Source organism: Onychomys torridus, chromosome 6, assembly GCF_903995425.1.
Source record: "Onychomys torridus chromosome 6, mOncTor1.1, whole genome shotgun sequence".
In the NCBI taxonomy this organism is placed as follows: Eukaryota; Metazoa; Chordata; class Mammalia; order Rodentia; family Cricetidae; genus Onychomys; species Onychomys torridus.
This window is the reverse complement of record NC_050448.1, coordinates 99,743,485-100,031,842: the sequence shown is the minus strand read 5'-3', so window position 1 is coordinate 100,031,842 and position 288,358 is coordinate 99,743,485. Positions and strand designations below refer to the sequence as shown.

The 288,358-nt window shown below is 36.7% G+C and overlaps 1 non-coding gene and 1 pseudogene across 1 annotated transcript; both read left to right on the top strand.

Moving 5' to 3' along the window:
* The first annotated feature begins 31,883 nt into the window (after window positions 1-31,883).
* Window positions 31,884-31,956, top strand: Trnak-cuu. Its single transcript has one exon. It is a non-coding gene; the product is annotated as a tRNA-Lys (tRNA).
* Window positions 31,957-60,829: 28,873 nt separating this feature from the next.
* LOC118586250 lies at window positions 60,830-241,690 on the top strand (annotated as a pseudogene).
* Window positions 241,691-288,358: the final 46,668 nt, after the last annotated feature.

Below are 288,358 nucleotides of genomic sequence, written 5' to 3'. Positions count from 1 at the left end.
ATGTGTGTATATGTGCCATTACATTTGTATATCATATGTACATTTATCTGTCCATATATATTATTATTAAATTCTTAAGAAAACACACTTAGTAATACTATCTGCAAGTGTTTAAATTTTCCTTACTGAAAGACTTTTAAAGTCATCTAAACAAATATCAGTTAATCATTATATTCAGATAAACCATCGTAAATACTAATTATTATCAAAATTACTGATAGAGCTATATTTTAATGAGTACTATTTTTAGATATAATAAAAATTATATATCTTGTATTAAAATAAATGAGATTTTTTGCCAAATTCAATGTAAATTGTAGGTTTATAGTAAAAACCCCTTTTATTAATGATTTGCTTATAAAACAGAGATAATTATACAGGTACAATTATTCACGTATTTAAATAAACTTAATAAATGTGAGTGCTATTAGCATATACTCATAATTTTATTATGATGTCTATATTTTAAATTATACACTCATAACTATAAATAAATTTTTCACTTTTCCTGTAGAATTCAATCCAGGTATTCTGTTAGTCATATATAAACATATTCAAATAATGGAAACTATCTCAATTGAACATGAGAACACTTATTTTTGTAATAATTCACCTAAGCTATAGAGTTTAACAAGCATTTATACAGGATTTTCATTGTATTGGATATCAGTAGCAATCTAGGAGTATATGAAAGTGATGTGTGTGGGTTACCTGACAAGACTATAATACATATATATTTGTATATATTGTATATATTTTATATCTACATGAGATGTGAAACCATCCTTTAAAAATACAGAGGCTATAACATCTTTTAACCAAGAGCAATGAAAACCCAGTCATTTGAAACTCATTTGATAAAAAATATTTCCATGTAAAATAATGACAGCAGACAATAAGTATAGGAAAACCACGAAAGGAATACTAAAGATGAGAGAAGTAAAAAAATTTAGTAGAAATATAACAATTTTATAATAAAAATATATTTATACTATGCACAAAGGAAACCTGAAGTTCATATTGACCATTCACAGTCCTGGGGGAAGAGTTGTGAAAGAATGTCTTATCTACACTTCAAGTATGAACCTCGTGAATATAACAACTTATTATAATTTATGATGTTCTCTTTCCAGGTCACAAAGTGAAAATCATGTCATTTTATTTCTTAAAAAAATCTTCAAGTTATTTTATTTATTCTATTAATGAATTCTATATTTCTAACGAAAATCATGCTATTCTCTAGGGACTATGAAATTATTAATTTATAATAGAAATTGTGGTGATATTTTGTTCCCCAATATATCATGCACCCTAATAAATTTATCTGGGGTCAGAGAACAGAACAGCCACTAGACAGACATAGAGACTAGAAAATGGTGGCATACACACTTTTAATCCTAGTCTACTGGAGGCAGAGATCCATCTGGATTTCTGTAAGTTCAAAGCCACACTGGAAACAGCCATGCATGGTGGTGACTCACAGCTTTAATCCCAGGAAGTAATGGCAGGAAGCAGAAAGGTATATAAGGCATGAGAACCAGGAACTAGAGCCTGGTTAAGCTTTTAGGCTTTTGAGCAGCAGTTCAACTGAGATTCATTCTGGATGAAGACTGAGAGGCTTCCAGTCTGAGGAAACAGGATCAGCTAAGGAACTGGCAATATGAGGTGGCTGTGGCTTGTTCTGTTTCTCTGAGTTTCCAGCGTTCATCCCAATACCTGGCTCTGGTTTTGTTTTTATTAATAAGACCGTCTATCAATTCATGCTACAAGAAATGATATGCCTAAATTGTGGAACTCTGCTTTATCTACCAATCAGTAACTCAAGACACAGCATAAAATAGGCATCAAGTTCTGGACAACAGTGACAATGAAGAAACAAGATGGTGTATTTCTATTGTTTTATTTACAAAGCTATCAATATAAATTTGTCATAATGGCTTCTTCAATAAGTTGAACATTTCACTACAATAGTAAAGCATTCATGTGAACAAACATGTTATTACTATGAATGCAGTATCTATGATATATTTTTGTAATAGATTCTAAAGGACTCATTTCAAATTTTATTTGATTTATTCTTATTTAATAAAACATACATTTCTTATGAATTAGAAATTATGGTGTACATGTATTTTTAGTATTATTGAAAGCAAGAACATATAACTTTCCTAAGACAGTTTATTTTGCAAATCTGTGTATCCTCAGAGCAATATAGTTAGATATAGAAAATACCATACTATAATGATTTCTTAGGTTTTGTTGTCTTTCAAATCCCAGATAAATAGGATAGATAAGTATAGTCATTTCATAAGTATCAAAAATACAAATCTTCAGAGTCAGCCTATCTTCCCATGCAAGAGAAAGGCAAAGGGGAGAGAGGTGAAGTCCGGAAGGATAGTATGGTCAAGAGAGGGAGCAAAGGGGCGAGAAGCCTTCATAGCCATTTATCTTTCCGTGAATTGCAGGCACACTGGCCAGCAAAGCAAGGACTCCACACTTCTGTTCCTTCCCTAGCTTGTCACTATACTTTCAATAGAAACACAGGAATGTGGGCCTGGACACTCACTTCCAAATAAGAGATACAAAATAGTCCCACTTTATTTCTGTCAAGGGAATGGAGTTATAGACAAAGAACTCCCTTAGGACAGAATCGGTTAAAATTCAATATCCTGCAAACCCAATGATTTTCTCTTTTAAAATAGGGAATCCTGTAGATGGCATTTTCCTGTGCTTTGATGTATATGAAAATCAGTCTTGGAGAACAGCTGAGCCCTAGGCCCTGTTTTCTTAGAAAAGTATCAGATAGACCCTCTGAAAGGTAATTTAACATAGGTCTTAGTCTTTGTTTACCGGATTTATACAAAAGTCAAGATTGCTACAGTCTTGGTGGGAAGAAAATTTGAATTTCTAGTTCCTCTGGTTAGTCAAAGTTACAAATAAACTCATTTTACCATATCAGGTTTCATCCTAAAAAGATACCAGGGTCTATGATATATGGGTTTGGTCCTTTGTGAGTCAATTAGCTGACAGCTGTAGATGATATCAGACTATACTCTATCTGTAATTCTGCATCAGAAAGTTGGGTTTTGACTTTTTCAGCTTAGGTGGTCACATTTTTGTTTTCTTTTCCTTAGCAACATGGGAATCACAGAGCAAAGATACCAAGGGACAAAGTAAAAAATAGATGAATATTTATGACTACCTTCAAAGGTCATGTAATGTTGTTTCTATTGCATCTAGTAATTGAAACAGACAGAAGCCTACCGAGATTCAAGGGGGAAATTCCCATATTTTAGTAGAAAGTTGATTAAGAAACATACAGCTATACATCAAAGCTTTAACAGAAAGGTGACTGAAGAAAGAAAGTGACTGAAAGGTGAATGAAAAGTATTTATTGGGTCATGCTGAGTGGTAGACTTGCCCTGGGGAGAAACAGCACACACATACATGTCTATTACCCCAGAAAAGTAGTCCACAAAAGATCAAAGTAACACTTGTACCAATATCAATTTGGTAACCAATAAGATTTTTAACAGGGGTTACTAATAGTAGTATTGGTGAGGGTTTATGTACAAGTGTTATGGGTAACATAAAAGCAGTTGCATCATTAGAAAGCCCACCCCCACACAGGTATTGATGAAATAGTTCATATCAATAAGCTAAGAGATATGGATTGAAGGAGAAAGAGAAAGCAGGTGATATTCCTTTAAATAGCGATTCCCAAACACTGCAAATCTTTCCTACTCTGCTTTTATTCACTAGAGCCAAAGCACAAATTGGAGTTCAGTTAAGAGTTAACAAAGCGCTCATCTCTACAATAATGTGTAATCTCACTTCTTATATAAACTACAACCTATGTGGAAGGTAGAAGGTATACCACTCTGTTTCATCTTGTTTTAAATCTATGTCTCTGTGTGTGTTCATATAATGCAGATAGATATATTTGTGTACACAAGTGTACACATACATATTGAGGCCAAAGAACAACCTTACCTTTGTCTTCTTCTTTCATATGTCCTATTTAAAGCATTATCCCTGCTCTTCTTCCTCCAACTCCCCTCATGTACAAAACCCTCCTCTTGGTCCCTTTCAATTGGCCTCTTTTTGACTTAGTATATACATACAAACACACACACACATGCAATATATATGTAATGTGAATATATATGTGTATATACATATATGTATGTATATATGTATAAATACACATATATATTTCCAGGGGTAAAGCCTTGTGAGATTTCCTCTACTCACATTGGTATGTCAATTGGTGTTATTGTTAAGGTCTTATTTAGGTATCCATATTGTTGAAAATTCATGGGTATAACTTTCCTATCATATCTAGAAGATAAAAGTCACTCAACAAACATCCTGGTACTCTGGCTCTATTAAAATTATTATACTCTCTCTTCATGAGGTTACCTATACCTTAGATAGAAGATTTTGTTGTGGATATATCAATTTAAACTGGGCACCCCAAGTTCAGTTGTTCTTTGCAGTTTACCCAGCTTGGTTTTCTAGAATAATCTCTTTTGCTTGCCAAATGACGCTTTTGTTGACGATTGGGTAAGAGCTACATGTATCTGTGGGTACTCTAGTTAGCATTATGTCAACTTGAGAGAAGCAAGAGTTATCTGAAAGGAGGAAACTTCGTTGAGAAAATGACTCCATAATATCTGGCTGTGGGGCAATTTCTTAATTAGCAATTGATGGGTGAAGGCCCAGCCCATTGTGGGCAGTGCTTTCCTTGGGCTGGTGGTTCTGGGTTCAATGAGAAAACAGATGAGCAAGCCAAAAAGAGCAAGTCAATGAGTGTTGTTGTCTGGGATGGGAGGAGGGGGAGGGAACAGCTTCTAGCAGTACAAGGATCAAAAGGAATCCATAGCATTGGAGTGTACTATACTTTCTATCTGAGCGGATTTAAGGGAAAAAGACACTCACTCTCTTGATGGTTTCCTTTAGACTTTTTCTTCATTCTTCTTTGCATTCTCTATTATTTATTTTCCTAGTGATTTTCTTCTCTCATTATTTATGTTTTCCTTCCGACTTTATCTTTATTCTTAATGTTTCCCTTCTCATTCCTTCTAACTCTCACATTCCTAGTTTTTCCCTTCTAACTCATTTTAGCTCTCTCATTCTTGATATTTTCCTGCCAGCCCATCATTTTCATCCATTCTAACTCGATGTCTATTCTTTCCCTTAAAGCTTAAATATCCCAGAAAAAAATTCAGGCAATACAAAATTACAATGTGGTTACATTGTTTTTCAAATGAATAATTACAATGAATGCAGGCAAAAACATGTTTTTCATCTCCCTTACATGATTACACATTTTATGTATTACAGGTGAAAAACAAATTATCCCAAGAACCCAAGCAGTTTGTTAGAGATTAAACATGTGGGCAAGCAAGGTATTCTTCTCAGTCAGGTCTTTTACTGGCAGGCTTAATTTAAAGTTTCCAAAGAAAAAAAATTAAATTATTTACCTTGGAAGATAATCTTACAAGGAATCTTAAAGGAATCATAAACCTAAACTTTTAGGTGTTAAAAAGAATCAGTCATCTCTACTTTAAATATTTAGGGTACATATCTACCCATCAATAGTTTCTTATATCACAAGATTGAGGGCAAAAATGGGCACAAGGAATTAATTGTCACCTTTGGTTATCAACCAATCCTAGCAAGAAATGTGCATCAGCTATTAATAAATGAACTGCTTTGTTCTTGTCCCTGATCTTAAGGAGTTCCAAATTAAACTATGTGCCTTTCTAAAACTTCAGATTATCTTCTTGGGTTTTTCATCTTAAAACTATTTGTCAAGAACACTTTAGTATAACTTTAAGTTATTTTCAAAGCTTTTTTTCAGCTATTATATACTCTGAAATCAGTGGACACATCTCCCAACAGTAAGGTTAAAAGAATTTAAGCTAGCTAAGCCACTGGGACTCGATTTTTTTTTTAATCATTAACCTAAGCTGCAATCTACATGGCTCCTCAATAGAAACCAAGTTCTTGAATTATTATTGTAAACAGTGAGTGTGAGGAAACCATAACACCCTAACTTTTAGTTAGTCGTAACTAAACTACTTGGAGATATTTAAATAAGTCAAATGCTGATCTGAAAACAGCCTACCTAAAGATATGTCTTCCTTTCTTTATGTATAAATTGTACCGTCTATACTGTCATGTAGAACCAGAAACATCTTCAGTTCAAGATATTACCCATATCATGAGTTAATTCTTTCCTAAATGTTCATAAATTTCATTTGCCTGCAGCATGTATTTTAATAAGAATTCTGCCATTGTAGTTACTCATTTATTTGGCCATTTAAATGAGCAAATATGTTTTATAATACGTAGCACTGAATGGAATTTCAGAAAAGGTGTGTATTGAAAAAATACTCAAAAGTAATAAAGTTTTAGTGAGTTATAAGAACAAAAATAATGTTTCTTCATAATGATGGCTTGTAAAACTTTCTTGAAAAAGTTCTTGTACATATATATGACCAAATAATTCAGAATATGTGTAAATAAATGTGGTAAAAATGCAAGTTGTGGCCACATTTTTATATGACTAGGAAGTACTGGTATCAGTTCTTAGAGGAGCAAATATATTCAGGATTTAAGATCAGCATGTGGGGGAGCAATAAAGAAGAGAACTAAAACTCTTCTTCTATAGTATCATGGCTTTTCATTCTCTAAATGATTAAATTATTTATTTTAATAACTAATTAGTTTCTCAAAGTCATTGTAATGCCTACATCTACATTTTCTTTTTAAATTCTGAATATACTTTGCAACTTATTTTGGCTTGTTAGACATCTACTTCTTTTATATTAAAGTTTTATAAATAGATCACTAATAAAGTGATAGTCTTTGATGTGTTTGTGCTAATTTCATTTTGCTTGAAAAGTGTTTTTTTAGAATAGTTAGATGTATGTATACTAAAAATAGTTTGCTAGTATTTTTAACCTATTTTCTATGTAAATTATGTCATTGTATATGATTTAAATTGAGTACTATGTCCTCTTAAATTCTGAACCATCTTCCTATTGTTATTGACAATATTTTCTTAGTACCATACTCAGGTATTCTAGGTTCTTTACTTTTTACTTCTCTATATGCTGTCTAGCACTTGTAGGACACCCTAATACCAGATCTCTGCACAGAATTCTCCAAATATATGACTCAAGTGGAGGTGCTGGCTGATAGCAGTCCCTCAAACAACAACAAAGGATGTATCCAGTAAGCAACTTTTACACCCATACTAAAGTAGGTGATAATAAAAGATAAAAGAAGATTAAAACATTAAGTAATAAAAATTGATTAAATATGGATGTGCAGATGGACTTTAAAAATATCGTATTTTAATATCAACTATAAATTAGGGATATTTTATGATTTAAAAAGGAATAATAAGCATGTTTCAAGCTTCATTTTAAAAACTAGGCAGTAATATTCTTACCACCTACAAAATACCACACATCTCGAGATAATTAAATTCAATGATAAAGTGTAGCTTATCTATTCTTTATTGTTGTGAATTCAGGTGATTCTAATGACTTTCAGAATGAAGGGATCTTTAACAAAACCTCTGAAAGGCTACATAATTAAAGAGGCAAAAAAGTTGTTTCACTGAAGAACATGCTGTCAAGCTGAGGTGTAGGTTAACATTAGAATAAGACTCTCTTCTAAATGAATAAACGTTGGTGTTTTGACAGAGGCAATCAGGTCATTGTAATAATTCTATTACAATACTTACAAAATTGAATAGTATTTTAAAAATCACATTGGCCAGTAGATGTGAAAGGAGAATAACAGAAATTATATGGCTCAAAATGTTGGTTTACTTAGGATGTTCACAAGTGAGTAAAAGTAAAACATGTTAAAATATGCATATTTATATCTCTGTATAAGCACATATATATTTAAAATTCTACTTATACTTTAACAAACTCATATTAATATTGACAAACCATTAGAGAGATTTTAGGATAAATACACAACAAAATTAATTACTTTGTGAACTTGTCGATATACAGCCAGCTTGAATTTAAAATAAAAGATTTTCATGAGAATTGTAAAACTATGTATTTTAATAATAAATTGAACTGAATAAAGGCTTTACTGCTGTTTATAAATATAGAATAAAAGAGATAACAATTTTTGTAAAGGAAAGTATTTCTTCATAAAACCAGAGCATACTATTATAGAAGCTTATTAAAATATATTGTGAATAATGTATTAGAGTCAAAATTTATCCCACTCAATAGCTCTGTCTAGGAACTAATGTTGATCAAATTGCTTTCCAGTATATGCAGTGCCATTACTTTCAGATAGGAAAACAAGTTTGACATTCAGTAAAATAACTGTAGTATTAACTGTAGCATGAATCTTAAAAGTTCGTATTACAGTCCCTCCTCTTTCTCAACAATTGGACTCCTGGAGCTCCACTTAGAGCCTGGCCCAGGATCTCTGCATCAACTTCCATCAGTTATTGGATGAGAGTTCCAGCACGACAGTTAGGGTGTATGGCCATCTGATCACCAGACTAGGTCAGATCAGGCTTTCTCTGGATCATTGCCAGTAGTCTACAGAGGATATATCATTGTGGATTTCTGGGGACCTCTCTAACACTTTGCTTCTTCCTGTTCTCATGTGGTCTTCATTTATCATGGTCTGTTATTCCTTGTTCTCCCTTTCTGTTCTTGATCCAGCTGGGATCTCCTGCTCCCCTAAGCTTTCTTATCTTCAATCCTTACCCTTCATTACTCCCACTGTTGTCCAGGTTGTTCATGTAGATCTCATCCATTTCTCTGTCATTGGGTGATCCCTGTGTCTTTCTTAGGGTCCCGTTTTCTAGGTAGCCTCCCTGGAGTTGTGTAGCAGTCTAGTCATAATTGTTTTACATTTAGTATCCTCCTATGAGTGAGTACATACAATGTTTGTCTTTCTGAGTCTGGGTTACCTCATTCAGGATGATTTTTTTCTAGATCCATCCATTTGCCTGCAAACCTCATGATGTCATTGTTTTTCTCTACTGAGTAGTATTCCATTGTGTATATGTACCATATTTTCTTTATTCATTCTTCAGTTGAAGGGCATCTAGGTTGTTTCCAGGTTCTGGCTATTACAAACAATGCTGATATGAACATAGCTGAGCAAATGCCCTTGTGGTATGATTGAGCATTCCTTGGGTATATGCCCACGAGTGCTACAGCTGGGTCTTGGGGGAGATGGATTCCCAATTTTCTAAGGAAGTGCCATATTGATTTCCAAAGTGGCTGTACAAGCTTGCATTCCCACCAGCAGTGGAGGAGAGTTCCCCTTGCTCCACATCCTCTCCAACATAAACTGTCTTCTGTGTTTTTGATCTTAGCCATTCTGACAGGTGTAAGGTGGTATCTCAGAGTCGTTTTGATTTGCATTTCCTGGATAATTAGGGATGTTGAGCAATTCCTTAAATGTCTTTCAGCCATTTCAATTTCCTCTGTTGAGAATTCTCTGTTTAGTTGTATAGTCCATTTCTTAACTGGACTGTTGGGCATTTTGATGTCTAATTTCTTGAGTTCTTTATATATTCTGGATATCAGCCCTCTGTCAGATGTTGGGTTGGTGAAGACCTTTTCCCATTCTGTAGGCTGTCACTTTGTCTTGTTGACTGTGTCCTTTGCTCTACCAAAGCTTCTCAGTTTCAACAGGTCCCATTGATTGATTGTTTCTCTCAGTATCTTTGCTACTGGTATTACCACCATCCCAGATTTTATTGACTGATAATTGTTATAAAGGGTGCTTTTGTTAACACATTATTTGTTTCTTTATAAGCATATTTAGTGTGTGTGTGAGACCTCTACCTTCTTGATGGCCTCTAAAGTTCACTTTTGATAGTGATGGGTTAGTTGTTATTGATGTTTTTGTTTGTATTCTAAGGAAATTCTTAAATATTTTGTTTTGTGAATCAGATTCACCTGATGAAACCTGTTTCCCTTTATTGAAGAGGTATTTTAGAGCCCCTCACTGCCCCCACCAATGGATTGTCTTGATTTTCATTTTAGTATAGAAAGAAAAATAGAAAAATAAAATCTCTTTCTATTCTGCGTGAAATTTGGAATTATTACATTTGTTTCTTTGGGCATTATTCAACTTTGAATACTTTCCTCAAAGTAATAAACTGAACAATCCTCACCTGAAACAAAACTGGAGTCATTTTGATTTTTTCCTAAAATTGTTATTCTTTTTTATGCTATTATGGATAAAAAATTTCTTTAAAAAAAGAGATCACAGTTTTATCCTTTTCCCTTTTTATCTTGCTTTCCCTCTCTCCTCTTCTGTCAATAGGTTGGCATTTCCTTTATTCAGGCATTTCAGTGCTGTATTCTATGGTACAGACTGGAGAGTCTGTCCATCTAGAGCCTAGGCAACTGGGGTTTTAACTCAATGTTTTCTATCTCCCATAAGGATTTCTCCCATGAATCACTGAAGTATTGCAGGAAGGATAAGTATTTTCTTATCTTTTATTTCAGGTTAGATTAAATAAATCTCTAATACAAACTATTCCATCTTGGCCAAAAAGTAAAATTTAGCTCACTCGTTTTGTGATAGTTTGGGATTGAGTATTACACAGCTTGAGGAAGAACTAGCTACTCTTCTTCATAGTAAAGACTCAGTGGTGAGATATCTTTTCCAGCTGAGCCAAAATTATGTTTCAGTAGCAACAAGCCTTTTAACTCCACACTAATATTACACAATTCACTTCATTAACTGTAAAGTCACCTAAATCCACATCATGTATGTAACACATACAAATATATTATCAAATATCCCTTGGATAATTGAAGAATATGTTAGTAAGTTAATTCAGCCAGAAACATTATGATCAATATTAAGATTGTTGGAAAACTGAGAGATGAAATAGGGTGTGTAAGCCAGACATGAACCCTCTCCTTGGCTCATGTCCTGTGTCCACATTATGCTTTGCATTTTAGTGTTGTACTGTTGTATATATGTCAATGTAAACAAAGTACTCTTCAAACCTCTTATGCCCCAAATTTGAGAATTATCAATTGTTAGCACAGGTTGCTTATACAAATCAGATCAAATCATTTTTTCTTTGTTGATAGCATTATTTTGCACACACATTCATATGGTTGGTTTCACATGTGTTTGAACCTAGAATTTTTGAAGAAATAAAAAAAGTGTCAGCACATAAGAATAATGTTTGAATTTAACTTATAAAGAATACATGTAATTAATAAAATAATTTATAACACCATATTAACTACTTTGATCTTCAAAGCACAGGCCCCTATATTATTTCCTTAATATATTCTGTATCCTATAATTACTACTTCCATTGATAGAAACCATTAAAATATTCTTAATATCTTTAGTAATACATAATACTGCTTTGTTTAACTATAATCATGCTATATATTAAGATATTAACTTCAGGTTAAGATTTGAATAACATAATTTCCATTTACATATAATATTTGACATAATTTCCTAATTATAATCTATCATACACTACAGTAGTTCAACCACATTTCATCTATTGCAATTAATTCGTTTTAGCTGTCTCATTAAAATGCTAAGTTCTAATAATGATCTTTTAATTAAAGGTTAAATTACATTTTACTCAATACACTATCAGTTTAATGAGTTCCAAGACAAACACAGGTACTTTGTCAAGAGAATAAAATGAACTTGTGTAATGAATTAAATCATTCTCTATTTTATAAGCATTCTGCATTAAAACGTGTTTATCTTTTATTTCCTATTGAACACAGTTTTCACATATTGCGTATGTGAATAACATTATGATATGTTTTTAATAACTATAAAATATTTTGTAATATTTTAAAAAGTGTTTGCTAACAGCCAGTCAAACATTTAATTAATATAAAGGCACTTTAACATCAATGATGACCTCTTTTATACAAGAGCTGGAGAATAAGCAAAGCTTCTGTCTGGAACTAACATAAATACTATGTCAGAGGTATCAAAATTGAATCCTCAGTTCTTTTCTGGTTTGTGTTTTGAGACATCATTCATGTATCCCAGGCTTGCCTCAAACTTACAATGTACCCAGTGTTGATCTTGAACATGTGATCCTCCTTCCTTCACCTGCTAAGTGTTAGGATTACAGGATTGTCCCAGTACAACCGTTTTTATGCAGTAATAGGGATTGAACCCAGGGCTTCATGCATCCAAGGTAAACACCTTACCAGCTAAGTCTTATCCTCTGTCCCTCTTGATATTTTTTTAACCTCATTCTAAGTGTAGAAATTCAGCATTCCTTAGAATTTGTTTTTTTCTTCAAAAAATCATAAAGCATAAAGATTCTAGATCATAATTTTATTTCTAATTGTGAGTTCTTGCTGTCCTCACTAGGACACTATGATGGACCTTAACAACTTTCACTAGTGACTTGGTTTCTTTGCTTTCATTTTACTGAATGTTCTATTTGACTAATTTCCATTATGGGTCTTATTTACTTTATTGCAATAATTTTCAATGTTGCTGTATCCACTTCATTTATTTTTCCAGAGAGAAAAATAATATGATATAAGCTGAATCTCTTGTAATGTAAAGCTCTAAAAATATATACAAAAAACTGAGATCTGAATGGCTAACACAGTTGGAAATTTGCAATGTCCATAATTAGCAGGGCACTCATTCTCTGACTACCCTCTGCCTTTTAATGTAGATTGTCCTCTGTCTTTCCAAATTTACTCAAACAACCTCAACTCCATTCATCTTCCTATTCAATAGAATTATCCAGCAGTCTTTGCTGTTTTGTTTGGGGAATATGAAGAAGTAGATGAACAATAACATAGTTTCTCATAAATATGAGAAATAACCAAAATATTGATATCTAGTATCACTGTATTCTTCAACCTTCCTATGGTCTTAGAATTAAATGCCCACTTTGGCAATATAAATGTGTAAGTATGATAGTAGCTTTGAACAGCTAAGGATGATATAGTAGTTAGTTTATGACATCCCCTGTGCTATATGTTGGAGAGAAAATGGGAAAAGCTGTGTGTGGAGTCTTACAGGAATTTAAAATACATGGTCGGAACTCAAAAGAGACTTAGTGTTTACTGTACTTGATCTAAGAAAACTTGGTCACTTTGGTGAGTTAGTGAAGTGACACAGGGAAAAGAGACACTGGAGAAACAATATGTTGGTGAGAATTCAGGACAATGAACCCAAGTGCATCAAAAAAGAAGAGAATAGTGTAGTAATCTTTCAGTAAAACTCCCCTACAACAAGTGTTTGTGAAACTCAAGGGGAAGGAAGTCCTGTGTCATCTATGGATAAGTTTACTATTTTAAAAGAGCAATGATGCAAATGTTCGATTTTGCCACATGTTTAGACTTATTTATGCCTGCTACATTGGCACACACCAGCACCATTAGTCTGCCTTTACCTTTAATCCTTATAAGAGTTATCCCCCAGCTCTGGTCAGCTTCTCTCTGGCAATAACCTCAGAACCATCATGCTTCATCAGCACTCTAGAGTTGTTCTGGCATCAAAGGCTATCTTAGATAACTACCCAGAATTAGCCAATAACTGAGATACTTTGTGATAATAGATGCTTTATAATACAGAAATCTTAAACATGAAGCCACTATCTTGTCTTAAGTAGCTAAAAGTCTGTCTGTTGAGTGAGATTTCAATTTTCATTTAATGTGTCAACTTTCTGGGTATTTTGTTTGTTGGTTTGTTTGTTTGCTTTTTGTCTTGTTCGCTGTGACCTCTGGGCTCATTGTTATATGGGACTCATCATATCAGTACAACAAGAAAATGAGTTTAAGTATATGCAGGGATTTTTGAATTTTCTACTAACTATACCTTCTTACTTTCAACATACAACAATGTAGTTGTCTATTTCTGTTTGGCATATGTGGAGGTAATTATAACACCATATTTTTTCTGCAAGACGTATTGTAAACCATTGTCAAATAACATTAGTAACTTCTGTGTTATAAGCATAAATGTTTCTTTACTCTTATCAATGGTACATCTATGTGTATTTACAAGATTTTGCCATTATTAGCAATATCTGTATAACACAGAACAGATAATAGGCAAAAACATAGTGAGTCATAATCCATGTGGGGAATGCAGGGGAACCACCCACTGGTGTATATGCATAGAGCTTACATGGACAAATATGCGCATAGAGATTATTTAATATTTTATGTTTGCATAGGAAGGATGTTCAACCTACATTTAGAGTTCTCAAGACCTAAGGGATATAAGTGATCCTTGGTTTGTCATCTGGTAACAATTACGGGAATATATTATATAAGCCTTGTATCACAAACCAGGAATGGAACTGCCTTCATTTAAAAACCTCCACTATAATAGAAACAGCTCTAGACTTCTATAGCATTTGTTATAGATTGAATAATTTATGGCCTTGTATAACTTTATTGATTATAAGTTTATTTAAATATGAATTTTATCTACAAAAGAACATTTATGTGATAAAATTCCAACAAAACTGTATATTTTATAATCATGGTTTTTATTCAGACAATTTTTGACTATCCCTAGGTCATAATGTGTTGTCTTCATGCTTCTTCTCATAGTTTTGAAGATTTGGGTTTTACTTTGATGCTTTTAAGTCCATTTTAGTTGGCTATTATGATGACTAAGAGTTAAAGACCTAGGTCTAGCCTTCTGCATGTGGATATCCAATATCGACCATTGATTGCTCAAAAAGCATTACTGGTTTTCAGAAAATGTTTTTAATTTTCTCCCATCACTTATATTGTTAGATGGATAAAGGTCTGTCATTTTTAATTTTAATTATGTTGATGTATGATCTTTCTATTCCAGTTTCTTCAAAACTTTTGTTGTGAATAGATGCTGAATTTTGTTAAACACCCTTTCTGTTTTTATTAAGAGGGTAATGTTTGTGCTATTTTGTATTTATAGACTTGTACATATTGTACCAAATCAGCATCTCTGGAATGAAACTAGCTTAATCATGCTGTGCATCTTTACTTTTTTTTAATTGAGAACAGATTTTTCACACAATGTATACTGATTTCTCCTACCCCAGCTCCTCCCAGATCTTGCTTACCTCCCTACCCAACCAAATCCATATCATTCACATCCTTTCTTCCTCTCTCATTAGAAAGTAAACAGGAATCTAAAATAATATAATAAAAGTAATAATACTGAAATAAACAAACCTGAATAGGAAAAAAAAAATGGACAGGAAAAAGTAACCAAAGAAAAAGGACCAGGAATACATATAGACCTAGAGATGCACATGGAATCTTGTTAAGATACAAAACCAGAAACCACAATATGTAACACCTGTAGAGGGAGGAAAACAAAAGCCCAGACAAAGCATTATGAGGCAAAACCCTCCAAAATAATTCATTTTGTGTTGGTCATCATTTGCTGGACATGTGGCCTGCCCTTAATTGCACCTTATGTATGCAATGAGACTCCACTGGATAAAACTATTTTCCTTTGTGAGTGGTTATCAATTGAAGACAGCTTCTGGGTTAGGATGAGAGCTTGTGTCCACTTCCCCTATTGGCACTGGGGCCCAGACCTATGCAGGCCTGCACATGCTAACAAAGACCCTTCGAGTTTATATGTGAGTTGCCCCTTTTGTGATTAGTAGGCTTTGTTTCATTGGCTTTCTACTTCCCCTATGGCTCTTACAGTCTGCCTCCTCTTCCTCATAGTTCCCTTATCCCTGAGAGGAGAGACTTCATTGAGACATCCAGTTTAAGATGGAGTATTCCAAGGTCTCTCACTCTCTGTACATTTTCTAGTTGAGAGTCTCTGTATTTGTTCTCATCAACTACAGGAGGTAGCTTCTCTGATGATGGCTGAGCAAGGCACTCTTCTATGAGTAGAATAGGATGTTGTTAAGAGTCATTTTATTGCTATGTTACTTTACCGCAATGTCAGCATTTTGTTTTCCTCTAGGTCCCTGGACTATCTAGCCTCAGGTTCTTGCCCATCTGAGAAGTCCTATGTATTGGTTCCATCAATGGAGAGGGCTTTATATCTAGTCAGATATTAGTAAGTTTGTGTCATATGCTTTGTGTCACTGTTACACTCACACATCTTATAAAGAAGTCACCATTTTTGATCACAGGGTTTATAGCTATGTTGTTATTTACCTTTCTCCTCTGGTAGCATGGAAAGTACATTCTAGTACCATGAACACTAGGCATACTGTGTAATGTTCTTAAACATTCTTAAATTTGGTATTGAATTATTGAGAATTTTTCTTTTTTATGATCATCAAGAAAACAGGAATGTGTCTTTGTTGACTTTTCTGTTCTTATCTAACTTAGATGTTGGAGTCAGTGGCTTCATAAAATGAACTTGGTGACGTACCTTCCCTTTTGTTTTTTTAAAAGCACTTGTGAATCATTGGTGTTAGATCTTTAATTTTTCTTCAAGAATTTAATAATAAAGGGATGTTGAACTTTTTTAAAGGGTTTTTTCTATAACAATTGAAGTAATTGTATGGATTTTATCCTTGTTTCTTTTTATTTGATGTATTCCTTATTGCTGTTTGTAATCTCTGGCTTCCCCCAGAAGCTCAGTTAGAGACTTTACTGATATGACTATATCAAAGTTTGCATTAAAAGTTTTCTATATATTAAAGGAACAACCAACATAGTGAAGAGGTAGACTACAGAAAGAGGAAATAACGATGAATGTTAGCCTTCTGTGTGTATATAGCATACAGCCTTCTGTATGGCAGAGTGAATGTATTCTTCTATAGGTACAGAATGAACAATCAGTAACATAGTGAAGAGGGAGCCTATAGAGTTGGAGAAAACTTTTGCCAAATACATATCAAACAGAAAACTAACATGCAGATTATATAAAGAACAGAAAATTTTCAACAACGACAACAAAAAAAATCAAATAACCTTAACCAGAAATTAGCCATGAAAAAGAACGGAGCCTTTAATGAAAGAAATATGAACAGCTACTAAATACTTTAAAATAATTTCAGTATCTTTATCCTTTAGGGAAAGATGAATCAAAACACCAATGACCTTTCTCCTCACTCCTATAAGAATAATTAGAAATAAAAATAAAGACTTGAAATGAAAACTTAAAATATGGCTGTACTATGGAATTGGAAAAGGGAGAACTCAATAATAACAAGGTGAGTTTGATCTTGAAGTTTGTATAGGAGATAGTCAAAATAAAATCCTTACTGTGTATAATAAAAATATTAATAAAATCTTTGAACCACTTAAAGAACTATAACAATTGAAAATGGAGATTGTGCATGGAATACTCTATCTGTACTGCTTTGCCATATGGTGGACCTTTAGGATGTTCCATGAATATGCCATTCATAATAAATGTCACTTGAGATACAAACATATTTAACATGTATCTCACAAATTAAAACTCCAGAATGATGAACAAAGTAAAATACATGCTTTAAATTTTAATCTGGTGGTTATATACGATGTCATAAATATATAATTCAGAAGCCACATATCTTTCCTTTTGTGAAATTTATTTTATGCTTAACTAGAAATATATACTTATGCTGAAGTTTTATTATTAATCCTGGAATATGGAAGTTAACTAGTAGTTTCCTCTGTGACAAAACCCTATATCTTGGAAGGAAACTAGTTAAGACATAGAATTAAGGGAGGTAAAGCATTCCATCCTAAAGGGAATCTTAGGCTCTGGAAGTAAAAATACTCAATATTTCAGAAGTTCTTGAAACTGACTAGATTCATTAGACGTTTCCTTCTATGAACATATAAGCCATATACCTATTGCTGGACAGCCTGTGAGTGTTAGTCATCTTGGTTTTCCTGAGATGAGTTTCCAGATTCCAGTATACTGCAAATTGTTATGATTTTGAGTCATCCTAATATACAATAGATTTCAAGAATATATGTCTCCTGTTTCACAGAAACTTTTACTCCCGGATACTGAAAAGCTAAGTTTCTAGGAATCACTATTTTACTGTCTCTGTGAATTTTAATTTCTACATATGTACTTGAGATCATGTGACACAAAGAGCTCGATCTTTAATATTTTAATTACCAATCCTCCTTTAATTGGACACAATCTATAACAAGTACACATTTTCCCCTTTCAAACAATAAATGTATTTTCAAGAATTAAGTTGTATTCACGTAGTTTACATTATACTTTTCTTTCTACATTGGTTGATTCTGATTTCATAACTTTGTTGTTACAAATAATGCTGGAAGTAACATGAAAATGTGTGTTTTTCTACAACATACTGAGTTAATTTCCTTTGAATATATATTTTGAATTGCTCTGGTAAGTCAAACAACAGAGATACTTTAACCTTCAAGCAATTATAACAATGTTTTTAGAGATGGTTGTAATCACATATAATCCTCACAGTCTTGTACAGTGTTTATTTATTTCTCATATTCTGGACAACGTCAATTCGCGTTTTAGTTTTGATAAAATCTTTTAAAATGTATGAGGAAATAGCTCATTGTAGTTTTTACATGCATTCTCTGATCATTTATAGTTGTTGAATGTTTTGTTCATCTATCTACTGATCTTTTTTATGTTTGATTAGTAAGTATTCTGGAGCTTTGGCCATTTTTTAATTAAGCTGTTTAATTTGTTACTAGTAAGTTGTATAGACTCTTCCAATATTTTCAGTTTTAATCCTTATATTTGATTATGTAAATGCAATTATGCAATTATGTAAATAAATTAGCTGAGTTAAGAATTCCATACTATATATTCAATCCAAAAAACCTTATACAACATTTATAGACTCCTTATCAATGTAAAATATATTTATTAAATTTTTAAAATATAATTATGAAAAATTATTTAGGTGATTTTTAGTTAGTAAAGTTTTCAACCTCCTTGGTATACCATTCAGCACACTAATGTAAGTAGTTCATTGTCAATTATATATGACACAAATATGACTAATCTTAGACTTACTACTGCTAATATTACTTGAAAGATTAAGAACCTTAAGTAGGGCATGGCACTACATGTTGATAATCCCAGTATTTGGAAGACAAGAGGCAGAAGGATCTTAAGGTCAAGTCATCCTTAGGTGCCTAAGAAATTCAAGAACAGCCCAGGACATATTATAAGAATTTGTTTGGATAAAAAGACAAAAAAGAAAACTTAGTAATATAATGGAAATATACATATTTTTAATATAGTTTAATTCAAAATTGCCATAAGAAATGAGGTTAGAGAAATAAATAAATATGTTGAGTTCTATATAAAATTATTTTACTTGATTTCCTTTAGCATCTTTAATATGATTTCTTTCTTAGAATATATATTCAGTAACATTGAAGTGAATTTTTTCACAATATAATTTTTCAAAAAGAACATGTAATGTTGCACATACAACTAAGAATATAATTTCATTTTTAAGTAGTGGATCAAAGAAATATTGTCATTGAATTTAAAAAATACCAATATTGTTAAGGTAAGCAACATCAAAAAAGAAATTTATTAGTATATAATTTACATATTCAATTTGACAATCTGTTACTAACAATATGTGGGCTGGAATAGATAATTTCCTAATGCCACAGATTGAGGTATCATTCAGGGATAAAGTGATCCCTTTTTACATTATATTAAATTTTTTGCTGGTGTGTATCTTTTCTGAATGGTATAGTTCTCAGGTATTGCTAAACTATTTATATATACTTATATATAAACATCTCTCCTTAATAGGAACAAGAAAAATGTTGTATGATATTTTGTTTATGTTCTGACAAATAAAGCTTGCCTGAAGATCAGAGGGTGGAGACAGCAGCTAGTTAACCATAGAGGCGAGGCAGTGGTGGCACACACCTTTAATCCCAGCACTTGAGAGAAGGAAGCAGGAAGATCAGGGGTTCAAGGCTACCCTGGGTTACATGAAACCAGTCTAAAAAAGAAACAGAGCTGGGCGGTGGTGGTGCATGCCTTTAATCCCAGCACTCAGGAGGTAGAGACAGTAATATAAAATGGATGGAGACAGAATCTGGTGCCCATTCACCCTGAGGATTCATAGAAACAGGATCTCCCAGATTAGGTCTGAGATTTCGTAGGAGTAAGAGGTCTCTAGTGACTGGCTGTTCTGCTTCTTTGATCTCCAGGCAAGCTTTATTTGTCAGAAAACAAACAAAATATCATACAATAGAAAATAAGAAAATACACAGGTAGAAAAGATGGCAAAGATGGCACAGTGGACAAGAGTTCGAGTTGTGAACATGAGGACCTGAGATCATATTCTAAAACTCACAAAAAATGCAGGACATGCTAAGGTGAGTATATTCCCATAACTTCTAAGGATAGATGTGATGAACAAAGAGGAAAATATTGGAAACCTCAGACCAGATAGCATGCTGTACACAGCACAAAACAACAAAAAGACTTACCTTAAAGCCAAAGTGAAGTCCTGGTAAAAAAGGTTGTCATTTAATATAAACACACACACACACACACACACACACACACACACACACACACACGTGCACGCAAATACACACATGCATTTGCACAATACGCTCATAAGAATGAGCACACACATGCATGCATGTTCACACGTGTACACTATATATATTCATACAGAAAGATAAAAAATGAATACCATTAAAACTATAGTTTTGGGTGATACAATAAAGAATACATGTATTAATTAAAATGTGACATACACTTCACAGAAATGTTTGCAAATGCAGCAAAAACCTTCAAACTGCTACAAAGGTTGTGATTTCATCAGCCTATTTTGGGGTAACTGAACAAACAAGGGAATTTAAATTTTTTAACTCTATATTTATCCAATATATTTATCCTCTTTAAAATAATATGTTTATTAATGTTTGGAAAATATACTATAATACATTATTTCTCCCCTGCTGTGTTTGTGTGTATGTGTGTGTGTGTGTGTGTGCATGTGAGTGTGTGTGAGTGTGCAAGCACACGCATGCATGCACTGCCACAGGGGCCATATAGAGATCAGACATAAACTCTTGTGGAGGTTGTTCTCTCCTATCTTTCAATACACACTAATTTTTGCTAATACACACTAAGTCACCTCACCAGCTCCACTTGATGTTTCTAAAGGAAAAGCATGGAAGTACTGTTGGCTCATGTTAGCAATTTTTGCATTTTACTGTTCTATAGCTCTCTAATGGCACTTTTTTTTCCATTTTTTTTTTTTTTTTTTGCAGCTACATGTAAGATAGTATTACACTCGCCAAGGTGGTGGCACATGCCTTTAATCCCAGCACTCGGGAGGCAGAGCCTGGTGGATCTCTGTGAGTTCTAGACCAGCCTGTTGTATAGTGTGAGATCCAGGACATGCGTCAAACTACACAGAGAAACCCTGTCTCAAAAAACCAAAAAACAAAAAACAAACAAACAAAAAAAGACATTATTACACTCAAAATGATCAGCCTCTGGTTCATGAGTGATGCTTAACTTTTTAATTTCCTTTCTGTAGATCCATGATACTTGGTTTGATTTATATTCCTTACTCTAGAATCATGTATTATTTCACAAATTTAGCTTTTTTGTAATAAAATCTAAAGCAGAGCTTTAAAAAACGCATAAGATAAACTAAATGAGAATTAGTTAAAAGATAAAAAGTGCTTATTTAGGCTGAGAAGAGATATAACACTAAGGGCATAAATTTTACATAGGCTGAAATGGCATTTGAATCTTGCAGATTTCAAGTTAAATTTAAAAGGTAAAAACACATGGAATAAATGTAGCAGTTGTTCATGCAGAGCTTAAGGTAATGCAGTTGTGACAGAAGATTATCTTCTAAGAAAAAGCCTGGCTGATTTAAAGATGAGAGAAGTTTTTGAAAGGGAAGACAGAAGAGTAGAATTGAGATAGTTTGGGAAAAGAAGAGGGATCAGCAAGGAAGGTGAACACAGCGTCTATCTCTAATATTGGACTATGATATTTTAAGGAAAATAAAAATTCTAGGCAAGTAATCCATAGGTTCTAACAGGTTACACTTGTTCAAGCTTATTTGGAATCCTGACCTCTCGTGTACTCTAGGTTTAGTATTTGCAGGTGGCCCAATGTGCCTGTGTCCACGGACTCTTCAAAGTAAGGAGAAACAATAACTGTAACCATGAGAAGTTGTGAAAGTGAATTGTCAGGTATTTGAAGGCACAAATAAGTTCCTAGAGGAAAGGAGGAAGTCTAAGTAGGGAAAGTGTGATGATTTAATTGGATATTAACCCTGGGAATTTAAATTTCACTAGTTCATGGTGTTCTCACTTTTAATTCACACAGGTGCTGTGTTTTTCATTGCAAAACGCAATAGCAGGTTTTATAATTAATATATAATCCAGAATACCCATTGCAGCATGACACATTACAGCCACCTGTTTCATGTCATGTCATCTTCCTTCATTTATGACTTTTAAGGTAGCTAATGGTTCTAGCATTTTTGAAGGCCACAATTAGCACACTGAGAAACAGATCATGGTAACATTCACTTTTACAATAGCCTCAAAGAAAAATACATATCTAAAAGTAAACCAAATAAAAGGGGTGAAAGAGCTCTATAATTTGGACTAAATGCTTTGGCAATTCTCATAGAATTAATTTGACTTTTTAAATACTTCTTGGATCTCTTTTTCCAAGTAAATTGGGATTTAAATAAGCATGTACAGCTTATAGATATTCACTATTATGAAGAAAGAAAAAGCTACTAAGCCAATGTGAATAAAAATGTGCTTATCAAAGTCTACAAGTATAAACATGACAAACACCTTTGGGTTTTAAGTTATTAGCAAATACTGGCACAATGGAAATGTCAGTACCTGACAAGCTACAGAAGACGTCATTGTGAAATAATATCCCAACTCAATGGAATAGTTATTATTTGGCACTACAGAAAACAAAGTTTACCTTTTTAAAATTAACGGGCAAACTTTTTAAAGGTTTCCCAAAGTATGTGAACATTTATCTTTGAGAGAGAATGTATTTTAAAATTATTCAATTTGTCTTTAAGAAACATTATAAAGCAATTTGGTAGGTATATTTTTATGTGTAGCTTTATTTGGCCTAGGGATAACTCATTGGCAAAATTCATGCATTTATCAATGAGCAATTTTAATTGACTAATATCTGACTTACTCCTGGACAATTTAATGAATGTCATAATATATTCACAGCTTATTTAATCTACTTCGATAATTTTACTCTCTTTTTGACTCATTACTGGAAGATGAAAATTAGAGTCTGCCTGCTACCAGAGAGAAAAGTTATTATCAACATGACCCATCTATAAACCTGCTAGAGCAGTGACCTGCCCTCAATAGTGGTATGACTGTTATACAAGGAGCCAACTACTATTTTATTGGACTTAAAACTCATTCCATGAAATGGAAACTATATCTGACACTGTTAAGTTGGCCAAGGACATGAGATTAAATTGATCCCTTATGGACCTAGAGGAAAACCAAACACTATTATTCTGCTAAAGAAACATGATATGTTAATACCTGTTAAAGGGCTTATTATTTTATTTCTATTGGTCAAATGTGTAGACAGGAGTCAGAGTTTCTGTTCAGTATAGGACAGAGATTCATCAAGGAAATGGCTGAGTTGAATTCTAATGTGACATTCAGAAACTGCGCCAAACTCTGGGAAGTTGGAAGGACTTTTACCTATGGTTCTGATGTTGAGAACCTAATTCTTGTGGAGAATATTTGTTTTCTCATCTACAGACACATGCAAGCTGGTAGGAAGTTTTCAAAGGTGGTGGTTTTCATTGGTTTTGGTTTCTATTATGTAAATTTTATGCAGTCACAACCATTTAAGTGTACAAGGGCTCAATCTAGTAACGTATTTTAAATAAATAGACTGAAAATGAAGCTGTGTCTTTTCCATGATCAATAAAAATGTTGTAGGTATGGATCAGGGTCTGGAGGTCACTCACTGACATTTCCAGGTTCTTTGCCACAGAACAAAGAATTGAACAAGAAACACATAGGTAGTGGTAGAAATAGATATGACTTATTAAGATTAGAAATTGTACATAGAGCTGGAAATGTTAGAAGGACAAAGGTCCTGGGCCAGGAAAGTCCCTACCTTTTTCTGCAATATTTACATAGGACCCATCTCTTCCTGAATTTGTAGTCTGTAGGCTTAGGCTTTTCTATATGATATTCTCTGCCTTCACCTGTAGTGGGGATGGAAATGTTTTCAGTTTCTTTCAGATATTAATTGTGATGTTCCATGGCTCCCCGTCCTCCATTCATTCTCCTGCTACAATTGCAAATTGAAAAGTCAACCATTTATTTAATCAAACCATCATTGTTTGTGGTGAAGGAAGCCCTAGTGTTGATAGAGAGATGCTGTTGAAGGAGATCCAGATGTCAAGGTGCTTGAGGGAAGCCCATAGCTAAAGATTGGAGAAGAGCTAACTCCCTCAGCTATGTTACTCCATACCAAATTCTAAAGTACAGAAGTATGAAAGAAGAAATATGGATAAAACAATTCAGAAAACTAGCTCACATTTTTCAAACTTCTAAATTAGTACACCTATTTTTTCTCTGTTCAAGAATAAACAGAGTAAAATGATTTAATAATATAATGGTTTTTTTGTCAAAATATTGGGAAGGAAATTATCTTTAATATCACATACACCATTAGGAAGTTAAGGGAAAAGTTTCTTCACAGAAGAGAAGTAAAATAGACCTACAGTGCCATCTACCTATCTTTAATTTAAATGTTGCTTTTCTTTTATATTATAACTTTTAAAAATTTGAAATAATAGTCTATTATGGAAATTTGTTTATTTACTCTAATAGTCATATGGAATTTTAAAATGAATACAACATAATTTTTAATGAACTCTTGCTTTCAATATGATTATTTTTCTCTTTGTTCTTTTGCAAAGCCATAATGAACATGTGTAACATACTATCTAGTACCTGTTAAGGCAATTCTGATGGGTGTATCATGAAGATCTTATGTAAACATGTTGGTGAAAATTCCTGTACCCCTAATGGGTTTTTCCATCTCTCAGAAGAACTACACTATCTCATGATGGATAAATCAGAAAGAGGAAACTATATTGGGTAAGTATGTTAAAGTTGGGCTAGAGCGCCTTGCTTGTACAACCTCAGGCTCCTCAGCATTGTTTATAGAATGGGCATGAAATTAAATAGTGATCTAGTGATTCTGTGGTGAAACATGGTGCAGTTTGACCTGCTTCCTTGTGCCTCTGCCATGGTGAAAGGTTCAGCTTGTTTGTATAACAGTACTGAGACCCTGTCGAACAATTTCAGGAGATGCGGATTATTGAAAGGAGTAAATTCAAAGTTCCCAAATGTCTCATTGCCCATAAGAAAGCGGGTTAAAATATTTAAATAGTATACATTTTTTCGATACTTTCTTTCCTATTCCTATGTAGCTGTATATTCTGTTCAGTCCTTGTATTCATATGTTTTCTACTTCCATGCATTATTCTATGACGTTATGTTGTGGAAAATATAGCCCAAGTTTCTATTTTTCTTTCTCCAATTAAACTTTTACAGAACAAAGTCTCCATCTCATATCATGAAGACATAAAATGCATAACAACATTTAAATGATTAAAAATTTTGGATATTATAAATTCTTTACAGATTTCCTTGTTGGAAAATTTGTCATCCAGGTGTAAAATGTTAACTCCTACATTTTCTCATTTTGCTCTTGTAATGACTTATAGTGTCATAAGGTGTAACAATTTTCAAGCAAATGCATTCCTTTTTGTATACTCTTGATTCTCTTATAATTTTGTTGTTTTGTCACTGCAGGCTTTAGATTTGTTTTTGCATATTCTAAATTTCTTGATGTAGATATTAAGTGTTTATTCTATTAAAGTAAACATTCACTGGGCCATCACAAATTAGAGAAGTAAGAATATTATCTACGGTAAATTTTCAGTATTATGTGCTCTGTCTATTTACTTGACTCCTGATTTATTATCCATTTATCAAAATCTAGCTGACTAAATATCCTACCTCTTAAAATTATTGTGTGTGTTTGTGTGTATGTGTTTGCATATGTATGTCTGTGTATGAGTGTACATGTGTGTGTTCATGTGTATGTACAAGTTTGTGTGTGTGTGTGTGTGTGTGTGTGTGTGTGTGCATATGTGGGGAGGCCAGAGGTAAAAGTCAGGTGTCTTTCTAAATGTCCTCTCACCTTTTTTTCATACGGGGTCTCTCACTGAAACCGAAGCTCACTGATTTGGCTTTAATGACTTGCCAACAAGTCTCTGGCGTCTTCCTGCCGTGGTGTCCCCAATCCTGACATTACAGATATGGTTCAACATGGAAGACTTTTGTATTTGGTGCTTCAGGAATCAAACTCGGGTTCTCAGGGTTGCACAGAAAGCTCCTTACCAATGGATCTGCTTCCCTGGCTTGACTGTGGTTATTTTTGCACACTGACTTTCCAGTCTTTTTCCTCTTGTTGCTGTAAGATTTTCCTAACTGCAGTTTTCCTTTGAAAACTTGTTTCACAGTTTAGTTATTTGTTTCTCGTTATAAGTGCTGGCAAAGTTGATCCTTCTTGCTTGCGTGTTTATAAAATGAAGATGGATGGTTTGTGTTTATGTATTAACCACAAGTTACACATTTTTATGCATGTTTAGTGAGTATAAAATAATTTTAATACAATGCAAATTGTATTGAATTTAAATTTCAATGTCTATAAACAATTACTAGAATTGCTTTTAATTAGAAACCAGTCAACTACATTTACTTACATATTTGTCAGTGCTGGATTTTGACCTGCTATTTCTGTTACAGTGCTTGAATTGCTGTTTCTGAGGTCATATTTGGTCTCTTTGTGTTTCTTGCTGCTACTGGACGTAGGAAAACTATCAAGGTGTAGCTGCAACTATAGTATAACCTTCCAAATGTGTTTCATTATGTTATAAAACAATGTGTGTGTTTATTACTAATAAATTCTCTTATGTCAAAATAGAGGCAATGTGGACTTTAATTTTATGTATTCTTTGAGCCAACTGAATATGCAATTATTTGTTAACCAGTTATATAATAAAGCATTTAATAATTATATAACCATACAAAATGGATTTGTTAGTAAATTTTATTACAACATTTGGAACTTGCAGCTTTTTAAAAGAATATAAAGTTGAAAACAAATCACAGTACAATTCTTTACATTTTTTTCAGTGAGCTGAGGATATGACAAAAGTCAATTTTCAATTGGCAATTTTGTTAGCCAAATCATGAAGGCAATTTACCAAATTCAACAATGTTTGCAGAATTGGAAAAAAATGTATGCCTAGAAAATGAACTTTTAAAGCTATTAGCTTTAAAACAGTGGTTTAAACACTGGAAACAACAGGATTAACTTCTATAGCAAACTAAAAAAACAACAAATCTTCCAAATGTTTTTCCTTGGCTTCTGATAATTAGTTGACAGATGTTACCAACACTACTCATTTGAGTCTGTTTGAGAAGTCAGTGCTGAATTGGTAATGATTGAATAATTAGCTTCTGTGAAAAGTCTACAGGAATAGCTACAAATAACAATATTTTCAAGGGATATAAGAAAACACAAATTTTTGTACAATCTAAGGTGGAATTTGCTAAGTCCTCTCATGGGAGAACACTGCATGTGGAACACACAAAAGCTTAACTTGGTGTCTGTCTTGATAAGAATACTCTAGTCATCTCTCTAGAGCAAGACACAATCCCACTAGAGCAGGCTCCTATCCCTCGAGACTAGGCTCCTGGACTCAAGTGAGCTCAGGTACTCAAAACCTACATACATTTTTGTCTAGGGGCATGACAAGTCTCCTCAGCTGATATCCTCTTTGAAGCTTTATAACTCAATTAATTCTTGAGTTCAGCATCCAATTATCTTGCTCAAGCACTGTTTGTTATCAATCAAAATGTTCCTCTGTCCTTCATACTTAATTTTCATTGTTTCTTAATTGCCTTCAGTTTTTCATTATCCCACTGAGGGCACTGATGCAGCTTAATAATAACCAGACAGTTCAATTGTCCTTGTATGTACTGTGCAAGTTTTGAAAGCTTTCCTTACTGAAAAGTACAGAATGGCCCCTCCTCTGAAAAATTCTTCCAAATCAATGAGTGAATGTTCTAACAATAGAGACATATTTTTCTGAGACTCTTGATGTCTCACCTCCTGTCTGATACAGATCTAAATCAATCCCTAAACCCAGTTGCCACCTGATTAAACAAGTCATGCTCCATTGTTCATGACTTAATTGAATGTAGATGCAAATATACAGTTTGAAAGCTAGAGTTTTGCTGAAGTGATAATGGTGTGAAAGAAAAGCATGTAGAAGCAAGATAAAGCAGGCAAAACCATAACTGGGAGGCAAGTGTGAAAGGAGCAGAGGGGAAAGCAACAGAGACAACTCATGTTGAAACTCAAGTTATTTTTAATTCACTATATTTTAATACACTAATTTATTTTCCCTGCCTCCAGCACATCCCTACTACACTCCTTGACCCCCTCCCATGTTCACTCAGTCTCAAGTTTTATACATACATACATACATATGTGTGTGTGTGTGTGTGTGTGTGTGTGTGTGGTGTGTTTGTGTGTGTATGTGATGTGTGTGTGTGTATGTGGTGTGTTTGTGTGTGTATGTGATGTGTGTGTGTGTGTGTGTGTATGTGGTGTGTTTGTGTGTGTATGTGATGTGTGTGTGTGTGTGTATGTGGTGTGTTTGTGTGTGTATGTGATGTGTGTGTGTGTGTGTATGTGGTGTGTTTGTGTGTGTATGTGATGTGTGTGTGTGTGTGTGTGTATGTGGTGTGTTTGTGTGTGTATGTGATGTGTGTGTGTGTGTGTGTGTGTGTGTGTGTGTGTGTGTATCCTGCTGAGTCTGTTCTTATTGTTTCTGCATAAATTGTTTCAGGGCTGACCACTCTTCATTGGACAAACAGTAAGGGGCTCTTCCCTAGGAGACATTAATTCTCCTTCTCTCAGCCAGTCATTAGTTCTTTGTCGTTCTTTGTCTCTAGGTGGACCCCAGGGAATCTCCCCCTTTCATGTTAACATGTCCATTTATCTTGCTAAGCTGGTCTTGGTTATGCAGCCATTCCTAATAGAGACTATTTCCCAGCAGACGTCCTCACAGTCTCAGTCTTATCACCATTTTGCTCTCTTCTTCAGCAGTATTTCTTAAGCCATAGATGCAGGAGCTGTCCATGTGGAGTTGAAGCCCACTAAAATGGTGGGCAGTTATGCTTGCTTGAAAATCTAGACAGTTTCCTGAAGCTAGTGAGGTCATAGACATTAGGAAAATATCTACACTGCCTCTTTGCTAGACCAGCACAATTCTTTACTATATTATACATTTCACCATTATACCCACAGGTAGGTGCAATGTCCATTCCTCATCAAGGAAGCCTCTTTATAGGTAAATAGAGACCATAGGAGAAAACTAAGGCTGACCACAGTGAAGGGAACTCACGGGGTGTAGTTTGAGTTTTTCTGCCTGGCCCAGTCAGGACAAATCTCTCTTACCCGCCAGTCCCATAGTCACTCAGACCCAACCAAGAAAGCATATAGAAACTTACATTGTTTAGAAACTGTATGGCCATGGCAGGCTGCTTGTTATCTACCTTTTTTATCTTAAATTAACCCATTTTTGTTAGTCTATACTTTGCCACATGGCTTGTGGCTTACCAGTGTCTTTACATGTTGCTTCTCATGGCGGCGGCTGGCGGTGTCTCTCCCCAGCCTTCTACATCCCAGAATTTTCTTCTCTCTTGTCCCGCCTATACTTCCTGCCTGACCACTGGCCAATCAGAACTTTATTTACACAGAGCGATATCCACAGCACTTCCCCTTTTCTTTTTTTTTTTTAAGGAAGGTTTTAACTTTTACATAGTACAATTACATATAACAAAACAATTATCAAGCAAGAATTACAGTTACAATATTAAAGAAGATATCCTATCTATCTTATATTTATGAGTCTAAGGTTTTATATCTAATTTATCTTTTATCATAACTGAGGAAATTATAACTATCTAGTCTTCAACCATATCAAAGACCTCAGAAGGATATAATATTACCTGAGAACCGGGAGAAGGATGTAAGCATTTTTCAGGAGTCTTGCAAGAGTAGACAGAGACAGCTGGCAGCCTGGACAGTCACCTAATGTTCCTTTGTAAAGTTGGGGCATTTGTCTTCAGCTCACAGGGCTAGAGTCTCTCGGTCACTTCTCTCAGTGTCTTGTAGAATGTCTGGCAGTTTCCTCTGTGAAGCAGGAACCTGAAGGACCATTTTGTCAAGCAAAGTTCAGTGGTCACCTTTCTATGGGTCCTGCATGTCCAGTTAATCAAGCAGTCCAGGCAAGAACAGTTTCTTGTCCAAATGGCTATTTTTGTCAAGGTGAAGATAAGATATGAAGTGTCTTCAATGCCCATCATTGTCTCTGAAGTAAATCGGTGTTGCCAGGAGCAGACATGTCTCACTGTCCAGAAAGTCTAAATTTTAAAAATATTTTAAATGCCATATTCTGAAGGTCTTTGAAGTATTTGAAGATTACCTATCTATCTGAAATATCTCTATGTATACCTAGAAGACTTAACTAACATGGCTATGAGTATGATTATCACAGATGATTAATTATTAATCTATTTTTAATTATCCATTACAATTTTAAATGAGCTATACAAACATAATACCTTAAACACAAGTAGAAATATATACATAGTATAACAAAATTAACTTTAAGTTTGTATCAATAGACTAAAATCTATACCAATGTAAAACATTTTAAATAAGTTGTTGCTCTTTAGAAGTAAGTTCCTTCCTTAATCTACCCTTTCATCCTATTATATCTATATCATATCCCCTTTTCTTCTTTAGAAAGAGATCGTGTTTATAATCAATCTACTTTAAAGAAAAATATTGGTTTTTCTCTGTCCCACATCAGAGGGCTCTTCTGATTTGGGACACAAGAATCTCTTAACCTTTTCTTTTAACAATATGTCTGGGTTTAGAGAAGGAGTGAGCCAATTTTATCTCCAAAGCCAGCTTGATAATTTTGGGAATGTGGGCATAGTTTTTCTTACTACTTCCTGTTGGAGGGGGGCGCTGTATCTTATGGGGACACAAAGAAAATTTTAGGATTATGGAGTAGTCCATTAGAGTGAACCTCTGAGCCAGTTGCCTTGAAACCATTCTAGATGTTAGATCATCTGGGCCATGGTGTCATCAGAGACCTTTCAGGTGGTCTTGGCTGATCAAACCTGATGTATCTTAATCTGGAACAAATCCACAGCCTCTGGTTTTCTGTGGAAACAAAAGCAGAGACTCCTTTCCAAAGTAACATATCCTTATATCCAAATTTTGAAGTTAAGGTATCTTTAAAATTTACATACTTGTTTAACTCAACAGCTTTTACGATCAAATCTTTTTGTGTAGTTAAAAATCCCAAAGACAAGACAAACCAGATTCTCTGTGTAATATCCATCTTTGTAAGACTAAAACGCCGCTGTGGCTGTTGGCTCCGCCCACCTCTGATTCCCAACATGGCGGCGGTACAGTTTACTGCCAGCTCTGGGTCTGAAGCCATGTGTACAATCAAGTATCAGAAGCAGTTCTATCAAAGCAGCACATAGCCTAGAAATCTTTTGTTTTAACTGGCAAAGGCTAAATCCACCATGCAGCAGAGCAAAGTGCTGCTTGTAGACTCCTCATTTCCGCCACACTGCAGGTCAGACGCACACGCCAGGAACCTGCCATAGTAGCTGAAACCGGCAGGCTGCCGCTAACTTGAGAGAGACAATTAGGAAGCTGTTTTTAGCTCCGTCTTAGAATCTTTTTTTAGGTTTTAGGTGGAAACTCTTGCCAACACATTGGACGCCCGGCTAGCTCAGTCGGTAGAGCATGAGACTCTTAATCTCAGGGTCGTGGGTTCGTGCCCCACGTTGGGCGCCATTTGTAGTTTGAGTTTTTCTGCCTGGCCCAGTCAGGACAAATCTCTCTTACCCGCCAGTCCCATAGTCACTCAGACCCAACCAAGAAAGCATATAGAAACTTACATTGTTTAGAAACTGTATGGCCATGGCAGGCTGCTTGTTATCTACCTTTTTTATCTTAAATTAACCCATTTTTGTTAGTCTATACTTTGCCACATGGCTTGTGGCTTACCAGTGTCTTTACATGTTGCTTCTCATGGCGGCGGCTGGCGGTGTCTCTCCCCAGCCTTCTACATCCCAGAATTTTCTTCTCTCTTGTCCCGCCTATACTTCCTGCCTGACCACTGGCCAATCAGAACTTTATTTACACAGAGCGATATCCACAGCACTGGGGAGCCAAACTCCAACAAACACACACTGCAGTTTCTTTCCACCTATCTCCCCACCCCATGTTTTTTAATGTTTTTTTTTTTCATGTTTTGTAAATATGATTTTATGTTACCCATGCTGGCTTTGACCACTCTGTGTAGCAAGGATGGTATGAATAGCTGATCCTCCTGCTTTAATTCCCTAATAATGAGTCACCACTTCCAGCTATAATGCATTGCTGGCAATACTTCAACCATCCCAATGAAGATCTTTGGAGTCAAATAGTAAGACTTTATTTACCTTACAAATGACTGAACAGAGTATGACCTCAACTACATATGATAACCAGATCCAGACGGGGTCATTGTTGAATGTGATCTGCTAAATCCACCTGTTGAAGGTTAGAGAAAATTCTATTTTGGAAGAAAATCACCCTTGCTCCTCATGTGTTTATGAGTATATTGTGGCCTCAGCATAAAATAGTATCCATAGACATGATATCAATATGTTAAGATATATCTCATAAAGAGATGAAAATGATAGACAGTAAGTTCTCTGAACACTGAAAATATTTCTATATATACTGACAGTATATATAGCAATATATAGACAGAAAGCCCTAAATGAAAAGCTTAAGTAATTATTGGCATTAGTGCAATAGAAAGATTTAATGATGGTATTACTTAAGTAGAAACATTGGAAACAAAATATTTTTAGCTAAAAATATTTATTTACATATGTAATCCTTTGTGGCTATTCATTTATATAAAAACAAATTAATCAAATGATATAAAATATTTTCAAACATTAAACTAGATTTTCTTTTGCAAAATTAAAATTAATTAAAGATTAAAATAGAATATAATCCTATCTGTATCTCTCTGTAGACAATAAAATTCATCTTAGACTGTATTAGAAAACATGTATTTCCTAAGCCACACAACCAGCCCTATTAGTTACAATTAATTGAAGAATCTGGATATATTTGTTAAGGAGAACAGGAATTGGGTTTTGTATCATTTTTTTTTACAATTCTGATTATTTTGAAGAAGGCCTTCTCAGAGTATTTTCTGTCTTCCCAAATACTAACATTTACACCTTTTGAAGATACTACTGTTTTGTAGTAATTTCTCAGGGAGCTAGTTAAACCTTAAAGTTCTATTGTGCAACTGAGTGTCCATTCAGGTGGCCTCCTGCATAGCTGTTTTCTCTAAGGTGAAGCATTCCCTCCTGCAGAGAAGAGGGGAGGCTTTTCTGTCAGAAAGTTTAAGAACCTTCCTAGTCTCTGAAAGATGCAAGAGTCACAGGCTAAGAGGTTAGAAAAGGGGCAACATTGCTGGAAAGAGAAAGCTAGGTGGCCTAGCTGCCTCCAAAGGAGTTCCAAGGATGCCATTTTCATGAGTCATCACAAAAGCAAACATAGACCATTCTGTTAAGGGCTTTGTGAGTCACAGTACACCTGTGTTAGTGCAAGTAATGCCAGTATAGTCCCTGGCTCACCAAATGAGCTTGTTTCTCTGCTCTAGCATCAGTGGCCTAGACTCGTTGAACAAATATATTGGTTTATGTCTCCAATGAACATATTCCATAGAATGACCACTAATATATTTTGCTAGCATCAAATACAATCACTGGGATCATCTTTCATCCACAGAAAACATATAAAATAGTTACAAACAATATTAAATTGAAATCTGTATTTATACAAAACATAGAGTCAATTAACATTCATGTTATCTGTTCACTAGTTTGTGGTGTGTGTGTGTGTGTGTGTGTGTGTGTGTGTGTGTGTGTGTGTATGTGAATGATAGAGAAAGGAGAAAGAGACCATATATACACATAATATGTAATGCTTTCTCAGGTTTAATCTGTATAACTGGTAATATACATTAAACATTGACTCATGTTATCTAGATTAACAAAAATAAATTTATTAGCTCAGTGCAAATGAAAGTGGAATGGCTGTTAATATTATTTTTAAATTAAAAATACCTTCTAGACCAGTTCCTGAATTATTGAGAAATAGAGCCTATACTGTTGAAAGTATCCCCATACTCTTCCTGCCTCTTATAGAATTATCCCCAAAGTTAATGTATTGAGCTACTGTTTTGATGCATTTACTCCTAACGAACCCACATTGACAAATTATGAAGACAACCCCACCATTAAATATAGGTTAAGTCTTAGTGTCTTTCAGGCTTGCATTGGGGCAGAACAGGGTGCCTTATACACCACTGCTGTATCCCAAGGTGGTTTCACCTTCATTTCTCCCACTGAACTCTTAGAGACCATATCTGCACAGATCTGATTGCTGTCCCCGGAGGTTTGCTCACCTTCTTGCTAAATGAAAATCTCCTGGAAAGTGACAGCTTTAATCATCAATAGGTATTGGATTTGTCACTTTTATTTTGTACAAGCAGGCATGATGACTTTTGCCTGAAATCTCATCACTTGGGAAGTCAAGGGAGGAGGTTCAGCAGTTCTGGGTCACCTTAGTGACATAACTATTCTTCTCAAGAGAAGTCTGGGATAAATAAGACCCTGTCTCTGAAAAGCAGAAAATATTTTCTTTCTGAAGATATTGACATTTTCTTCTTAAATAGTATTTCAAATATATTTAGGGTACATAGTGATCACTACTTTGTTTTCATTTCTTATATTTTAAATTTTACCAATTTTGCATGCACTTCACCAGTAAAGGTCTTTTTCCCTCAGGCAAATTAACTCAGCATCTGGCCAAGTCATTTCTTCCCTGATCTTCATGAAGTCACTTGAGAACAGACTCACAAAAGATATTCTCCGTTTCTATTTGAGCCATCTTGACTTCCTGTTTTTGAGTTTTGATTCATTCCCAAAATTTCCCCCTAAATATTCATTTTATACTCCCTGCATTATATTTTCTCTCCATTTCAATTAGAGCCCTAGTCCAATAAACTGAGATCACTGGCCCAAGCATTTTAACTTCTTTGAGTGGAAGGAAATTCAGATGTCCCACAAACCAAAACCCTTTTTCTGTTTTCCACTGTCTCCCTCTTTCCATTACCACAGCTAATAAAACTTAAGACTTCTTTAAAGTCCACCAGAGAAATCAGAGCCTCTCTTTCCCAAAGCCTGCCATGAAACGTGAACACATCACACTAACTTATCTTTCCTAGTTCTCTGTGTAGCGGAAGGTAATAGGGAAATTGGCTAAGCTGTCTTGTCAGCTAGTTTAACAAAGGTCTCTTTCCAGAAGCAGGCCATACTCAAGAGGAAATGCTGCAGAGGTATACCAGGAACCATCAGAGCAGGCATGCCCTTCCTTGTCCAGTCTTGATTCCACACATTGTTCAGCTGCTTCAAACCTTAGCATGAAAGTGGGCAGCAGTTCTCCCCAGTGTCTTTGGCCTGTGATCTATACTCTTACCTCTGTTGCACAAATTTTGATTAAATAAATCTCTTTTACTTTTCTATTATCAACCTACCTCTGGTTACAGAAGTATCAATGGTGACGCTTGTCATGAAAAAAAGAGATTGCATATTTTTTCTTCTATAATATGTTAGGGGGGTTGTTGTTCGTTTGTTTTAGTGGTGGTGTTGTATCTTAAATTTTGGAGTATCTATGCCATGTCTGAGCTTGAACTGATGCATGCTTTGTTTCTTCAGGCTTCAGTCTTTTATTTTTGTTTTATATTATGCATGGAAATTATTTATTGTTGGAAGTTAAACATGATGTATCTGTAATAGGGCTGAAGTATCAGAGACTTACAATGAAGTTTTAGGCTACCTTGTCTAAGATGTGTATGGTTAATGTTTTCTACAGCTTAGCTGTTAAATGGTACAGTTTTATGTTGCTTCCTTTTTGTTTTATTTTTCGGGTTTCCCAAGAAGTTCTCAAATGATTCCTGTTTGCTGCAGATCTCCGTTGTAGCCATTGATCAGAATCCTCTTAAAGTTCAGGGGAGGAAAATCTTTGTACATGCCCAAGATTAAATCTTGGTTTGGTAATCTGGCATATGTTCCCTATGGTACATAGGTATTTCTTAGCTCATTTCTCCACTAAGCTTTGCTAAGAAGAGGACAGAGCTGACAAACAACACATTTCTTTGTCAGATAAACCTCCTGGAAATAGCTTCCTTTGACAACAAGCCCTTGTCACTGAGAATACCTTGTGACATTCCCAAATTGCTTCTTTCCTGATTCTTCTGCTAGAGCACATGTGATTTTGTCTCCCGTCTTATCTGTAAGAATCTTGTGGAGTTCTAGTAAAACCAATGCAGTTTAAAGAAGTTATAGAAGAGTGGCCCCAAGATGTTGCGATGACAGGCACTTGGCCTCCAGCAACTGTCCATTCCTGCTTTAATGTAAATGTTCCGCTTGCTATGGCCCCTGTACTTCTGCTGCCTCTGGCCTGATCTCAACTGTGATGCGCATCTGCTCATCTTTCAATTGCCAGGAAGGAGGATTTCTCCTGTGACCTCAACTATCTGGTGATTGTAGGAAAGGGAGATGGATGTTAGCTGAACACTTGTTTGTTTTAAGTGGAAGTCAGTAGCAATGGATTCCAATCTTTAAGATGTTTAAGTACAAATCAGATATCCAAATGTATTTCACAGGATACAGTTTTCCTTGGTACAGCACTTTAACAATAGGATGAAATCTTGGATGTTCACCTCTCTTTTGAAATTTCATTTTATTAATGTTTTACCGACAAACCCTTTATTAATTTATGCACATGAGATCTTACATTTATGCATTTTTCATCAAGTTTAATTTATATACATTTATAATGCTTAATAAATTACACATTAAATAAATCATTGTATTATTTTTATGACTTTCTGTTTTCATTATCACCTACTATAATTTTGGTTAATTCTGGAAATATGTCAGTAGAAGTCCTCAATATATACTTTGGTTTTTATTTGTAATTATAATTTATTAAGCAAATAGTTTTATGCACCTTGGTAGAATTAAAAAGAATTTATAAAATTCAGTGGTTTTTTTTAATATGGCAACTTTATCTTGTTTTTTTAAGTACTATCAGTCATAAAGCAAAAGATAATATTTGTTATTTTCAGTACACTAAATATACTTTGTTATATCCTTTACCTTCATATATCCTACTAACAACACATAATACATTATGCTTTAGTGATATTGCTTTCATGACTAGCTTCCTAATTTTTTTAGATTTTAAGGGATATTGATCAATTTCCCACAATGTGCTAAGGTACTCTGACCTAATATAGAGGAGATTTGACAAAGATATATTAAACTAAAATAAGTCAAACATGTCAGTGTATTTATGAGTAAATCTGCAATTCTGGAATATGCTAGACTATTATTCTAAAGAGCTGACATCATTGCTTTAAGATTAAATTCTACAGAATTCCAGGGACAACAGATTGATCCTTGAGTATTCTCAGAAGTGTTCCTATATTTAGCATGATTACTAAAAAGTTCACTGAGGAGCATCCATTCTTATACCACTGCCAAAGCCTTTCTTCACCACAGCTAAGCTACACTGTTTCTCTCTCTCTCTCTCTCTCTCTCTCTCTCTCTCTCTCTCTCTCTCTCTCTGTTGTTGTTTTTTGAGACAGGGTTTCTCTGTGTAGTTTTGCGCCTTTCCTGGATCTTGCTCTGTGGCCCAGACTGGCCTCGAACTCACAGAGATCTATTTGTCTCTCTCTCCCAAGTACTGGGATTAAAGTCGTGTGCCACACTGCCAGGCTCCTCTTTTCTCTTAGTCTGTCACTTCTCCCTTCCAAATGCTTCTCAAAAGATGCCAGTCTAGTCACAGCTCACTTAGGACTGCATCATGTCTCATACTACATTATACAGAACTTAAAAGTGTGTAAGTGACATGTAGCAATTACAGTATAGTTTAGGTTTTTCTTAATTTTCAAATTTCATTATCCCTGGTTACTAATTTGCATGGAATATTTTTCATAGTGTTTAGGACATCTAATTCTAGGCTGAGACCTGTCATGTTTTCTGTTTACACCATTGTTGTAGTATTATATATTAGATTTCTTAGCTATGTAAAAAATTTAAAAGTAATGGCTCATGGTTTTAGAGGGTTTACACCATGGTTACTTGGCCCAGTGCCCTTGGGTAGAACATAAGGTTGGCAGAAGTATATGAGAGAAGAGAGCTCTTCGTTTCATGGTACACAGGGAAGCCAACAGAGGGAAGGGCGGAGGACTATTACCTGAATGATGCAAGCCCAGGAACCTAGGTCTTTCAGTTAGGTCCCATTTCCTAAAATAGGTTCAATAACCTCCCAAACTAGAGCCACTAGTATGGAACAAGGCACTCAAAGCACGAAATTTAAGGAGAAGATGGTTTTCAGTCAATAACACAATGACTGCTTTTGCACAGTGTTTTAGTGACTTGTTTCCCATTCAATAATTAGCCTAAAAGTTAATGATGCATGCGAAAAGACTGCCACCTACTGTTTCTCACAAAGCTGTAGACTCACTGAGAGGTCCTTTTAGTCTGTGACATCTTCAGAGAATCTCAGTTTTCTGTAGCAGGAATCTTAAATGTTCTTATTAATAAAAGCAAACCTGGGGCCAGTTATTGGGGTGAAAGCTGGATGATCAGAGAGACAGAACAAGCCACAACTACCTCACCTCGCCAGTTCCTCGGTTTGTCTTATTTCCTCAGACTGGAAGCTTCTGAGTCCTTATCCACATGAATCTCAGCTGACCTGCTGCTCAAAAGCCAGAAAGCTTAACCAGCCAAATGCTTCTAGTTTCTGCTCTCCACGCCTTATATACCTTTCTGTTTTCTACCATCACTCCCTGGGATTAAAGGTGTGTGTCTCTATGGCTGGCTATTTCCAATATGACCTTGAACTCACAGAGATCCAGAGGGATTTCTGTCTCTGGAATGCTAGGATTAAAGGCATGAGTGCCACCATTTTCTAGCCTCTCCATCTAGTGGCTGTCTGTTCTCTGACCCCAGATAAATTTATTAGGATACACAATATTTTGGGGAAACACAATACCACAGTTTTCTCCCATAGATTCATGAACTTCCCTGTTCTCTGCCAGCACAATTGACATATCTGTAACTGTTTTCCTCTAACCTGAAGGTCCTTTATCCCTCCTGGGATTATTAAGTATTTCCATATAGTGGATATCATCCATCCCAAATGCTCCCACACAGTTTTCTATTCTTCGTGTGTGATTATTCATGCTATTCTCAAGTAAAATGTTATTTTTCCCCTGGGCATATGCAAACAAAATAGGAACCTAACACATGTAAAAAATGGAAATTAATCACATGCTTCCATAAAAGGTCTTATACAGAGAAATTGTTTCAATTTTTTGAAAATTGTCTGCCACATAAAATCTTAATCTCATTTTATTTCCTTGTTCTTGAGAAATGATTTCATAAAATTATTCACTTCATCTACAAGCTTTGTATGGTTTTGAATCTTCAAAGACTATGTCATGTTCTCCAATATCATTGATTATATGCTAATTTTGCTTATTTAATATTTTTTATCTGTTTAAGGATTACATTTATAATTATTTTAGATTAGAATCAATTTGTTTGGATATTCATACCAGTATAATCAATAGTTACTGCTGTACATACTGAACTGAATAAGCTTATTTATGTAAATGAATGATTAAAGGGTATCTGAGTGAGGCACATACAGCTTTTGCGGGATTAAAAGTCTCTGAAAAGTTAAATAACAAATTTCAATAATTAGTTATAAAATGAGTACTGACAAAATTTTACTTCCTTATATGCTTATAATAACATATTTTTAAACTTTTGTAAGGTAAATTGAATGTATTAAATTTGAGAGAATATATGTAAAAAGTGGATTGAGTGAAATTACTTCCTTTAATAAATAAGGACTGTGAATGATTGTGTTTGCTCTCTCTGTGCCTTAAAACAGTCCAAATAAAGGAATCATCAAATGTTCTGGCTGTGAACCCTGAACATACAACCATGACTGTCCTGGCAGAATATGCTCACTGTTGCAATTGTGGCACAGATGTTACTGGATTAAACAACAGTTTCTAGCCTCAATTTAAGTCCTACTCCATAAAGTGAAATTCAGAGCTGGCACTGTTATCAGATAGGGTAAACCATTGTATAAGCTACTCTTATATACAGAAGGAATTCAAGATTAGTCCTTGATATGTGCCATTAGTAACATTGCATTGTGGTTTTCAGAACAGGCTTCCCTCATCACTACCTGAAACAGTAACTCTTTCCTGGTTTACATTAGAATGTATATTCAAAAACTCACATTAGGGAATCTACTGTCAATCATACTATAAGCTGTAGCATCTACTTGCCTTATACCATGGTCATACCATATTTTACTCTTCATTTTGGGGGTTCTCTTCTGAAACACACACTTTATTGAGTATTTTTTGTAAAAACACAGAATAAGTTCATCCAAAGAGAATAGTACTAAACCATATTGTAAGAATGTGAAGGAAATATGGTAGAAAGAAGAGAAGGTTACAGAGAGACACAGAAAAGCATGTGAAATGAACAGGGGTCTAGACTGAGACACAGCATCTGCAATCAAGATTTAAAATAGTAGAGCAATACCTGATTTTAAAAAGCCAAGGTTAAAAAATCCTGAGTAGTTAATTTGCAAATAAAAAAAGGTCACAATGTGTAGTTATATGTGTGCCAATGTGCCTGAGAATAGATATTATAAATGTCTATAAGTCAACTCAAGAAATTAATAGCTATATATTGTACAATTTGTTCTAGATAATTTCAATTATCAAAATAGAAATCTTAACATCAAAGTTTGTTTAAAGTATCAAATCTATATAAAGAGGTGCAAATAGATAAGATATGATCAGTGTTGTTAATATGTCTTTATTTTGTATATAGGAAATATTCTTCATGAATACAATGAAAATTTGCAAATAACAAAATGTTTAATCTAATTATGTAATAGTTTTTATTATGCATAATCACACAATGATTAACTTTCATTTTAATGTTATTATTTATTACTACTATTATTTACTATTATTATTTATTATTATTTCTTAGCCCGAAGCTTAGATAAAACGGAAAATAATTGTCACAGCACTTGTGATTACTAACGTGAACTGCCTTGTGATGTTATGCATCTTCCAGCAGATGGCGGCCTAACAACAGGTATCTTCTCTTTTTTATACATACCACATAGAAAATGAATATGTAAAATCCTTTGATTGGAGCCAAAGAGGCATCACCTTTTTATCTACTTTCCTTTGCTCAGTCAGTCTCCAACAAGGAATCTGCACATATCTACCATGATTTGCTTCATCTTACTAGAATTCTGGAGAATTCCAGTCCATAGCAGAAAAAAAAAATGTATAAAAGCAACCTTTCACTGAGTTTTTATTTTGGGTTAGATTCTTAGCTGTCTCTGACAGTCTGTTTTTTTCTCAGCCAAGTGAGGCAGAATGTATATGGCTTTCTTATGTTGGCTCATCTTTCATTTCATTGTGTGATTTTAAGTCTGTGCCTTGTTTGTAAATATTGTTTTAAAATGTTCATAATGCTCATGAAATACAGTTTACCAGTTGCACTCAGGGAAGCATCATAAACTATATAGGCTGTTTGTTTTTTAAACAATTTTCTATTTCTTTGTAAAAAGATGGTGACTTTACTTTTGATAACTATATTTATGTTTTTTTTTCCTAAATGGTGGTAGTTATGATTAAAATTATCACCTAGTTTCACTTTTGCTCCTTACTGTGGCAAATTCCAAAATAAACCATTTTATTCATTCATGTCTGCTCCTAACCTCTCTTTTGCTTTAATCAATATATCTACCAATCAATTCATGGTTTGATTCAATATTTGTTCCATGGATTAATATTAACTTGAAAATACTTTATAATACAGTGGAATTTATAAATTGGACACACTTATTATTTTCTTGATTTTGTTGGTTTAAGCTATAATTATGTTCATTCTCATCTATTGACCATTTTGGAAGATTGTTGCTGACTCTCTGGGAGAGGAGGTGAGAAGCCTCAGCATCAATGGCAGAGACACCCAGAGTCAATTGAAAGCAAACAACAAATTCTTTTTTTTAATCATGGGAAGGCCTTATATACATAACCTCCCTCCTTCCAGTACCCAGTCTGTGTCACAATCTTGTAGCATTGCATGGTCATCCCTCATTGGCTAGGAATGATCAGGAACTCTGATAGCACCTGTTGCTAGGCCCTCAGGCCCACTCCAGGTTGGCTTGTAAGGAGTATGTTAAGTGCATGCCTTGGCAACTGGTCTGAGCCAATTTCCTCAACCCTATGGGCCTGTCTTACTATAGAAGGTAGTAGATAGCAAATAATGTCCTACAAGAACTGTGAGGATCTCCAGGAATATTGAGATAACGGGAGTCCAGTCAACCTAACAAGTAAATGGTGGAGGAAAACACCAATCTCAAAAGTTAAGAAAGGGAAGATTGAGAGACTGAATAAGAAAGAGAATCCAGAGTCCATTTGGGAGGCTTCAGCCATAACTGAGTTATGTTTTTCTCCCATTGTGGGTAAATGCAAACATATGTGGTCAGAAGTACAAATTAAGACAAAGAGAAGGACTAGGAAGATTTATATTATACTTCCAGTGAGATCAATTTTTAAAATATTTATGTTACTTTAAATTTGTGTGCATCTATGTGGGAGTAGTTATGGGCACATATGAGTATATGTGTCTGCATAGTCCAGAAGAGGGAGTCTGTAGTGGGTAGACATTCCAGCTTTGACCTGGAAGTTCCAACGCTCATTGAGGCTCCAGTAATGGTCATGCCTACAAGGCAGGGCTGAGAGAGGATGCTGAAGACCAGAGTTCCAGATGCTGGGCTCTCTTGGTTCCTGGACCCAGGACACTGGAGGTAGAATGAGCAGAGTTCTCCAGAGAACACTGCTGGACTGTGCCATACCTTTGCCAGACCCTAGGACCTACCTATCCCTTCATTTATAAGTTACCCCACAAAATAAACCTCCCTTTCAACTATGTGAAGTGACCTTAATAATTGCACCAATATCTATCACCCAATGTGGGGCATGAACCCATTACCCAGAGATTAAGAGTCTCATGCTCTACCAACTGAGCTAGCTGGGCTATTGTCACAATTTTGAAGTCATCATCCTTTACCTTACATTTGCTTATGGACTGTTTACCTTGTTTACATGAAGCCTTAGTCCTTAGGTTATTTAGGTAGATAAGACATAGATTTATATTCACTTTTGCTTGTCATCTCTATAGTTATATTAGTTAGGTTATCCAGATTTATAAATACATAGGTCAGATGGACAGGTAATCTTCAAACACTTCATGGACCTAGAGAATATGACATTTAAATAACTTAGAATTCTGTTGAATGAGACAAAATTGCTCCTGGCAGTACCAATTTGAACCCGAGAGAACTTTGGGCTTCTAAGACATTTCCATTTGGAAGTTTGTCTTCTTGGCACAAAATGGCCTATTGGACAAAGAACTGCCCTTGCCTCAACTGCTGACAATACGAGTGCTGTCCTTCTGGACAAGCGGGACACAAAGAAAAGTGACTTCTGAACTCTGCCAAGACAGGGTAAGATGGTCTTTCAGAATTCCTGCTTCTGAAAATGGTCTGTCAGATAGATAATCTAGGCCTGTAGCCAATTTGGATACACCAACAATGCTGAGAAACATTAGGTGACTGTCCAGGCTGCCAGCTGTCTCTGTCTACTCTTGCAAGATTCCTGAAAGTTGCTTGCATCCATCTTCCATTTCTCAGGTACCATTATATTCCTTCTCAGGTCTTTGATGAGATTGAAGACTGGCAATTATAGTTACAACTTTATATATATATATATATATATATATATATATATATATATATATATATATAAAATATCTTAGATAGAATATATTAAGTATTAGACTCAGGTTCTTTAGGATAGGACACCTTTTGGAATGATCTTTGTAACATGCCACCTACCCATGCTCCAGACTTCCCTAGATTTTAGCATGTGTTTCTTGCTTGATATTGTTTGCATTGATTGTAGCTCCATCTTATCTAGGATATTATTCCTCATTACTCCTGGACAATATTTGATAACCATTTCTTTGTATACAGTCTTGTATTTGGTTAGAACCCTCTTATTTAGACAAAAGGGGGAGATGTAGTGGGTAGCCATTCCAGCTTTGATCTGGAAGTTGCAACCCCCACTGAGGCTTTGGTAATGGTCACACCTACAAGGTGGGGCTGAGAGAGGATGCTGAAGACCCAGGATCCAGATGTGCAGACTCTCTTGGTGCCTGGACCAAGAAGGTAGACTGAGCAGAGTTCTCCAAAAAACACCGCCAGACTGCGCCATACCTTTGCCAGACCCTACAACCTACCTATCCCTTCATTTGTAAGTTATCCCACAAAATAAACCTTCCTTTTAACTACATGAAGTGACCTTAATATTTTCCCCAAAAGAAGTCAGATCTCTTTCATTGATTTCAGCCCTGAGTTTGTTTCTTTCCATTAACTTTTCTTGGGTATTATTTCTTCTTGTTGTAGAGCTTCCAGGAGTTTCATAAATTTTCTAATATTAGATGTCTATAGTTTTTTGAGGTAGGGATTTAGTGCTATAAGCTTTCCATTTATAATCGCCTTCCTTGTGTTCTATACATTTGGGTATGCTGTGTTTTTAAATGTATTAAATTATGAAAAGTTGTTTCGTTACTTTTGATTTCTGTCTTCACCCAATTTTCATTCAATAGTTAAGCTGTTCAGCTTCTGTGAGTTTCTGATGTTTCTATTATTTATATCCAGTTTTAATTCATGGTGGTCAGGTAGGATTCAGGGTGTTACTTTAACTTTCCCATACACATTGAGACTTGCCTGTTGTCCTAAGATGTGAGCATTTTTGAAAAAATTCCATGATCTGCTAAGAAGAACGTATGTTCTTGACTGTTTGTGTGGAGTGTTCTTTATGTGTCTCTTTGGTCCATTTAATTTATGAAGTTGATTCAACTTCAGCACTTTTCTGTTTCAGTTTTGTCTAGAGGATCTTTTTATTGGAAATACCGGGGTATTAAAGTCACCAACAATCACTGTGTGATGGTGAACTTGTGATTCAAGCTATAGAGACATTTATGAACTTGTGTGCCCTTGTTTTAGGTGCAAAAATATTTAAAATTGCAATCTCTTCTTGATGGATTTTTTTTCTTTAATGAATATTTAGTGTCCTTCCCCATTTCTTCTGACTAGTTTTCTTTGTTTGTTTTGAGGTATATTTTAAATATTAAACTAGCTACACCTGCTAGCTTCTTTGGCTTGTTTGTTTGAAATACCTTTTTCCATCCTTCAGCCTAAGGTGATGTCTACTGTTGATGTTGAGGTGTGTTTCCTTGGTTCAGGAGAAAGATAGATCATGTTGTTTTTAATTCAGTCTTTTAGTCTGTCTTCTTTTTTTTGTTTGTTTGTTTTAGGAATTGAAACCATCAATATTGAGTTATTAATAAGCAGTGTTGTGGTGATGTGTTTTCACTTTTGATTTACTGTTCTGGTATTATTAATTACAGGTGTATTCTTGGATATGGCTATCTTCCTCAGATGGAAATTTTTCTTCTAGTGCCTTCAGAAGAGCTGGACTGGTAGCTAGAAATGACTTATATTTGTATTTTTGTAGAATGTGATTCTTTCTCTGTTGCCTGAGATTGCTAGCTTTTCTGAGTATGATTGTCTGGCATGGCATCTGTGGTCTCACAGGATTTTAAAACATCACTCTAGAACCTTCTGGCTTCAAAGACTCCATTGAGAAGCTAAGTATTATTCTAATAGTCCTGCATTTATATGTTGCTTTATCTTTTTCTCTTTACACTTTCAATATTCTTTCTTTGTATTATACATTTGATGTTTGTTATTATGTGTGAGGGAATTCCTTTTCCAGTCCTGTTTATGTGGTATTTTGCATGCTTTTTGTGTTGTATAGACATCTCTCTATTTACATTGGGGAGCTTTTCTTATATGATTTGGACTTAAACAAAATATGTGCCTTTGACCTGGGTTTCTCTTCTTTCCATAATTCCTATTATTTATATGGTTGGTCTTTTTTATAGTATTCTTGATTCACTGGCTGTTTTAGGCCTTGTTGGTAAAATCCACAAGAGTCTGTTAAAGGGGTATCAGTTATAAAAAGGCTGAGCATGCCATATGTTACTGGATATACTAGATAAATGAAGAATGTATAAATATATGATGGCTACTAAATGCTGGATAAATGAAGAATGTATAAATATGTAATGGCTACTAAAAGGTGGTCAACACTAAAGGATAACTGCTATGACTATATAAGAATAATGAGATCTTTCTGGTATTGGGAAAATCCTAACCTTATTTGTATCAGTACTAACATCCTGTGCTTATTATCAGATGTGATTTGGTCCAATGGGCTCATGAGCCCGTTAGTCCCCATTGTGCCATATTGAAGGATGGTTGGCTCAATGTTGCAGGCTGGTGGCACTTTGGGACCACAGCCCTCTGAATGGGTTAAGGTTGTTTTTCTCAGTTTCATGTCAAGCTTTGCATGAAGGTTACTTTTTCAGAGATCAAGACTAGTCCTTCCTCACCCTGCCTGTCTTCCTGTCTTAACATGTACTCTCTCACAAACTTTCCCTCTACAATTACATTTTATGGTGATGTGACATTATCAAAACTGCCCTTTTTAGATATCAAATTATTTAGACCAACATTCCTTGTCCTTCCAGCATTACAGCAGGAATCAACAAAAGATATTCTCGTATATTTGATTATGAGAGTGAATGAGAGTTTGAAGATGAGGTTTGTTCTTCATTTTAATCACTATAAATATTGGGAGAGTATCTGTTAGTCCTTACAACTACTGAGAGTCTCAATTTTTCTCAAATATAATTTTTTTCAAACTAAGAATCTGAAAAAAAAAAGTGGAATCAATGTGACACTTTGTCAGTTACAACATGAGACTTAGAACCATGATGTCACTTTGGTCAGTCACCCCAACTGCTGCAGAATCTCACGCTTGATATGTCAACTGCGGTAGCCATCTTTAGTGTTTAGTTCCAAGGAAGAAAAAGAGAGTTTCAAGTCCACTGAAAGGCTATCCATTCCAGGAGTATGTGTGAAGGTATTCTTTTACTACTTATTTTTCAACCTCAAGAGAAACTGGTGGTTTCAGAACGTGTTTTATTTGTCTCCTCCATATCAGTTCAGTGATGTTTTGGTCATGTCTAACAAGATGTGTGTACTTATGCAATCATTTTCTCATTTAGGAAGACTGCCTGTACAGCAGTCTTTACTCTCCAAAAATGTAAAGGTTTCTCACTCTTTTGTTTTGATAAGTAATTTGTCCTCACTTATTAAAAAAGAATTAGGGAAAGGGCTGTCCTGCTGCTGACTCCTGAAGAGAACACTATCGACAAAGAAGAAAGAGACCTAGGTCTGCTGGAACATGCCAGTGATTCTACCCCTTTTCTGGCTGATTGAGGAAGACTACAAGTTTCAAGAACTCATTACCTACATAAAAAACTTATTTCTCAAAATTAAAAACTTTTAAATATGACTGCCAGGGGTCCTCTTTACGGATACATCTGAATATAAATGTGCCCTGCAAGGACATAAATGTAGCATGCTGCTTTACTGGTAATAGAGTCATGAATGTGTCCTCTTGCTCTCAAAATAAAGAACAAACCCAATATAGAAGATGACAGCTCTGGGAAGGAAAGAACGACAAATTGAGAAAGATGAGAGAATTACTCCACAGACTTCTTGCCAGTAGATACTATGTGAGAGGTATGAGAGCTGTAGGACCCAGCCATTCTGAGCTGTGGTTTGCTGTTGGTCTGCCTGGGTAATGATACAGATTCCATGACTCATTAGCCATTCTTGCTACATTTTTTTTTTTTTTTTTTGGAGCTGAGGATTGAACCCAGGGCCTTGTGCTTGCTAGGCAAGTGCTCTACCACTGAGCTAAATCCCCAACCCCTCATTAGCTATTCTTAGAGTTTCTCAGCTATAAAGTAGGTCTAGGACATATTAGTTAATGCAATTATTAGAGGAATGCTGAAAACAATGGCCTTGGAATATTTACATATTAGTTATGCAATTATAGAGGAATGCTGAAAACAAGGGCCTTAGAATATTTCAGATGTTTCTTACTATATGGCTGCTGCTCAGAAGTTTTATGAGATGGAACATCTGCTCTTTGCTTTTATGTGACTTTCCTGGTATGGTTTTAAGGAACGAGGAACTCTTAGACCTTTGCCAAATAGTGGGAGAAATTTTTGAAATGGATTTTCTACACTCATACACTTTGAGTCTAAAAAATTTTCATTTTAAAAATACATAGTACAGTAGTATTAAGCTCTTTAAAGTCATAAAAGACCAGACAATCTTTGACTTTTGTGGGTTGTAGATATATATAGTTTGGACCTGATCCAGGCTTCCCTCAGCACAAGCTTTGAGACACATCTGTCGGGGGATGAGCTGTGCCTGGATGATAGAGATGGATGTACCCTCCTTGCTTTGTGGAAAGAAGGATTGGGTTTCACCATGAGCAATTCCAACCATGTTGAAAAGCAAACTATCAGAGTTGTTCGATTTCCTTCCTAGGCATAAGAAGTTTAAGATAAAATATGTCATCCCACTAAGTTACCTGTGGATTGATGATTATTTGAACTTAGTGGGGAGAGACAACAGTGCTGTCTGCAAGTCCATTCTCCTGTTCTGACCCATAAAAAATTTTGTGGCCACCTTTGGGTAAGACCTCCAGGGTGGACCTGTACTGACAAGATACAGACTGTGTAACTCCAGGGCCAACTTCATACTACTTAGCACACAAGGAAAATACAGTTTTCTTAGATTTTTTTAAAAGTGAATCCATTTTAATGTGACTGTATATGGGCTGTTGACTTCTTTTCCTATCATATGTTGACACTTTCTCCTGTACTTTCGACCACACAAGTTTCTGTATCTTAATGTGTGTCAATGGGTCAATAGTGGGACAGACAGAAAGAGGTGTAAGTATACAGGGAAGTATAAGACAATGAGGAGAGTACCACATACTATCTTGATTTTCTTACTTGTTCTTAATAAATTTTTGAGTATTCTTCATAGGTCACTGATGCTATTAATTTTTTTTCCTATCCACGGATGGTAATGATTTTTAAAATCATATTTTTTGTTTGTTATTTGATAATCCAATACACTTATACAATAAATTTTGATCATATTCACCCCAAAACTCCCTATCCCATTTCCCCTAAATACTCCCAAATGAACCTGCTTACTACCTTCCTGTTTTCCTCTGTCTTATCCTCTCTCTTTCTGTACTCATGTCTGTGCCAAGGTGTCTATGTGCATACAAGAGAACAATAGACACAGTTTTAGGAAATAGTAAAGAGCATTTACTTGGAATGTGGTGTGTTTCTAGAAACAATCCTTACCCCTACACATAGTTACATATACGTGTACACATACACAGAGATACAGATAGATCAGAGAGACAGGGAGAGAAATGAGAGAGAGAGATCAGCCTACAGAACCTAGACTTCCCTCTTTTCTCTTTAAAAAAACACTTGTCTGCTCCAGGGTAAATAAAGTATCATTTGTGCAGAAAATTTGGTGTCTCAACGTGTTCTGTGACAATTCTGGGACCCCTTCATCTGGTGCTATGTCTCAGATCCTGATGGGGATTGATCTACATGACCCCTCACCCAATTTTTACACTCTATGGGCTGTCTAGTGCCTGCTTCCTTCATCAAACAGAAGCTAATTGGTGAGTTTTCCCTTACTAGCTATCCTAAACATTCCCGACAACATTGGATGATTATAGCTTCCCCACAATGCCTTCTGGGAATGGGGAGAATACACTTCACCACAGGCTTCAGCAGGCATAGCAGACTCAGTTTGGCTTGGTTGGAGGTTTTCCTTATGCTTTTGGATGATGTTCAGTTGTAATCCAGTGTTGGTCCCTAAGTGTTCAAAAACTCTATCAACAAGTCCCTGGCTTTCTTCTGGGACTATTATGTCCCCACTTGGTGATGGGGCTTGGATAATGACCCCTACTCCCAGAGATATCCCTATTGATCACTGAAGACCTTGACTCTCAGCCACCATCAGCAAGAGGATCCTTCCCCTCCATCTCAACTGGAAGGCCTCTGAGAGGTCTCCTAAAGTCTCCATCTCACACCTAACATTACTGGTGTGCTTCAGAACTTAAGAATAGCCCTTATCCCCCCTAGATAATTAAACAGTGGCAACCTTTATAATTTGTGAGTATAGAAAATGGGAGGAGATACTCCTTTCCTTCCTGCCTCCCCTCTCCAGAGATTCTTATGTCTCTGCCTTCTTGTACCTCAGCTCCAAGCCTTCTCCTTATACTTGGTTTCCAGTCTCATGTCTATCACCACTGCTGCATATATGCAGTCCCACCATGGCGGTTCCAGCTCTACAGCCACAGGAGCTTGCTGCTGGAGCTTGCAAAGCTCATTGCTACTGCAGCTGCATCCACTCCTTCCCAACCTAAAGCTAAACTTTACTTTCCACTTTTGGTCCCATAGATGAACACTCCCCCACCATGGCCACCATCTCCTCTTCATCAGCCAACTTTCCTCCAGTCCATTCTCTCTCCCCACCCCCCACCTCCCATGGCCCAGTATTCTTCCATATGTCTCTGCCTCTAACCATGTTCTCCCCCTCCTCTCCCTCTGCTTTTATATCCAGTCACCCAGAGCCTGCCACTCTGCATGGCCCAGCCTGGCAGGGAGAGTTCAATGTCCAGGTTTGGCTCACAGCAGCCATCAACAACTGTCACTACACAAATTAATGATACGAAAATCTCTTATGATTTGTTCTGTACTTCCAACAGCCTCTTATCTCCACTTTCAACTCTTAAAAATCTTCTAAATACTAATTTATAAACATTTATAAAATTGTTATGCAATCCATTTAGTGACAAACTTTATATAGCCTTCTGTATGTGTTTTCAAGGTTAAACCTAAAATCAGATATACTTACTAGATAGATTGTCCTCAAACATTTCAGATATCTAGGGATATGGCATTTAAAGTGTTTAAGATTCCCATTAGAGAGACAAATTCCCATTCCTGGCAAGAACCTTATGTTCTCCAAGGAAGATAGATGGGGCATAACAACTCCACCTCAATTGTGGTAATGCTAACCATTGGACAAAACTGCCTCATGTCTCTCCTGCTGCCAGGGCACTGATAAAACCATGTACACTTTTGAGTTAATTGCCCCACTCTATCTGTTCAAGGAAAGTCAGTTTCCTAGTTCCTCTACATAAAAAAACAAAAACAAAAAACAAAAAACAAAAACAAAGAAACAGCCAAAGGACAAAGCTTCTCTGTGGCAACTACAGATTAAATGTTGTCCTATATAACTACTGAATACCTACAACTGAAGACCTACATCAAGACTTTGGGACCCTGGGGCAACCATCTAGGTAATGGGAATGTTTCTGCCATTTGAATTGATACATAGGCCGTTCAGATAATACCTCTTACTGTAATTTATTCTTCTCAGGTCTCTGATAATATTGACTAAATATACTAAGCCCACACCAAAATTGGTATTAATTTTACCTTTCATTCCAATAACAGCTCCAAGGACACCTCTGTATCTCTCTTCCTCTTTCTTCAGCCTCCATTTGTACACTCTCTCACTCTCCAAATTCCCTAACCCCCAGTGCCCTCTTCTTTAGCCAATCACACTGTATGGGATACTACCTCTCCTCCCCTTGCTGCACATCAGAAACCTCTTTCTATTACCTTTAAAGATCCTTCTGCCTACATCTCCAAATCCCAATACCCCATACCTTTATCCAGCTTTGGAGGCCTTAAAATCATCATTCAATCTCTTTCATCCAAGTGACTTCTTTGCCTCACTTCTTCATACTACAACAGCCCCTTCCACACAGGATATCATTCACTACAATCCATATTTCACTCTAATGCCAAATCCCTTGTATTCTTTATACAAATCTACTTGACTCTCACCCAAGCAGAAAAGACCTTTCTACTTAGCCTAATCCAAACCTATGATGTATGTTAGTGGACTAACTCCACTTCCACTATAAGACCCTAGGCCTTGCCCTCTCACCAAGCTATAAAGTTATAAAATTGTGAGAGTCTAAGAAAATATATGTATGTAAATGCAATTTGTAAAAGTCTGGAGATATGAGAGCTTAAATAATTGTGAGAGTTTGTAATTACAAGTTCTAAAGGCTTAAGGATATAAACACTTAAGTAGTGAGGATCTAAAAAGGTGTTTTAAAGCAATGTAGGTGCAAGTTACAGAGGTCTAAAAGAGTTTTAAGGTATATAGATATGAAAGCTTAAGTTGAGAGGGTCTGAGAAAGTGATTTAAGGTATATAATTACAAGTTATAGAAGTCTAAAAGAATGAATCAGGATATATAAAAAAATGTTTCATATTTCTTTCCCTCTCTATACAGTATTAAAACTATAAGAGTTCAGTTTTAATGTTAACCAGTAGAGTTCTGAGAAGCTATTAACCTAGCCCTTAAATAAACCTCTCAGATATCAAATGGACAGCAGGTAAGTACACATTTTAATTAACAACTTATATTTCCCCATCTCCCTATTCCTGAGGGTGGGATCTCTCTCCCTTTCCCTGGTCTTGGGATTCCCCTCCCCCAACTACTAAGACAATGGGCCAGAAAGTTTCAAATGTACATCCAACATAAAAATTTTCCTCTAAAATTCTTAACTGTACCACTTTTCCTAGTCTATCTTTCCCAGCAGATTTCAAATCAACTATAGACTGCGCCAGCAACTCAGTAGCCCTGGGTATTCCCTCAGAATCTGCATTCCAGATAGCTCCAAGGTGTCTAGCCCCAGGTGGTATAGCCTCACAAAGTGCTCTAACACTGCCTTTATTCCCCTAGACCCAGATGGCCCCACAGAGCCCAGACAGTAAATGGCACAACCTGCATCTCCAGGGCTTGGCCAGTATTTCAGCTTCTGTGGGTCATTAATAATGATGTTCTATTGTCAGCAAACAACAGCCAGACAGAATGCCGCACCCTCCCACTCCTCCAGTTCCTCAGCTCAGTGCTTGTTGAATTTTGTACTTTACTCTTGAACCTCTTCCTCTTCTTACCTCCCCCCTCGCTGTCCCTACCTTCAATCCCCTTAGACTAATGAGTCCCTTTCCTTCATCTTTGCCTTTGGTCAATAAGAAGCAGCCAGAAAATGGATGCCCACTTTCCTAACACCCAGTGAGTCAAAATAAAATAAAAAGGTGGAAATAAAGTCCTTTTTAACAGGCTCAAGCATTAAAAATGTGGCATCAGAAGGTCTTGCCCCCCCCCCAACTTCCCTCTCAGTTGCTAAGCAATGGGTTACATTCCTAAAGCTAACAGCTAAGTCCATTCCTTTATTTGACCACTTCCTTAAGCCCAACTCAATTCGGAGACCGATCACCAAGGTCCAGCAATCGAAATTCATTATTTAACTACACTGAATAACATGTTCAGTCAGGACTTAAAAACTCATCCCATCACAGATGTCCTCTTTTTCTTCTTAAAATCTACTCCTACAGGGATACATGCTGCTGTCTTTGACCAATCCACAGGCATTCCCTCCTGACTTGTTCCCTCCAGGGTAAATAAAATCTCATTTGTGCTGAGAACTTGGTGTCTGGATGTGTTCTGTGTCCCTTCAGAAAGAGGAAATTAAATTTTAAGGTGATGTGTCATGTAAGCAGTGAAATGAAATGCTTTATGGAGTCCTTTCCTCTAGATTTGTTTCAATAATAACAAGGATAGGAAGAGGGCCTCCTGCTGGTCTTTATTTTTCCTATAACTAATGTCTCCTCTAGACTACATCCCTTTTTACAGCTATATCTGATTCAGAAATAAGGTGCATAGTAAATATTCTTGCATATACATCTGTGTTTCTATGACAGTAGTAATTCAATGATGTCAACTCAGAATTTTATCAATGCCTTTCAGGCTGTTTTCTACATTTTTTTTTTAAGTTCTGTAAAGCAGTACCTAAACATAAGCCTATAGCTACAGTGTTCATTCTTGGCTGAGTCGGAGACAGAATTTTAATTCCTAAAATTGATTCCAGATTCCACAAGATACAATCTCAATGGCTTTACACCGTGAAATTTTAATATTCGTAAAAACCTGATACATAGAAAATCCTCTTTCCATAATGGTTTTTACAATTAAAGTCTTTGGAGTCAGTCTTAAGTTTCTTGATTTTTTTCCCTAGAGATGCACGTGCAGTGTGCAACTAAGTAAATTCACACTGTGATGAAAGCACGTCAGAGGAGAAGAAAAAGTCCCAGAACTCTCTCTTCTTAACTTAGCTCTCTGTTGTTAAAGCTAACTCAGAGCTGAGCTTTAGCTCACATGACTTCTCAGTCTCCCACTTTCTTATGTAAGCGGTTACCTGTGACATTTTAAATGCAACAAACATTTTAACTTTTAGATAAATGTCATGATGACAGTCTTACCAGGGTCATGCTATATAAAGGTCAAAGCCCATATGATCAAAATGTTGACATGATGGTTTGTCACTACAGGCAGTGGGACCTGGGTGACTGACTGGAGTCAATAAATGAGGTGGATTTGAGTCTCACACAACAGCCAACATTATTTGTTATTTAGAAACTCAGATAATTATACTCTGAGCATGAAGAAAGATCACATAAGTAAAGTTCTCATGAGTTCAATCTGTGTGCAATCATATGAACAAGACATACAGGGCAAAACCACATTTTTCTATAGAGGCATAAAAATTTAATTGAATAAAAGCAGCAAGCAAAGCTGAATAATCTAACTAAATTATTAAATGAACTAAACTCACTCCTATCCTCTATACTTGAGAGAAGTGGATAAACACATTCTAAGAACAATTCCCTGTTTGGAAGAAACTGGGGTCCCAAGACTATTGTTTCCCTGGATTGTTATCACAAGCACTCAGAACTCTTTTCACGTGACTCCATCCCTGGACCATGTTCCCACTAGTGTCCTCACTACCTGCAAAGAAACTTTGCTGGTATAGAATGAGTGATGATTATATAATAGCGAATTGTGGGATCATGTACTTTATTTTATAGCCATTTCTCTGTACTTTTTTATTGCCTTTATATGTAACAGCCACAAACTTGGGGACAGTGACTAATATCAAAAAGTTACTACCAATGCTAGGAATGTGTCTAAATTACTTCTAAGTTACTTTGAGTTAAAAATTTAATTTAGTTTTTAAGATCCACATGTGTTCAAATGTGTATATAATAGGAATAGAAGCTACTTGATCATGAGAAATTTAAAACATATTTTGCCACATTGTCTTTTCAGAATGGAAGACATTTAAGACATATTGTTAGTATATATGGGGCAGTTTTCTTGAATTCTTGCTTAAATTTTATCTGAACAAAAATTCATGAGTATTATTATACTGTACTTTCAATGTTCTACTATACAGTAAAATTCTCTGTTGTAATAAATAATAAATAATGAAGATGACCTGATAACATTCATACATTGAGTTTACAAGGCCTTTCAGTGTTACTCTGCTCACCCATCAGCCATGGTGGGTGTGTGGCTCTGGGTCCTAGGCTGTGGGAAAAGGGTCTTACCAAGGCAAAGCTCAACAAAACACACCGAGTCTGGAAAAGCCCATGTCAGAGATCACAAAGTAACACTTCTCTTGGATTGAGATGAAGTGTGAATGTGATTTCTTATCCCATGCTCACTCAGATCATAATTCGGATCAACAGATTTAGACTCCTAAAAGAAACAAGCTCTGATCATTGCAAAGCTTTCTCAACCACTGGATCAAACATCATCTCTACTGCTCCTATTATCTTCACGGTAGAAAGATTAAAATGGTGAGGATGTGGTTCTAAAAGAGTCTACTGTGAAAGATAATTTCTGATGCTTGGTTCTTTCTGCCTCCCAGAGATGAGCAGGTTTACCAACCATGACTCTGCCCTAGTCAGAAAGACACACCAATCCCACTCAAGGAAAGATTATGGAAATCTTAGGAAAAATTGACTGAGTCCAAGGTTTCAACCAATGAAGTCTTGATGTTTTCATTATCTAGTTGTAAATTTAAATAACCATAAAACAAATAAATCATGGAATAATTCTTTCATATATTTAATTCACAATTACCAATTACTTAATGTAGCCCAGTTACACGGTTAACATTTCCTTATGCAATAATATTTGGTCTGAATGGAGAAGTAATAAATAGGTTTTCCTGTGGGTTTTTTTTTCCACTTGAAAACAGAATTTTCTGAAGGAAAAAGAAAAAACAAAGAAAGCCATTTTTTTTTTGAAGTAAGATAAACCAGGTGCATGTGTTTTCTACTAGTTTATTGAATGAAAGACTGTATTTCCTCACATGTAGGTAGACCCTGATTTTGGCAGGATAGTCTACAAACCAGCCATGCCTCTGAATCTATGGAAAAGAACCATTTCACATCTTTCTATGAGCAGTGATATAACCCAACCTGAACACAAGATAATCGCTTTCAGGATCATAAAGCCTTTTTCACTGACATTCCTTATGTTACATATTTCTGAATTTTTCTTGAGTTTGTTAAATACAGAAATAGTAAGAAAAACACTAGACAGAAGAATTCAGGTATGGATTAACAATCTGAGGTCACCAGTGTGACCAGTGCACTCAGTGAAGCTGACCTTTGAAAGGCTGTGGAAGACTGTGGGCAGTATCTGGAGGTAACTGCAGGTACTAACGGGAGGAAGCATGCAGGGGCTGGACAACATTCATATGCTCTCCAAATGTTTCTCACATACACTGACAGCAATCTGCAGAATATTTCTGCTTAATTCTAAATTGAAGAAAACTGAAACGAAGATATTTTTACATCTTATATATACACATATATAAAATTCATTTTTCACAATTGTAATCCTCTGGACATAGTTTATGGCAAAAATCTGTCCACTCATTGTACGAGATTGTTCTTTTTTTTTTTTTCATTTTAGACACAGGGCTTTCCTATTGAGCATTGGCTGATAAGGAATTCTCGTTCCTCCCTGTGATAATTTCTTGAGGGCTAGGATAATAGGTATGTTACAAAAACACATAGCCATCTTTCTTTCGATAAGACTGACATCAGTGTAAACCTTCATGAAAATGTGTTGACTTGATATCATGTTATGCTCATTTTAAAGCTTGGGATATCGTCATACCTCATGGTCACAGTAGAAATTCTGTGAACTTGACATACATGGTAGCTCTTCAGCAGAATTTTGCATATACATGGCAGCAAACTACTAAATCACAAGTATGGATCCTGATGCCTTGAATTTACCATATTGATCACATAGAATCCTCTTAAACCTTAAGCTGCATGCTAACATGAATATTTTTCTCACTGTGGCACTGATTCTGTGTCTGGGCCCCTTGAAAAGCAAAGGAAGCATTCATTAAAAACCAGTGACTTATCAGAAATGAAGGAAATCAAGGCTTCACACTCTCTGAAAGCCATACCCCTGTCACAGCACAGGATCTTTAAGAATGCTTTTGAGAAGAAATAACTTAAAACATTAAAGAAAAATAAACATTTAGCTATTAATTGCAGTTTTGAAGTTGTGGTTTTCTAGCACTCACTCACTGGTGTGCAAGCAGGAGCCTTGGAATTCCCAGCAGTCTCCGGGATCACCCTGACCATTGTCTGAGAGAACAGGTAATGGAAGGAAGCATAGGACATCCACTATACGGCTCCTGAGAACTCAGTGAGGAAATGAAAGCTCTGGAAATATAGCAGGCATCATGAGTGAGAAGTACTGACCAGAACAGGGCTTGGCAGGGCTAGAAGATTTACTTAAAGAATACTGCCATCCAAAGCACATTGATATATTTCCTTTTTTTACTGTAAATCCTTAATTTATGCTTGGGCAAATGCAAATTGCTTAATTCAAAGTTGGAAAGGCCAACTTTGCTCATGATTTAATTATTTTTGATGTGGCTGGAGAGACTGCTCAGTTGTTAAGAGCACTGGACGCTCTGCCATGGGACCATGATTTGATAGTAGCAGCTAATAATAGTTGGTGTGCCCAGTCCTAAGAAATCCAATATCCTCATTTGGCCATGAAGGTACCAGGCAAGCACATGGTTCATAGAAAATTACATGCATACATAACACCCATACATATAAAGCATTAATTAAAATACCACCACATAAAACTGGTTGATATGAAGGTAGAACTCAGTAATCTTCAAAACTGTAAAGGGGAAGCACAGGAAAATTCCCACAACACAACGAGCCTTTTCACTTCAAGCAAAGCAACAAGCTGATGTTTATCCTGATTTTAGAGTCCTGGGCTTACACACACTTGCCTCACCAGAGTCTCCCCAGTGAGGCTCCTGATGTTCTTAGGCTGTATATAGCCTTCTTTGTTCAAAAGCATGAGAAGAAATGCAATGCAGCAGGTGGGTGCTCAAGATTTGTTCATACTCATCACCATGAGCTTTAGTTCATATTTACATTTTCTCCTCATAAGGCAAGAGCATCCATATTACATCAATATCAACAACCTTAGAAATGCTGCATTCAGGCCTTGGGGGTGAAGGTATTACACCTCTTTTCCCTCCCTACCATAGCTATATGTGGAACAATACAAGGGAGAATCATCCTGAAGCCCAGGGACCCAGCCAGAGGCCAGCAGCAGAGCAGTGAGTACTTGAACTTCCTTTGGCTTGTCTCAGCTCCTGCCTCCATTCCTGACTAAAATATCAAAGCCCAGGGATCTAGCTTGGGAAATGGGGAAATATATATATGCCTAGGTCAGAACTGAATAAACGCTGAGGTCTGATTAAAAGACTCAGCTTGTCTCTAGGAATAGTTTTTAGTCAACTATATAGACAGGTCCTATCTGTATGCCAATGCATTTTTTCATATAATTATAGTTCCTATGTCCAAGTTCACATGATATTGTAGATCTGCATGTGTTCCTCATCACAGGCCTTCACAGTACATGTAATCAAGAAATTTCCCAATTGTTGCACTTAGAGAGACCTGTAATTAAAGGTATGGGAATGTTGTGCATGGCATTTCATAGACTTTATTCTAGACTTGACTTGAGCAGAAATGGTTTTAGGCTTCTATTTCGAACTCTTCCCTCCTTCTTATCCCCACGAGAAGCTTGTGAGATTTCTCTTTCAAACCTGAGTCCAGACTGCAGATGTACTCAATATTTATATTCAGTAAACACTTATTTTTTTTTAATTCTATAACATAAATCCCTGTTAACTTTTAATGAATTTGCTATAAGTACTTCTTTTTTTCCCTTTTCTTTTCTTATTTCCCCCCGGAACTGAGGACTGAACCCAGGGCCTTGTGCTTACTAGGCAAGCACTCTACTACTGAGCTAAATCCCCAACCCTAAGTACTTCTTAAAGAATGTGTTCAGGTATAGTATCAGAAAAACAATTTAGATGAGCAGAAGAAATTTGAGCTCAACCTCAGACTTACTCTATATGGTAAAGGGACTAGATGCCGGCTGATAAATAGAGGTACTGCAAGCCACCTTTGGAAGGGTAGACGCTGTAAATAAGATTTGACAATGGTTGTTTAAGGAGACATAGAAGAAAATCAAGAATGAGAGACACACTATGACAATTGATAGTTATAGAACTCTGATGTGAACAACAGTGAATAAAGCTGTAAAAATAGTTATGACCACTGAGTCTACTTACTGCACATAAACTCAGGAAACTTGTTCAGCTCGATATCAAGGACCTCATGGTGCAATACAGGGGCCTGGTTAGACAGCACTGTTTTGTGACAGTTCCTGCTGAGACAACACTTAGATCATGCCACTAGGGTTAACTATATTGTATTGTTTGGGGAAGAAGAATATATTCATTTTATAGGATGACCAACCAATTTCAGACAGGAAAACTTTTTGGAAATGATCTTTCTGCTGTTTGTGAAGATTATGATCGGCCCACAGCAGTTCTGATATGCCTCACATAGTGACCAACAAATTTCAGACAGGAAAACTTTTTGGAAATGATCTTTCTGCTGTTTGTGAGGATTATGATCTGCCCACAGCAGTTCGGATATGCCTCACATGACTTTCCTCTGGCTGTCCTAAGGACAAAATCTCTGGTGTTTGTATATTTTCCTTTATTTCTATCAGTAAGCATGTAAGACTTTATATCTCAAATCATTGGCTTCAGAAAAGAGATTTCACAGAGTGCTATTCACCAGAAAACTTGTAGCAGAAAAGTTGTTTTAAAAGTCATTAATGTAAAGGAGAGGAAAATCTGGTAAATTTTTCCTGATGTTCTCAGCTAAAAGTTACAGTGAGATGGATAGAACAAATGAAATTCAGAGGAACTAAAACCATTTCAAAATCTCCTTCATGCCACCCAGCTCCCACACTGCACCCTTGCACACTATGGTTCTGGTACTCATGAATATGTGTGCAAGCTTTAACCAATCATAAACTCTGTGCTGTGGACATTGAGTGACAAGTTTCCCTTTCTTCCACTTAAGACATGCTCTTCTTTATCAATGAAAAGGGTACAATCACTGACAGAATCTTCAGAATGCTATCCAATGTAACATCATGATGATCCATAATAGAAATGCTGGATTCTGGGGAAGAGGTGTACTTGAACAGCAAATGTATTCTCATTGTGGAATCTGTCTTAAAGCAAGGACTCTCTGGGCACCATCCACACTCAGGATTCTTCATGCTTAATCTTGATTGATAATAGACATAAAGGATAGAATCTGACAAGCTGAAAGTTCATGAGTTTATATCTTAAGCAATCTGCTTTTGAGGTGAAGAGACTCACATGTTAAGTATGTCTTCCTTTTCAATACAAGCCATCCTTTTAAGGCCATTATTGGGCATTGCAGGTGAAATAATAGCTACACTAGTAACAGTGGATAATAAAATATAATTTGAAGTATAAACCTGCCATATGGATCAGTTATAGAAAGAAGCATCCTTCATTTCACTTCCTCTCTATCATCTTCATGGTGGCAAATGTTCCAAAATAATATTAGTATAAGGAGGTATGTTTGACACATACACATGTGTTATCAGATGTACATGTCTGGTGAGAATAATTTTGCTGTCAGTGTGATTTTCTTACCACTTTATTTTTGCGAGGCAAGTTTGATCCCTCAGTAATGAGCATATTCCCACCCTCTACACACATAAACCATGTTAATGCACATAGCCAGCAACTATCTTGTTCTATCTGTCTTCACTCTACATAGTGCTCTGAAGCAATCTCATATTCTCAATGTCCTGAAGGAAGCACTCTTAATCACTGAAATATCCCTTAGTACCACATTAGCAGGTCTACTGGTGATGTCCTTGTTGAAATCTTATTTAGGCAGCCACATTGAATTCCATGACTGTATCTTTCTGTAATTTCTAGAAGACACAATTCAGCAGATCTCCTGGTCTTCTGGAACCAACAATCTTTATGTCATGTCTTTAAAATTCCCTGAGGCAAAGGACTTTAGGACAGGAATTCATGCAGGACAGGAACTTGGAGACAGGAGCTGATGCAGAAGCCTCTGAGGAGTTCTGTTTACTGGCTAGTCCCTTATGGCCTGCTCATCCTGCTTTCTATAGTGCATCACCGGTGCAGGGATGGAACCACTCACAATGGACTGGGCCCAACCTGGGCCCTTCCCTATCAATCACTATTTAAGGAAACGCCCTACAGTCTTGTCTCCGGGTGAGTTTTATGGAGATATGAAGTTCTCTTCTCTCAGATGACTTCAGCTTGTGTCAAGTTGACATGAAATTATGCAGTACACTTTCTTCTTTCCAAACTCTCCCATACCTGTCTCATTGCCTCTCAAATGGAGGACTCTCTTTTTATTTATATTTTTTATCATTTTATTTATATGCCTATAAGTACAACATGCTGAGACCATTAAGTGTTGCTTATATTTGCATATATGAATGATTTTCTGGACAATGTGTGCAAGATTTAACCAATCATAAACACAGGATACCTATTTGGAAAATCTCACATGGTTGTGCGTGAGGATGGCAATCTGCCTGCTCCAATTATAATGAGCCTCTTTATGATTCTCTCAAGATGAACTGACCTGCAGAGACACTGGACTCCCTGCGTTGTCACTCAATTAATATGCTTTCTAAATTAGCTAATATCTTCTCTGTTTTTGTCTTCCTCAGTTTCCAGTCCAGGCATGAGGATGGTAGGAGTTAGATCATAACCCTGTATTCGTATCAAACACAAAAATCATGCCGGGTATTGGTGGCACACGCCTTTAATCTCAGCACTCAGGAGGCAGAGGCAGGCCAATCTCTGTGAGTTTGAGGCCAGCCTGGTTTACAGAGCTAGTTCCAGGAAAGGTGCAAAGCTACACAGAGAAACCCTGTCTCAAAAAACCAAAAAAGAAAAAAAAAATCAGGAGAGGGTAGAGGATCAGAAGGTAGAAAGGCCCAGGTATCCAATGAAACCTTAATTTCAATGGGTCCATAGTCCAGAAAGTGTCCATTTGATAGCATCCATGGCTTCTATTTTCTTGACCTGGATGTGGTAGATCCACGGTATAATGTCATCTAGTCCTGAAAATACAAACACATTTAGCATTATACAGTTTAAGCAGGTTTTATTTATATACTTGCAAATATATAAGTATACATTTATATATATGCATATATACATGTAACAACAATTAAAAAGGAGACATGGATTTAAAAGAAAGCAAAAAGGGTATATGAGAAGATTTGGATGGAGGAAAAGAAAGAAAAAATGGTAGAAATATAATCTCAAAAGATGATACAATTATAATCTCAAAACATAAATAACTTAGAAACATATTGTTAAATATATTTTTATAAAATTATTAAAAATATTCCCACTTGTCATATGCTTAATGATTTGCAGACAATATCTTAGGCAACAATTCATGCTATATTTGTTTTTTTAATTTAAAAATCTACCTATTTTGCTATGTTATGTTTATAAGCATTTGGCTTGCTTTTTGTATTTACAGCACATGTGAGCTTGGTACCTACAGAGGTTAGAAGAGACCATCGGATGCCAGAGCACTCAAGTTATAGTTGTTTCAAAGGGACCATGTCAGTGCTGGGAGACATTACCAGATGTAAGCAAGAAAAATACCTTTTCAATAAAAAGAATTCAAAAATATGGCTTAAATAAATTCTAGAGTTGGGTCATGGATTAAGAGGAAATATTTGGGGCTGGAGAGATGGCTTGGTGGTTAAGTTTACCAATGTATAGATTTTTAACAATCAACCCGGGTATTATGAGTTTTAAATTAGCTCTTTTGTTACACGTTTTGCAAGGTTTTAATCATAACCAATGTGTTTACAAATATTGAGATACAGGAAGTTTACAAAATAGTTTTACAAATCTTGAGATAAAGTTTAATTCTTAGAGAAAGTTTTAGAAAGTTAACCCAAAAACAAAAGAGTATGAGATGAGTAGTAGTAGTCCTTATTAGAAATAGTCAGAACCTTTATTTTGTTTTGCTCTCCTTTCTCTGTCACACAAGAGATGGCTTGCCTGATACACAACAGAGATTTTGGAAGAAACCTTTAAACAAGTATGCTTGGGTCTAAGTATGGAGGGGGAGCCATACCCTAACTGTAGAGCCAAATATTATTAATTCAAGTGAAACAGCATGAAACAATAAGTTTAATGCCCCTTCTACCTAAAAGACACCTGATTCCCTGTAAAACTGAATCTAGTAACCTGAGAACAAAGAAGGCTTAGAGATAGGAAAAATTTGAGTCCTGGCTATAGATAAGAAGATGCTGCAGGAGGGAGCTGAGAGAAGCACCGGCCACTGAAGAGTTGTATAGGGTATGTGCATGTTGCTGTTGGCCTACTCCTTTGCTTCCTCCCCCTCCTGCTAGGTCTCCATCCTAGATCTGACTTTTCAACAAACTTCCAGATCCATCTATGTAACTTAAAAGACAAAACAGTTACATAGTGTGAGTGGGAGGGGTGCTAGAAAAAATAAACGGAACTCAGAGCCAAGACATAGAGAATGGGGAATCTCTTTCCTTTTCCACATCGCTCATAGTATTTGTAAAGGTCTCAAATAATATTAGAATCTAAAGTACCCTTAGGTGGCCCTTTGGATTGAATATCTAAGGAGTATTGCAACCAAATTTGGGTGAATAAATTTAGGGCCCTTCAGGTCAGGTGTCAGGTGGAGAGGCTGGAGGAAGGGGCACATTGCCTGGTTTGACCAAGAAAATGGCAGGATTGCAGCTCCAAGTACATGGGATGCAGACAGGTGAAGAGGGCCAGTTGTATCCTTAAAGACAATTGCTGGAGGTACCTCCACCTCCAAGACTACCAGAAGGATGCTGGACACTCAATAGTCACTTCCTCAGACTTAGGGAAATGAAAAGTTTACACTGACCAAAGGGGAAACTTACATAATTGCTGTTGCTGGATGGGATGCTGAGTGACTGGAGAACCAGGTGAGTCTGTTGCAGGTGGGCTGGAGATGAAGGATAGGATCCCAGTGCAGCTTAGACCAGGAGGGCAAACCCAGGCACTAGGAGAGCCCATCTGAGTCATGACACAAAATGTAAGCATTGCAGCTTGGATGGAAAGGTGTCCTGGCTCAGAGCCAGGGAACACCCTAAAGTCATCCTGCACAACAAACCTCACACAAGCGATTTATTCAAGGGGAAAAAAACAGGAGCATGGCTCTCTCTGCTCCCGAGGAAACCATCAGTGAACTGAACAGGATACAAGACTTAGATACAGTTTCTTGGGAAGGAGGTGGAACTTTTCAGGGTGAGGCTTTCCAGGGTGGAGATTGGTGGGAGTTCAAGTCCAGAGTTGGGGCTTTTGACCCTGTAGGATAGGGACAGACAGCATCCAGCAGTTAGGGCAGTTAGAGTATTCTGTGGGTGGAACCTGTCAGTTATAGGTCCTCCGGGGAGGGGCCTGGCCACTTACTGTGACTCAAGGTGCTTACACATACCATACATAAGTACATAACATATTTATTATTACTCTGTTTAGGAAATTAGTCCTTTTTATCAACATAGGGAATGTCTGATTTATTCATTGTCTGGTTAGAAAGGTTCCTCAAGGGTAAAACTAAGATATTAAATTCCTACAGAAAATCTATAGTAAAGAGAAGAGAGATTCTATGACTAAGTGCATCAGGATCACAATGGGGAAACATGTAGGGACAACCAAACCAAACTAGAGGGAACTCATGAAAGTTGGATCAATGGCTGTGGAGCCTACATGGGACTGGACTAGGCCCTTTGCATGGTGAGACAGTTGTGTAACTTGATCTGCTTGGGAGGCCTTGGCTGTAAGATCAGAATCTACCTCTGGTGCATGAGCAGGCTTTGTGGAGCCTACTACCTATGATGGGACACATCATGCAGCCTTGAGATAGGAAGAGGGGCTTGGATTTGCCTCTACTGAATGTGCCTCCCCATGGGAGGCCTTGTCTTCTTGTGGGTGGGAGGGGGAGGTAGCTTGGGAGGGGAGGCTGGCAGGGTGAGAGGAGGGAAAAGGGGATGATCTTTGATTGGTGTGTAAAATGAATGAAAAAAATTAATTAAAAAAATAATTTCTTATTATCAGTGTGTTTGTGGAATGTATTACAATTTTTGTGAAAAAAAAATACCTCACAAAAGTAACATAGGAAGGAAGGGTTTATTTTGGCTCATAGTTCAAGGTTAATGTCCATTGTGATAGGAAATTCACGGCAGCATTGGCTTGAGGAAGGCTGAGAAACCTCCTCCATCTTACAAGCTGGGTGTAAGTTTCAGTTTCTTAAACAAAAGGCAATTAATTAACAACACCCCTGACAGTGGGGGCCAGAGAGAGAAGGCATGGACAAAGTCTGAGTCAGCCCCCACAGCCTTACAAGGCAGTGACCCCCTGAAAAGGCCAGGACTTGTTGAAGTATGCCCAAATATGGAAAAACAAAAATTAAAAATATGTTAGTATAACTGCTGCTGGGTGTTTGACCAATCATGTTAGAAATGTCATAGCTGTCCCTGGATTTCCCCTAGCTACGCTTAAAAGGACCGGCACACCTCTGTCCCAGGTTGCCATTTTGTACTCATGGTCAATCCCTCATGCTGGAAGTTTCTACAGAATAAACTCTCTTTGTCTTTTGCATACTATTTGAGATCCCAGACTCAGTTCCAGGTGTGGAGGGAAATAAGAAAATTGAATCTAAGTCCAATAGACTTTCCAAGATCCTGGGTTATATCTTCAATCAAGAGAGCATGTCCCTACATAATGTTTGGCTCTTGTATTAACTAACTTCATATCAAGTAAAGGAATAGAAGTGAGAGTATTCTCATGGCATTTGCTATTGACAAGGTCTTAGAATTTTATTTTGTTCCTTATCTCCTTCAATACTGTTTGTTGAAATCTAGAGGTACCATGCCGAATGAAGTGCCATGAGAATGTTTAAAATACCTTGGTAATCACCCACATATTGCTTACATTACTATGATTTTAGAATTAAACACTATATGGTACCCATGGTAAATGATTTATTTTCCCCAATAGCATTTGTGAAACCAGGCAGATGCTAATCCTAAAGTGGGATTTCTCCTAACTTAAATACATCATGATGTTCTTGTAGAATAAAAAACTTTCTGAAGCTGAATCTGTCATGCCAGATAAAGCAAGAACTGACACAGTTGTTAGTCTTTTTCTAGAGGTGGAGCACTGTTCCAGTTTTCAATAACATTGGAATTTAAATAGTAATCAAAATTTTATACATGATCAAGGTTTGCCTCCGAATTCAATTTACTAGAACATAGAAAGCCCTGGGTTTTATTCTCAGTAACATGCATATAGTGAAAATACATACAAAAACTCATAAAGCAACATCAGAACATAAAATGTTTATAACTAAACAGAAGTTCTATGAGATGGTCTCCTTATTCTTAGGACACACTTGAGTGTCTAAGGATAAAGATCCTTGATTAAGACAACAGATCATCTTCAGAAGGTATGTACATACACATAGAAAGATATTACGTCACAGAAAATGGCAAATAAAAATGGTGAAATGTTAGCAAATAGGTAAATACTGTAGAAAGAACAAGTATTTATTTGTATTGTTTTATTCTTTTAAGTATATTATTTTCTTATAGAGATAGAATATTCAAAGTTTCAAAATTTATTTATAAAAACACACAAATATCTAGTCAATTGATTATGGTGATAATTTATTTGTGCTGAAATGTGATTTTATTTGTATGTTAAAAAATAAAAGTGCCTGGGGGTCAGAGCTAATAGCAAGCCATAGCAGAAGTCTGGCAGTGATAGCACACGCCCTTAATCCTGATCACATGACAGGCAGATCTCTGTGTGTTCAGGGATACAGCCTGCACAGAGACACATGCCTTCAATCTCAATACCAACCATAGAGACCTGGAGTTCTGTATAGACAGGCAGTGATGAGGAGGTCATATGACTGGGTTTACAACCAATGAGAAGGCAGAACAGAAAGTCAATTAAAAACACAGACACACAGGAAGTAGGTCTCCTTCTCAGGGGAAGGACAGCAGCAGCAGCAGGTAGTAAGAAGGCAGTCTTGGTCTCAGCTCTTAGCTACTGCTCTCTGACCTCTGGGGCTTTTAACTCTGCATTTGGCTCTGTGTTTTTTATTTAATAAAACCCTTCAGAATTACATCTACAATTGATATGAAAACAATGGCATTATTAAAAAAAAATGTTTAATTGCAGTAAGAAAGAACTGCTTCAGAAAATAACTTTATAAAGTCCCTCTAAGTTGATGGACATTTGATGTGTGATTCTTTTTCTCTTAGGTACTGTGTCCAGCATTGTTGATTCTAGCTTGACATATCAGTCTTTGCTTAACTGGTCATATTCCCATGCTTTGTAATCAAACCTTGATAATCTATCTATACTTTATCTATTGTGCAAAAAAAGATATCCCCTAACAATTCTAGGTGGATTATTGTATTTATCAACTTCAGCTTCATTTTATTATTTCTATACTATTTCTATATTATTTCTATTAGTGCCAGCATACAAAACCTGAATTATCTTCATCAGTTTGTATTTACATGATGGTAAATCAAACTCGTATTGTTATTTTCTTTGAGTACATTGATATTTCTATTCATGTTTCTTTACATTCTTTGATCTCATTGATGAAGTTTATAATTAGTCTGACATTCCATGCCCTGGGAATCTAGGGAATTCTCACTAACTTACTTTTCTCTAGGATTGTGGAGTTGGGAAGACAGCAAAATATCTTTGCTGTTCATAGTACTCTCATTTTTGCATAAAATCTGGTCCTGTAAGCATCTTTCTTTAATATGTACTTGAAGTGTGTGAGTAGCTTGCCTCATGCTGGACCATGAAGCAGATAGTCTTTTGAATAAGGACAACAGGAGTTGGGTGGAATATCATGACCTGGTTATAGGGATGCTTTCTGAGAAAAGTAGATACATGGACTTTGCATCAAATCTAGGCCTAAGGGTAAGGTAAAAATTTTCCTTAAGTGTATATTTCTTATTTTGGTCTTAAATGAGTCTACTCTATTATCTCATGGAGAATCCATCATGATTTGTGTATTCATTTATTAAAAAATTTCAGATATGTCTGTAAATTTTAGTACATGTGAGTACAATTTATGCTGATTGATCTAAAAGTTTGTAGAAAAAAAAAGACCTATTTCAAACTGATAGAAACAATGACTGATAGTGTCTATACAAAGCAATTACTGTTAAAATGTCCAAGACCAGGATTTAACTATTCGTTTAGAGACATCATTTTGTTATTATAGTAGAATAAGAATGACTGTCAAACACGAGAGATCCTGCTCTGACGCACCTGCAGCTCAGGGATGCGTTGTTTCTGCACTAACTCATGAGACTCTTGCCTTTACAGACTGACTGACAGTGTCTGACTGAAATTGACTTCTGCTTCTGTGAAACCATACTTTTTCACAGTAATAGCACAGAATGAAATATGACAGCTGAGGTCACAGCGAGCTACAGTTAGAGAGAAGGGCCAGCGTGCAGAAAGTCACAAGAGAAGATGGTTGACATAATCACTCAACAGCATTTGCTCACTCAGTGTAAACTCACATGGGTGTTATTTTACTGTTAGATTATAATGATTTTTAGATTTTTTTTCATAATTTTATACTTTAGAAAACTGACAATTGCAGGTATATATGGACACATAGTCCATGTACTTATCATGAAGTAATATTTTGTATGTCTGTTTATCCATTTGTCTATTAAAGGGCTTCTGTGTTCCCTCCCAGTCAGAGCTATTTTAAATTTGTTGCTATAAACATTTTGTACATGATATCTTAAAGATATTATGTTCAAATATTTAAAAACAGTACCATACTGTTCACAGAGACTGCTAAACATAGGATAATATATTTTTCTCTTGGACATTTGCATATTAATACGTTTATACATTAAAATGCTTATAAAACATGGAATGTAGTACTTATATGCAAATGGGTATTAATAACTGTGCTTTTCTTACCTACTTATTTTAAATTCATACACTAGTCAGCGGCAGTATGCTAATTTGGTGGGGAAAATAAAAGTCTCTTTGAAGCAGTTAGCATAAACTTATACTTCCTCATCCTTTCATCTTGGATTTTACAATTTTGGACATTCATTCCTGACCAAAGTACAACCATACAAGATGATCAGAAATGCTTATTTATCCAATATAGACTCCAACAAAAAATAAAATAGTAATTACTCTTTTCAAAGTCCTGTAAAAGAGAGTATTGATAAATATATGGATTTGTTTCTTTTGATGCCTTTTAATCAGCAACAGCCACTTTTAGAGAGGAAGGTACCTATTACAAATGATTCTACTGAAAACAAGTCTGCAGTATAAATAAGAAATGTTCTTTAATGGTTCTAGACCAAGTTAATAAAAACTCCGTGTGACTCAGCAGCTCCAATCCTAGCTGTAGACCCATTTAAAATGACAACACAGAAGTACACAAAAGTCTGAACATAACTCTGTCTACTAACACGGTTCATAACTGCTAAAGTATAAAGAATTAAATGTTCAGACATTTCATGGATTAAAAAAAATTACTCTCAGCCCAGTGTTCAATTTTAAATTTCTCTAGTATTATTTAATTCAAATCTTAGTCTGTGTCTGAAAGTCTCCTCAACTGGCAAGAGCACTGTGAGGCTGAACCATGCCTCTAGCTGTTGTGAAAAGGAAGCTTAGAACACTTGCCTCACCTGGCAGAGATCAGATAGTTGGAACACACAGCTGCCGTCAACAAGGTTCCACGCTACAGTCTGAATACTGTCACATGAATGTCTCCTTCCAAAGAACGGTTCTATCAGAAACTAAGGTAAGAGTGAGAAACTACTCACACTTATACTTAATTGCTAACCACAGACCATAAACTTGCTCTACTTTGGTCAAGAAGGTACGCTTCAGATCTACACAAATGATAAATAATTTAATTTTTATCACTTCTTATATTTCAGTTCGTCCAAAAAGGAGCGTGGTGTTCTTTTCTTCAAAGGTATTTTGTGATTGCACCTGTTTTGATCCTTTAATTTGTAATGAAGGAATGAGGATTGCTGACCACAACACCAAAGTCTATTCCCCTGTTCTCAATAGAGCTTGTTAGACTGTCACCAATAATGTTCTTGCTTAGATGTTCTCTGTCTGCTAATTTCTCATATCTCCATTTTTTTTAATCAAAGTTGTGGCTGCCATTCTTACACTTTCCTCCATGATGTAACAAACAGTATTTGAGGTGACAATATTAAATTGCTATCAACACAGGCTACTGTTATATGTATACTCAAAGAAATTACTACTCTTTCTCTTGAATCCTGTAAGGTGTCAGTTCCTCGAATTCAAACAGGAATGTTTTGATAATGGTATTTGCTTCCTAAATGTCACAACTCAGGATACCTCACTGTTTCTGGAACATACCCTATTTTTCCAAAAGATTTTTTCTTTCAATTTGTCCTGAAACAATATCATTGCTTTACCTTTTCATTTGCCTTTAAAATTCTAAAGCTTCACAAATTCAATTAATATGAAACAAGCAATTAAAATTTAATTTCACATCTTTGTGTTCTTATAGATTTTGACCAGCTCCATTAATCAATCAAAGAGAAGTACCATGAGATAAGTACTGTACTGGAGATACTCACAGAAGACATCCTAAGTTGGAACACGGTATGTGGACATTAAACCAAAAATAACATTGTGCTACACTGACTGATGTGGCAAAGGGAAGAGGAAGAGAGGTAGGAAAAAGTGTGGGAAGAAATGGAGTGATAGAAGAGAGGATGAGAGAAGTAAAGTAAAGGGACTGAAAATTTAGATACTGCTACTGGAAGAGAAGTGTGTATACAATTATGGCTTTGCCTGTATATAAAAGAAAAGAAGTACTAATTAAGATGAAGCAAGAGTAAGCCATGGTGTTTCCAATACACAGGCATTGAAATTATTTCATGGCTATTATTCATAAACTCAGGGGTGGAAGAGTGGTTAGAAAATCATTTTCCTAAACATGCATTTCTCATTGGAATTACATACTTTCCCCAAGTCATTGCACACTGATTACTTGTTCCCATTTTCCTTCCAAACATTTTTATTTCAATTTTAAACTTTGTGTACCATCTGTACTTTTATGTAGATATGAGAATAAATATTTAGAGTACAGTTAGAAAGTAGGCTGTTGGATAAGAGGGACTTATTAGGTGCCTCTAGGGAGGGAGCATTGCTCATCTCAAGAGCCACATGAAATTGGCTAGTTTTATGGTACCTAGCATGATCCCCATTATATGGGCTTTGAGTCTAATCAGACAGCTAGTTTTATCAAGACCTAAGTGCTGCTATTGCATCTGTAGGGAGATCTTACCCTGCAGTTCAATGTGTGTCCCATAGATCTCCTCTATTTTTCTCACTTTGCAGTTTGCATACCATAATTGTCTGGTAGTAGGAAATTGAGTCCTCAGGAAGGATTTCGAGTCAGTCCTATCTCAATTCCACTGAAACCCAAGCCCTAAGTGTGGGTTGGCTCCATTAATTTGGACTTGCCTGTGACTTCAGAGAGCCATTCTAGAGCAATGGCAATAGCCTTCATATTTGTAGTTAGAGTTTTCCTGCCTGGCCCAGTCAGGACAAATCTCTCTCACCCGCCAGTCCCACAGTCGCTCAGACTCAACCAAGAGAGCACACTGAAACTTACATTGTTTAGAAACTGTATGGCCGTGGCAGGCTTCTTGTTATCTGCTTTTTCTATCTTAAATTAACCCATTTCTGTTAGTCTATACTTTGCCACATGGCTTGTGGCTTACCAGTGTCTTTACATGTTGCTTCTCATGGCGGCGGCTGGCGGTGTCTCTCCCCAACCTTCTACATCCCAGAATTCTCTTCTCTCTTGTCCTGCCTATACTTCCTGCCTGGCCACTGGCCAATCAGAATTTTATTTACACAGAGCGATATCCACAGCACTTCCCCTTTTCTTTTTTTTTTTTTTAAGGAAGGTTTTAACTTTTACATAGTACAATTACATATAATAAAACAATTATCTAGCAAGAATTACTTTTGTCTTGTACTCGGTTTTGTGTTAGATAACCTGTGGCTCTTGTGGGGAGATGTGTGTGTGTGTGTGTGTGTGTGTGTGTGTGTGTGTGTGTGTGTGTGTTTTCAATGAATTTGTCAGTTTGTGTAGGTCAGAGGACCACCAGAGCTGGTTCTCTCTACAATGTGTTCCTCAGGATTCTGCCTCAGCCCATATTTAATACAGATCACCAAGCTCGGAACAAACATTTTTACCTGCTGAAACATTTCCCTGCTTCCATAGTTCCCTTCTTCACAGCCCAACGTGTCATATTCTGGGTGCTCAAAATATTTGTAAGAGATATGCATTCTGCTGAAAAACTTATTACCAGTCTTGAGTTTTAAAAAGGAAAGGAAGCCAAGCATTATGCTGTAGGTATTGCATTACAAAAGTAAACTCTTCAGTAATCTTTGGTTAGATTATATGGGTAATAAATGGATAAGTAACTATTCATGGGCTTTTATATTATTAATTAGTAACATTTTTCTCTGTATTTTCTTTAGTATTCAATGTAACAGCAACACATTTGGAGACAGTGAAGGATATTATCAAGAAGTTATAACCACTGCTATGATTATTTGTAATTGGCTTTAAAGCTAAAGCTCTTTTTACATTGAAAAACCCAACATTTTGTAATGCCTGTATATTCACTACAACATACCTGATTACTCGGTACATCAAAGTCCCATTTTCCATTTCTAATTTAAGAAGTAGAGGTAGGTAGCATGCTACATCAATCTTCATATGGGCCCTGCTCCTGTTTTCTCCAGTGAAATTTCATGTGAATGATCAGCCATAAAACAATGAAAAGCATCTGTACTGCCAGAGTGCAAAGAACAACATGTATTTTGATGTATATATAATACATGGACATATTATATACATGCAATATTTGAAAGTATGAAAATGTGTAACATTGTTAATATTAATCTCCAGAATAATTCAAACTATTCTTTCTGTAATTTTTCCTATTTCTTCCTTTTTAATAAGGATCTAATACTTGAGGTCTTAGTGTCATATTAATAATTACTGAATGACAAGTTTGATATGCTGTTTGAATTACAGCATGAAATTAGAGCCATCTGTCTGACATTCTGGTTCTGACAATTTGATACATGATATCTGAATTGACTGCTGAAGAGGATGACAATTTTTTTAAAGAGATCATGGATTTGGGTGATTTAAATATTAATTCACCATTCTTGATTGAACAGAATGGGGGAAATGCTGTGGGATAATGTCCTTGTACACTGGTTTAATAAAATGCTGATTGGCCAGTAGCCAGGCAGGAAGTATAGGCAGACAAGGAGAATTCTGGGAAGAGGAAGATCTGAGTCAGGAGTCACCAGCCAGAGGAAGCAAGATGACAAGGCAGAACTGAGAAAAGGTACCAAGCCACGTGGCTAAACATAGATAAGAATTATGAGTTAATTTAAGTGTAAGAGCTAGTCAGTAATAAGCCTAAGCTAATGGCCAAGCAGTTATAATTACTATAATCCTCTGTGTGTTTACTTGGGGGATGTGAGTGGGAGAGATTTGTCCTGACTGCCAGGCGGCTGGGACACAGGAAAACTTCTAACTATACCATAACTTAAGTTTTTTTTAGTATGTGTGTGCATGTGTATGTGCACATGTATGTGTGTGCACATGTGTGTGTGTGAGACTTTAGTTTCTTAGTGTGTGTATGTGAGGGGGGGAGATCTGTATGTGAACATGCAAGCAGAGAAAAAATAATCTCTGGGTTTGTGTCTCCCAGTTCTCTGGTTTGGGAACAAGCACCTTCACTTGCTAAGCCTTTGTTCTCTGCCCTCATGTTGTTTGTCTGCTCATGTCATTCCTACTGATTTTCTCTGCAGGGTATCATCCTTCAGGCTGGGAGGGAGCTGCTCTGCATGGTTGACACTTTTGGTAGCAAGCATAGGCATGTTTGAAGAATCCAAGAGCAAAAGTGAATGTCTCCAGTACTGAATCAGTTTATGAAAAAAAAAAAAAGGTATTCACCAAAATAACACTTGTGTACCATAGTTCTAATATCAAGTTTTCTCTCCTTGTGAAAATTCATTATAAATGTGACATAATATCTGCAATTTGTATTTAAATTCTGTCAGAGTCATGTCATCTAATCACTCAGAAACTTCAGAACTATCAGTATCTGGGATAAGTAATCACTTCTTTTTGTTTGTTTGTTTGTTTGTTTTTCGAGACAGGGTTTCTCTGCATAGCTTTGTGCCTTTCTTGGAACTCGCTTTGGAGACCAGGCTGGCCTCAAACTCACAGAGATCTGCCTGGCTCTACCTCCTGAGTGCTGGGATTAAAGGCGTGTGCCACTACTGCCCAGCTAGTAATCACTTCTATAAGGCTGTAAATAAGATGTTATTAAGCATGTCTTTTATAGACCCAGTAAAGGAGACAACCTTACCCTGATATTCATCATGTAAAATATATGTGTCTTTTTAAGAGCTGACTCATGGAAATTTTTTACTATCATTGGGAATATTGACTAAAAATGAAATTAACTTCATTTTATTCACATTTTGAAATTTTCCCTTGTCAAATTTCACCAGGCAAGAAATGTAATATTTTAATGTAAAGAGTTATGATTATTTGGTTATATTAGAAATCCTTATCTGAGGTGTCCCAAGCATGTTTTCATTAGTATTTTACAGAAAAAGACTATTTTAGACCTTGCTTCCATTGTGATGCAGTTTTGAGCACACTAAGTCTCTGTTTCTGTCTGTCTGTCTCTCTGTCTGTCTGTCTGTCTCTCTCTCTCTCTCTCTCTCTCTCTCTCTCTCTCTGTGTGTGTGTGTGTGTGTGTGTGTGTGTGTGTGTGTGTGTATGTGTTGACCACAGACATTAGAGTGCACTAGCGAGTTCTGAGCCCTCACTCTATAAAGCAAGAACTTGATTTTAATCAGGAAACAAAAGCAACCAATGTGTTAATCAAAAAATAAAAACAAAAAATTCTAAACAGTCTTATTTAAATAAAAAAAAAAAACATGGAGTCAAATATAGCCTTAGAGATCAGGGAAATAGGAATAGCCACCAGCTAACCTTACCTCACCACGCCACAGCTTCCAAGTTGATCTACTTCCTGTCTATCTTTATTGCCATGCTATTCTGTCCTCTCATTGGCTCTTTGCCCAGCTACCTCACTTCCTTGTAGGACTGATAATTGTTTTGCTCATCCATGGGGGTGTGTAGCACCTTCCACTACTGTGAAAGCTAGCTAAGCAGGGTCAAGTTTCCATGTCTGTAACAGCTTTGTTTCTCCATTTTCTATGACTGAGGTGTGGAGATATTTTATTTGTATGTTAATAAACAAAGTTTGCCTGGAGATCAGAGGACATAGCCAGCCATACACAAAAGTCAGGCAGTGGTAGCACACGCCCTTAATCTGATCACGTGGCAATCAGAGTCTCTGTGTGGTCAAGGACAACACACTAGCAAACAGCCAAGTGTGGTGACACAGGCCTTTATCTCAGTACCAACCATAGAGACCTGGAGGTCTGTACAGACAGGCAGTGACAAGGAAGTGAGGTAGCTGGGCCAAGAGCCAGTAAGAAGGCAGAACAGCAAGCCAATAAAGGAGCAGGTTAGATAGGAAGAAGCTCTCTCTTGGGAAGCTACAGTGGCATGATGAGTTAAGGCTACCTGATATCTCTCACTATTTCTCTGATCTCTAAGGCTTTCACCCCTATATTTTGCTGTGTTTCTTATTTAATAAGACCATTTAGAAGTTTGTCTATACTGAAGTATGTGGTGTGTTTAGCAATAGGATTTTACTGTCAAGTTCTAATAAATAGACAGGATGATGGGAAATAACCTGTCATAATTGGGGTTCTTTAGGATCTCACTGTCCAACAATTCCAAAAGTAACCAACTCCTGGGACTGGGATTATTTGTTAGTGTCTGACATTTTATAGGGACACTTGCTGATTAAGGTGGTGACTTACAGTTACATAGCAAGAATGGGGGCTGGTGTCTGTAAAGTGGCTGTAGTTAAAAATAATGTCTATTTTAAACAGGTAGACCAGAGGATATTGAACGTTCCAGACTAAGAAAATGCCAAAAGGTCTAGGTAATTATTAAGACATCTGTCCTCATTTAATCAGTGCACATAGCATATATCTGTGAAAACTTCATATAAATCTGCACCAATCCATACAGTCATGTCAGGTACAAACACAACTAAAAAATAAGAAAGTTATTTGAGAAACTGGCAAAGCATGAGTGGGTGACTATTAGAATTCATAAGTAGGGGCTTGTGAGATGGCTCAGCAGGCTAACACACTTGCCACATGTTCTAGTTAGCTTTCATTATCAAAATGATCTAATCTAAAGTCACCTGGGAAGAGCATCTCAATGGAGGATTATCTGTATTTGTTTGGCCATCAGGCACATCCATGGGGGATTTCTTTTGATTTTTTAAATTTTTTAATTAATTAATTTTTTTTAGCAGTTTGATCACATTTTCCCCTCCATCCCTCCTTCCTCTTTTCCAAGTCCCTAGTCCCAACCTCCACCACCCATTCATTCCTCCTCCTTTATCTTTAGGAAAGGGCAGACCTCCCATGTATATCAGCCAACCATGGCATATCAAGATGCAATGAGAGTAGGCACCTCCTCTCCACTTAAGACTGAATAACCCAGTAAGAGGAAAGGGTCTGAAAAACAGGTAACAGAGTCAGAGAGAGTCCCTGGGTTTCTTAACTAAATTAATTGCTGTGAGAAGGCACAGCCCACTATAGATAAGACCAGGACTTAGGCAGGGAGGTCTAAGCTTTATGATAGTAATGAACCATGTTTAAGCACAAGCAAGCAAGCATGCATCTGTTCCTCTTTCTGTCTTTCTATATCTCCCTCTCTCTCCCTCTCTCTGTCTCTCTGTCTCCCTCTCTCCCTCTCTCTCCCCCCCCCCTCTCTCCATTGTGGATATTATGTAACTGGCTCTCTCCCTCTCTCTGTCTCTCTGTCTCTGTCTCTCTTTCTCTGTCTCTCTGTCTCTCTCTCCGTCTCTCCATCTCTCCATCTCTCTCTCTCTCTCTCTCTCTCTCTCTCTCTCTCTCTCTCTCTCTCTCTCTCTCTCTCCATTGTGGATATTATGTAACTGGCTCTCTCTGAATCTACTGCTGCAATGATGGGCTGAAACACAACAATGACCTAACACAAAACCTTTCTCCTCTGCATTGCTTTTCATCATGTATTTTACCACAGCAAGACACTGAAGCTATAATATCATTAATGTCTAATGCCCTGAGTTCTGTTCCTGGAACTTGTTATAAAAGGATTCATATGATATCTGAATCTGTCATCTGACTTCTACATACAGACATCATGTTCAGACACACAGACACATATACATAACAAGTGAAATACTTTAAAGCTTTTATTCTTTTTATTTCTTTTTAATTTTTGATATTATAATTCCATTTGTCCTTTCTCTTTTCTCCTTCCAAACCTTCCCATGTGCTTGCTCTCTTTCAAATCCTTGGCCTCCCTTTTTGTTAACTATTATTGCACACATACACATATATGTTCCCCAATATAACCTGTTCAGTCTGTATAATGTTGCTTGCATGTATGTTTTCAGGACTGACAATTTGGTAATAGATGACCAATTGTTCTGCTCTTCCCTGGGGAAGACTGTATTTCCTGCTTTCCTAGTAATGTCAGAAGCTACTCTCATAAAACTAGTTTTTAAAAGAATTTAAAATTAAAGTTTGCAACAAGCCACTCTATCAATTCCAACTTACATTTTAGAACTAAGAGCTGAAAGAAATATTAGTTAGTATGTTGTTATGCACAGCATGCCAAAATGTCTGATGATGTAATTTGATTATCCATGAATGAAAAACAACACTGCTCTCTCTTCCTTTAGACATGTATTTCTTCACCCTCCATCATGCTTCTGATAGGTTTTTATCCAGTCTTTTGTGCAATTAAATTAATTTCATTATGATACAATATAATGGATAGAACTTTTACAAGGAGGGACATCCTGTGTTGGTTGTCTGAACAAACTTCCTAGTAGCCTTGGTTTCAGTGAAACCAAAAACCTTACATGAGCAGGGTCACACTTCTTAATCATTTGAAATATTATGCTTGAGTAAACTTTGATGGCTTTTTAATTTGAAAATCATTGGATAGCTTTCTTCAGACATGAACAAGTATAAATTCACCTACTACCATGATTTCCACAGGAATGGATTTATGTGGGGAATTAAATGATAACCTAAAGACCCATTGTTGAAAGGCTCTTGACTGTTTTCTGATAAGAGTTAATTAAAACTTCACTGACCTAGCTTGTGTCAGTATCTTTGATGCCCCAGCAATTATACAATTTGGATATGAATAGCTTATTTGCAATGGCAAAGTCAGGCAAGCTAGGAGGTTAAAAAAAAAAAAAAACTGTGCAAACTTTTAAAATAAGAACTTGCATCTTTTTTGAGCTATCAATTATTTATTAATATTAGCATCACCATAATTATATGGAATCTTAGAAAGAGATTAAATGGCTCTTGACATTTACTGCTGAATCCCAGTAGGCATGAGTCTATTTAATGTGTTTGTAAGTTGCCATCCTCTACTAATGAGGCTCTCTTAGCCACCATCTTATATTATGTACTAGTTATTTGATAATGTTTGAAAATATTTGAAAGAGGAAAAGCAATTGATATCCAGAGTGGTGATTTCTGGATTGAAATGTGAGATGGTATCACCATTCAAGCTGCATTCTTCTGTTACTTGCTAAATGTCTAACTGATGACTACAAGCAAGAAATAAGCAATGTCGGTTTTTGTTTTGTTCTGTGTTTTTGAGACATAGTTTCTCTGTGTAGTTTTGGTGCCTGTCTTAGATCTCGCTTTGTAGACCAGGCAGGCCTTGAACTCACAGAGATCTGCCTGGCTCTGCCTTCCGAGTGCTGGGATAAAGGCGTGTACCACCACTGCCTGGTGCAATGTCATTTTTTATGCATAAATTCCTAACAGCACTAAATAACCAATCTAAAGCACTCTTCTGAGTGATTTGGCATATTTTTATTTGGCAAGAAAATGGATATGACTATAAACATGGGGAATAATCTCTGCTCTACTTCTGACTTCAAGCAAAATTATTATCTTTAAAAACAGCATAATTAATACACAACTAAAGAAACAAATCAATCTAGATTTAAAAGACCAGAAAAAATTATGTACTTCAATATTTTGTTATATAAACATGTCATTTTGATAATTACTAGTTATCAAAATAAGGAATATAACATCAGAAGAAAAACAAAATAAATTGAGTAAACAGATAAAATATTCAACTATGATGAATGTTCATTACATAAAAAGAATATTTTAATATATTATTTATTTGAATATTAATTTATTTAAATGTAAAGTTGTTATTAATTGATGTTTACCAATATATATTTATTAAGTACATAAATGAGCAGTAAGCACAGATATCTTTTTATACATATATAATATGCAATGTTATTAAATACTTAGATATGTCTATTCACCAAACATATTCAGATAACTATGGGGATGTTTTGATTTCTACCATTTGGAGGCTGCTTCAAAGAGAAATTATTATTTCAAGGCAAGCATATGTCAGCAAAACAAAATAAGTACCACAAACATTGTTTTAAAAATAAACATGACTAGAGAGTAACCCTTAATATAATGACAAATATCCTACTGTTTTCTTCTGTGATTTGCCTTTGGGAAGACGTAAGATGGAACATGCTCTCCCAGCAAAAATATATATATATATATATATATTCACGTGTTGCTTTAGGTGGATGCTAGCACAGATGGATGGGAAGATTTATGGTGCGCTCTGGCCAAGTTGCTGAGACATTACTGTCTTACAGATGAGTAAGCATCCATAACAAACAAGTTGCCAGCCTTGTATTTCAGTGTAGCAGATAATGAAAAACCATCTGTCCACTGCAGGGATTTGCCAGACCTACAACTCAGCAAACCACTCCATTTTACAATGTTTAACAAGAAAATGACAGCGTTTCTTACAAGATTTCATTATTTGTCTGCTCAGTTTGAAATAAATAGTGACACAAATACCTTAACAAGACCAGTTAAATGAATGATAGATGTTGTGGTTAATACTGGAAAATAAAATAATGCCTTCTTTTGGTTCATGTGTAAATAGGGTGTTAAGACCTTTACATAGTTAAACTTTATTTCCAGTGCAGTTTTTAAGAAGTTATTAATTTATTTATTGCATATTTGTGTGTGCACACTGTCTCTGTACATGTCAACCAAAAGAGAGTGGCTTTCACCCCAATATCTGGCTCTGGGTTTTCTATTGATAAGACCATTTAGCAATTCATGTTACACTTACTAATTTCTGTCTGCTATGTGTATTCCAGGTAAGATATAATGTCTGGAGAATCAAAGCTACTAAAGGCAAATGAAACAAAACAAAACAAAATTGTGGTGCTTTTCTGAATGTAGGTTGTATATATGTGTTCATAGGGATATATATTATATATGTATATATCCCTAAATATAGCCTGGTCAATTTGTATAATGCTACTTCTATGCATATTTTCATGTTTGACCATTTGATATTGGATAACCAATTGGTGTGTTCTTCTCTGGGGAAGATTATTTCTTGCACCCTCTGTATTTCTTGGCTTCCTGTAGTTCTTTGTTATGGATTGATGCCCCATGGTTTTTCAACCATCCACTTTGTCACAATAGTTGACTCACTTAGAATGACTGTTACCAGATTCATCTATTTGAATTTTATAATAACATTTTTCTTATTGGTTGAATAATATCCTACTGTGTAAGCATATTATGTATTTAATATGCCCTCATTACTTAGTGGCCATCTAGACCTTTTCAGTTTCATTGTTGTTGTGAATAGAGCAACAATTTTTAAGAGTGATGAAACTAGAATGCATGATAGATTTATTTCTAACTGTTTGAGGAACCTCCATTATGATTTTCATTGTGGTAATAGCAATTTGAACACCCACTTGCAGTGAATAACTGTTTGCCTTGCTCCACATCTACACCAACATTTGTTATAGTTTGTTGTTAAGATTTTAGTCCACATGACTTGGATAAGATGAAATTTCAAGTAACTTTTATGTTTTCCTGATGGTTGATGATGAAAAATAATTTAAATGTTTCTCACCAGTGTATACTTTATATTTTGAGATCTCTTCTTTTAGTTACATGTCCCATTTCTTAATTAGGTTATTTGTTTTCTTTACTTTTCTTTTAGTACATGTGTATGGGTATCTTGCCTACATCAATATACACCATATCCATGCTTGTGCTCAAAGAATTCAGAGGATTGTGTTAGATCCCCTAGAACTAGAGTTACAGTACTGTGAGGATGCTAAGAATTATATCAAGGCCCTATTGAAAAACAATGAGTACTTTTCAACTGCTGAGCAAACTCTCCATTTCCTTGTCTTGACATGTATTATTTTTAGTTATTTATATATTCTAGGAACTAAATTTCTTTCATCTATATAGGTGATAAGAACATTTCCAATTATTTAGGCTTTCTCTTCACTGAAATGGTAGTGTCCATTACTTTACAGAGATTTCTGATTACCGAATTCCCAAATTACTATCTGCTTTTAGTAATGTCTGTGCTGCCAGGGTCCTGTTCAGATATTCCTTTCTTGTGTCAAAAGTTAAATTGTATTTCCTACTCTTGTCTGTAAGATTCAGACCATTATGTTACGGTCTTTGATTCAATTGGAATTGAGTTTTACATAGAATATGAGATAGTAATCAAGCTTAATTCTTTCTGGTGCATGTTTCTATTTCTATTTTTGAGTCAACTAGGGACTTTTCATAGCAATTTTTAATAATGTTTCCTTCTTTTATGATAGGTTATAGACAGGTTCATCTGTAGTCATGTCTAAATGCCTCTAGGATTCTGAAATGATTCTGTACTGGATTTCTACTATATTCTTAAATGTTGAAACTTTCTTCTATAATTTTCTTAAATGTTTATCTATGCTTTTATTTAGCCCTGTCTCATCTTCTATGCTGTGTAGCCTTACTCTTGGTGACTTACAACTGTTCTAAATTTAGTAGAAATTTGTCATTCTTATGTCTATTTTTCCTGCATGTCTGTCTGAATGTATTCTCAGCATGCTGTTCATTGAATTCAGCCGATATTGTGGTCAGTTGCAGGTGTTTGCCACTGTTTCATTTTAATTTTGTTGCTGTTTTTATTGTTGATTTTGACAGTCTCCCCAGACTGACCTTGGCCTCACTTTGCTATCTATGATGACCTCAAAGTCAAAGTAATCATTGTAACTCAGCCATAATGCTTGGATTATAGCTTTAAGCCATTTTACCTGAATTTTTACTGTTTTTTTTTGGGGGGGGGGTGTTTTGTTTTGTTTTGTTTTTTTACTTGACTAAACTGACTTTTACACTGGAAGAATTTTGCTTTGTTCCTTTTCAGTTTCAATTTTCTTAATGAATTTTTCTTCCATTTTCTTGATTTTGTCCTTCAAGTGGACTGCCATACCACGCATTTTGCTAACTTTCTCACTTAGACCTAAATGGATTCCTACACTCCAACCATCTCTGATGACGTGTGTGGTTGCTTATATTTCCTAGCAGTATAACACTGAAATCCTTCTCCTTCATTTCAGCTTCCTCATTGTCTTTGCTTTCAGGAGAATTATGAAGACCCAGAGCTGCCCCAGTAGTCTATTTTCTCATTTTTGTGTGTTTCATTGTTGTATTTTGTGGGATACAAGAGCCATATGTTATTTGTAATACTACTTTCTTCTATTCTTTGCAATAATTTGCTTTATTTTATGTGAGTGAACCAGGAGAGTTATTACTTATATTGATGTTCCCTACTTCTACATAGGTAGAAGTTTACTTGTGCATCAGATACAATCATTGGCAGGCCAGCTGCTGTCCTTTGCTTGCTGTCACCTGATGGTATCTTCCTGCCTGTATATTTGTTAAACGCTACAGGCCAAATTTGGGAATATAGTTTTGGGCTGTTGTTTGAGCACATAACCCTTTTTTATATTTTTTAATTATTGAATGTACAAATAAATTTTCCTAATGCATTAGAAAACTAATTAGCAGAATTATCTTGTTGTTCAACAAATCTACCTCATCTGCTCCTATACACTACTTATATTGCATTCCTAAATATCTGATCTTTGCTCATAACCACTGTTATCCCTTGATTTTGATGGTGAAAACTTAATGTGTAATGCACAAAGCCATAATTCTTAAACTTTTACTCTTTCTCTTAAATTCATATACCAGATGGGTGTCAATGTAAATAGATACTAGAAGCTGAATGTTGAGAAAGTTAAAGCTTCCATCAACCTTCATTTCTGAAGGGCCTTATGAAATATTACATCTCTGTGAAGAAATAAATATCCATTAAGATAATTATAGCAACAAATGATACCATATAAAATTATGAAAGGGTCTTCTGTTTCATTTTTAAATGACTGTTGTAAGAATGAAATTCCCAAATCATAAGAAATAACTACTTTAAAACAAATTTCCCACAGAATCAGCAATATGCCCATACACTAGGGTATTATGTAGGCTAATAGGAAAAAAAGAAGATCAAAGGTTAGAACCAGCTGTGAATATTGAAGATCTATCATTCCTCTATGAGAAAAAGGCATTTAGGAAGTAGATAAAGCAGCTGGGGACACCAACTCCAAACTGTCAGCTAGCACCTGAACATAGACAGAACTATGAAGGTATAATTTACTTTGCCTATGGATTCTGAACTCAAGACATGTGGTTAGGACATGAATTTCTTTACAAAGTTATACATTCAAAAATTTAATAATCCCAAGATTAGAATAAATGAAATGGGAGACAATGTTGGCCGAAAGTGTTAGCCAAAATGAAGAGAAAAGTCCATAAGGGAACCTACTTTCTTATAATCCAGTTAAAAAGCAATAGTGCAGGTTTGATGAGACATACTCTATATAGCTACATAATTTTAGCCCTAGATGCAATGGGACACTAAATAATAAGCCTCAGTGATACGTTTAAATCACATTAATAGGAAGTGTTGGTTAGGATGCTACCGAATGACACAGGCTATTGCCATTCTTCCTGGTTGCCTACCAAAATTAGATATGTTAGATTTGTGTTAGTATGACAAAACACTGAAAAAAAAAATAGCTTGGAGGAAAAAAAGCTTTTTACTGTTTACTCCAGATTACACTTTTCACTTTTTACTTCAGCTTATACTCATCATTCAGAGAAGACAGGGTAGGCTACTTCTTACATACCACCAAGTGGTAGCATGAGACCCAGCATGTACTTCTGTATCGACCACTGTATATGTAAACGTCTGGTTAAATAAGAAACACAGAACAATTGCAGAGTTAAAAGCCATGAGGTCAGAGCAAGAGCAGGAAACCTTACCCTTCACTGCTTCTGCTCTTCTTCCTCTCTGCAAGAGACCTACTTCTGTGTGTCCTGTCTATTTATAGACTTTCTGTTCTGTTTTCTCATTGGTTGTAAACCCAGCCACATGACCTCCTCATCACTGCCTGTCTGTACAGACCTCCAGGTCTTCTATGGTTGGTATTGAGATTAAAGTTGTGTGTCTGCCATGCTGGTTGTGTCCTTGAACACACAGAGATCTACCCAGCTGTGCCTCCCAACTACTTGGATTAAATGCATGCACCACTACCGCCTAGCTTCTGCTCTGGCTTGCTCTGACCTCAAGGCAACTTTATTAACATACAAATAAAATCATATTTCAATACAAATAAAATATTACTATATTTCCCCTTTTCTATTTTAATGAAAAGAAAAAAAGGAAAAAAGTTATAACTAATATAAGAAAAACTATATACAAAAGTACAATAACTATATATACCATATATACAAACAATAAATACCTAGACAATGTCTAGTCCAATTGCATTTGACAAATTCAGAGAAAATAATTCCATTATCTATCCTATTTTGGTAAGTCTAAAATGTACCTGACTCACTTTCTATCCTAACTTATATTACTAACAGAACTGTCTTATAACATCTTTCAAATTTATACACTTATAGCTCTTAGTGAGTTTTTCTGAAATCCTTAACAAAGATAATTATAACTAAAACTAACTGATCTTCAACTCCCTCAGATACCCAAGAAGGAAATAATACTACCTAATAACAGGAAGTGCATGCAAGCAGCTTCCCAAAAAAAAAATGTGAGTTGACAGAAACAGCCAGCTGCCTGGACAGGTTTCTCCACAGTGTTGGGGCATCATCTTCAGCCTATAGGCTTAGCTTATCTGACAGACTCATTTGTGAACTAGGATGTATACAAGGTCAACAGCTTGACCTTACATTTGGTGAAAGCAATCCATGTACCAGAAATACCTGAATTCCATTAGTGTCATGTCATGATTCAGGATTTTAAATTCTGGAAATTATTGATTTTTTTTTCAATTCACCTGTCCATGTTTCTTGGCTGTGTATATGTGGCTTCATCTCGGCATCCCATTCTTCTCCACATCCCTCTATTAAATGCCATTCTACTATTGAGAGGGGTGAGCTTAGTTATTCTTCAAGAATAACTGTTTCCTCTGCTGTTCCATTGCACATCAGAAGCCATTGGGCCACTCCCTGTTCAGCTGCCTTTGAAGAAAAGGGCACAGTACATTTTACAGATTGCAAAGGTCACTCACTTCAGGGATGGTGCCATATTGTCCTGGCTTCAGAAGATGCCTTTTCTTAAAGCCACAACCACACTTGTTTTGGCAAGAATCAGTAGTCCTTTGTTTCATGTCCTGTCTGTCTTGTTTGTCAGCAGTTGATTAGAGGATACTTTGTTGTCCAGTGGCTAACTTTTGCCACAGTGAAAGTTAACTCCATATGCAGTTTCTTCAATGCCCATATTTTCTCTGAAGTAGATTGGTACTGCCAGGAGCCGATATGTCTCATAGTCATAGCAAAAAAGAAAAATTCCTAAGTTATTAAAACATTTTAAATGCCATATTCTGTAGATCTCTAAAGGGTTTGAAGATGACCTGTCTATCTAAAATATATCTGTTTGATCTTGAAAACACACCTAATATGACTATAAGTTCAATTAAAATATCTAACCACTAACTTTCATTTCTATATATCTTAATAGTTGGCAATACTAACATTCAAGGATTAGCAAATTGCATTACATTGTTAAATGAATGGTGTAAATACAATATCTCGAGCAAGATTAGAAATATGTGTATGGCATATTCTAACAATCTCAATCTCAATAATAATAATAATAATTTGTATACAATATAAAATAATTGAATCCAATGTAAAGTATTTAAAACTAGTAATTGTCTTTTTCTTTTTTCTTTTCTTTTCTTTTTTTAAAACAAGCACCTTTTGCCTAGCCCTTTTCCTAACCCTTAAAAACAACTTTTAACCAACCCTCCTAAACAATGAAAACTATCCCAGACCCAAAACCCATAAAAAGGCCAAAAAACCACCCACCCCAAACCACCCCTTTGGGAATGTGGGTGTTGTATTCTTAAAACTGCTTCCTGCTGGGTATGGGCGAAGTTATCTTTATTCTGAAAAGAAAAATTTTGGGTTAACTGTCAAATTCTCAGAAAGGTAACTATATTCTTTGTTATCCATAGTGCCAAAGTTCAGGGTTTATCTCAAGTCCTTATTCAAGTAGTCTTTGAAACTAGATCATCTCAGCTAGCCATCAGAATTGTTCTAAGCATTTTGTAGTCCAAAGCTGATCTGTAGATGATGTTTGTCAGCTTAGTGATATTATTTTCCACATGGAATTGTTGTGGGGCCCCATGTTCTTCCTGGAGATTTCAGTTGATGTTAGGCCTGGCTGTGATTTCCTGTAGAAAACTGAAAAGAGACTCAAACACAAAGACATGTATAGGCAGCTAATTGAAGCCTTTTCTCTAGAATTAATTAGTACTCTATATGACCATTATTATCTTAACAAAGTTTAATATATATATGTATAAATATAAATATATATATATATATATATCTTATAAATTTTGATATAAAATTCATACTTTAAGAAAAGTTTAAAGAATCAGAATAGAATCAAAGAATTGAGGTTTGTAATAGAACAGTCCCTTAATTAATTTGGTTTTTCTCCTGTCCCATGTCAGAAGATGGCTCTTTCTTCTGGTATGATACAGGGAGTTTTCATTTTCCTTTTAACAACATGCTTGAGTTTAAAGGAGGAGAGAGCCATTCTCTAACTCCAAAGTCAGCTTTAAACTTTAATTGAACTGGGACTACAAGAAGACCAATAGTATTAATTTTTTAGAGAAGAGCAGAAACAAACATTTAGGAAGATTTATGAAATTTAGTAGATGATATACCAATAGGCCGTTTTACTCTTTTTCCTGGGACAGATGAATTGTCCTTTTTCTTCAGTTGTCTCATTTGTCCAGTGTTCTTCAGATTCCTTAGCCTTCATTCTCCTAAAAAACAAAAACAAAAACCTTTCCCTAAGGACCACTGGTGTGTGAAGACCCTGAAGAAACATGTCCCTGCATATTTTACCTCAGTGATGTTTTATGATGTTAATCCCAGCAGATTTTTCAGACTTAACTAGAGCTGATTGTCCCAGTAAAAGGATTGGATATAAAGTAGGGGATCCACTTTGTGGTTTATGGTCTCTTAGGAATCACAACTGACTTTTCAGCTCCCCTTGACCAGAAACCACAGATTCTCAATTCAAAATGTCATGTGAACGGCTCTAGTCTCACGCATTTCCTACTAAATCTTCACTAGCAGTCCTCAGTGTTTTGCACGCCTCTCGACACACTTACTTTCCCAGACCCCACAGAACAACCCCGAATACTAACAGCTGCCGCAGCACAAAGTTCCAAATATTTCTACCATCCTCCCCAAATCATGTTCATGTCTGTCATATCTACAGCCAGTTCTCTGGCACCTGCCTCTGTCCTACTTTTCTTTCTGTCGCTGTAATAAACATGGCAATAAAAAGCAATCAGGGAAGAAAGTTTATTTACTCTTACATTTTACAGTCCATCATTAGGGGAAGCCAGGGCAGAGACTCAACCAGGGCACTCAAAGGCAGGAAGTGAAGCATATACCTCAGTGAAATAGGGTCTAATCTTCTCCTTTTCTTTTAATTAGTAAAAGAAAATCAAGAAGATAAAATTGGTGTTTTATAGATGAAACTTTAGAAAAAAATGGTTTATGAATAAATAACCAAAAAAAAAAAAAAAGAAAAAAGAAAACCAGGAATAATTATTAGGGTAAAGATTCATTTATCTGCTGTAATTTTAAAGATGTTTTTAAAATTCATCTTCATTTCAATTGAAAGATAAACTACAATAACATGAGTAATAAATATAAGCACATTCTTATTTGTCCAAATCATGATACTTTTGCAAACTGAGAGTTAAGATTATATGTAAACAATCCCAAGCTGTTTACATAACATCCCAAGAAGTGAATACAAAGGATTTTTCACTGGCAAGCCCTGTCTCCCTCAGATTCTCATTATGAATTCCAGTGTCTCTTAACACCCTCAGCTGTTCCTTTCCACCCCCTTTCCTTTATGTAATTGAGAAAATTAACATCTCATTCATTCCAATGACTTAGATGTTCTTGACTTTTACTTCTATGCATAATATGAAAACATCCACACAATGGTTCCTTTCAATCACTGTCAACATCCTTAAGAACTGTAAAGAACATAAATAATCTATATTATAATCCTTAGCAGAATGGAATAAAAGATAACGTTCTCTAAAGGCTGAAAGAATGACAGCTGTTATTTACAAATAAGTTATGGCAACAAAGGACACAATATGTTAGACTAAATGTCAAGTAAAAGAACATTGAACTGCATGCCTGCCATATTCTGATCTGTTTCTTTGTTACATTGGCTCAGAATGTATGACGTCAGTAAGTACTTGGCTTCACTAGATCTTTTCCTAGATGATCCTAGATTTCCTTTTCTATGTTGAAAAATGTCTGTATACCCTAACACAAAGGAATCAATAATTTAAGATTGCCCATTTTTTAAAGTGGAAGAGGTTTGCAAACTAATAAAGAAGTAAATTATCAAGCAATAAATACATGATGGCTATTTATTACAGTAAGATTTTAAAATATAAAGCATAAACCTTACAATTCCCATAACAGCATATTGATCCTTTAAATGAAATGTCTAGCTTACTTCAAGGGAGCGATAAAACAAAGTATTTTAAAAGCCTTAAAATATAAGTATTCATTTACTTGTATTGATTAGTTGTCACTATATAGTTCTTAACCCAACTTAGCATACTTGATATTATATTTTATTTCAAGGTTTAAATTTATCTTCTTTTTAATTTGAAGAATCGCCTTTATACTATATGGAAAATATATCTCTATATTTTCTTTAAAAATGGCAATTTATGTTTTTCAAATATTACTAATGATTTAAATATCATATGTAATATGATAACTATTTTCAATGAATTATAAATAATATTTAATCCAATAAAATTATCGCCCACAAAACATATATTTTAATGATTGGATACTACAAGGCATTGAGAATTCAGATTAGGACTAGACAGGTGAAGGAGATCCACATGCTTGCCTCGGACGGCCTGCCCTGTGCAGGTACAGGAAACCAACACCCCAACCCCCCCCCCCCTTCCCCACCCTCCACCCCACCCTACCCCCCACACCACCCCACCCCGTGCCTTGCAACACCAGGCAATCAGACACCATTAGAGTGAGCAAATATATGGTGGGGTATGGAAAAGAGAGAGAGAGGCAGAATGGTTCATTTCATTCGGAGAGAGGCAGATCTGAATTGGCAAAGGTGGTGAGGAGCAGACTGAGGTGGGTAGCCTGCTTGCTACCAGGGGCCAAGATGACATCCGGTCCTAGGCTGCTGCCAAGGGCCATTTTTTGGGTCCTTGGCCCTATGGCAGCCTCCATCTGTTTTCATGTCTGTGGCTTCTTTTACCACCAGAGGGCCCCACCCCTGAATGGTTGAAGCCCTAAGGAGTGCTGGCTCTGCTCCTCACCAGCTGCAGCACTCTGGAGAGCAGGATCTGAATCTCCTCAGGGCAGCACAGTAGAGCTGACCCTATTGGCAGGGACTCTGAGCTGGCACTGAGGGTGTGAGAATGGCAGGATTGGCCCTGCCCCACTCACCCTGTCTACCATGTGGTGACTTAGGCAAAGGAAAGTTGGCCTCCACTCCTCACCCCTTGCCACCTGCAGAAGGCAAGAGAGCTGGCTCTTGAGACAACGGGCCTTGCACCTGCCTGGGCAGAATTGTATTGCTTACCCTGTTGACAGGAGTGGTGTGGAGGGGATTGTGAGCTTGTCCCAAGAACTTGAGTGACAGAGAGCTGGTCCTACCTCTCATCAGCCATGTGGTGGCGGGGCCAAGGGAGAGATGTCCTTCCTCCTCCCTTCCTGCCACTAGAGTTGGACTGAGGTAATTAGAGCAAGAGAGCTGGCCCTGCACGTTACCTGGGCAGCACAGTAGAACCGACGCTGTTTGCAGTGGTGCAGATGAGCCTGCCACAAGGGCGTGAGAGCAGGAGACTTAACCTCCCCCCTAACTGCCATGTGCTGGCGGTGTAGGCAAGGGCAAGATGCTCTCCCGGACACTTCATCACCTGTTGCAGACAGGAAAGCTGGCCTCAGAGACCTTAGAGCAGAACTGGTTCTTCCTCTCACTAGCTGCAACACTCAAGATAGTGGGCTCTGCACCTCACCTGAGCAGCACAGTAGAACTGGCCCAGGTGGTGTAGATGTGGGTGAGACCCCAGGGGCAGGAGAACAGGAGAACTGGTCCCGCCCCTTGCTGCCTACTCATTGAGTGAGCTAGCCAGGTCACTGCTGGAGAGTTTTCCCTGGTGGTGAAGATGAGGAAGAGTTGGCAGGCTGACCACCTATGGCCAGAACCAGGGCTGTGAGTTGACTGAGCCCAACATTCACCCCATCTGTGAACTGCTGGAGCGTGTACAGAGGCCAGTCCTGCAGATCCAAAGCTGCAGGATCTTCATGACACAGGGCAACAACAGGATATCCAAAAGGAGTCTCAGTGAAGGCCCAGTATCGATAGGGTAATAGAAGCCCAGAACCTCCGACTCATTGCATTGAACAGTTGCAAGTAAAAACGTCTGGACTAAAGGGTATATCGTGTGACTCACTGGGCCACACTACAGCTTCCATGGCAAGATTTTTTTTCTCTTAATTTAATTTAATTTTATTTGGAGGGGTAGTTTGCAAGGACAGAGAGAGAATATGATACAAAGGGACATGGAGGTGAATGATGTGAAATCCCACAAAGTATCAATAAAATATTTAAAAAAAGAATTCACCACATGCTTAGTATGATCAATGCTACCTAAGCAACGTAGCTGAAGGGCACTTCATGCAAAAGTGCTCTCTAAAAGACAGCTCCCTGTGTGTGTGTTGGAGGGACTGAGAGCCTAATCCTGGAGGTCAGTGTTATCTGCCACTCTAGTTTATGACAGAGAAGACAGATTTTCAACATCTGGCTGAAGAACTCTTTTAGCTAAAATTGTGATTTCTGTCCTAATGCCCCAATTTAAGCCTTGAACTTGACTCTCCTTTTGTTTTGCAGGAAAACAGTCTGATGTTTTAATTGCCTTCAGTTTTTCTAATACAAAATTAATTGTGTAATGTCTTGCTATATTTCTGACAGGATGACAGGTATATAAAGCAGATATGCTGTCCATTCTTCACCTAAGGTAAAATGGAAACTTTATTGACCAAGAGAATGAAGGAAACTTGACAATAAGTCCAATGTCACATTTTGCAGTTACAGGAGTAAGATATAATTGGGCTACAATCCAATCAACCACAGAGGTTAGGAATAGAGTAAAGGGCTGGGCTTGGATCTCCCTAAGAAGTGGAAATAGACTAGATAGTTATGGATGGATGGAGTTGGGGGAAAATTGAAACGGGAAGGTAAAATGGGGAGAAGGGCTACTTGACAGGTTATGTGGAAACCTAAAACAGAGAAGTTTCCTAAGTATACAAATATATGAAGGTGATCTAAAAGAAATAATGGGAGACATGGAACCCCAGCTGGTCCTCTCTTGTCTTCAAATTAAGACTGTAGTTTCCAGAATGAGTTACATCTAATTAACTTGTTGGCCAGAGGTTTCCATGGAAACACCCAAACAAGCTATGCTCTGCTAAGGCTATTGGATCCCCTCAAAAAAAAAAAAAAAAAAAAAAAAAAAAAAAAAAAAACCAAAAAAAAAAAAACAAAAACAAAAACTGATGGCAAGGCACCATTGCTGCAGAAAATACCTATATGACTCATAGAACATGGAGAAGTTAAGCTCATGCCTCCCTAGAGCCTTGACCCCTACTGACTAGTATTCATAGTACTGGGAGGTGCTCTGTGTACTACTAAAGTAAACACCAACCCAGCTACAAACCCTTCCTTCTACAATGGAGACCTACATAAAATAGGTGTTAGTGCAGTAGCAGCACAGCTTGTGGGAGTAATCAACCAATATCTGATTGGACTTAAGGCCCATCCATGAGATGGAACCCATGGCTTGGGTGGCCAAGAACATGACATGAGGTAGGACAAAGAACTAGGAGAAAACTAAATACTACTGTTGGGCTAAAGGAACATAGCAATAAAATCACTCCTAAGGACATTTTGCCATTCCCAGAGATCAATATCTCACTCAACCATCAGTGGACAAGCTTCCTCCTGCAGCATATGGGAGCAAATACAGAGCCCCACAACTGGGCAATGTACAGAGAATGAGAGACCATGGAACACTCAGTTCTGCATGACATGCCTCCATCAAATTCCTCCTGTCAGAGCTCATGGAACTCTGCATAAAAAGATGTAGAAAGAATGTAAGAGGCAGAGGGAAGGAGGACACCAAGGAAACAAGGCCTTCTAAACACATCTGGGCTATAGTACATGTGAACTCACAGATGGTGGCAGTATGCAAGGGTCTGCACAGGACTGGGACACTATATGTCCAGAGGGGAGTGAAAAGGAAGTCCTCATCCATACCTAGAAGCTATCTCCAGTTGATAACAACTCATAAAGAAGAAATTAGTATTCTCCAATGGAATCTCACTGGGTATAAAAATTGCTCTTAAGAGCAGGCCCATGCCCAGCAGTAGAAGGCAAACACAAAACAAACTCAATGACAATTTTGGAGGGTCTTTGTCTCATACTGTTTTTTTCAGGGATTTCTTTTTTTCTTTTTAACATCCCAGGTCATTTGCATATATCTTATGGTTCTGTTTTGGTGTTCTTATATTTTGGACTTCCGTGTGTGCAAAATATATGTCTCTGAATTTAAATGTGTCTATTGTGCGTTTTCTTTAACTCCTTTTTTTGTTTGTTTGTTTTGTCTTGTTCTGATATATTTGTTTTTGTTTTATCTTAATTTTATATGCTTATTTGTATTCTAATGAGAGATAGAAAGAGAAGGTGTGGATTTGGGTGGTTGGTAAAATGTCAAAGATCTGGGAGAAGTTGGAGGAGGGGAAGCCATAATCAGAATAGAATACATTGTCTGTAAAAAAAAAAAAAAAAAAAAAAACTATTGTATTTTCAATAAAAAGAGCTTTCTAAAGAAAGCCCAAACTGTCAACTTCATACAGTTCTTTTCACTTTTACTCAACCAGTTTAGTGTAAAAGAAAATATAGCTGAAGACATACTAATGAAGTTATTACAAAATATGAGTTTGAGAATACCAAGCATTTCTTTCTTTCAAAGGACCATGGATATATATACAGATGATTCCAATGCTATGTAAGAAAACCTAACTCTTGTCATTGTTTTCTAGACAAGGTTTATATTAATATGGATGAAATATTTTTTATTATGTCAATTTAAAAGAACTCACATTCCCCCCCCCCCCCAGGTAACCTGTATATTCTTGAGACACTCTAAATGATCCTTTAACTGTTTCAGGCTAGATGTCTTATGATGAGATCCTTAATACATTTGGAGCTGAAATTACTGCAGACTGAAAATAAGTGAACCTAGATAAAGATCTAGATTGATTTTTTTCCCTGCATGTTGAAATCCAGTTTTTCAAGCACCATTTATGTAAGATAGTGTCTCTTATCAAATGTGTCTTTGTGGCATCTTTGTTAATATTCATATGACTCTAGTTCCATGGTCTTATATCTCAGCCTATTACTTTATTCCATTGAGCTATGTATTTATTTTGTGGCAGTCTCATGCTGTTTTTATTATTATTATAGCTCATAGGTATGATTTGAAAGTATGTATGCTGGCATTTCCCAGTGTTCCTTTTGTTTAATATTGCTTTGCTTCTCCTTGAACTTTTGTGCTTCTGTATAAATTTTGGATTGTTTTCTCATCAGTGAAAAATGGCCTTGGAATTTTGATTGGATTGAATTGAATCTATAGATTATTCTGCTAGGGTCATTTTCACAAACTGATTCTTTAAAATCCATGAGCCTAAGATGTATTTCTGTCTTCCAGTAGCTTCCTAAATTTCTTCAATCTTTTCTTTCTTTCTTTTTTTTTTTTTTAACAATTTCACTGTAGAACTCTTTTGTTTCCTTGGTTAGGTTTTTGCAATAGTGGTGTGACTGCTGTGGATAACTAACTACTTTTGGATTGGACTGAGGCCTGCCACCTAGAAGAGGATTTTATGCTTGGTATTGTGGTCCTGTTCAAAATCCTGTGGCTTCAAAAGATAATAGACCCTAGAGTAGAACCTGCTATTATTATTTAGCTAAATGGTTATTGTTGTCAATTTTCCTCCTAATTATTAATGTTTATACCCACACACCTGTTCTATTTTCAATCTTTATCAGAGAACATTTCTTTTGCAATGTTGGTAGTTAATGGAGATATGATCAAAGTGCTATAAATATAAAACTGAGTACTCAGCAATCTTTATCAAACTCACCATTGCAAAGCTTAGGTATCTTTATAGACATGGATGTGGAAAGAAGGCAGGAGCTAAGGGATGTGGAAATACGTTCTGAAATGCTATCTCCTAGCCAAAACATGTCTTTTGCAATCAAGAGCTCATATTAGCTGTGATTATCCACACAAAACCTACAAAAGATCAAGCTATCCAAGACTCCTGCACAGATGAGGGGATGGTTTTCTGGCCCCACATTGACCAAGGAACCATTGGTAACTGCTAGTTGCTGATGGAAGGAGAATTGTTCTTAGTGTAACTATTGGTCACTTTCCCATTCTCCAGTGTGTAGTTGGAGAGCTTCTCTCCAGGTTCTACCAAGCCCCAGCAGTCCCACAACCCATGTATAAAATAATCATACAGACACTTATATTATTTAAACTGCTTGGCCATTAGCTCAGGCCTACCATTGTCTAGCTCTTACTCTTATATTTAGCCCATTTCTGTTAGTCTATACTTTGCCACATGGCTTGTGGCTTACCGGTGTTTTTACATGTTGCTTGCCATGGTTGTGGCTGGCAGTGTCTCCTCCCAGCCTTCCTGTTCCTAGCCTTCTCCTCTTCCTTGTCCCACCTACCCTATCCTTCCTGCCTGGCTACTAGCCAATCAGCACTTTATTTATACAGAGTGATATCCACAGCACCAGTGGGTGTCCTCTCATGCATGTGCACATGGGTATCACTAATTATTCTTAGTGGGTTATCAAGAAAAGTTTTAGTTACATTTATATTGCTCTGTTCAGATATCATAAACAAAGTCTATTATAAAAGTAAGTTTTTCTTTGAATCTTTCTGTTCCAGAGGGACAGAGTCCATGACCTTCAAGATGGGGAGTCTCTTGGCTATTAACTGCAATATGTATTCTTTTACCATCAATGGATGCTCTTTCTTTTTTTGTGAGTGGGAGAGGATGCTATTTCTTTTTTTGTGAGTGGGAGAGGGCATATAACTCTCTGCAATTGGTAAAATAAAAATATTGTGGATGAAATTGTTAAGTCTAATGACATGTTGAGCTCTATTAGTATCAACACTGAAGTTCTGGCAGTATTAGACTTGTGTACAAAATCACTATCCATGGGAAGAAAAGCATAAGACAAAGAACCCCCAAAATGCTATTGAGATTGTTTTGTGTTGGCCTTGACATTGGGGCCTGCCCTTAAGAATGATTTGTATCTACAATAAGACTCTGTTGAAGAAAACTAATTTTTTATTTGTGAGTGGCTATCAGTTGGTGGTAGCTTCTAGTTTAGGGGTCATTGCTTGTGTCTCTTTCTCTCAATGCTGGGGCTCCATCTGGCACTGACCTGTTCAGGCCCTGAGCATGCTGCCACAGTCTTTATGAGTTCATACATGGGACAGTCCTGCTCTGATTAGAAGGCTATATTTCTTTGGTGTCCTTCATCCTCTCTGGCTCTTATGATCTTCCTGCCTCCTCTTCTACAGGGTTCCCTGACCCCTGAGGGGAGGGATTTGATGGGAACATCTCATTTAGGACTGAGTATTCTAAGATCCCTCACTCTCTCTGTACATTGCCTGTTTGTGGTCTCTGTATTTGTTCCCAACTGCTGCAGGAGGAATCTTCTCTATTTGTGGTCGAGCAAGGCACTGATCTAGAGTGCAGCAGAATGTCACTAGGAGTCATTACATTGCTATGTTACTGTAGCAGAATGGTAGAACAGTAGAGCCTAAAGCATTTGCAAGGATCTGATTAAACAGGAGCAGACAGTGTAGTGGGGATGGACATGCTGGGAAGCTATTGCCTTGGCAGAGAGAAAGTTGGACTTTACTGGCTAGAAAAAGACAAGAAATGGTTTTCCCCCTAGAAATTTCATTTGGCATGCAGTCTTGAAAAGACATATCAGTTTTTTTTCTTCCCAAACTGTGAGAACTTATAGTGCTGTAATTCATAAAATATGTAGTTATTTGTTACAGCCAAATTTGAGTTTAGAAATGTTTTTCAACACTAAATACAATGAACTTACAGTTCCTATATTAACCAAGCAGTGGAGTCCAGAGAAAGAAAAAGGCAAGGCTATAACACTGTACCTCAGTGAGTATTTCCTCAGTGGAAACAAAGAGCAGTGGGTTCTCAGCATGGCCTGTTATTGCATTTCCTGTATCAAGAAACATCATTTCAAACACTGCCATGAAAAGCTGTGAGGGCACAATTTAAAATGGGAGCTGGATGAATGCAAAAGAGGTTTGGGGGCACTGATGTGCAAAATGTCACGTTCACGAACACTAAACATTTTTAGCTTATTAATAAAGAATAGAAAAGTACCTGTGTGTACTGTATGTGTATGTATGTGTGTGCATGTATGAATATGTGTGTGTTTGTGTGTGTGTAGTGTATGTGCATGTGTATTTGTGTGTGTCAATGTACATGCCTGTAAGTAAGCATGCTGATTTAGTCCAGAGGTAGACAGTAGGTTTATTTTTCAATTGCTCTCACTAGATTCATTCTTAAGTGATTAGCTTGACTGGCTGCTCATTGGTCCGTGGACCAGTGTAACTATACCTAAGTTTCACATGGGTGTTAGGGCCCAAACTCATGATGTGCAGCAGACAATTAACAATTGAGCCATGCAATCCTCTCTGATATTTTTTGTAATATGCACATTTGATCTTCCACTGTGATACTTTTACTACATAAATTCTTCTTATTATTATAAGATTTAGTGTCTCTGTGTTTCTTATGTTTTTTTCATTCATTTTCTAAATTTTTTTGGTTTATTTTATGATATTTTGTTTATTTATCTTCTAAATAGAGAGAGAAGCAAAGGTTATGGAGTTCAGGAGTAGGAGGTCAGGATAACTGGGAGGACTTTTGGGGAGGGGAAGCAATGTTGAGTATATTATGTGGAAAAAAAGTTCAATAAAAATGTAAAAACAACAGATTTAAGTGAAGATTTGTAAATATATTGCTGCTGATTTTAGCTAGTTTTATATTGAATAATGTCAAAACACTAATGACTTTAGATAATAAAGCTACATATTATTCCAAATAAAATTTAAAAAAAAAACAATTGCTGAGTTTCTATAATACAAAATGAATTATTTGCCAAAAAAAATAAAGCAAATAAAGGTGGTATGTGTTTGTGGTAAAAATATACTATTCTAGTTTGAAATGTATGTTTAGGACAGAGCCATGTAGAGTTTGAACTATAACAGATGCATGTCTATATGACTCTAAAATTTATTGCTGTTAACTGAGTTTATGTCTCTTTCATGAAAGCAAAGACAGGTTTGCTATTGGTCATAAATCATTTAATCCCTCTTGTGCATTAGTATTTTATGGCTATAATTAATTTTTATTTGGGATTATGTGTATATGTATAAGAATAGTTGGTTTTTACCTGCCACAAAATCTTATAAAAGCAAATGAATGAATTTACATAAAGTAAGATTTGACAACCACTTATGTGTAGCAGATGGACTCAGAATGAACTGTCTGCCATCATTTTCCCAACAGAAAACATTCTGCCAAATTTAAAGTAAATTAATGGAACTTGCTCACTGAAGGGAGACGGTGTCACTAAAATCTGGCAGGCATTATTTGTCACCCACCAAAGGATATATTTAGAGTTTTATTTTGCAATGTTTAGAGAAAATATAGCCAAGGCAATAACAAAAAAACTTTTATTCATATTATTTTCAGAGTATTTTTTTTTTTTTTTGCTTAGTAGATTATTACTATTCTGGACCTTAATATGTATACTGAATTTTGTATTAAGACTCAAATATAAGAATTTTGTATACTCAGTGATGTGTTTATTTGCTTAATATTTTAAAGACATCAAATACTATTGATCAAAAAATAAATAAATACAGTTTAACAATTCACAGTTTGTTAGAATTTGACACTCATGGCATGTACAAGTACAGCCCAGAGGCTGAAGTCAGGCTAATTCCTCAATAGGTCTCAGGCATGTTGTTTGGGAAGAACTCTCTCCCTGAAGCTGCAACTAACCATGTCATCTAGACCAGCAGGCTTACACACTCTAGGGATCCTCCATCTCGCCCTGCTTTCTATATTAGAAGCATGTGACAATGATCCTACCTTTCTGCCTGAAACTGGGTGTCTACAACTAGGGACAAAATTCAGGTCCTCATACTAAGACAATTAACACTTCAAAATTTAAGTCATCTGCTCACTCTCATGAGCAATGTTTTTTTTAACAAATTCATTTATTGTGTTAGTGTAAGAATTTTTGTAAATGATTTTAACACAGATCACTAAATTTATTTTCAATAACAATTTTTGAAAAGCTTCAAAACAAATTTCATATTTCAAATCTCACTAAAAGTAACTTGCTGTGTAAAAAGGAGAAAATGTACTTACAATAGTTGATCTCTAAAACTAATCATTTATTCAGAGAAATGGGTGATGTTCCTACCACTCATTAAATTTATAGTCTTACTTGATGCATAACAAATATATTGTCCTGTTATTTTTCCATTCATTTACTACTTGACCAAGATAAAGAAAATTTAATATTAATTGTAGTGGGTAGCCATCCCAGCATTGGCCTGGAAGTTCCAACCCCCATTGAGGCTTCCGTAATGGTCACGCCCACAAGGCTGGGCAGAGGAGGAAGCAGAAGACCCAGGATCAAGAGGAGGTCTCTCTCTTGGTTCTGGAACGCTGGACACAGGAGGTAGACTGAGCAGAGTTCTCCAGAGAACACTGCCGGACTGTGCCATACCATTCCCAGACCCTACAACCTATCCCTTCATTTGTAAGTTACCCCACAAAATAAGCCTCCCTTTTAACTACGTGGAGTGGCCTTAATAATTTCACCAATAATTAATGATGTAAAAAAAACACAGGAAAATGCTCAAAAGCTATTATGTATGCATATATATATATATATATATATATATATATATATATATATATATACACACACACACACATAGAGATATGTATGTAGGTACTATGTATATACATATATGTGTATATATGATGAACTTTTAATTTTATATTATGATATTTACTAAAATGTTTTATTTTATTGTAATCTGTCATTATAGACCAGAGATTTGAAAACACAAATGAAAGGTGACTACAATATATGGGCACTAATTGAATAGATCCTTCAAAATAGTTCTTCAAATAATGGTTCATTAATGTAAGCACTGGGATCCAGTAATAAGTAAGTAAAGACAAAGACAACAACAACAAAATCATTGCTTTCCAGAAAAGCTCAACAAAGAGCAAAGCAAAGTTGTAACAAACACCCTAGGATCTCATAAAATGATTTTCCATTGAAAGGATTAATTTCTAGTTTGAAGTGAGGTATTTTCTTCATGCTTTGAAATAACCATTTCTCAATTTATACCAGAAAATGATTACTGCTCTATTATCATGTGCAAGTCTGTATTTCTTCATCTAGTGTAGATCTATATTATATGAGTCAATTATGTCAGTTCTCAAGACTTAGTGCAGCATGTCTTTGCTTTTATATATAAATTATTTTCTAATTTATTCAAAAAGAGAATTGTGCAAGTGTATTTTAAGCACAGAGGCCATGGTAAGAAACATCATCCTTCTGTTTGATGTATTAAGTCAACAGTCAACTGTTAAATAGAGAACTCTTGTGTTTTCCAGACGTGAGAGGAAAGATGCACATAAGAACTCACAAACTGGGACATGAATGCTGCCAGCCCCAACCAGAAAACCCTACATAGAAGAAGACATGGAATTCCACCACTAGCTGAGGGGTTATCGGCTTTCAGTAGTCCTAGGATCGGAGGAGTCAGTTTTCTTTAATGGTGTGACATTTGATTGACCCCACACCCAGGAAAACCCATTTCCAAAACTAGCTTGGCAACACAAACTGGACTAGATGGGTAAAGAAGAAATCAGAACAGAAAAAAATATCTCAACTTAGATAAGAAGGTATGGGAGGATGCCAAGGGTGATAAAAAGGAACTGGGAGATAGGTTATATAAGTTTAACATGCTTTTGCACGAAATTCTCCTTTTTCCTTTTATTAAATTATTACTGAAAATAGGTTTTTCTCCTATAATACAGGCAGATTATTATTTCCCCTTGGTCTGCTCCTCCCAGGTTTTCATCACCTCCTCTCCCATCCAGATCTACCCCCACTCTGTCATTAGAAAACATACAGACTTTCAAAGGATAATAACATAGTACAGTATAACATAATATGATAAGATAAAACAAAAACAACACATCAGAATTATACATAACAAACAATTATAAGGAAAAGGGCTTAAGAAACAGTTGTAGATGCAGAGACTCTCTGCTTCTCAAAGCAGAAATCCCATAAAAACACTAAACTAAAAGCCATAATTTATACCCAAGAGAACTACAGGCAAGAGAGAGAAAGGAAGAGAGAGAGAACTACAGGCAAGAGAGAGAAAGGAAGAGAGAGAGAGAGAGAGAGAGAGAGAGAGAGAGAGAGAGAGAGAGAGAGAATGGATAAAATTAGAAACAAACAAGCAAAAAACATTGCACAATCTTAGGAGACAAATAATATCCTAAAATGCTCTTTAGTTCGTGCACTGCTGGCCATCTACTGCTGAGCATTCGACCTACCCTTGTTTCCCCAGTGAGATTCCTTTGGAGAAAACTAAACTGTCATTTACAAGTGGTTATGAATTGGAGATTGCTTCTGGGTTAGGGATGAGAGCATGTGCACATTTCTCCTTTTAGTTCTAGGACCCCTTCTGATGCAGACCCATGCAAATCCTGTGCATGCTGATTCAGACCCATGCAAGTCCTGTGCATACTGATGCAGACCTATGCAAGTCCTGTGCATACTGATTCAGACTCTGAATTCATATGTGCATAGACACTGTTGATTTAGAGAGTTTTGTTTTCTTGGTGTCTGTCTCCTCTGACTTTCACACTCTGTCTGTCTCTTCTTCTTCAGGGTTCCCTGATCCTGGAGGCAAGAGAATTGATGGAGACATTAGTTTGAGGTTGAGTGTTCCAAGGTCTCTCACTCTTTTCATATTTTTTTGGCTGTGGGTAACTGTATTTTTTTCCCATCTGCTGGAGGAGGAAGCTTCTCTGATGATGGCTGAGCAAGGCACTAACATATAATAAAAACAGAATGTCTTTCAGAGTTATTTTATTGCTATGCTCTTTTAGCAGAACAGAAGTATTTGGTTTTATCCTATGTTCATGGACTATATAGTCTGAAGTTCTTGGTTACCAAAGCAGTATTAGGTATGGGTTTTGTGGATCTCCCTTTCCTTGAGGGTCATTGGCCAACAGCCCACTAGGACAAAAGGAGTTGGATAGCCGTGAGCATAACAGAAAGAATTTCTGGGAGTCAGCTTCAGAGAGACATATCATTTTATTGTTCCAGAATTAAGGTATATAAGGGTTATTAGGGTTATGGACAAGAAGGGTTGATTGGTCATGACACAACCTAATTATCATATGCGCAGGAGATAAGAGCTGTACTTACATGCTGAGTCATATAGTGTTTGCAGGGAGTTCTTTGCAAAGTCATCCTAAAAATAAGGTCAGGCATCTGAGCTTAGAGACACTCTCCAAATAAGGTTAGGCAGAGAAAGGTAGTCCTACTGATAAAGGGAGTCCTCCATTTTGCATAGAACTCAGGGAACTATCCGGACTTTAGTCCTACAACCTTAAATGTAGGATTCTCCAGTGGGTTTCATCTGAGAGTTAATAAACACATTGCTTAAAAGTTCAACTTACATACAACTTAATTTTGTGGTAGAGTATAGTAATTATAGATGAAAGGCAATTCACCATAGTTAAATTGTATACTACAATGATCATGGCCTGAAATATAGTTTAGTGTATGTCTTTATGGAGTTAAGAGAAAAGGGTGGAGTTTCATCAGCATGCAGGCTGAAAACTGCAATGGAAGTCTTCTTAGGAACTCCTTAGTTGTTCAACAAGTGAGAATTCTGAACCTACACTGCACTAACCATTACTTTCCACTCTTTATAAAATCTATTTTAATTAAAAAAATGAAAAAGCTAAAAAATAAAATGAAATTAAAAGAAAACATTGAAATTTCTAGTTATTCTCTTTTAAATGAACTTGATTTCATTTTATTAGTGTATGCTCATGGTTTTATTCCTAGACACTTGAGGCTTTCTAAGTAGCAAAAAATGGCAGTAAATATTCATAAGATAACAAAATAAAGAATAATGTATTAACAGACACTTGAAATGCTCACTTAGAAAACACATATATTATTAAAATGTTTAGATGAATATTTTCCTTGAGAAAATTTAGTTTTGTCTAATTTGTCTTGGGTAGTATGTACTACATAAAATTTATGGGCATTATTTGATTAGTGAATTACTAAAAAATATATAATATGACTTCAGTATCAGTTACAAAGACATACCCTCACATACATGGTACGTCAAAAAATACCATATTTGAAAAGAAGAAATATAAAATAATATAAATATTTTGGAAAATAAAAATAAATTAACAATGAATTTATCATAAGAGTAAACTTTTTATTTTGGAATATTTATCCCAGAGCAATAAGAAAATAAACTTATACTTTAAAAAACAACCAGCCAGGCAGTGGTGGCGCATGCCTTTAATCCCAGCTCTCAGAAGGCAAAGACAGGTGGATCTCTTGTGAGTTTGCAGGCCAGCCTGGTCTTCAGAGCAAGTTTCAGGACAGCCAGGATTGCTTCACAGAGAGACCCTGTCTTGTAAAACCAAAATCCAAAACAAACAAACAGACAAAAAACCCTACAGATCATAGTAACCAGCATGCATATTAAGAAATAAAATTGAACCTCATTCAGAGAGGCCTTTCCTGAAACTAGAACCCTTCACACACAGAAAAGAATCTGGGTAATGCAATGTTTACTAATTTAATCAGCCCTACTGTGTGCAAATAATGTCCTTTTACATCTGTGGATTACACCGCTCTTTGTTTCTGATTTCTGAATGGCTGAGCTCGTTATATTATCCGTTGCTTGTCTTTCAAAATTAGAACCATTCCCTTCTCCTATGGACAGTGTAACTTCCTCCTCCCTATAGTGTAGACTTAAGCATTTCTCACATACTGCTTTAACTTCCTGTGAATATAAATACAAGTAGAAGTGACCCTGAGTTTTTCGAGTTTTCTAAAAGCATACCTGAAGCACGATGTATTCAAACCACATGGGTTTTCACTCAGAACAGGCTGGCATCTTCTAGTAAGAGTGTGTGAATTACAATGAGGACTGTCTACCATCCAGAGAACCCCTGACATTTCTAAGAAAACCTTAATTTGAATCCACCTGCCCTACGTGAAGTGAAAAATTACTTCCTCCATTAGAATCCTACACTGCTCATATTATTTGACTTCTGTTTCTTTGACCAATCTTTCATCATCTCCTCTTTATAAATTCATGTATTGTATATTGTCCTTTGGTAAATGATTTCTGATTCCTGACTTCTTGCTTCTCCATTCTCTTAATTTCATCAGAATGTCAATTGCCAATTTCTCTTCCTATTGTGTTTGCTCCATTTTTGTCCCTTACACACTGTAACCAATCATTGCAAGTTGGAGGGTTTTTGTTGTTTTTTGAGACAGGGTTTCTCTGTGTAGCTTTGTGCCTTTCCTGGAACTCACTTGGTAGCCCAGGCTGGCCTCGAACTCACAGAGATCTGCCTGGGTCTGCCTCCGGAGTGCTGGGATTAAAGGCGTGAGCCACCACTGCTCTGCGCAAATTGGAATTTTAGATAGGCTTCATGTCCAATATTGGTTTCATTATCCCATTTTCAAACAAAATTTATTTTTGATGATTTCTTCCCTTTTTCATCTCCCTGATGTATTTTTATTGACTTTAAATGAGACTTGAAATTTTGTGCCCAAAAGTTGGCTCCACAGGTTAAGGTACTTGCTAACAAGCCTGGCAAGCTAAGTTCAGTCATTGCTACCCTCACAGTTGAAAGAGAGAACCAACCTTTGAAAGTTGTCCTCTGATCTCCAGATACATGTTATATTGCCTGAGTTACCTATGTCCATTCAAACAGCTAAAAATAATTTTTATATTGTCTGCACATGTCTTCAATAACATATCTTTGATGTACTGTCTGCTACTCCTTTTAATTGGACAGCTGAAAATCTTCAACTTCAAAACTTCTTCCTGCTTCTTCCTCCATACCTTGTCTTGTTTCATCTTCCTTCGCTTTAAAAGAAACCAAAAGTTGAAAGATGGAGTCTTATACGCGCTTAGAGTCCTGTGTTGCCTCTGTGTCTCTTCTTTTCCATCCATATTTAAGCTGTCTTGATTCTTGAAGATTCATGTGCTTCGTTTGCATGTTCCATCTTTTTCCCATTTCTTCATTTGTTTCTGGCTGTTTTGTTCATTACTACAGTGGCATCATCAAAACCTCAGGCCAGTTTCCCCAGTGTCTGTTTTTCAAGCTTTTGTGGAAAAACTCATCTTGGGATACTCCAGGGGCATGTTCTCTCTCCCAGTACAAGGCTACAGGTGCTGACACAGTAAACCACACAATCTTTAGTCTGTCACCACCATAATATTCAGCTGTTCAACCTCATGTCTGCCCTCAATATTGTAGCACAATTTTCCATTTCCTCCATCAGCAATCATTCTTATTTCTTCACAATAGCTATTGCCAAAGTTTCCTATCATTTTAAAGTTCTGACCTTACAAACTTTGCTCTAACACTCAATAGATAGCTTTTCTTACCTTCTATTAGACCTAAAGTGCATCTTAGTGACATGAGGAAATCACTTTCTGATACTTATCTTTCATATATATACAAGTTCTCATCCTCCTTCTAGCAATGGAAACTGTGAATTGTACCATTTATTTCTCTTGTGGGGGAAATCTACTTCTTATAACTTTGAAACTCAAATTGTTCTCAAATAAAACTGAACACAATGCATGTTTCTTTGGAAAATTACACAAATGAAGACATTGTTAATAAAATGGATTCTGTATAATTTAGTGTTAGTTTATCAATAACAGAGTCAGAGACTAGTAATTAATAGTTGTTGTTTAAGAAAATATTCCATTACCAAGATGAATATATGTACTTATAATTAAAGATGTGTCAATGACTGCTGAATCTTAAAGAAATTATAGAGATGTTCTTTCTATTTTTAGTTTATTTATATAACATTTTTAAAATTTAATCTAGAAAAGTAGTCATTCTTGACACGAATTACTCTACCTCTTTCTAATACAGCTAGAATTGTTCATATGTTTATATTGAATATGAAACTGCTTCCTATCTTTGTAATATAGATTAAATTCCCCAGAGTATTGAAACTTAAAACATTTCAGTTCTTTAATTTAGAGTTTGACTTTAAGAGTAGCAAGGAGCAGAAATATCATTTCACTTTATCAACAAGAAACAATGTACATTTATTTTTATTGTAAGATTTATTTGAAGTCCGAATTAATTAGGATTCTTCAGATTAACAGTATCAAGGGAAGTATGTGTGTGCTTGTGTGTGTTTGCTTGTGTGTATGTGTGTGTGTGTGTGTGTGTGTGTGTGTGTGTGTGTGTGTGTGCCTGGATTGCTTAAGATTCATAAATGCTAATGCCAAACATTAATGTCAGTGGAGTGCAGTCAGTGTGCCTAATATCCAACCTCCTCTGGACACTAAAATTTGAAGATCAGTTGAGCCTAGACATTCAAGATCTTCCTAATGAATAGTTCTGAAAGAGTTTGTATGAAACATAAAGTAATTGAAATGTGATAGCCAATATTCTGAGGTTATTCTGATGTTTGAATTTGCATATTGGGGTAATTAAAACTGTGAAAGTGTGTGTGTGGTGTGTGTGATTGTATATATGTGCATGTATATATGTTTCAATGTTTTCATGAATTGGTGTATATGAATGAAATCAATTTTAGTTACGTAAGATACTTTATTTAAAATTTACTTTTTGTATATGAATGTTTGCCTATAACTATACAAATGCATCATGTGTGTTCCTCACCTTAGCAGAGATCAGAAGAGGAGGTCTAATTCCCTGGACCTGGAGTTTAAGAGTGTATGGGTGTTGGTAATACACCCAGATCTTCTATAAGTACAGCAAGTGATCTTGACTACCTAGCCATCATTCTAGCCCTGTGAAAGGTATATAAAATCAATGAAAGTAAAACTGTAAAACAAAATAAAAACTTGGGCTCTCTATGCTGTCTCCCTTAAGTTCTTTTCCTCATTGGAGAAAAAAAAAAAACTATTCTAAATGTCCGTATCTCTGAACTATGTAACTAGACTCTGGATTTGAATTACCAGTGGCCATGTCAGTGGAGCTGCAGACAGCAATGGAGCTTGTGGAATAAAACCCAGTGGATAACAGAGCTACTCTGGGAACATCCTGGAAAGGCAAAGCCAGGGAGGATTGTTCCCAGAATGTTCTGTGTTTTTGCTGTGCTTCTACTGTTTGCTGCTACTGTGCTCCTGTCATATTCTGCGTTAGCCTAAAAAATACAGGTGGTGAGGACATATAGTATAAATGACTAGGAGCATGATTTAGGTTTTTAGGTTATTCTGACAATCGCTCCAATAAGATATTTTAAGAAAAGCAAATATGGGCTAAAAGTTATCTCCCCCCTTGTCAGCTATGAGGTTTGCAGAGGGTGGAGAATAAAGACAAGGGAGTTTCATGCATTATAGACCCATGATTTCTGCCTGTGGAAAAACAGGCTGATGATCAAAGAAAACATTTATGTCCCTACACCCAAGGTTAAGCCTGAGTTCCTTAGTCATGTAACTTACAGAATTAATCAAGGCTCCAGTATGCACCTTGAAAAAACAAAGTTGTAAGAGCAAGTTAAATGACCCTATTATTTGTGAAGAAAAATAGATGGTTAGCTGACCATTCATTTAAAGTTTCTCTAGGGTAGGATTAATAATAGAAATTTGTCACACTGAAACCACAAACACCTAATATGAAACCAAGGAATGGCAAGACAAAAGATAATGTGTTTACATGAGTCCTTGATCAGGCATTTTCCTCGGGTCTATAATGCCATTGACTGTCCCATTTCAGTCCTAAACCGTTATTCATACAAGTAAACACAAAGAAAGTAGAAGACAATGTAATTGTGTTTTAATTTCAAAAATAAAGAAGACATCACTCCATGTTCATAAGGGCAGTCAATGTTAAGTAGGTCCCTGACACTGGTGTTTCTGGAGTCTGCAATATTTGTTGTTTCTAGAGTCTGCAATATGCATTTCCTGTAGAGCCAAGGTCTTGTAGCCTCCCTTTAGCCAAGCGATGCTGGTAGCCTAGGCTTTCTGGTAAACCTGATCTCTTTCTATCATCTTGTTCTTGTGTCTTGAGGTCTCTCCTTGCTTTTTGTCCTTTTATTGACTAAGAGAATTAATGAACAGCATTAAGTTGAAATTGTCAAGTTAAATAACATTACTAGTGGATTATTTTGCACTATATTTTAGAAAATATTTTCAGCCTTCCTTTTCTTCATGTCTTCATCATGAAAGATTGTCTTCAATCATGAAAGTATTATGTAAACACAAGCAAAATAATATACTGTATGACACTTTACATTTATTCTATTAAATTTATGATTTCCATAATTATTTCATTATGAGATCATCAAACCCTAAGAATATTATTTGCCATGTTCTTTTTGAAGTAAATGAGCTAGTAATTAGAAAATGCTCAATTTCCAAATACTGATATGCCTTCCTCCTCTACCTAAAGTATAAAAAAGTATTTTTGACTCTTATTGAATTTTGTATTTTGTATTTATATTTCTGCAAACCTGACTTGAAAAGAAACCTTTTACTTCACAGAATTTTTAAATAATCTTCCTGGTGATTAGAAATGAATTTAACTAATGTAGGATAGGCAACATAGTTTAAATATGATACAGATGCCATTTTGTAGATGGAGAAAATACATCATTTCAGCCAACTAAACTAAAATCAAGAGGTTGGTTTCATATATGATTACTAAAAGATGGAATTTAATGAACTTATTAAAATTTAAAATAGCACTAAATTTCTTTGGGCATGAAAATTTAAGCATAAAAGAATCATATTTCCTTATTTTGATCAGCTTATCTTAATGAAATGGAAAATCAACTACAGTTAAAACACATAAATAGATACAATGGAATTATTTTTTACTTATAATTAAACTTTTCTGACAGGAGAGTGTTCTGTATATGTATGTTCAAATAATTTCTTGCAAGTGTTTCTGTTTCTTATATCTAGTGCTCTTGATGAATAAATAGAGCTATAAAATAAGAAAATTTGGTAACAGATTATAAAATGAATTGAATTATTAGCCACACATTCTGCCCCTATATATATATATATATATATATATATATATATATATATATATATATATATATATATATTGGAATTGTGTGTTATCAACTGTATGTGCTATGGATGGGCATCTCATTTGCAAGTGTGCTGTTGAGAATATTTATATCTATATTCAGTAGAGGAACTGGTCAATAGTTTCCTTTCTGGTTTCTCTGACATCCATCTAACTCTGGGTTCATATAATTAATTTATTTGGTAGTGTTCATTCCTTTGCATTTTGGGCCATGCATGTAAAAAGATGGGTGTTAGATCTTACTTGAAAGTTTGATATAATTTAGTAATAAATTGATCTGTTCTGGACTTTTCTTTGTTAATAGACTATTACTGCTCCACCTTCAAATTCTTGTAATGGGTCTTACATTATCTGAATGTTCTGAACTAATTTTGTGAGGGCCTGTGTGCTTAGAAATGCATTGCATTCAGTCCCTGTAGGTTTCCCAGCTTATTGTAAGCTTTCAAAGTATGAAGGTCCCTGGTTTCATTAAAGCCTGTTTTAAAAACTATCTTTCAGTCTCTAATTTTCTTAATTTCATTATTATCTATCATTCTGTCTGTGATATTGCCTAACAGATTGTCAATGGTACTCATTTTTTCAAAGAACCAAGCATTTGTTTCATGATGCTTATTGTTCTTTTAGAGTCTATATCATTAATTATTTCATTAATCTTTATTATTTCTTGCCTATTACTGAGTTTTGGGTTGACCACTTTCTTGTTTGTATAGAATATTTATGTGAATCTTTAGATTTGAGATGACTCTAATTTATTTTTTACTATATGAGTGATTATATTAGTAGGCTTTTCTCTCAGAACTTTGACGGCAGTGTCCCGGAGGGTGTGGCATGCTCTCTTCTCAATTTCACTTGACTCATACAGGGATGAAATGCTTATTTTACAAGTATTCTTGTAGTTTCTGGAGGTTTTTGTTTGTTTTTTGTTTGTTTGTTTTTTTCCCTACTTTCATTTTATGGTGAGCTTATAGGACACAGGGAATTTAAATGATTTTTATATTTATGAAGGTTTAATTTTTAGCCTATGATATAACCAGTTTTTGAAAAAGTTTTAATGTGTCTTTGAGAAGAAAGTGTTCTCTGTATTTGGGATAGAATGTTCTATGTAAATCTTTTATGACTAGTTGATCTATGGTGTATTTTAGCTCTGGGGTTTCCTTGATTGTTTTTCCTTTGTCTTAAAATCAAAGCATTAGAGAATTTATACAGAAAAACAAAGGAATAGCCAAATCAATCTTAAGGAGAAAGAACAGAGTAGATGGATCTCACTACCTCACCTCAAACAGTACTGCAGAGCTACCATGAAAAGATAGTTAGGTACTGTGGTGATGATATTTTATTTGTGCTGAAATGTGGTGATATTTTAATTGTGCTTTAATAAATAAAGCTTACCTGGAGATCAGAGGGAATAGCAAGCCATTTTAAGCAAAGAAGTCAGGCAGTGGTAGCACATGCCCTTAATCTGATCACTTAGCATGCAGGATTTCTGTGTGTTCAAGGTCACACTAGGAAACAGAGCCAAGCCTGGTGACATACACCTTAAATCCCAATACCAACCATAGTGTTCCAGAGGCCTGTACAGACAGGAAGTGGCAGAGCTGGCCAGGAAGAGGAAGTGATGTAGCTAGACCGAGAGCAAATCAGATGAGAACAGCACAGCATATGAGCCTGGGTAGACAAGAAGTCACTCTCTTTGGAAGCTGCAGAGTTGGTGAGGTGAAGTTGGCTGGTGGCTTTTCCTATTCCTCTAATCTTTCTCTAAGGCTTTCACCCCTATATTTGGTTTCCTTTTTTTCTTATTTATTAAGACCATTTAGAAATTCATCTACAAAGTACTGGCACAAAAACAAACAGACCAAAGCAATATAATAGAGGGCATGAAAATAAACCAAACTATAGCCACTTAATTTTTTTAGAAAGTTCACAAAAACATTCAGTGAGGGGAAAAAAAAATAGCCCTTCCACAATTGGTGCTGGCAACCAAATATCAACCCACAGAAGAATTAAATCAGAAACATATCATTACCCCTGCATAAGAATCAATTGAAAATAGACCCTGACCTGAAAACTGAAGTGCTGAAGCTCTAGGAATACATGAGGAATACACAAAGATATTGGGGTAGACAAGGACTTTCTACACAGGACTCTAATAGCAGTAACTCACCTTAATTGTCAACAGATGGCACGCTATGAAAGTGAAACATGTCTGCAGAGCATAAGGAACTATCAGCAGAGCAAACAGATAGCTGACAAAGTGGAAGAATACCTTTGCCACATATACTTCAGACATGGGGCTAACAGCCAGAATTTACAAACAACTGAAAAATTAAGCTAAAAAAAATACTACCAATCAACAAATGGGCTACTGAAATAAACAGACCATTCTCAGAAAGAACAAGAATTACTAGTAATTGTGTTTAAGTGTTAAAATCCTAGTCATCAGAGAAACCCAAATTCAAATGACTTTGAGATATCACCTTACTAACGTCAGAATGACTACCATCACGAAATCTGGCAACAAATGTTGGAGAGGAAGTAGACAGAAGAATTCTGGGACATTGATGGTGGGAGGGTAAATTGCAATTTTTTTGATTATGTATATTTGGCTGAGTGTCTTACATATGTGGGTGTCATGCCCCTGGAAGCCAGAAAAAACCTAGGTTCCCCTGGAGTTTAGTCACAGGTACTTACTGGGAACAGAATCAAGGACTCTCTAAGTTCAATATAGCCTCTCAGTCTCTGAGCATCTCTCCAGCCCCAGGGATGGAATCTAACACAGCTATTACAAGCATCAGTTTGGTGGTTCATCAAAAGATTAAAGATATAATCACTGTGTTACCCACCTGTACCATTGCTGGCCAGAGCCATTGGTTCTGCGTCTATTCACCCCCTGTCCCTGGGATCAGAGACAGTGGGATCCCAGCTGCAGAGCCAGCAACAGATTTTAATGAGCATGTCTATATAGTTTACTAAGTATAAGTGTGTGTGCAAAGTCCAAGATGTAGAAAGCAGACCAAGAAAATTTAATATTAGGTGATTGGGAGGAATGAGGCTAGGCAAAAGGCTACATGAGCCATAAAATAGAATATTAAGCTATTTATGTTTCTAGTTTTCATGGTGCATATGTGAATTCAACTTTCTGTGTACTGAAATGATAAGAAATACTTTTGCATTTCAAAATAATACAGCATGTATTTTCCTTTGAAACATGGACTATGAAAGCTAGGTTTTTTTTTTTTAAATATTCCTATTTCTAAAATGAAGCACAGTCTAAATCAAGGTTAACAAGAAAGTTAAACCTGATCACAATAGTGTATTTTAAATTACTATTGCTAATATATTGTATTTTAGTTTTTATTTAACACTCCTCCCACTCTCTCTCTCTCTCTCTCTCTCTCTCTCTCTCTCTCTCTCTGTGTGTGTGTGTGTGTGTGTGTGTGTGTGTGTGTGTGTGTGTGTGTGCACATGTGTTTGCCATGTGCTTGTTAAAGCCCTGGTCATTGTGAGCTCCCTATCATGAACACCAGAACTAAAGTCATTTACTTGGAAGACTAGCAAGCGCTCTTAACCACTAAACTCTCTCTCCAGACAAATTTACTGTATTTACATTTTTATCCTTAGATAGAAGATAATTTGCAGGCATTTTCTGCTCATCTCAATGAACATTTCTACATTATGCCACAGTACATTAATAAAGTAAGCCAGTGAAATGAAGCTAGTGAAATAAGTTATTTATCACTCCCTTTCCACTGTAGCTGTAATCTTTAACTTTCTGGCAAGGTTGTTGATCAAGCTTCTAAAACCAATGAAAGAAGAGATCTATGTTTAGAAATGTGTGTATGATTTTTTTCAGTCTGATTTAATAAAACAATCATACAAACAGACACGACATCTGGAGCTCTAGCCACCATATTGGCCCCTGGACAATTCTTGGGAATAGAAAGTTTGACTGAAACTAACAGAAGGCAGAAAGTACCTAGACCCCGGTGACATGCAAGGGGACGAGCCTTCTGTTCCCTGACTCCACCTAGAGAAATAAATGAAATTTTATCTTATTTCAGCTGTTAAAAAAAATTGCTAATCTGAAGCAAACCTTAAGAAAGGATGTTCTGTTTAAAATACTTAAGACCATTCATTGCTTTCTGAATTCGACTTTAACATCCTTTTGCTCTATGCTAGAATTAACATAGTTTAAGAAAAGCTTTTCATTTATTATTATAGAAATATTAAAAACTGGGAAAACATTGTCTATGGTTTGTAATGAGGATTAAATAAATAAAATTACAGAGCTAATAGAGGTCTAAGGTCCTGGTGATGTTAAGAACTCAAGGCTGAGAATTAAGTTTGTCTGGAAGTATGGCTCTCTCAGGACTCTCAGTACAGTCCAGATTGACACAGGACATTTTCAGTATAATTAATAATAATAATACATTAGTAATACAGAAAAATCATTTTCAACTTATCTTTCAACAAAACTAGGGAACATATCAGAATATTTTTAACATAAGGGTGGATTCCAACGTAAGTGTGGCTATATTAAAGATATTGTTTTATTTTAACCTATAATGTATAAATGTTCATTAATGAAAATATAAAACACAAGCTACAGTATAAACAGTCTGTAATTGTAGCATTAAACTATTTCAAACATTAGAGTGCTCCATTGCTCATTAACAAATGCCTAGTGACCAATTATAAACAAACTTTAGTTGTCTGAGTGGTGGTATCACAGGCCTTTAATTCCAGCACTCTGGAGGCAGAGGCAGGTGGGTGAGTTTCAGGACAGCCAGGGCTGCACAGAAAAACCCTGTGTTTGGAAGAGGGAAAAAAAAACAGGAAAATAAAGAAAGCAAACTTTAGTATTTTCCTCCACATGTTTAGTATGTTTCTACAAATGAAGTGAGTAAATAAATTACACTAAAAAACAGAATCTGTGTTATTAACTTGAGAAATATAAAAAAAGAAATATGTATATACAGATAGATAAAGGTATAGATATAGGTTAACAGGAACAAATTTAAAAATTGAGATCAAATCTGTTTTTTCATTATTATTCTAATTATTTTGAATTTATATTTTTTTACATAATCCTAACTCATGGGCATCCTGGCATGTTTGCACTTCTCTCAATGCAGTATTATTTTATATAATGTGATAAAGAATTAAATGCTACCTTAAATGCTTATAATAGTAAGTTACTTTTCAAAATATCAGTAGAAAATAATAAATGCTATATTAGTAGATAAAGAAATCAAGACACAGGAAATTAATTCATTTTTCACATGTGTTTTTCAGTCTGAAAGGATACAGGCATGTACAGCATAATTATGCTATATATATATTGTTTAAATGTGACTCATGTTGACTGAAAGCAAAACAAAATTAAAACTCCTCAAATGTATCAAGCAGACTAAATTGATTCTGAGAGAAATCACTCAGGAAAGGAATTAGGATGTTTGTGATAGGGTTGGGGATTTAGCTCAGTGGTAGAGCACTTGCCTAGCAAGCACAAGGCCCTGGGTTTGATCCTCAGCTAAAAAAAAAAAAAAAAAAAGGATGTTTGTGGTATTGCCTAATGACTTTTGCAGAAGTGCTTTATCTATTTATGTTCATTGCATCTGTATGTTTCTACATTTCCTTATTTATAATAATTGAATGTTTAACCTTCTTAATTTTGTTAAATAAGAATTTACCTTTTTCCCTATTTGTACTTCTATTGGTATACTTCATTATTAGCTTCTAATTGGTTTTCTGTTTTCATTGCTATGAAAATTATTCGAATAATCTCATTATTTTGCTGCCAAGAGAAAGAATTTAAATTTGATTAGAGGTCACTGCAGTCCCCAATTGAATTAATTAACCAAATCAATCCCTTGGAGGATAAGCAAATTCTTAGTTGCAAAAGATCAACACAGATCACATTTCTAAAACCTACATTTTCAATGGGTAGTTTTAAATTAAAATTCTATGTTTATTTGCTCCTTTCAGCTCTATATTTATTTAAATATTGAAAAATGGAAGAAAAGAAGCAATACACATGATCAAGATGACCTGTTCTAAGAACATCATCTTCCACTTTTCCAAAAGCAAGCAGATTTACAGTCTTGAAAGGAAGACAGAAATCATAAGTTATGCCCAAAAGTTGTATGAAAACTTCGCGCCTAATAAAAGAGTAAAGAATATCAGTTTAAGTAATGCTGCCAGTCATTACACAACTCATGAGTGTGTAACAAATGTCAATTTCACTCCCTCTCCAGCTCTATCAGCTGAATCTAAATGAACAATCTTGATGCAGTAGTTGAGCTGGCAATGAGCTCACTGTAAATGCCTGCATTACTGCAATCTTCTAAAAGCCTAAATCTGCTGTAAATAAAACAAACACAGAGGATTACTGAACACTAATGAAGTAGTATTTCTATGAGCATAGGTTTGCCAACTACAAATGAGGGAGCTTATCATTTTTACTGACAACTAATAGAGTTTGAATTCAATGAAAACGTTTGTCAAATGCAGATGCTATGTAATATGTATAGATCTTTTACTACCCTCAGGTAAAACATTTAATTTTCAAAATGACATATATGTAGTAAAAATTAAATAGAACTAATTAATAGCTGATTTTGTGTTACTTTATACTTACTTAGGGAAAGTTGTGAAAGTTTGACAATACTTTAACTTTTCTTTATCTATTTTAAAATTTTTACTATTGCACATGATATCACTCTACCTGGTACCCAAATGTCCCTTTGAAATTCTGGTAGAAGGTGCCTTAACATAATGTTTCTAACACTGTACTTGGTTAAAAGACTAGCATCACATAAATGATACCAACATCTGATCACATTTTATCTGAACTTACTTGAATTACAACTTTGGAACATCTTAGTTGACGAATGCTGGGTGATTTTGCAATCCTCAGCATACCCGGGATGCTCCATGAAAGGACACTTCCCAGGAATGTGTTTGCAACCATTTTCTAGCTCTATGTCTCTGAACCTTTGATGAATGACTGTAGGCTTGTGTGGTCTTCTAGACTTGTGAGATAGATTTCAGTCATACTTCAGATTGCCCAGTGCAAGACTTTTATCAAGGGTAGTATGGGACCCTCCTGGGCCACATGTGAGAGCCAGAACTTTCTCTAGCTTGGTCCTGCTAATTCCTCCAAAATCTGTTCATAAAACTATCCCAATCCTCCTCCATTCTCAAGTACACATCTAGTCAATAGGCTAACTATTTCTGCTAATATTATATCCTACTTTACTACCAATATAGGGAACTATCTGTGACTATTATGAGGACAAAGGCTTTATATGTCTCGTCAAAGTATTGGTTGAACATTAGGTTAAACAGATGGCTTTACAATATCTAGAGCTAATGCTAGATGATACTGGCTTGGATCATACAGCTACATGTAGCATCTACTATATAGTAGGATATGGAAAAAAACATACTTAATAGGAATGAAGTGAAATTATTGATGAACACAAATATCAATAAGAAAGTAGGTATAATATTTAAGTCCTATTTGTTTCCAAATAATTTAAAAATCAAACTCTTAAAAAGTTACAGTGGATGCATGTATATTATACTATACTATTACGAACTAAAAAATAATACAACAAAGTGAAGGTATGATATTTAATAATACTTGCCACAATCAATAGTTTAAAAAAATGATTTGCAGATCTTAGTTCATATTATATTTGAGGACAGGACAAGAGAAGCTTTTATCTACGCTACAGTTGCAAATAGCTTCCAATTACACCATCACAGGGGTAAACTTTCATTTTAATCTCCCTGCTTTATCATCATCTCAGCCTGATGCAAGACTAGCAATCCAACATAATTATATATCTACTACAAAGAAAATGAAACAGATGTTTTGAAATGACTGCATATTTAAATTGCTAATCATAAAGAGCTAGTCACCTTCAGTTTCATGGTCATCATTGCAATATAACTTTTTCAAATTTCATTAGTAAGATCATCTGTCAAAGAGATAGAACATGAAAAATTGCATCTATCATATCTGAGTTCACTAGCATTTCTGCATGTGTTTACTATGTACCATAGCTCAATTTTGTAGCTGACTTTCATCTAGAGCAATGGTGTCTATTTGTCTGGGCCTATTCTAGGAAGGATCATTGAAGCAAATGAACTTATAATGGTAAATAATAGCTAAATTCATTCTGAGTTTTCCACTGGGTTGATCAAATTAGACAGGATCTCTTATACAAGTGGGAATGCTCTTGTGCAGTGTTTTCCTTCTAGAGTAAATATTGTATAGAAGAGTTAAGGGCACATATCTCTTGATGGCAGCTATAGGCAGCATTCTGTGTCCTGTTGGCAAATCTAGTGTTGGACCACAGAACATAGCACTCTAGGTCTGCTTGTTTACTGCAGAATACTGAGGGATATTGCTTAGTGCTTTTTAAAATAACCTTGAAATTTGCCCTTAATTTAAGCAGAATCATTCTTATATTAAGGATACACAATATTACTGGAAAACAAGAATGTAGATTGAATTTATGAAGGTTGACCAGTGTTATTCATAAGGGAAAATTGTATGTATATTCTTCTAATTAGGTAACATAGTGATCACATTCATTTCACTTTCCCTGGCATTCTATGAATAAATTGCCTTAAAACTTTAGTGAGCACAGTATCAGAGAACTTCACAGTTTAGATTGAGATGCTCTAGAATTTTAACCAAATAGAAATGGACATGCTTCACTCTAATATCACTTGTTTTCATCTTATTTCAGTGACAAAGTGTCAACATTGTAAAGATTTAATAAAAGGAAGCATTAAAAAAAGACTGTGTTCTACATATGCCCATCTAATGTTTGGTTTTGAATTGCTACATAGACTAATGCAGAAATCCTCACTATAACACATGCTGTAACATTTCTTTACTTTATTCAGTTAGTTACACAGGTCTCTTTGACATGTTTTTCCCTAAAATTTTCATAGCTTGACAATCCCCATGCCACTTACCTTCACTAAATTTCTAAATACTTTTTTTCCTTTTTTCTTCTTTATTAATAAATTGTTTGTTCATTTTACATACTAAGCATAGATCCCCCTCTCTTTCCTCTGTCTGTCCTTCCTAGCCTTCTCCTGCAACCCACCTCACATTCATTCCTTCAACAAGATAAGCCCTCCCATGAGGAGTGAGCAGAGCCTTGGTACATTCAGTTGAGTTAGGTACAAACCCTCCCCTTCATCAAGGCTGTGAAAGGTGTCCCACCATAGGTAGTAGGCTCCAAAAAGGCAGCTCATGCACCAGGGATGGATCATGATTCTATGGCCAGGGGACCCCTTAAGCAGGTCAGACTACACAACTGTCTTGCTTTTGCAGAGGGCCTAGTCCAGTCTCATGGAGGCTCCACAGCTATTGGTCTAAAATACTCAAATTCCCTTTAGTTTGGTTTTGTTGTCTCTGTAGGTTTCCCCATCAGGATATCAGTGCCTCTTGCTCATAGAATCCCTCTTCTCTCTTTTCTATTGGAGTCCTTGATCTCTGCCTGGTGCTTGGTGGTGGATCTCTGCATCTACTTCCATCTGTTACTGGATAAAGGCTCTATGAAGACAGGCTATTCACCAATCTGATTACTGGAGTAAGCTAGTTCAGGCACCCTCTCCACTATTGTGTTAGTCTAAGCTGGGGTCATACTTGGGGATTCCTGGGAACCTCCCTAGCACGCTGTTTCTCCCTACCCATATGATGTCTCCCTCTATCATGGTATCTCTTTCATTGTTCTTCCACTCCAATCCTATTCCAGCTCAATCCTCCCATTTTCTTATATTCTCAACCCCAGCCTCTGCCCTGTATTTCTCCCCACACTCCCAGTTTACTCAATGAGATCTCACCTATTTGCCCTTCCCAGGGCGATCCATGCATCTCTCTTAGGATCCTCCATGTTAGCTAGTTTTTCTGGAGCTGTGGGTTGTAGTCTGGTTATCCTTTGCTTTATATCTAGCATCCACTTATGAGTGAGTACATACCATGTTTGTCTTTCTGAGTCTGGGTTACCTCACTCAGGATGATATTTTCTAGTTCTATCAATCTGTCTGTAAATTTCATGATGTCATTGTTTTTTCCTGCCACTCCATTGTCTATATGTACCACATTTTCTTTATCCATTCTTTAGTTGAAGGGCATCTAGATTATTTACAGATTTTGGCTATTATGAATAATGCTGCTATGAACATAAGTGAAAAATTTCCTTGTGGTATGGGTATGATTGATCATTCCTTGGGTATATGCCCAAGAATGGTATCACTGAGTCTTGAGGTAGAATGATTCCCAATTTTCTGAGAAGTCACCATACTGATTTCTAAAGTGGCTGTACAAGTTTATACTCCTACCAACAGTGGAGGGTTGTTCCCCTTGCTCCATATCCTCTCCAACACAAACTGTTATCAGTGTTTTTGATCTTAGCCATTCAGACAGGTGTAAGTTGGTATCTCAGAGTCATTTTGATTTGTTTTTCCCTGAGGACTAAAGATGTTGAGACATGATTTAAATGTCTTTTGGCCATTTGAGGTTTTTCTGTTGGGAACTGTAGCTGGAGAGTTTTCTCCAGGTCCCACCAAGCCCAGTTAGTTCAACAGCCCACTTATAAAATAAACACACAGATGCTTGTATTATTTAAAAATTATATGGCCATGGCAGGCTTCTTGTTGTCTACTTCTATCTTAAATTAACCCATTTCTATTAATTTAGAAGTTGCCACATGGCTTGTGGCTTACCTGTACCTTACATCTTGCTTGTCCTGGTGGCAGCTGGCAGCTCTCTCTCCCTCTACCTTCCACTTCCCAGAATTCTCTTCTCTGCTTGTCCCACCTACTTCCTGTCTGGCTACTGGCCAATCAGTGTTTTATTTTAACCAATCAGAGCAACACATTAGACATACTTGAACATACCACAGCACTTCCCCTTTTCTTTTTTTCAAAAAGCAAGATTTTAACTTTTATATAGTAAAATTACAGGTAAAAAACAATTATCAAGCAAGAATTACAATTACAATATTAAAGAAGATATCCTATCTATTTTATATTTGTGAGTCTAAGGTTTTATATCTAACTTATCTTTTATCATAACTGAGGAAATTATAACTATCTAGTCTTCAACCACATCAAAGACCTCAGAAGGATATAACATTACTTGAGAACCAGGAGAAGAATGTAAGCAAATTTTGGGAGTCTTGCAGGGTAGACAGAGACAGCTGGCAGCCTGGACAGTAACCTAATGTTCCTTTGTAAAGTTGGGTCATCTGTCTTCAGCCCACAGGACTAGAGTCTCTTGGTCACTTTTCTTAGTGTTCTGTAGAATGTCTGGCAGTTTCCTCTGTGAAGCAGGAACCTGAAAGATCATTTTGTCAAGCAAAGTTCAGTGGTCACCTTTCTGTGGTTCCTGCATATCCAGTCGATCAAGCAGTCCAGGCAAGAACAGTTTCTTGCCCAAATGGCTATTTTTGCCAAGGTGAAGATAAACTCTATACAGAGGTTCTTCAATGCCCATCCTCGTCTCCGAAGTAAATCAGTGCTGCCAGGAGCAGACATGTCTCACTGTCCAGAAAGTCTAAATTTTTAAAATATTTTAAATGACATATTCTGTAGGTCTTTGAAGTATTTGAAGATTACCTATCTATTGAAATATATCTATGTATACCTAGAAGACTTAACTAACATGGCTACAAGTATGATTATCATAGATGACTAATTATTAATCTATTTTTAATTAACCATTACAATTTTAAATGAGCTATACAAACATAAAACATTACGCAGAGTAGAAATATACACACAGTATAACAAAATTAACTTTAAGTTTTTACCAATAAACTAAAATCTATACCAATGTAAAACATTTTAAACAAGTTGTTGCTCTTTAAAAGTAGGTTTAGCAATTTACCCTTTTATCCTATCATATCTATATCATATCCCCTTTTCTTTTTGAGAAAGAGATTGTGTTTATAATTAATCTGTTTTAAAATAAAAATATTGGGGTTTTTTGTTTGTTTGTTTTTTTTTTTTTTGTTTTGTTTTGTTTTGTTTTGTTTTCTGTCCCACACCAGAAGGCTCTTCTGATCTGGGACAGAAGAATCTCTTAACCATTTTAAAAATTTTTTTTAATTTAATTTATTTTTTTTTTTATCTATAGGCCTGGGTTTAGAAATGGAGTGAGCTAATTCCATCTCCAAAGCCAGCTTGATATATTTGGCAATTTGTGCGTAGTTTCTCTTACTATTTCCTACTGGAGGGTGGCGCTGTATCTCATGGGGACACAAAGAAAATTTTAGGATTATGGAGTAGTCCATGAGGGTATATCTTTTGAGCCAGCTGTCTTGAAATCCCATTCTAGATGTTGGATAATCTGGGCCATGGTGTCATCAGAGACCTTTCAGGGGGTCTTGGCTGGTCAAACCTGATGTATCTTAATCTGGAACAAATCCACACCATCTGGCTTTCTGTGGAAACAAGAGCAGAGCCTCTTTTCCAAAGCAACATATCTGTATATCCAAATTTTGAAGTCAAGGTACCTTTAAAATATACATATTGGTTTATAATCAAATATTTCTCTTTAGTTAAAAATCCCAAAGACAACACAATCCAGATTTTCTGTGTAATATCCGTCTTTATGTGGCTTATTTTTTATATTACCTTTACTGTATCTTTAAAGACTTTATTTTTTAAAAACTATCTTTTTTTTTATAAATGTATGTATTCCTTTTTTTTCTCTCTTTCAAGCCTACGTACTTTTTTAACACACATTGTAAAGCACTTAAAGTCTTGTTCTGTCTGAATCTGGCTTATCATGAATTATTATATTAAACTGAAGCATTCTAAGACTGAAACAGCTCTGTGGTTGCTGGCTCCAGTCACCTCAGCTTTTCAACATGGCAGTAATGGCAGTAGTACAGTTTATAGCCAGCTCTGGGTCTGGAGCCATGTGTACCATCAACTATCAGAAGCAGTTCTATCAAAGCAGCACATAGCCCAGAAACCTTAAAAAAAAAAAACTAGCGAAGGCTAAATCCACCATGCAGCATAATGTGTTGCTTGCAGACAGCTCATACCCGCCATACTGCAGGTCAAGCATGCACACCAGGAACCCGCCATAGTAGCTTAAACCTGCAGGCTGCCACTAACTTGAGAGAGACACCTAGGAAGCTGTTTTACCTCCGTTTTGGAATCTTCTTTCTCAGGTTTTAGGTGTAAACTCGTGCCCCACATTGGGCGCCATTTGTACCTGGAGAGTTTTCTCTGGGTCCCACCAAGCCCTGTCAGTCCAACAGCCCACTTATAAAATAAACACACAGATGCTTATATTATTTAAAAATTGTATGGCTATGGCAGGCTTCTTGTTGTCTACTTCTTCTATCTTAAATTAACCCATTTCTATTAATCTATAAGTTGCCACATGGCTCTCGTGGCTTACCAGTACCTTACATCTTGCTTGTCATGGTGGTGGCTGGCAGCTCTCTCTCCCTCCACCTTCCACTTTCCAGAATTCTCTTCTCTGCTTATCCCACCTATACTTCCTGCCTGGCTACTAGCCAATCAGTGTTTTATTTTAACCAATCAGAGCAACACATTTGACATACTTGAACATCCCACAGCAGAGAACTCTCTGTTTAGCTCTGTAGTCCATTTTTTAATTGGATTGTTTGGTGTTTTGATGTCTAGTTTCTTGAATACTTTCAAACACCACTAATGAAGTACACAAAATATTCCAAGAAAAAAACAGATTTATACAATACTTATCCATAAATCCAACCCTACGGAAAGCACTACAAGGAAAAATCCAACCCAAGGAAGTTATCTGCACCCATGATAACATGCCAATAGAAAACCCCACAGTAGAACATCCCAAAGAAGTTAAGTACATGGACACTACTACCAAAAGATAACAGGAATTAACAATCATAACTCATTAATATCCCTTAATATCAATGGACTCAATTCACCAATAAAAACACACAGGCTAACAGAATGGATATGAAAACAGGATCCATCCTTCTGTTGCATACAAGAAACACACCTCAACTTCAAAACCAGACACTGCCTCAGAGTAAAAGGTTAGGAAAAGACTTTCTAATCAAATGGACTTAAGAAACAAGCTGGTGTAGCTATCCTAATATCTAACAAAATAGACTTCAAACTAAAATCAATCAAAAGAGATTGGGAAGGACATTACATATTCATTACAGGAAAAAATCCACTAAGTTGAAGTCTCAATTCTGAGCATTCATGCCCCAAATATAAGGACACCACATATGTAAAAGAAACACATTAAACCTCACACAATTGTAGTGGGAGATTTCAACATCCCACTCTCACCAATAGGCAGGTCTGGGAGACAGAAACTTAATAGAGAAATAAGGATCTAACAGATCCCTATGTTATGACTCAAGTGGACTTAGATATTTACAGAACATTCCACCCTAACCCAAACACTTTTGAAATGAGGAGCCACACAAGTATCTTAGACATGTATTAAGGAATAGTAGAGACAGAGTGAGATTTATCTAAGGAGGTTAACAAAGAATGAATATGATAAAGAAAACAAATGAATCATAGAAAGACACAGTTTGATATAGGTTGGAATGAAGCAAATCCTGGAACTAAGAGATTTTTTAATTGTTTTATTATTTAGTGCTTCTTACTTTGTTTTGGTTATCTTTTTCAGAGAATGTAATTAACTGAAACAACAGAGGTAAGTACATGCTCTATCATTGTATTTTAAGTTCTTTTCAAACATACAATTGTGTTTATTGTTTGATCCCTATTATCTTGAAGGAAGCACCACTTACTCAGATGACAAAGGTTCATTAAAAATATCCATTTATATTTATGCATGGCGTTATGTGTATTATGGTTTTTTTGTTGTTGTTTTGGTAAATAGTTAATAGTGTGAATCCTGGTGGCTTTCACAGATATTCTTTTTATTTTACCCATTACCTTTGTTCTTCTGTATTTAACTCCTTCCCACATCCCCAAGAGCCCTTGTTTTCCCAATAGAATCACTTGTATCCTGCTGCTTCCCAACTTCATCATATAAGTCCTTTGCCTGCCCTATGAAGCTCCCTTTTCCCATTTTCCTGTTCAGATCACTTGTACCCTGACAATCACCTTTCTATATGTCCCCAACCACACTATCCTTACATCCATTCTCAAGTTTTCTCTCTATACATGTATATAATCCAGCACTGAATGTTCAGTTTCTAGAAAAACATGTTTGTTTATTGGTTGATCTTCTTCATTCCAACCTCACCCCCAGCCAGTTAATTTCTATACTGTTCAAATACTGGTAAAATGTTCAGTACAAATTCAGTGCCTTGTATTTTAGAATATCTTTCCCTCTTCGAACTCACTGAAGTCAATACATGAAATAACCCAGGCATAGGAGCTGTAATTGTCATATTTTTATTCACCTTTTGTTTTCTTTCTTTTCATAATTCCCTGGAGAGGAAAGGAGAGAAGAGGAAAAGGGGGAAGGAGATGAGAAGACAAGGGAACAAAGAAAAGCAAAAGAAAGGGCAGAGACTGCGTCTACTATAGCTGCTCTTGGTTGACACAAGATAGTCAATGAGTGTATGGCTCCGTGGGCGTTGGTTATTGAGGCAGAAGTCTGTTTTCTCTCCTTACACCTTCTCCTAATTTCCTTGGTTCATTCACTATATATGTCCTTGCTTAATGCAAGCCTTTTTGTAAGTGTAATTAAAATACTTAGATAAAATACTATCTGTGAGAATATTTTTGTATACCAGACATAAATGATTCCAGATAAACTAAGTACTTCAAATAGAAAAGGTTTCCATATGTTATTTGTCAAAAACTTCATATGATTTTAAAGGAATATTGTACATAGTCATAATTAGATAAAAATGTATGTTTCTCTGACTTAGGGTAAATCCATAGAATCACTTTACAGAATATGATATTTTGTTTTATATTGAATGGTAATATAAAATTCCCAATTCAGCTGTACACTAATATAATGTTTGAGAAGACAAACACTCACTAGCTGAAATAGGCCTTGAATTCATCATGTAGTAAGGTTGTTCCCTGTGCCTCTACTTTCTTGGTCCTTGGGTGATAGAACAAGCTTTTATGTGGTGCTGGAGATCAAACCTGGGGTCTCCCACACTCTACTAATGGAACTATTACCCCACTCATAATCTGCTGAATATATGTATGAACATACTTCAATGGAATAAAGGTCATTTGTGATAATACTAGACTTACATCATGCTAAGTTGGAAAGGCTAAAAGAACAATGCAAGATGCCTGCATTTACCATTGATCTGACATAAAACTAGAAGTCTTTACTACAGCACCTAGTCTAGATAGAGAAATAAAAAGCATAAAAATTGAAAAAATAGAAGCATCCATCTTTATAGATAGTATGAAAAATTCAATAAACTTCAGGAAAAAATATCAATATACAAAAATAGAATTCCATATGTAAATATTAATCTGCCTAAAAAATAAAGTAATCCCATTAACACCATAAAATTCCTAAGAATAAATTTATCCATGTAAATAAAATTCCTTTTCAATTATAATTACACAATACTGAAAATAAATTTTAAAAATGTAATGTCTGCACATCATCACATTCTCATAAATTGTAATAATTAATATTCCTAAAATGAGCATCTGGATTCTTCACAGATGGAGAGGGAAAAAAATCATAAAATTTTGAGTGAACCAGAAGTTCCATAAGAGCTTAAACAGTCCCTGTGGTGAGGATATAAAAACAGAGCCAGACAGGCATATCATAAAACCTGACTTCAGAGCACAGTGCAAAATCTAGTACTAACAAATTATGTCATTGGCATAAAGATTGCCACATAGACCCAGGGGAAGAAATTTTAAAAGTAGAAATTAATATAGAAACATGCAGACAACTGACCTATGATAAAGGCACTGTGAAGAGAAACATTCTCTTCAATAGCTGTGATTTGGGAAATTAGTTATTCAATTGAGAAGAATGACTCTATACATGCTCCCTATGTCTCAATACATATCAAACTCTGCTCAGTGAGGATGAGGTCGTAAGAAAGTACAGAAAACCTTGAAAATATCAAGGAAAATATGTCAGGGGTCAGGAGCTCATTAAGGGTCTTCAACACAGGAAGCTATTTATTAATACATTCCTCAAAACATAAGTAATAAAAAACTTTCCAGAAAAAAAATGAACCAATTAATAAATAAAGTGACATGCTACATGTTGGAGGAAAGATTTATAATCTGCATATTCAAGGCCAATATACAATACTGAAAAGCTTATAATCAGAAAATCAGTTATTTATAACTGAATTAAAATAGTAGAGACACTTACAGAAGTAATTTTCAAAGAAATACATTGAAAGGGCCCTCACTGTACATTGGAAAGAGCAATGTGACATATTCATGAGATTATGATTTGGCTTTCCTCATCTGTCAAGGGGTAAATATGCAGACAATATAAGAAATTCAGCAAATAATATTCAAATAACAAAGGGTTAATCACCTTAGGACAAATATTTATTTTTTTAAAAAAATCAATGTATAAATACCAACAATAAATAAAAGGGGTCACGGCAACACTAACCATCATGGAAACACAAATAAAAATCAGAAAAGTAGCACTTTACCATAGTAAGAAATGCTGTTAGTAAAAATAATAATAGCAATAATAAAACGGAAGAAAGAAAAGAAAAAGAAACTGTATCAAATGCTAATAAGGAAAAAGAGAAGGACTCATATAGTTTCATTGAATTACAAAGAAAAACAGAGATTATGGGAAGAGTGTAGATGTTCTGACATCTGAAAGAAGCCGGCATGCCTGCTCTGACTGCAGGGCTGTTCAGCAGCCACAGAACAGAAGGAACTGGGATGCGCATCAATATAAAATGGATTTGAAATGTTAGGAATGTAGGAAACAAAGTGATAAAATGATGAAACTGCCATTTATAATGACAATGAATCTGAAGTACATTAAGTGAAACATCTAGACACAGGACAGAAACCCAGCTTCTCCTCTGTGTAAGTCACATCATGGATGGCATGGTATCAGAAAGTACTATAGAAATAAGAGAAGAAAGGGTGTGGATAGACAGGGAACAGTAAAATACAGGAGTGGGTAGTTCTTACACAGAACATTAGGGCCATCACAGCCTACATTAGTTAACTGCACATTTTATTTTTCATTTAATTAGTATACATATGGAGGATGGAGGACACATGTAACATGTTATATATGGAACTGTTGATGATCACTTGTGCAAGCTTTCTCCTTCTAGTCTGTGAGTCCCAGGAACTGAACTCACATCCTCAGACTTTAACCACTGAGCAATCTCTCCAGTGCAACTATACATTTTAGAGGAAGGCTGGGGGAGAAGAGAATAGTCTTTCCACAGAAAAGCACACTAACTGGTTATCTAATTCCAAATGTTGGGCCCTGAAAATATACATACATCTAACAGTATACAGAATGAGCAGTTTGAATTTATATATTTAGGAATATATATGTATACACCTACAGGTATGTAATAACAATTAAAGAAAAAGAGGTTGTATATTTGAAAGGGAGATAGAGGCAGTATATGATAGGGTTTGGTGGAAGAAAAGGGAAGGGAGAAATTGTTTATTTATAATATTAAAATAAAGAAAAGATCTACAAAGTTCATGAGTTCCCACTAGTTTGGTTTGGGCTTCTCTTCAGGTTTCCCCACTATGATCTTGTTGCACTTGCTCATAGAATCCCTCTTCTCTCTCATTGACTGGGCTCCTGGAGCTCGGCCTGGTGCTTGCCTGTGGATCTCTGCATCTGCTTCCATCAGTTACTGGATGAAGACTCTATGATGACAGTTAGGGTATTACCCTGATCACTGGGGTAAGCCAGTTCAGATCAGGTACCCTCTCCACTATTGCTAGTAGTCTAAACTGGGGTCATCCTTGGGGACTCCTGGGAATTTCCCTAGCACCCTGTTTCTCCCTATCCCCATGATGTCTCCCTCTATCATGGTATCTCTTTCATTGTTCTCCCACTCCATCCCTGTTCCAGCTCAACTATCCTATTCCCTTATGTTCTCATCCCCCATTCCCTACCCTCCATTGCCTCTCTTCACCCCCAGTTTACTCATGAACTATAGACCAACAGCTGTGGAGCCTGCATGGGACTGGACTAGGTCTTTTACATAAGCAAGACAATTGTGTAGCTTGATCTGCTTAAGGGGCCCCTGGCAGTGATCAGGATCCATCCCTGGTGCATGAACTGGCTTTTTAGATCCCACCACCTATAGTGGAACACCTTACACAGCCTTGATGTAGAGGCAGGACCTTGGACCTGCCTCAACTGAATGCACCAGGCTCTGCTGACTCCCCATGGGAGGCCTTACCTTATTGGAAGCGCGAATGGGAGGAAGAGGAAAGAAGAGAAGGGGATCTGTGTTGGTATGTAAAATGAATTTTAAAAAATATTTAATTAAAAAAGAAAGAGAAAAGATGTACAAACAGAAAAACCTAGAGAAGGATCTCAGTGTCCTTGTAAAAGAGGAATGTGACAGCATGAGAGGCTGAGACATAAACTTCTGTGATGTTTTATTATGCATTATGAACGTATTTTGGAGTTGTACCCCATAAATAAGGATCACTATTACATATCAATTAAACAAAACAAACAAATACCAGAACTAAATGTTTGGCTCAATGATAGAATTGGCACTCAATAACTACCACTGAAAGAAAGAGAAATAAAGAAAAAAGAATGAAAAAGAATCAGAAAAGTAATTTCTAAAGTCACTTTTAAAATATGTATTTTTTTCTTTTTTTTGTAAGAAAGTATAAAGGAGGAGACATGCTAGATGAAAGTTCATTGTATGTATGTATGGAAATTAAAGAAACATAACTTTGAAAAATGATTGTAGACTGAAAAGAGAACAAAAAAACATACTTATAAAATCAAAAGAGAACATGCTCATTATGAATTTAAGACAATTATGAGAAAGAAAGTATCCCCAAAGTACAGTATTTAAGGTAAGAAATATTTCCTTCACCTTCATGGACTTTTTACCATAATTAACTTCTGTAACAAATCCCTGCTTCCCAAGACTTGCCCTTTTGCCCTATCAATTGCCTCTCTCAGGGAGGCCAGCCTCAGGCATCCTGTTCCAGAGATTGCAGCTCAGGTATTTTTCTCTAACAGTTATATATGAAACTTATATATAACATAACATACTTCAGAGGACACAAAAATTACATTATTGATTGAATTTTAAGCCTCTTAAAATAATTTATCAACATTTAGCTGTTTAAAGTAGTATTTAATCTTTGGTTTTTTTCATGTCATAATAGGGTTTTATTCTTATTAAGAGTTCTTTTTTAAGAAGATGGCTATAAAGATTTATGACAGCCATGGCACTCCCAGGCTCTGCTGGTTGCTTTAGATTGCCTGTTTATGAAAACATTTTTCTTCCTTGGTTCAAATAGTTACTTCTCCCTCACTGCAGCTCTGAATTGTCTTTCTCTTATCATAGAGTATTGGGATTTATTATAAATTGTGGATTTATACCTTGGAGTTTAATGTCTCCATACACACAAATACAGAAACACACATTAGAGGTTGTCAGAATTTACACATCTACCAACAATTTTGACCATCTTCTCTCAGAGACAGGAGGATTTGGAAGAAAAGTAAATCTTCAACCTCATCAGATTCAATAATCACTGTAGTAGGTTCTGGAAAACTGAAGCAGATTTATATCTTGAAATTAAGTTACTTGATTGTGTTGGATTTTTTTTTTGAGTGCTAAGTTAGACTTCTGACAAAATATCTACTAATTAGCTCAGCATAATTTTTAATAATAGAGTCTATTTACATAAAATGTAGTTTCAAAATTTGGTATGCAAAAATTTATTAAATATTATTTTCTTTTTAAAGTCATTTATATTTATAAAGGTCAGATTAGTTCTTTTTAAATGGAGAATTCCATACAAGCATATTAATGCATGGAATCTCAATTGCATATCTCAAAATGATGTATATAATTTCAGTGGAATATTCATTGAAAGAAACAAAACCAAGTGCTATCATTATTTTTAGACACAGGTGAATTCTTAAATTTCTTTAAGAAAATAAAAATATTTGTCCAGTTGGGATGAGTATAAATATACTTTTGGACTTTGGCTTTCTCATAAATGAGAAGTCTAAACCTTTTTTTGGCATTGGTGACTTGTTTCATACTCTGTGAAGTACAGTTGCTACACCAACACGTCTAGAAATATAGCATATTTCAGAATATTACAGCACATTGTAGAAATGATAGATCTTTCAGGGCAAGGAGCTTCTGACACTGCACAGTGTGTTTGAGGCAAAATATGGTACAAGGGGATCAGAGGAGCATAGGGAAGTTGACAGGCAAAAGGAAAGGATCATGGGAACAACTGGCTTGTGAAGTCAAATAAAATTTGACATTCTTTCTATTTATTTATTTTAAATCCTGACTGCAGTTTACCCTCCCTTCTCTCCTCCCAGTCTCTCCCCTGAACCTCACCTCTGCCTCCCTACTCCTCCTCCGTTTCTATTCAGAAAAAGGGCAGGCTTCCTATGTATATCAACAAAACACGGCATATCAAGTTATAATAAGACTAAGCACCTCACATCATATTAGGGCTGGGCAAGGCAAGCCAGTACGTGGAGTCAAATAAAATTCTAAATTTCTAAAAATCACTTCTAGCAGGGCAGGTAAGTGAGAGAACTGTTCTTGAGTAGTAGTTTTGATGTGATGCTCAGAAGCAGGGATCATGAATGTTCACCCCCACTCTTCCCCTAGATCATTATATTGGATTCTAGTGTCAGGGCCAAGAGACCTCTGTGACTACAGGAAAAGGGTGGAAAATGTTATTTTGTAAGTGGTGGTGAAACTCTAGAACTCATGACATCAAAATAATTTAGATCCAATTTCCAGGGCTGTAGCTCTATTTGTAGAATTTTGGATTAGAATGTTCAAAGTCCTGGGTTCTATTCCCAGCACTGTGTCAAACCAGGCATGGTCTAGTGGTCCAGTTTCTAATCCTAGGACTGCATAGGTGAAAGCCAGGCATTAGAACCTCGCTGTAGCTTGGTACATGTATTTCTTTTGTTTCTGGAGTCTCTAATGCAACTGATCATACATCCTGGCTACACACCAGTACAAAGGAGCCTATACATATAAGAGTGTGACTCCAAAAAATAAAAAAATGAATGAAATAATCAGGATGCATTCTGATAAAAAGAGTTAGGTGTTTTATTTAATATTTTGTAAACTGGGGTGTAATGACTTAGTATCCATAATAGACAATGTATCATGGAAAGATACACTTTCAACCAGTGCCTAGCAAGGTTGCTTGTTCTGTTTTGATAAACTTTCTAGGGTCTTAGCAAGCTATCGTTGACCTGCATGCCACAGACAGAATAAAATATGCTTGTTTATGCATGATGGAATTTATTTTGCTTTATGGTTCCAAAGGGATAAAGTCTATTAGGCCAGGGAAGCCTGGCAGCAAGTGGCAGGAGCAGGAAACTGAGAGCTCATGTCTTCAACTACATGCACAAAACAGAGAGAACACACTGGGAGTGAGGTGAGGCTGTGAACTCTCAAAGCCTACCCCAGTAACAGATTTCCTTTAGAAAGGCTGTATTTTTCCAAAGCCTCTCTAAACAGTGCCACCAACTGGGGACCAAAAATTCAAGTGCCTGAGCACATGGGGGACATATTTCTCGTCCAAACCACTGTGCTCTACTTCCTAAGGCCTGCTACCAAGAGCAAGGACTCATGGAATAAGATCAGTATTTTCCAGTCCAAGCTCCAGCATGATGGAAACACGTGGCCTCAAGAAAAGTGTGACTGGAAAATATAGATATACAAAGAATGTGTAACAGGGTTTATATCAGCTTTTCTCACAAGGGAGGCTCTGGCATACCGAAGCTCTCATGGTTAAAATACACTTTTCAAACAGCACGTACATTCCAATAAAATGATAATATAATTTTTCACTTTTAACATTTGTCTTTTAAATCGGTGTGTGTGTGTGTGTGTGTGTGTGTGTGTGTGTGTGTGTAAGAGAGAGAGAGAGAGAGACAAAGACAGAAACAGGACAGAGACAGAATCCCTGCACATGTATATGGAGGTCAGGGAACAACATGAAAGAGTTGATTTTTTCCTCACACATATGGATGTCAGGATCAAACTCAGGTTATCAGTCTTGGCAAAAAGCTCCTTTACCTGTTGAGCCATCTTTCTGGCCACTGGAAGTATATTTTATACAATTAATCAGTAATAGGATGTGTTTGGTTCTTGAAAAATTAGGGGCAACTTGATTTTCTACCATATAATAAGTAACACAGAATAAATGTAAGCCCACAGTCATCACATTAGAAATCATAAATGATATAGTGAAGTCACTACAATTAACAATCACAAGACTCACATCTACTTTCAAATAAGACAACCTGAAAAGGATGGAGTTTACATCCCCTTTAACAAGATGGGAAGAAGCTACAAAATGAAGATTGTAAAGACAGAAAACATCATTAGTGATGATGAGTGGTGAGCAAGTGAAGGATAAAGAGAGAAATAAAAATGGTACCTGCCCTAGGTCAGCAGCTGAGACACAAAGGCATAGCTGTGTGTATCACAGGCAGACATAAGAGCAACATGCATGGTAGACACATATGAGAAAGGAAAGTAGAATTGTCTTTAAACCTGTGAAAGAAAAGTCTCACCCTATCCCTAAAGTAATTTTTCTTAATGAAAGTAGATTTAAGAAATTCTAGGAGCCAGAAGGAAGGAAAAATCATTTTATAAATGAAAACCAAACAAAAGGTTTCAGCTCAGAATGCTGTGCCAAATAAGACTATCCTTCAGCAAAAGTAACCAAGGCTTTCTTACACAAGCAAAACCAGAATTTGTCACTAGCTGACGATCCTTCAGGAATGATTGCAGGATGTTACCTAAACAGAAAGATGAGGAAGACCATAGGAACTGTAGCAGCAGTCAGAAGGAAGTATTAAGTAAAGCAAAAAAGTGAACAAAGATTAATGTGGTGTATTTTCAATGTTAATACTTTAAAACATATTTGATTATTGAAAATAACTATGAATGTGTTTGTAAATGTGTTTACATTATGACAATGATTATAAAATGAGATATGGTGATATTTTATTTGTACTGAAATGTGATTTTTTTGTATGTTAATAAATAAAGTTGCCTGGGGGTCAGAGTTAATAGCAAGCCATAGCAGAAGCCAGGTGGTGGTGGCACACACTTTTAATCCTGATCACAAGATAGGCAGATCTCTGTGTGTTCAAGGATACAGCCAGCATGGAGACACACACCTTTAATCTCAATACCAACCATAGAGACCTAGAGGACTGTATAGTCAGGCAGTGGCAGGAGGTCACGTGGTTAGGTGTACAACCAATGAGAAGGCAGAACAGAAAGTCAATAAAAAGATAGATACACAGGAAGTAGGTCTCTTGCTGAGGGGAAGGATAGCAGTGGCAGGAAGGGTAAGAAGGCAGTTTCAAGTCTCAGCACTTACTACTGCTCTGACCTCTTGGGCTTTTAACTCTGCATTTGCCTCTGTGTTTCTTATTTAATAATAAAACTGTTACATCTACAATGAGACATTCTAAAGAACCATGAGGAAAGGAAAGGTAGTGTTCAACATTTCACTGCAAGTGGTCCGTGACTGCAGCAGAGCACAATGAATTAGAAGTGTTGGTCATAATATCAGCCATTGGTTTTCATTTTTCTTTATTAAAAAATTTTCTGCTCACTCCACATACTATCAACAGATCTCCCTCCTCCCACCTCCCAGCCCTCTTTTCCAAGCCACCCTGCATCCTCACCTGCCCCAAATCGAGGTCTCTCATGGGAAGTCAGGAGAGCCCAGCACACTGAGCCTAGGCAGGTCCAAGCCCCTTCCCACTGCACCAAGGCTGTGAAAGGTGTCACACCACAGGCACCAGGTTCCAGAAGCCTGCCCATAGACCAGGGACAGATCCCAATGCCCCTGCCTGGGTGCCCCCCAAACAGTTTGAGCCAAACAACTGTCTTCCATATCCAGAGGGCCTAGTCCAGTATCATGGGGGCTCCACAGCTACCAGTCCACAGTTCATGGGCTTCCACTAGTGTGGCTGGTCATCTCTGCATGTCCTCCCATCATGATCTTGACATCCCTCGCCTGCAGTATCTCTCCTCTTTCTCATCAGTTGGATTTCTAGAACTCAGCCGGGTGCCTGGCTGTGGATCTCTTTATCTACTTCCATCAGTCACTGGACAAAGGCTCTATGATGACAGCTAGGTTTTCTGCTAGGCTGGTTGCTGTGGATATCGCTCTGTGTAAATAAAGTTCTGATTGGCCAGTGGCCAGGCAGGAAGTATAGGCGGGACAAGAGAGAAGAGAATTCTGGGAAGTAGAAGGCTGGGGAGAGACACCGCCAGCCGCCACCATGAAAAGCAACATGTAAAGACACTGGTAAGCCACGAGCCATATGGCAAAGTATAGATTAACAGAAATGGGTTAATTTAAGATAGAAAAAGTAGATAACAAACAGCCTGCCATGGCCACACAGTTTATAAGCAATATAAGTTTCTGTATGTTTACTTGGTTGGGTCTGAATGACTGTGGGACTGACAGGTAAGAGATTTGTCCTGACTGTGGGCAGGGCAGGAAAACTCCAACTACAGCTGGTCACCAGAGAAGTCCAGTCCAGGCACCCTCTGGACCACTGCCAGCAGACCAAGGTGGGGTCAACCTTGTGGATTACTGAGAACCTCCCCAGCACCCTGCCTCTTCCTATTCCCATGATGCCTTTATCTATCATGGTATTGTCCCCCCTGCCCTCTCTCTCTGTCCCTGTTCCAGCTTTACCCTCCTGTAGATGAACAGAACAGTCTTATTAAATAAGAAAAACAGAGCCAAATTCCAAGTTAAAAGCCCAAGAGGTCAGAGCAGTACTTGAGAGCTGATACTAAAAAACCTTTCTTACCCTTCACTTCCACTGTTGTCCTTCCCCTCAGAAAGAGGCCTTCTTCCTGTGTGTCTGTCCTTTTATTGACTTTCTGTTCTGCCTTCTCATTGGTTGTAACCCCAACCACATGACCTCCTCATCACTGCCTGTCTATACAGACCTCTAGGTCTCTATGGTTGGTATTGAGATTAAAGGTGTGTGTCTCCATGCTGGCAGTATCCTTGAACACACAGAGATCTGCCTAGCTCTGCCTCTTAAGTGCTGGGATTAAAGGCGTGCACCACCACAGCCCAGCTTCTGCTATGGCTTGCTATTAGCTCTGACCCCCAGGCAACTTTATTTATTAACATACAAATAAAATCACATTTCAGTACAAATAAAATATCACTATACTTTCCCGTTTCCCTATGTTCTCATGCCCCACTCCTCACCCTCTGCCACTCCCCCACCACCCAGTCCACTCATGTAGATCTCATCAGCTTCTCCTTCACAGGATCATCCATGTGTCCCTCCTAGGGTCTTTTCCTGTTAACCAGCCTCTCTGAAGTTGTGGGTTGCAGCCTGGCCAACCCTTCCCTCACATTTAGTATCTACTTATGAGTGAGTACATGTAGTAGGAGTTTTCCTGCCTGGCCCACAGTCAGGACAAATCTCTCTCCCCTGCCAGGCCCATAGACACTCAGACCCAACCAAGTAAACACACAGAAACTTATATTGCTTACAAACTGTATGGCCATGGCAGGCTTCTTGTTATCTACTTCTTTTATCTTAAATTGACCCATTTCTATTAATCTATACTTTGCCACATGGCTCGTGGCTTACCAGTACTTTACATCTTCTCATGGCAGCGGCTGGTGGTGTCTTTCTCCACCCAGCCTTCCACCTCCCAGAATTCTCTTCTCTCTTGTCTTGCCTATACTTCCTGCCTGGCCACTAGCCAATCAGAACTTTATTTGCACAGAGCGATATCCACAGCACTTCCCCTTTTCTTTTTTTTTAAAGGAAGTTTTTAACTTTTACATTGTACAATTACATATAACAAAACAATCATCAAACAAGAATTACAGTTACAATATTAAAGAAGATATCCTATCTATCTTATATTTGTGAGTCTAAGGTTTTATATCTAACTTATCTTTTATCATAACTGAGGAAATTATAACTATCTAGTCTTCAACCACATCAAAGACCTCAGAAGGATATAATATTAACTGAGAACTGGGAGAAGGATGTAAGCATTTTTCAGGAGTCTTGCAAGAGTAGACAGAGACAGCTGGCAGCCTGGACAGTCACCTAATGTTCCTTTGTAAAGTTGGGGCATTTGTCTTCAGCCCACAGGGCTAGAGTCTCTCAGTCACTTCTCTCAGTGTCCTGTAGAATGTTTGGCAGTTTCTTCTGTGAAGCAGGAACCTGAAGGACCATTTTGTCAAGCAAAGTTTAGTGGTCACCTTTCTATGGGTCCTGCATATCCAGTTGATCAAGCAGTCCAGGCAAGAACAGTTTCTTGTCCAAATGGCTATTTTTGCCAAGGTGAAGAAAAACTCCATATGAAGTGTCTTTAATGCCCATCCTCCTCTCTGAAGTAAAATGGTGCTGCCAGGAACAGACATGTCTCACTGTCCAGAAAGTCTAAATTTTAAAAATATTTTAAATGCCATATTCTGTAGGTCTTTGAAATATTTGAAGATTACCTATTTATCTGAAATATCTCTATGTATATGTAGAAGACTTAAGTAACATGGCTATGAGTATGATTATCATAGATGACTAATTAATTATCCACTACAATTTAAAATGAGTTATACAAACATAATACCTTAAACATGAGTAGAAATATGCACACAGTATAACAAAATTAACTTTAAGTTTGTATCAATAGACCAAAATCTATACCAACGTAAAACATTTTAAATGAGTTGTTGCTCTTTAGAAGTAAGTTCATTAATCTACCCTTTCATCCTATCATATCTATATCATATCCCCTTTTTATCTTTAGAAAAGGATTGCATTTATAATCAACCTGTTTTAAATAAAATAGTGGTTTTTCTCTGCCCCACACCAGAGGGCTCTTCTGATTTGGGACACAAGAATCTATTAACCTTTTCTTTTAGCAATATGTCTGGGTTTAGAGAAGGAGTGAGCCAATTCCATCTCCAAAGCCAGCTGGGAATTTGGGCGTAGTTTTCTTACTACTTCCTGCTGGAGGGGGACGCTGTATCTTATGGGGACACAAAGACAATTTTAGGATTATGAAGTAGTCCATTAGGGTGAACCTCTGAGCCAGTTGCCTTGAAACCATTCTGGATGTTGGATCATCTGGGCCATGGTGTCATCAGAGACCTTTCAGGTGGTCTTGGCTGATCAAACCTGATGTATCTTAATCTGGAACAAATCCACAGCCTCTGGCTTTCTGTGGAAATAAAAGCAGAGACTCTTTTCCAAAGCAAAATATCCTTATATCCAAATTTTGAAGTAAAGGTACCTTTAAAATTTACATATTTGTTTAACTCAACAGCTTTTATGATCAAATCTTTTTCTGCAGTTAAAAAACCCAAAGACAAGACAAACCAGATTCTCTGTGTAATATCCATCTTTGTAAGACTGAAATGCCACTGTGGCTGCTGGCTGCAACCACCTCAGCTTCCCAACATGGTGGTGGTACAGTTTACCGCCAGCTCTGGGTCTGGAGCCATGTGTACCATCAACTGTCAGAAACAGTTCTATCAAAGCAGTTCATAGCCCAGAAACCTTTTGTTGTTGTTGTTTTTAACTAGCAAAGACTAATCTACCACACAGCAGAGTAAAGTGCCGCTTGTAGATTCCTCATTCCCACCACACTGCAGGTCAGACGCACACGCCAGGAACCCACCATAGTAGCTCAAACTGGCAGGCTGCTGCTAACTTGAGAGAGACAACTAGGAAGATGTTTTTAGCTCTGTTTTATAATCTTTTTTTCTCAGGTTTTAGGTGGAAATTCTTGCCAACATATTGGGCGCCATTTGTAGTTAGAGTTTTCCTGCCTGGCCCACAGTCAGGACAAATCTCTCTCCCCTGCCAGGCCCATAGACACTCAGACCCAACCAAGTAAACACACAGAAACTTATATTGCTTACAAACTGTATGGCCATGGCAGGCTTCTTGTTATCTACTTCTTTTATCTTAAATTGACCCATTTCTATTAATCTATACTTTGCTCCATGGCTTGTGGCTTACCAGTACTTTACATCTTCTCATGGCAGCGGCTGGTGGTGTCTTTCTCCACCCAGTCTTCCACCTCCCAGAATTCTCTTCTCTCTTGTCCCGCCTATACTTCCTGCCTGGCCACTGGCCAATCAGAACTTTATTTACACAGAGCGATATCCACAGCAAGTACATACTATGTTTGTCCTTCTGAATCTGGGTTACCTCACTCAAGATGCTATTTTCTAGTTTCATCCATTTGCCTGCAAATTTCATGATATCATTATTTTTTTTACTGCTGAGTAGTACTCCATTGTTTATATGCGCCATATTTTCTTTATCCATTCTTCAGTTGAGGGGCATCTAGGTTGTTTCCAGGTTCTTGCTATTATGAATAATGCTGAATATCAGCCATTTTTTATGTACAACTTCCTAAACATAAACACAGCATACTGTTCATGTAACCCATAAGAAAGCAGAAAAGGAGAAAAACTAAAAACGGTAAAAGAGAGAAGTAAGTGTTAACATCAAGAATGAGATTAATGCAGGGATAAAGAAAGACTGGAGTTGGCAACACAGATTTTCATAAATAAGTCAATTATGCAATATCAGTAGGAAGCTCATTTAAAAGATGATATAAGAAGGTTTTAAGTTTCAGAATGATTAATGGTGCAAATATTAATGAAAATCATACATAAACATGATGTAAGATAAAGTAAACCATAGAAAACAAAATTCACAATAGAGATGAAGGTAAAAAGATGAGCAGGAGGAAGATCAAGGAAGAGTTTGAGAAAGACAAAGGGAGAGATGGTCATGGCTTGGGGTCCAGTACTAGTAATACCATTCATTTCTTTTCTCTGTTAGCAGCTGAAACTCTATAGTTCAATGAAAGCTCATCAGTAGCAAAAGACTTTCCTGGTTTACTCCAGATTTCTTTCTCTATGTTCTGCAGATGATGTGTGTGATGTCTTCAGGAACAAGGTCTAAATTATCTAGTTGTGGTGGGTAAGCAAGAGCAATGACAGTACACTGACTTGTTACAGGCACCTCTTGAGTCTCCTGATCAATAGCTCATAGAGAGGGTAAAACTGAAAATATAAAAACCCAAACTCAATTACAATATTTGTTCTCATATTCTAATGTGAATAAAGAAAATTCAGTGTGGGAAAATTGAAGGTTGGTTTCAAATTTAAAAAAACTATTATTAATTTTGCTGTGGTAGTGATATTATATTTAAATACATCCTTAATGGAGCTGGGATGATGCTCAGTGCTTAAGAGCACTGGTTTCTTATCCAAAGAACCCAGCTTCATCATCCTGAGAACCCATATAACTGCTGACAACTGTCAGTATCTCCAGTTCCAGAAGGATCTGATGCCCTCTCTGACCTCTGAGGGCACTCCAGGCTCATGATACACAGACATAAATGCAGCCAAAACACCTATCCACACAAATGAATAAAATTAAAAAACAATATAGGTACTTCATATCCAGAGATGACTATTGAAACATTTATATATGATATATTATATAAGACAGTTTTATCCAAATGAGATGAGGAAAATATGCACTACAAAGGTAAAATTTTGAAAGGTTTGGTTTAAATTAGGAAGTTTTAATTATTGTGTATTATATTTTGTTTTTAGATTTTTTTAATTAAAATATAATTATATTGGCTATACACTTCTCTTTTCTCCTTCCAGAGCTTTCCATGTACCTCCCACCTTACTTTTGATTATTGGTGTGTGTGTGTGTGTGTGTGTGTGTGTGTGTGTGTGTGTGTGTTTGAGAAACTTTGTGATTGCAAAGAAACTTTGGATATATTAGAGAGATTTGGGAGTTTTAGAGAGGTTATAGATATTTCAGAGACTGAAGTTGTAAAGTGTTTGATATCTGAAGATAACTCGACTTGCCAAGTTGGTGTGAAACTCGTTAGCAACTTACAAAGCAAATATTTAAAATCAAACATTCTAACACCATACAAACTAATTACATACTAATTTGGTGATTACATGCTAAGGAATGGTGATGGGAACATACTAAGTGTCTTTGTTTTAGTAATCATTATTTTCCTATAAGAACAGAAAGTGTATTAACAGTAAGAATATTACAGTTAGCAAACTGCCATCCTCAATCTGAGCCAAGCATTTCAAGGCTGAAGTGAAATCACACAATGTAACACACAAAATGTGTGAGCACTTCTAGAAACACCACAAATTGATTGTCAGTCATCATGTGTCCTTAGCAATTTCATGACCTCCCCCATGTTAATTTCATACGGGTTCACTGCATTCATAAAAGAACACACTAAGAACTTGCCAACCTTCACCAGCTTCTTTCAATGTTGTTATCCTTTAAGATAAGTCATGGTTTCATGTTTTCTAGAGCTCACTTTATAAAACGTAAGAAGTACACTGTCAACTTCAAGTAAAATCTAAGAGAACAACTTTATGAAAACTCTCTGCTGGCTAATTACTGCTGTGTGAGGGAGGAATACCAAGTTTGCATGTAATCCATCCATTTTTTGCTTTCCACTGGATGGAACACACGCATCATGTCACATTGTATTTCCTTAAGCTACTGTAACTGATGGTACTTCACAGTATTTATTCCTACATATCTTCATTACCCTAAGCAATAGATCTTTGACGAAGTTCTTAATTCATTTTCTCTCAGTGTAATCTTTTACTCTCAAAGTTAATTTTCCAATACAAATGGGGAAAATATTTTAAAATAAATTTTCAAATCCATCAAATTTATTCTTGAGTATAGAAGATTTCAAAAGAAGGAAGAAAAAATGGAATACCCCAAGTCATAAAAAGGTGTGATTGATTACCCATAAAATATACTACCATTTATTTGTTAGTAAACACATTTGTAAATTAATCTATAAGCTTCTTATGGATTAGGAGTAGACAACAGCATTTGTATGTGTGTTATGGAATGTCCAACATAAATCAGTGTGTGTGTGTGTGTGTGTGTGTGTGTGTGTGTGTGTGTGTGTGTATTTGTTTGTCTGTCTGTCTGTCTACCTGTCTGTCTGTGGCACAAGAAGACATGACAATAAGAGAACCTTATATGTATATGTGGATGTGTGTGTGTGTGGGTTCATAAATGAGATGTCCATGTAAATGTTATAAACAAAGCAGTCTTGCACAAGTAGACCAGACCAGGAACTAAAACTGTAGGAATTCAGAGACAGTTGTGTTCATTAGAAATACATAATGTTTAAAGCACAAAAAAAAAATATAATACATGAAAAGAATTAAAGTTTCCAAAGACAACAATCATTATTTTCATGTTTGGTATTTTGCCCACTGGTATTCTGCCCACTCTACTTCACAACTTGCATATAACTGAGATTTTCTTGGGGGAAGATAAATCTCTGTGAGAATTCTCTTTCCATTGTTCATTTCTATTTTTTTTTGTTCTGGCAGCAGCCACATCTGTATAGGAAAGGCATTTGAGAACATGGTATGGCAGCTGTCACAGCCACCCTTTGCATATGTCCTGTGGAAGGTGTACAGTGCACTGGAAACTGGCTGCTAGGTAGTTTTCTCTTTGGGGACGAGTTGTCCTTCACACTAATGGATGTGCACAAGAAAAATAAAATGTTGATGCTGGGGTATAGAATTCAGCCTCTGACTAGGAGGATGAGAAAATGGAAGGCCACGAGTAAACTAATGAGAATGAGTATCAATATCATTGTTCATATCAAACAAATTGTGCTTTGAATTTTGTCTAATTTAAAATTCCTTTGTGAATGAAAATGAAGCTTTTATAGTATGTGGATAAAACTGAACTTAAAATTGCAAAATTAAAATGGTAAAATATTGGTTTATCAAAATAGAAGAGTTTGTTTTAGTTTTTTGACTAAGGGATTTTTCAGATAAACAGTCTTTTACTATATGTCTAAATTTATAATAGTTTGTATTCTAATTAAAATGCTTTCCTGTTAAACTTTACACAGTGAGCAGCTTGTACTATTTCATGATCCCTTAATGAGTGATTTGGGAGGTCACATCTATGAAGAAGGAGAAATCATGATACCAACTTAACCCATGGTAGAACAGTGGTGACCAATGTTATGAAACCAAGCTTGGAAGGTAGAATGTGTCAAAGCTGAGATACCAAAACGTATTACAATAAGATCCGAATTCTGCTAAATTTTACCAAATAAAATATCTAAAAGGATCATATTATATTATTGAGATTATGAAAACAAATGCACATTGACATTTTTTTTATTTTCAAGTAATTATACCTCCGTTCTGTGAATAAACGTCATTGCAAACATCCCCAGTAATCTTTTCATAGTACATTTTTTTTTCCTTTTTGAAGCTAACATAACATATTAGCCTTATCTTTGGGTGTGTAATCTTTCATATATTCAATTATTGTTAATGCTTAGGTTTATTGTTATGAAAGAGTTAAAGATATATGAATTACTACTGCATAATGAGAAATTTTCTTTCCACTGCAGCTTCTTATAAGTTCATTCAAATACTTAAAATAATTATGTCATATAAATTCTATTTCAGGCTCTTGATAGTGATAATATGTATTATATTGTTATGGAATGTAATTGTGAATGCTGAGACATGTTTTGTAGTATCTGATAAGTATAAAATATGTTAATTCAAACAAAATATGATTTTTAAAATAGAAAAACAAACTAATATATTATTGAGTGGCACTGCTGAATGTTTGTCAAAAAATTAAAATAACAGACTTGGTTAAAATGATATGTTAGCTGGGAGGGTGGATCTTCTCCTGTAATTGCATAACTCTGGATGCTGAGTCAGAAGAATTATCCTAAGTTCCAGTCAATTCCATCTACAGATTCAATCTCTGGCTCACACAGCAGCAAGTAAAATAACCATAGAATTTTTAAAAAGAGGCAAAATTTCAGAGTGGGAGAGATGGCTCCATAAGTAAACCTCCTGCATGGCAAACATAAGGGACTGTCACCAAAACCAGCCTTGGTAAAGAGCCAGGAGCAAACATAAGGGACTGTCACTGAAACCAGCCGTGTTGAAGAGCCAGGGCCAGTGGCTCCAGTGACAAACACAATAAAATGCCCACTGTGACATTTCTGGAGACAAAAAGTCAAGCAAACCACCTCTGTGCTAGAGTGGTTCTGAAGGTCTGTGCTGTGAGCCTGGAGCCCCGGGTGTACCAAGCATCTGCAGCTGTTTTCTAGTTCACGGCTTGCCAAGATGAATCCACAGAGCTGAGCTGTGATCCATAGTAAAGCTACTGGTGTTGCCACGAAGACCTGAGCAATGCCAGTGTTAATTTTCCATGGAAGAATCGAATGCAAGAGTTCTGGATTGCTGTACACCAGTTCCTTGCAGGCTGGTATGGCCCTGGTCACAATCACATATGTTGACTGTCAGTGACTACAGAACATGGTACTGCCTACTTTCCCTGGTTTTTGTTTTGTTGTTGTTGATGATGCTTTTTTTTTATTCTGCTGATATAAATGAAAGAAAGTCAGATGAACAGAAGAAAGTGTCATATCTGTAACCCTGGCACTGCCTAGACAGAAACAGGCAGGTTGTACTCTTGATGACCAGTCTGGCTAGCCACCTGGTGTGCCCCAGATTCACCAAGAAACCATGAGTCAGAGTAAGGTGGAGAAATGAGATGCAATTTTGAGGATGTCACCTAGAGCATAAAATCTACTTAATGGCACTTGATAACGTGGCTTTTGGCTTGAAGACACATATATGCATGAACATGTGTACCTGAATGTGGGCAAACACAGATACACACACACACACACACACACACACACACACACACACGATCACATACACATGTGACAGTGTGTTAATCAACTGTTTATGTTTTAAAACCATATTTCCCATGACTAATAAATTTTTATATTTGCTGAATAAATGTGGGATTAAGTCTGTGATCAACATGACCAGTTCTCTTGAAAGCAGAAAACCTTGATTATATCATTATTATTATTATTATTATTATTATTATTATTATTATTATTATTGTAAATTATGGCACAGTTTATTCTATGTACTGTTACTAGGGAAATATTTATTGAATAAGATGATTTAGAATGAATGTAATTATACATGGATACTTTATATCCAATGATAAGTCATTTAAAAGCTGGATAACGCTCATAAAGGCAATGCAGAATATGTAAGAACAAGCTGAAACTGACACATAAAAACAAAGAACTTACTACAAAGTGAGATTGTGGAAGTAAGAAAATAGATATTGACTGCACATTATTCAAAGACAATTTCTTTTTAAATAAAAGTGCATTTATCCTATTGTGGATTGTCATGTAAAACATAACATATTTCAATTATGGATGGGTGCCTTATAGAAGAACTCTACTAATGCTCTTTTCAAATCCATCACAGGAGGTAAGCAGCTTTCTTTCTGCACAGTTAGAAAATGGACCTGAGGACACATATGCTGCAGGAAGGGTAGGTCCCCTTAAAGAGCTTGCACATCTGGCCGCATCTTTCATGTCATACACATCTGCTAGTCATCCATTTCTTCTGAAGATACACACACAGCAGGCAGTCCTGATCTTCTTTGTGACTCTCATATGAGATGGTGAAGGCTTTAAGACATGTTTTCTGAGTAGGTGTTCTCAAAAGAAATTTCACTATGAAAGAAGAGAAAGACAGAAAATCTTCAGAAAAGAGACTCATTGGTCAAACAGATTCTAAGCCTAAAATATTTCATAAAATTTATGCAACTTGGATTTTTCCTAGAGAAAGGCCGAGAAGAAAGAAGAAATCAGTGAAGTATAATGTCAGAGAAGACAATTGGGAAGGTTGAGTTTATAACTGTACATGATTAGCATTGTAACAGCCTTTTCTTATACATAATTAGTAGTCTTGTGGCAGGTTGATTATGACATTTTAACCATAGAGTTCCCTTTATTTGTCCTTAACAAGAACTTTAATTTCTGTGACAGCTTCATTTTCTTAGGTATTAATTTGATTTTTTCCCTAAAGATTAAATTCTATTCAAATTATGGCAAAAGTGCCTTTCTAAAGTTTTCATTTCTAAAGAAAAAACATGTGATTTTTACATTCTTTTTAATGAATAACATTTAAACATCCAACCTCATGTATGTTATTTTACTAATTATGGTCATTAACTTTCTAGTGCGTTACATCAATCATATTTTAATAGACCTTTCCCCTCATTTTGCATGCTGCCTCCTGTTCTTCCATTGGGCAAGCTCAGCTACAGAAATATTGCTTATAAAGAAACAACTGCAGATGCAATTATCACCTACACAGCTTTCCTGGGGGAAGAGACCATTCAGGCTTCTTTTTATTTTCCATTTTTATTTTATTTGAAATAGATTTTTTCCATACAATACATTATGGTTATATTTTCCCCTTTCCCATATTCTGTGAGAACCTCCTCATTTCTCTCCTCATAAGAATCCATACCATTTCTGTCTCTCCTTAGGAGGAAAACATAAACAACAGCAAACAAGTATCTCAAGACTAATTCTAAAATAAAATAAAACTACATAAAACAACCCCCCAAAATTGGAATTGGACCAAACAAACAGCAGAAAAAAGTACCCAAGAAAACACACAAGAAGTAATTATGGATGCAGAGACACAAATATTCCACACACAGGAATCCAATAAAAACTCAAAACCAGAAGCCACAGTATACATGCAAAAACCTATAAGGCTAAAAGAAGAAAAATAAACCAATAAGTAAGTAAGTAAGTAAGTAAGTAAGTAAGTAAATAAATAAATAAATAAATAAACAAACAAACAAACAAACAAATAAATAAATAAATAAATAAATAGATGGATATCCTACCTAAACCTTATGGGACAAAGAACCTCAAAAGATGCCACAGAGAAAGTTTGTTTTGTGTAGTCATCTTCTGCTGGGCATGCAGACTGCACTTTAGAGTAGTTAGTATATCTAGTGAGACTCCATCAGAAAAGTAATTTTTCCTTTGCAAGTGGCTATCAGTTGGAGACAAGGATGGGGGCCTGTGTCTACTTGCCCTCTCAAGGTGAAGACCCCATGTGGCACAGACATGTACAAGCTCTATTCATGCTGCTACTCTTTCTGTGAGTTAATGTGTCTCAGTTCTACTGTGCTTATAAAGCCTTGTTTCCTAAGTGTCCTCCGTATCCTCTGGCTCTTACAATCTCTCTGCTTCCTTTCTCCCAAAGTTCCATAAACCCCAAGAGGAGGAATTTGATGGAGACATACCATTTAGGATTGTGTGTTCCAAGGTCTGCCACTCTCTGCACATGGTCTGTCTGTGAGCTCTGTCCATATTCCCATTTACTGTCGGAGGAAGCTTCTCTGATGGTTAAGCAAGACACTGACCTATGAGTACAGCAGAATGTCCTTAGGAGTCATTTTATTGCGCTGTTCCTTTAGTAAAACAGTAGTATTTGGTTTTCCTCTAGGTCCTTGGCCTATCTAGTTTGGTGTTCTTATCCACCCAGGCAGTATCAGGGATGGGTTCCATCCTATGGAGTGGGACTTAAGTCTAATAAGCTATTAGTTGGTTACTCCAAGATGTGTGCCACTATTGCCCTAGTACATCTTGCATGTAGGTCACCATTATAGATGAAGAAATTATAGCAGGGTTGGTGTTTACCTTTCTCCTTTGGTAGAGTGCAGACTACATTTCATTACAAAGAACACCAGTCATGCTGGGGAATATTTTTAACACAATTTTTATTGATTCTTTGAGAATTTCAGAACATGCACCCCAACCCTATTCATTTCCCAGTCCCTTCATATCCGTCCTTCACCCTTGTATCATCCCTCTACCCTACAAAGGAAAACTTAAAAAAAAATAAAAATAAGAAATAAAAACAAGAATATTAATTAAAAATAAATGAAAAAGAAAAACAAACACCCACTTCCCTCCTCCATCTTTCCACCTCTCCATCACCTCTTCATTCATTTTAGTGCAATTAGGAACTGCTGTGTATGCTGCAGTATATCCTTTTGTCTAAAGAGCTGTGTAATATGTTGTTGGTCAGATTCAAGGCCTCTGACTTCTGGTACACCATCAATGCTGGACCCTCAATGAGACTCCTCTCTAATATCCTGCTGTTTCCCAAAGTCATGAGATTTTATGGCTATGGCTCCACAGGACCAGTGTGTGCTCCAGCAGGTATACATAGATGGAGTAGATGTTGAAAAATGCCAAATCAAAGCCATCAATGTGTGTCTGGTTGGTAGCTGAATTGGCCAGTCTGGACTAATGGGACTACCTCCTCACATAAGGGATGGAACCAGCTCTCCCATGTCTGTGGTTAGGGGTAGGGTCAGCTTTGCCAAGTGCAGCTGACAGTTCTCCTATGATGGGAGATGGCAGCTCTCTCTTGCCAGGGTCCACTATCCCAGCTCAGTGAAGGTCAGGGTCAACTCTCTGGTGGGGGAAGACGCCCTCCCCAGTCTAATGAGGGATGAGTCCAGGTCAGTACAGCTCTATTACTTCAACACATGGTTTTCATGGGTCCCTATGGTAATACAGGCAATAGACATCAACACAGACCCCAGCTACAACAGGGACACAGACCCAGACATGGCCACCAGTAGCAGCTTGGGCCCAAATATCATTATGGCTTTGAGTGGCAGTGTAAATCTCTCAGAATTGCATAGGCCCAGCAGCAGCATAGTTCCCAGACTCCAACATGGCCCCAAGAGGTGGCCCAGGCCCTATATATCCACAGGGCTTTCAGTGGTAACAGGTGCCATGGATATCAACACAGACCCTGACTGTGGCAGGTCTATGGACCCAGACATGGCCCTAGGCTGCAACTCAGGCCTGGACATCAATATGGCCCTAAGTAGCAGCATAGGACATTCAGATCTGTATGGTCCCAGTGACAGGAGCATGGACTTGCGTGTCATCCCAGACACCAGGATTGGACTTTGTTGATAAGAGGAGCTATGAACATCAAAGCAGACCCTTATTGAAGCACAGCCACAGATCCTTGCATGGCCCTCTGCTTCAAACTCTGGCCCAGATGTCTCCATGGCTCTGGGTGATAGCACAGGGCACTCAGATCAGGATGGCTCTTATTGCAGAATGACCCTTGAGCACCAACATGGCCTTAGGTGTTGGCCCAGATCCTGGCTATTCTCATGGCCTTCAGTGATAACAAGAGCCCCAGACATCAGCACTGACCACAGCTGTGGCAGGGCATGAACCAAGTATATGACTCTTGGCAGAATCCCAGGGCCAGATGTCACAATGGCCCCCAATGGCAAGCAGGCCACCCATATAAACCCATTCCACACTGCCTTTGCCTCTTCAAACTGCCTCTCTCCACAGGACATGAACCATTTTGCTTCTCTCTCTCTTCCATATGACTCTCATATTCCTGCACCACAACAGTTCTAGGCAGCCATTAGATTCTTCTATTCACCCAGGCAGGTTTGTGTGTGTCCATCCCCTACCCAATCCTAATAATATGTGGAAAGCTCTTAAAACATTCTTCTATTTTATTATTATTATTATTATTATTATTATTATTATTATTATTATTACATTTTTCCTACCCTCCTTCCCTCCCAATCTCTCCACTGCACTTCCCCTCTGCTTGATTCCCATTAATTTTTCCTCTGTTTCTCTTCAGAAAAGGGCAGACCTCCCATGGATATCAACCAATGACATATCAATTTGTACTGAGACTAGGCACCTCTCTTGTATTAAGGCTGGACAAGGCAACAAGAATGAGGAAGGGAATCAGGATCCTAAAAGCCACCTAAAGAAACAGAGACAACCCCTGTTCTGACTGACTTTTAGAGTCTCAGAAGAAGACCAATCTACTACAGAACTGCAACATATATGCAGAGGGCCTAGGTCAGTCTCATGCAAGCACCATAGTTGTTGGTTCAATCTCTAAGCCCTTACGAGCTCAGGTTAGTTGATTCTGTATGTTTTCTTATGTTGTCCTTGACTCTTCTGGCTCCTACAATTCTTCCTCCCCCTCTTCTGTAGGATTTCCCTAGCTCCAACTAATGTTTGGCTGTGGGTCTCCATATTTGCTCTAATCAGTTGCTGGGTGAAACCCTTCTGATGACAATTGAACTAGGCACCAATATATCATTAAGAATCATTTCAATTACCTTTTCTTTTTTTTTTTCTAGTCATGTGGGGTTCTGTCCTATGTCTCTGGGCTATTCAGCCTCTGTGTCATGGCCATCTAGGCAGTGTCAGGGGTGGACTCCCTCTCATGCCATGGGCCACTCAAGTTGGACCAGTCATTGGTTGGTCACTCTCCTCACAATTTCTGTGCCAGCTTTACCCCAGCACATCTTATAGGCAGGACAAATTGTAATTTGAAGTTTATGTGGCTGAGTTGGTGCCCCAATCCCTCCTCTAAAAGTCTCTAGTTATAGGAAGTGGCCAGTTTAGGCTCTGTATCCCCCACTGTTAGGATTCTCAAATAGGTTTACCCACATAGATTCCTAGGAGTTTCCATTGCTCTGTTTCTAACATGTTCTGGAGACAGTTCCTATTATCTGTCCCAGCACTCTCTCTCTTCATCCTCCCCATACCTGATATATCCTGTTCCCATTCCCTCCACTCCCCCACTATCTCCCAAGTTTATCCTGCTTCTTCTTCCAAGGGAAATTTATACCTTCGCACTTGAGTCCTCCTTGTTACTTAGCTTCAATGGTTCTATGGATGGAAGCATGGTTTATCCTTTATTTTACAGCCAATTTCCACTTATAAATGAATACATACCATGTTTTTCTTTCTGAATCTGAGTTACCTCACTCAGTATAATTTTTCCTAGTTCCATTCATTTGCTTGCAAATTTCACTATGTCATTGTTTTTAACATATGAGTAATACTCCTCCGTTGTGTAAATGTACCACATTTTCTTCATCCATTCTTTGGGTGAGGGATAGCTAAGTTGTTTCCAGTTTCTGATGAATTATGAATAAAGCAGCTATGAAATTGTGACTGGACCATGGAGTCCTCTTCCTTATCCTGCTCTGCAATGTCCTCCTCCCTGATGTCTCCTTATTGCTGCCTAGGGGATCAGCCTCCAGCAGTGCAGGGCTCAAAGGGAATTTACCAAGTCAGAGTGTATTCCACGTTTTTTATCTGGGCGGGGGGGGGGGGAGGAGGGAAAAAGACACTTACACAATCTCTTGATGATTTTCTTCTTTATTCTTCTGAATTACTCTATCATTTTCTGTTCTTTATTTTCCTGGTGAAAACTTTCTTTTAGATTTTTTGAATTTTGTAGAGTTTTTGAATTATTATAATTTTTTAAAATTTATATTAATCTTACAAATTTTGATATAATGTTTGTACCTTAGGGAACATTTTAAAGAGTCAAAATAAAACCAAAATATCATGAGATTAGTGGCAATAGACTAGTCCCTCATTTTGGTTTTTCTTCTGTCCTATACCAGGTGGCTCTTCTGACATGAGAAAGATTTTTTTAATTTTAATTTAGTAAGCATGCTTGGGTTTAGAGAAGAAGAGAGCCATGCTTTAACTCCAAAGCCAGCTTTAATTTTTAACTGAGTTGGCACTACAAAAAGACCATTTGCCTTACATTTCTGTAAAAAACAGCAGAAACAAACATTTGGAAAAATTTATGAGATGTTATCCTATTGGAAATATGGTACACCATTATGTCAATTTATTCGTTTTGGGGGACATTTTTTTCCTGGTTGATTAGTTCTTCTTCAGATGTATCATTTGTTCAGTGGTCTTCATATTTCTTATTTGGAAGCTTTTAGTCTCCTGGAAAGACAAAAACAAAACCCTGCCCCAACCTTAACTTTGGGGAGTTTCCCTTCTTGATAGGTTGAATGGCCAAGATGTTTGATGAACTATCACCTCTCCAAATCATAAGTTCACTCCTGTTCAAATCATCTTTATCAATTTTGATGGTACTCATAGCTTTTCAATCTACTGTGGAAACAAAAGGAAAACCTCTTCTACAATGTAACATATACTGTGGCTTCCATTCTGTGGTTAACACATCCTTGTAATATACAGGTTGATTTAATTCAGTGTTTTTTTCTACTATAATGTCTGTCCACAGTTGGCATTCCTTGCCCATTAACAATTAAAAATTTAAAGTTAATAAATCATTGTGTAATATATCTCTGAGGGTCTTTATTACCACTTTTTGTTTATTACACATCTCTTTTAAACTGTGATTGGATATTTTTGTAAAATGCTTATCCTGAAGGGTTGTGCAGTATACCTCTAATATGCTTTATGTTGTAATATGCAAAAATGATCTCATTTTACTAGAGACATATGCTGGAGCATTTTCAGTATTAATTTGTACAAGTATTTCCATAATGGACATAACTTTTAATAAATTTGTGATTACAGAATCAGCCTTTTCAAAACTCAAAGTATTTGCCCATTGAAATCCTAAATATGTATCTATGGTATAATGCGCATACTTTAATTATTCAAACCTGCAAAAATGAAATACATCCATTTGCCAAATTTCATTTCTTTAAGTACCCTTTGGATTATTTCCTGCATTTAGAGAAGTACAAATAGGACATTTCTCTATAATTTCCTTGGCTTATTTACAAGTGATAGAAAAATCTTTATTCAGGCCCTTGCTATTAACATAATGTTTCTTTTTCTCCCTTTGTTTGATTAAGAAAAAAATTTATTCATTTTATATACCAATCAAAGATCTCCCTCTTCTGTCCTCCTGCCCCTGCAGCCCACCCTCCCAACCCACCTCCCATCCTACAAGATGGTAAGGCCTCCCATGGGGATGTACATTTAGTAGAGGCAAGGTCATTCATTTTATACTGATGCAAGGTTCTATGAAGGCCACTGGAAGAGGTATCCAGTTGTCAGTCTTATCCAGCTGTGAATTCTGCAAGCCACAATAATCATTGGCCTATGTTTTGTTGTTGATAATAGTAGTGAGACAAATGTTATAGGAGTAACCAAACAATTATTGCTGGATTAACTTCCACTTCACAAGATGGATCTCATTCATATCTGGCGCCATTATTGGGGCCAAGAAACTGAAGGTACATAGGTAATAGTCCCTAGGCAAAAACCTGATCCTACCAAAGCCTGGCATATATATAAATTTCATATCCTATCTCTAAATTAGTTAATTAATCACTTGATTAAATAAGTATCATAAAATAACAGAAAAACAATTCAAAAAGAACCTCTGTTCTTCTCTCAATGTATTGTCTCTGTTGTTACTAAATCTATGATCCACTCCATGACAGGGTCCAATGGGTATAGGTTATGATAGCAAGCAATGCAATAATTAAGCTACTATCTTCACTAGCATTTTTGTAATCCTGTATTAGCCTACAATATTTTAGAGTCACTTTTTATCCATGGTATAAGAAAACATCCATGACTCCTATTTCTTTCAAGAAATTTTTAAGGAATTTTGATGTAAAGGGACTTTTACACTAAGAATTTTATACTTTTTACACTAAAAATTACAATGCCTACTTCCTTTCATTTAGTTAGTTAGCTAGATGCTTTGATTTTGTTGAGAAAGAGTCACACTGTATGACAAAGAGCAATACTGTATGTAACCCTGCCTGAACTGGTACTCATCTCTATTGGGCTGGCCTTGAATTTACAGAATCCTCTTGCCTCAGCCTCCTGAGTGTTGAAATTATGGCATATGTCACCATGCCTAGCTAATAAGTACAATTTTTTACATTGCAATTTTGTTCTCACAAAGTTCACTGGAATAATATTATGTATTATAATGGCATTTAAAACAACAATAACAAAAATATGTCCCCTGATGTCTTCTCTAACAGAATTATTTTCTTTCAGAGATTAAATATTCAGAATTTTACCACAAATTTGCAAATTTTTCATGTTCAGATAAATTCAAGCTTGAGTCCTGTCACTATTCCTCTACATTTCCCTCTAAATATTTCCTATTCCAGTGGCCAGGCTCCAACTTAAAAAAAGAGATGGTCCAGAATGAACATGTACACATATTTCAAAGGTATTTTCCTAGATTAAAGACTTATTACTGCAGTTGTTCATAATGATGTATATTTAATTTTTAGTCACCTTTAAAATATACTTTACATTTTTTATTGCTCCCATAATAATTAACACTGAGTGTGAATGTAGTGTCAGGAATTTCTAGATATTTATCATATGAACAACTGCAGTAATATAGAGATCTTTATCCTGTTTGGAGTAAATGTCAAATGAATCTCAACTCATCGAAAGATAAAACACTTTGGATTTAGACCTAGAAAGGGATATTGGAATCCTCACATTGGTTTGCCTGTGTGTGTGTGTATAACATGTTGATGTTTATGACCTTTGTACACGTAAATGAGAAGAAATAAGGAGATGCAGAAGACCAAAAGGAACAAAGAGATTCATGGCCTCTCTTTTTTCCTTGAATATGTGGTGTTTATATTCTGTATGTTTTACTACTTGAAGTACTCCTTTGCTAACCTTACAATGAAGGAATTATACAATAAGGGGAAAATATTATTGAAAAGCTAATTTTATGCTGTCATGTAAATTATTTGAGATAGATTTGTGGAAAAGAGGCTCTCAACTCTCAGTCTGGGGGACAGCATGCATAATAGCTGTCTATGACTATGCAAATGTATACAGTAGCCCTCAGTTATGTTTGGTATTTATATAGACTAGAAGAACAAAAAATACCTTTGTTCCTGGTTGGAAGTTGTCCGATTTTACCAACAGATAAACTTCACAATAGAGATTATTTGTAAAAGATAGGTGCATGCATTTTATCTCTCATTGTCATTGTCAAAAATAGAAAATCAAAACAAAACAAAACATAAACTTTGAGTGTGTAGGAAGGTGAGGAGAATCTGAGAAGTGAGGAGGAGGGGAAAGAATAGGATCCCAATACGTTCTATGAAAAAGTTTTAAATTAGTTTAAAAAAGATAGTTGCAAACCGAACTTAAAGCAACCAGACATATTTAATCTAGTGAGTAGTCCATTCTATTTTGATTCTATATAGAACAATATCATTGTGAATCTTATTCAGTAATATTTGAGTACATTTTAAAACAAATATAATTTATCACTATTAAGAAATATGTTATTATATTACTAGGAAAGAGAAACCACATGTGTAAAACAAATAACAACTGTGTATGTGTGCATTTGTACATTCACAAAAATACATAGAATGAAAAATAATCCTTTTGTTTTACTCAGTATGAGTCTTGGTTTATTGATAAAAGAGATGAAAGTTTTAATACTAACGTATTTTCCTTTTTTTTTTTTCTTAGTATGGTGCACCAAACATCATCTCTGTAGGTCATCTTATTTCCTTCAGCTCTTCTCTGTGTTTGAATGGATGGTAAAGATTTTTGCCCACACCAGTTCCTTGTGCATTCTACATGTAACATCCTAGTACCTAGTCCTCCTGTAGTGTAAGAGGATTCTAGATGCAGAGGAGTGACTTAGCAAGCATACAGCCTGGCCTATGCCAAGGAACATGAAAAGTCTTTCTCAGAAAAAATGTTTATATGTCAAATTTTGAATTACACCATCAAAAGTTTCAAACACTTTTGACAATGAGAGAATATCCTGTGGGTTTCTTCCTGGCCATGTATGTGTCTCTGTCAGCCCAGATATTCATGTCTCTTTTAAATTATGGAAAAGTGATATAAATCATAAATTGAAATGTTCACTCAGACTAGTCTAGGCTGCAATAAGAAAAGCAAAGTTCAAATATTTTCTAGCTGAATTGTGCTAACAGGTAAGCATTAAGAATAAAAAGCCAAATGAAAATGAACTTTGTGTAAATAAGCAACATTTTCATACATATAATTGTAGCTGGAGGGATTTACACACCTGAGAAGAAAGACCTTTTGCTTTTGGGAACTGCCTTCAATCTCTGGCACAGCCATATCTGAATGAAATGGCAAAAGTCATAAAGCCAGCACAGCTGCTTGACAAAGATCCAGCAGACTGAGCCCCATGATTGGTGCCATGTCACCTTTGGTTTTCATCTCCACCTTTTACGTACTTGGGGCATTTTTAATATTTGTACAATTTGAGGATGTTGGATTGATGGAAAATTCCTTATTAGCCATATATGTCTTCTCCCAGGAATGCTGTTTCTATGCTTCCCCAGGAAAGTCCTGAACATACTATTCCCCCCACTTTTAGGGATATATCCTCATCTACTTGAAGGTCTTCCTTATGCCTTGAGGGTTGTGACACATAAAGAAGCATAGGTCTTTTCATGAGGCTATGAGACATCGTTGAAACATCTGTCCTTGTGCTTACACAGGAACAAGATATTCAAAACAAAGTAAATTCAAAAAGGTCAACAAGATTTGGTGAGCTAAAGGAATTTTCCACAGTTCACATTATAAGAATCTTCCCATTGTACACTCAATTATGTAGCATACAATTCTGCCCTACATAGAGACATATTGATGAGCAAATCATGGAGTGCAAAGATGATGAAAGTATGAGGTGTTCGGTCCTCCCTCTCTGAGAAGTTAAGTCATGTGGAGCCACTATAATGTCATATGACCAAGAAACAACAGAATGCCAGGTTTAGACATATAGACAAATTCTATAAAGATATAAATATGAACATTGATTGTTTTATGCCAGAATTTGAAAAATAACTGCAGCAGTTATGCCTGAGGATTTTTCCTGGGCACTCTGACCAGTAAGAGTTAATATATATTGCTTGAGACATGGCAAAATGCCCAAGGTGGTTGAAGATGTTGTTTTGGTCTAGTGTTCTTGAAGCAACCAAAGCAACCAGCCTGAGCACAGGCTGTCATATGCCTCTGGATTCTCAAAAATTGGGTTATGGGGTTAATGAGTAAAAATGATAACTCTGTTTATTAATGATGTCAAAACTTGAGGGAAAACAATTGGAAATGACAAATCTGTTCTGTCATAGTTTATTAATGATGACTAAAAGATGAGCAAAAGGAAGTGAAACACATGTCCAGAAACAAAAATGATATGATCTATGTTTTGGAACACCATGAATGTATCCCTATTAACTAAATTATGTATAAATAAAGAAACACTCTGGCTGCTAGTCAGTCAAGCTACAAGATTCTCCTGACCATCATGGCCTGGCTCACTCCCTTCTCTCTCCAACTCCTTACACTGTCTATAGGACCCATCTACCACCAGGAATGGCTCCTGGAAATCTCATGAATGAAACATTTCATTTTGGAATCCCAGTGCATCTGAGATACTTTGAGAATAAAATGACTATCCTAGGGAACACAGTTGAGCCTTCATTTATAATGAAAGGCCAGTACCACAGCCCTTCAGTGACATAGATGAAGATACATATGAGATAAACTTTTATTCTGCCACTTTATTATCCCTTGACTGAGGGTAACTGTAATAGCCTCAAACTGTCTCAATAAATTTATAAAAAACAATCTACTTGAGGAAATTTAACAAAAAAAAGCATCAAATTCCAAAGTACGTAATAAGTAGTTTATGAAGTGAAATATGATGTCCATTGTCATAACTGTACACATGATGACCACTGTTTATACAAACTCACAGCATAAAATTCATTTTTTCCTAAACCTAAGCCTAACACTTACCCTAACCCTAAAGCATAAAATGCCTGATGGTCAGAATCACCTATGGTATGGATTATCGATTTGACTTTGAATACTGTTTGTGATATTTGCTTTTCAAGTTACACCAGTTTGTATACTGACCAACACACTAGGGAAAATAGTGAGTGAGTCAAAGACACTGCATTTTCTATGCATGTGGTAATATGTGGGAAAACCAGTGTGGAAACAGGGACTAGGTTGTTTTATTGTCCTTCAGTCAAATATGTTGAGTTGTTACTTAGGTTTTCAAAGACATTTTATGACTTGTAAAATATTTTATAGGTCATACACTTGTTACTGAAATATTAACATATCCTGAAGAAATAAATATCCTAGATAAAATATCATTTGTGAAAATATATTTAGTGTGTGGAAAGCAATAAAGATGACTGGATTTAAAGTGGCATAGCTCAGTGAAATCTCCAGACATCTACTTCACACTAAATTAACAAACTTCACCACAGAGGCCAATGCATTCCCTGGATTGAGCTTCAGGACTAGAAAGCTAATGTGAGTAAGAAATAATCAGGGATTGTAGTATCCCCTGTAGCTCTTGATATTCTGATAAAATAGAGTAGTTTTATTAAATATATCCATTAAACCCCCAAAGGACATTTGAATTGCTCTTAAATTGGAGGACTGCTAATACAATGTAATTTTTCTTAAATTTCTAAATATTGATCTGTGATCATTATGATGAGATGTCCCTATAGTGGTTTCAATAAGCATGACCCACATAAGAACATGTAGTTGAATGCTTAGAGATTGGCAAATTTGAAATGATTAGGACATATGGCCTTGTAGGAGAAAGTGTGTCACTTGGGATGGGCTTTGGGCTTTCAAAAGCCCAAGCCAGACCTAATGGCTCTCTCTCCCTGCTGCCTGTAGATCTGGATGTAGAACTAACTCTCAGCACTAGCTCCTTCTCCAGCAACATGTCTACTTACCTGTCTTCCTGCCTGCCACCATGCTTCCTGCCATGATGGCAGTGGATTAAACTTCTGAAACTGTATGCGAACACCTATTAACAGCTTTCCTTTATAGCAGGTGTCATGGTCATGGTGTCTCTTCACAGCAATAGAACATTGACTAATACAAGCCCCATAGTTTCAGTCATACTTATTCCATAGTTTATGGCCTTATTGGGGAAAGTTCATATTATGTGGCATAGATTAATCTCAATACAACAATATTAGATGATTCCAATATCCCACCCAAACACACAAACACGCACACACACAAAAATAGGCAATCTGGAAAAAAAAATTAACAGTGAAACATTGAGTTGAATGACAACATAAGTCAAAAACACCTAACATTTATGTATAGAACATTGTACACAAGTGGTAAAAATATACACATTCTTCTCAGCCCATGGAATTTCTCCATCAATTATCACATTAAAATGCAAAGGAAGTCTCAAGAAATAAAATAAAATTTAAACAACATCACGCATTATTCTTGGCCACAATGCAATAAAGCTAGATATTAACTGAAACAGAAGGTATTAGAAGTACAAAAATTCATGCAAAATAAATACCAGACTACTGGGGGATAATTGGATCAAGAAAATAACTCAAGAGGAAAATCATGCCAAATGATTTTTCTGCATCTATTAAGATGACCATGTGATTTTTTGTCTTGTTATTTATAAGGTTTATTACATTTATGTATGTATGTACATATGTATGTATGTATTTATGTTGAACCAATTCTGCATTATCAGGATAAAATCAACTTTATCATGGAGGATGATCTTCTTGATATGTATTTGGTTGGCTAGTATACTATTGTTAGTTATAATTTTTGGATCTATATTTATCAGAGATACAGGTTTATAGGATTGTTTTATAAATTTTATATTATTATTAAACTTTATTATTATTAATTTTAGATTGTTTTACATGGTTTGAGGATTAAAGTCATACTAGCTTCATACAATGAGTTTGGAAGTAATCCTCTCTTTATATGTTTTGAAGAGTTTAAGGGTTTATTGTAGTTCTTTGAAAGTCTGGTAAAATTCCATGAGTCCGTTTGTGTCTTAACATTTCTTTTTATAGGAAAGCTCTTCATTAATGTTTTAATCTCTTCCTTTGTAATGAGCCTGATTAAATTATTGGTCTCCTCTTAGTTTGGTAGTTTGAATGAATAAAGAAATTCATCTATTTCTTTTAGATTTTCTAACACATTTAAAAAAATATTCCCTTTTAACATTCTATATTCTGTATTTCTTTGGTTTATGTTTCCTTGGCTAATTTTTAAAATTGCTCTTACTCCATTTAATATATGAGCCTATGAGGGTCTTATTGGTTACACCACCACTGTTTCTCAGGATGTGATCTCCTTCAAAGATGCTTTCACGTATTTCTGGGTCAAATGTATATTCTTTGTCATTTAGGTAGAACATTCTGTAGGAAACTGTTATCTCCATTTTGTGTAAAATGACATGTACTTCTAAGGTTCCTATTATTTTTGTCCAGATGACCTACATATTATAGAAAACAGAATGTTGAAATATCCTACTATTATTGGCTTTGTGTTAATCTGTATATCTTTAATACCATTAATATGGTTTTTCTGACATGGGTTGAGCCAGAGTTTAGAGCATATTTTGCTACATTTTGCAGATTAATCCACCTTTTGTTTAGAATGGTGTACACATTTTTGTCTTTTCTGACTATTTTTATTTAAGTCTGTGTGGTCAGATATTAGAATAGAATTGCTTGATTACTTCCACTAAGCTAATGAAGTAACTTAGAATGTTATAATAAGAAACTTAGAAACATAAGAGTTGAGTAAAGAAGAAAGCAACAGAAACAGCCATCACTATCAAGGGAGAAAAAAAAGGCCCAAGGTTTAGAGCATCACAAAAAGGAGCAATCAACCATGACAGGTAAAACAGGAAGGCCAGAGCAGGAGACTCCTAAGAATTCAGTGGAATAACAACATGGAGGTCATTGACAACTGTCAGAGGAACAGTTTGTATGGAATAATGGAGAGGTTGCTTATATAAAAGACAGTGATAGGCAGAACTGACCTGAACATTTTCACATGCTGATGCTGTCAACATGTTAATAGGTTAAGTGGCACAGGAAATGCCCAGATGTCACTGACATAATAAATCTGAAAACTCCGCAGTCCCAGGAAACAATCTAAGAAATTCTTCATCCAGCTAAAGTCAGAATACACCAGGGGAAGTCAGAGAGACTTGAAGAGTGACAGATACTCAACCTGCCAGTGCAGCCTGATGTGGCATGGAATGCATGACAAGGAATACTGAGACCCCTGACCGAACACCATAATTGAGGTGACCGCAATCTCAAATGATCAAATTCAGTGCAAAATTTAAATGATATGAGAAGCAGATCATACCTAAATGTTGGTATTAATTTATGAACATCAGTGAAGCGCCTCCATCTTTGCAATGGGATTCTTCACAGTTTAAGGACAAATATTGCACTATCAGCACTGTCATGGAAACAAAAACTGGTGACTTATATCAGAAAGACGGGTACTCCTGTCATCTGTCTGACTAAGAGAATAGTATTGGACACCCACCAGAGATGCATGCAATTTCAAGTTGCTTTACATCAGCAGAAGCCATGCTAGGTTGGGCTGACATCTCTGATTCTACTATCTGGTTTTTCTCAGTCCTCATTCCCCTATTCAGGACTTGTCAGGTGGGACCTAACAAGCCCCCTCACCAATTTTCATAAGATAAAATGTTGCATTTGTTGTTGTCAATGCTGGATTTTAAAGTAATTAAGCGTTAGATGTTTCCAGACTTATACTTCATAAGAGAACTCATTTTTTTCTCCTTCTTAGGGATAGTAACTATGAGTCTAATCGGTTTCCCTAAGTAGACTTTCATTCCCTATGAATAAGGAAAATAGAAACTATCTATAATTCATACATCTGTATAGTAAGAACATAGGTTCATATTTACCAAAATTTTCAATTGTCTTAAAATATCATCATGTTTTTTGCCAATATTGATTTTTTTAAAATCAGCCTGAGAAGAGAGAGGATATGATTTCAGAATTGTTCACTACATTGAATAAAACATAATGATACCCATAAAAAGAAATGCCAGAAAATTAATTAAAGTGGCCTTCAATAATGAAACAAAGGACCACGTTTTCTTGGTAACTTGCTATGTCAGGAGCCTCAGACATCAACACAGACCATGGCTGTATCAGGGCTATGAATTCAGGCATGGGCTCCGGCAGCAGCCCAGGCCCACACATTACCATGGCCCTGGGTGGTAATCAAGGCACCAACCTCAACCTGCTCCTCACTGCTTTTCCCTGCTCAGATATGCTTCTGTCCACAGAACATAAACCATTCTTTCTCTCTCTCTTTCTCTCCCATACCACACCATACATTTGCTCACCATAATAGTGCCCATCTTCTCAGTATACAAACTGTCCATGTTTTCTCCTCGGATGGAACATGCAGGGGGTTGCGTGGGTTGGCCCAGGGCCTGTGTGTGTGTCTCTTTCCCTGGCTCAGTCCATTATGGGAGGAACATGCTTTGCATTACACAGTTCTAACCTTTGAAACTCCCACCTGATTTGATAATGTGTATGTGCTGTCTGAAATAAAGTCGATCACTGGGGTGATGACTGATTTGTTCAGGTTGAGAAGAAACAGATAGTGGTTCTGACACATCATCCTAAGTTCACTGCTTCATGGCCTCCTCAGTTTCCTTGAAAAATATGAATATTTTCAACAAAGGATACTGGTCAGGAATAGTTTCTTTACCAATAATAAATAAAATGTAGTACCAGTAAAAATTATACATCTCCCCAATAGGGCGATCGAACATACTTAAACCAAGTCTTATCTGCCCATCCCTTAGTTTGTTTATTGGAAAGGCTGACAGATCAATCACTCCGGCTGCAGAGATTCCTGTCTACAGAGTTCTGAGCAGAGACTCATAAATTCTCAGACAGTCGCATCTGCAAGTGTTCAAGACAAAATCTTACGTCATATGAAATCCATATGGCACTCCCTTGGAAACAAGACTTCAGATGGAGTCAAAATATATCATAGCTGTTCATGCACAGGGTACTCAGTGAATCTTCCCAAACCTTAATGATATATAGAAGCTGGAGGAAAAAAGTATTTCAGTTTGGTATGCCTTGGTATTTAAGCACTCTCTTCAATTTTTCTTTTCTGTTATATCATATTAATTCTATTTTAATATATAACACCAGCTCTAAATGCACTAAATTTTATCTTCTATTCTTAATAGAGCCATACATGATTTCTGTACATTAAATATAATGAGATGAAAATATTTGGAACTCTGGGGTGTTTGAGATCTGTATTGTTTATATTATTTTTAATGATCAGATCATCTGAAATTCTTTGAGAAATGGAGTCAAATACACACATAGACAAATACCTAGTCATAAGTATGTATGTATATTTATAATATGTAACAAAGTAAAAAAAGTTACATTTTATATCCTGGCATATAAATGATAGTTGATAATGTAAATTTGCATGTTGTAGAAAATCAGACTTAATTGTGGACATGATAACAATTGCTACATAACAAAGCAAGAAGAAATTCCCTGTTATATTTTGCCAATCAATTTGTGACTTTTAGCTAAATATATCACATCACAGTTACTTTGTATAATGTATTATTTGTTTCAAATAAACATGTAACAAACTTATTAAGTACTTATGTAACAGATAACTTCTAAATGCAGATCACTGAATAACTCATTTCATTTTTAGTTTAGTTCTATTAAATGTAATACACAGAAAACAAAAATGCACAGAAGTGATAGCATTCTTCATTAAATGATCTGTCCAAATCTACCGACGTAATAAAGCAGTAGCTTTGGGGGTTCTCAACTTTCTTTGTATTTTTTCTCCTTTAATTGTTATGACTTATTTTATTTGGCTTACTATAATAGTAGATTGTTCTTATTATAATGTACCTAGATGTAAGCTGTATTTTTAATAGAACTTTCTCACCTTATAATATATTTTTATTGTATTTTTTTCTTTTTAACATAATTTCTTTGTTGATTGATTGATTCTTCAGGAATTTCTCAACATGCACTCTAATTCCACTCATTTCCCAGTTCCCCCATATCTGTCCTTCACCCTCGCAGCATCTTCCCCAAAAGAAAATTTTAAAAAATTTAAAACAAAACAATCAAGCAAACAAACAAACAAACAAACCCTCTTTGATCTTCTGTCTTTCCCTCCTTTCAACACCTTTTCATTTACAGTATTAGAAACTGCAGTGTGTCACACAATATACCCTTTTTGTCCAGTCAGCTGTAGTGGCAAAGGTTCATTGTAATGCGTTATTGATATGGTTCAAGGCCTCTGGTTTCTGGCACACTGTTATCATTGGACCCTCACTGAAATTCCTCTCCAATATCCTGTGGCATCCTGGATTCGTGGAGATCCTGCAAGTAGTTTTCCATGGGACCAGTCCCTTCATTTGCTCCAACAGGTCATCAATGGTGTAGATGTCAGGGTGTGCCAACACAAGTACCTGGATGTGGACCTGGGTGGTAGCTGAGATGGTCAGTCTTGGCCACTGGGGCTGCCTCCTCAAGGGGCAAAACCAGTTCTATGTCTATGCCACTGGGGCTAGTTCCCCTACACCCATGATGAGGAGTGGGGCCATCTCTCCCAAATATGGGGAGCTAGCTCCCATATGAGGGTTGGGGCCAGTTCTCTTGTAGCAGGGCCACTTACCCAGATATGGCTCTTGGCAGCAGCTTGGGACCAGATGACACAATGGCTCCAGGGGACAGCACAGGTCACTCAGATCAGCATGGTTTTGACAGCAGCATGGCAATCAGACACCAACTAAGGCCACAGGTTGCTCTTGATTATTGTGCCTCCTTTCTTGCTCAAGGTACAGTTTTTTTCTTTAGTAAAATAAAGAAAATTTATTTTTTAAAAATTTAAAACTGAATGGTGAGATGCTTTCTATGTCCAAGACATTCATAACTAAATTAATACATGTATTCTTATAATATCGAAGTCGTTATAGAAATAAAGGAGTTAGATAACTAATTTAATATAGATACCACATGCAACACTACAACAGAGTGGCATGGAAGCCATTTTGTAAACAATAAATTTCCTTGGGCTCTTTGTTAAAATACAGACTTTAGTTCTTGTAGTTAGGTACTAAACAGAATATTTGTTTATTAGCACTTCTGTGAAATCTGGCACTGACATATGCTATAGAATGAAGGTGAGAAATTATGTTATAAATAAGTGAGAATTCTGGGCATGCCCGTACAGCAAGTTCATTGTACACATTTTTCAATTATTAGAAATGGTTTTAATAATGCATAAAACAGAAAAAAACTTATCAAAGTACTTTACTCAGCTTAAATTTATTTACAAATGAAATGTTGATGTGTTGAAAATCAGTTCCACATAATAACTTATTGTTCACAGATGATAAAATCCCTGGGGACTGTAACCCAACCAACATTTTAATGATGATGCTAAATCATACTTAAATAAATTCACATTTTTTTCAGATACTATATAAAATCATTAGTCATTTGTTTACAGCACAAATATTTTCTAAAATGTTCTTTGTTTAAAGGAAAGCAATTTGGAGCAAATAAGAGTTCCATTTTCAGCACAGACATGGTGCTCACAACCACCTATAACTATAGTTCCAGGAGATAAGTCACCCTCTTCTAACCTCTGTGAATACTGCATGAATGTGGTATACAGATGTATATGTAGGCAAAACATCCCTATATCTAAAAGAAATAAAATAATAAAAATGAAATGTAACATTTTGTAAAAAATTAAAAATGAAATGTAACAATATGTAAAAAATGTGTACATAGATATCAAATATATTATCTTCTGTGTATTCAAATCTTTCAATTCAATGCCCTGTAGGCATAATCTACATGGTGCATATATTCTAGAACCCTCTGGGATGCATAAAGTAACCACTACTAGCTCTCCAGTAACAATCAATATATTTGGTCTTTTAAGTTTTAGCTATCCAAGTAGGTGTGCACTGTTCTGGATCGAAGTAACCTAGCCCCAGAAAGAAAAATATGCTATGTATTCACTTACAAGTGGATGTTAGCTGTTAAGTACATGATAATAAAGCTAAAATCCACAGACCCATAGAGGTTACACATCACATTATCCTCAACTTACAAATGTTTTAAAATTCTTAAGTAGGTAATTTGTTAGGGTTTACTTCCTTTAGAGAATTTAAAAGACTAATATTTTATAAGACACTTACAATCCACTGAATAGAAAATGTCACTGAATATAATATACCAAGGAGTTTACTCTCTACTACAACTGGTCCTAGATTAGTGACCCCTTCCATCATTTACACAATGTTGTGTCCTTTTTCCTTTTTTTACATACATCGAATCCAATTTGTGCTTCCCATATAGTAATGGATGAGTAGCCTTTTTCTTCAGTGTGGTCAATCTATTAGAGGCACAATCTTTCAAAAAATTCGACTTTTTCTCTTCTGTTATTAATTGCCAATTGCTCCTTGTCTAGGGGCAGGAGTTAATGTTTGCCTCCCCTCTCTATGGTGTCATTTGACTTGGGTTGAGTTTGAAAATGGCATGTTGTCATAATCACTGTGAGTTCATATGTACAACTGTCCTATTGTGTCTAGAGGACACCATTTACTTCATTTATTCACCACCTGTAGCTCTTAAAGTCTTTAAGCATCATCATTCACAATGATCACTGATTCTTGACAGAAGAGGTATGGTGTGTATGTTTCATTCAGGGCTTAACATTCTACAGTCTCTGAACCTGACCAAGTGGTTCCTTGTGCCAATCATCATGCTTCTCTGAGGATGGCTAAGGGATGTATTAATCATCTTTCAAAGGTAGGACAAGGCTAACCATTTGGTATTAGATGACAAATTTATGGACTCTTGATTGGGGAAGACTATTTCTCCAGCTCTCAGCATTCTGTAGTTGCCTGTATTTCTTTATATAGGGTTGAGGCGCCATGAGTTTTCCTCTCATCCACTTTAACATGCCTATTATTGCCCTTGTTCAGCTTATATTTAAACAGTCATGTTGGTGAAACATCAAGTGTGTGCGTGTGTGTGTGTGTGTGTGTGTGTGTGTGTGTGTGTGTGTGTGTGTTTATCACTTACTAATAAAAAAAGAGACTATGACTTTGAAAGAGAACAAGGGGTTTTGAGGTAGGACAGGGCAGTGGGAAATGACATTATATTGTAATCTTGAAAATAAAATAAATATTTAAAAAGCTAAATCAATGTTTAAGTTAGGTAAAACAAGTAAAAATATCTTCCACCAGATTCTCTGCAGACATAGTTACTTTTCTCCCCTTTGAACCAGGAAGCAAAGTCCCTCTCAGGGGAATGAGCATCAGCAATGAGCAGGAGAGGATATAGGACAGGGCAGAGAAAATACCACAACAGTACCTATTATTTTCACATTATTATTTCTTTATTCCAAATGGTGTGGGATGTTTGTACACTGTGTGAAGGTGTATTTCTGTAATTGGTGTAACAGAAAACTGAATGGCCAAAATCTAGGCAGGAGATATAGGCAGGACTTCCAGAAACAGAGAGGACTGTGTAAAGAAGAAAGGTGGAGTCACCAACCAGACACAAAGGGAGAGAAGTATGGTGATATTTTATTTGTACTGAAATGTGATTTTATTTGTATGTTAATAAATTTGTCTTGGGGTCAGAGCAAGCTATAGCAGAAGCTGGGTGGTGGTGGTTGCACGCCTTTAATCCCAGCACTTGGGAGTCAGAGCAAGGCAGATCTCTGCATGTTCAAGCATGGCAGACACACGCCTTTAATCTCAATACCACACATAGAAGACCTGGAGGTCGGTACAGACAGGCAGTGATGAGGAGGTCATGTGGCTGGGTTTATAACCAATGAGAAGGCAGAACAGAAAGTCTATAAAGAAGAGAGACACAGGAAGTAGGTCTCTTGCAGAGAGGAAAGACAGCAGCAGCAGTGAAGGGTAAGTTTTTCAGATCTCAGCTATTGCTCTGACCTCTTAGCTATTAAGTCTGTATTTGGCTCTGCGTTTCTTATTTAACAAGATGGTTACATCTACAGAGAAGAAGTGCAAGATGAAAGAGAGATAATGCCTCATGGCATAACATAGATTTTTAAATATGGGTTAATTTAAGTTATAAAAGGTAGTTGAGACAAAACTAAGATAAAGGCCAAGCTTTCATTATTAATAATAATGGTCCATGTTATTATTCATAGGCAGGAAGTCCTGGTGAAAGAGCATATTACACCAAACCTGTGTCTTCCTGCAAAATTTTTGTGTTTTCAAGAGTTATTATGAAGTGAATTCTCAGAAGACTTGCTTGATGTTTGATAATGTGGTAGAGGACTGGCTTTTGAAGCCAGATATTTTGCCATTTTAACTGATGTACTGTTGATGTCTGTTTTCTATTATCTATAGTGGCTGCCTCTTAAGCAACAGCTGTCCTAGCCAGAGATTGCAAACAGTTTAGCCACAAGGGCTGCATCCTGAGGGTATTCTGTTCCCTCAGGCACTGACTCTTTCAAAGCTACTCTTTCAAAGGGAAACTATCTAAATCTAAGGAACTCACTACTCAGTGGTTTAGGTAGAATTCTACTTGCTCAGAGAGTCTGGATAGCAAGTAGCTAACCTCTATTTTTGGTGTCTTAAAAACAAAACAAACAAACAAACAAAAAACAGCATCCTCCTCTCATCCCCCACTTAAAAAACCCTTGTTTCACATGGTTCCTCCTTACCACTTCCTGTCAGCTTCTTGCTGACTCAGCCTCTTGCTTGCAGGTTTATTTTATTTAATCAAACACATCTTTGAATTTTTAACAAATGTAGTAGGGGGAAAATGCAACCCACTTTAAAATAATATTCCCTGACAATGTACTCAGTGGCTCTTTAGTCAGATGAATTAATCCATCTTTACTTGTATCAGGGGAAATGTTTGGAATGTAAAGTAACAGAATTCAGTGTGCCTCTAGCATATTTTCTCACTTTTTATTCTACATACACAGAAACCCTGTTTTACATAGAGAACTAGGTAAAAAAAATATAGAGATAATTCATCTCTATTTGAGCACCAAGTGAAAGCTCCCATAACTCACTGCTATCTTTGTATAATCTATGCCCTTGAGGTCATGTGAGAAATCACAGTAGAAAATTAAAAGGGCCTGGAAGCAAATGAGCAAGAGTATACCTCCGGATATAGGAAGCCCTGCTTTCCTTGACCACTGCTGTGGATGAGAAGATAGACAATGACCTTCTTTAGTCTGGGAACATAAAAATGCAGATGTAGGCCTTGGAACAACAATAGGAATCATGACTGAAAAGTCACTCTATGTGCTTCATGGAAATTTTTGAAAAATGTGTATGCAATTCTGCTTCAATACATGAATTTTTTAAAAATATTACTGTCACTTCCTGGAATCTTTTCCTTAAGCACCCTTTTCAACACTGCTACTGTCCTACAGGGTGCTGTGTTCTCCTTCTACATGTCTCTCTGAGTGCTGAGTGCTGAGGCATTGATCACTGAAGCATGTGGTCAGAATGAAGGTAATTCTTGATCAAAGCATTAAATGCATTGATCATTTGAGTTTTTTCCCATGTTCTAAAGCAGAGCACTCCATTCTTGCAAAAGTCTCATGTGGATACATTCCCATCAGATGAAAGTTGGCACAGATGAACTACTCTGCTATGTATCCCTTGACAGAAATCATGGCTGGTAGGTAACAGCTCTTGGTGACAAAGCATTTACTATAACATGACAATGAAGCCATGTAATAGTGACTTGTAAAGCAAGGTCATGCAGACCAATCATGCTGGAAGTGCATTAATATTCTAAAACTCAGTGTTAAAATTAACTCAGCAGTGTTTTTTTGTTGTTGGTTTTTTTTTTTTTCTGTATTCTTTGGAGCACTTTTCCCAAATCTTAGCAACCTGTTACATTCCTGTCACCAGGAAATTGCTCAGAACATCCTAGATGGAGTTAAATATGTGGTCAGCTCTTGACAGCTTTCAGAGTTCCATTTAAGGGGTTAAACCTCTTAGGTTCAGTGATCACTTCCTGGTGCAAAATTCTTGAGGACAAAGGCATGCATGTTGAACATTAGAGATTTTTCTTGTTTAATTCCATAATTTTAATATGTGATTCACACTAAAGAATCTGAAATGAGTACAATTATTTCAAACTGACTTTTATCTAATGTATTAAGCCAAAAACTTTTATCAAGCAGTTATTCAGTATAAAGACTATTTTTATCCTCCTTTTATATTAAATGAAATGATGAATGAAAATCTAGGTAAATTTCTTAGATTTCTTTTTAAGAAAATAAGCATTGACAGTTTGAAGACAAGAAAAGATATACCCAGTAGACTGACTATTTAGAAAATTAACCACCACCATTCAGTGTTGCTTCTAAAATATGTACAAGTAATTAGATATTTAAGTATGTAGCATAAGTATTTTAATGATTCTATTGCCTACAAGAACATATTGTCTCCATTTGTGGTGTATTATTTTGTATGTCTTAGAAAGCAGACTTAATAATCCATTCACTGTTCTCAGTCTGGTATCCAGGTCCACACTAATAGCCCATTTCTTTCACTCCAGATTGATTAATTTTGTTATTATTATTTCTTTAATGTGTACATGTCAACCTCCTATTTTCAACACAGTAATTAACATCTGTAAGTTTCTGCTGATAAATGAGAGTAGCCTCTTGTGGCATTATCTGTCTCTTATTTAGTCTTTTCTCAAAGTACTCCTAATAATGCCTAACAGTTGTATTTAGTCAAGGACTAAAGTATGAGACATTCATGACTAGAAAGACACAAGTATAGTTATTGAATGGCAAGATATGCCTGAAGATCCAATAGTGGGACTCATATCGTGGAGGCAACCAATAAATGTATTTAATAAGATTTAAGACTTATACAAGAGATGTGAAATAATGACTGAAACTAGAAACCAACCCCAGGGCTGGTGTGGTAATGGATCTTAGAGAACCTACAGCCACCTCTTAACTAACCCAGCATAATTCCCAACTGCAGTCTATAATTTTGCCTTTCAGGCTATCTTTACATGCTGGCCTTTGCTATGGTTTATAGGAGTCATAGGTACATAGGACTATTGGTTACTTTCCTCTCTCAGCAGTTTGTATAGCACCTTCTGGTAATATGAAAGCTAGACTTCAGGACAGAAGCTTCCAGGTCAGATCCAGCTTAATTTGTACAAGTTCTCCTTATCCCTTCCATGGGATTCGGCTTGCATTCTGCACTGTCAGATGTGAGCGTTGCTATTCTTCCTTCCATTCAATTCTAGTTTCATTTTCTGTCCTTTTCTATACTTACACTTTCAGTCTATCTTTTTCAGTGAGGTGAATTTGTTTGGACAAGAACCATCTGAGTCTTGCATTTACTGCTTTGTTATTGGTATGCTATGTTATTGAAGGTTAGCACAGATTTCTCCCTTCATCGTGGTACCGGATTAGCTTTATTAGAATCTTTTCTAATCATTATTTTTAACCTACTAGACAAATGTCTTGTCTATGGAGCACTCAGAAGCTTCTGTCTTTCCTCTTTTGGGTGTCAGGCTCACTTGACATCTTCTGCAATAATGACATAGGCGTCCTGACCTGATAGAAACATGGCTGTGCTAGAAGGTGCTTCTTTCTCTTTCTAAGTTAAAGGAGGCAATAATTAAAAAATATAGTAATTTTGTATGAGAATAATTATGTTTCACAATTTAAAATGCACTGGTCCCTGTTCTCATGGTGATAAGCATTCCAGGAAAAGGATCAACTGTTCTTCAGGTAGGCATGTTTTGTTAGTAAGGAAGCATGAATCTCTTCAATGTTTCTTCTGTATTCTGTATTCCTAGCATTTTAACTATAGTATGACAGGGATAAACTTTTTGTTTATTAATATTTTTATTCTCTTGCCTATCTGGGAGAAAGTGACATTTGGACTTCACACCTGTTGCCTTGTTATCAGGCCTGCCTTGCCAGCAATGTGTTTCTAGACTGTTTTCAAAAACCCCAAACTCTGTAGGAGTCAGAGTTTGAATAAATAACAATGATGATGATGATGATGATTATGTAATAAAAATACAGTAAAATAACGAGAAGGTAAATCTCATATTAAATTTTTAGAATTAATGCCTCTGTAGAAAGGAAGCAATCTGTCAATATGATTCTCATCATGTAAAGTTTAGTTTTTAACCTGAACTTGTAATCAAGGAAAAATGAGAGCACCAAGTCTTTTTAGTTGTGTGTGTGTATGTGTGTGTGTGTGTGTGTGTTTCAAGTTATTAGTGATTTGATTGACTTTTTAGAACATAAGAACAAATTTAAAATAAGAATAGACCAATGTTCTCATAAGAAATATACCATTTACTAAAAATTCTATGCATGAAATCTGTAAAACAGTTTTGTTTCACATTAAATACAACTCAGTTGCATCTGAACTCCATTCACAGTTGTTCCAGAGAGTCAAACTTCATTTACCTTGAACTTTGTTTAAAAAGTGGGTTTCGTTTATTCTGGGCTAGTGACTGAAAAGTCATGAAGGGGAACTACATGCTTCCTACTCTTCTGGTGTTTAACTGTGATTGTTTCCCAAGTGAAAGGCTTTCCTGTGCCATCAGATTTTGGAACTATGGAATATAAGAGTCATGAATGGGTAGGGAAGGGAGAAGCACCAGCCTAGCCATGGAAACACTGTGTTTCAGACTTCAGGCATCACATTGTCTCCATAGTGCTTGATCTCTATTTGATCAATTAATTTGGCTGGCAATAAAATATCTAAGATTTTCCAGATTATGAGATATATTAATGTTGGTTTAAGAAATCAAAGGCAGGATACCATGGAATGCAACACAATTACTGTAACAAAGAATTCTGATTTGCATCATGATGTAGCAAAATATGCTTCCTAGAGAAAAGAGTTGTTTTTTAAGTGAATCCACAAACACTCCCCGAGAGTGAATGGAACCAGAGGTCTCAGATCACTGAGAGAGAGAGAGAGAGAGAGAGAGAGAGAGAGAGAGAGAGAGAGCACATGCCTGCCCCCCTCCTTAATTTTAAACAGTCATGTACGGGGGGGGGGGGGACCCACCTCCATCGGGCCAGATACAACAAGGTCATCAGCAGGGTGAATTCCCACAATAGTTGTTAATCTTGTAGCCTCAATCTCTTCAACAGCAAAATGAAGATTTAAAATAAAAGTTAACTCATATTTACTTTGTTAAATTTTCTGTTGCCAGGGTAAACCACATCTGTGGAAAAGTTAAGGCATGCAATGTGCCTGTACGAATCTGACAAAATACATTTCTCTTCATTTCTATTTAATATTACACACTTCTGAAAGCTCTTCAAATGTCATAAAGTATGGTCATGTGTTTCTTTAGGTAGTATGGAACTAGATTCAGAAAACACAGTATATGTGAAATACTACTAAACACATATTTGTATTCAGGAATTATACTACACATAAAGAAATAATTAACACTATATTCATTAGATATTGGTGTTAATACATAAAATTTATATGATTAAAAATTCAGTGCCTGATAAGATTGTATTTGGATGTTGTTAACAAGGGTCACAATACTTTATAAACTACTTTATTTTGGTGAATCTTTGAATTATTTTAATTTGGCCAGAAATAATTTACTGCATAGCTATATACTGGTTACTCCTACTCATATCCAACTACAGGCCCAAAACAGGAAATTTTATCCTCTTTCCTGATGGCCCCTGTGACTGTTCTATGACTACCCCTGGCCTGTGGATAACAGGTTCTGATTCTAACTGAAAACCCTTCCGGGGTTTTTCCCCAAATAAACATCTGCAGATATTGAGCCTCACTTCCACTCTCCGTCTGTCTTTCCACTTACTTTCTGACTTGAGCTATGTGGGAGGTATTTAGGATTAGATTAGCCTGTGAGTATGTGGATCTGTGTCTCTACCCAAGATGCGAGAGTACCATTTCTCCTTCGTTATATCTCCGCCTGTGCTTGCAATAACTAAGGAAAGGACAGACCACAGAAGGTTTTCACAACAACCTTGTCACCCAAGCCTGATGCTTTTGAACTTTCAGAATCTAGAAACACAAGAGATCTGTGTCTATGGTTTCAAGTATTTTGTATATGGTAATTTGTTAGAATGGTTGGAGCTGACTTACTCAAATAAATATGGTTAATTCAGGAGATTAAGTGTTCACAATGTGATGAGCTAATTTAGGGAATTCTTTTCTTAAGTGTCAACAATATTGTTATAAATACTACACTAATAATGATACATATTATACACTATCAATATATGTATACACTAAGGTTGTGTTTACTAAAATTGGATTTCATCAAAATACAATAATATTCTGAAAGCATTATGTATATAAGAATTAAACCTTTATACAAACTTTGCTATATGAATCCGAAAGAAGACGGTAAGAGTTTTCATGCAATCAAAACTCCTCAATTATCTGCACATCAACAAATATGGAAATATTATGATACCAGACATTTTTCAACTCTGAAAAACAAAATATTTTAATATTCTGAATGAATTAATTTTAAAAAATATTCATTGTAAATATGGCATATATTGATGATTCCTGATATTTTAAAGGCAATTAAAATCTTACTTCTAGCCATAATATAGTTGATTACCCATTAAAAATGTAAATATCCTATTTGATATATATTTGACACACAGTTATTTCATAATAAATAATTAACATCTTTAATTAACACAACTTACAGGAATTTACAATTTACTAATTTTAGTTATAATTCAACATACATATAAAATTTTACCAATTTAGAGTATTGTGATATCATCTTATACCTGCTTATGCCTTCTGACCTTCAGCTAATTTCATTATGGAATTGTGTTTTTGTGAAGGTTCTTTTACATTTCGGTCTAACTGTAGGAGGTTATAAGGTGACTTTTTATTTGATTGTTTATTGACTTTAGTGCTAATAAGATGAGGATGAAATGCCCAGAGAACACTGGATATAGAAAAGTGGTAAAGGACTCATTTGGAATTCTACAGCCACAGCACTGTCAGGTCTCCTGAGGGTCTGGAACCGAACCCATTTTAGAAAGCAGTTTTATTGATTAGTAAGAGACAAGTCACATTTTAATCATTTCCACACACTGCATTGCCCAAAGTAAAAAAAAAATGCACTAAACAGGGATTATAAACTTAGTTGAAAAATTAGCCGCTTAATTGTTTCTTGATTTATGGCCAACAGCCTCTTTGGAAGATCAATCATGGTCACCAAGGCACATCAAAATTAACTGGTTTGCTTTTAATTGTTAACATGCTGGCCCTGCTGGGATATAAGTATGTGTACATCTGAATTATTTTCCTTCCATGTAGAGTTTTGATGTTTATTTGGAGTCCATTGTCCTGTAATGTATTTTAATGTTCCAATATTTACTTATTATTATTTAAATTGCTTTTTCAGAAAAATGTCACTTTTTTAATTTATTGTTTTTATTATATTTGTGTTTTAATTTTACACATCTGCCATGGGTTCCGCTGTCCTCCCCCGTCCCGTCCCCACCTCCACCTTTCCCCCACCCTCTCCCCTCCATTCTCATCTCCTCCAGGGCCAAGACTCCCCTGGGGATTCATTTAAACCCAGTGGATTCAGTACAGGCAGGTCCAGTCCCCTCCTTCCAGGCTGAGCAAAGTGTCCCTGTGTAAGCCCAAGGGTCCATGTCACTTTTTAAAAGTTAAAATATTTTATTCTTTAGTACTTTTAAGTGGCCAAATTAAAAATGTATGTATGCATTTAGAGTTCAAACACTTTTGTGAGTATTCCTGTATACACACACACACACACACACACACACACACACACACAAACATATAAACACACATATACACAGACAGATAAATACACAGGGATACAGATACTCACACATACATACACATATAAACACAAATGCAAACACATATCAACACAAACAGACACACACACACACACACACACACACACACACACACACATGCACACATTGGTTCATACTACATGTAGATCTATGTGTGCAGAGACATCTATGATTTAACTAGACTAATATGTACATTAGGAAAAGAGTTACTTAATATATTTTAATTAAGCATATTTCTTTTGGTAACTGTTCTAAGTGTTTCACACATGCAAATCTAATTTATGTCACTAATGTCACTAAGATCCAATACAATTGAACATACTGTAAATAATTTATTATCTTTATTTGTAGATTTATATAACAAAAATCATGCATATAACAAACTAATATTGATATTTTGCATTGGGGAATTATGAAATCATAAAAATATGTTATCATATCGAAATTTCAAGTTGTCAATGAACTTATGATTTGAGAATTTACTTAATATCTCCAAGTCTCAGTTTTACATATATAATATAAAAATAATTAGAAATTATGACATAAGGAAAAATAAACTGTTAGCATATGTTAGTAGGTAAAATTAGTACATACTAATATATTAAACAATGTTTTAGAGATACCTAGACTTGTATATGACCTGTTAGCAGTTTTTCAGTGTATGTAAAATGAGTGTGTTAAGTTGAGGCTATTTTATTGTATGAATAACTTTAAGTCACTAAGATAATAAAAAATGCAATCTAAGTTAGAATTGTCAGTCTTTTCTTTGTATAATATTTTATGATATGGAATGTAAATTTATTTATCTCAAAATATAAATTCTATTTTAAATGTTTATTTATTCTTCTCTCATGCAATACATCATAACCACAGACCACCTCCCCTCCTTCCAGTCCCCTTCTTCCTCTCTCCCCCAGGTGCACTGCTCCTTCATTTCCCTTCAGAAAAGAACAGACATGCTATTAATATCAACCAAATACAGCACAAGATGCAATAAAGACTAGGCACAAAGCCTCCTACCAAGGCTGGATGAGGCAATCCATTTAGGAGGAAGTGTTGCAGGAGCAGGTCAATGAGTCAGAGTCAACCCCATTCCCACTTCTAGGAGTCACACAAAAACACAAGCTACACAACCACAGCATGTATGCAGAGGACCTAGCACAGACCCATGCAGGTTCTGTGATGGCTCTTTAGTCTCTGTGAGCTTTATGAACCCTGCTTAGCTGATTCTGTGGACCATGTTCTCCTTGTGTCCTTTGTTGTTAGTCATAATCACAATTTTGTCAAGAGTTTATTAGTCTTCAATAAATCCTGTTTAGAGAATCACTCCTAAGAAAAAGTAGAGTGTGTTTACTTTTTTGTGATGACATCTTAGGAAATCTGTTTTACAAAGCAAACGCAAACTACTTATTTTGTTTAAATTCAGAGGATTATCAGCTCTTATCAAGGAATATAGATCATGTGACTACAACAGTAATGCCACAATTCTCTGCGACCATCTCAGAGCTACAGTTCTCAATATCAACAATTCAGAAGCAATTGACTTCTGTTAAAATGAGGTCATTTTTTAATACGTGCCTCCTAATCCATCAAATAATGACAAGTAACTTTTCCAAAAATCCTTGTTAACCCTTTGTGCAATACCCCAGAACTCAAGCTCACAAACACATTAACCTCCATACCCCTACCTCATCAATCATTGTGACAACCATTGGGCTAGCTCAGAGACCCATAAAAAGCTGCATTACAAATGAAAAACCAACTCAGGAGAAAATGGTTGAAAAACAAAACTTACCATCATTCTTGTACAGTCTATCTACCTGAATTTTCATGCTTCAAGAGAAAAGAAAGAATGAAATAAATAAGCACAATGACAGGTAAGGTGTAGAAATTCACCATCACAGCTCAAAACTGACCTGTCTGCAAATGTGGTTTGAGAATGTTTAAGTTAGCTTCTTTATTATCATGATGTTTATATAAGACAGATTTTAATTTACTGCTTGAGGTCTTCTGTGATTGCTTGATGAATGATTCAGGATCCACTCATTCTCTGCTGATGAGGCTTCTCCGTCCGCCAGCTTCACAGCACATGCAGAGCTTTGTCTCATCAAAGGATGAGAAAGTGATTGTGTTGTTTTCTCTCTGTGTGTGTGTCTGTGTTATCTCTCTTTTTCCTCTCTTGATTGGTTGGTCAGGTTTAGAAAGAAAGAATAGTTTAGAAAAAAAAAAGCATGATAAATATTTGGCATCATAATGGGCCTTAGTTATTTTTCTGATTATGTCTAGACACAATGACCAAGACAATCTATAGAAGGAAGATTTATTGGGACTTAAAGTAGAGTCATGAAGCAGACATGGCACCAGAGCAGTAGAGAGCTGACATCCTGATCCATGAGCACAGGACACAGAGAGCTAACTGGGAGTGCTGTCAGCACAACAATTGAAATGTAACTAAGGCAGAAGTTGATACCAGAAAGTGATTAGTGCTGTGACAGGCCTGACCATGCTGTTTTGAGAGGAATGTGGAAGACAATGGGTCTTTAACTTCAGAAAGCAGTTCAACTTAAGCAGGTCTTGATCCATCCTCACAGGTGCTTGGAAGATAGAAGGGCAAGGCGGACTAAGGAGGACCTGCTCAGTAGCATATTTTAGTTAAAACATTACATACCCAGAACAAAGAGTGGGTACTGAAAACAAGAGGAAGATTATAAGTCATATATAGAAGAAAACCCTTTAGAATAACAGCTGGTCTCATTAGAAAATATGAAAGTCAGTAGACTCTGGACACACATACTTCCAATTCTACATGACTACAGATGCCAACCTAGACTATTGTACCAATTGAACTATCTGCCAAAGTTGGAGAAAGAAAAAATAAGCAGGCTATTTAGAAGGAAAAAGTGAAATAAACAAATTTGTCAAATGAAATGTAAAACACATGACAAGAAAACCTCTGAGACTTTAAAATCTCAATAATTGTTAGAAATTTAAGAGTTTATTCGACCTACTTATTCTTTCTAAATACAGATAATCTCCATTATAGAACTAAATTTAAATCAAATTCTCATTGACAGTTAAGAGTTTATATTGTGCTAATATTTCATTTGGAATATACTTAACTATTATGCAAGTCACAATTAAGAAAATTCCCTGAGGCTTATCATATGCATTTTATAGTAGGTATCTCCTTATCACATTGATAAGTTGATATTATATAACATATGTTATAAAACACACAGATATTGAAAGATTTAATTGTATAATATTTAATAAATATAGTCCCTTGGGATGCTGCATGGAATTACAGAACTGGTTTCATTCTTATTCTGTATTCCTACCTAGCTGTCCTATAACTTTTCTTTCATAATGAAGCAAATTTTAGTGTTCAAAACCCCAGGAGCAGTGACTGCCACACAGGGACAAATCATTTGCTCTGTAAACAGGAGGCAGTAGGCTTGCATCCTAGTGCTATTGATGAAACAAATCCCAAAGCAAACAAGCAAACCAACAAAAGCTGACCCACGGGCTGGCGAGAGGACTCAGCAGTTAGGATCTCATACTGTTCTTGCAGAGAACCAGAGGTAAGTTTCCAGCTCACATGTTTTAGGCAGTTCTTAAATGCCTGTAATCACAACCCAGGCTCCTGATTCCTCTGCACTCCATGAATACCTGTAAACGTGTGCAAACCTGTAAAGGTGTGTACTCACAATAAAAACACAAATAATTACATGTATTCTTTTAAAAGTGCATACAAGCTTACCTTCAGTCTCTGAGAAACTAACAAGAACTGCATCTTTAATTTATGTTGTTTTCAGAGTCCTTTGAACTACTCTGACCAACCATTCAAAAGGAATTTTCTCATACTGTTACTGGATTTTTTGTTAGTTTATGGTTCTTGTGTGGAAGATTATCAGCCATTATTGCATAATACATATCTTTTAAAAATAGAATTATGACTTAGGAGCCCTAATTCTCCTATAGCTAAAATTGCAATTATAGAAAAAATACTATTTATTGTAATATACAAGTACAAGAAAATTTTACCTGGCTAATCAAATTCATTTTATTATATATATATAATGTATGTGTACTGTGTATAATTTTTGGTAAATGTAAGACAATAAGATTCCACGAGGCTTTCTTAAACAGCCTTCACATCCCCTGTTCCATACCCCTCTTCCTCCTGTATTGACCACCTTCCCTCCTCCCTAGTTGAACACATTTCCCATTTTTCCATTATCCACTACATGTCACCTATAGTCCGGTCCCCCCACTACCAACAATAGTTCCTTTATACTTTGCCATTTCTTCACTTACTACATGTTGTATACTCATATCTAAGAATTGGACCTAGGAACCACAGATGAGAGCGAACATGTGGCATCTGTCTTTCTGGGTCTGGGTTACTGCAATCAATGTGATCTTTTCTAAGTTCACCTATTTACCTACAAATTTCAAATTTTCATTTTTCCTGATAGCTGAATAGTATTCCATTCTCTATATGTATCACATTTTCAGTAATGATTCATCTGTTGAAGGACACTTATCTATTTACACTTCCTGGTATTTGTGAATAGAGCAGCAATGAACGGGGTTCAGCAAATATCTATGAGTGGATATGAAATACTTAGGGCATATGCTAATGACTTGTATAGCCAGGTTGTATGGTGGACTTCTTTTTAGTTTTTTGAGACTTCTCAGTACTGCTTCCCAGAATGGATGAACTAACATTGAGTGAATGTTCTCTGATCTCCACAACCTTGCCAGCATTTGTTGTCAATTGACTTATTAATTTTGACCATTCTGATTGGGATGAGATGAAATATCAGAGTTGTTTGGATGATTCTAGCTGAGCTGGTTCCTAGCTGGAAGCATACTTCCTGCAGTCTATGCAACTTCCATGGACTATGCAAGCTTCCAACGGAGGGGAGCAAATGAACAGTCCTACCCAGCTGCAACACCCATGAATCACAACAAAGATGAGCATGGGAAAAATATACATAATGGTGCAATAGGAGGTAACCAGTAGCTATGCAATTAAACTTAAGGTTCACTTCACAGGAGGGAAATTGTGTCTTGTACTTGAAACCTAAGCAATTTATCATGGCTAGTGAGTTTATTGACCTTAGAAAGAATATCCTACCACCATTTTGCTAGACACTCACTCCTTATTTGTAGCATGAATCTTATCAGTTCTTATTAATAAAAACAAACCAGAGGCCAGTTATTGGGGTGAATGCTGGAAGATCAGAGAGACAGAACAAGCCACAGCTACCTCACCTCGCGAATTCCTCAGCTGGTCTTATTTCCTCAGACTGAAAGCCTCTGAGTCATCATCCAGAATGAAGTTCAGCTGAACTGCTGCTCCAAAGCTTGAAAGCTTAACCACCCAAAAGCTTAACTAACTTAGTTCCTGGTTCTCACGCCTTATATACCTTTCTGCTTTCTACCATCACTCCCTGGGATTAAAGGCATGAATCACCATGCTTGGCTGTATCCTTGAATACACAGAGATCCGCCTAGCTCTGTCTCCCAAGAGCTGGGATTAAAGGTGTGAGTGCCACCACTTTCTGCCCTCTATGTCTAGTGGCTGTTCTGTCTCTGACCCCAGATAAGTTTATTAGGGTACACAATATTTTGGGGAATACAATAACACCACACTTACTGCATTCTAAGCCATATCCTTATATGCACCGGTAAATGCAGTGGCTATCTTTCATCAAAGAAAGTTTAAATTAGAGCAAATGGGGACTATCACAGAAAACCAAACTGGACACAATGCAGAGATAAATTAATTCTGGATACCCTTTCCCCAATGATACATATTCATCATAGCTCTGCATCTATGGCACAGAGAACATTCTGGATGAGGGAGCAGAACGATAATATGACCCGAAATAACATAAAGTCAGCTGTGAAACAGTCTCTTATAGAAATGACATCATAAATAAGACCTGAGCAATAGCAATTGATATGTGAACATAAAAGAGGGCCTTTCACAAGGTCTCACCCCTAGACTAAGAATTATAAGCAACTAATAATTGCTGGCAGAGGGGAAATTAGTTCCACTAAAAATAAAACAATACAATATGATCAGCATTAAAACAAGATATACACAAACAACAAAAACAAATTCTGCACATTGTATTTACATGTGTGTGCATATGTGTGTGCCTGTGTATGTGTGTGCATGTGTGAGACAATTATAATCAAAAAAAACATCAACCATTGTCCTAAAATATTTTGCACAAAAACCTCAGTTGGCCAAGCTGCTGGTGGGCAGAAAGAGAAGAACAGAAAATGGTTCTTAAAGAAATTAACAGTATCTATCACAAATTTGCAGAATTTAATTTTGATAGAATGACTTCTGTATAGAGACTTAATACCAATGACAAGTAAATTAGTACACTATATTACACTCTTTCACCATGATTAGATTAAACATTTACTTTTAATTACTATTTAGACAGTAGATATTTAGAAAATTAAAAGGTAGCCCCTTTCTTAAATGAAATCAGAAACCTTGCATTAGAAAGTGCATTATATTAAATGGGAACAATGTTATTTTAATGCTCAAATATTTTAATTAAAATGGAATATATCTTTGTGCTTATATGTCCTCCCATCTCAGTAATTTCCATGGTGAGTGGCCCTGTATCAACCCACTCTTGCATAAGAAAGAGCAGCATAAGTCAATATGAAGTTTTAGTAAAGCACAAACTCTTGGAACATATGTCAAACCTTAAGGAGTAAGATATTTTTAATATGTCGTGGAAAGTCTTAATGGGTATTTCTGATTCACTATATGCTAGTTCCTTGATTATAGAAATTATAATTCATATACAAGCATATACAAACTAAGAAAAACAACTTCAGTGATAAATAAAAATAACCCTTTCTTTGAGGAACCAACACTGATGTAATTTTGCTTTTCTTACACAAAATATTTATTTTCAGAGCCTTTCAGTAAATTTTCTATTTTAGATTACACAAAATAATCCTATATAACCAGGGATACACTGTGACACTTCAGGGCATGCATGCAATGCATCAGATAAGATTAATTTGCCTCTGAGACTTAGAACATTTCTTTCAATTAGCAACACCCAGTGCACTCCATTAGCTATTTTTAAATATTCAAAGTATTTCTTATGATAAAGTTGCTACAGAACATTAGGACAACATTAGCTGTCACACATTAACTAACCTCTCTTCACTCTTTTCCAGACCAAAATAATATTTAATAGAATATATCATACTGTGCATGCATTATTGTATCTGAATATGTATATTTGTTAATGTAATTTTGAGAACAAATTTAGAATTACTGCTGAACACATGAATGGTCTATTTATATTTTAAAAGACAGTGGGTTCATTGATTTTATGTCACCGTTTTTGTTTAAAAAATAGCTGCCTCTAACAGTAAAATAAAAATGTGACTAGTCACTTTGGAAATCAGTATGGTGGTTTCTCAGAATTGGGAATCATTCTCCCTCAAGACCCAGCTATACTACTCTTGGGCACATACCCAAAGGATCATACCACAAAGAGATTTGCTCAACTTTGTTCACAGCAGCATTATTCATAATAGCCAGAATGTGTAAACAACCTAGATGTCCCCTAACTGAAAAATGAATAAAGAAAATGTGATATATTTACATAATGGAGTATTCAGCAGTAAAAAAAAAATAAAAATGAAATCATGAATTTTGCAGGCAAATGGATAGAACTAAAAAGAAAAAAAAATCATCCTGAGTGACATAACCCAGACCCAGAAAGATAAACATGGTGTAGTGCTGTGGGATGTTCTGTATGTCAAACGTGTTGCTCTGATTGGGTAAAATAAATAAAGTACTGACTGGCCAGTAGCCAGGCAGGAATGATAGGGTAGGCAGGACAAGGAGGAGGAGGATTCTGTGAAGTAAAGGCTGGGGGAGAGACCTGAGAGCTGCTGCCATGACAAGAAAGATGTAAGGTATTAGTAAACCACAAGCCACGTGGCAAAGTATAGATTAATAGAAATGGGCTAAATATAAGAGTAAGAGCTAGACAATGGTAGGCCTGAGCTAATGGCCAAGCAGTTTAAATAATATAAGTGTCTGTGTGATTATTTTATACATGGGTTGAGGGACTGCCGGGGGGTTTGGTGGCACCTGGAGAGAAGCTCTCCAACTACAGTGTATACTCATTCATAAGTGGATATTAGATGTAAAGCAAAGGATCACCAGGCTACAATCCAGGAGGACCCTAATAGGGACACACATGAATCACCCTGGAAGGGGAAATAGATAAGATCTTCTGTGCAAACTGGGGACAGCAGCAGTATGTTGGGGGGGGGGGGCACGGGGAGGGGATGCAGGATGAGAATATGTGGGAACTGGATGGAGAGGGAGAGCAAAGAAAGAGATATCTTGATAGAGGAAGCCATCATGAGTTTAGGGGAAAACCTGGTGTTAGGAAAATTCCCAGACACCCACAAGGATGACCCCACCTAAGATTGCTAGCAATAGTGGAGAGGGTACCTGAAGTGGCCTTCTCCTGTAATCAAATTGATGAATACCCTAATTGTCATCATAGAACCTACATCCAGTAACTAATAGAAGCAGGTGCAGAGATCCACAACCAAGCACTGGGCAGAGCTCCTGAATTCCAGTCAAAGAGAGGGAGGAGGAATTATATGAGCAATAGAGGTCAAGATTATGATGGGGAAACCCACAGAGACAGCTGACCTGAGCTAGTTGGAGCTCACTCTGGATTGACAACTGGGGAGACTGCATAGGACCATACTAGACCTTCTGAATGTGGATGACAATTGTGTGGCTTGGTCTGTTTGTGGGGATCTTGGCAGTGCAACCAGGATTTATCCCTTGTGCATAAGCTGGCTTTTTGGAGCCCTCTCCCTATGGTGGGATACCTTGCTTAGCCTTAGCCTTGATGCAGCAGGGAGGGGCTTGGTCCTGCCTCAGCTTGATATGCCAGTCTTTGTTGACTCCCCATGGGAGGACTTACCTTCTCTGAGGAGTGGATGGGGGGTGGACTGGAGAGAGATGGAGAGGAGCAGGAGGAGAGAAGAGAGGGACAACTGTGGTTGGTATGTAAAATAAAAAAATACTTTTAAATAAAAAAAATTACAAAGTAAAAAAATGTGGCTTGTTAATTGTCAATTTGACTTAACTTCAAGACATCTAAAAGGAAAAACTTGAGTGAGAAATTGCCTAGTTTCTTTGGACCCTTGAGCATGTTTGTGGGAGTGTCTTGACTGTTGATTGATACAGGATGACACATCCCACTGAGGGCAGGGATTTATTCAGGTAGATTGCCCTAGGCTGTATAAGAAAGATAGCTGACCACCAAGCAGGGAGTGAGCATTGAACAGAATTTTTCTTCAGTTTCTGCTTGAAGTTCTTTCTCCAGTTCTTTCCCCAAACTCCTCACTTTGACAGACTTTGATCTGGGCATTAAAGCCACCTAAAAGTATAAAATTACTTTGTCACAAAAGTAATTAAAAATAAAAATAAAGAAATAGTGAAAATGTACAAATTAAACATAGGTAAGCAAAAAAAAAGAATAATTGCTATTAAACTTTCAAAATTACATAATTTTAAAAGCAGAAATATTTCCACATTTTATTGCAGTTCATCTTCTAAAGCATTAATATCTTAATAGTTTCTTGAAATATTTCACAAAATTTTTATTCCCTCTATGTTTCCAATTACCTATCCTGTTTGACCTATTTCTTGTACTGCTCAAATTGGAAGCAAGTGCGCTTACAATATTCATGAATTTTTCTGTGATGAGAGTAGACTGAAGCCATATGGTGATTATTTAAATAAGTTCTACAACAAAAAGTTTCTCCTTTTATAGAAACATGTATCTAGGCATATATAAATTGTCATTTACAAAATATCCATTTATTTTGCAACAAAGCATGTAACAACAAACATAGTGTGTTAATTAACAAAAGCATAGTTGATATAGAAAATATAAACAATTAATCAAATCAAGTGATTTGATAAATCAACACACACACATACATTAAGTCACTGTGGTTGTTTGAAAGGAAATAGCCCCTATAGAGAATGACACTATTAGGAGGTGTGGCTTTACTGGAGTAGGTGTGGCCTTGTTGAAGGAAGTGTGTCACTGTGGGGGTGGGCTTTGAGGTCTCCTATAATCAAACTATGCCTAGTATGGCACACAGTTGCTTCCTCTTTCCTTGAGGATCAAGACGCAGAATTGCTAGCAATCTCTCCAGCACTCTGTCTGCCTGCATGCTGCCATGTTTCCTGGCATGAAGATGATGGACCAAACCTCTGAAACTGTAAATCAGGCACAATGAAATGTTTTCCTTTATAAGAGTTGTGGTGGTCATGATGTCTCTTCACAGCAATAGAAACTCTAGCTAAGACACACAATCACCAACCTTTCCTCACTGTATAAGCAGAATGTAAAGTTCTTTTAGGGTATATAATATTAGTGTGGTTAATAGTGGTGTGTGCCAGCATATTTGCAAACAGGAACCTTGTGATCAATAAATAAGCTCAATAGTTTCTACTTAACCACGTCTGACCCAACCAAAGAACGACAAAGACACAGAAGTGATTTCAGCTCTTGGTCACTGCAGTGTAGAATGGGTTTGTGTGAACAGAAGGATGCCAGAACTATTGCAGAAAGTCTCATTTCTTTTTAATATGGGAAATTTATATTAAAAGTTCTATGAGTCAACTCAAACTCATATTCATATCATAAGACTTTTAATGTGGAACAACTAATCAGTACTGTAACTTTTCTGTTGCAGGACTGGTAGTGTACTTGATGACTCAGAAATGTTTACCTGCCCATTTGTACTAATGGAAAAAAAATTTAAACATGCCAAAATTTTTATAGAATTAAATTTTATTTTGACAACATGTCTGTCAATGTTTCTGCATATTTGGAACTATTATTTTCCCTTAGTCTCTTGTGGTTGTAGACTCTGTAAGTACTATCAATTCTGGTGGATGAACTCTCCCAGTCACTTCACTCCTCAAGTTGAAGCAGTGTGTCATATTCTGCAGCTGGGCAAGCAACGGGCATCTAAGGTGCCAGTGGCTTCTGAAGATAATTATGACTGAAGTTGGTTTGCTTAATTTGTTCATCAAATATTTATTCCAAGATACATGGAGTCCAGGTTTCCAATAGCTGTCAACATCACAAATGTGAAAGTATCATTTCATATAATAAACTCCTCTACCTATACTGTGTCATGTCCTCTATCCGGACTGGAATCACATGAATTCTGAAGTATCCTCTCAGTAGTGTCTTCATTTCCAAAGTTCTTTTGCCCTTTTAGCTTAATGTTCGCAGCATAGTGCTTAACTCAGTAGCAATTTATTTTAACTAAATCTCCACTTGTGCCAAACAATTATCAAAGGAACACCAGAATAATCAGTCCTTTGGTTCTTTCTTGGTCATCTTCAGGGTTCTCTGAGTGTTTATTCTTTTTTTCCATTTCTATATTGAATATGTTCTAGATTATCATCTGAAATAGTCTTCAGGAGGCATTGTGTTAACTTGGTAACTTCACTATATTGTTACTATAATGTCACAAACAAATCTGTTAAAAATTATCAGGCTACTCATGATATAACCCTTGCCTAGCAAGCATGCTACCCTAGCTTCAATCCCCTGTAATGCCCCTACCTCACCATAAATCCATTATTTAATTTTAATCATAGATCATTCCATATGTTCTTGGCACTAAGTAATTTGAAATATAGAACATTAATTAATTATGTTTATTTTGTCTGTCTAATCAATCTATTAGTATATGATTATTTTCCTACCTGCAATCATAAGCAAATATGTTACTTCGTCATATGAGGAGATAATTTGTTTATTTATATCTGAATATAAATCCTTATTATGAGAACAAGCTTGATTTCTCTTTGTGTAGGCAAATATATTTCCCTTATTGAAAGTCAAAATTGTACACTGGTATCTTTTATTTCTGACATTAATTATATTTTCTCTTGAAAGCTAAAACCTTGTTAGGCTTTTTAATTTACCTGATGATGAAATACAAAATGAATTTCCCCCTGATTGAGAGTCAAAGTTCTGGAGAAAGGAGAACCAAATAGGCAGGTAGCATGCTCTTAAAGGTCTGTATTTCCTTTCTGTGTATGTCAAGACAGAATCAAATTCTCAGGAAAATGAAGCATTTTCTGTTACATCCATGGAGGTGGGATGTGAGGATCAAGTTTCCAGCACAAGTCTCTAAATACCCAGGCAGAGAAATAATGTCAAGTGATGGAGCCCATGGACCACAATGATCTGATGACAACATCTTTGTATTTACTGTGTATCCAAGAGTATAAGATGGGCTACACACACACACACACACACACACACACACACACACACACACACCTCATACATTTGTAGGCTGAGTTTTCCTGTCCTGACTGCCTGCTCCCAAATAACTGGTAGCTGCTTGCCAAATAACTGACTCAGAGACTTAATATTAATTATAAATGCTTGGTCAATAGCTTAGGCTTGTTACCAGCTAACTCTTACATTATAGATTACCCCATATGTGCTCTGCTACATGGCAGTACCTGTCAACACAGCACTATCATCTCCTGCTCCCTCTGGATATGCTGGCATCTCCTGACCCCATACTTCTCCTTTCCAGCATTCTCAGTTTGGCTTTTCTGCCTAACCTTATTCTGTTCAACTATTAGCCAGTCAGCTTGTTTAATAAACCAATTGCAGTGACAAATCTTCACTGTCTACAAAAGGATTATTCCACAGTGTACATTTTCAGAAACTGAATTTAAAATGTGTTTGGAAACAGAAGGGAGTGGATCTGAGGGAGAGAGGAGGTGCAGGGAGCTGGGAGGAGTAAACGGGGAGGGAAACGGGTTAGAATGTATTGTATGAGAGAACAATCTATTTAACATTAAAAAAGGAAAAAAGGAAACAGTGTCTCTGCTCCAAAATAGTCTCAAACATTTCTAGCTTTAGATATCTCATTTGATTTATATTATTATTTAGGTGTCTAATTTTTATTATTTTGAAATATTAAAAAATGATTTTAAGAATTACTTAAAGGAGACTATTTTGTAAGGAAATGTCGATCTTGAGAAGTTTTTTCTTTTTTTTTAGCAGTTTATAACGAATATGGAAAGGTTTGCCTTTTGATACCTGATACGTCCACCTTGATTGTTTACCAAATCATGTTGTTAACACTAATAATTTCAAATTTTATAATCTAATTTGTTATGTCATGAATGTTTGATAACTAAGTCTTTATAAATATGCAAGGTAGTACATCTCATAAGCAAATGTCTGGAGCACATTTGGATTCTTGTGAAAATATTTCTGCTTGGTTATATTTACTTCCAAATAATAGTGGAGACATAGTAGAACTAGAAGTAATCTTAAATAAAGAAATATTAAAATAATTGTAGGCTTTGTGGGATTTCTAAAAATGTAAATATGTACTTTCTGTGCCATTTATAAACGTAAACCAAGTGTTGTATGTTCTGTTAATTTCTGCATTGTGAACACGTTCCTGAAAACCCACCACCACTGCACAGCCAATATCTAAAATTTTTATTTTTTCCCCATTTTTGTTGTTGTTGTTGAAAACAGTTATCAATGGTGCATATTTATGGTACAAATTAGCATATTTTTTATATTATATAAAATGTTTTGGTTCAATATTTTTTAGTTCTATAATTATAGTTATTATATATAAGAGTATTTGTACAGTGATTGAAAAATTGTAAATGCCATTAAATTTTAGTTTCTCAAGTGAGGAAACACTATTTTAATGTACAGTTAAAATTCTTGGCTCAGTGCATGAAGCAGTAACCAGACTAGAAGTTCTCTTTGTATTTTCCCAAGTATATAAGGCTTTTCGTTTAAGTAACATTTCCCACATAATAGTCTCCTCATCGCTTAATTATGTGGCCAGGTTTCAGTGTTTATGTAGTATTTGGGGGCATGAAGGAGATCTTTATATTAAAGGGAAGCTATGATCATCAGAGCAAGAAACTGCATGGTCTACACAAATAATTATTTTCCCACAGCCCCTAGGCAAGAAGAGTGCTCAGCTGAAATCTTGATTTCATTGCAGGGAGACCTGTAACAAACATATAGCTCACAGAACTATAAGACAATTGTTTAAGGAAAATTTAAACTGCTGAATTAATAATTAATGCAGAAGCTGGCCAGGCAGTGGTGGCTCATGCCTTTAATCACAGCACTCAGGAGGCAGAGTGTACTTGGAGACCAGAGCTTGGCATAATCATCATCAGACAGGCTTAAATGAGGGCAGCAGATTCAGAGACCCTCAGCCAAACATTAGGCAGTGCTCTGGGAATCCTGTGGAAGAGGAGGAGGAAGGATTGTAGGAGCCAGAGGGGTCACAGACACCATAAGAAAACCCAGAGATTCAACTAATAAAGATTCGCAGGGGCTCACAGAGACTGAACCAATAATCAGGGAGCCTCAATAGGATTGACCTACGCCCTCTGCATGTATGTGACAGTTGTGAAATCGGTCTTCTTGTGGGACTCCTAACAATGAGATCAGGGGCTGTCTTTGACTATTTTTCTGGCTTTGGGGACCCTATTCCTCATACTAGGTTGCCTCATCCAGCCTTAATATTAGAGGAGGTACCTAGTCTCGTTTATAAATTGATATGCCATGTTTGGTTGATATCCCTGGGAGGCTTGCCCTTTTCTGAAGGGAAACTGATTGGATCTGTGTGAGGGCAGATTCTGAGAGGAGAGGGGAGGGGAGAAACTGTGGTTAGAATGCAATGTATGAGAGAAGAATAAATAAAAAGAAAAAATATTACTTATATGCCATGTGAATATTTATTTGTATTGCCTTTCTACTTTTAATCCAAATCACCCTAACAGTGTTTATCTAAAGCTTAGTGTTTTTAATATTATTGTCCAGCAATCTGTCCCTGTGGGTAGCGTGGTTCTGACTCCATCCAAATGAGGACTGAAGACTTTCCTTACTTGGCAGCAATCTTCTCTCCATAAGTCATCTTACAATGATGCACAGACTCAATATGTTCTACAGAGAACACCAGACTAAATTCTGCAGAAATCAAACAAGGACATCATCTGCTAACAGTCACAGGGCTGTGATGAGTCCACTGGTTTCACTGAGGTCTTGCAGACATCTCACTCCTACAGGCAAAGCTGAGGTCTGAGCAGAAGCTAGAAGAGTAGCTCTGGAAATTTAAGCATCTAAATCTTTCTGTCAGGAACTCATCTGGGCTATCTCTTACCATCATTATGTTATTTCTCACTACAGATCTCTTTGTGTTCAAACAGGCATTATGAACTAGAAATGTCAATTGAACATCTTTTGTAGCCTGCTTCCCAAATAAGCAAATAAAGAATGTCTCTAAGAACACAGTTTGACATGCTTTTGAAATCTAAACTCCATTCTGTGTTGTTTGGAACTCAGCTCTTGAGCTTTTGTTCTATTGGATCTAGAACTTCTTTGAAAGCTAGGCTTGTTGACACGTGCTTCTAACACCAGTATTAAATAGGCTGAGGGAGGAGGATGGACTTCAAGGCCATCTGAAGTATAGTGGGAGACCTAGAGTTCCTTGGCCACTTGGTATGTTACACCCTTGCTTTCTGGTCCAAATGAGTTCTGAAAAGTCATCTGGAAGAATGAATGGTGTTATTTACACACAAAGAGCTGTCTGGCTGGTTTTTGTCTCTATATTTTATTTTTTTGTCTTCCCAGAAACTTTTTTGCTTGGTGTGTCTCTATTTCTGTTGCTTTCCTTTATAGCTACTGAAATCTCTTAATCTATACATTGATGTTTTCAGGACATTCTTGAGGATTGCAGCTTTCATTTCTGAGAATCATATTAGGTTATTTATCAAAACCCTTACCTTATGTCTCCTTTTAGCCATTTATCATCTGATCCCCACCACACATTCAATTTCATATGAGTTTTGTTTTATTACAAGCTAAACCTAGTTTTATAGAGTATTCTTCCCTGAGTTGCAGTATTTTTTTAATGCTATCCTGTTTTAATGACTCCCAGGCTCTGTTTATTCTTTAACATTATATAGTTGGTTATTTCAGGCACAAAATTGATTGCTCCAGCAGATGGTCATCAACAGCACAAAAGAATCTCTAAAATTGCAGGGGAAATACCATAATTTATGTCATCTAGTGTAAGTAGCCTTGAATACTATTTATCTAAAACAATAACAACTTATTAGTAATGCAGAATATTGATGTAACTTACTTTATTTGCTAATTTTTCACATGGTCTAAAATAGTTGATAAGTATGGTCTTATGTTACAAAGTATAGGTAGTAAAATAATTTGAGTACCTATTAACTGTTCTCTTTCCACAAACCTCATCTTATACACATTTTATCCAATATCCACACATCCTACAAAACATGTACTCTAGTGCATGTGTGTGATGCATGCCTCTGTATGCAAAACCCTGTCTTCTTTAGTCTCTTTCCGTGATTCTGAGGTTATATTTTCCCATTATTTCCATTAATTATCATGAGACTCTCTCTCCAGTGCATTCTGGATATGATGTGTTTCATGAATATTCTCTTAGCATTTAAACTTTCAGATTCACATTTCTCTAGAGTATCTTTGCCATTAATTGTGAACATGTTTACTAATTAGATTGAAATAATTTTCCTTGCAGGTCCCTCCTGTCCACAGTATCCCATCACCATGAAGTTCTGTGAAAATGAAAAGTGCCAATCAATCATGAAGTGAGCCCTCAGAAACCATGAGTGAAATAAACACTTTCTTCATGTTATTTAATATGACCATACAGTTCTTCACTTTTGGAATGTGACTGGGGAGAATTTGAAAATTTGTTGAGGTGTGTACTCCAGAAAATAGACAATGCTGTATGTAGAGCCTACTGGGTAATTCTAGTGAGTAGACAGAAATCAGACGACTTGCAGGAATGTGGACAGTGAAGACAAGTTGCATGAAAATTGAGAAAAGAATTCTAGTTGAATGGCACTAGAGGCTAATTGGGAAATATTATAATAAATAATTTACCTAGATTTTGCTTCAGTTTGAGACTTTAAGTATGGCTGAACACATACAAAGAGGGATTCCTAATTGTATACTGAAATTTTGGGTTTTTACAGATTATTTTATTTAAGTTTGTGTATGTGTCCATGTGTGGGTATATGCGCTTGAATTCAGGTACATTCAAGGGCCAGTAAAAGAAGTTAGATTCCCTGAAACTATCTTTACAGGGGCCTGTGTGCCAGCGTGAGTTCTGGGAACCAAACTGCAATTATTTGAAAGATCAATTATGTACACTTAATCATTGAACTTTGTTCCTAAGACAGGTGGTACAATGGAACAGAATTTCCTAATGCTGTTCTTCCTTCTCAGCTTTAAACATAATTTCATTATATCATGCTTTCCCATAGTGCATCAAAGTCTTTAATCACTGATTTTGGTAGTTTGTGTTTTTCTCAATCAATAAAATAACAACTAATACATTGCATACATATTCAGCATTCCTCATAATGAGGGGTACAATACAGCATAGTGCAGTGTTGGTCAAAATAAGCCCTTCTTAATGATTGTGTGGGCCATGTTCTTGTGGTGTCTTCAGCGCCTCAAACTCCTACAAATCTTCCTCTCCCTCTTCCACCTAATGTTTGGCTGTGGGTTTGCATCTGCTCCCATCAGTTGCTGGAGGAAGGCTCTCTGATGACTCGGTTAGGCATAGATATATGAGTACAGCAAAATATTAGGAATCAGTTCATTACCTTTTTTCCTTTTTGCCAGGTGTGTTTGATAGTAGCCTCTCACCTGTAAAATTTTCAGTTTAGTCCCTACTTCCTTCACAGTTCCCACCTGTCACCAGTTAGAGCCATGTCTGACATGGAGGCCTTCTAAAGAGACTTGGGTTTTCTCTATCAAAATTATTAACCTAAGAGCTGATTCTGGGTAGTGCTGGGATTTCAGGTAAATCTTCTCTATGTTCAAAAGTGCATCTAACCAGGTGGTGGTGGCACACACCTTTAATCCCAGCACTCAGGAGGCAGAGGCAGGCAGATCTCTGTGAGTTCTAGGCCAGGCTGTTGTACAAAGCGAGTTCCAGGAAAGGCACAAAGCTACACAGAGAAACCCTGTCTCGAAAAACCAAAGAAAAAAGAAAAGAAAAGGGGAAAAAGTGCATCTAGTGGATATCTGAACAAACTAGCACACACCAAAGAGACCAGTACCCGATCTAAAATCATATTTTTAAATGAACACACACATTGTGGCAATTTCTTTGGGATCTGGACTTATTGTTTCCAGCCCAAAAGTTTCTGAAACAAGTGATCTTAGTACACAGATGACGTGCTCATAAGCAAAGGCTGAGTGAGGCTTGGAATTTTTTCTTGGATGTGTTCTCAAATGAAAATGCTTTCAGTAATGAATGCCCTGTAAATGTTGGAGGTAATGAAATATGTGTCTTTGCATGGTGAATAGTCAAATAAATACCACAAAATTTGCTATGGTACACTTTGTAATACATAGGTAAACCTAGAGGTGTGTACCTGTAATTTCAGAATTCAGGAGGCAAAAAACATAAATCTCAGGTTACAGCCTAACTCAGATAAAACCACAACAATACACCTAATTTCTTGTTAATGTAAGTTGAAAGAAAACTTCAAATTTATCTGTTCAAAAACAGGAAGGAGATATCAAATCACCTTGACATCTTTCAAAGACATATCGTGTTTGTACTGGACTCAGAGATTTAACTTTCAAGAAGTGTCCCAAGATACTCCTATGATTCCCCTTTAGTGATCATTCATTTTTTCAAATATTTTTACAGCTGATACACATACCAGGCATGGTTTGAAGTATCTGAGATAGAACAAAGGGAAAATTGTACCACCTACCATCTCTGTGCTGTCAATATATAATATACACACAAAGCCCATGGTGGCAGTTTGCATTTTTGACCTTATTTCTTATGATTGGGTCCCAATGTTTGGAAACAGAAAACACCCTAGTCTGTCTGTCTCATATAGTCTGTGAGTGGTCATGAACATCTTTGCATGATGACATTCAACATATATGTTCTCTTTTGAGGATTCCTGGACTAATGAATGCCAAGAAAAATTTCTGTTCAGCCGTTCCATATACACAGCTCAATGTCAGATTCTATGTGGGGTTCACACAATATTTATTAGTAGGTTAAGCTGTTATTTTAGAATCTGGCATAATTTTGTTCTGGAAAAATTTAGAAAATCTAGTGTTTGGTAAGTATACTTGTTTCTGTATAACCAAATCGGTTTCAGTTGTGTACCTCATAGATGCAATACCTGAATAATTTCTGCAACTACAATATATGTTACTTGGTCTATTGTAAGCATTTCTGAACTGTTGGCATTAATCATGTAACCACACCTTAAAGGGCATCATGGAAATACTGTATACCAGAGATGCTTAATTTTGGTGATATGTTTGGAGTCATTAGAATGTTATAATATGTTCTTGGTCTGTTAATATGCATCAATATGAATTGTTCCTCTATTGTCATAACAATAAATGAGCTATCATTTCAAACCAATGATAATGCAAATATATTTGGAGATGGGGACAAAAATGGTGAAGTGAATAAAAATCTTTCTAATGTTGAGTATGTTTTGAATATTGAATAATTATAAGACAAAATGCATGATTATAATTTAAATATCAATATCTACATTCTAAAATTGGGCATGTGTAAATGAGTGCATAAACACACACACACACACACACACACACACACACACACTCACATACACACATACACACACCAAAACCAAATCATAATGGGACAAGCAAACATACAGAAAAAGTGTCAAATAAAAAGCACAAGAAACACATATGGATGCAGAGACACAGATATTCCCATATGCAGGAATGCAACAAAAACACAAAACCAAAAGGTATAGTGTGTATTCAAAGGGACCCTAAGATTAACAAAAAAGAAATAATGAAATAAAAAATGTCCTATTTGTTAAGATAATGAATGAACTTGTATGAAGCTTAAGTGGAGGGAAGCATTCTTACTATAAAGTAGTAATTCATGTATCTTTATTTATGTCATAATAATAAACCAAAAATTAACAATAATTGAATTTATAAAGGATTACACAATGAAAGATAAAGGAGGCTAATGTGTTAGGTGCAAAAAAGAAAAATAGACTGTGAAATAATTGTTGGGAGACTGCAATGACATTTATTCACAGAAAGGAGGTATAATCATGTGAAAGAGAAAGAATGTCTATATGATTTTGCTTCAGTCTCCCAATAACAAAATATGACATCATTAGATGCTTTATTCACTAAAATTTAGCAGAATTTGTATTTTTTTTATGTGTGTGTGTGTCTAAGCTTTGCGACATTTTACCTTCAAAGCTTGGTTTTATAACATTGGTTGCCACTGCTCTTTTCCATAGTCGGTTAAGTCGCTATGAAATATCCTACTTCACAGGAATGATCTCACAAAGCCCCCAGTACATGGCCATGAAGTAGTGACAGCTGCTCACTATGGATCTATTGCCTCACAGTGTCCATCACAGACTTTAATGGAGATATAATGTAATGATACACAAAAGTGCGATTTAAAGCCCAGGCACACAATTCTTAGTGTTTTGAAGTTCTAGTAAGATTCACAAAAGTGGGTACACTCTATAAACAAGTATTTCTTATTCCCTACCTGCCATTTTATGTTTGAAGTCTTTGGTCCAGAGACTATGACCATCTTTTGAGGAAAAGCATCTCCCTCAGTGCACACTACTTAAGTTTGCTGTTCTTAATCCTTCACTGGAACACCATGGAAGATTCAGAAGATGTTTTCCATTTTAAATGCTTCATAGGTATTATTATTTACATGCCAGAACATCTGCGAAATGAACATAATGTCGGAGAAATGAATATAGAGAAAGTTGTGGAGTATTTTCTTGGTTGCTGCAGCGTTAAAATAATAGAAATAATTTGTATGACATCATGGGAAAATTAAATGGCTAGTACTATGGATAAATCAGTAATCAAGCACACGATCAAATTATTTAAGTTAAAGCCAATATTTGTCAAACACTAATATCAAAGATACATAACACAATAAAAATACAAATAACTAGAAGTCTAATGATGCACACTAGAATTTACTTACACAGGCACACAAAGTTTAAAATTTTCCTATGTGACATGTAATTCAATTATAGTTGCATTATTTATATTTTCATGTAGTCATTTACATTTTCTTGTATTTCAGAAACATATTTTCATAGGATCTAATTTATATGTAGTCAGAAAAGCCCTTTGAAGCTCGTTTTATACTCTTTTTAAAAATGATTAATTTATTTATTATGTACACAGAAGAGGATGCCAGATCTTATTACAGATGGTTGTAAGCCACCATGTGAGTGCTGGGAATTGAACTCAGGACCTCTGGAAGAGCAGTCAGTGTTCTTAGCCTCTGAGCCATTTCTCCAAACCCCATTTTATACTCTTAGTGTGCTGTGAAACAATCTTTTTCTATACTATGAATATGTATTACTCTCATTGGTTAATAAAAAGCTGACAGGCCAGAAGCTGGGCAGGAAGTTAGGCTGGAAAGCCAAACCGAGGATGATGGGAAAAGGGCACAGTCAGGAGAGATGCCAGCCAGCTGCCGGGAAAGTAAGATGCCAGAGGACAGGTAGAGCCACAAGCCACATGGCCATACATAGGTTTATTAGAAATGGGTTAATTTAAATGAAAGAGCTAGTTAGTAATAAGCCTAAGATATTGGCCTAACATTTATATTAATATATGAGCCTCTGGGTGTTTAATTAGGCCCAAGCAGCCAGGACAAGAAAACTCCATTTACTCTAGTGAGGACAGTTTATAGAGCCAGCCTGTACTTATGATTTCAAATCATTATAAGAAGAATGGGTTTTGAATGTCTTTATGGGGCACAGGACAAAGAGGTTGAAAGAGAATGTATACAAAATGAGTATTTAACCTTAAATAATTAAAATACATTAAGTATATATAAAAGGATATTGTTATTGATGAGTTAAGACATGTACCACTGACATCACCTATTGCACAATTAATGAGGCAATTCCATGTGGTTTATCTGGTAATTAAAAGGAGTTTATTTCAGGGGTAACTTTCAGCCACTAAGGAGTCAGTTATAGGATCTGGGAGAGATGAGGTGCAGCCCAGCATGGGTCTCTGGAAAACTCTAAATTGGTCTACATTCCAGCATCCAGGATCATAAGGAATCAAGAGAGCAAGCATATACACATCTTGGGACTTAAGGGGTCTTATCTTGGCCATGCCTCGTGGACAGGTCATAGGCAGGTGTGGCAGTTACTTGCTGCCTCACTAGAGGCAGTGTTTCAAGGTCAAAGCTGGAACAGCTACCCACTACAGTTACCTTCAAAACTTGCTTTTATATCATTGGTCACTACTGCTTGTGGTGATATTGTATTCCCCAAATAAACCCTAATAAACTTATCTGGGGTCAGAGAACAGAACAGCCACAATATTAAACATAGAGGATAGGCAGTGGTAGCACACACCTTTAATCCTAGCATTCCAGAGGCAGAGATCTACCTGAATCTCTGTGTGTTCAAGGATTCAGCCAACCATGGTGACTCACACCTTTAATCCAAGAAAGTGAGCCTTTAATCCCAGGGAGTGATGGCAGAAAGCAGAAAGGTATATAAGGCATGAAGACCAGAAACTAGAAGCTTTGGGCTGTTTAAACTTTAGGCTTTTAAGCAGCAGTTCAGCTGAGATACATTTGGATGAGAACTCAGAGGCTTCCAGTCTGAGGAAACAGGATCAGCTGAGGAATTGGTGAGGCGAGGTAGCTGTGGCTTGTTCTGCTTCTCTGATCTTCCAGCGTTCACCCCAATACCTGACTCCAGATTTTATTTTATTAATAAGACCTTCTAAAATTCCTGCTACAACTGCTCATCCAGGTAGCCAAGAACACAGAGCAATCACAATCAGGACGTGAAGAGGCTACAGTTTACTTCCTTTTAACAGCAATCCTATTTAAAGGCAATGAGTAATTTTTTTGCTTCATTTTAAATGTGCAGGTGTCATTTATTCTTAGAAAATCGGGGACAGAGACACAAGTCCTGTAACTTTACACGTGCAACACTGGATAACACTCATGCTCCACCAAAGTCATTTGCTTTATAGGAACTGTACATCACTATTCAAGTAAAACAGAGGATCTGAAAAATAAATACAAATGATTCAGAAATGTAGCATAATATACAGACTTATAACTAACATAGGAATCATGTTTTGTCAAGTTAGCCAAGATACAGACATGCAAATTCTAAACTAGGACTTCAGATCATGGTATGATATTTGTATGAATATCATTTTACTTGTAAAACCACATTTATTCACAAAATATGATTTCACATATAACTATAAAGCAGTAATTCAGAGTATAATGCCTGACCATAGAATTGTTTTATTAATTGATCCTGAGCTTAGTCTCTGAAGCTAATCTGTGTCATAATACAAATGTTACCCTGCTTACTGGTGATGAGAATTAAACTATATCTAAACTATATCATTTCATTGTAAAGTTTAACAGAAACCATTTTAATTTAAACACAAACTATTATATGTTTAGACATATAAAAAAAGACCAATTATGTAAAAATTCTCCTAGTCAGAAAAAAAAAACTGTTTTATTTTGTTATACCAGTATTTTACCACTTTTTATTTTGTAATTTTAAGTTGTTTTGGTCACATACTATGGAAACTTCTTGTTTTTTCACAAATGAAATGTAAATTAGACAAAATTCAAAGCATAATTTGTTTGAATGAACAATGATGTTAATACTCATTTTCATTTATTTATTCAATGCCTTCCATTTTTTATCCATACACAGTCAGATGCTGGATTCTGTGCACCAGTGTCAGCATTTTCTTGTAGATGTATCCGGCTTGTTAAATAGGAAACACAGAACCGATTGCAGAGTTAAAAACCACAAGGTCAGAGCAAGAGCAGAAAACCTTACACTTCACTGCTTCTGCTGTTCTTCCTCTCTGCAAGAGACCTACTTCTGTGAGTCCTGTCTATTTAAAAACTTTCTGTTCTCCTCTCTCATTGGTTGTAAACCCAGCCACATGACCTCCTCATCACTGCCTGTTTGTACAGACCTCCAGGTCTTCTATGGTTGGTATTGAGATTAAAGGCATGTGTCTGCCATGCTGGCTGTGTCCTTGAACACACAGAGATCCACCTAGCTCTGCCTCTGAAGTGTTGGGATTAAAGGGGTGCCCCACTACTGCTCAGCTTCTGCTCTGGCTTGCTCTGACCTCAAGGCAACTTTATTGACATACAAATAAAATCACATTTCAATACAAAGAAAATATCACTATATTTCCCCTTTTCTATATTAATAAAAAGAAAAAAAGGAAAAAGTTTTAACTAATATAAAAAAGCTATATACAAAAGTACAATAACTATATATACTATATATACAAACAATAAATACCTAAACAATGTCTAGTCCATTTGTATTTGACAAGTTCAGAGAAAATAATTCCATTATCTATCCTATTTTGGTAAGTCCAGAATGTACCTGATTCACTTTTTATCCTAACTTATATTGCTAACGGAACTGTCTTATAACGTCTTTCAAATTTATACACTTACAGCTCTTAGTGAGTTTTTCTGAAATCCTTAACAAAGATAATTATAACTATAACTAACTGATCTTCAACTCCCTCAGAGACCCAAGAAGGAAATAATACTACCTATTAAAAATAAAAACAAGAAGTGCATGCAAGCAGCTTCCAAAAAAAAAAAAAAAATGTGAGTTGACAGAAACAGTCAGCTGCCTGGACAGTCACCTGAGGTTTCTCCGCAGTGTTGGGGCATCATCTTCATCCTACAGGCTTAGCGTATCTGACAGACTCATTTGTGAACTAGGATGTATACAAGGTCAACAGTTTGACCTCACATTTGGTGAGAGCAGTCCATGTACCAGAAACACCTGAATTCCATTAGTGTCATGTCATGATTCAGGATTTTAAATTCTGGAAATTATTGATGTCTTTTCAATTCAGCTGTCCATTTTTCTTGGCTGTGTATATGTGGCTTCATCTCGGCATCCTGTTGTTCTCCACATCCCTCTATTAAATGCCAGTCTACTATTGAGAGGGGTGAGCTTAGTTACTCTTCAAGAATAACTGTTTCATCTGCTGTTCCATTGCACATCAGAAGCCATTGGCCCACTACCTGTTCAGCTGCCTTCAAAGAAAAGGGCATGGTAACTTTTACAGATTGCAAAGGTCACTCACTTCAGGGATGGTGCCATATTGTCCTGGCTTCAGAAGATGCCTTTTGTTAAAGCCACAACCACACTTGTTTTGGCAAGAATTGGTAGTCCTTGGTTTCATGTCCTGTCTGTCCTGTTTGTCAGCAGTTGATTAGAGGATACTTTGTTGTCCAGTAGCTAACTTTTACCACAATGAAAGTTAGCTCCATATGCAGTTTCTTCAATGCCCATATTTTCTCTGAAGTAGATTGGTACTGCCAGGAGCCGTCATGTCTCATAGTCATAGCAAAAAAGAAAAATTCTTAAGTTATTAAAACATTTTAAATGCCATATTCTGTAGATCTCTGAAGGGTTTGAAGATGACCTGTCTATCTAAAATATATCTGTTTGATCTTGAAAACACACCTAATATGACTACAAGTTCAATTGTAATGTCTAACCACTAATTTTCATTTCTATATATCCTAATAGTTGGTAATACTAACATTCAAGGATTAGCAAATTGCAATACATTGTTAAATGAATGGTATAAATACAATATCTCGAACAAGATTAGAAATATGTGTATGGTATATTCTAACAATCTCAATCTCAATAATAATAATTTGTATACAATATAAAACAATCCAATTGAATGTAAAGTATTTAAAACTAGTAATTGTCTTTTTCTTTTCTTTTTTTTTTTTTAACAAGCACCTTTTGCCTAGCCCTTTTCCTAACCCTTAACAACAACTTGTAACCAACCCTCCTAAACAATGAAAACTATCCCAGACCCAATACCCATAAAAAGACCAAAAAACCACCCACCCCACACCACCCCTTAGGGAATGTGGGTGTCGAATTCTTAAAATTGCTTCCTGCTGGGTATGGGCGAAGTTATCTTTATTCTGAAAAGAAAAATTTTGGGTTAATTTACAAATTCTAGGAAAGATAACTATATTCTTTGTTATCCATAATGCCAAAGTTCAGGGTTTATCTCAAGTCCTTATTCAAGCAGTCTTTGAAACTGGATCATCTCAGCTAGCCATCTCAGAATTGCTCTAAGCACTTTGTAGTCCAAAGCTGATCTGTAGATGATGTTTGTCAGGTTAGTGATATTATTTTCCACATGGAATTGTCGTTGTGGGGCCCCATCTTCTTCCTGGAGATTTCATTTGATGTTAGGCCTGGCCGTGATTTCCTGCAGAAAACTGAAAAGAGACTCGAACACAAAGACATGTATAGACAGCTAATCGAAGCCTTTTCTCTAGAATTAATTAGTACTCTATATGACCATTATTATCTTAACAAAGTTTAAAATATATATATATATATATATATATATATATATATATCTTGTAAATTTTGATATAAAATTCATACTTTAAGAAAAATTTAAAGAATCAGAATAGAATCAAAGAATTGAGATTAGTAATAGAATAGTCCCTTAATTAACTTGGTTTTTCTCCTGTCCCATGTCAGAAGATGGCTCAATAGTTCGTAGATGAGAAATGTCCCCAAATAATCTTTGAAAGTCATTAAGAGTCTGTAGGCGATCTCTCCTAATTTGTACCTTTTGAGGTCTAATTTTTTATATCTCTATTTTATATCCTAAATAATTAATAGAATCTCCTCTTTGTATCTTTTCAGGAGCAATTTGTAATCCCCAGCAAGGCAATATTTTCTTTACTTCTTCAAACATTCTTTCTAAAGTATCTACATTTGAGTCAGCTAGTAAAATATCATCCATATAATGATAAATTATAGATTTAGGAAATTTTTTACGTATTACTTCCAAGGGCTGCTGTACAAAATATTGGCATAGGGTTGGACTATTCAACATTCCCTGTGGGAGGACTCTCCATTGAAATCTTCTAACTGGTTGAGAATTATTGTAAGTAGGCACCGTGAAAGCAAATCTTTCTCTGTCTTTTTCTTGTAGGGGTATTGAAAAGAAACAGTCTTTTAAATCAATAACTATGAGAGGCCATCCTTTAGGTAACAGAGTAGGCAAAGGAATTCCAGATTGTAGAGAGCCCATTGGCTGAATTACTTTGTTAATTGCTCTAAGGTCTGTTACCATTCTCCATTTACCAGATTTCTTTTTAATAACAAATACAGGAGAATTCCATGGGCTAGTAGATTCTTCAATATGCTGAGTATTTAACTGTTCTTCTACCAGCTCTTCTAAAGCCTGGAGTTTCTCTGTTGTTAAAGCCCATTGAGGAACCCATACAGGCTTGTCTGTTAACCATTTTAAAGGTAGAGCTGTTGGTGTCTTTGGAAGATCCCCCAGTTTTTGTGCCCTGTTCTTGTATAATATGGATGGCTGGTGACCGCTCATTAGAATAATACCTTCTAATATTTCTCTCAGAAACATGTGCTAGTTTATTATTTATTTCTGAGGTTGGAGGGATGTTAATCTGAGTATTCCATTGTTGTAACAGGTCTCGACCCCACAGGTTCATGGCTATGTTAGCCACATATGGTTTTAATCTGCCTCTCTGTCCTTCTGGGCCTATACATTCGAGCCATCTTGCACTCTGTTTAACTTGAGATAATGTTCCAATTCCTAACAGTTGAACATTTACCTCCTGAAGAGGCCAAGATGGATGCCAAAATTCTGGTGCAATTATGGTAGCATCAGCACCTGTGTCTACCAGACCAGACAACAAAACACCATTTATTTTTATTGTTAATTTTGGTCTTTGTTCATTTACAGAAGTTTGCCAAAAAATTTTCTTTATGGTTTCTCCTGAATTTTCTGTTCTCTCTGTCTCAGTTGTTCCATTACTCTGAGTAGTCTGGTTTATTCCAATAGGCATTTGGTCATTTAACTGCTGTGAGTAGGGGTCTCCTCTACGATTGCAGGAAAGGTCTGAACTGGATTCACTGTAGGGGCCTGCCTGAGGCCCCTCTGGTAGTTTCCCGAAGACTGAGGCAAAGTATTACCTTGTCTGTCCCTTGTTGATCTACATTCATTGGTCCAATGTCTTCCCTTACCACACCTTCTACATACTCCTGAAGGAAGGGGCATTCTGTTGCCATTGTTCCTTGAAGAAACATTGTTTCTAGAAGTGCCCTGTTTACAGTCCCTTTTCAAATGTCCTTGCTTTCCACATCCAAAACATCTGACATTCCTCAAACCTCTTAAAATTGCTTCTCCTACCCACATATTATCATGATCATGAGCCTCAACATTAACCTTGTCTCTAATCCAATCTTCCAAGGGTGCAGATCTCGCCTTTAACGGCCTGATTATTCTCTTGCATGCTTCATTTGCGTTCTCAAAAGCCAAAGATTCAATTATTATCTGGCTAGCTTCTGAATTTGGGACCATTCTCTTTACTGCTGAAGTCAGTCTTTGTAAGAAATCTGTGAAAGGTTCTTTTGGGCCCTGTATAACCTTTGTAAATGACTCAGTTTTCTTCCCTGGTTCCTCAACTCTGTCCCATGCATTCAAGGCTGCCATTCAACATAGAATTAGAGTTTGCATATCATATAAACATTGTGTTTGTACTGCAGCATATTGGCCTTCTCCAACAAGCTGATTCTGGAAGATTTGTATACCTCTATCCCTACATTGTTTTGCTATGTTTTTAGCTTTCTGTTTGAACCACATTTGCTACTGGAGCTTCTGTCCGGGATCCAGAACTGCCTGTGCCAGCTCCTGCCAGTCCTGTGGTATAAGTCTATTATAAGTTGACCAGGAGTTTAACATTTGTTTTACATATGGAGAATGCATGCCATAAGATACTATTGCTTCCTTAAACCTTCCTAAGTCTAACATTTCAACTGGAGTCCAAATATTTTGTGTAGTCACTTGACCAGGTTGCTGTTGTATGGTTACCGGATAAATTATGGGTGATTGTGTGAAAATAGGCTTTCTTTCTGTAACCTTATAATCCAATCCTGAAACAACTTCACTGTTAATTTCTTCTGTCTGAATCTGAATTTCTCTATAATTCGTTTTAACAGGTTTAACAAGTTTTTCTAAAATTTTTATCCTGGCACTTAAATTGACCGTCTTTTTAAAGTGTAAAATATGGATAAGAAGAATAACAATGTACATAATTTGATCAACATTAATCTTCTCATATAGTTGTTCCATTACCATACTGCCTAAAATTTCAAACAAAGCCCAATTTTCTTCCAGTGTACACATAAAACCCATTTTTTTTTTAATGTGGAAAAAATCTCTTTTAAATAGTTTCCTTTAAAATATCTGATATAAATGACTTACCAATTCTGGGTAGAACAGTAGAAATCCTAGGGAATTTCCAAACAGCTACCTAGCGTCCGAGGTGGGAATCCAGAGAGAGAGAGAGAGAAAGCAAGAAAGTGTAGCCACGTTCTGGCTAAAAGCTTGAATCCAACCGCTTCAATGTTCTGGTCTGAGCTGAGTCGAGCCTGGCTCTGGTTTCCTTAAGCTCCGACCGACCACGTGCACTGGCCTTTCAGCCAAAAGCAGCCTATCTGCAGTTGTGTGTAGCTCCTGCAATTAGCGGTAGCTCCCATAGGCCTGAGTTGTTTGTAGCACCAGCTTTTTAAGCAAGTAACTCTAGCTGCAGCTGTAACCGCTCATAGCTAAGGTAGGTTGGGCCTGAGTCCTAAGCTGAGCTAGGCCGGGGTTAGGCCGGGGCTAAGCCAGAGCTAGGGAGCCAGGCCCGCCCAGGCGGGAAGCCGGACCCACTGCCAAGGCAAAGGGTTTTTTAATGAATTCTTGCCACATTCTTGCCACGTTGGGTGCCAAATGTAGATGTATCCGGCTTGTTAAATAGGAAACACAGAGCCGATTGCAGAGTTAAAAACCACAAGGTCAGAGCAAGAGCAGAAAACCTTGCCCTTCACTGCTTCTGCTGTTCTTCCTCTCTGCAGGAGACCTACTTCTGTGAGTCCTGTCTATTTAAAAACTTTCTGTTCTCCTCTCTCATTGGTTGTAAACCCAGCCACATGACCTCCTCATCACTGCCTGTTTGTACAGACCTCCAGGTCTTCTATGCTTGGTATTGAGATTAAAGGCATGTGTCTGCCATGCTGGCTGTGTCCTTGAACACACAGAGATCCGCCTAGCTCTGCCTCCCAAGTGCTGGGATTAAAGGGGTGCCCCACTACTGCTCAGCTTCTGCTCTGGCTTGCTCTGACCTCAAGGCAACTTTATTGACATACAAATAAAATCACATTTCAATACAAATAAAATATCACTATATTTTCTTTTCCTGGTACACATTCAATGTGAAGGACAAGTCATCCCGAAAGGGAAAACTTCAGAGCAGCCAATTTCCTGTGCACTGTACACCTTCCATGGAAAATGTGCGAAGCATGGATGTGACAGATGCCTTACCAGCCATCACATGTTTCTCTTATAAAAATGTAGCTGCCACCAAACAGGAAAATAGAAATGCAGGATGGTAAGAGAATTCTCACATGGATTTTTCTTTAATCATGAAAATATTAGGTATACACAGATTGAACACACAAAATAAAGTAGAACATGCCAAATACCAGTGTAGTAATCATGAAAATAATGATTGTTGTCTTTTGAAAACTTTCATTCTTTCCACGTATTATGGTTTTTCAGTGTTTTAAATATTACACATTTCAATGAATAAAATACTCCCTGCATTCCTACAGTTTTATTTTCCAATATGTTCTAGTTGTGTAATATTGCATTGTTTGTAAGTCCCATTTATGAACCTATACACACATCCCCATATACATATAAGGTTGCTCTTCTTGCCATGTCTTTTTTCAGTAAACAAAGACAGACAGACAGACAGGCAGGTACACACACACACACACACACACACACACACACACACACACACACTATAAGGTTTTACAAATAACATTATTAGAAAAATACTTGTTGAAACATAGGAGACTTAAGTTTGATCTTCAATTACCTGACATACAAACAGAAATGCTGTTATCCACTAGGGATCCATAAACAGTTTGTGGCTTACTTTACAGTTGAATTTACTTCCAAATAAATGGTAGTGTGTTGTATGGGTCATCATTCATCCCTTTGTATGACTTAAGGTATTTTAATATTTCTTCTTTCTCTGAAGTATTAAGTTTAATAAGATTGAGAATATTTCTCAATGTTTATATTGGAAAATTAATGTTGAGAATAAAAGATTACACTGAGAGAAGACGAATTATGAACTTTGTCAATGTTTTATTACTTAATGTAATTAAGATATGTAGGAATATATACTGTGCAAATAAAATCAGATCACAGTAGCTTAAGGGAACACAATGTGACATAAATTTTCTGTATTCTATCCAGTAGAAAACTGTGCACTAGATTATATTTAAACTTGGCATTCCTCCTTTATATCACAGTGTTCACCCAACAGAGTGTCTTCATAATGTTTTACTCTCAGGTTTTATTTGAAAATGAAAAATACTGGACCAAAGCATGACCAAAAACTAGATGGGCAAATTCCAAACTCTGCACCTCCATGTCTGATGTCAAAATGCTCTTCAGATCTCCAACCCCTTTCAGCTTTGATGCCTACAACATACTTCTTTCTCTTTGACTGATTCCACTCCCTGTTAGCAGCTCTCCTCATAAGGCATCCCACAGCTCTGGCATCTCCACATCTTGAGGTTCTCCAAGACAATCCAGGCTTCAATGTCACAGCTTCATAAGGTGGCCTCTCTAGGCCTCCTTTCAAGGACACTCCTCAGTAGCCTTCCTTAGATGCAGAGGCAAACTCCATAGCCATTTCCTTCTATCCTTAACTTCAGAACCACATGGCCAAAGCTGCCAAATTTTGCTTCTTGCTGGGGCTGAAACATGGTCCCCTCATTTAATTACATCTTCATCAGCTTTCTGTTTCCCTTCAATTCCTAAGCTTGGCTGTCTTTGAACTTGTTCTGTATTCCAGGCTGGCCTCAAGCTCAGAGATCTGCCAGCCTCTGCCTTCTGAATGATAGGATTAAAGGTGTATACCACCATACCTAGCTCTAAGCTTTTTTTTGCAAGTTGGAAATTTATCTAGGTGGCATCTTGCCCTGAGGCCACCACTCCCTCTATTTCATTTCTTAATTTATTTATCTCCTTGAACAAAAGACTTAGCTCTGTGCCATTTTTGGTGCTTCTTTTATCCTTAAATTTTACATTTTGTAATTTATCCTGCTCAGCTTGCTTCTTTTCATTATAAATCTTTATAAGAGTTACCACTAATAACCACAATACAGAGCTATTATACTAGGCTATTTTGAGGTTTTCTCTGCCAATGAAATTAATCCCTACTTCTTCACTTTAGCTTCTTCCGACAAAAGCCAATGGGAGCCACACTATTCACTAAATATCACAAGAATGATCTCTAGGCCACATATTAATATTTTCCTCTGAAACCTCTTGAGCCAGGCCCCCACAGTCCATCAAATCACATTTAACATCTCTGTCTTCCATGTTCCTACTAGTATGGCCCATTAAGCAACACTTAAAGAATTCAACTATTTTCTGATTGACAGTCTAAAGGTACATATTCCTTCAAACAAAAACATGGCCAGGCTTATCACAGCAATACCCAAGTCCCTGGTACCAACTTCTGTCTTAGGTAGGATTTCTACTGCTGTGAAGAAACATCATGACCACTTGCTGTTGCCTGTAAGTCAAGATGTAAGAACTCTCAGCTCCTTCTCTAGCACTATGTGTGCCTGCATGCTGCCTTGCTTCTTGCTGTGATGATAATGGACTAGACTTCTGAAACTGTAAGCTGCCACCTTAATTAAATGTTTTCCTTATAAAAGTTGCTGTGGTCATGGTATCTCTTTAAATCAGTAGAAACCCTAACCAACAAATAGGGGAAGATTTGTGAAATCTAATAGAGATGATATAGGGAGAGGCTTCACCAGGACTACTGCTGCCCAGCTGGGGAGGAGAGTAGAGGATTGGATCTGGAGAAGCAGGAGAGGTGAAAATCTGAACTCAGCCTTCCCAGGTTCCTGGCAGGTGTCAAGAGCATGTATTAAAAAAAAAAAAAAAAAAAAAAAAAAGATTGAATCTTAAGACACTTTCTTAGATAAACAACTTAAGATTTTATGTCTCTCAACCTTATAAAATTGACATTTCTTTTGTAAGTTTATTTTTCTCCTTATTTTATTTATTATATTTATGTTTTAATTTTACACATCAGCCATGGGTTCCCCTGTCCTCCCCCCTCCTACCCCCCTCCCCATTTTCTCCCCAGCCTCTCCCCTCTATTCCCATCTCCTCCAGGGCCAAGACTCCCCTGGGGATTCATTTCAACCTGGTGGATTCAGTACAGGCAGGCCCAGCTGCCCACTTCCAGGCTGAGCAAAGTGTCCCTGTGTAAGCCCAAGGTTCCAAACAGCCAGCTCATGCACCTAGGACAGGTCTGGGTCCCACTGCCTGGGTGCCTCCCAAACAGTTGGAATGTTATAAGAGATTGAGTTATATTTATATTAAATTATATAGTAAACTTTACCTTCTTTTATTGAATTTGGAAAACATTTCCATAGATGAATTTCTAAACAGTCTTATTAAATAAGAAACACAGAGCCAAATACAGAGCTAATCACCAAATAGATCAGAGCAAGAGCCACAACTAGCTTTAGCTTACAAGGAGCAGTAGCTTCCCCTGAGAGGGAGCTTCTTCCTGTCTGACTTGTCTCTTTATTGCCTTTCTGTTCTGCCTTCTCATTGGCTCTAAACCCAACCACATGACTTCCTCACCATTGCCTGTCTATACAAACCTCCAGGTCTCTATGGTTGGTACTGGGATTAAAGGTTCATGTCACCATGCTTGGCTGTGTCCTTGAACACATAGAGTTTGAGGGCTCGTGGCATCATTGTAGGGCATTTCTGTCACGAGCTAGTCAGGTGGCTTACCTCATTACAAAGCAGAAGACAATGAATTATCATACTCATTGAGCTTCCTCCTTTTAATACATTCCAGGAACCATGCTTAAGGAACAGTATAGCCTGAGTCTAGTGTGAGTCTCCCCACCTCAATTAATTAATTCCTCAGAAGCACGGTTGTACCTAGAATCCTATGACATAGGTCATTCTATATAAAATTCCATTAACAATCAAAATTAACCATCACACAAGAGGAAATTAGAAGTTAAATGAAAATTTGAAGAATGTACACAAGTACCCGAAAATATAGTTCAATATCTGAGGAAATTGAGATATGAGCTTTACGACATTGGTTCAGATCATCAGAGCTAAATAAAACAACAAAATAAAACAAAAAATTGGACACAGGTATCTCTAGACTTTTGCCAGGGAGTTGGAGACAATGGATTCAGCAGACAACTCTTGGACAGATTTTCCTGTTATATAGTTAAGTAGAAACAAAAGAGACTCTATCTTAGAAACTGGGGGTTGGGGAATGCGAATACAAGTACCTCTCAATTCTATAAGCTCAAACGTCCACGTGTGTTCCCAGACACCCGTATGCCTTCTCCCTCTCTCTCTCTCTCTCTCTCTCTCTCTCTCTCTCTCTCTCTCTCTCTCTCTCTCTCTCTCTCTGTCTCTCTTCCACCCGCCCATCTCACACACATCATATACATTCATATACACACATATATCATATTCTCACAATCATTTATAAATACACAACACACTTGTACCTCCCATAAACTGAGACCTTTATCTTAACATGAATTCCTTCTTTGTGCTTTGTCTTCCTAGAAAGGGTCTTGCATACAAATTTGAGACATGAAAACCTTAGAGAAACTTCCAGTTAAGGAAATTAATAACTTCCAAATTCACTTTTTCTTGAGTGGTCTTGAACTGCCATTAATATATGTTCTGTTTTTTCCTTTTATTAATATCACTATTTTTTAATTGAAATAAAATTGTAACACATCTTTTTCTCTTTCTTCCCTCATACACTCTCCCAACCTCAAGCCAACAGACTCATTCAGTTACTATTGTTCAATACATATATTTGTATGTGTTTCTATGCACAAGTGTTTAAATAAATTTACTGTGTCCATTTGCTTTGTGTGTATATAGGTTCAGGGATCACCATTCTGTGTTGTACAATAAGGGGGTTATCCCTGGAAGAGGCAAATTCGTTTTGCAGCAGTCATTTGGTCCCTGTAGTTCTTTGTCTAGCTGTGAGACCTCATGCACTTTTCACTTTTTGATACTGCCATGATGTGGTCTTACATCCTTCTATCAGAGACTGTTCCACAACAGACTTCAAGGTATGCTGGCTTCTACAGTCTTTTCATTCCCTCTTCTGCAGTATCCCCCAAGCTATAGACACAGGAGCAGTGGTGTAGTTATATCCATTGTAGCTGACTCTCAGGGTTAATATTGTGGACACCAGTTATTGTCATAGTTCATAGTGCTACAGATGGGTAGGATTGATAATTGTTCCTGACCTTGCAGTATGCAAACTGTTTTATAATACCGGATTATAGTCCCAACCACTTTCACCACCTATGAACTATGAGAATAACAAGCATAGCAAGATACCAGGAAGGGTACAGTAAGGGGCACTCACATGTCAGGGATGACCAGCAGCTGTCTTATTAGACTTCATGTATTTTTTTAAAACACAGAGTTTACTATATTCCTCAGTCACTAGATAATGTGATCTGAACTGCTAGGTCTTTCATTTTAAACCCCCCGCCCCCCCCAAAAAAAACCTACACTGTTATCCTGAAGGACATCCCTAATTCAATTATTTCAGGCTGTGTTTTGTTATATGGAAAAATTTAATATTTTCCCCAGTAGGTCCTTTGATTTTTATCTAGGTCAGAAATTTCACTCCTCTCTGACGTGGAAAAAAAAAATCACTTTCCAATATCAAGCTCCCTGCTTTGGGGCTTTACTTTCCACTTTCCTTGTTTTCAAGGACCCTTAATCAACTCCAGTCTGAAGTAAAAAAAAAAATGGAAATTTCTTTTAAAAAATACATGTCTTCTAAATGGCATACCATATTGGGTCAAGTGATGAAATTTTCACCATTGCTTACTCTACACTATGAGATGTAATCATCCCATCACACAGCATTTCTCTTTCTATCTGTTGCCCATTATTTAGTAAGGTGAATTACTGTGTCACCAATGGCTGTATGTGTTAATCTCTGTTCAAGCTCAAGGAATGCTTATTTAATAACAGTGACAACTACATGAGAGTAGAGGTGCTGACAATTTTGAAATGCCAAAGTAGGACAGAAAGTGCTTCCTTTAAGTGAAAAGGTATGTCCAGTGATGTGTTGTCAGAGAAACCGACAAGGCTGAGCTAAGACATTGCAGTTCACAGTGATAAGCAACTTATTATCTTCACTGTGGCTGGTGTATTAGTTACATTATTTGCTGTTGAGACAAAATACTTGACCTGATAGAGTAAGGTTTATGTTGCTCACTTTTGAGGTTACAGGCCATTGTGACAGGAAGTTCTGGCAGTGAGAGCCTGAAGTTCATGGCAAATCTCATAGTTTGTCAGCAGGGAGATGAGCAGTTTGTTTGTTTTGCTTTGTACTTTATCGTCTGAAATTTTAGCCCATAAGATGGGACCTCGCAAATTTAGTATAGATATTCCTCCTTCAATCTATGCACTCTAAAGTATCCCTCACAGTCATTCAAAGCAGGCAAGAATACAGAAAGGTTTAGTTAGGAAGCATGTCACTTGGTTTAGTCAATGTACACACCCTTTTCATAAAAGTTCACTTAGTAGCCCTAATCCTTGCCAGCATGGCCTGTAGATACAACACAAAACAAAACATGTACCTGTCAACCAGTAGCAACCAGGAACTTCCACCTGTTCAAGCATCCAGCTTGACACACTCATTTGTTAGCTATGAAGTAACTATCTCTAACTCTAAAAATATCCACCAGACTTAATTTCTGTTCATTTGTACTCTAGTTATGTCTTGACATAAAAATAGGTAGGCCTGCCTATCCATGCTACATTACATGGAGATCTGTCTGAAACTGTGTCTCTATCCATCCTCCCTGGAAGTTGCACCCTTAGTTCAATAGCTTTTACCATATTGCTTCTCTACCTTCTTCTCTTCTGGTGTTCTTTTCCCTTCTGTCTCTAATCACCCTTACTTCTATTCTTCAGCTGGAAACCCAGTGTTTGTTTTCTTCCTTATGTTAAATATCTTTAGTATAGAATAATTTTAAGTGTTAATTTGAAATTCTTGCTTCAGGATAAACTAAGAGCCATTGTTTAGAACTTTCCCAAGTGGAACATTGAAGGGTGTTGTTCACAACACCCTTTGCTAACAGTTGGAACTGTTGAAGGGATAGGGAGCTCTCTCCAAAAGGATTCTCTGCCCATGCCTCACTGCTACTTCTTGCCCATATCTCTCAACATGTGAAACTTCCATTAAATTTCTACGTTCTAGGGTAGTTAGATTGACAGGAAGACTTGGCAAGTCCAGAGGCTCCTCCAGAAATGTGCAGGATCCCAGATGTCCAGTCTCACTGGGGTCTTCTGGGGTACTGACATTCAGACATAGAAACTCCTAGGCAAAATTTGGAGAAAAAGCTTGAGACTTCACCTCACCGTGACCAGGACTTTGTAAATGGGTTTGCCTGGCTTCCCCACAGCAGGTCTCTTTCACTCCTCACCTCTGCCAGGACCTTCACAATCCTCCTTTCATGGGGCAGTGCTTTTCTCAGGCAGAAATGAGGACATCTGACAGGAAAGTGAATCACCAAATCCCACAAGAAAGTATCCTAGCCGAGTCCAGGGGCCTCACACATACCTTCTCTGAAATTAGAGACTTCTGCAGTTTTCTAAGGTTTCTGATATGTGAGGCTGGGTCCCCAGCCTATGAGATTTTACTGTTGCTTTGATTTGTTAACATCTTAGTTATTTATAATGTGTATATCTCTGTATGTCTGTGTGTCTGTGGGTTTGTGGAGTTGAGGGTAAACAGCACGTTTGGAGGTTAGAGGACAACTTGCTTGAGTTGGCTCTCTCCTTCGTACCACATGGGTATAGGGGATCTGTTGTCATCAAGTTTAGCTGTATGTGCTTTTACCTTCTGAGCTATCCTGCCGCCTCAAGGCTGAGGGCTTCAAAAGTGCACAGGAGGTTGACAAAAGGAGCCAGAGCTCAGCTGGGCACATTGGCCATGCCTACATTCCCAGAACTTTAGATATGGAGAAAAGAGAATTTTGATGTCAGGACCACTTGCTTTACAAAGCAAGACTCTGTCTCAAACAAGACAAATCAAAACACAAATCATATGAGTCCCAATCTCTGTGGTTCATACCTTAGATCTCAATATTTAGCAAGCTTAGGCAGGAAGATCACGAGTTTCAGACCAGCTTCATGTATCCTGTGAGACCTTGTGACAAAACAGCTCCCTTCCCAACAGAAGACAAATCATTCCTTTCCACTATGTCCTAAACCTAACCAATGTCCACCATTTGCTTGGGTAGGATAAAACCAATAATTAAAATGAGGAGAGGACAGTGTATAAGAGGGCTGCCTATTCCTCAGTCCTGACCAGGAATCCCTCGTTTCTTCCTTGTACTTGGGGGTTGAGATGACCTCCAGGAAGCACAGTCCTTCTGCTTTATCACAATTCTTTATCATCAGCAGAATCACAGGGTCTTGCTCCACTTCTCAGATGAAGGATCTTAAAGGTCCTAAAAGAATACCCTCAGGAGGTAAGATTTCCTTTCCTAGCAGATGACTTCATCCCTTTCCAAGGAAGAAAGCATTAGGTGCCCCTTCTTCTGGTTTGTGAGCTCCCCCTGGTGGACTGAAGAATAAACTGTGAAACACTTGGGGAAAAGGGAAGAAGAAAGCAAGGATGTGGATCAAGGGACTGGTGAACTTCTTAATACTGGTCCTGTCCCTCACTAATATGCAAGAAACTAACGGCGGCCCAGAGATGCTATCTTCTCCTACTCATTCTCCAATTCTAGTTGGACCCTGAGAAATTTCTAGGTCTCCACCTCATTCCCTTTGGTCTTGTAGCAGAACCAAAACCTAGGACAGATTGGAGAGGTAATCCCTCAGAAGAGAGGAGGGTCATAGCAGTGTGGGTTTCTGAGGAGAATTGTTCCAGCTGGAGAAATCCTAGCACCCCTCCTTCCCCTTCACCTTTCTTCCTCTGGTCAATTAGTCAAGAATCAATATATTTGAAAATGTAGTGGGAATATTTGTGATAAAATCAATACATGCTGGAAATTATTTTCAAGAAATTATACTCCTATTTATGATACAAACATTCATAAAACTGAAATGGAAGCATCATCTTATTTTTGTTGTTGGAAGGCATTACTAAATCTTTCTCAATCCTCTTCCTTAGGGGTTGTTGAGTCTTGAGATGGGGGGTTTGAACTAGGACATCCCTTTGAAGGCTGGGGGAAATGCAAATTAACATTATTTTGATATTCCATCTTACCCCAGTCAAGATGTCCAAGATTAAAACAAATTACAGCAAATGATCACAAGCATGATGGGAAAAGAGGAACACTTATTTGTTGTTGGTAAGAGTGCAAAGTGGAGCAGTCACTATGGAATACAGTGTGAATGTTTCTCAAAAAAAAAATGAAAATAGATATACCACAAGATCCAGCCATACCACTGTCTATATATTCAAAGGACTATATCTTACTACAGAGATGTTTACTCATCCGTACTCACTTTTGTTATACTTATAATACCCAGAAATTAAAATAGATGTACCTCATCTGATAAATACATAATGAAAATGTGGCACATTTACACAGTCAAATATTCTTTATCTAATGAGAAATTTGAAATCATAAAATTTGCAGGTAAATGGATAGAAATAGAAACAATCATCCCAAGTGAGGTGCCTGTAATATTGCCCTAGGTATCTTGTGTCATTTTGCTTTAGACAGGATGAACATAGCTTAAGTTCAAAATATACAGAAAATATATATAGAGGACAATTCTATGCTGCTTCTGAGAGAACTTTCCTTCTATACAGCTATATAACACAGTGACACTGATTAATGGAATTATAACTTCCCAAGGGAAAAGTCACTATGATGAATGTAAAAACATATTTCAAAAGGATTGGATACATTACAAATTTAGAGGACTAATTTAATTATTTCAAACAGGAAAATGATGTAAGAATTTATACAAAGATGGTTTGTTGTACTCTCCTGTATTATATAAGTAGAAAGATGTAGTTAGAATTTTCCTGCCTGGCCCAGTCAGGACAAATCTCTCTTACCCGCCAGTCCCACAGTTGCTCAGATCCAACCAAGTAAACACACAGAAACTTACATTGCTTACAAACTGTATGGCAGTGGCAGGCTTCTTGTTATTTACTTCTTCTATCTTAAACTAACCCATTTCTGTTAGTCTATACTTTGCCACATGGCTTGTGGCTTACTGGTGTCTTTACATGTTGCTTCTCATGGCAGTGGCTGACAGTGTCTCTCCCCCAAGCCTTCCATTTCCCAGAATTCTCTTCTCTCTTGTCCCGCCTATACTTCCTGCCTGGCCACTGGCCAAACAGCATTTTATTTATACAGAGTGATAGCCACAGCACTTCCCCTTTTCTTTTTTTTTAAAGGAAGGTTTTAACTTTTACATAATAAAATTACATATAACAAAACAATTATCAAGCAAGAATTATAGTTACGATATCTAGTCTACTTGTTTTGGCAAAATTAAACAAAATATTTTATCTATCCTATATTTGTGAGTCTAAGGTTTTTATATCTAACTTATCTTTTATCATAACTGAGGAAATTTATAACCATCTAGTCTTCAACCACATCAAAGACCTCAGAAGGATATATTATTACCTGAGAAATGGGAGAAGGATGCAAATAACTTTCTGGAGTCTTGCAGGGCAAACAGAGACAGCTGGCAGCCTAGACAGTCACCTAATGTTCCTTTGTAAAGTTGGGGCATTTGTCTTCAGCCCACAGGGCTATAGTCTCTTGGTCACTTCTCTCAGTGTCCTGTAAATTTCTGGCGGTTTCCTCTGCGAAGCAGATACCTGCAGGACCATTTTGTCGAACAAAGTTTAGTGGTCACCTTTCTATGGGTCCTGTATGTCCAGTCGATCAAGCAGTCCAGGCAAGAACAGTTTCTTGCCCAAATGGCTATTTTTGCCAAGGTGAAGATAAACTCCATATGAAGTGTCTTTAATGCCCATCCTCCTCTCTGAAGTAAAACAGTGCTGCCAGGAGCAGACATGTCTCACTGTCCAGAAAGTCTAAATTTAAAAAATATTTTAAATGCCATATTCTGTAGGTCTTTGAAGTATTTGAAGATTACCTATCTATCTGAAATATCTCTATGTATATGTAGAAGATTTAAGTAACATGGCTACGAGTATGATTGTCATAGATGACTAATTATTAATCTATTTTTAATTATCCATTAATTTAAAATGAGCTATACAAACATAATACCTTAAACATGAGTAGAAATATGCACACAGTATAACAAAATAAACTTTGTATCAATAAAGTTTGTATCAATAGACTAAAGTCTATACCAATGTAAAACATTTTAAACAAGTTGTTGCTCTTTAGAAGTAAGTTCCTTAATCTACTCTTTTATCCTATTATATCTATATCATATCCCCTTTTCTTCTTTAGAAAGAGATCGCGTTTATAATCAACCTGCTTTAAAGAAAAATATTGGTTTTTTTTTCTGTCCCATATCAGAGGGCTCATCTGAATTGGGACACAAGAATCTCTTAACCTTTTCTTTTAGCAATATGTCTGGGTTTAGAGAAGGAGTGAGCCAATTCCATCTCCAAAGCCAGCTTGATAATTTTGGGAATGTTGGGGTAGTTTCTCTTACTACCTCCTGCTGGAGGGGGGTGCTGTATCTTATGGGGACACAAAGAAAATTTTAGGATTATGGAGTAGTCCATTAGGGTGAACCTCTGAGCCAGTTGCCTTGAAATATACTGGATGTTGGATATTCTGGGCCATGGTGTCATTGGAGACCTTTCAGGTGGTCTTGGCTGATCAAACCTGATGTATCTTTATCTGGGACAAATCTACAGCCTCTGGCTTTCTGTGGAAACAAAAGCAGAGACTCCTTTCCAAAGCAATGTATCCTTATATCCAAATTTTGAAGTCAAGGTACCTTTAAAATTTACATATTTGTTTAACTCAACAGCTTTTATGATCAAATCTTTTTCTGCAGTTAAAAATCCCAAAAACAACATAAACCAGATTCTCTGTGTAATATCCATCTTTGTAAGACTGAAATGCCGCTGTGGCTGCTGGCTCCGCCCACCTCAGCTTCCCAACATGGTGGTGGTACAGTTTACCACCAGCTCTGGGTCTGTAGCCATGAGTACCATCAACTGTCAGAAGCAGTTCTATCAAAGCAGTGTATAGCCCAGAAACCTTAAAAAAAAAAAAAAAAAAAAAAAAAAAAAAAAAAAAACTAGCAATGGCTAAATACAACATGCAGCAGAGTAAAGTGCTGCTTGTAGACTCCTCATTCCCTCCATACTGCAGGTCAGAGGCACACACCAGGAACCCGCCATAGTAGCTCAAACTGGCAGGCTGCCACTAACTTGAGAGAGACAACTAAGAAGCTGTTTTTAGCTCCGTCTTAGAATCTTTTTTCTCAGGTTTTAGGTGGAAACTCTTGCCAACATGTAGGGCGCCATTTGTAGCTGGAGTTTTCCTGCCTGGCCCAGCCAGAGTCAGGACAAATCTCTCTCACCCGCCAGGCCCATAGATGCTCAGAACCAACCAAGTAAACACACAGAAACTTACATTGTTTAGAAACTGTATGGCCATGGCAGGCTTCCTGTTATGTACTTTTTCTATCTGAAATTAACCCATTTCTATTAATCTATACTTTGCCACATGGCTCATGGCTTACCAGTACCTTACATCTTGTCATGGCAGCAGCTGGCAGTGTCTTTCCCCACCCAGCCTTCCACCTCCCAGAATTCTCTACTCTCTTGTCCTGCCTATACTTCCTGCCTGGCCACTGGCCAAACAGCATTTATTTATACAAAGCGATATCCACAGCAGAAATATTCAATCTTCTGTAAAATTTTTGGCATTGGATGATTTACAGTAACAGAGGATATTGTAGACATGGGTATAATTAAACTTAAAAAAGGTCAAATTCAAAATTATTTGTTTACAAATATATGGTAAATGTAAAAGGAGAAAGCAAAATATTCTCACTTATAAATATAGGCATTTTAGGATTTTCCCCTTACACAATTTGAAGTAAATTCCTTAAATACAATATTTACATATGATAATTAAGGGTGGATTTTTCTTAATAACATGCATTACAATATACCAAAAATTCCAAATTAATAAAATCTCTTAAACATTACAACACTCAAGTAAAATAATGTAACATTTTTTTAATTGTTTTTAAAGAATCTCATATTTTTGTTTAAATAAGATGAGATTCTCCACATTATTGGCTAAAATTTCTTTGATCTTTTCCATAAAGCAATGGTGGTAATTGGATATAATTGGCCATTTCTCAGTGGCAAGAACAGTGATGGTCCTGTAACATCATATACCACAGTAAATGAATCAGTGTTTTCAAAGCATACTTCATAAAAATTCCATCTCTGCAACTCAGAGTCATATAAAATTATAAGATTCTAATCAAACTTATAAAGTGTCTAAGAAGTATCTTTCATACATAATATGTAAAAGTTAGAGTAATTTTCTATGGCTGATGTAACACTCTGAAAATCTCATTTTTTATGTTTATTGTTTTAAATTTATTTATTATGTGTCTATTTCTGCCTGCATATATGTCTGTACGCCAGAAGAGGGCATCAGATCTCATGATAGGTGGATGTGAGCCACCATGTAGTTGCTGTGAATTGATCTCAGGTCCTCTGGAAGAGCAGCCAGTGCTCTTAACCTCTGAGCCATTTCTCCAGCCCCTCATTAATTTATAATAATCATGCATTTGAGTAGTAGACGTAATGGACAAATTCCAATCGTAAAACAATCTCTGCATCATCATGCTTGTCTTACTAGATTTCTATTGTTATAAATCATGTATGAGCCCAAACTACTAGGGATTAGAGGCTTTATTTTTGGTTTACTGTGACAGTCCAGCATGAAGGGAAGTCAAGGCAGGAACTCAGACACAGGAATCTGCAGGCAGTAACTAAACAGAGACCATGGAAGAATGCTTCTTCATCTCATGTTCCTCATGGCTTGTTAAGACTGCATTTTTATAAATCTAAGGACCAACTGGCTAGGATTGGCACAACTACAGTTATCTGGGCCCTCCCATGTCAATCATCAATCAAAATAAATGCCCTTCAGACTTGCCTACAGACCAATCTTATGGAGACATTTTCCCAGTTAAAATTCCTTCTTACTAGACATTTCTAAGTTTTTGTCAAGTTGACAAACAAAAAAAGCACAATTGACCCCATGTCTATTTGATACAGCATTATCTTCTGTTAAACAATAAGTCATAACTGTGGTAGTATTATGTTCCCCAAAATACTGTGTGTTCCCTGAAATAAACTTATCTGGGGGTCAGAGAACAGGACAGCCACAAAATTAAACATGAGGATAGGCAGTGGTAGCACACGCCTTTAATCCTAGCATTCCAGAGACAGAAATACATCTGGATCTCTGAGTTCAAGGCCACATTAGAAACAGCCATGCATGGTGACACATGCCTTTAGTCCCAGAAATCCAGTCTTTAATCCCAGGGAGTTACGGCAGAAAGTAGAAAAATATATAAGGCATGAAGACCAGAAACTAGAAGCATTTGGATGGTTTAGCATTTGGCTGGTTAAGCATTCAGGTTTTGGAGCAGCACAGTTCAGTTGAGATTCATTTGGATGAGGACTCAGAAGCTTGGAGTCTGAGGAAACAAGACCAGCTGAGGATCTGGTGAGGTGAGGAAGCTGTGGCTTGTTCTGCTTCTCTGATCTTCCAGCATTCACCCCAATAACTGGCCTCAGATTTGATTTTATTAATAAGAACTTCTAACAATTCTGCTACATCAGGCACCCAACGTTCGTGGTACGAATTTTCGAAAAAGCTGCTTGCCTGTAACCTTGTGGGCCCCAACTCAGACCCGAGCTAAACTCAGCCAGTTGTGGTGGCACACGCAGGTTGGATTTACTAAAGAAAGCAGAGGCAGGAGGATCCTGAGTTTGAGGCCAGGTTAGGAGGCTTGCTTGCTAAGGAGAAGCTTCAGCCTGGGCCCAGACACAAACAGTGGCAGTGGGACCATGGGGCAGAGGCTGCTACTCCAAATTGCCGGCTCCTTCTCATCCTGTTGGTGACTGAGGAGATGCTGCTACCTGGGACAAAGGGTTTACTGCTGTTTGTTCAGAGAAGAATTGCCAGGACCATCATGTTACAAGAAAGTATTGGCAAAGGTCAGTTTGGAAAAGTTTGGCAAGACAAATGGTGGGGAGAAATTGCTGTGAAGATGTTCTCTTCTAGGGAAGAATACTCATGGTTCTGAGAGACAGACATTTATCAGGCTTTTATTAACAAGAACTTTTAAGATTCATGCTACACATAACCTTCCCTTTCTTCATTCCCTAAATCTCATATAAACATCTTAATATCGTAATATAAACAATGTAACCTTGTTTCCCATAGTCTTTATATTTCTGTTATCTTTTTATGCCTCAGTTTCCTCTTTGGTAAAGTGAAAAAGTAGAACTGGTTACCACTTACAATAGACTCTAAAGCTAGAGTTCTCAGGAAAGAAATTTTTCTGAGCATTTTAAATTCCTTTAAATGAGTCAGGCTGTTAAAAATTCTTTTCAATTTTTTTTTTCTAAATACACTGTGATATACTAACTAGAACTTTGAGAAATTAACAGGAGTAAAATTTATCGCAGAAAAAAATGGCATTTACCTTTCTATGTTTTAAGGATAATTCAATTTAAATAGTGGTGCCTTTTTTAGTCACAATCTTAGAAAAGTAAGGAACAAAAAAATTAAACAGTAAGCAATCATGCTAATTTTGTAAATATATTTCACATTTGTCTACTTAATAGCCTGTTTCAAACTGATGTAAATTACACATTACGATTATAAAACAAATAGGCAGTAGATGAAAGAGTCCTTGTTAACTAAATAAGTATGTACTACCCCAACCAATCCTTGATATAAAAGCCATACAAAAAGGTTTCACTCATGACCTCTTACATTGTATTAAAAGACACAATATTAATTATCCTACCAAATACCACACTTATTAGCAAGATAATACAAGTTATTTTAGTTTATTCTAATTAAATACCTATGGAGACAAGCCTGAGCTTCTTACAGGTTGACTTGGCACATACTCCGGGAGCCAGTACTATTTCACCTGCTGATCCCAGGCACTCAAAACAGCAATTCTGCTGTAATTGGCAAGCATTAAAATTTCTCTTAGGGTTATCAACACTCTACAAGACACAGTTGGCTTAACAGACAAAGGCAGAAGCCTATTATGATGAGTCGGGGGGGAAAGTTCAACTAGACATTATTGGTCATAGTATTCAGTTATAGCCAGCTCTTCCTAAGACGGTGATTTAAAGCTTATAAAGTGTGTATTTTAACACAGGCACGGTTCAGTCACTGTAAATTTCACATAAATGTTGTCTATAGTAAGTTATGAACTAATTTATGCACACACAGAATCCCTGAAACATAGCAAATATATCCAGCATAAAGCAAAAGCGAATGTTAGTGTATATCCAATAAATAACAGTGTGTGTGTGTGTGTGTGAAATCATAGTAGAGGTTGTGTGTTGCAGACTTTCAAAGTAAAATAATATGGGAAGTCAATTTCATTAATCTCTTCACTTCCCCAGACACACAAAACTTCCTGTGCATATAGTTTTTTAGAGTCTAACTTCATTATGAACCAGTACTTTTAAAGTTTTAATGCTTCAATTGTATACATAAAACAGCTCACTTTACCTTCTGGTTTAGCAACTAAAGCATGCACACACAGCTCTGGGAAATCCATTCAGTTGGGTGACACAAGAATAAGAACGTGACATCATCCAGTCAGCCCTTCACCTCCAGTTGGAAATGCTGCCTTTAGAAAGGGGTGTACTTTCCCTTCCATGGTGATTGGGGCTTTGACAACGATGTTTCCCTTTTAAGCATAAATTGATTACTTTTTTTTTTTCATTTTAATAGATTTACACAGTGAATCCTTACATGATTGAATTAATAAATAAGCAGCTTTCCACTAAGTAACAAGTACTTACCAACTTGATAAAAAAAAACAAATGGCCAAAGCTTGCCATGTGACTATCTAAAGGCTTGTACTACTTTCAAAATATTACATAAGAAATAACAACTGACCCCATGCGTCACTATTTCTCATATTTGTAGCTTTATTCTATAGGAAAGGCTGTTTGTCTGCCATGTATGTGATGTGGTACTGAGATATTTGCTAAACGTGTTTCAGATGTGTAGTTAGAATGAAAAAAAAACAAACTATGACCTAAAAGCATAGGAATTTGATTGACTGGAAATCACAGTATAGAAAAGAAAAATAAGTATCTTCAGGCAGACAATACAATGCATTCAGGTAACCCATGTGCTGCTGGTAATCACTGCAGAATGTCTCAGGTTCTGAACTTTTAAATAACATGGAATATTCATGTCTACACACATATGTGACGAGCTCAGATGAAATAGCAATCTACTCTTCCTTAGGCAAGTGACATTTTTTTTTAGTTTTACTCAGTAATAGACTTTTCTTTGCTGTGGCTAATGCTTGAGTTCTGATAAATAAAACCAGCAGAGGGCAGAACTGCTGATCAACCCAAGAGGTGACAAAGTGCCAAAGGTAAAAAGCAAACTTTTTGAGGTAGTCTGTTTTCAAAGACGCTTGTGTTTATCCTTGAAAACAGTGGAAATGCATCAGTGCAAGTAGCCGAAATCACTGCAAACTTCGAATCGAGTCCCACTGTGACCGTGACCGTAGGACCACGAGTGTCCATCACACAGTGAAGGAGGAACTGCCTTCTCCTGGGGAATGTGAAGTGCCCTAGCTTAGAAGCCAAAGTTAGGGCTGGGCATCCTGAAGCGCTAGCTAACTCTCTTTAGAGAGCGTTCTGATCTGGGAATAAAGCCCTATCTATGGCCAGGCTCAGGTTTCTACTAAACCTGAGCGCATTCAGAGTTGTGCTGACACTTTTTTCTAGTCTCTCCTCTCCTCTTATGCCTGTTTCTGGCTTCTCTCTGCACTCCTGACAAAGCTTGCTTTCTCCTGTGAATTGCTCTGGCTCCCCAACTCCGAAGGCTTTCTCCTGTCAGCGACCAGTCTGCAGCACCTAAGGCACCACCTGCAGCCAGATGTCTTTCAGGAAAAGGACAGGGGAAGGGGAGGAGTGACGTCCTCTCTCTCCTCCAGTACTGACCTGGCTTAAGTCAGCTAGTCAGGTCTGGTGGTGGTGCCAGCTAGGAACTTTTCCTTACCTCCCTCCTCTGAGCCCAGGTCTCCTCCTCTTCCTCCCAATCCCTATTCCTCTGCCCACCACCCTGTTTCCTCTGAGACTTTCATCACCCTCCAAGAGTGTGCAAGAAGGAGCTGGGATTTTTTTTTTGGGGGGGGGGGGCTAGTGAAAGTGAGGGGGTCATGGAGAAGAGGAGAAGGATAAACATCATCAGGGCAAAGTGCCCCCCCCCCCCCCCCCCCGCGCACGCACATCCTCCTGAACACCACTTTATCATCTGAAATGTATCCCACAGAGAAGCATCTCAAAATGCCGCACATGAAGTGTGCTCGATCTTCTAAATCCATCACCCTGGTTTCTCTTACATCCCCCAAACTAAAAACAGCCCATATCTCACTTCCTCGAAGACGAAGAAGTTTATCACCGTTCATTTTACACCCTTTCCTCTGTTTTCTCCGCAATTCACCCTTCAAACGAAATCCCCATTAGAAATGAAGAAACCCGAAGATTTGTTCAGAGGACAGACTGAATAAAGACTGTTCTCGAAACAAAAGCTTTGTACGACTGCCGTCCTTGTGCAAGGTAATTAATATCTTTCCCTTTTTTTTTTTTTTTTTTTTTTTTTGCAAAGAGGGTGTGAAGTAATAAAGAGCTTTCGTAGCCCGATGTGCCTAGTATATCCTTCAATCTGCCACTACCTCCTCTACCATGACTGTCCCGCCTACACCCTGTGTCTCCAGTTTCCTCTTCCAGTCTGGGAGCAACTGCAATCTGGATTTTATTTCAAAGCCGGGGAGGACAAGTGACAGGGGCACCAAGGGAAAAAACAAACAAAACAAAACAAAACCTCTAGACGAAAGCCGGGTAGTAATGTCCCACCGCCCCAAACACTTTTTCCCCTTACCTCCTCTGACCACTCTGGCTTGGAAAAGGAAACCCAGGTGAGGGTTGTGACGGTGAGATATCAGACCCAAGGTTTCACTTTCCACCTGGACCAGAGTTCCATTTCCAAGCCCCGGGCTCACAACTGTGAGTTCAGGAAATTGCCACCGCAGACCAACTTGGTCCCTTCCAAGGTGTCGCCTGCGTTTGCTACACTTCATCGGGAAGGCAGAGGGGTAAAAATATCAAAGGCGTTCTTTTTTCCTTTAAATTTCATGGTTTGCTTCTTTCTTGGCTCTCGACCCCTCCTTTCCCTCTGGGGTGGCCCTAAAGACTGGGACCCTAAAATCAGTCCTGCCTTCAGACTGAGAGCAGATGAGAGGTTTCAAGTAAACTGAAAGCACTCCATGCTTAGGTGGGCTGGACAAGAGGTTCAGGCAGCCCTCTCCTCTACCCACCTCCCTCCCCTCCTCCGCCTCTGCCCCTGTGCGACAGCGAAACCATCAATCTGACAGAAGATCACACCCAAACACACACCTCTCGGTAGCGCCAAGCCGAACAGTCTCTCCTGGGAGGATCGAAACTTCCTACCATCGGCCACCCCGCAGCTCTCATCTCCTCCTCTTTCCCTCCGCAAATCCCAGAAAAGAAGCAGGAGGGGGAATTGGGTGGGGCCTGTGCTCGGCTCCTCTGCACCCTGGGAATGAGCAATTGCAGGAGAGTCCCAGAAGCTCCTGTATACAGTAAAAATCAGCTACCTCCCTACGTGCACTGGTCTAGGAGCCCCGTTCTTCCAAGGGGAAATAGGGGTGTGGGAAGAAGTGGCGGGGGTGGGGGAGAGGAGCGGGAAGAGTTTATTTGTTGAGACATCTTGCTAGTTCTAGGTTTGATGCTCAGTGGATTGACTCTGTTAGTTAACCGAGACTCAAATGTAACTTAGTAAATTATTTTCAGATACTTTTATGATTTCCTTGTTGCATAAAAGCAAAAGCTGTGTTGACTGACATAAGGGAGAATAGAATGTAAATAATTCTCCTGTTCCTTTACTGAATCACCAAAACAAAAACACTATTATGTAGTCCATTTAAAAAAAATGAAATATGAGAAGAATCCAGCCACCTATCTACTGGAACATAATAATCTTAAAATTTAGTTGAAATATAGTTTACTGTCATAAAAAGGCACAGATGGACATAGAATCTAGTGATTAAAAAAACAGCTGAATTAAACACACACACAATTCTGCTTTGAAATGTCTAAATCTCAGTATTTACACACACACACACACACACACACACACACACACACACACACACAAAGATACTATGTTTTGAAATGCCTAAATCTTATTTGTTGAGTTTCTGAGATAAGCAATGTGACTTTTGGATTTATAGACTAAAAAATGTGTCTTTGTACAGTGAAAGTATATTCTATTTTGGAGAAATCCCACTTATAATGTCCTAGTGTTTCCTGACTTTGTAGTAGAAACACAAATGCAGAGAGAAGGGTTAAAGGTTAGTGAGAATTAGAGGAGACACTGTGTGCAGGAAGTCATGAGAAGGCACTATTATTGTAATGATTGTTCAATAGCATTTATTCCATAAAAAGCAATTTAATTGGATTAAGTTATTAAGATCAGGTAATGCTTTTGTGTATGATCAAGATTTTGTACCTTAAGATATTTAAAAGAGATTGAACATAATGCAATTTTTTGAAGGACAAGCATATAGACATGTCACTAAGCACATTCCCTTATGAAAAGCAGCTGCCTTGCTGATTAAAAATAGTGATATACACAAAACCCAGAATTTGTATATACATATTTTATTAGAGCAATTTGGAGGTTGCAGTTATAATACTTAAATCTGAGTATGTATTGGAGAAATACACACTCCAGATGGATTTGTAAGCTATATTTATTTTCCTCTACATTTTCCTGCTGGTCCAATTTGTAAGTAAAATCACTATTAGCAGAATGTTGGCAGGAAGATTCTCTGAGGTGCCCAGTGTGACTGGGATTTAGAAAAATATACACGGCTTAAGTCATCTCTACAGAATGTATACAAAGAAGACAAGTTCATGCTGCTTCTGAGAGATTTTCCTCCCTATAAAACCATGTAATGCAATGTCCACCAAATGATGGGGTTGAAATCAGTTCTGAGAATGAGACAAAAGAATTATCATGTAATTTTTATCTAAGATAATTTCTCTAACATTCTTAATCCTAATGAAACATTGTCCTGTATAGAATATGAAATGTTAATACTAAGGAAAAAGGCCATTATAATAAGCACATTGGTCACCATTCTCATTGGGGTACGTTTTAAAAAGTAAACTCTTACGCCCTTTAAAAATTCTTTAAAGAAATGATTTTAGCAATTTCCAAACTGAAAGCAACCATAAATCCTTCTGTAGTAAAATGGCTTGAAAAAAAGAGCTGTCAGTGTTCCCCACACATATCCTAAACATCTTACTAAATGACTGAACCTTAGATAATATGCAACAATATTAATAGTTGAGTGGGTCTATTTGTGCTGATTGGGACCAAAGTTTGAAAATGATGAATATTCAATATATTCCTGAATTTATATCTTTCTTAAAAACAAAACAAAATAAACAAAAAGACAAAAATGGAGATTTGGAAAATGCTTGTCGTTTAAAAGGTGTTTTCATGGGGTGTCAAGTGGTGTGTCTGTTGAAGAATAATATAAAGTAACCTTGTAGTGGTGGGAGTATCCTGTTCTTAATCCATGTTCTCTGGTTGGATGTGATTTGGCACTCATGGGCTTTATGCTGCAAGTTCAGTTTCAAGCATGGCAGTGTTTATAGGTAGTGTTACTTTTAAGATCCAAGGCCTATAATGAAGCTAATCCATCATTTAACGTGCTGCCCTTTGAAGGGCTTGAAGTTTTTCTGGAACCCTTTTGAGTCCTTGCATCAGGACTATTGTCAGAAAGTAAGACCACACTCTTCTCCTCACTGTTTGCTTCCACTCATGCCGTGGGCTCTCTCTCCTAAATGCTCCGTCCATGAGGCCATTTGCTATGATGTGACATTACCAAGTTGCCATAGCCAGAGCACAAACTGATGAGAAAAGGTCATTTTTCCTTTCAAAACATTGAGCAACAGGAAATAGGACTGTATATCTGATTATGGTAGTACATCAGAGTTTAGGGTGGCATGTTACTTTTGATTTGAATCAATATATACATATGTCTATACATCTAGCTCTGTATCTATCTCTTATCTATCTGTATGTATGTATGTATGGTTGTAAAAATTTGTTATTCCTTACAAACCCTTGAGGTTCAAAGTTGCTCAAAAATAATTTTTAAAGCCAAAAGTTGGAAGAAAATGAAACACATATGTCACTTTGTCAGTTATGGCATGAGTTTACAGTTATCTGTCAATCAGAATACTACAGAATCTTCAGATTTCAGCTGTTGGTTTACCAACTGTATCTTTGGTGTCTAGTGCCAAGGAAGGAAATGAGAATCTCATATCCACTGAAAGTTTCTCCATTTCAGCCTCCACTGTAAAGGTATTTTAATGACTAGTTTTGATTCTCATGACAGACTAGTGCTATTAAGAAATGTCCTTTCTTGATTTTTCCACATCATATGAACTAATTGTTAACTCAGCCCTGACTTCATGAAAAGCTACTTATATTAGCAGTATTCAGTGACAGACCCATAAAGAAGTAGGGTTACAAGTCAGGGCAGGTATGCTATGGGCTACATAGGGGAATAGTGTCTGTAAATCTACAAAAAAAAAAATATCTGTTCAAGTTATGAGAGAGGTTCATTCTCTGCTGCATCTAATTGTTTTACCCACTATGACCACAAAGGATTATTGTAAACTGGTAAGACTTCAACCTAAAATCCAAGACCTGATATAAATTGCTATTGATTCTAACATGTACTGTGTTCTTTAGAACCTATTTCCCAAAATTTAGCACAGATTCAGATGAGACAGAATGGCTTATCAAACATCTCCATTTACTTTCAATTTTGTGTATCATGACACTGAGTTGTTTCTATTTTTTCATTTATCTTTGCTTCACATGTGTAAGGACAACCACTGGCTTTTGTCTCTCTTTGTCCCTTAAGTACTTGCTGAGTAAAGGATTTGGTGTCTCTTGAGCATATTACTCCAAAGAAGTAGCTTAAGTCTTGGGCAGAGTAATATTTGCTTAAGGAAATACATACTTGAAATATACAGACTGTATAAGCTGGGCACAGTGAAGAGACCACCTGAATAGTCACTCCATAATGTATTGTGGGAAGGGAGAGAAAATACCCAGAAGCATCTGAAAGAGTTAAGAACAGAGAAAAAAAAAAAGCAGAATAGACAAGACCAGGGCTATCTGTGGGAGAAGACAGACTAACAGGAGAGAATAGAGGAGATAGCTGGAGTGGAAGGGGGGTGCCTTCATAGAGAGAGTAAGGGTGAATCTGCAACATTTCAGGAGCTATCATAGTGTGGGAAGAGTTGAGAGTTGTTTGGAAGGCACAGTCAACTATAGGGGAGCTTTAAGATATATAACAAGTACTTCTGAATAGAAACTCAGGGAACCTGGAAACCAGTGCGGGTGTTGACATCCTGATAGGTGCTACAAGTATATATGTTAATTGAGAGCCATATGTCCCTTTAGCCAGAGGTAAAGAAACTGATTTATTTTGCTAGACAAGAATGGTTTCACACAAATTCTTGATGAATGCTGCTTCCATTTTTATTTTTCCAAAGCACCAGAAATCCTATATTCTAGCCTGAGCTGGGCCACGACTGGAATTTCTAGATATATGTATTACCTGAGATCATCTAAAACTAATGTGTATCATTACATAAACCTAATTTTTATTTCCTTTGCAACTATTTAAGTTAGCCTACAAAGTAATGGGTTTAATTATGGCATTTCAATACATAGATTACTTTCTGATTTGTTCTTATTTATCACATTCCAACATATCAGTCATTTTATTTCAGAATTATGTAGTAGAAAATCTTTATGAAGAACTTCATAGTTTGGTAGAGTTTTAGTACTCTATATAATTACACATATCAGGGAATATACAGTTTGCCGACTGCACAGTCTATTATGATCACCAAAAGTCAGTCATTTTAAAGGCATAGGCATTCTAGATAGACATAATCTTTCCATGATTATCATGTGTCCAAGGCATACTGCATATTTTATTATGAGATTTAACAGAGTACCTCCCAGGCTGTTTCAGTCACAATCCTTTGTGTCTCTCTAGGCTTCATTTCTAACCATGTATCCTCCCTTTTCTCAAAGCTGTCTGACTTCCCTGGGCATGAAGCTTCCTGACTACCTCAGAAAAGCACATTCATGGTTAAAGCCTCCTGTGATTCTTGCATCTGTTAGAATCTAAGGTTCACAGCATTGGTGATGTCTGCATGTGGACTTTTGATAGGTTAAAAGAATTAGAAAGTGTGACTCTCTGGGGATGAATCTGTCTTTCACGGTCTTCTAAGCCTAACTGTTCCTCTTGTCGTTGCCCACGGTATTGCAACTAGGCTTTCCAGGGCTATACACCTTGCTACTCCAATAGCCAGTTTTCAAGAGTCAGCATATTTGGACTTTCATTTGATATTTGACACTGATCTCTCATTTCTTGTGAATCCCTTTGGTTTGTGAATGTTTCTTCTACTCTCCAATGGATGCACTCCAATGTGTTTGCTGCTTTATTTTTAAATCATGAATAATTTTGGTAAATCCCACTTCTAAAAAATGGGTTCTCTTTACTATTTAAAATGATTTGAATTGAAATAGAATGATACCACTCATCTCTTTCCTCCCTCTAAACCCTCCCTGCTCCCCTTCTTCAAACTGTTTCCTACCTGCAAGTTGATACCCCCTGAAAAAGAGTCCACTCTCTACCACCCCTGTGAGTTTGTGTAATCTCTCTATCTGTATCTTCCTCTCTATCCCACTCCTGTGGGGTGTGTGTGTGTGTGTGTGTGTGTGTGTGTGTGTGTGTGTGTGTGTGAAGGGGTGTCTGCTTGAGTGTGTATTGTGCTAGTTTTAAGACTGAAAACATCTACAGCACAATATCATGTTTTTAAATCAGAAAATAGCAATAAATTACATGTAATGTTAATGATAGCTGGAATTAAAGCATAGTTTTACTTTAGCTACTCCTGTAGAATGCTAAAATACTTGCACAGAATATTCAGTTTAGATGATTTTTTTCAAATGGATCCCCAGCACTGTGTACTGTTGTGGACCTTTTTTTCAGCATCTGGCCCATTTTCCAGGTGAGACACCTGCCCACCTTCTCCACGGAATGGATGTCACTGAAAGAAAGTCAAATGTTTTGACTCCTAGCCATCCTCAAGACATATTGGGTTCTGTGTATTTTTCTGAGTTTTGCTGAAGTTACAGTATCTTTCAAGTGTTACTTTGCTCCAGTCATCAGAGTCACAGCTGGCATATGGCTCTCTGGGTACTAGGCTGTGTTGGCATGTCAAGTCATAGCTCAATACTCCAGTCAAGTCATAGCTCAATACTCCACACATAGTCTGGATAAGGAGATAGAAGTGTTCTTGGCATAACATTTTTCTTGATTCATGTTGAGGGGTGAATGTGATTTCTTATCCCAGGGCATCTAGATCCTGTTGTGGATCAAATGATCTATGATCTATCTGAAAGGAAAGGCAAGCACCAAGGCTTTCCTCCTGAAACCAGCCCCAATGACTTAAACCTGTAGCCAGAATATGCATCACTAATTCTGCTCCTAATTATGTTCCTTCTATGGATAGTGAATTGGTAAGGGAAGTCCACTTGTGGAAGACTTTTGTGATAGTTGGTTAGTTCTTTTTGCCTCACACAGTGTTCAGGATTCCCAACTGTGGTTCTGCAAAGGCCCTGAAGAATCTCAAAGCCTAATTCATGGAAAGTAACAAGGAAATCTAAGGAGGGAGTGACTGAGTTCAATGTTCTAACCATAAGTCCTCAATGCTTTTATTATTTAGCTTTAAACTTAAATATAAATAACTTAAACATATTCTTTGATTCATTTAATTCATAATTACCAAATATTTCACATAACCCAATAGCATGATAGTATCTCCTTATGCAAGTGTTTGTGGTCTGGTGAAAAAGTAATGGGTATTTTCCTGTGCTTTTCCAATTGAGAAACAGAATTTTCCTGAAGAAGGCAAACAAAACAAAAAAAGTTATCTGTTGAATACTAAACTCTTCTAGGTTCTAGAAGGATGTATCAATGACTAAGAGCACTTGTTTCTCTTAAAGAAGGCCTGAGTTTGATCCCTAGCACTCACATGATAGTTTATAGCCATCCATAATTCCACTTGCAGGAAATCTGATTCACTCTTCTGACCTGCTCAGGCACCAGAGACAACATGGTGCACAGATATACATGAGAGCAAAACACATATGTAAAATAAATAAACATATAAATAAAATTTAAAATCTTCAAAATAATATTGTTTACTCTATGCTATGTAACTACCGGTTTGAAATAAAAATCGAAAACATAGTCATTTATCTGAATACAGGTGAAAACATTTAGTTCACATGTCTCTATGACCAACATTTTTTACCAGTGAATGGGAAATGTTCATGTTCAGATTTGTGGAGCCTTTCTTACTGAATGACCTGCTGTTCCATATGTTGCATTTTCCCATAATTTTCAAAAGATTGTTGACAAATAGGTAACAGCAATAGAAGATATATTAGAAGACTCTGGATAAGAAAAATCTGAGATCATTAAGGGTGTTCAATGTTGCACAAATCCTAAATGGTGTTATTATAAAAATAAATAAATAAAACCCAAAGCCAAGATCAGAGAGACAAAGGAACAAGCCACTAGACAAATTTTCCACCACTACCAAAAACTCAGTCTGAATGGAAGGCGAGATCCTATCTCCACAAATCCTCTGATTGAAAGCCTCCAAGTCCTCAGCCAAAAGTCTCTAGTTTCTGTCTCCTTACACCTTATATTCCTTTCTCTGCCCAGCTATTACACTTTCTTCCTAGTGTTGGGATTAATGGCATGTGTGCTTCCCAAATACTAGTAGCAAAGTGCTAAAGTGCTGAGATTAAAGGAGTGTGACTCCCAAGTGTAGTTGGAAGTTTCTCTGGTCCCACCAGGCCCCCCGCAGTCCTGTTGCCTGCTTATAAAGCAATCATTCAGAAGCTTATATTAAAAATAATCATTCAGAATCTTATATTGATTGTAACTGCTCAGCCATTAGCTCAGGCTTATTACTGACTGGGTTTTACATTTAAATTAACCCATAATTCTTATTTATGTTTAGCCACGTGGCTTGGTACCTTTTCTCAGTTCTGCCTTGTCATCTTGCTTCCTCTGTGCCTGGCTGGTGACTCCTGACTCAGCCTTCCTCTTTCCAGAATTCTCCTCATCGGCTTGCCCCACCTATACTTCCTGCCTGGCTACTGGCCAATCAGCGCTTTATTTATCAACCAATAAGAGAAACACATATTCTCAGCATACAAAACAATATCCCACAGCACCCAAGTACTGAGATTAAAGGTGTGTGGCATCACTGCCTGGCCTCTGTTTGATCTAGTGGTTGGTTTTGTCACCTGATCCTCAAGTAAGCTTTATTTGATATATAACACCACAGCTCTTTTTTTCACTTTTTTTAATTTATTATATTGGTGTTTTAATTTTACCCATCAGCCATGGATTCCCCTGTCCTCCCCCTCCCGCACCCACCTTCTTCCCAGCCCCTCCCCTCCATTTCCATCTCCTCCAGGGCCAAGACTCCCTTGGGGATTCATTTAAACCTGGTGGCTTCAGTACAGGCAGGTCAAGGAAGAACAGAAAGGGAGAACAAGGAAGAACAAGGAAAAGCCATTGAAAAGTGAAGATCTGAGACATGTAGTAACCCTCAGACTCATGAAAGTAACAATGTCTATTGGAGATCAAAGAACATGGCCTTGTTATTCAAACATTCTGCATATATCAGGGAAAGAATCAGCAGGTACATGTTTGGTTATTCAAAATACACTGAACTAGATTACTTTTTCTACATTATTTATATTCAGATTTTATTATATTAGATTCTACCGAGGGCATAACAGAGGATATACTCCACCCACATATTTGATGATTTTTCTTTCTTTATGACATAGGGTATTGTTATAACATGAGACATGTAAAGGACCCTGGATCCTCCTTGTCACAGTGTTAGGAATAAGGGCATGTACCAAAACAACTGGTGTTTTTGCTTTTTATAATGTTAACATGATTGTAATCCTCAATCAGTGACAAGCCAAAGGGGGGTGGTATCAGGTACATTTTGAAATAAATTTGTTTAGTAAAATGTGCCAACTTGTTAGAATTTTAATTCTCAGATTTGGAACAGCTTTGTATATCCTAAATGCTTCAGAACTTAAGTCTTGGTGATTTCTCAACAGTCAGTGCAAATTGTGCTTCAACTCACTAACCATATCCTGCCATCTAGATTTTTCCATATTAATTCTTTAGAGGTTATCATACTTTGTGATAAGACTTGTGAGCATTCTCACTGGAAGAACAGTCAGAACAGGTCTCTAAGATTAACAGTGTGGAGTATAGGGAAGAAGAATACCCACACACTACAGGATCACTAACCAATTTTAGAATATGGGGAATTTTATATTATAAATAATTTTGTCTCCTTGTATGAATTGCAACAGGCATGTTATAAAATTGGAATTCAGTGACAAGGGTTATATAAATTAAACTAGTCCATGTAATAATCTCAATTTCTCTTTAGATGCAGAGGGGGGAAAAAGGTAACAAAAGATGGCCTTTCATAACTCAAGTGTTCCACAAGGGCTCTGTACCCCACCAGGACCAAGTATGTACAGTCCTGTCAGTTGCTAAAACAGGAAAACTCTTTGGAAATGATCTTATTGTTGTTTGTGAGGATGGCAATCTGCCCACAGCAATTCTGGTAGGTATCATACAGTTCTTTGCTGGCTATCCTGGGAACAAAATCCTGCTTTTTAAATATCCCTGTTCAATTTTACCAATAGTTGGAGAAACAATTATGAATCAAATCATTGCCTTAAAATAAATAGGAAGATACCACGACTCATGCATAGGAAGAGCTGACATTGGACTGTTGTTTGCTGTACCCTACCCCTTTTGTAGCTTGCATAGCACATTTGAATACTATTAAAGCTTGTACTCAGGGAGGAGGTTTACACATAAGACCAAGCTCAGACCCACCAAGTCCTATATCTGAAGTGTGTAGTGTCTTTACAATAGAGATGTGCTTCCAGTTTCCTTTCTTTGAGTTAACCAAGGGTAGCAACAATAGCATGCATAGTTTTAAGAGTCTCAGTCTCCTCTGAACAACTGAAATGGAGTTTCTCATGCTTTGTTGTGGGGTTTGGTAGATAGTCTAGGTCTCTTGTGGGAAGCGTGGTCAGCCTCAAAGTTAAATCTTTATGCATACTTACATTACACTTATATGTTTAATATGTAGCTTTAGGTGAATAAAACCATAATACAAGTCTTTGTAGGGTTTATGAACAACCTCAGTGTGAATTTTGCCTCTTCTCCCTCTTCCCTCCTCAGTTAAAGTTGCATTTGGCCAATTTTAGAATTTAGTTATTTTTAGACAATAAACAAGTATTTCTCTTGTAATTATACTGTATTAAACATGCTCAAGGGTTTACCAAGAGTTCTTTCCATCTCTTTCCATTCTTGTCTGCATCTTCAAACACTTTTACTTTGCAGTTTGACTGAAGTGTTTTCTTCACTGTTATGAGCTTTGGACTCCCCCACCCTCTCTTTAGTTTTTCGAGACAGGGTTTCTCTATGTAGCTTTGGAGCCTGTCCTGGGACTCGCTCTGTAGGCCAGACTGACCTTGAACTCAAAGAGATCCACCTTCCTCTGCCTTCCTAGTGCTGGGATTAAAGGGGTGCACCACCACCGCCAGGTTGTATCTATTATATTTTAGTGATCTAAGGAGATGGTGGCTTGTACAGTTTCTTCACTGGTCTATCCCAAATACTTCAAAACATGCCTTGTACATGGATCAGCTCTAGAAATATTTGCAAGATTGAGTAGTTACTGACGTATATTTATAAAAGCAGCCCCTGCGTAGCTCCTAAAGTTAAATCTGTGAGACCAATACAAACAGAGTATGTCTGTCTTTGGAAACTTGTCAAGGTGATTTGACATCTGCTTCCTGGTTTTGAATGAATAAACATGAAGGTTTCACTCAGTTTTAACTAACAATGAACTTTGCAAGTTGTTGTGCTGTTTCCCAGGTTAGGCTCTATCTTGCAATTTGTATTTTCCCCTCCAGAGTTCTGAGTCCACTCAGGTACCACTATGCTTATCTCAGTATCACAAAGTGTTGTGTGCCCAGTTTTCTGATGTTTATTTGACAGTCGCTATGCAAGGATACACATTACATGTCCTTCACCACTTGCAGGATTTTAATAGGAGCATTTTCTCTTAGAGAACATATCAAAAAATAAAATAAAGAAAAAAGAAACTCCAGGCTCACTCAGCCTTTGTGTATGGGCACATGAGTTTGTGCATTTAGATCACTTGCTTCATAACCTTCTGCGGCTATAAACAAGAAACACTTGATCGCCCCTCAAATGACCAGAATGTGTATGTTTATGTCATTTAAAATTAGAATGTGAGATAACTCCTGGGTCTCTTCAGTGTGAGCTAGTTTCCTCAGATGTTCACTAGAGGAGAATCGTCTGCATTCTCAGCACTAACCAAACTACTCTTAGGTTTCCAGTTTCAAAGGAGAAACCCTAAATCCCTTTAGTAGGCCTACGTTTCAGACAAGGTTCTAACTAGGGAAACGGGAGGAACTGTAAAGGAAGTTGGGAGTAAACTGAATTTTACAGATAAAAGTATTTTCAGTAATTTCTGTGTTTTATATTTTTAACAAATATATTTTTCTATGTTTCTTCAAAATGAATGTGCTCTAACATCTAGACTATATGATGAATGTCTTGGTGTCCTTGGCCAAGTGGATGAAGAGGAAAAATTAGCAGCAGCATGTAGGTAATGATTTGCTAATTGCTTGAACAACATCATCAAAAATAGAAGTGACATTTTCTTAGAAACATTAGATTATATACCCCAGAATTATTTACTAAAAATATTGACTGACAACAAAGGGTTTCAATTGCTCACAAACATGGAAGATATTTTCAAAAGACAAGTATGACTTGGACAGTCACAGCAGCTCATACTTGTCATCTTAGCATTTGAGAAGCAGAGGCATGACCAGCAACAACTTGGGGTCATCCTGGGCTATCTAGACTGTCCAGAACAACCAAACTACAGTATGAGACCCAATGTTGAAAAGGAAGAAGAAAAAAAGGAATATAGCTTTTGACTATGTATTATTGTTTTTCTCTTAAAATTCTTAATATGAAATTTTCAACATCGTATGCACTGTGAATTGGTACTGCCCCATAGGACATAATGGGCATCCAATTTGTCAATGGTATAGTTTCAACTTTCTATTTTTAACAGTGAAAGCCATGCCTAATTTAGACTAAACCTTCAATGAAATGTGTTTGTGTAATGAATTCCCCCAATAACCTCTCAAAAAACAAAATGTTTTGGGCTCTAATAACTCAATAGCATTTCATAAATGATAATACAGGAAGCTTTTAAAATTGAATCATTGACTTTGCAGTGTGCTTTTAGTTGAGCACATTGCAGAATATTGTAAGTGTTTTAGTGTTTACATTAAGTTATATACCAGTAAATTTCTTTTTTTTTCACTGACTTCCAGGAAATATTTCAAGCAATATTTTTAGGACACATTCCTGTCTTCATTGTTTCACTAGAGGGCCATTGATAAGTTACAGACATTTACTCTGTTCCCTTTCTTCATATTAATAACTTTCCAAATACAATTTCTTGTTTTTAAATAACTTGTCTCTGTGTTTAGTCTTTTAGAGCAGCTGCCCCACCAGAATGTCATTCTCTTGAGACAACTTTTCAGAGTGTTACACAATGTTGAAAGAAATTCTACAGTTAATCAGATGTCAGCTTATAATTTATCTGTTTGCATGGCCCCAAGCATCCTATGTATGCCTAGTTCCTGCAACCCAGCATTAGAAAGTGATATCTCCAAAGAGGTAATAAGACACATATTTTTATGCCTAGGGTGGTCAAGTCTTCACAGTGAGACAGGAATATAGGACAATCCTGAGAGTCTTTTGTTGTTGTATTAACCTACATACATCCTTGAATGATACTCTTATGGAGAAGCAGAATCATTTGTTAGATTTGAGAAACTAGATTGTCAATAGGTATTTGAGCTCAATGTCTCAGTTCTTTGTCAACTGGGATTTAGAATATAATTTGACCAATTGGCAGCAACTGTTGTGAAATGATAAGACAGAACATTGGTGCTGAGTTCAGCAATTAAGACTGTATCCTTGATATATATTATTAAAGAGGGATGTGTGAACTTCTACTTGTTTTCAAGGTGTTTTCTCTAACTAAACAAAGACAATTCAGATTGCTTTTATCAGATACAGTCATTCTGAGTCTTGCTTAATATGATTTAATAGATCTTCGGCCTCTTGTTGCATTGAGAAATTCTTAAGCACACTTTTCTTGGTAATCACATTTCAAATACTATAGTAAAATGCCAGAATCTATTCAGTATAAAGATCGAATGGCTATTTGGACTCTTTCAGTTTCTGACAAATATGCTTAGCCATGTATATAATAAATGGAACCAAAATTAGTCAAGTTGACAATGTATACTAACCATCACAATGGGAACACTGAAAATCATCCTCTGGTAGTGTATTGCACTGTGTTGATTGCATTTTTATATCTGATCTCAAATTAGTCTTTCAAATTTCTAATGGAAAACCCTCCTGTATCTTATAACAACTGATTTTTTCTCATAATTTTGAATTATACAATTCTAACCTCCAAGACTCATATATCAAATGGGATTTACAATTGTACAAAGTGATAGAGAACTTCTGTGTTTGACCCACTGTTGCAGATTTCCCTTGTAAAATTTTGCATTGAAAACTGTCTGAAAATATTTAGAGAAGAAATCATAAGAGCTCAGTGTCTTACCCTGATGAGGAGAAGGCTTCCAGTTCCCTCAACAATCTGACACTGGTGAGATGAAGAACAGAGAACATCAAGACAATGACAGTCTTGATGGTAGGACATGCCCCACAGGCAATGATGCAGTGCCCATGAGTTCAACTGTTCCTCTTCATAATGAGTAAATAGGTAAATAAAGATATGCTGTAGTCATAGTTTAAAAGTTAGAATTAGTGAACACCCAAAACATCATTTACAATAAACAAAGATGGGGATTTTACTAAACACATTGTGGAGTGCACAATTCATCTGTACATTACAAATAGATTCTCACATTGTTAAAAACTGTAAAGTTTTACTCCTTTTTCTCAATGATTCTGAATTTATGTAAAAGATAAATTCCAGAAGTGCCAAGTAAACAAATCATTAAGGATATGTGAAAAAGTCATTTACATTGATCTTTGACTCCTGTGCTGATTACTCAGAATAGCAACTCAATTTTGCAATTTTATTTTATTTTATTTTATTGTGGTTCTTTGAGACAGGGTTTCTCTGTGTAGTTCTGGAACTTGCTCTGTAAAACACACTAGCCTTGGACTCACAGATGTCTGTCTGCCTCTGCTTTTCTTGTGATGCGATTAAAGGCATATGCCACCATGCCTGTCTCTGTTGAAAGTCTTAGTATGCCATAATACAACTGTAGGAGAGAAGTAGCCACTAATATCTTAGAGTTGAGCTCATAGTTCAAGTGAAGGCATCCAAAGGATGTCAGAATGATGCAGTCAGGCAAGTTGTGTGATGAAGTACAGATACAGCTGTTAGATTAGAGTTGCCCATGGCTGTTTAGAGACCACACAGGAGGTTTCGGAGACTGTATACCATATAACTACTTGATTCTATCACTTATATGCATAGTTTTAGGACAAACACTAGAATTTAATGATTATACCTAGAACTATGGGTCATATACAGCTAGATATCAAGTGCCTAGTGATGCAGTGCATTATGTTGTAGGCAGCAATGTCCATGAATCACACTAGAAGAGTTGAACCTGCATGAGATTTGTCCTCTTGCTTGACCTATGTCTGGGATTTCAGAGAGAACAATGAGCTAACATAAGAAGGTCATTAACCAATTCTTCAATATCATAAATGGTATAGTATTGATTAATCATTTCCTGTGTATTCATGATGATGTAGAAAGCATGCATGCTGTAAAATGAAAATGTAATAGCTAAATGAATTTAATTGAAATATACAATGATCTCTCTTCTTTCTTAGATTCTGAGAAATATGTCAAATGATCTTTTATAAAACCAATGGTTGCCTGTGGTCCTAGCATCAGCCAGGATAAAGTGTGCATGACTCCACCAGCACCAAACAAGGGCTACCTCTTTGGAAAGTCTCTCATGAATGTCTGTGAGAGAATCAATTTAGGTGAGTGCCATTTAGGTTTTCTATAATTTTCATGCACCACATAATTTCTGGAGAACATGTATTCACATTCCTTTTACAAAATTGATGAATGTGTGGCTAACCTATCAATAATGGTGAGATACATTTAACATAGTACCTAAGGAAAATTAAATCTCACTGAAGTTTGATTCATGTAATTCAAGAAAATTGAAAACCAAATATATGCATGTATCTTTCACTGATTCAGACCCAAACCTACTAGCTTGTTGGAGGGAATGGGTCTATGGATGTGACCTTCTGTGTCCCCTACCCTGAAATTTTCCAACTTAATTCATGACTACATAATACTCTGAGGTCTCCTTTAATAGCACTGCCTCTGAGATTATTCAGTCTCATAAATGAAAATAACCAGTGCTCTGCACAAATGTTTACCATTGCTCTGGTTCACAGTAAGAGGCACACCAGTGCTTCAGAGGTATGGATCTATAATGATAGACTCTTGCCTTTCTTCCACACAGGATGTCCTCTCTGTTATCAATGACAAAGGACCAGACACAGAAAGAATCTTCAGAACATTAGCCAATAAATCATACCAAACCCTAAAAGAAAAACTTGATTCTGGAGAAGACGTGAACTTGTGAGAGGAATCTGTCTCTTGGTTTGATATTTGTTTCACTGACTTGAAAAAATACATAGAAAAACCAATTTCATCTGAATTGAAAGGAATCAATCATCTGAGAATGTTTATATTAAGATAACATTTTATGATTCATTCAGCAATGAAAAGAGAACAACCTCTTCATCCAGTACCACTGAATGCCATGGCATTTTGCAGAAATGACTACTTAAGGATGATGACTGAGGCAGCGTCTTGATCGGCCCAGCTTGCCTCTGGTCTGAGATTTTTCTCAGGAAATCGAGGCTTAAATCTCCAGAACTACATTTAGCTTCTCTTTCTCCTTAAATTTATTGATCATTCCACTAAGAAACTATTTTTCCCAAATGTTTTTCCAGCATTTGACAGAATTTGTTTGGATCTTCTCCTTTTCTCCAGGAATAAGAGAATTCCTCAAAAAGGTATTGAACTTATCACTATTAACCAATAGATGGTTCCAAGGGGATGCTTTTTGATTATGAACTTGAGTCTTGAGTAAACACTTCTCAAGCATCTTCTCATTACTTCTGAATGTTTCCTTCTTCTTCCCACTTACCCACATTTCAGAAAAGCTTATTCCAGAACACTTCTTCTGTTTCTCCATTTTATCTTATTATATTAATTACAAATGCTTTTCTCTTATTATATATATTATATTTCACATTATTTACTATTATAATAAATATCATCCTATAATGTGACTGATAAGCTGTCATTGTGTTTTGTTTATGACTCTCCATAGTCTTTGTAGTGTACCATTTGGCAGTCTTCTCTTCTACTTGGGTTACTCTGGAACCTGCAGTCACTTAGCAGATCTACTAGGATTGCTTTATTAGTTTTCCAAACTTCCATTAGAATGGCCTATTAAGCTCTGCTTAATAAATCAATGTTAGGGATTTCTCTGACCAAATTATTCCAGAATCTAGCAACAAAAGAGTTCCAGTGACTAAGAACCAACTAACTAGGTACACCATAAAAACAGCCTCATTCCTGGGCATTGTAGCAATACTTCAAAGTTTCATTTCCTATTTGTATGAAAATATACTCTAGCATATTGCTTTTTAATATTTATTTATTTTACATCCTGACTACAGTTTCCCCTTCCTTTCTCTCCTCCCAATCCCTCTCCCCACCTATCCCTCTACCTTCCCCATCTACTCTGTTTCTGTTTAGAAAAGTGCTGGCCTCTTTTGGATATTAACAAGGCATGGCATACCAAGTTGCAGTAAGACTAAGTACATCCCCTTGTATTAAAGAATAGGGTCCCAAAAGCCAGCAAAAGAGTTAGGAGACAGCTTCTGCTCCCCCTGTTTGGAGTCCCACAAGAACACCAAGCTACCCAGTTGACACATATATGCAGAGTGCCTCGGTCATCACATCTGGCACACATAAGCATAGGGCCTCGGTCAGTCCTATGCAGGCTTCTTGGTTGTCGGTTCAGTCTCTGTGAGCTCATGTTACTTGATTCTGTGGGTTTTCTTGCGATGTCTTTGACCTCTCTGGCTCCTACATTTCTTCCTCTCTCTCTCCAGCAGGATTCTCTAAGCTCAGGCTAGTGCTTCGCTGTGGCTTTCTGCATCTGTTTCCATCGGTTGCTGTTTGAAGCCTCTGGGGTGAGAATTGGGCTAGGCACCAATCATGTTTGTCATTCTGGGTCTGGATTACCTCATTCAGAATGATTTTTTTTTCAGGTTCCATTTCCCTGCAAATTTCATGGTGTCATTGTTTTTAACAGACTCAAGCACAAGAAAAACACAAGAAAAGTGTTTAATTTTTGTTGGTAGTAGTTTGTTTTCTTTTGTTTGACTTAGTATATGAGGGCTCTGCTATATTTGTAGGACAGTTCTGATGTCAGGAGCTTGCAGCTATTCAAGTTGTTTACCCAGTTAAGAAGCAGAAGACAGTGAATTCTTATACTCAGTGATCGTCTCCTTTTCTAACATTCCAAGAACCATGCTTAAGGAATAGTACAGCCCAATTCTGGTGCGAGTTTTCCCACCTCTATTACCTGATCTAGAAAATTCCTCAGAACTATGGACAGAAGCTAATGTAATTAAAATAATCCATCAGAGCTGTTCCTAGAATCTTGTGTCATAGATGATTCCAGATGAAATTTCACTAACAATCAAAATCATCACACAAGACGAAATTAGAAGTAGAACAAAATTTTAAGAATATACATAAGGATCTTGCATTTCAGATACAAGATTTGTGACATGAGGTCAGATCATCAAAACTTACACTAAAAAGCAAAACAATACTGGGCATTATATCACAAGCATCTCTAAACCAGAAGCTTTTACCAGAATGAGAGTTGGAGACAAAGGAATTAGCAGAAGATTCTTGGCCAGATATTCTTCAAATATTAAGTACTGAACAGAAGAGATGTGTCTCCAAAAAGATGCTGTCATAATCTAAATTAGCTCAAACTTATACACGTGTTTCCATATACCTGCATGCATATATGGACATGTACACTCACATATACACACACACACATATATACAATATATCATACACATTCACAGACATACATTATACACATTTACACAATACATCACTTACACTCACAAACACATGTAAGCATGCTGCTTATTTGTTGTATTTCTCTTCATAAACTGAGGCCTTTGTCTCAGCATGAATTCTATATTCATGATTTATCTTTGCAGAAAAGGTCCTGAATACAAATTTGAGATATGGAAATCTTAGAGAAAATCTCCAGTAAAGAAACACATATTTTCCACATTTATTATTCCTTGGATATTTCTAAACTCCCATTAATCATATTCCAATGTTGTTTTCCTTTACTATTATTTTAAATTTTTCTGTAAACAGAATTATGTCACTTTACCCTCTAATCCATCCCACACCCTACACTCTTAAATTAACAGTAGAGTTGGAAGTTTTCTTGTGTCCCACCTGGTCCACAGACACTCAGACCCAAATAAACACACAGAGGCTTATATTAATTATGAACTCTATGGCCATTAGCTCAGGCTTATTACTGACTATCTCTTATACTAAAATTAACCCATAATTCTTATCTATGTTTAGCCATGTGGCTTGGTACCCTTTCTCAGGTCTGCCTTTACATCTTGTTTCTTCTGTGTCTGGCTGATGACTCCTGACTCAGCCTTCCTCTTCCCAGAATTCTCCTTGTCTGCTTATCCTGCCTATACTTCTGACCTGGCTATTGGCCAATCAACATTTTATTTATCAACCAATTACAGCAACACACATTCACAGCATATAGAACAACATTCTACACCATGACAGAGTCTTTGTTTCATTATTTTTTGTTAGGAGCCACCAACCGCCATTCCAAGATGGCGCTGGCCTCGAATCGCCAGTTCATAAATAACTCCATATAAGGCAATTACAGAGCTCTGTGGCTGATTTACACTGCACCTGCACGAGTGTTGATATCATGACCTTGTGTCCCCAAGCCTATCCCGTGGCTCCCCGTGCTTGAATTCTGGCGGAATCCAATCACAGAGTAACCCGTTCCCTTGGTTTTCCATATAAACAGCTGCTCTTTTGTTCTCGGGGCCCCTCACCTCCCGCTCTCCCTTAATCAAGAGGCGCTCCAATAAAGTGTGATCTGAGAAGAATCCTCAAGTGGTGGTCGTTCTTCCTCGCTGGTCGAGTAGCTCACCACAGCTGGTGCCGAAACCCGGGAAACTTGGACACCAGGTGAGGGGTCAAAAGAGGATTCAGAACTCAACACACAGAGTGGCGACTTTGGTAAGTTCTCTCAGATATGCTGATTGCTGGGATTGATCCGCTTGTGTTCGCCTTAGTGTTCTTTCTTATGGTGATTGCTGTTCTCTCTTGCTGTTTTTTTCTGCGCTTCCACGAGCCCGGCAGGGAGTGTCTTTGTTGGGTTTTTTCTTTTCGAGGTAGGCAGAGTCAAAAGCCCAGTAAGTAGGATGCACGTACATAAGTGTAAATCATGGGAAACAGTCAAGGAACAGGTCCAGGAACTTGTGATGTATATACTCCCATTCAGGCTTTGCTGAAGCAGCGAGGTCTTATATCATCAGGCACAATCCATGCCATAGTTAAGGACATTGACAAGAATGCCCCATGGTTCGCTGTGTCTGGGGATCTTAATCCAGGATGTTGGGAGCGGTTAGGCAAAGATCTGGACAAGGCTAGGCAGGAGGACAAATTGGGCAGAGGTACCATGCCTTTATGGAGGCTGGTACGTGCATGTCTTAAGGAAGGACGCGATGTGGAAATTATTAGGGAAGGACGAAAGGCACTGAGCAAACACCAGGACAGTCTGTCAGAATCAGACTCTAAAGGAGAGAACCTAAGTAGGCCTAAAAAGAGAAAAGAAAAAATTAAAGACAAGGATAAAGAAAACAAACCAGAGAAGGAAGAAAATTTAGAAAAGAAAGGGAACCCTTTATATCCAGTATTAGAAGAGTTTGTAAACCTTGATTTTTCTGATGATGAGTTAGACCCTGATAAGGAGGAAGATTTAGAGGAAGTTGCCGCTGAGTACGAGGAAGAGAGATATGGGTGGTGGCGGCCCCCTCCTTATAAGGTTTCTGCTAGGATGAGTGTGGAACCAATGGCGCCTTCGGGACCACACCCACCCCCAGCACCACCTCCGTATCTGCAAACAGGCGGAGGTTGCCATTTTATCAGCAGGGACACCTGGGCGCAGCTAGCGTCCGTGTTCCCAGTCTTTGAAGACCCACAAACAAACAATAGGTATCATGACCCTCTGCCTTATAAACAGCTAAAGGATCTGGTGGAGGCTGCTCGAGCCTACAGAGTAACAGCTAGTTACACTTTAACCTTGTTGACTAGGCTCACCACGCAGGCTATGACTCCAACAGACTGGTTTGAAATAGCTAGAGCATGTCTGTCTACAGGACAGTACTTGGATTTTAAATCTATAGTCACAGATAAAGCTCAGACACAAGCTAGAATTAATCTTCAGAATAATCGACCACAATGGACAGCTGACATGTTACTAGGCCAAGGACAATGGACTGTGAATCAGACAGCATATCCTATTGAAGTTTATCAACAAATAAATGACATTTATTCTAAGGCTTGGAAGTCATTACCAAATAAAGGAGAGGTCTCAGGGAACTTAACTAAGATCATTCAAGGACCCAATGAACCTTTTTCAGATTTTGTAGCTAGAATGTTGGAGGCAGCAGGAAAGATATTTGGGGATGTAGAAACAGCTATGCCTCTGGTTCAACAATTAGTGTATGAGCAAAGCACAAAAGAATGCAGAAGAGCTATTACCCCATGGAAAGGAAAGGGATTGGAAGCTTGGTTAAAGGCCTGTAGGGAGATTGGAGGACCACTAAGTAATGCTGGCCTAGCAGCAGCAGTCCTCATGGCCACACGAGCTGCACTATCGAAAAAAAATGAAGGATGTTTTAGTTGTGGCCAGAAGGGACACTTTAAGAGGCAATGCCCTAAAACAAAGGAATGCCTGTCCGCGGCTCAGAATACCACAGTGAGGCAGCCTGGCCTGTGTCCTAAGTGTAAAAAGGGGAAACATTGGGCAAATGAGTGTAGGTCAGTCAAGGACATTAATGGTCAACCCATCCCTCAGTCTAATGGCCAAGAGCCAAAAAACGGGGTGCGGGGCCCACGTCCCCAGGGCCCAAAAGTTTTTGGGGCAATACAGGGTCCCAACATGAGGCCCCCTCCTCAGCAAGGAGAGCAACCCCAGGCTTCACAGGGCTGGACCTCCGTGCCACCACCAGACTGGTATTGACTCAGAAAATGGGAGTACAAGCAATTGAAACTGACATGACCGGACCACTAGAAAAGGGAACTGTTGGAATAGTAATGGGACGGTCTTCATCCACCATGAGAGGGTTGTTTGTATTTCCTGGGGTCATAGACTCGGATTACACAGGAGTGATTAAAGTGCTGTGTCATTCCCCCCACGGTATTATATCTACAGCTCCAGGGGATAGGATTGCTCAATTGCTTATCTTGCCTTTCATGCATGAGCAATTTCAGGCCAAGGACAAAATGAGGAAAGACGGCGGACTTGGTTCCACAGGAGTAGATTTGGCATGTTTGTCCTTGGATTTATATTAGAGACCCATGTTGAGATTAGAGATAGAAGGAAAGGTATTTTCAGGTCTATTAGATACAGGTGCGGACCAGAGTATTATCCAGTCCGGTGCCTGGCCTAAGCATTGGCCTTTACAAAGCTCCGCTCAAACGTTGCAAGGATTAGGTTATGCTCATACTCCCTCCATTAGTGCAAAAGAGTTGATCTGGAGAACAGAAGATCAACAAGGAACTGTTCAACCTTTTGTAATAGACATCCCCGTTAATTTATGGGGCAGAGATATTCAACAACAGCTACAACTAAGATTAACTAATGACTATTCAGAAGCAAGCAAAAATATTATGAAGATTCAGGGGTATGTTCCCTCTAAGGGTTTAGGAAAACATTTACAAGGTAGGCATGTCCCTATGGAGCCCATGATTAAGACCGATAGGAAGGGACTGGGTTTTCCCTAGGGGCCACTGAGGATGCAATCTTAATACCATGGCTGACGAAAAAGGCAGTGCGGGTTCCTCAGTGGCCCTTATCACAAGAAAAATTAAATGCAGCTAAAGAATTAGTACAAGAACAATTAGGACATGTAGAGCCCTCTATATCCCCATGGAATACACCTATATTTGTTATTAAGAAAAAATCAGGAAAGTGGAGGTTGCTACATGATTTAAGAACAGTAAACAATCAAATACAAGGTATGGGAGCTATACAGAGAAGACTACCTCTACTGTCGGCCCTACCCCGGGCATGGCCCATTATGGTGTTGGACATCAAGGATTGTTTCTTCTCTATTCCATTACATCCCAATGATAGAGAGAGATTTGCATTTACTTTACCATCTGTCAATCATGAGCAACCTGATGAACGTTATCAATGGAGGGCTCTTCCACAAGGAATGGCTAATAATCCCACTATGTGTCAGTTATATGTTGATTTAGCTTTGCAGCCTATTAGAAAACAATTTCCTATGCTAAGGATCATTCACTATATGGATGATATATTGCTAACCACTTCCTCACAACAGACTCTTGAAAAAGCATTCCAAACAATCATTCAAGCATTGAAAAGGAAGAGATTGTTTGTTACTCCAGATAAAATCCAACCGTCAACAGTGATAAAGTTTCTGGGGGCGGTTATCCACCCCTTAGTAATTTCACCACAAAAGGTTTCTATTCGAACTAGTCACTTAAAGACACTTAATGATTTTCAACAGTTGCTAGGAGATATTAATTGGGTTCGAGGGTATCTGCATATTCCTCGAGCAGAATTATTGCCATTATATGCAATTTTAGAAGGCAATCCAGATGTAAATTCTCCTAGGGAAATAACTCCTACAGCTAAGACAGCTCTGGAGAAGGTTAAAAAAGCCATGATGAAAGCCCAGTTGTGTAGGTTTGATCCTGCACAGCCTTTGATTCTGTGTATATTACAGACAAAAAATTATCCAACAGGTATGTTATGGCAAGAAGGTCCTTTATGGTGGTTACAAGGAAACTCGTTGGGTGCAAAGACCATCCATCATTATCCCACCTTGTTTGCTATTCAAGCATTGACAGGCTTCAAATATAGCTTGACACACTTTTCCAAAATGCCTGACAAATTGGTTATTCCCTATACAAAAGATCAAGTGGAAGTTTTGGCTGGTACAGTAGATGATTGGGCAATACTTATTTGTGCCTTTCCTAATGTAATTGATAATCATTTGCCAAAACATGAGTTGCTTACTTTTGTTGATAAAAATGTGGTCTATTTTCCAAAGATTACTTCCAAAGTACCAATAATTTCTGCATTAATCATATTTACTGATGGTTCTAAGACTGGTAAAGGTGCCTTTGTTGTTCAAGGACAAGAACCTGTTGTTTTGGATTTCCAGCCTGATACCCCACAAATCACCAAGTGCCAGACTGTTTTGGAAGTCTTCAAAAGATTTTCAGAACCGTTTAATTTGTTCTCAGACTCACAGTATGTAATGAATGCAGTCGCTCCCCTTGAGGTAGCAGCATCTATTAAACATACTAGCACGGTGTCTAATATCCTGCATCAGATACAAACTTGTATACTGAATAGGGAGCATCCACTTTTTGTTGGGCACATTTGAGCTCATACCTTGCTCCCAGGACCTATGTGCCAGGCTAATGACCTAGTTGACCACGCTACTTGATCCTTGGCCCTTATGGTGCCAGATCCTGTACAGTCTGCTAAGGAGTTTCACAAATTGTACCACATGCCAACAAATACATTGAGACAGAAATTCTTAATTCCCAGACATTTGGCGAGAGATATTGTAAAATCTTGTTCTTCCTGTGTAACTTTTCTCCACCCACCACATGTGGGTGTGAATCCAAAAGGACTTAAACCTAATGTATTATGGCAGATGGATGTTACTCATATTCCTGAATTTGGAAAATTGAAATACCTTCATGTATCAGTTGATACCTATTCTGGAGTCATTCATGCCACACCCTTAGCTGGGGAAAAGGTGGTTCATGTCCAGACCCACTGCCTGGAAGCATGGGCAGCTTGGGGAAAGCCTCAGCGTCTAAAAACAGACAACGGTCCCGCATATACATCTCGCGGATTCCGTACCTTCTGTGCACAACTCCAAGTGGCACACACATTAGGCCTGCCTTATAATCCTTAATGTCAAGGCGTTGTTAAAAGAGCCAACAAAAGTATCAAAGAACTACTTCAAAAACAAAAAAGGGGGATAACAGAGTATGCTTCTCCCAGAGAGAGAATATCTCTTGCACTCTTTACTCTTAATTTTCTAAGTTTGAATGATGCTGGTGATTCGGCAGCTGATAGACACATTATGGCACCTCCTTATCAGGAAAGGAGAGTGATGTGGAAAAATGTACTTGATAACAAATGGTATGGACCAGATCCTGTAATATCAAGATCCAGGGGAGCTGTATGTGTTTTCCCACAGAATCAAGAAGATCCAATCTGGGTTCCAGTACACCTGACTCGACCCGTTGATGATGCCTCTGAGGACAACATGGAGTCAGATTCGAATCAGGCTACTGAGGTGCCTGTTATGGATAATGTTGACCAACTGCCTCGGACCGGTAAAGTCTGAACAAATATTGTGGGGCCTGATGAAAGCCTGGCCTTATCCAATGCCACTTACATCGCAATCAGGGGTGTTCCCTTTTTTCTTTAGCTCTAATGAAACATTAGGATGGCCATCTGTGCCTGTGGATAAGAGTAAGGTGATTAATAATTTTACCACAGCTAGCCTTGTAAATACGCTCTGCTTCACGGTTCAAACTGATAATGCTTCAACCAATCCTTGTGTTGTTCTTATCAAGCAGACGCTGGGATGGTTTGGACCCCCTAATATTACCCAGGGGAGAGAATTCGGAAAAGCTATTATCCTCACTGGATTAACCCCAAGAGCAGTTAGTAAAGGTAATGGCTCTGCTCCCCGTAGACAGCCCTCAGTTCTACCATGATGTGTAGGCTCGACTGATTGGCCCCCAACGTGGACAGGCTGTCAGGGTAGCTTAACTCCTAATTCGGTTAATGTGAATAAGACATTTTCCTTATCCTTGAAAACTTCACCCTTTAATAAAACCTTTACTAGTTTTAATTTTTCCTTTAATAGCCCTTTAATGGGTACCAAATCTAATCCCTTTGATTCTTGGGTTTTGTGTAATGAGATAGGAACCTGTAGTCAGCTTAATGCTTTGGGATTTGTATTAGGTGGTGCCTTTACAAATGGTAGCTATTTTTTTTCATTCTGGGGAGACATTTGAACAATATGTTACAGTAAATTGCAATAAGCCCATGGAATTCAAATCCACACCAGTTTGTGTGTGTCCCCCGTTTCTTTTGGTGGTTTTTAATTATACACAGAGTGTTTTAAATTGCAGTAATCAAGCATGTTTGTTAACCCAATGTTGGAAGGCTTCATTGCATGATGCCATGGTTGTGGTGAGGATACCCACTTATGTGCCCATGCCTGTTAAGGTACAAGAAGGAGAATTGCCGATGCTGCTAAGTAGACATACAAGAGATTTTGGTATTACAGCGGCCATTGTAACTGCTATTGCCCTTTCTGCCACTGCCGCTGGGGTTGCTGCAGCATCTCTTGCCACCTCTGTCCCTACAGCAAAAGCTTTAAATAAGCCAACGGGGAATACAGCTCAAGCCCTCAGCACTCAGACAGCTATTAATGGACAGCTGCACCGTGGCATAGTCCTAATCAGTCAGCGAGTTGATCTACTTCAAGAACAGGTATATATATTGTAAAAAGTTGTCACAGCAGCCTGCATAGTCCCTATGAGTGGCCTCTGCTTGACGACGGTCCAATATGAGAATTTTAGTATAGCTGCTAACTATTCTAAACAATTGAGTGCTCATTTAACAGGAATTTGGACAGCTGAATTTGATAACCTAACCAGCATACTGTGACCAGAGATCATCCTGGTTAATTCTACTCGGGTGCACCTGGCCACCGTGGATGAGATGTTATCTTGGCTGCGGTCTTCTATTAGCTTCCTGAAGGAGTGGGCGGGAATGGGATTGCTTTTAGCCTGCTGTTTGGGAGGGAGCTTGTTGTGCCTGTGGTTGATCTGCCGTATGCGAGTATATGCTCAGAGGGACAAGGTCTATATGACTCAAGCTTTAGCTGCCTTGGAGAATGGCTCCTCTCCTGCCATAGGGCTAGCAGCCCTTAAGAATGCCTAATCCTCTTTACACAGCCCTTGCACCCCTAGGACTAAGTAGTCCATTGCACTCAGGAGGGTGTGTGAGAGATTTGTCTAAGCATAGCCTTTGTACCCTTGGGGCATCGGTCCATTGCACATGGGAAGGTATGCTTTTGACTTTGCTGTTCTACCATCCTCGATCGGTCCACACATCATGAGGTGGGGACCTGATTGGATGATCTAGTACAGTGCTGGCATTTTATTAACAAAGAAGGGGGAGATGTTAGGAGCCACCAACCGCCATTCCGAGATGGCGCTGGCCTTGAATTGCCAGTTCATAAATAACTCCATATAAGGCAATTACAGAGCTCTGTGGCTGATTTACACTGCACCTGCATGAGTGTTGATATCATGACCTTGTGTCCCCAAGCCTATCCTGTGGCTCCCCGTGCTTGAATTCTGGCGGAATCCAATCAGAGAGTAACCTGTTTCCTTGGTTTCCCATATAAACAGCTGCTCTTTTGTTCTCAGGGCCCCTCACCTCCTGCTCTCCCTTAATCAAGAGGAGCTCCAATAAAGTGTGATCTGAGAAGAATCCTCAAGTGGTGGTCGTTCTTCCTCGCTGGTCGAGGAGCTCGCCGCAATTTTTGTTATACATGTGTGTGTTTATGTCTATATTTACAAATATATAAATGCAACATGATGAGCCCATTTTATTATTTTTGCATAGAAGGTTTCACTGCCAAACACTCTATATTGGACATTCAAGAAGGCAGTCATTCAAGTAAGAGCCTAATCCTTTTCCCAGCAGTCATTAGTAGCTGGATTCCTTGCCAGCATGGCCTGTAGATAGAATATAATACATAACATGGACCAAAAACCTATCAACAACCAGTAACTCCTACCAGTATTGAGCTTCACACATTTTTTAGCAGCAGAGTAACTTTTTCTTCCTTTTGATGACCATCAAGCTTCATTTCTATTCACTTGCACTAGTTATGTGTTTATATAAAGATAGGTACATGCTACATCACATGAAGATGTATCTGTAACTGTATTACCGCCCATTATCCCTACAACTTGAAAATTTAGTTTAGTTTCTTTTATCATATTGTTTGCAAAAAGTAATATCCTGGCATTCATACCAGAAGACAATTGTGTACTTGATACTTGAATGAGTTCTTTCTTTTATATTTCCAGTCTACAATGCCTCAGTTAACATGATTGTTCATTTACTTTGTTAGTATCTTCAGCCTCATAAAGTAATCTAAGTACAATTCAGTAGTTTTGTTTAAAAAATCACCACTAATAACTTCACAGAAATGACCATGTGATGGTAATAGATAACACTTTTACTAGATATTTTCCCCCTTTGAAAGTTACCACATGGTAACCACTAAAGTATGAAGGTAAATCAAGCTGATAGAACCTATGAATCTGGAAATTATAATGCAGACAGCTCATAGCTTGCTCAAGAAGCCCATGGTTATAGTGATATAAACATGCATTGTTCCTAATGTTCTACAGCCAGGAGAATATCTGTTACCCTTCAGATAGAGCTGCTTTTACCACCAACAGGGTTTGTAGGGCCACTGTCTCCAGCAGAAAGGAGGGTAGAGGCACTTTGTCCAATAGCAGGGAATGCTGTGTTGCAAACAGGGCTTCAAAATATCAGGATATTCAGAGATGTTCTCAGAAAAAAAGAGCCATAATGTTCAAATCAGCATGCTCATTATCATCACCATTATCAAATCAAAATTCTCATCTGCACTTAATCTTGTGTCACTCCCCAAACTGGCACCTAGTGCTTCTGGTGATTAGATCCTTTCTGAAATGTTAGCCCAATGCATAGCACTTTGCATACATTTCATTTGATATGCCCTTAATCTGATTTTAGATAGGAAAACGAAAAATTTCAAGTTATAAGCAACAGAATCTTCACCACAATTTGAATTTAAGGCATTATATAAGTAGCAATCCATTCAACATTTGTGTGTCTGTGCTGGAGAAATGAGAGTGGGGAGGAAATAATGAAAGAAACACTGATGTATGAAATTGTCAATACAAGAAAATAAAGGCAAAAATATTACAACCAGTGCTTATATAGCTCTGTGTGTGTGTGTGTGTGTGTGTGTGTGTGTGTGTGTGTGTGTATATATATATATATATATATATATATATATATATATATGTATGTATGTATTTCTGTTACTTGTGCTAAAACGATTTCATCAAAATATATAATGTAGATATTATTTTTCAATATGTGACAGTTATATTAAAATCCCTGCCAAACTCATTAAATACTTGTTCAAAAAATAAATTCTCAGATATGATATAATCTCAGAAATTATATACTGTAAAATTCAAGAGAATGTATTTAATAAAAGAGTATGTGTGTGGAAAAGTGGGAACACAGCCACTCACAACCAAAGTTAGGGTCTAGTTTGGGTGTAGAGCCATAATTTGCAAATGTAGATTGAATAATTAAATGATCATTTTGACAACTGCCACTTTTTGTGAGAGAATATTCTCATAAGCCTGGATACACTAATAATTACAGATAACCATGAACGGTATCAAAGACAAAAACGGTATCTGGGCAAAGCATGCTTCTCGCTCAAAAATGAAAGTACTGGACCAAAGGAAGCTATTAGTGTTTTGTGGTTCAGTACTAACAATGATGGACACCGTTCAGTAATCTTATGCCATAATCAGAAAGGCTGGTTCATAAAGTTATGTTCTTTGCTCATCTGGAAATCTGGGTGTGTTTAGAGCTTAGCACACAGGAGATAATTCACACTATGCTGTATAATGGACAGTGTAGAAAGGACTGGGACCAGTATTTACTTTCAAAGGCATGCCCAACAAATGATTGATGCATTTCAGATATGCTTCACCTCCTAAAGTGTCCAGAACATCTAAACATTGCATCATCAGCTAGGGACAAAGGCTTTCAATGGCTGGAAGAGCCACATGGTCAACCCATTATATTGTGTACTCCATGACCACCTAATAATTAAAGTGCAGTTAGTGAACTCCAAGAGCCATACAAGACTTAGAAGTTCCAATATTGTTCAAAACCCTACATCTACAGTTTCCCTCGAGAACTGAGACAAACTTGTAATTATAAGGATATATTTAAAAAAAAAAAAAACAGCAAAAGAAATCAAGTTCTGTACCTAAGTGAAAACCGAATGAGTATAGCAATGGTGGGGTCTGTCCAGAACTTCAGGTGCCCTGGAAGCTCTCTTTTTATTATCAACAGCAAAGTGGCTGGCTTATATTAAATGGTGCTAATCTCTCCACTGTTACACTTTCCTTCTTCCTAACATGATATGTACTGCTTTACCTTGTGTGTATATATATATATATATATATATATATACATATATATATATATGTGTGTGTGTGTGTGTGTGTGTGTGTGTGTGTGTGTGTGTGTGTGTGTATTTCCTTTACCTTGTATGCTGCATGGATTTAAGCTCTCTTTGTTCTGGTTTCTCTTCTTCTTCTCAGTAAGAGTATGAACGAATGCAGTGAACAATAGTCATTCCTGTATGCTATACTGAATTGAAATTTCTCTCTAAGTGGCTAAAGAGACAGATCAATGATTAAGGGTACATAATAATCTTTCACAGGAATTGGAATCTGGTTCCCAGTATGCACCTTGGCTCACAGGCCCCTGCACTCTTAGTTACAGGAAATTCTACTTTTCTTTTGGTCCCTGAACTCATAGTATATAGACACAAATACATAAATAAATAAAATAATCTTGTAAAAACCAAGAAATTTCAGTAAAAAATTAGTATTCCCGTTTTTGAGTGTTCAGTCATACTTAAAATCTCAGAACTGAAGCAAAATCTAGATAAATTATTTACTATAGTAATAATTTGGCCTGTGGTGTCATTCATTCAACTAGATTCCTTTTCTCCATCAAAATTTCATGGATCTGGTGTTCACTCTCCACATTCCTGGAGGTTGTCTAATTTCTGTCTACTCACTAGAATTACCCAGCAGACTCTATAGTATTGTCTATTTTCTGGAGTACATAACTCTAAAAGTTTCCAAATTTACCCCAAAATCTTTCCAAAAATTAAGAATTTCATGGTCAGATTAAAGAGCATTAAGAAACAGTGTTTATTTCACTGGGCTTCAGAGGTCTCACTTCATAACTGACATTGTTTCCACAAAATATCATGGTGCTGGGGTAGTGTGGACAGGAGTGACTACATAGAAACTAATTTATATCTAATTAGTAAACCATTTTCACAATTAGTGAAAAAGGTACTCTGGAGAAACGTGAATCCAAAAGTATAACACCTAAGAAGACATTTATGAAAAACATTATATCCAGAATACATTGGAAAGTGTACTTAAATGGAAAAATGGGACGCTATAAACACATAATCATTGGAATAGATTTAAGAAGATGGGGGTTTACATACAGAGGCATGTATCACACACACACACATGCACTCAAGTACATGTTTTTGTAGAATGTGTGGATGTACATAATATAGATAAACTATGCTAATTCATCCAAAAAATATTACAAATCTAACCCGGAAAAATTTGCTCAACATTGTTCATTGCTCTGTCATGCACAATTACTATGAAAAATAATTAAGTTAACTGACCCTCAACAGATGAACCTTTAATGAAAATGTGATACATAGAGAGAATGCAACACAATTTAGTTGTAACAAAAAAAATGAAATTAGAAGGTAAACAAGTGAACATGAAATGATTTTATTGAGGTAACCAAGACCCAGAAAGACAAATGGCACATGTCTTCCCTCATCTGCAGGTCTTAGGTCTAGTCTTTAGATTTGAGTATACAACATGGAGTAACTGAAGAAAACAAAAAGGATAAAGGAACCATTGTTGATAGAGAGGGGACTGGGCTTGAGAGAGAAGTAGCATGTTAGACGTTACATGAAAATGAAAATGGAAAAGTGGAGAACATGTTAGGAAATGTTAGGAAGGTAAGACAGCCAATACAGAAGACAAGGGGTGAGGAACAGGTAATATAAAGGTTTTTAAATAACATTTTATACTTACCACAAATTATACACAATACATGTAAGTATACAAATATAATAAACATGTATTACAAACTGAGTTTGATTAGCCAGAGGAAGATATCTATCTATCTATCTATCTATCTATCTATCTATCTATCTAACTATCTATCTATCTCCATATATATATATATGGAGAGAGAGAGAGAAAGAGAGAGAGAGAGAGAGAGAGAGAGAGAGAGAGAGAGAGAGAGAAGTTATAAACGATGCCATATGGGCTAACAATGTTCCTCAAAAGAAAAATAAACTAAGAAATACATCAGTACCAACACAAAAAAAGTTCCCATTGAGTAGTTCATTAGGGTAGTTCAGTAACCCCTAAACAATATAGACTAAAGATATAGCTCTTGTTTGTTTCTCAGAGGTTAAAGGTACGTCTTCATTGCATTTCTAAAACATTAAGTTTATTGTAATTACATGTGTTTTTGTTGTCTCAGGTTTTCACTGTATTAATGCAGTACAGAGGAATCCGGAGCCTGGGATGTAATTACAGGTATTTGTGAGCAGCATAAAACATGTGAGCTGGGAGTTGAACTCTGGTCCTCTGCAAGAGCAGTAAGAGATCATAACTGCTGAGCCATCTCTCTAGCCCCTTTGTCAGTTTTTGTTTGCTTACTTGCTTGCTTGCTTGATTTAGAGTTTTGTTTCTTTGTTTTGTTTTTAATGGCAATGGGGTGCAAGCCTAGTGCCTCAGGTACACAAAACAAGCGATTTGTCACTGTGCTGCAATCACAGCTCTTGGAGTTTGACTTCTAAAATTGTTCCACAATGAAAGAAAATTTATTAGACAGTTAAGGAGAAAATCATTGTAAGAGTGAAACAAATTCTTTAATTAGAAGAGACAGAACTTTTAAACACTGTACAATGAAACCTTCCATATGTTATAAAAATTCAACTTATCAATTGAGGTGCAAGTTTACATATTACAAAATGAATACAATACACTTAAGGACAGTTTCTTATTGTGAATTTTGTAATAATTCAGTATTTTCTAATTTTAGCCTGATAAGAACTTTTAGCCTTCCATAAAAATTCAATTCAAACTTACTTTAATACTAGAGATTGTCCGTATTAAGAAAGAATAAAAACATATACGATTAATGTTCCAACAATTAGTGAGGTCTGAATATGCTTTGAGGGTTTTGTTGTGTTGTAGTTTCCTTTACATGTAGTTTTACAAATTTGTTTATTTCTCTTTTTCCCCTTTCTAAATAGCCTGCTTATATCATGAAAATTTTTTCTTACTCCTTCAACTTTGGAAGATAGTTAAATTCACACAGGAGTCTAGGTAAGTATCTATGGTCATTTAGAAGTGGAAGTATATGTGTCCAGACTTCTGGCTTTCAAATTTTCCAATGAGAAATCAGCGATTATTCTATTGGGTTTTCTTTGTATTATATGACTAACAATTTTCCTCTTGTTGCTTTCAGCACCCCCTCTTTGTTCTCTGTATGTTATGATTTAACAATAATATGCTGTCGATCAGGGCACACATTGTCCGCAGTGTACTGTTATTTTTCAAGCTCCTCTGAGGTTGTACCACTAAGCCCTGCTTAAGTTCAACTGCTTTCTGAATGCAAAGACAAGACCCAATGTCTTCCTCATTCCTCTATCAACTTTTGTCTTAGTTACTTTTCAATTTCTGAGCAGGAATCACTGCACTTAGATCTCTGTGTCATGTCTTTGTGCATCAGGATGTAAGCTCTCACCTACTGCTCCAGTACCATGCCTGGTTCATGAGTCTTCTGTAAGTCCCAATAAATCCTTCTTCTATAGATTGTCTTGGTCATTTCTGTACATAAATAGAAAAATAACTAAGCCACATTCCAATGCCAAGTATTTATTACCTTTCTTTTAAAATATTGTTTCTTTGTAAACCCTTCCAACCATCCAAAAGAAAAAAAAGACAAAGGAATAGACACAGAACACAGACAACTCACAGAGACCAGCAAACTGCATAAGCACATTCTTGTCCATTGAGGAGATAAAGCTCTGTAGGTGCTGTTAAGCTGGTGAACTGAGAAGCCTCATTAAGAGAGAATGAGTGGACTCTGAATCATTCATCAAGCAATCACAGAAGAACTTAGGCAGCAAATTAAAAACCGTATTATATAAACATCATAATAATAAAATAACTAAATATTGTCAAACCATTTTGAGCAGTGATGCAAAATTTCCATGTCTTATGTATTGTGCTTGCCTATTTCATTCCTTCTTTTCTCTTGAAGCATGAACATTCAGGAAGATACACTGTGTAAAAATGATGGAAAGTTTCATTTTCAACAGTTTTCTACTGAGCTGGTTTTCATTTGTCATGCAACGTTTTATGGGTCTCCTAGCTAGCCCAATGGTTGTCCCAATGATTGATGGGGAGGATGGTTACCTACATTTGTGAGCTTGAATTCTGGGGTACTGAACAAATGGTCAATGATAAACTTTGAAAAAGTTAATTGTCAGCATCTTGATGGGTTGAATAGGAGGCACTCTGGCCAGGAAAGTAGGTAGGCTAAGTGTATACCCCCATCTTTCCAGCAGCTCCTCCAAATCCAACCTACCATTCACATCCTCAGCTCTACAACAGAACTCCTGCTGCAACTTCCCCTTTCCCCCTAAACCTATCTCCTCCTGATCCTACAGAAATTCCTCTCCTACGCTCTCCCTGCACTTGCTCATTGCTTTATTTCAACCCTCAACTCCAATAGACACTTCCTGGGAACTCACAGGCCACTACTACCAGGGAAGCAGGTAGGCTAAGAACAGATTCTCATCTCTCCCTCCATTCTTCCAAGTTCACTCCTCCATCTCATCCTGAGCTCTCTAGCCGACCTTCTGCTGTGCCTTCTACTCACTCCATGTCCCCATTCCCAGGGAACTAACTAAGCAGATCTTGGTGGAAAATCCAGGTTTCTTCCCTTTTGTGGAGTCCCACCACCACCCCAGCCCATCCTCATTTCTAAGTCTCAGGTTCCAATACCCAGAAATATATTTTACCTGGAACCTCCAGTGGCCACACCTATCATCATGCCATAAATTTTTCCTAAAAGCAACAAACAGCCATCAAATTCTCCTAAGAACCAGAGAGGAAACAAACCAAGGAACCAAACACCTACCCAACAAAGATAAAACCAGATATCAGCACCTAGAATTCTAATCTTCCCAACACCAGATGCCTAGATACCAGCTTAAAAACATAATCAAATCAGCAAGGCCAATGTGTCTCCACTAGAGCCCAGCAACCCTATTAAAGCAGGCCCTGAATATTCCAACATATTTGAAGCACAAATAAAAGACCTTAAAACAGCTTCTAAGAGTATTATAGATGATTTTAAAGAGGAAATAAAGTGATTGATGAGGACCAATGTGCAAGTCTACTATATATTTAACTCAATGTAAAGCTCAGTTACTCCAACAAATGTCTTAGTCAAATTCTTCTATCAGCTTTCCTTTTATTTTAAAATTTTATTTTATTTGTATTTGTGTGTAGAGGGGAGGGGCTGAGATGCAGACAGAGTCAGGGCATTTGACTCCCTGGAGCTGGAGTCATAGGTGTTTGTTAGCTGTGTGATAAGTGAATTGGGAGCGCACCTCTGGTCCATAGCAAGAACATAGAGCATCTTGTCTGCTGCTATCCCTCTTCCTTTACTCTTTTCATCAAGTCTCATGCATATATACAGAACATTAAACTTCTTCTAATCAATTGGCCATATCCATTGTTGTGTAGCAAAATTCATTAAATATGGGCTCAAGCAAAGTATGAAACCTTTCCTCCGCCACCAAATGAGTCTTTATTTTTTCATCTGTAATTAGTGCTGGTATTGTGTACCTCTATGATTTCTGAGAGAATATGAGAGCATTCACTCATCACACAGACAGTAGGGGATTCATAAATAAATATTTAATAGTCCCTCTCTCTTTTCTTTTCAGGCTCACAGGTACAATGTTTGGTGAAAAATAGAAATAATTAAAATGAAACAGTTACTGAACAAAACAGATTTTATACCTCAACAGAATATCTCTCATATTAATCACTCTAATTTTTAGCCAGCACTTTCTTCAACACTAACAAGCTGGATATCTCAAAATCAAAGAATAAGGATCTAAACTTGGACCCCAAATTAGCAAATATCAGATGTACTATGTTTGGAATGAGAACTTAATAAATGAAATAAATAATGGATTTTAAGCACTCCAGCATCCAGTTATTGAAATCCATTGAGTTCAAATTCTAATGTATTTACTGAAGAGGGAGTCACTATTCAGTAGAATAGAACTGGACACAGAGTCTGGACACCCAGACTTTGAACATTACCTATGAGATATTTTATATGTGTAAATGTCTTTGTCTTTTTTATTCTAATAATCACTATACTATATGAAGCTAGAGAGTACATTTTTTTATGCTTACTAATACATTTAAAAGGAACTTTAGACTCCTAGAGCTCCACCTGGGGCCTGGCCGAGGATCTCTGCATCCACTTCCATCAGTTATTGGATGAGAGTTCCAGCATGACAGTTAGGGTGTTTAGTCATCTGATCACCAGACTAGATCAGATCAGGCTTTCTCTCAACCATTGCCAGTAGTCTACAGTGGAGGTATCATTGTGGATTTCTGGGGACCTCTCTAGCACTTTGCTTCTTCCTGTTCTCATGTGGTCTTCATTTATCATGGTCTGTTATTCCTTGTTCTCCCTTTCTGTTCTTGATCCAGCTGGGATCTCCTGCTCCCCTAAGCTCTCTTTCCCTCGAACCTTGCCCTTCATTACTCCCACTGTCGTCCAGGTTGTTCATGTAGATCTCATACATTTCTCTGTCATTGGGCGATCCCTGTGTCTTTTGTAGGATCCCATTTTCTAGGTAGCCTCCCTGGAGTTGTGTAGCAGTCTAGTCATCTTTGTTTTACATCTAGTATCCTGCTATGAGTGAGTCCAATTGTTGAGAAAGAGGAGGGACTGTAAGAGTGTGAATTGTTTAGACCAAGATTGGAAAAGCACAGGGACAAATAGCTAAACTAATGCAAACAGATGAATTTTGAACCAAAAGCTGTGGAGCCCCTAACTGGATCAGGCCCTCTGGATAAGTGAGACAATTGAATAGCTTCAACTGTTTGGGAGGCACCCAGGCAGTGGGACCCGGACCTGTCCTTAGTGCATGAGCTAGCTGTTTGGAACCTTGGGCTTACACAGGGACACTTTGCTCAGCTTGGAAGGAGGACACTGGACCTGCCTATACTGAATCCATCAGGTTGAATTGAATCCCCAGGGGAGTCTTGGCCCTGGAGGAGATGGGAATGGAGGGGAGGGAATGGGGGGAAGATGGGGGGGGGGGAGGGAGGGGGGAGGACAGGGGAACCCATGGCTGATCTGTAAAATTAAAACACAAATATAATAAATAAAAAAAGGAACTTTAGAAATGGTGAAACTGTATTTCTCAAATTGCTTTTAAACAAAATTGGCTGAGCAGATGAGTTATAGAAGAATGTTCCGGATAACATGCAGTAACAACCTCTACTTTACCTGGTTGACAAATTCAAAAGGATAGTGTGGTGGTTTGAATAAGAATGGCCCCATAGGCTCATAAGTTTAAATGCTAAGTCACCAGGGATTGGCACAAATTGAAAGGATTAAAAGGTATGACCTTTTTGAGAAAGTGTTTCCCTGGGAGGACTTTGTGAATTACAAAGACCACCTGGCCCCAGAGTATTTTTAATAAGAATTAAAACACATGATACTAAAGAGAACTAAAAAAAAGTAGAAGAAGTGATTGACTGAATTTAAAGAAAGATGAATATAACACAAAGAACAAACTTTATAAAACATTCTGGACAAATAAGATAAATATCTCCTTCCTTTGGATACTCCAGGCTGTTGAGCCCCCCCCACTACTCACTGGATGTGGTTCCCATCTAGACCCACTCTGCCTCCTAACCCCAAGCACCAGAACATCCTCCCTGTGGCTAGTCCTTCCCCAGCAGACTACAGAAGCACAGGCACAAACCACACCAGATGGAAAAACAAGTGTGTTACTGGCCTCTCAGCTGGACTGCACCCAACTCCAGACCCTAACTATACCTCAGGGTATATCCTGTGCCCCTCTCTCTCCAATCTTAGCACTAGTAAGGCAGCTGGACCCAGCCTCCACCTCTGGTGGAAATCCACTGCTCTGGTGCAGTCCTTACCAACCTGCAGGCAGGTGAGATACCTGTCTCCAGGCTGAGCTCCCACCCCTGCCACACACTAGACACTGTCCTGCCAAGACCCACTCCACTACTCAACCCAAAGCATTGGAACATCTTCTACATGGCCAGCCCTCCCCTGAAAACCCAAAAGATTACATAGGAACCCTACCCGGTGTAAAAACAGCAGACTACACAGGCACAGGTTCAAAACACAACAGCTGGAAGAGCAGGCATGGGCACAAGCCACACCAGTGGAAGAAAAGCTGAGTAAATGATGCTGTAAGAACACATTCAACAACCCAAAGAGCAATATGGCGACACCAGAACCCAATGATTCTACAACAGCAAAACCTGAACATTCCAATGCAGCTGAAACACAAGAAAATGAACTTAAAAATTACTTTATGAAGATAATAGAGGAACTTCAAGAGGAAATGAAAAATTCTCTTAGAGAAGTCAAAGAAAAGACAAACAAAAAAATGGAATAAATCAACAAATCCCTTTCTTTAAGGAAAGAAAGACAAGAAAAAAATCCAGCAGGTGAAAGAAATGGTTCAAGATTTGAAAACTGAAATAGAAACAATAGAGAAAACACAAACAGAGGGAACACTGGAAATAGAAAATAATGGGGGAGCAAACAGGAACTACAGAATACAAGAGATGGAAGAGAGAATCTCAGGTGTTGAAGATACAATAGAGGAAATAGATTCATCAGTCAAAGAAAATGTTAAATCCAATAAATTCCTAACACAAAACATCCAGGAAATCTGGGACATCATGAGAAGAACAAACCTGAGAATAATATGGATAGAAGAAGAAGGAGGAGGAGGAGGAGGAGGAAGAGGAGGAGGAGGAGGAGGAGGAGAATTCCAGCTCAAAAACACAGAAAACATATTCAACAAAATCATATAAGAAATCTTTCCTAAGCTAAAGAAGGACATTCCCATAAAGGTACAAGAAGCTTATAGAACACCAAATAGGCTGTACCCCCACCAAAAGTCCCCTCACCACATAATAATCAAAACACTAAATATACAGAATAAAGAAAGATGAGAGCAGCAAAGGATGAAGGCAGACCTGTCAGAATTACACTTGACTTCTCAATGGATAATCTAATAGCCAGAAAGTCTTGGACAGACATTTTACAGACAATAAGGGACCATGGATGCCAGCTCAGACTACTATACCCAGCAAAACTTTCAATGAGCATAGACAGAGAAAACAGGATATTTCATGACAAAAACAGATTTAAATAATACCTATCCACAAACCCAGTACTACATAAAGTACTAGAAGAAAAACTTCAACCCAAAAAACTCAGTTACATCCACAAAAACACAGGCAACAGATATTCTCACTACAGCAAAAACCAAAGAAGGAAAGCACACACACTACCATCATGACCACCCAAACCAAAAAATACCAGGAATTAACAATCACTGGTCAATAACATCTCTTCATATCAATGGATTCAATTCACCAATAAAAAGACACAGGCCAACAGAATGGATACCAAACCAGGATCCATCCTTCCACTGCATAAAAGAAAGACACCTCAACTTCAAAGGGGGGCATTGCCTCAGAGTAAAGGGTTAAGAAATGATTTTCCGAACAAATGGACCTAAGAAGAAAGCTGGTATAACTATCCTTGTATCTAACAAAATAGATTTCAAACTGAAATTAATCAAAAAATATGGAGAACACTTCATATTCATCAAAGGAAAAATCAATCAAGATGACGTCTCAATTCTGTACATCTATGCCCCAAATACAAGAGCAATCATACATGTAAAAGAACATCACTAAAGATTAAATCACACATCAAACACCACACATTAATAGTGAGAGACTTCAACACCCCACTCTCAGCAATGGACAGGTCTGCCAGACAGAAATTTAACTGAGAAACAAGGGAACTAACAGATATTATGACTTGAATGGAATTAATAGACGTCTACATAACATTTCACCCAAAGACAAAAGAATGTACCTTCCTCTCAGCATCTCATGGAACCTTGTCTAAAATTGACCACATACTCAGTCATAAAGCAAACATCAATAGATACAAAAAGATTAAAATAGCCTTTTGTATCTTTTCAGACAATCATGGACAATAGTTAGAGTTCAACAATTACACGCACTACAGAATGAAATATTACTTCTCTCCACCAGAGTCTCACTGGATATACAAATTCCTCTTAAGGGCAGACCCAAAGCCTAGCAGTAGCTGATCAACACAAAACAAACTCAACAGCATCTTTTGAGATTGTTTGTCTCATAATGTTTTAGTCAGTAAATATATATACGCTATATATATATATACATATATATATATATATATATATGTATATATATATATTCAGTAAATACATATATAACATGTATGAAATACTTTAACTTTACAGTTTCTATTGCATATATACATATGTATATATATATATATACACACACATATATATCTGTCGGGGGAATGCCTGTGTTTCTGCATCCATATGTGTTTCTTGTGCTTTTTCTTTGGTACCTTTTCTCCTGTTTGTTTGTTTTGTCTTATTCTGATTTCTTTGTTTCTGTTTTATCTAATTTTATTTTATTTTCGAGTTCTTCTTTAGATACATTTTTTATTGTTGCTGTTATTGGATTTGATTTTGTATGTTTTTTGTCTTTTGTTTTATTTTTTTTTTCCTAAGGATAGACAGGAACATGTGTGGATTCCAATGAGAAGAGAAGTGTGGAGGATCTCAGAGGATTTGTGGGAGGGGAAAACATAATCATAATATATTGTACAGAAAAAAATCTATTTTCAATATAACAAACATAGAAAATAAAAAGAAGCCAGAATGGTCTCTTTCCAAGGAAAGCTATGTAGGTGATAATCACATTTGAAGTTGTTGCTGTGTAAGCAATATTTTTGTAGCCAGTAGAACAGGAGGCAGCATGCAAAATGAGGGGGAAAGTCTATAAAAATGATTGATAGAGCACTATAAAGTTAATGACTATAATTAGCAAAATAATGTACATGAGGTTAATTTTAAATGTAATTTAATAAAAATAATGTAAAATCACATATTTTTCTTTAGAACTGAAAACTTTAGAAAGGAGTTTCTGTCATGATTTGAATAGAATTTCATCTTTAGGGAAAAATAAAATTAATACCTAGGAAAATAAAGCTGTCACAGAAATTAAAGTTCTTGTTAAGGACGAATAAAGGGAATTCTATGGTTTAAATGCCACAATCAACCTGCCACAAAACTACTAATTATGTATAAGAAAAGGCTATTACAATGCTAATCATGTACAGTTATAAACTCAACCTTCCCAGTTCTCTTCTCTGCCACTAACTTCACGGATTTCTTCTTGGCCTTTGTCTGGCTAGATGCAAGGAATTTTCCACTCATTTAGAATCAGTGTGTTTTATAAATTGACATAATTATCACCCAGCAAAAACAAGGAGTGACTGCCACCTTGCTAGAAAACTTCAAGTTGTATATGAAATGTTGCATATGGAAAAAAAAACACTTTAAGAAATGTTTTAGAATAATTTTTACTGATGAATCTCTTTTCTGAAGATTTTTTATCTTTCTTTTTTTCCGCAGTGAAATTTCTTTTGAGAACACCTACTCAGAAACCATGTCTTGAAACCTTCACCTGCTCGAGGGTTAGTCACAAAGCAGATCAGAACTGCCTGCTGTGTGTGTATCTCCAGAAAAAACAGATGGCTAGCAGATGTGTGTGATGTGGTCAGATATGTAAGCTCTTTGAGGGGACCTACCTTTCTTGCAGCATAAGTGTCCTCAGGTCCATTTTTAACTGAGTAGGAAGGAAGCTGCTTACCTCCTGTGATGGAATCTGAGAAGAGCATTAGTAGAGTTCTTCTATAAGGCACCCATCTATAATTGAAATATGTATGTTTTACCTGACAATCTGTAGTAGGATAAATGCATTTTTATTTGAAAAAAAAATCTGAGTCATCCACAGTAAATATTTTCTTATCTTCAACACTTCACGTTCAGTCAGTCCTCTGTTTCCACATGCCAGTTTCAGCTTGTTCTTACATATTCTACATTGTATTTGTGAGCATTATCCAGCCATTAAATGACTTACTACTGGATAAATGGTATCCTTGTATAACCATATTCAAGTTATCAAGTGTCATTAAGTATAGTTTATGCTCCAGGTGACATTGTTTCTCATTTCCCCACTTTACTGTTTTGAGTCAAGGCTTTTTGGTGAAACTGGAGCTTACCAGGTGGCCTGCGTGACTGGTCAGCAGAGTGTAATCTTCCTGTTTCTGCCTAGCCAATTCCAAGGTTACAGATGTGACACTTTCATCCATTTATATCAGCAGAACCAAATAAAAACAAACTCAGAGAAAGCAGGAAGTTTCCTGTTCTGTAGCCACTGACATTCAACACACATGAAGGTGACCTGGGTCCTACCCAACCTGAAAAGAACTGGTAGACAGCGATCTAGAATTCTTACTTCCAATTCTTCCATGCCAAATGTGCACATACATAGCTTAGATCTTCTTGGCATTATCCCTAGCTTTATTATGGATCATAGCTCAACTCTGCAGATACATCTTAGCAACCAGTAGACTAAACAGCAGCCAGTGATGTTTGGAGCCCCAGGTTCACAGCACAGACCTTCAGAGCAGCATCTTTGGCAGAGATGGCTTTCATATATTTTTGGTTGTGAGCCTAGCCTTTAATGGCTGAGCCATCTCTCCAGCCCTAGAGATGGCTTTCTTGACAATTTTCATTCATAAATATCACACTGTACATCCCTTTGTGTTTGTAACTGGAGCCTTTGCACTTAGCTTTTTGCCAGATGCTGGGTATCAGAAGTCAGTTCCTCATGTTTGTCATGCTAGAGCTTAACTCACTGAGGCTTTATTCTCACCCCCGAAATTTAACTCCATTTTTAAATTCTATGGATAGTTTCCTTGTTGCTGTCTGAGGTAGAGTTTGAGTTTGTAGGCCAAGTTGGCCTGAAACTTACTAATGGTAATTCTCCTGACTCAGCATCCAAAGTGCTGAAATTACAGGAATGGGCCCACATTTCCAACTAGCATAGCATTTTAACCAAGTATATTATTTAAGTTTTATGGAAAATATACAGCAATAACACTGAATAATATATTAGTAATCTTTTTCTATTTTCAAAGTCATATATTGTTTGAATTATTATATTTCTTTATTTACCAGGTAATACCATTCTTATAAAATGCATGTCATCATTCACACTTGTCCTTCAGAATAAGATAATACACATTACCACCATGAAAAGCCTAAAATAGAATTTATACAAAATAGCTTTTAATTCTACTTAATTTAAGTTGTTTTTGTTTTTGTTTTTGTTTTTGTTTTTTTTAGTTAGGGTTTCTATTGCTGTGAAGAGACACCATGACCACAACAACTGTTATAGGAAAACATTCAATTGGGGCTAGCTTATAGTTTAGAGGTTAGTCTCTTGTCATCATGGCAGGGAACATGGCTGAAGAAGACACTGAAAGCTCTACATCTGGATTGGCAGACAATAGGAAGAAAAAGTGAACCACTGGGCCTGGCTTGAGCATCTGAAACCTTAAGCCCACTCCCAATGACACACTTCCTCCAACAAGGTCACACCCCCTAACAGTGACACTGCCTGTGAGCTTATGGGTTCATTTTCATTATAACCACAAGTATATATCAAATAATGTTATTACTGATGAGATAAGGCATATATATCCAAGTGCCATACTCTGTATATAGATTTAAATATAGCTTCAGTAATAATTTTTGAAGACCTTAGATATAAATTGTTCAAGCCTTTAGATCTTGAAGATCCTGTTTTTAATGATTAGGAAGATAAAATACACTTGAAAATGTCAAAGGGAGACATGATGTAATTCTTGGTGTTTATCAGATTGAAAAAATTAAATGGCTAGAACTACAGGCATCAATATATCTCTGGATAAGGAATTCATGCAAAGACACATGAGTTCACTTGGATCTTTATAATAGTCTTAAACATATGTACTTTTTCTTCCCCTTAATTTTCTTTATTTATAATCACTTATAGAATACCAGGGAATAAAAGTCACTAGGTTACAATGAAGGAAAATTATTTTAAAAAATCCTTGTGCTTTCAGAGGATTGGTTATAGAATTAAACACACACACACACACACACACACACACACACACACACACACGTGTGCGCGCGCATGCATACACATACACACATGCACACACGCAGGAGTTTATACACACATAAATAGTTGCTTAAATACAAATTAAAAGCATAACTAAAGCAGATATTGGAATGAACTTGTAAGAAGTTAAAGTGGAAAGAAAAATTTTCATTATACATTAGTAATTCATATATCTTTACTTCTTGAAGGATAATAAACCAACAGGATACAACAATGTGTTTTCTATAAACACTAACAATAAATTGAATTTATGAAAGATCACTTAGCCAGAGATAAAGCAGAATAATGCCTTAGGTATAAAAAGAAATAAAATGTGCTGTGTGTAGTTGCAATGACATTTAGGTTTAATCACTTGAAAATGATGTGTCAAAGTGATTTTTGTTTTCAGAAGCTCAATAACAAAATAGGATGTCTCTAGATGTTTTATTCAGTAATATTTAGCAGAATTTGGGTTTTATTTTAATATATTTTGGTGTATAAGCATTAGTTTTGTAACGTTGGTCACCACTGCCCCTTTTTTACAGTCTGTTAAGTTGATGTAATGATTTCTCTTACTTCGCAGGAGTGACCTCACAAACCCTTCAATGACTGACATGAAATAATAATTGTTGCTCACTGTGTACCCCATTGCACCCCATCATCCATTCTAAACACTAATGGAGATGTAACATGACATACAAAATGCGATTTGATGAACAATTCTTAGTGTTTGGATGTTCTAGTAAGTTTTCCAAAGCAGACACACTACACTGACAAGTAATTGTTATTTCTTTCCTGACATTTATTCTTGGAGTCTTCGGCTGTAGGTGAGGTGCCTGAGATACTGACAGACCAAAATAAGGATGTTGTAATCTAAAAACAATGGATTAGACCTGTAGGTTGGCTCACACTGGTCCAGCCAGTATGAACATCTTTTGAGGAAAAGCATCTCTCTCAGTGCACACTACTTAAGTTTGCTGTATTTAATCCTTTACTGCCCTACCATGGAAGATTTAGAAGATGCTTTCCCTTTTAAATGTTTCCTAGGTATTAGTATTTACATGCCAGAACATCTGAGAAATGAACATAGAGAAGTCCATGTTTTATTTTCCTTAGCAGTTATAGAATTTAAACAAATAGAAGTAAATTGCATGGCATCATAGAAATTTAAATGTCTAATCAATAATTAAACAAATATCAAGTACATGATTAAATTATTTAAGGTAAAATCAATATTTATCAATGACTAATATCAGAGGTATATAATAACAGAACAACAAAAATACAAATAATTGGAAGTATAATGATCTGCACAAGAATTTTATTCAGACACACAGTGTTTCAAAATGTACTGTATATGACATGTAGTTTGCACAATTATAGTTGCATTATTTATGCTTTCATACAGTCATTTATATTTTCTTCTATTTCAGAAATATATATTCATAAGATCCAATTTATACACAGTTCCAAGAAAACTCCTTCACCAATCATTATATAGTCCTAGTAGGACAATTTATAGATTCATCCTGTACTTACAATTCTCAATCCTTATAGCAAGAATAGGTTTTCAAATGTCTTCATGGATCATGGGACCAAGAGGCTGAAGGATAATTTATACAAAGTTACTAGTTAATCTTAAATTATTACACTAAATTGAAGTATATAGCAAAGACTTATTATTGATGAGTTAATACACATGTAGCACTGACATCACCTTCAAAGCTTGCCTTTAGAACAATGGTCACTACTGCAGGGAAAAGCTCTACTTCCTTTAAGCACCAATCCTTCTTACATGCTGTAGTAGTTTAAGTCTTTCTCCATTTTGACTGCTAGGTGTCATATATTGTAAGATTAGCAGAGAAAGAGACACGAGTCCTGGAACTTTGAAAATGCAGCCTCAGGTAACACTCAGGTTTTATGATAATTGTGCATTGCCATTCAAGGAAAACAGAGAATTTGAGTTATAAACTACACAAGATCCAGAAATGTATCTCAATAGACAGACTTATAACTAACACAGGAACCATGTTTTGTCAAATTAGACAAGATCTTCAGTACAGATGTGTAAATTCTAATCCAGGACTTCAGTTCATAGTATGATACCTTTGTGAATATCATTTTACTTGTAAATCCACATTTATTCCAATAAGTGATTTCACATTTAGCTTTAAAACTATAATTCAGTGTTCTAAGTTGTTTTGTTTCATTAATAGATCTTGAGCTTAGTCTCTGAAGCTAATCTAAATCACAACACTAATGTGATCCTGCTCACTAGTGATGAGACTTAAATATCTTATTTCATTGTAAGGTTTAAGGGAAAGTATTCTAATTTAAATACAAACTATTACAATTTTAAACGTATAGGAAAACAGTTTGTCTGAAAAATTCCCTGTTGCAAAAACAAAAATAAAACCATCCTATTTTGTTCTATCAATATTTTATCATTTTAATTTTTCAAATTTAAGTTGTTTTGTCCACATACTAGAGAATTTTCTTTCACAAAGAAAAGGTAATGTAGACAAAATACAAAGCACAATTTGTTTGGAATGAGCGATATTTGATACTCATTTTCATTATTTTAGTCATGGCCTACAATTTGGTTGTCCACAAACAGGCAGAAACTAGACTTCTATGCAACAATTTCAACATTTTCTTTTCCTAGTGCACATCCTCAGTGAAGGACAAGTCATCCCCAAAGGGAAAACGGCCGAGCAGCCAATTTCCAGAGCATTCTACACTTTCCCTGGGAAATGTGCAAAGCGTGGCTGTAACAGCTGTCACACCAGCCTTCAAACGTCTTTCCTATAAAAATGTGACTGCTGCCAGGCAGCTAAATAGAAAGGCAGGATGGTAAGAGAATTCTCACACTGATTTATCTTCTCCAAAGGAAATCTTGAGTATATGCAGGTTGTAAATTAGAGCAAGGAAAATACCACCTTGATAAGAAAATTATGTTTGTTGTCTTCTGAAAATTTTAATTGTTTGCACGTATTATAGTTTTGTGGTGCTTTAAATCTTACACATTTTCAATGAATAGAACACTCCCAGCATTCCTATAGGTTTATACCCAGGTATGTTCTACTGTGTAGTGTTGTTTTGATTGCAGCATTTACCTGGAAGTCTCATTCATGGACCTATATGCACACTCACATATACATATATGATTCTTCTCTTGCCTTGTCTTTGTGCACCACCCCAACACTCACACATGATAAGGGTTTGCAAAGTAGATTATTAGAAAAATACTAATTGAACATACATGAGACTCTGGATTTGATCCACAATTCCATAACACACAAATGATTTTGTTCACCATTAGTCCATAAGCTGTATGTAGATTATTTTACAAGTATATTTACTAACAGATAAATGTTAGTAATCAATCATGTCTTTGCATGACTTGATGTATTTTAACATTTCTTGCTTCTCTTGAAAACTTCTATACTTAATCGTTAAGTATAATGAGTTTGTAAATTCACTTGAAAATTATTTTTCCACATTCATTTTGGAAAATTAATCTTGAGAGTCAACTATTACACTGAAAGTAAATGAATTGTTAACTTTTTCAGAATTCTATTACTTAATGTAATTAAGATATGTAGGGATGTATACTGCTCAAATACCATCAAATCACAATAGCTTAAGGGAACACAGTAGCAATAATTGTCCTGTATTCCATTCACTGGAGAGTGGAAAACTCTGCTAGATTACATGCAAACTTGGCATTCCTCCCTCTCATAGCAGTGATTATTCAACTGAGTGTTTTCATAAAGTTGTTGCATTGACAGTGTACTTCTTGTTTTTTTATGGAGTAAGTTCTAGAAAACAGAAAGCTGTGTCTCATTATAGAAGATAAGATATTAAAACAGAAGGGTAAAGATATAAAAGTTATTAGTTTGACATTTTTAGAATTCCAAAGCTGGCACTTTAAAGCACATCTTTGTAAATGGCTATCCCATGTTCATTAAAATGAGGAGGTCATGAAATTATATAATGTGAATGGATTTGGGACACACAATGACAATCTGAGGTGTTCCTGACAGTGCTCACACATGTGTGTTGCATCACGGGATTGTACCTGCAGCCTTGAAATGCCTTGGCTCAGATTCAAGATATCAGTATGCTATGAACTGTATTCATATTTTATTAATACAGTTTCTGCTCTTACAGGAGTACGATGATTAATGTTTACTAAAACAAGGACTTTTAATATAGTCCTACCATCACTTCTCAGCTTATAAACATTGTTAATAGATAACTAGTTTGTATTGTGTGAGAATGTTCAATTGTATAATTTATTCTTTACGTTGCTAACTAGAGTTTCATTCCTACTTTACAAGTCCCAGAGTCTTCAAATTTCAAACCATTTAAAACTTCAGTCTCTAAAAATATCCATACTTTCTTTCAACGTTCTCTCTAAAATATCTACAGAAACTCTAAAGTATTAATAGTCTTTTTAAAACACCAAAATCTCTCTTGATACATCCAAAATCTCTTTAAAACCTTCAGATTTTCTCTAAAATAGGCACACACACACACACACACACACACACACACACACACACTACACTACACTAAATAATCAAAATAAAGGTGACTATCAGTTCAAAAACAAGATGAGAGGTACATGGAAGGGTCCAGAGGAAGAAAAATAAAGGAGATGACCCATATAATTAAATTTTAATTAAAATGGAAACAAAATTAAAAATTTCAAAACACAACAATACACAAATTTAAAGTCAAATTTTTCAGCTTTTACTCTCATGTCTTGTGTATTGTCTTCATTTCATGTTGGTAAAACTGTCTTACATATTATTTCATATGTTAATTTTAATAGGAATAGCTATATGTTAATAACATATATATATGTAATTTTATTTATTTGTGTGGATGGGTGTTTTGGCTGCATGTATGTCTGTATATCATTAGCCTGCAATGCCCTCAGAGGCCAGAGAGGGCATCAGATCCTCCTGAGACTGGAGATAAAAGCAGGTGTCAGCATTATGTAGATTCTAGGAATGTAGGGATGATGAAGCCAGGTTCTCTGGGTAAGAAGCCAGTGATCTTAAGCACATTATCCTAGCTCCATTAGGGACATATTTAAATGTCATATCACAGCAAAACTAATAATAGTTTCTTAAATAGTAACCAACCTTCAACTTTCCAACATTTGATTTTCTTTTATTCACATTAGAATATGAAACAAATACTGTAATTGAGTTCAGGTTTTTGTATTTTAAATTTTTCCCTCCCTATGAGCTAATGATCAGGAGACTGAAGAGGCGCTTGTAACAAGTCAGTGTACTGTCATTGCTCTTGCTTACCCGACACAGACACAACCATAGAGTTAGGACCTTGTTCCTGAAGACATCACACACTTCATTTGCCGGACAAAGAGAAATAAATCTGGAATAAACCAGGAAACTCTTCTTCTACTGAGGAGCTTTCACTGAGCTGCTAAGGGAGAAAAGAAATCTTACTAGTACTGGTCATCTTATTTAAAAGTAGATGTGAGTTCTGTGATAATTACTAATCATAACAACTTCATTATATCATTTCAGATTTTTGATATGATGGCTTTATGTTTACATTTATTTTGTTACTTACTATTGTGGTGGTATTGTGTTCCCCAAAATATTGTGCAAGCTAATAAACTCATCTAGGGTCAGAGAAAAGGACTGCCACAATATTAAACATGAGGATAGGCAGTGTTAGCACACGCCTTTAATCCTAGCATTTCAGAGACAAAAATACCTCTGGATCTCTGAGTTCAAGGCCACATTAGAAACAGCCAGGCGTGGTGGCATGCCCTTAATCCCATAAATCCAGTTTTTAATCCCAGGGGTGACGGCAGAAAGAGAAAGATATATAAGGCCTGAAGACCAGAAACTAGAAGCATTTGGCTGGTTTAGCATTTGTCTGGTTAAGCATTCAGGTTTTGGAGCAGCACAGTTCAGTTGAGATTCATTTGGATGAGGACTCAGAAGCTTGCAGTCTGAGGAAACAAGACCAACTGAGGAACTGGTGAGGTGAGGAAGCTGTGGCTTGTTCTGCTTCTCTGATCTTCCAGCATTCACCCCAGTAACTGGCCTCAGGTTTGATTTTATTAATAAGAACTTCTAACAATTTTGCTATATACTATACAACAGAAAATCAAGTCCTTAATCTTTCAAAAACTGAACATATCCTGTTACTGATTAGTGTATACATTATACCTTCAGTGGCCAGAATGATGGCCCAACAGGCAAAGGAGCTTTGTGCCAAGACTGATGACTTGCATTTGATCCTGGCACCCACATGTGTGAGGAGAAAAATCAACTCTTTTATGTTATCCTCTGGCCTCCATGTGCAGCGCCTCTCTCTCTCTCTCTCTCTCTCTCTCTCTCTCTCTCTCTCTCTCTCTCTCTCTCTCTCTCTCTGGTTGGAGAGCTTCTCTCTATCCCCCGCCAAGCCCTGTTAGTCCAACAACCCACTTATAAAATAAACACTTAGACATTCATATTATTTAAACTGCTTGGCCATTAGCTCAGGCCTACCATGGTCTGGCTCTTACTCTTATATTTAGCCCATTTCTATTAATCTATACTTTGCAACGTGGCTCATGGCTTACCATTCATTACCTTATCTCTTTTTTTTTGTCATGGTGGCGGTTCACAGTCTCTCTCTCCCCAGCCTTCACTTTCCAGACTTCTCCTCCTCCTTGTTCTGCCTAGCATATCCTTCCTGCCTGGCTACTAGCCAATCAGCACGTTATTTATTTTAATCAATCAGATCAACACATTTGACATACAGAACATCCCACAGCATCTCTCTCTCTCTCTCTCTCTCTCTCTCTCTCTCTCTCTCTCTCTCTCTCTCTCTCTTTCTCTCTCTAACATACACACACACAAAATACACTAATTAAAAAGGCAAATTTTAAAAGTAAAAAATTGTATTTTCATTTTATTGAAATGTAAGTGCAGTTTAGAAAGTGTTTTATTCTGTGACATTCATGTCAACTGCAGCTTGCTCAAACATTGGATAGTTTATCAAAATAGAACAAGCAGCCTTACTCAGCAGTGAGTGAAAATGTACACATTGTCTATTATTGATACCAAAGTCATTGCTCCCAGTTTAAAAAAATATTAAAAATACTGAATAAAACATTGAACTCCTTTTGCTATGAGTTCTAGAGTTTCACCTTCACTTAGAAGATACATTTTTCTTTCCTTCCCTGTAGTCACAGGGATCTCTTGACCCTGACACTAGAAACCAATGTAATGATCTAGGGTATCAGGGGTGGGTGAACATTCTGATCTCAGCTTCGGAGCATAACATCAAAACTACTTTTCAGGGACAACACTCTCATTTACCTGTCCTGCTAGAAGCCATTTTTAGAAACTTAGACTTTCTTTTTACTCCACAAGTCAGCTGCTCCCATTATCCTTTTGTTCTCCCAGTCAACTTTCCTTCATCTGCTCTGACCTCCCTGCACACACCATATTTTGTCTCAAATATGCTATGGAGTGTCAGAAGTCACTTGCTGTGAAACACCTGTCATTTCTACAATATGCTGCATTATTCAGAATTTGCTGTGTTCCTAGATGTATTCGCGTGACAGCTTACACTTCACATAGGATGAAAAGAAGTCACCAGTGTAGAGAAAAAAGATGCATGCTTCTCATTTATGTGAAAGCCAAAATCTAAATGAATATTTTTATTCATGGCAACTGACAAAGATTTTAATTTTGTTATAGAAATTTTATGAATTCAACCGCATCTAAAACAAATAATGAAAGAATTCTTTTTGTTTCTTTTGGTTTATATTCTACTGAAAAATGATAAATGTATTTATGCAATTGAGAATCCTATAAATCAGTATGCACATATGGAATTCTCAATTCAAAAATAAATAATCTGACTTCTATAAGCATAAATAAGTTTTAAAAAGTATTTCTATTTAATAAGTATTTTCTATGTCACATTTCCCAAGTACATTTATCTAAGTAGACTCAATATTTTACAGAAAGATAAAAGTCCTATACTGGAATAGTTAGTATTTTAACTAATTTAACTTCAAGATAAGAAATCTGCTTCACTTTTCAGAATCACTACAGTGATTATTGAATCTGATGAGTCTGAAGATTTACTTTTCTTTCCAATTCCTCCTTTCTCTGAAAGAATATGGTCAGAATTGCTAGTGGACTTGTAAATTCTGATGACTGGTGTTGTGTTTCTGCTTTTGTGTGTATGGAGGTATTAATATCCAAGGTATGAAACCATAGTTTAAAATAAATCCCCATACTGTACAATCAGAGAAAGAATACTCAGAGTTGCAGTGAGGGAAAAATCACTATGGTAAGCCATGGAAGAAAAATAATTTCATAAAGAGGCAATCTACAGCAACCAGCAGAATCCAGGAGTGCCATGGCTTTTAAAAATATTTATAGCCATCTTCTTCTTAAAGGAGCATTCTTAATAAAAATAAAAGCCTACTATGGTACAAGCAAACCCAAAGATGTAACAATACTTTAAATAGTTAAGTATTGATAAATTATTTTTAGAATTTAAAAATTCAATCTGTAGTGTAACTTTTGAGTTTGCTAAGGTATGTATTACATATAGGTTTCATACATGACAGTGAGAGAACATCTTGGGCTGTGTTCTGGCTGTCCTGGCATGCCTCACAGGCCTTCCTGCAGCTAGCGCATGACCTCATTGTCCTGAGCTGCAGTCTCTGGAACAGGATGCCTGAGGCTGGCCTCCCTGAGAAAGGGGCAACTGAGGGGTAGATCTCGGTAGGCAGGGTTTTGTTACAGAAGGTAATTACAGTAACTTCTATATGGTAATTTTGGTATGCATGAGGGTTTAAGAAGCAGTATTATTTTTACCACACAATACTGTTCTTGTGGGATTCATACTTTTGTGTAATTTTCTTGAATTTATAATGAATATCATTTAGCTTTTACAATTTGTTTAAGCATATTCATTTGCTTATATTTTTGTTATTCTACAATAATTGTTCAAAGTAATATTTCTTTATAGAATTCCCATACACACACACACACACACACACACACACACACACACACACACAAGGAAACTTTGTTCTACTGCATCTCCTCCTTTACACTTTCTTACAAAAAAATCCAAATACTTTTAAAAGTGATTTTAAAAATTATTTTATGATTGATTTTCATTCTTATATTCTGGTTTTTTTTCAGTGATGGTTAGTGTTGCTGTAAAAATTTTGTTTATTGTTGGTATATTTATATACTGATTTTGAAGTAGTAAATATATATAAATATATATATATAAATATATATATATATATATTTATCTTAAGGTGATTCCACTGTTTTTATCTGAATATTTTCTGCTAAATTTCTAATATTGTCTGAATATTAACCCCTTGATAGGTGAGGTAAATCAAATCATGAACTTATGAATATGTCAAATTGCCCTTCCAATGTACATTGAGGGCCATTTCAAATTCTCCTTTTGAAAATGTTTCTTTAGCTCTCTGTATACTTGTTTAATCTAGTTAATTTAGATTTTCTGATTATGAATTTTATTTATTACTGGGTGTTTGATATGCAGATTGCAAATCTTCCCTCCCTTGTGGATCATGTCTCTTCATTTTATTCATTGGTTCATTTGTTCTGGAAAGTTTCACTTTCTTTATAATTTTATGTATAAATTGATTACGTTTTCTTTGAAGAAGATATTAAAAAAATATTTTCCTGTGTCAAAGAGCCTCAATGAGCTTCCCACACCACCATGAATGATTTTGTTAATATTGTCAAGGTTTCATGTACTTCATTATGACCTCATCCTCACTAAGCAGAATGTTCTATGTCTTGAGACATAAGGGTCATGTCTAGTCTCATTCTCTTCAAGTGAATAATTTCCCAACTCACATGTATTGAAGAGAATGTTACACCTTATCATGCATTTGTCTTAAGATAGTTGGTTGAATATTTCTACATTTAAAATTCCTTCACATTGGTCTATGTCTGTCTTTATTAATGTGCCACAATTTGTTATCCTTAAAATTTTGCACTATGCTGTGGAGTCAGATATTGTGATGCCTCTTTCTGTCTGTTTTTATATCCTCACCACAAGGATTGTTTAAGCTATTCAGACATCTGCAGTTCAAAAATTTTATGATTTTTCTCTAGATCTATTATGAGTCCTACTTGTATTCTATCAGAGGCTCTTATTGTTTAGGCTAGTATGAACATTTTAGAAATATTAATTATTATAGTTTATGAAAGTAGGATATTTAAACATGGTATTTTCTACAGTTTAGTTTCAGTATTGTGTAATTTTAAATGAAGGGGAATTTTGTAGTGGGTAGCCATTCTAGCTTTGACCTGGAAGTTCCAACCCCCATTGAGGCTTCGGTTACGGTCACGCCTACAAGGCAGGGCTGAGAGAGGAGGTTGAAGAACTGAGTTCTGGATGCTGGGGTGCTCTTGGTTCCAGGACCCTGGACGCCGGAGGTAGATCAAGCACTGTTCTCCAGAGAACACCGCCAGACTGTGCCATACCTTTCCCAGTCCCTGCAACCTACCTATCCCTTCATTTGTAAGTTACGCCACTAAATAAACCTCCCTTTTAACTATGTGGAGTAGCTTTAATAATAGAACACCAATAGAATTTATTTCCTTGGTTAAATTTGTTCATAAGTATTTTATAGTATAAATGAGATTATTTTCTATTTTTAAGCAGGTTAATATTAATATATAAAAATACTGCTTTTGTATGTTGATGTTGTTTCATGTAGTTTATTACATTTTTCATACTATCTATAAAGAAGCATCCTTCCATTCCTTTTCCAATTTTCATGCTTTTTATTTCTTTCTCTATACTAGGTGCTGTGGTAAAGACTTCCAGTTGTGTGTTAAGTGGTAAATGCAGGCATCTTTCTTTGTTCTTTTAGTTTTTCCAATGCAGTATGACATAGAGTCAAGTATTATCACAGATGGCCTTTATTCCATTGAAATATGTTTATATATATAAAAATATTTTTATATATTTATTTATTAATCTAAAATTATATAAAATCTACTATACAGCAGATGATGAGTGGGGACATAGCTCCATTAGCAGAGTGTGGGAGACCCCAAGTCTGATCGCCATCACCACATAAAACTCACTTATGTAATACATCCTTCAATGCAGGACCTCAAAAGGAAAGGCATGAGGATTGTTCTTACCACATGGTGAGTTCAAGGCCTCCCTCAACTAGTGAAATCTGTCTCCTAAAAATGTCAAAAAAACATGCTGCTGTATCAGAAATCTTCATATTACATTTAATGTAAAACATAATATCATATTCTATGGACTTACCCTAAGTCAGGGAGTATATTATCTTAGAAACCATGAAATTTTTTTGGCAAAGAACATATGGAAGCCTGAAAAATATTCAATTTGAGCTCTTAAGTTTATGTGTGATAATTTATATTTATATTTACAAAAGTATTTCTCATAGGTAGTATTTCATGTAAGTATTTTAATTATGTATTTTAAAAAAGGCGTTATGCTCAGTAAACACATAAATAGTGAATGAAGCAAGGAAATGAGGACAAGGCCAAAGGAGAGAGAATAAACTTCTGCCTCAATTCAAATGGCCACCAAGTCATGCATTCATTTCATAATTTTATCTTTTGCCAGCTTAGAGCAGTAGTACTAAATGCAACATATACTCTTTCATTTTCATCAACTTTGATGTCTGTCTTCCCATCTCCTTCACTCTCTTTTCTTTTTTTATCCAAGGAATTATAAAATGAAAGAAAACACAAAAAAAAATATGGCAATTGTAGCTCCAATGATCAGGTATTGATTTCAATGAGTCCAAAGAGGTAAAGATATTCTAAAACACAAGGCACTCAGTTTGTACTGTTGAACATTATACCAACTATTTGAGCTGAACAGAATGTGAACTCAGGGTTTGAGGTTGGGATGAAAGGATCAATCAATAAACAAACGTGTTTTATCAGGAACTGAATATTCAATGCCAGATTCCATACATGTACAAAGAGAGAACTTGAGGTTGGAGATAAGGATAGTGGGGTTGGGAACAGATAGAGAGGAAACGATCAGGGTACAAATGATCTATCTGATCAGGAAAATGAGAAAAGGGAGTTCCATACGGAGGGCAAGGGACTTAAATGAGGAAGGTGGAAAGTAAGGTCAAGAGGAACAGCAGGATACAATGACTTGATTGGGAAAATGGGGCCCTTGGATGAATGGAAAGGAGGTAAACACGGAAGAACAAAGGTAATGAGAAAATTAAAATAAGAATGTCTGAGAGAGCCACAAGAATTCCTACTACTATTTGTCAAAACAACATCAACAAAACCCCATAAAACCCATTAATGCTGCCTGTTGGAGACCAGGTTCAAAGAAAAAGCACACAGCACAGAGAAACCTAACTTAAGACTTTTCTGTCTGAAGGGTATTTCTAGGAATGGAATAAATACACATGTACTGCTCGGGTCATGCTCTTTACTCTTCTTCAGCTCCAGTTCTCTAGCTCCTCTGTTCTATATGGTTACATACACATTCAACAGGAAACCTGAGACAATCAAAAGAAAAGTTACAAAAGCCACATCTGAAGGTCATAGCACATTCCCTGAATAAATGATAAGGAGCAGAGCCATTTATTGTGGAAACACATAGGCAAGGGCATGGTGTTTGGCACTTTCTCAGGAAGTGGCATTGGAAGTGTCCCAAACCTAAAAATGTATTTTCTTGTCCTGTTTGTAACTCCAGATCATAAGGAAGGGAACTTGTAACCCTTTATTCAAGGCTGTGAGGACAGTCCATCCTCTGTAGCCCTGGCTAACTGTGAAACTTTTTCCACACATACCTGTTTCTCTCTGGACTTGGTTAACTGCTTAATTGTTATTCTTGTCCTCCATATCAATGTTAGGACTAAACATAAACAGTTAGTTAGCTTAGTCTTGAATTTTGTACCATAAACTGAAGTTATAAGTTTGTCCAAAATGGTAATTGCTAAGAAATTTAGTAGGAAGTGGTCTCTGGTCTCTGTTATCAGCCAGGCCTGGATAGAGAAACTGGCATAGTATTTTATATTACTTTGTGCTTAAAACCCTTGGTTATACATCTGCAACTCTGTGCTTGTGCATATCTGTAAAGTTTTATATTATAATGCATTTACAGAGACATTCAGTTTATTTTGAAATCGCTATAAGGTTTAAATGAGCTAATTGTATGCGGCTTGTCTTGAAGCTAAAGAGACACTGTTGTTTTCTACACTAGCCTGAGCTAGTGATAAAAAAAAAAAGAACAGAGTCTAAGTATCTTACAGTCCTTGTGGAATAATAGATCTAGTTATGAAGCATATCTTAGAATATATTCTATATATCAAAATTATACAGCTTAATGAGAAGTCATCTTACTGACATGCAGTCATGAGATTTACATATACATATTATATGAGATTACACATTACAGTTCAGATGTTGGGAAGATAGCATGCTCTTTTTGCACATGTGAAATTAGACAGAAGCAACACTGTTCAGAGTCTGTGGTCCTGTAAGCCTTGCCTAACAGGGTTCCTCCATCATAGAATTATTTACCTGTGGGGTTAACATCTGAATTATCAATTGCTATCAGATGTATTTACATCATGGCCTGTGACCACACATAACTCCATGTATACATATACATATGAGTTTTAATGAACCTTTGTCATCTGAGCTGATGGTGATTCCTTCAAGGAAAAGAGGAATCAATTAATAATATATATATACTGACTCTGTCTTGCTCAGTGTGTCATTGCAGCACTAATATAAGTTACTCATGGAAAGCTAATGTATTGTAGATCAAAATACTTATGGAGGAAATTTCTTCTCATAGTAGCTCTGACAGTAAGCATAAACTCATGGAACTGACCCAGTACACAGGAAAAAAAAATACAAAAACATACAAAATTTTTGAGGGCAAGCTAAAAGTGAATTTGTAGGCTTGGAGAATAAGTACAAGCCTACTAAAAAGACAGCTGCTTTCTTTCTCATGGGAAAAGTGGAAGGGAGGAACAGGCTTGCTTGAGACAGACATGTAGGTAAGACTATAAGGAAGATGGGAACACCTATAGGTGTTTAAAAATGTCTACTTCAGAGGAATCCCAAATCTGTTCTTTCCCATCCATGCCAAGGCTCAGGGAAATGGCTATATTCTCTCTCTGTCTTTTCGGCATTCTTGTTTGTTGTCTTTTCGTGACCATCATTTCTTTGTCTGTCTGAGATGAATTCAGCTGACACCAGGTCCCCATTACAGATTGGTTTACATATGAACAGATTCTCTAAAGGGTCTCATTTAAAGGCTTCATCTCAGACAGTCCTGAGGTAACTGGATATGTAACAAATACCCTCTAAGGACTATTTGGAGCTGAGGATTAATTGGAGGAAATAGTTTGTTTATGCATTTTTGTTGTTGTTGTTGTTGTTGTTCTTGGATGGTTCCTTCTTCCTACTAGCTCTACTTCTTAGCAGACTTTGAATTATTACCCCTGCCATCATGTTCCTCTATCACCACACATGAAAACAATGGGTCACAAATGTGGACTTAAATTTCTGAAACCATGAGCCAAATACATCCTTATGGCAAATTGATTCACTCAGGTCTTTGTTATAGTGATGGTAAGCTGAGCAAAACAAAAGTCCAACTTTCTCCCTTTGGTTTTGCCATGAAAAGAGCTTCAGGCACATAGCCTGGATATTGTGTGTCTGTTTATAACATGATTTATTACACACTTTATGTCACTTTTTGAAAACTCATGCTCAGAAAAAGATAATTTTAAAACTACTACTGCTCACTGATCACTCTTCAAGTCACCCAAGGAAACTGATGCATGTGTGCAGCCTGATTAATATTGTTTTCCTACCGAGCTGCAAGTCATCCATCCTCACAGCTTAGACACAAGAACTGATTTTGATTCTCAGGTCTTCTTATTTATGAAACACACCTTTAAAAAGACACAGCTATCATAAGCACTCATCTGGCAAATCAGGACAAGGAAAATTAACGTGCATCTACAATTACCCATTGCAGATATATCAGAAATGTTCCAGATTCAGAGGAAGATTTGAAAATATTGCCCTTACCAGGAGGAAAGTTATTAGTTTCAAACTTCATGGAAAATACTGAGGAGTGTAGGGATTCAGAGTAGGAAGTCACTGGCTATTTGGTTGAAATAGAAAAAGAACTCTAATTAAAAATAGAATGTAAAGATATGACTGACTTATGCAAACTCATGAAGAAACTGAACTATTTTGTGTGAATAAGGTGAATAAGATAATTTATCAAACTATTTCCTATATGAGATAAAGCAATCCTGTTTTTCTGATATATTTTCAATCAGTACTAATTCTTTCATTTTTCTACTATTATTAATAGTTTATGTTATTTTATTACTTTTGGATCTGAGTGTCTTAATACCTCCAAAGTTTTATAAATTTGTTTTTTAGTTGAAAAGGAGAAACTTTGCATTCATTAAATATTATTTTTAGAATAGTAAAATTTTTAAAATAGATAAAGAAAAGTTAAAGTATTCTCAGACTTTCACAACTTACCCTAAGTTGGGGCATAGTAACATGAAATTAGTTGTTAATTAATTCTATTTTACCATAAATAATATGAAATTTTGAAACTTCAATTTTTTGAAGGCAGTAAAAGATCTGTACATATTATATAGCTTTTGATTTTGAAAGACATCATCAAATTCACACTCTATTAGTTGTCAGTAAAAGTGATAAGCTTCCCCACCACTAGAGACCCTTGACTGGGCGAAGTCCATGTAAGATGCCTGCCCATCAAATTCTCTGACTCTCACTATTTGGGTTTCCCCCTACCTCACCCCCAGTCTTATGCCCTCCTACTTTCTCTGCCTCAGGATCCAACAGAGGAAGAGATGCCTACTCTATAAGACATCAAGCAGACTGGGAGAAGTCCAGATAGGCTTCTTGTCCACCAGACTTCCCCACTATCTCAGCCTCTGCCCACTGTATACTTAGTGCTCAGGCAATTAGTTAGTCACTATACACTATACACTATACAACTAGGCAGAAACTCCCTGCTCTACCAGAGACCAGCTTAAGGAGAAGATTCCCTTCTCTACTAGAGACCTCAAAGGCTGGGAGAAATCTGGACAAAATCCTTGCCCTTCCAACCTTCCCCCCTATCTCAGCATTACCCTACCCCACCCCAAATTGCACACCCATCTACTTGCTGTGCTGCAGCCTCCAATAGGAGCAGAGACTCTGCTCAATCAGAGACCAATAGCGTGGAAGAAGTCCAGCTAAGCTGTCTGCCCACCAACTCACCCACTCTCTCAGCCTCTTTCCATCCCATCCCCAATCCTCCAAGTCACCATATCATATCTCGATAGCCAACTGGGTCAGAGACTTCCTTGCTCTGCCAGAGACCAGCCCATACACCAAAAGCCTGGCCCCAAATAGAATGGAGAGAGACTCCCTGCTCTCTCAGAAACCATCCCATCCACTGAAAGTTTAGCTCCCAACAAGAGCAGAGATTCCCTGCTCTATCAGAGACCATACAGACTGGGAGAAGTCCAGGCTGGCTGCCAGCTCAACAAACTCCCCATCTCATGTTTTTGGTGTCTCCTAACCATATCTCACAGTCCTACAATTTCTAGTTGTCTTGCTTCACCATCCAACTGAGGTTGAGATTCCCCACTCTGCTAAGGACCGAGTAGACTAGGAGAAATTCAGGTAGGCTGCCTGCCCACCAAACTCCCCCACTCTCTCAATATCTCAAAATCCCTCCACCCTTTCACCAACTCTCTGTCCTCCTAATATCCTTTCCCCAGCCTCCAACTGGGGCAGAGACTCCCTACTCTACCATAGATAGACCAAAGAGAATATGAGAAACCCAGGCCACACAGACAATAAGACAAGAGAAGAAACAGAAACCAAGCAACAAAACACCCATCCAACAAAGACAAATGTCTAGAAACAGGTATCTAGACATTTAATTGCTCCAAACCCCAGATGTCTAGAGGCCAGCTTAGGAACATAAGAAACAACAGCCAAGGCAATACATCACCACCAAAATCCAACATCCTACTGCAACAAGCCCTGAATATTCCAACACAATAGAAGCACAAGAAAAAGACATTAAAAGCAACTTATGATGATTGAGATCCTTAAGGAGAAAATTAATAAATCTCTTAAGGAAACTGATGAAAATACAAACAAAAAGTTGGAGGAAATGCATAAATCTCTAAGGGAAATTTAGGAAAATACAAAAAAAAACAATTGGAGGGAATGAATAAGTACCTTACAGAAAGCCAAGTGGGGAAAAAAACAGTTGAAAGAAATGAATAAAACTATCAAGACCTGAAAATGGAAATAGATGCAGTAAAGAAAACACAAAGAGCTGGGCGGTGGTGGCACACGCCTTTAATCCCAGCACTTGGGAGGCAGAGGCAGATGGATCTCTGTGGGTTGGGTTCAAGACCAGCCTGGTCTCCAAAGTGAGTTTCAGGAAAGACGCAAAGCTACATAAAGAAACCCTGTCTCAAAAAAACAAAAAACAAAACAAAAACAAACAAACAACCCACAAACAGAGATTTCTGGAAATGAAAAATCCAGTTACATGAACAAGAATCACAAATGCAAGCATCAGAAACAGAACACACACAAACACATACATACATACACACACACACACACACACACACACACACACACACACACATGCTACAAAATAAAATTTTAGTTGAATCTATTTGCTGTAAGCTTCTTACACCTTTATAGGTGTCTTCTGCTTTAAGTTAGGAAAGTTTTCTTCTATGATTTCATTGAAGATATTTTCTGGGCCTTTGAGCTAGAAATCTTCTTCTACTCTATCATGCTTAGGTTTGGTCTTTTCACACCCAAGAGGAGAAGACAGCAGGAAATAGACTCAGGGCTGAAATCAATCAAATAGACACAAAGAAAATAATACAAAGAATCAACAAAACAAAAAGTTGTTTCTTTGAGAAAATCAGCAAGTTAGACAAATCTTTATACAAACTAACTAACAGGCAGAGAGCGAATATACAAATTAACAAAATCAGAAACTGAAAGAACACAATAATAGTCACCAGGGAAATCCAAAGAATTATTATATCATACTTCAATAGCATGTTTATCACAGAGTTGGGAAAATATAAACAAAATGGACAAATTTCTTAATAGATATAACTTACCAAAGTTAAGTTCAAATTAGATAATCAATTTAAATACACCTCTAACCCTAAAAAATAGACAGTCATTAAAAGGTTCCCAACCATAAAAAGCAAGGACTAGAAGATTTTACCACAGAATTCTACCTGACTTTCAAAGAAAAGCCAATAACAATACTCTTTAAACTATTTCACAAAATAAAAACAGAAGGATCATTGCCAATTTCATTTTATGAGGCCAAAGTCACCCTGATGCCCAAACCACACAAAGATCCAACAATGAAAGAAAATTACAGACCAATTTTCCTCATGAACATTGATGAAAAATACTCAAGAAAATACTGGCAAACTGAATCCAGACCACATCAAAATTATTATCCACCACGATCAAGGAGGTAGGCTTCATCCCAGAGATGCAGGGATGAGTCA